At 40.3% G+C, this 288,358-nt stretch overlaps 2 protein-coding genes across 9 annotated transcripts in view; both read right to left on the minus strand.

Moving 5' to 3' along the window:
* Window positions 1-44,058: 44,058 nt before the first annotated feature.
* Window positions 44,059-218,397, minus strand: adam11 (ADAM metallopeptidase domain 11). 6 transcript variants are annotated; one of them, XM_049464713.1, is made up of 27 exons: window positions 218,195-218,396; window positions 216,602-216,744; window positions 146,197-146,273; window positions 145,308-145,374; window positions 123,902-123,984; window positions 123,710-123,773; window positions 118,572-118,635; window positions 117,153-117,256; window positions 116,397-116,471; window positions 116,174-116,245; window positions 108,371-108,537; window positions 105,511-105,595; window positions 105,011-105,101; window positions 83,053-83,104; window positions 82,250-82,349; window positions 81,820-81,891; window positions 79,263-79,355; window positions 73,397-73,477; window positions 73,093-73,143; window positions 72,840-72,903; window positions 70,986-71,091; window positions 53,031-53,150; window positions 52,431-52,599; window positions 50,330-50,444; window positions 49,795-49,885; window positions 47,594-47,611; window positions 44,059-44,196 (listed from the first exon to the last, which is right to left on the minus strand). In XM_049464713.1, exons 1-27 carry the CDS (start codon window positions 218,250-218,252, stop codon window positions 44,181-44,183), a joined length of 2,298 nt encoding a protein of 765 aa, XP_049320670.1. In that variant the 5' UTR covers window positions 218,253-218,396; the 3' UTR covers window positions 44,059-44,180. The 6 variants fall into 6 exon arrangements, with proteins under 6 accessions (XP_049320670.1, XP_049320671.1, XP_049320669.1 ...); XM_049464714.1 differs by lacking the exon at window positions 47,594-47,611; XM_049464712.1 differs by lacking the exon at window positions 44,059-44,196 and having other exon boundaries at window positions 44,205-47,611.
* A 26,652-nt stretch (window positions 218,398-245,049) lies between these two features.
* The window catches only part of dbf4b (DBF4 zinc finger B), a 53,185-nt gene continuing 9,876 nt past the window's right edge, over window positions 245,050-288,358 (minus strand). Inside the window, exons 1-12 of one of the 3 annotated variants that reach the window (XM_022686720.2) lie at window positions 284,609-285,305; window positions 280,381-280,532; window positions 279,247-279,435; window positions 269,020-269,070; window positions 261,975-262,041; window positions 261,674-261,738; window positions 259,271-259,310; window positions 258,558-258,603; window positions 251,867-252,004; window positions 249,961-250,099; window positions 248,360-248,493; window positions 245,055-248,266 (exon numbers count right to left, since the gene is read on the minus strand). In XM_022686720.2, the coding sequence (XP_022542441.2) occupies window positions 246,661-248,266; window positions 248,360-248,493; window positions 249,961-250,099; window positions 251,867-252,004; window positions 258,558-258,603; window positions 259,271-259,310; window positions 261,674-261,738; window positions 261,975-262,041; window positions 269,020-269,070; window positions 279,247-279,435; window positions 280,381-280,524 (2,619 nt within the window). In that variant the 5' untranslated portion in view covers window positions 280,525-280,532; window positions 284,609-285,305 and the 3' untranslated portion in view covers window positions 245,055-246,660. Of the gene's footprint in view, window positions 248,267-248,359; window positions 248,494-249,960; window positions 250,100-251,866; window positions 252,005-258,557; window positions 258,604-259,270; window positions 259,311-261,673; window positions 261,739-261,974; window positions 262,042-269,019; window positions 269,071-279,246; window positions 279,436-280,380; window positions 280,533-284,608; window positions 285,306-288,358 lie in introns of those variants that run through there. The other 2 variants (XM_049464710.1, XM_022686719.2) reach the window with 2 other exon arrangements.

A 288,358-nucleotide genomic window follows, 5' to 3' on the forward strand; every position in this document is an offset into this window, starting at 1 on the left:
CTATAGACCACTGCAGTTGTATCATCCTTTTGTAGTTGGGCCATGTTGTTTATGCCCATATTTGGGGTTCCGTGTCTAAGCGGTTCAAGTGAATGGGATATTTGAATGGGCTTTTCAAAAACTGGCCTCTGTCACATTCTGTGGTAAATAAAAAATGTTGAGAACCCTGTACGTTTTATTCTGTGTACATTTTGCTTCTTAATGTCACTGGATCCTCTCAATTTCAAGATTTAATTAAGTAGAAAAATACCAGCTTTAAGATAATGCTTAACTGACGTCACAGGACTCGATTTTGCGCTACACCAGCGAACCCAGATCAGGCCAGGTCAGGTTTTAGATTATTATTCTTCTTTACAGAGGATCATTAAAGTATTTAAAGATGTAAAAATACTTTGAGTCTGGTCGTGTTGAGCAGTGTAGCCTTTGATAGAGCTATAATAGGCAGATAAAGAAAAGTAAGTAGCACTTCCCCACGGGGTTTAGTATTTAATTACGGTCATTAGTTCATAATCAACAAAGCAAAATGTGAACTGCAGGATGTTGTAAAAAAGAAAATGAAAGGTGGGTTTCCACCCACCCCTCATCCGGGGTACAACTCCCCTACGTATTCGTTTTGATAGAGTCGCAGACAGGTGGAGTGAAGTTGAAAGCAAACCAAGTATTTATTACTGAATTCAGGAGAACCATACATACAAGACAGTTAACAGCCATCCCAGCATAAGTTCTGACCCCCCTCTGATCTGACTCCATGTTTATACCCCAAATGACGTGAAACCTCGTGATGAGGCGTTGCTAAAATCATCTCATGTGTTAGTACTCAAGTTTCACGTGTCTGACCGGACCACTAGTGTCTGACCTAGACTGTGTTCTTCCAGAATTGAACATCGTGGCACTATCTGTGTGAGTGTGCGTCACCCCCACACACAGAAGGCCACTTTGATCTAAGAGCCTCCTCTGTAGCAATTTAGTCTCGTACCGAATAGTACCAGTCGAGTTCATACAGAGTGTACCAGCCGATGATTGATAGCCGTTAGTTAGGGTCATGCAGTGAACGAAATGCCTCAAGCATGAGCTACCCTAGTCACACAATAGATTTCATATGTTATATGCTAATGTGTTAATAACGCGTGGTTAGTACGCCATACAATAGATCCTATGTGTTAGTAAATGCTTGATCAAACAATGTTTTACTATATGTGTAAAGAATATATATTGTGATTATTGGTTAATCTTCTATATAAATGCATATAAAATACAATGTGAGTAATATAAATGCGTATCAAATACAATGTGAGTATTGGTTAATGCATATAAAATACAAGGTTTCACACCTTTATGTAATTATAGATACTAAGTTAGGTAATCATAATTGAAAGATATTTGTCAATACACCCAAGGTATAATAAACAGTTACTCTTCAATTCCCCCTTTTGACGTATCAACAAGATACGTCAACACATTGTAATTCCTCCAAACATGTATTTACATATGTTCAACACTTGATAAAAATGTGAGTGAACATTTAACTAGCAAGTGAGAGCGAAAACCTGTCCGGCAGCCAACCAACCAATTTTTGACAGGAAAAATTCTCTCACAGCCCCTCTGCCCCAGGCGGCCAATATTACTCTGTCAATGGAGGAAGTGACATTATTGCCCTAAAATCATCCCCAAGACTGGTCAGTTTACAGCAGTTCCTCCTGCTCTTCCTCACACTCCAGTATAGGTAACATATATGTTATATACTGTATGTATAGGTAACATGGCGGTTTATCGTCTTTGCCCTCCATCATTCGTGTTATCGTTCTTTCTATCAGGGATCGAATACACGGCACACAGCAGCATCCGCATGTAACTAAAATAGCATCGAATACAGCGATCGCCGAAACCATAGATATAAATACCCCCTTCCATTGTCCGAAAGTTCTCTCCAGCCATTGAGTGATTGGATTATCTACCCCCGTGTTTTCTGCCATTTCTCTAGACAGGGCTTTTAGGGCAATTAACGCTTTAGTTACCTTTCCCTCTGGGGCCGTGTTATTTGGGATTACGGTACAACATACATCTCCAAACATATGACAGACGCCACCCTGATTAGCGAGTACCATATCTAAGGCTATACGGTTTTGTATGGTCATTAGTGAGGTTGCAGATAACTGTTCTGATAAGCCTGTTATTGCTGCCCCGGTAATGTTAGCCAGTCTCATTACTTGGTAATTTACGTAATTAATTCTATCGACATTCTTGTTTGGTGTGATCCAAATTAAGATGCTTTCCCATCCGGCAGCTATCTGATCTACTAATTTATGCTTGTCTGGTACGCCGCGAGGTATGCCTATTGCGTCTATGTACGTAGGTGTATTTTTGGTTAAGTCAAAATCATAGTCATCTGATCTCCTAGGCCTATTATAATTAGAAATAGTTTTGTGTGCGCCGTACATAGTGATTGGGGAAATTAGTCTTACCATAGCGCAGAGGCCTTGACTACACGTGGGTAGTCTTAACAGTAGGGTTGATCCTCCACAATAATAATACAGTCCCGCTCTAGCCCATGGCCCTATAGAGTTACCGGAGTCGTCATTAAATATGGTGTTTCACCATTTAGGGTTTATTTAAGTGTTTTGTGTTCTTTGTCTCGTCCCCTGCTGTATGGTTAAAACAAGTAAAGTTACCTGAATCGGGAATCTGAAATGGTCCTGAGCCGGTGTTATTTGCTATGACTGGAAAAATGTTTGACAGGACACAATTAGCGGGGTTAGCCATACGTGTTAAATTAATCATGCACTGGAACCCTATCGGGTCTTCTGTTGGAAACAATGGTGCTGGACTTAAAAACAATGCCGGTCTAGCTGCGGCACATGCTACACACCCGTCCATGTTAGCTTCTCTTGCTTGTGCATTTATCCATTTTATCCATATGTTGCTCCCTTCAAACCCTGTACTTAACTTTACGATCTGTTCGGTTGTCCATGTAGAATAATCTGCTCCCATTATTGTCTATTGCGTTTTTTGTGGCCTCTTCGGTGTCGACGGTCGGTTTATCTGTAATTATAACTTTGATCCATCCCACAGGGTCGTTACCATTTACATCCACCCCCACCCCTATGAAAAATGCCGAAGATTTTTCCCCATTAGGATCGGATTGCCACTCTAATGCAATGGTTATTAGATTATTTATCGGACCATTATCCCTTCGTATTCCATTTCTCCCGCTCACGAGTCGCCCAGCGTTCGGTTGGATTCCAATTGACATGTTTTGACCTAATTACGTTTTCCCACTTGTTTCATGGTCTGGCCTTATAAGCTGCTTGGTCGGTGTTTTGGTTACACTTAAGATTATCATCACGGGACCAACACAAATACACCGCTTCCCCCTTGGATCCCTGTTTAGCACAAGTAACCACGTCGCATAAGTTCACTGTCCATGCGGTCGTCTCACCCTAATAATAGTCTAATTCTATACCTCCCCAGCGCCTGATGCATTTTGAGTTAGACTGATTGATGGTTGATCGTTTGGTTCTATTAAGCTGTGTGGGCAGGTCTTTAGTTGTTGCGTTTGTCGGGTGTACGGTCGCCGATGTATTTACAATTGTTCCCTCTACCGTTATTAGTTGTTCTTGCTTTGAGACAATGGCCAGTGTCATTATCATTATACCCATTAGGGTAATGGTTATTATTACCTGGAGCCATATTGGAATAACTAGAGGAAGTGCTGGTTCGTTATGGTGTCCGTACTTTGTCCTGTTTCTCCCCCTTTTTCCGTACCAAGCCATTATTAAACCATAAATGTGTTTTCCCTCTACGTTTCCCACTATTTAGTAAACTGTTATCTATAGCCCTATATGTGTAAGTGTTAAGGTTACAGAGTGTATTTTTTTTTACAATTCCGTGTTTTAAGAGTCCAATGCAACCTGTAAAGAAAAAATAATGTGTTCCCCCCCTATTCAACACACTTTCTGCAATGATTGAATAAAATAAAATACACACTTTAAATAATAAGCTAAACCCTCTAAACGATAAGCTAAACCCTCTCTACGTTTGATTTATTTGTCACTAGGTCAAGTGGAACCCCCTTTCTACCCCTGCTGATTTTATCACTTTATTTAAGGCATAGATTTTCCACTATAATAGAATAAATCAACCCTCCTAGAAAAAGAACACAAAAATCATCAATCAATGAAAAATTAAACAATACAACTGACCATCCCATATTTTCGTCTGCTTTTTTTTTCTTCTTGCTTCAGGGTTTTGAGGTCAGACTACCTCAGCCCCACGTACGAAGAGCTTTATTCTGGCTCTTGGTGTCTGCAATATCAGTGAATGAAAAGTATGAGTTGATGTGTGATAAGACTATGTGTGTTTTTAATGAGATGTGTTTAAGAGTCTCTGTGTGTAGTGTACTTTGACGCAATCGAAATGCTGCTGAGTGAGTTACTCCCTCACTTCCTCTCCTCGGTCACAGCCAGGCACTGACGGCCCCTGCTGTCTGCTGTCTGCTGCTGCTGCGGGGAATTCTGCTACCCCTCCTTCCTGCTGCGGGCCTCCCTCTGAGTCAGACGATTCAGCTGCTGTTCTCACCTCTCCTTCTGGCTCTGTGAGCGATCTCTGGGCTGGGCGGCTGCACACTGGCTCCAGTTGTACCATGTCGAACCCTCGCCTATCAGTTGATCTGCGTACGTTGTTCTCTCAGTCACCTGGAAAGGCTCAATCCAGCCGTGCTCGTTCCCCTTTTGTGCGTAATGGTGTACGAGCACCCACTCTGTGTCTGAACTGGTCCTCCTCTGCACCACGTTCTCCTTCTCCCCCCTGTGTAAACAGATCTGAAACGAGACTTTTATATTCGTTAAAATCATGCTTAAGGTTCACTATTCATTTTGGAAGTCTTTTAATGGGTCCTCCGTGTCTCCTTCCTGCAAGTTAAAATACATGGTTAAAATACATTTATCACACTTAACTGGAGCTCTAATTTCCCCTTGGAAATTAACTGTTTCATATTTAAATTTTGTCTGTGCACAGATTTCAGCCCAATTTTTGTTTTCTTACCTTCTTCAGTTGTCCTGATTTTCAGTTATACTCAATCATGATCTTAACTGTCAAAAGTGCTTTAAATCCCTAACATTTAGTCATTTTCAATTTTAAATTACTACATTTAATTATCATCACCATTAATTACTTGCTTTTACCTTCCTTTTGTTCACATCCCTTTCCCTTTTAGTGTAACTGCTTCCCCGTGGCTCTGTTATATCCAAATTAGCTTTTACAAACACTACCAATGTTCACGACCAAGTTCACCACTAGACACACACAATATTTCTCATGCACACACACAAGTTCACCCACACAAGTACACATACTCAAACACTTCTACTTCCACTCTCACAAACACTACCAAAGCCAAAGAACACACACCCCAACTCTGCAGCATCACCGCACAGAACCCACTCTACTGCTCCACAGCACCGTGACGCTGTTTCAAACACACCCGCTTCCAAACCTACCACCGAAAGCATCCTGCATATCCTCCCATATTGCATTGGTAACACTTCACAGATAACAAACAAGGAACAAACATTTGGAAATATATCTGAATCATGTGTTTTATTTATTTATTTTATATAGATAGTTCAAATGTGTCTCCAGCTGCACATGTAAAAAAAAACCTTGGTGTTTTCCTGGACGCAACATTATATTTTGAATCATATGTCAGTAAAATCAGGCAGTCTGCATTCTTTCACCTTAGAAATATTGCACGTATTTGGACATATCTGTCATTTACTGATGCTGAGCGCCTTATACATACATTTATAACCTCACGTTTCGATTACTGTAATGCTCTTCTAAATGGTCTACCATCACGTACCTCAAACAAACTGCAGACTGTGCAGAATGCCGCTGCCCGCTTATTAACTCGTCTGCACCAACCTATCACACCCATACTCAAAAACCTACCCTGGCTGCCTGTCTCGTACTACTCTTCACATACAAAGCTCTACACAACATTGCTCCGGTTTACCTTTCTGAACTTTTAACCCCATACTACCTGTCCCGCTGCCTGTGCTCAGCGAGCCCTGGTTTACTCACTGTACCAAAACCCAGCCTGCGGACTCTGGGCGATCGAGCTTTCTCCTCTGCTGCCCCACAATTGTGGAATCATCTCCCCAGAACTATTCGAGCTGCAGACAGCCTAAACTCTGTGAAATATTTACTCAAAACTCATCTTTTTAGGGAAGGTTACTGCTGTTAATATATTTTACTTGTATACTTTATGTTTTATTTATTTATTTATTTTATTATTTTGTTATTATATATATATATATATATATATATATATATATATATATATATATATATATATATATATATTTATATATCTCCATGCATCTTCACACTGCATACAAGTTCTAATGATCAGCTGCTCTATTCTCCCCTCCATCTCCACACTGATTGATAGAATATCAGGGCCCAAAGTTTTAAACTCAAACAAACAACAAATTAATGTGGCTTCTGTCTCAGGAATGGTTCCATATTGATGTACTGGGCTTTCTTGGGTTACTTTTTTATATTATTTTACCTGCCACTTTAATTTTCTGCGGTGTGCTATTTATTAAGTGATTATATTTCTGACTTTATTCGGTTCCCAAGATTTTTATAAAGACTTGATTTCTAGATTAGAATAGAAGTGCTTTAAGAATTGGGATAAGTGGAACGTGATTATTTTATTCTGCATCCATCTTTCCATTACAGATAATAATATTATCAATATTAATAAACACAAATGTTATGCTTTGCTTTGTCCACGTTATTATAGCAAGTAAATCCGAACAATGCTTTACATTTACTGATAAATATGACCAAACAGAATCTGTATATCTTTATTTATGCATATACAATGCACCGCAGACTGCTCTTCACAATTCTACTATACATCTACTTCCTTAACCAATTTGTCAAATCTCACTTACTCTTTCCCTTGCTCAAAAAGTGGCTCACATGTTGAATAGTGAAAGTTTAATTTTGTGATTTCTAAGTTTCTTATTTCTTATTTTTAAATTAGGATTGAGTGTGTCTTGAAAGCTAAGACTTCTACTTTTTTAAATCATTGCTCATCTGCATAGTGGTTGTTTTAAAATCAAAAGTTAAAAATAAATAAATAAATGAACTAAAAGTTGAACAATGCTCTATATGTATAAAATAATGATTGGTCAAAAGATTTTAGTAATAGTGGTGAGAGATAGAAAAGGTAATAGGTTTAAAAAAGATAAAAATTATAAAATAATTCTTGGGCAAATAATGGTGGTAATAATGATCATCTATTTACATCTCCTCCTTTTTCTGAAACAGAATTTCAGTTTCAGAGAACTTAACGCAAAATTGCTTAACCCTCTTTACTGTCCATTGAGCTGGTCTACCCTGCCCAGGCCTCCACTGACACACACCCCATCACTTCATTCATCCACTCACTCTCCCCCTTCCCCTTATCTAACTCTTCAGAGATATTTCTCCGTGGTCTGTTAAAATGCATGTGGTGGTCAGATCGAGACTGTGCCTGTCTTAGGTTGTCCCGTTGTAGTACGTTGGGATCTTACCCGTCTTTGGCTAACCAGCCTATCCCACTGAACCACACACAGCGTAGCAGCACAGTTTTATCAACATTCAGTGCCGTAGTGTTCAGGGTACAGCTAGGGAACGCAACCCCAGGTATGTCGTACTTTCATAAACTCACACGCTGATGTTGACCGTGAAAGCCCGTGCAAGGCACCAAGTACCCATGGTTTATTATAGATTATTACTGTATACATATTCCATTTATTACCATCATTATTACCTTTTTTTCCCACTTAATTTAGCTTAAATTATTTGCTTTGATGACACTGCTCTGGAATAGACCCAAAACAGTGCATGTCAATGAATTATTCAGATTTGGCATCTGTACCTTAAAGGTGTACCACAAGGTTAAATTTTGGTCCAGTTTTATTTAATATATATACATAAATTATAGTGCTGGCTCTGCTTCTCAGATTGCAAACTTTACCATTATGCAGATGAAACTTTTATATTGCTTAGCTGATTTTGTTCATGCTGCAGCCAGAAAATTACAGAATGCATTTGCTTTATAGGTGGCATTGTATAAGCATGAAAACTAAATTTATGCTGTTTTCCAGATCTCTTTCTAGTCTAATTTAATACCGTAAAGCAAAACAGAGAGCTGCATTTTTAAACACATTCTATTTCCCCTTATGTAAAATGAGAAAGACCCAATTCACTAAAGCTTGTATTACATCCAATACTGAGTTTCCTTTTCAAATAAATAAGGTCTTTCCTCACTGGTTTCTGAAATCAACTATCCCTCTTAAGAGAATCAAAATATCAGCATAGACTGATATTTTCTCTACTGATATTTTCTCTTTCTCTACATGAGATCATAGAGAAATTAGATTTTACATCTGTCTGATATAAGTCTCATTCAGCTAGGACTGAACTGAGATCAGTCTGAATAAGAAATGAATAGTAAGAGAATTGACTGAATCACCTGATAGAAAAAGCTGTGTTTGGAATGGCTCACTCATTAACTCAGTCACTATTCACTATGTAGCATTTTCTATTTATTGAACTGATTATTTAACAATCAAACAAGAAACCATGTTTATTTGTCCTGCCCTGAAGACATCTGACACAACAGTACTGCATGGCATAGTATATTTTGGAATGTCAAGCGTACATCTTCTTTGCAATATTATTATGGTATAATATAATTAGTAGTGAACTATATAGGGAAAAATGTACTGCTGAGTTTTGACAAAGCACTGCAAAAATGGCCAATCCAAACTGCTTAGTATTTCTGCAATAGGGAACGATTCCGAAGCAGCCACACACAGTCATTTTTTATTATTATTATTATTATTAGATTTGCTTATAGAATATAGAGACATATGTCACTGTTTGATTGGGGCCCACAAGATATAGTACAAAATTCCCCCAAAATTAAGCTAATTCTTGTCCTCAATTCTGACTCCCCCTTTTCTTTTTTTTCTTTTTTTAACCACCCCATAATCCCTTTATTAAATTCTCTAAATTATCTAATTATCTATCCAGTCACACACCACTTGGACATTATTCAACAACTTAATTATTTATATTAACACTTCCCCAACCTCGCTTACATTAAAGTACACTGTACTCATGATTGGGTATTCACATTTTCACATTCTCTTTTTAGAACTGTCTTATAACGTATGCATATATTATATTATATTATATTTCTATTTCACATCAGTCACTTTCATAATCGATGTCATTGCACTTTACTCTGTTAATTATTTAATTATTTATGACCATTAGTAACATCTACTGCACTGCTCCGTTTACAGATAGATCCTAACCTTGTATAGTTAGGTTTTCTATAGCCTTATATATTTTCTTATATATATATATATATATATATATATATATATATATATATATATATATATATATATATATATATATATACCCGTACAAAAGCCTTTTCCCCCTGTTCACCTCTGTCCCCCATTTTCACTGTGTATTACTCTATTTCCCTACTGAACTGATGTTCTATTTTCTATGATGTCTCACAAGTGTTAATTCACAAATAAAACCAACCTCTCAGTCTAAAACCAAATCAGTGGGCTGGACCAACGCCACCCACCTACTTCACCTTGGACTCCTCCCCTGCAGTGGGACTCATCCATTCCTATTTTGTTGTCACACAAGATTTCGTACACTCAACCAATCACACCGCTCACAGGAGTCCCACTCATACACAATTTAACACACACTCCAACACACACACACACATACTTCTGTTTCACTCACTCTGTCTCACACAGTACAAATGAAAATATACAGGACTGGCAAAACCGTGCATGTTTTACAAAATCATACAATACAACCCTATTAGCAGACACTGCCTGTGCTCTATACAATTAAATACACAAGAATCAGAATCATAACCGCATCCGTCTTACGAAATCAAACAATAACCACTGGAGTAGGAACAGCATCTACTCTTTTTTAACACCTTAAAACCCGAGGAGGCCCAGCCTCTACTCTTCTTTTTAAAACCCGAGGAGGCCCAGCCTCTACTCCAAAACCCGAGGAGGCCCAGCCTCTACTCTTCTTTTTAAAACCCGAGGAGGCCCAGCCTCTACTCTTCTTTTTAAAACCCGAGGAGGCCCAGCCTCTACTCTTCTTTTTAAAACCCGAGGAGGCCCAGCCTCTACTCTTCTTTTTAAAACCCGAGGAGGCCCAGCCTCTACTCCAAAACCCGAGGAGGCCCAGCCTCTACTCTTCTTTTTAAAACCCGAGGAGGCCCAGCCTCTACTCTTCTTTTTAAAACCCGAGGAGGCCCAGCCTCTACTCTTCTTTTTAAAACCCGAGGAGGCCCAGCCTCTACTCTTCTTTTTAAAACCCGAGGAGGCCCAGCCTCTACTCTTCTTTTTAAAACCCGAGGAGGCCCAGCCTCTACTCCAAAACCCGAGGAGGCCCAGCCTCTACTCTTTTTTACGAGTAGATCAATCTCGAGGTGAACCTTTCACCTGGCCTTTATCCGTACTTCTCATCAGAAGCCGGGGGGACACGCCAGCTTCCAATCCTTAAAACCCGAGGAGGCCCAGCCTCTACCTGAGGAGGCCCAGCCTCTACTCTTTTTAAAATACATTGGTATGCTTCCTGCCCCTCTCCGGACAGCATCCAGACCGCTGCTCCACTCAAATTTGAAATAGCCAATATGCAGAATTTGATTAAACCGGCTCTGCTTACCTGTTTTGTTAAGTTCGGCCGTGAGTGGATCAGTGCCGGACGCTGTCTTCTCATGTTAGCATGCATAATTTCACGTGTTAGTGCTCAAGTTTCACGTGTCTGACCGGACCACTAGTGTCTGACCTTGACTGTGTTCTTCCAGAATTGAACATCGTGGCACTATCTGTGTGAGTGTGCGTCACCCCCACACACAGAAGGCCGCTTTGATCTAAGAGCCTCCTCTGTAGCAATTTAGTCTCGTACCGAATAGTACCAGTCGAGTTCATACAGAGTGTACCAGCCGATGATTGATGGCCGTTAGTTAGGGTCATGCAGTGAACGAAATGCCTCAAGCATGAGCTACCCTAGTCACACAATAGATTTCATATGCTATATGCTAATGTGTTAATAACGCGTGGTTAGTCCGCCATACAATAGATCCTATGTGTTAGTAAATGCCTGATCAAACAATGTTTTACTATATGTGTAAAGAATATATATTGTGATTATTGGTTAATCTTCTATATAAATGCATATAAAATACAATGTGAGTAATATAAATGCGCATCAAATACAATGTGAGTATTGGTTAATGCATATAAAATACAAGGTTTCACACCTTTATGTAATTATAGATACTAAGTTAAGTAATCATAATGGAAAGATATTTGTCAATACACCCAAGGTATAATAAACAGTTACTCTTCAAGGACATTCTGCTTTGTTAACGAGAGATAACAGGGGTGTGCTAGATTAAGCCATTTCTGATGCTTTGCTCTAGTTTCTGTGTTCTAATAGCTTGGCTAAATTAAAACAACATGTGAATGTGATGCTTTAGAATTAGCATTAGCTACTTCAGAATACAGGAAATCAGTGAAATACAACTTTAGCCTACAATTCTAAAAGAAAGTGAACCAAAATATGACTGACTAAAAAACAGTCTGACTAAAGGATACATTAAACATGGCAATAAGCACACAAAGAACCTCACCGTTACATTACCAATGACCAATAGTATAACCACTTTATATACAGTTTATAGAGTAGTGATGGTAAAAGTAGGGCTCAATGGAGAACGAATCAAGTAAATCAAATGATTCAGAAATAGATTTTATGGTATTAAAACCATCATCCTTCAAAATAACATCTGAAGGGCAGTTAGGCACAATACCTGTTTGTCTTCGAGTTCAAATTATCCCACAATGCAAAAGTAGCTCTTTTTTTCTGAGGTCCTTCCTTTTTAAATGCTAATGTTTAGTATTAGAAATAAGTAATAGAGCACACATGTGCGTGATTTTTCTTCAAAAAAACAAACAGTTGCAATGCTTTCCATCTCTTTTGAAACTGTGGCAATGTTGTGATGTGTCATATTAAGGACAAACACAGTTCTAATCTCTTTGTTTTTCCTTCATACTGAAACTGCTGCTCAGCGCTACACTAGTTACAGTGGAGTATTCCTGCATACTGAAACTGCTGCTCAGCGCTACACTAGTTACAGTGGAGTATTCCTGCATGTTAGATCTGCTGCTCAGTGCTACACTAGTTACAGTGGAGTATTCCTGCATGTTAGATCTGCTGCTCAGCGCTTCACTAGTTACAGTGGAGTATTCCTACATACTGAAACTGCTGCTCAGTGCTTCACTAGTTACAGTGGAGTATTCCTGCATACTGAAACTGCTGCTCAGTGCTTCACTAGTTACAGTGGAGTATTCCTGCATACTGAAACTGCTGCTCAGTGCTTCACTAGTTACAGTGGAGTATTCCTGCATACTGAAACTGCTGCTCAGTGCTACACTAGTTACAGTGGAGTATTCCTGCATACTGAAACTGCTGCTCAGCGCTACACTAGTTACAGTGGAGTATTCCTGCATACTGAAACTGCTGCTCAGTGCTTCACTAGTTACAGTGGAGTATTCCTGCATGTTAGATCTGCTGCTCAGTGCTACACTAGTTACAGTGGAGTATTCCTGCATACTGAAACTGCTGCTCAGTGCTACACTAGTTACAGTGGAGTATTCCTGCATGTTAGATCTGCTGCTCAGTGCTACACTAGTTACAGTGGAGTATTCCTGCATGTTAGATCTGCTGCTCAGCGCTTCACTAGTTACAGTGGAGTATTCCTGCATACTGAAACTGCTGCTCAGTGCTTCACTAGTTACAGTGGAGTATTCCTGCATACTGAAACTGCTGCTCAGTGCTTCACTAGTTACAGTGGAGTATTCCTGCATACTGAAACTGCTGCTCAGTGCTTCACTAGTTACAGTGGAGTATTCCTACATACTGAAACTGCTGCTCAGTGCTACACTAGTTACAGTGGAGTATTCCTACATACTGAAACTGCTGCTCAGTGCTTCACTAGTTACAGTGGAGTATTCCTGCATACTGAAACTGCTGCTCAGTGCTTCACTAGTTACAGTGGAGTATTCCTGCATACTGAAACTGCTGCTCAGTGCTTCACTAGTTACAGTGGAGTATTCCTGCATACTGAAACTGCTGCTCAGTGCTTCACTAGTTACAGTGGAGTATTCCTGCATACTGAAACTGCTGCTCAGTGCTTCACTAGTTACAGTGGAGTATTCCTACATACTGTAACTGCTGCTCAGTGCTTCACTAGTTACAGTGGAGTATTCCTGCATACTGAAACTGCTGCTCAGTGCTACACTAGTTACAGTGGAGTATTCCTACATACTGAAACTGCTGCTCAGTGCTTCACTAGTTACAGTGGAGTATTCCTACATACTGAAACTGCTGCTCAGTGCTTCACTAGTTACAGTGGAGTATTCCTACATACTGAAACTGCTGCTCAGTGCTTCACTAGTTACAGTGGAGTATTCCTGCATACTGAAACTGCTGCTCAGTGCTTCACTAGTTACAGTGGAGTATTCCTACATACTGAAACTGCTGCTCAGCGCTACACTAGTTACAGTGGAGTATTCCTACATACTGAAACTGCTGCTCAGCGCTACACTAGTTACAGTGGAGTATTCCTGCATACTGAAACTGCTGCTCAGTGCTTCACTAGTTACAGTGGAGTATTCCTACATACTGAAACTGCTGCTCAGTGCTACACTAGTTACAGTGGAGTATTCCTACATACTGAAACTGCTGCTCAGCGCTACACTAGTTACAGTGGAGTATTCCTGCATACTGAAACTGCTGCTCAGTGCTACACTAGTTACAGTGGAGTATTCCTGCATACTGAAACTGCTGCTCAGTGCTTCACTAGTTACAGTGGAGTATTCCTACATACTGAAACTGCTGCTAAGTGCTTCACTAGTTACAGTGGAGTATTCCTGCATGTTAGATCTGCTGCTCAGTGCTACACTAGTTACAGTGGAGTATTCCTACATACTGAAACTGCTGCTCAGTGCTACACTAGTTACAGTGGATTATTCCTGCATACTGAAACTGCTGCTCAGTGCTACACTAGTTACAGTGGAGTATTCCTGCATACTGAAACTGCTGCTCAGTGCTACACTAGTTACAGTGGAGTATTCCTGCATACTGAAACTGCTGCTCAGTGCTTCACTAGTTACAGTGGAGTATTCCTGCATACTGAAACTGCTGCTCAGTGCTACACTAGTTACAGTGGAGTATTCCTGCATACTGAAACTGCTGCTCAGTGCTACACTAGTTACAGTGGAGTATTCCTGCATACTGAAACTGCTGCTCAGTGCTTCACTGGTTACAGTGGAGTATTCCTGCATACTGAAACTGTTGCTCAGCGCTACACTAGTTACAGTGGAGTATTCCTGCATACTGAAACTGCTGCTCAGTGCTACACTAGTTACAGTGGAGTATTCCTGCATACTGAAACTGCTGCTCAGCGCTACACTAGTTACAGTGGAGTATTCCTGCATACTGAAACTGCTGCTCAGTGCTACACTAGTTACAGTGGAGTATTCCTGCATACTGAAACTGCTGCTCAGTGCTACACTAGTTACAGTGGAGTATTCCTGCATGTTAGATCTGCTGCTCAGTGCTTCACTAGTTACAGTGGAGTATTCCTGCATGTTAGATCTGCTGCTCAGTGCTACACTAGTTACAGTGGAGTATTCCTGCATACTGAAACTGCTGCTCAGTGCTACACTAGTTACAGTGGAGTATTCCTGCATACTGAAACTGCTGCTCAGTGCTACACTAGTTACAGTGGAGTATTCCTGCATACTGAAACTGCTGCTCAGTGCTTCACTAGTTACAGTGGAGTATTCCTACATACTGAAACTGCTGCTCAGTGCTACACTAGTTACAGTGGAGTATTCCTGCATACTGAAACTGCTGCTCAGTGCTACACTAGTTACAGTGGAGTATTCCTGCATACTGAAACTGCTGCTCAGTGCTACACTAGTTACAGTGGAGTATTCCTGCATACTGAAACTGCTGCTCAGTGCTTCACTAGTTACAGTGGAGTATTCCTGCATACTGAAACTGCTGCTCAGCGCTACACTAGTTACAGTGGAGTATTCCTGCATACTGAAACTGCTGCTCAGTGCTACACTAGTTACAGTGGAGTATTCCTGCATACTGAAACTGCTGCTCAGTGCTACACTAGTTACAGTGGAGTATTCCTGCATACTGAAACTGCTGCTCAGTGCTACACTAGTTACAGTGGAGTATTCCTGCATGTTAGATCTGCTGCTCAGTGCTTCACTAGTTACAGTGGAGTATTCCTGCATGTTAGATCTGCTGCTCAGTGCTTCACTAGTTACAGTGGAGTATTCCTGCATGTTAGATCTGCTGCTCAGTGCTTCACTAGTTACAGTGGAGTATTCCTGCATACTGAAACTGCTGCTCAGTGCTTCACTAGTTACAGTGGAGTATTCCTACATACTGAAACTGCTGCTCAGTGCTTCACTAGTTACAGTGGAGTATTCCTACATACTGAAACTGCTGCTCAGTGCTACACTAGTTACAGTGGAGTATTCCTGCATACTGAAACTGCTGCTCAGTGCTTCACTAGTTACAGTGGAGTATTCCTGCATACTGAAACTGCTGCTCAGTGCTTCACTAGTTACAGTGGAGTATTCCTACATACTGAAACTGCTGCTCAGTGCTACACTAGTTTCAGTGGAGTATTCCTGCATACTGAAACTGCTGCTCAGTGCTACACTAGTTACAGTGGAGTATTCCTGCATACTGAAACTGCTGCTCAGTGCTACACTAGTTACAGTGGAGTATTCCTGCATACTGAAACTGCTGCTCAGTGCTTCACTAGTTACAGTGGAGTATTCCTGCATACTGAAACTGCTGCTCAGCGCTACACTAGTTACAGTGGAGTATTCCTGCATACTGAAACTGCTGCTCAGTGCTACACTAGTTACAGTGGAGTATTCCTGCATACTGAAACTGCTGCTCAGTGCTACACTAGTTACAGTGGAGTATTCCTGCATACTGAAACTGCTGCTCAGTGCTACACTAGTTACAGTGGAGTATTCCTGCATGTTAGATCTGCTGCTCAGTGCTTCACTAGTTACAGTGGAGTATTCCTGCATGTTAGATCTGCTGCTCAGTGCTACACTAGTTACAGTGGAGTATTCCTGCATACTGAAACTGCTGCTCAGTGCTACACTAGTTACAGTGGAGTATTCCTGCATACTGAAACTGCTGCTCAGTGCTACACTAGTTACAGTGGAGTATTCCTGCATGTTAGATCTGCTGCTCAGTGCTACACTAGTTACAGTGGAGTATTCCTGCATACTGAAACTGCTGCTCAGTGCTACACTAGTTACAGTGGAGTATTCCTGCATACTGAAACTGCTGCTCAGTGCTACACTAGTTACAGTGGAGTATTCCTGCATACTGAAACTGCTGCTCAGTGCTACACTAGTTACAGTGGAGTATTCCTGCATACTGAAACTGCTGCTCAGCGCTTCACTAGTTACAGTGGAGTATTCCTGCATACTGAAACTGCTGCTCAGTGCTTCACTAGTTACAGTGGAGTATTCCTGCATGTTAGATCTGCTGCTCAGTGCTTCACTAGTTACAGTGGAGTATTCCTGCATGTTAGATCTGCTGCTCAGTGCTACACTAGTTACAGTGGAGTATTCCTGCATACTGAAACTGCTGCTCAGTGCTACACTAGTTACAGTGGAGTATTCCTGCATACTGAAACTGCTGCTCAGTGCTTCACTAGTTACAGTGGAGTATTCCTGCATACTGAAACTGCTGCTCAGTGCTACACTAGTTACAGTGGAGTATTCCTGCATGTTAGATCTGCTGCTCAGTGCTACACTAGTTACAGTGGAGTATTCCTGCATACTGAAACTGCTGCTCAGTGCTACACTAGTTACAGTGGAGTATTCCTGCATACTGAAACTGCTGCTCAGTGCTTCACTAGTTACAGTGGAGTATTCCTGCATACTGAAACTGCTGCTCAGTGCTACACTAGTTACAGTGGAGTATTCCTGCATACTGAAACTGCTGCTCAGTGCTTCACTAGTTACAGTGGAGTATTCCTGCATACTGAAACTGCTGCTCAGTGCTACACTAGTTACAGTGGAGTATTCCTGCATGTTAGATCTGCTGCTCAGTGCTACACTAGTTACAGTGGAGTATTCCTGCATACTGAAACTGCTGCTCAGTGCTTCACTAGTTACAGTGGAGTATTCCTACATGTTAGATCTGCTGCTCAGTGCTACACTAGTTACAGTGGAGTATTCCTGCATGTTAGATCTGCTGCTCAGTGCTACACTAGTTACAGTGGAGTATTCCTGCATACTGAAACTGCTGCTCAGTGCTACACTAGTTACAGTGGAGTATTCCTGCATACTGAAACTGCTGCTCAGTGCTACACTAGTTACAGTGGAGTATTCCTGCATACTGAAACTGCTGCTCAGTGCTTCACTAGTTACAGTGGAGTATTCCTGCATGTTAGATCTGCTGCTCAGTGCTACACTAGTTACAGTGGAGTATTCCTGCATACTGAAACTGCTGCTCAGTGCTACACTAGTTACAGTGGAGTATTCCTGCATACTGAAACTGCTGCTCAGTGCTACACTAGTTACAGTGGAGTATTCCTGCATACTGAAACTGCTGCTCAGTGCTTCACTAGTTACAGTGGAGTATTCCTGCATACTGAAACTGCTGCTCAGTGCTACACTAGTTACAGTGGAGTATTCCTGCATACTGAAACTGCTGCTCAGTGCTTCACTAGTTACAGTGGAGTATTCCTGCATACTGAAACTGCTGCTCAGTGCTACACTAGTTACAGTGGAGTATTCCTGCATACTGAAACTGCTGCTCAGTGCTACACTAGTTACAGTGGAGTATTCCTGCATACTGAAACTGCTGCTCAGTGCTACACTAGTTACAGTGGAGTATTCCTGCATGTTAGATCTGCTGCTCAGCGCTTCACTAGTTACAGTGGAGTATTCCTGCATGTTAGATCTGCTGCTCAGTGCTACACTAGTTACAGTGGAGTATTCCTGCATACTGAAACTGCTGCTCAGTGCTACACTAGTTACAGTGGAGTATTCCTGCATGTTAGATCTGCTGCTCAGTGCTACACTAGTTACAGTGGAGTATTCCTGCATACTGAAACTGCTGCTCAGTGCTACACTAGTTACAGTGGAGTATTCCTGCATACTGAAACTGCTGCTCAGTGCTACACTAGTTACAGTGGAGTATTCCTGCATACTGAAACTGCTGCTCAGCGCTTCACTAGTTACAGTGGAGTATTCCTACATACTGAAACTGCTGCTCAGTGCTACACTAGTTACAGTGGAGTATTCCTGCATGTTAGATCTGCTGCTCAGTGCTTCACTAGTTACAGTGGAGTATTCCTGCATGTTAGATCTGCTGCTCAGTGCTACACTAGTTACAGTGGAGTATTCCTGCATACTGAAACTGCTGCTCAGTGCTACACTAGTTACAGTGGAGTATTCCTGCATGTTAGATCTGCTGCTCAGTGCTACACTAGTTACAGTGGAGTATTCCTGCATGTTAGATCTGCTGCTCGGTGCTACACTAGTTACAGTGGAGTATTCCTGCATACTGAAACTGCTGCTCAGTGCTACACTAGTTACAGTGGAGTATTCCTGCATGTTAGATCTGCTGCTCAGTGCTACACTAGTTACAGTGGAGTATTCCTGCATGTTAGATCTGCTGCTCAGTGCTACACTAGTTACAGTGGAGTATTCCTGCATGTTAGATCTGCTGCTCGGTGCTACACTAGTTACAGTGGAGTATTCCTGCATACTGAAACTGCTGCTCAGTGCTACACTAGTTACAGTGGAGTATTCCTGCATACTGAAACTGCTGCTCAGTGCTTCACTAGTTACAGTGGAGTATTCCTGCATACTGAAACTGCTGCTCAGCGCTTCACTAGTTACAGTGGAGTATTCCTACATACTGAAACTGCTGCTCAGTGCTACACTAGTTACAGTGGAGTATTCCTGCATGTTAGATCTGCTGCTCAGAGCTTCACTAGTTACAGTGGAGTATTCCTGCATGTTAGATCTGCTGCTCAGTGCTACACTAGTTACAGTGGAGTATTCCTGCATACTGAAACTGCTGCTCAGTGCTACACTAGTTACAGTGGAGTATTCCTGCATACTGAAACTGCTGCTCAGTGCTTCACTAGTTACAGTGGAGTATTCCTACATACTGAAACTGCTGCTCAGTGCTACACTAGTTACAGTGGAGTATTCCTGCATACTGAAACTGCTGCTCAGTGCTTCACTAGTTACAGTGGAGTATTCCTGCATACTGAAACTGCTGCTCAGTGCTACACTAGTTACAGTGGAGTATTCCTGCATACTGAAACTGCTGCTCAGTGCTACACTAGTTACAGTGGAGTATTCCTGCATACTGAAACTGCTGCTCAGTGCTACACTAGTTACAGTGGAGTATTCCTGCATACTGAAACTGCTGCTCAGTGCTACACTAGTTACAGTGGAGTATTCCTGCATACTGAAACTGCTGCTCAGTGCTTCACTAGTTACAGTGGAGTATTCCTGCATGTTAGATCTGCTGCTCAGCGCTTCACTAGTTACAGTGGAGTATTCCTACATACTGAAACTGCTGCTCAGTGCTACACTAGTTACAGTGGAGTATTCCTGCATACTGAAACTGCTGCTCAGTGCTACACTAGTTACAGTGGAGTATTCCTGCATACTGAAACTGCTGCTCAGTGCTACACTAGTTACAGTGGAGTATTCCTGCATGTTAGATCTGCTGCTCAGTGCTTCACTAGTTACAGTGGAGTATTCCTGCATACTGAAACTGCTGCTCAGTGCTACACTAGTTACAGTGGAGTATTCCTGCATACTGAAACTGCTGCTCAGTGCTACACTAGTTACAGTGGAGTATTCCTGCATACTGAAACTGCTGCTCAGCGCTTCACTAGTTACAGTGGAGTATTCCTGCATACTGAAACTGCTGCTCAGTGCTTCACTAGTTACAGTGGAGTATTCCTGCATGTTAGATCTGCTGCTCAGTGCTTCACTAGTTACAGTGGAGTATTCCTACATACTGAAACTGCTGCTCAGTGCTACACTAGTTACAGTGGAGTATTCCTACATACTGAAACTGCTGCTCAGCGCTACACTAGTTACAGTGGAGTATTCCTGCATACTGAAACTGCTGCTCAGTGCTACACTAGTTACAGTGGAGTATTCCTGCATACTGAAACTGCTGCTCAGTGCTACACTAGTTACAGTGGAGTATTCCTGCATACTGAAACTGCTGCTCAGCGCTTCACTAGTTACAGTGGAGTATTCCTGCATACTGAAACTGCTGCTCAGCGCTTCACTAGTTACAGTGGAGTATTCCTGCATACTGAAACTGCTGCTCAGCGCTTCACTAGTTACAGTGGAGTATTCCTGCATGTTAGATCTGCTGCTCAGTGCTACACTAGTTACAGTGGAGTATTCCTGCATACTGAAACTACTGCTCAGTGCTACACTAGTTACAGTGGAGTATTCCTGCATACTGAAACTGCTGCTCAGTGCTACACTAGTTACAGTGGAGTATTCCTGCATGTTAGATCTGCTGCTCAGTGCTACACTAGTTACAGTGGAGTATTCCTGCATGTTAGATCTGCTGCTCAGTGCTACACTAGTTACAGTGGAGTATTCCTGCATACTGAAACTGCTGCTCAGTGCTACACTAGTTACAGTGGAGTATTCCTGCATGTTAGATCTGCTGCTCAGTGCTACACTAGTTACAGTGGAGTATTCCTGCATACTGAAACTGCTGCTCAGTGCTACACTAGTTACAGTGGAGTATTCCTGCATACTGAAACTGCTGCTCAGTGCTACACTAGTTACAGTGGAGTATTCCTGCATACTGAAACTGCTGCTCAGCGCTTCACTAGTTACAGTGGAGTATTCCTACATACTGAAACTGCTGCTCAGTGCTACACTAGTTACAGTGGAGTATTCCTGCATGTTAGATCTGCTGCTCAGTGCTTCACTAGTTACAGTGGAGTATTCCTGCATGTTAGATCTGCTGCTCAGTGCTACACTAGTTACAGTGGAGTATTCCTGCATACTGAAACTGCTGCTCAGTGCTACACTAGTTACAGTGGAGTATTCCTGCATGTTAGATCTGCTGCTCAGTGCTACACTAGTTACAGTGGAGTATTCCTGCATGTTAGATCTGCTGCTCGGTGCTACACTAGTTACAGTGGAGTATTCCTGCATACTGAAACTGCTGCTCAGTGCTACACTAGTTACAGTGGAGTATTCCTGCATACTGAAACTGCTGCTCAGTGCTACACTAGTTACAGTGGAGTATTCCTGCATGTTAGATCTGCTGCTCGGTGCTACACTAGTTACAGTGGAGTATTCCTGCATACTGAAACTGCTGCTCAGTGCTACACTAGTTACAGTGGAGTATTCCTGCATACTGAAACTGCTGCTCAGCGCTTCACTAGTTACAGTGGAGTATTCCTGCATACTGAAACTGCTGCTCAGTGCTTCACTGGTTACAGTGGAGTATTCCTGCATACTGAAACTGCTGCTCAGTGCTTCACTAGTTACAGTGGAGTATTCCTGCATACTGAAACTGCTGCTCAGCGCTTCACTAGTTACAGTGGAGTATTCCTGCATACTGAAACTGCTGCTCAGTGCTACACTAGTTACAGTGGAGTATTCCTACATACTGAAACTGCTGCTCAGCGCTTCACTAGTTACAGTGGAGTATTCCTGCATACTGAAACTGCTGCTCAGCGCTACACTAGTTACAGTGGAGTATTCCTACATACTGAAACTGCTGCTCAGTGCTACACTAGTTACAGTGGAGTATTCCTGCATACTGAAACTGCTGCTCAGTGCTACACTAGTTACAGTGGAGTATTCCTGCATGTTAGATCTGCTGCTCAGTGCTTCACTAGTTACAGTGGAGTATTCCTGCATGTTAGATCTGCTGCTCAGTGCTACACTAGTTACAGTGGAGTATTCCTGCATACTGAAACTGCTGCTCAGTGCTACACTAGTTACAGTGGAGTATTCCTGCATACTGAAACTGCTGCTCAGTGCTTCACTAGTTACAGTGGAGTATTCCTACATACTGAAACTGCTGCTCAGTGCTACACTAGTTACAGTGGAGTATTCCTGCATACTGAAACTGCTGCTCAGTGCTTCACTAGTTACAGTGGAGTATTCCTGCATACTGAAACTGCTGCTCAGTGCTACACTAGTTACAGTGGAGTATTCCTGCATACTGAAACTGCTGCTCAGTGCTACACTAGTTACAGTGGAGTATTCCTGCATACTGAAACTGCTGCTCAGTGCTTCACTAGTTACAGTGGAGTATTCCTGCATACTGAAACTGCTGCTCAGTGCTACACTAGTTACAGTGGAGTATTCCTGCATACTGAAACTGCTGCTCAGTGCTTCACTAGTTACAGTGGAGTATTCCTGCATACTGAAACTGCTGCTCAGTGCTTCACTAGTTACAGTGGAGTATTCCTGCATGTTAGATCTGCTGCTCAGCGCTTCACTAGTTACAGTGGAGTATTCCTGCATACTGAAACTGCTGCTCAGTGCTACACTAGTTACAGTGGAGTATTCCTGCATACTGAAACTGCTGCTCAGTGCTACACTAGTTACAGTGGAGTATTCCTGCATACTGAAACTGCTGCTCAGTGCTACACTAGTTACAGTGGAGTATTCCTGCATACTGAAACTGCTGCTCAGTGCTACACTAGTTACAGTGGAGTATTCCTGCATACTGAAACTGCTGCTCAGTGCTTCACTAGTTACAGTGGAGTATTCCTGCATGTTAGATCTGCTGCTCAGTGCTTCACTAGTTACAGTGGAGTATTCCTGCATACTGAAACTGCTGCTCAGTGCTACACTAGTTACAGTGGAGTATTCCTACATACTGAAACTGCTGCTCAGTGCTACACTAGTTACAGTGGAGTATTCCTGCATACTGAAACTGCTGCTCAGTGCTACACTAGTTACAGTGGAGTATTCCTGCATACTGAAACTGCTGCTCAGTGCTTCACTAGTTACAGTGGAGTATTCCTGCATACTGAAACTGCTGCTCAGTGCTACACTAGTTACAGTGGAGTATTCCTGCATACTGAAACTGCTGCTCAGTGCTACACTAGTTACAGTGGAGTATTCCTGCATACTGAAACTGCTGCTCAGTGCTTCACTAGTTACAGTGGAGTATTCCTGCATGTTAGATCTGCTGCTCAGTGCTACACTAGTTACAGTGGAGTATTCCTGCATGTTAGATCTGCTGCTCAGTGCTTCACTAGTTACAGTGGAGTATTCCTGCATGTTAGATCTGCTGCTCAGCGCTTCACTAGTTACAGTGGAGTATTCCTGCATACTGAAACTGCTGCTCAGTGCTACACTAGTTACAGTGGAGTATTCCTGCATACTGAAACTGCTGCTCAGTGCTTCACTAGTTACAGTGGAGTATTCCTACATACTGAAACTGCTGCTCAGTGCTACACTAGTTACAGTGGAGTATTCCTGCATACTGAAACTGCTGCTCAGTGCTACACTAGTTACAGTGGAGTATTCCTGCATACTGAAACTGCTGCTCAGTGCTTCACTAGTTACAGTGGAGTATTCCTGCATACTGAAACTGCTGCTCAGTGCTTCACTAGTTACAGTGGAGTATTCCTACATACTGAAACTGCTGCTCAGTGCTTCACTAGTTACAGTGGAGTATTCCTACATACTGAAACTGCTGCTCAGCGCTTCACTAGTTACAGTGGAGTATTCCTGCATACTGAAACTGCTGCTCAGTGCTTCACTAGTTACAGTGGAGTATTCCTACATACTGAAACTGCTGCTCAGTGCTTCACTAGTTACAGTGGAGTATTCCTGCATACTGAAACTGCTGCTCAGTGCTACACTAGTTACAGTGGAGTATTCCTGCATACTGAAACTGCTGCTCAGTGCTTCACTAGTTACAGTGGAGTATTCCTACATACTGAAACTGCTGCTCAGTGCTTCACTAGTTACAGTGGAGTATTCCTGCATACTGAAACTGCTGCTCAGTGCTTCACTAGTTACAGTGGAGTATTCCTGCATACTGAAACTGCTGCTCAGTGCTTCACTAGTTACAGTGGATTATTCCTGCATACTGAAACTGCTGCTCAGTGCTTCACTAGTTACAGTGGAGTATTCCTGCATACTGAAACTGCTGCTCAGTGCTTCACTAGTTACAGTGGAGTATTCCTGCATACTGAAACTGCTGCTCAGTGCTTCACTAGTTACAGTGGAGTATTCCTACATACTGAAACTGCTGCTCAGTGCTTCACTAGTTACAGTGGAGTATTCCTACATACTGAAACTGCTGCTCAGTGCTTCACTAGTTACAGTGGAGTATTCCTACATACTGAAACTGCTGCTCAGCGCTTCACTAGTTACAGTGGAGTATTCCTGCATACTGAAACTGCTGCTCAGTGCTTCACTAGTTACAGTGGAGTATTCCTGCATGTTAGATCTGCTGCTCAGTGCTTCACTAGTTACAGGGGAGTATTCCTACATACTGAAACTGCTGCTCAGTGCTTCACTAGTTACAGTGGAGTATTCCTACATACTGAAACTGCTGCTCAGTGCTACACTAGTTACAGTGGAGTATTCCTGCATACTGAAACTGCTGCTCAGTGCTACACTAGTTACAGTGGAGTATTCCTACATACTGAAACTGCTGCTCAGTGCTACACTAGTTACAGTGGAGTATTCCTGCATACTGAAACTGCTGCTCAGCGCTACACTAGTTACAGTGGAGTATTCCTGCATACTGAAACTGCTGCTCAGTGCTTCACTAGTTACAGTGGAGTATTCCTGCATACTGAAACTGCTGCTCAGTGCTTCACTAGTTACAGTGGAGTATTCCTGCATACTGAAACTGCTGCTCAGTGCTTCACTAGTTACAGTGGAGTATTCCTGCATGTTAGATCTGCTGCTCAGTGCTTCACTAGTTACAGTGGAGTATTGCTGCATACTGAAACTGCTGCTCAGTGCTTCACTAGTTACAGTGGAGTATTCCTGCATACTGAAACTGCTGCTCAGTGCTACACTAGTTACAGTGGAGTATTCCTGCATACTGAAACTGCTGCTCAGTGCTTCACTAGTTACAGTGGAGTATTCCTGCATGTTAGATCTCCTGCTCAGTGCTACACTAGTTACAGTGGAGTATTCCTGCATACTGAAACTGCTGCTCAGCGCTTCACTAGTTACAGTGGAGTATTCCTGCATACTGAAACTGCTGCTCAGTGCTTCACTAGTTACAGTGGAGTATTCCTGCATGTTAGATCTGCTGCTCAGTGCTTCACTAGTTACAGTGGAGTATTGCTGCATACTGAAACTGCTGCTCAGTGCTTCACTAGTTACAGTGGAGTATTCCTGCATACTGAAACTGCTGCTCAGTGCTACACTAGTTACAGTGGAGTATTCCTGCATACTGAAACTGCTGCTCAGTGCTTCACTAGTTACAGTGGAGTATTCCTGCATACTGAAACTGCTGCTCAGCGCTTCACTAGTTACAGTGGAGTATTCCTGCATACTGAAACTGCTGCTCAGTGCTTCACTAGTTACAGTGGAGTATTCCTGCATACTGAAACTGCTGCTCAGTGCTTCACTAGTTACAGTGGATTATTCCTACATACTGAAACTGCTGCTCAGTGCTTCACTAGTTACAGTGGAGTATTCCTACATACTGAAACTGCTGCTCAGTGCTTCACTAGTTACAGTGGAGTATTCCTGCATACTGAAACTGCTGCTCAGTGCTACACTAGTTACAGTGGAGTATTCCTGCATACTGAAACTGCTGCTCAGTGCTTCACTAGTTACAGTGGAGTATTCCTGCATGTTAGATGTGCTGCTCAGCGCTTCACTAGTTACAGTGGAGTATTCCTGCATACTGAAACTGCTGCTCAGTGCTACACTAGTTACAGTGGAGTATTCCTGCATACTGAAACTGCTGCTCAGTGCTACACTAGTTACAGTGGAGTATTCCTGCATACTGAAACTGCTGCTCAGTGCTACACTAGTTACAGTGGAGTATTCCTGCATACTGAAACTGCTGCTCAGTGCTTCACTAGTTACAGTGGAGTATTCCTGCATGTTAGATCTGCTGCTCAGTGCTACACTAGTTACAGTGGAGTATTCCTGCATGTTAGATCTGCTGCTCAGTGCTTCACTAGTTACAGTGGAGTATTCCTGCATACTGAAACTGCTGCTCAGTGCTTCACTAGTTACAGTGGAGTATTCCTGCATACTGAAACTGCTGCTCAGTGCTTCACTAGTTACAGTGGAGTATTCCTGCATACTGAAACTGCTGCTCAGTGCTTCACTAGTTACAGTGGAGTATTCCTACATACTGAAACTGTTGCTCAGCGCTTCACTAGTTACAGGGGAGTATTCCTACATACTGAAACTGCTGCTCAGTGCTTCACTAGTTACAGTGGAGTATTCCTGCATGTTAGATCTGCTGCTCAGTGCTACACTAGTTACAGTGGAGTATTCCTGCATACTGAAACTGCTGCTCAGTGCTTCACTAGTTACAGTGGAGTATTCCTGCATACTGAAACTGCTGCTCAGTGCTACACTAGTTACAGTGGAGTATTCCTGCATACTGAAACTGCTGCTCAGTGCTTCACTAGTTACAGTGGAGTATTCCTGCATACTGAAACTGCTGCTCAGTGCTACACTAGTTACAGTGGAGTATTCCTGCATGTTAGATCTGCTGCTCAGCGCTTCACTAGTTACAGTGGAGTATTCCTGCATACTGAAACTGCTGCTCAGTGCTTCACTAGTTACAGTGGAGTATTCCTGCATACTGAAACTGCTGCTCAGTGCTTCACTAGTTACAGTGGAGTATTCCTGCATACTGAAACTGCTGCTCAGTGCTTCACTAGTTACAGTGGAGTATTCCTGCATACTGAAACTGCTGCTCAGTGCTACACTAGTTACAGTGGAGTATTCCTACATACTGAAACTGCTGCTCAGTGCTACACTAGTTACAGTGGAGTATTCCTGCATGTTAGATCTGCTGCTCAGCGCTTCACTAGTTACAGTGGAGTATTCCTGCATACTGAAACTGCTGCTCAGTGCTTCACTAGTTACAGTGGAGTATTCCTGCATGTTAGATCTGCTGCTCAGTGCTACACTAGTTACAGTGGAGTATTCCTGCATACTGAAACTGCTGCTCAGCGCTACACTAGTTACAGTGGAGTATTCCTGCATACTGAAACTGCTGCTCAGCGCTTCACTAGTTACAGTGGAGTATTCCTGTATACTGAAACTGCTGCTCAGCGCTACACTAGTTACAGTGGAGTATTCCTGCATGTTAGATCTGCTGCTCAGCGCTTCACTAGTTACAGTGGAGTATTCCTGCATGTTAGATCTGCTGCTCAGTGCTACACTAGTTACAGTGGAGTATTCCTGCATACTAAAACTGCTGCTCAGTGCTTCACTAGTTACAGTGGAGTATTCCTGCATGTTAGATCTGCTGCTCAGCGCTTCACTAGTTACAGTGGAGTATTCCTGCATACTGAAACTGCTGCTCAGTGCTTCACTAGATACAGTGGAGTATTCCTGCATACTGAAACTGCTGCTCGGTGCTTCACTAGTTACAGTGGAGTATTTGGGTAGCCGGGTTTGGGTAGCTGGGTTTGGGCAACTGGGTTTGGGTAACTGGGTTTAAGTAACTGGGTATGGGTAGCTGGGTTTAAGTAACTGGGTTTGGGTAACTTGGTTTGGGTAGCTGGGTTTGGGTAACTTGGTTTGTGTAGATGGGTTTGGGTAGCTGGGTTTAGGTAACTGGGTTTGGGTAGCTGGGTTTAAGTAACTGGGTTTGGGTAACTTGGTTTGGGTAGCTGGGTTTGGGTAACTTGGTTTGAGTAGATGGGTTTGGGTAGCTGGGTTTAGGTAACTGGGTTTGGGTAACTGGGTTTAAGTAACTGGGTTTAAGTAACTGGGTTTGTGTAGCTGGGTTTTGGTAACTGGGTTTGGGTAACTTGGTTTGGGCAGCTGCGTTTAGGTAACTGGGTTTGGGTAACTGGGTCTGTGTAGATGGGTTTGGGTAGCTGGGTTTAGGTAACTTGGTTTAGGTAACTGGGTTTGGGTAACTGGGTTTAGGTAACTAGGTTTGCGTAACTTGGTTTAGGTAACAGGGTTAGGTAACTGGGTTTAGGTAACTGGGTTTGGGTAGCTGGGTTTAGGTAACTGGGTTTGGGTAACTGGGTTTAGGTAACTGGGTTTAGGTAACTGGGTTTGGGTAGCTGGGTTTAGGTAACTGGTTTTGGGTAACTGGGTTTAGGTAAATGGGTTTGGCTAGCTGGGTTTAGATAACTGGGTTTGGGTAGCTGGGTTTGGGTAGCTGGGTTTGGGTAGCTGGGTTTAGGTAACTGGGTTTGGGTAACTGGGTTTAGGTAATTGAGTTTGGGTAACTGGGTTTAGGTAAATGGGTTTGGGTAGCTGGATTTGGGTAACTGGGTTTGTGTAGATGGGTTTGGGTAACTTAGTTTGAGTAGATGGGTTTGGGTAACTGGGTTTGTGTAGATGGGTTTGGGTAACTTAGTTTGTGTAGATGGGTTTGGGTAACTTAGTTTGAGTAGATGGGTTTTGGTAGCTGGGTTTGGGTAGCTGGGTTTAGGTAACTGGGTTTGGGTAACTGGGTTTGGGTAACTGCATTTAAGTAACTGGGTTTTTGTAGCTGGGTTTGGATAAATCGGTTTGTGTAGATGGGTTTGGGTAGCTGGGTTTGGGTAACTTGGTTTGGGTAGCTGGGTTTAGGTAACTGGGTTTGCGTAACTGGGTTTGGGTAGCTGGGTTTAGGTAACTGAGTTTGGGTAACTGGGCTTAGGTAACTGAGTTTGGGTAACTGGGTTTAGGTAACTGGGTTTAGGTAACTGGGTTTAGGTAACTGGGTTTAGGTAACTGGATTTGGGTAACTGGGTTTGGGTAACTGGGTTTGGGTAACTGGGTTTAAGTAACTGGGTTTTTGTAGATGGGTTTGGATAACTTGGTTTGTGTAGATGGGTTTGGGTAGCTGGGTTTAGGTAACTGGGTTTGGGTAACTGGGTTTGGGTAGCTGGGTTTAGGTAACTGGGTTTGGGTAACTGGGTTTAGGTAATAGGGTTAGGTAACTGGGTTTAGGTAACTGGGTTAGGTAACTGGGCTTAGGTAACTGGGTTAGGTAACTGGGTTTGGGTAACTTGGTTTGGGTAGCTGGGTTTAGGTAATTGGGTTTGGGTAGCTGGGTTTAGGTAACAGGGTTAGGTAACTGGGTTTAGGTAACTGGGTTTGGGTTGCTGGATTTGGGTAACTGGGTTTAGGTAACTGGGTTTGGGTAACTGGGTTTAGGTAACTGGGTTAGGTAACTGGGTTTAGGTAGCTGGGTTTGGGTTGCTGGATTTGGGTAACTGGGTTTAGGTAGCTGGGTTTAGGTAACTGGGTTTAGGTAACTGGGTTAGGTAACTGGGTTTAGGTAGCTGGGTTTGGGTTGCTGGATTTGGGTAACTGGGTTTAGGTAACTGGGTTTGGGTAACTGGGTTTAGGTAACTGGGTTTAGGTAGCTGGGTTTAGGTAACTGTGGTTGGGTAGCTGGGTTTAGGTAACTGGGTTTGGATAGCTGGGTTTAGGTAACTGGGTTTGGATAGCTGGATTTAGGTAACTGGGTTTGGATAGCTGGGTTTAGGTAACTGGGTTTAGGTAACTGGGTTTAGGTAGCTGGGTTTAGGTAACTGTGGTTGGGTAGCTGGGTTTAGGTAACTGGATTTGGTTAACTGGGTTTAGGTAACTGGGTTTGGGTAGCTGGGTTTAGGTAACTGGGTTTGGGTAGCTGGGTTTAGGTAACTGGGTTTGGGTAACTGGTAGAAGTGTGTGGTGTTTTCAGGGCAGTGTTTCTATAAATAATCACATGGTATTAAGCTTGTATTGCTGTATGTAATGTAGGAAACAATGTCTAAGACAGAGAATGAGACTATATATTTTTGGGTCACACTTTGCACAAGGAGAAGCTATTTCTGCAAGCACGCCAGAAAGAGTCGCCTGAGGTGTACTGTTGCATAAATGCAGAAATTGGCTTCTTTGGCAGAAATGGCTTCTTTCGCATCACTCTCCTATACAGCTTCTCTGTGTGCAAAGTGCGCTGTATTGTTGAGCGATGCACAGTGACACCATCTGCAGCAAGATGATGCTGCAGCTCTTTGGAGGTGCTCTGTGGATTGTCCTTGACTGTAGGGGTGTGCGATATGATGATAACAGATTGTGAAGTATTATAAGGTGTCTACGATAAGCCATCACAGAAAAACCGCTGGATCGTTAAGCACATTCTATCCACTACAGCAGTCGGACCAAAACAAACAACGCTAACGCGGTCATTTGAGAGAGGCACTCCCTACGAGAAGAGAAGTAAACGATGGAGAGAGGTAACAAAAGCGTTTTTGAATCACTTTTACCTGGCAAAGGACATGGTTCCTTTTAAAACAGTGGAAAACCAGCCATAAATACTTTATTTTTTCTAAAAAAAAAAAAAAAAAAAAAGTTTTGTTCTAAATTACATTGTCAGCTAAGCAGTTAAGTCTTAAATCCTGTCAAAACATTCAATGTTAATAGTAATACTTAAGTTACAGGAAGATTTTTCTATAGCATTTTTTTTTATTTAACTGCTTTTATTAAATTGTTACTGTCTTGGTCTTGCCTTGTTATTTTTGTGGTAGGCTAAGTTTGCTGTTTAAACAGCAAGATTGCACTTTCCCTGAATGGTGTTTTTGTGTACCATTTTAAACCAGTGTTAATAGATTAAATCTGTTCAAAACGTGGCTTGGACAAAATGGTTTGGTTTTTAGTTCTGTATTTAAGAATGGTTAGATTGTTTGATTGTACTCAAGCAACATGAAAAGAATCGTGATAAAATCGTTATCGTGATTATGAAGAAAAAAAAATCATGATATACAAATTTTGCCATATCGCCCACCCCTACTTGACTGTTCTCACCATTCTTCTTCTCTGCCTTTCTGATATTTTTCTTGGCCTGCCACTTCTGGGCTTAACAAGAACTGTCCCTGTGCTCTTCCATTTCCTTACTATGTTCCTCACAGTGGAAACTGACAGGTTAAATCTTTTTGTATCCTTCCCCTGAACAACTACGTTGAACAATCTTTGTTTTTAGATCATTTGAGAGTTGTTTTGATGAGCCCATGATGCCACTCTTCAGAGGAGATTCAAATAGGAGAACAACTTGCAATTGGCCACCTTAAATACCTTTTCTCATGATTGGATACACCTGGCTATGAAGTTCAAAGCTCAATGAGGTTACCAAACCAATTTTGTGCTTCAGTAAGTCAGTAAAAAGTAGTTAGGAGTATTCAAATCAATTAAACGATAAGGGTGCCCATACTTTTGCACTGGTCAAATTTTGGTTTAATGCATATTGCACATTTTCTGTTACAATAAACCTCATTTAATTCCTGAAATATTACTGTGTCCATCAGTAATTAGATATATCAAACTGAAATGGCTGCTGCAAACACCCAAATATTTAGAAAATGGTTAAGATTAATACATAACTCTTTAATAAAAGTAACATTATGAAGAAAAATATATTTCTTTCAGTCACTGACAGCATGTTTTATACTAGGAGAATAGTAAAAATCTGTGGATTTCAGAGGTTTTACTGTACTAAAACTAGTGTTGCTGGATAATACAGTTTTGCGCTGGGACTTTATTAATATACTCTGACTCAGGACACATAACTCTTTAATAAAAGTAGCATTATTAAGAAAACAGTTGTCCCCCTGTCACAGGGGGATGTAGGGGCCTCGCACAATGGCGCAAGTCATACCGCGCCAAACTGAGAAACCGGTGAAAGTAGTCTTATTGAGGGTGGCAATTTACAAGAGTTTCGTATCCTACCAAACATGTCAAATTTGCATGTAAAGTATAGGTAACACGAATATCTTTGAAATAATAATTCTAGATTAAAGAACAGCCTCAAATAAGCAGGGCTGTCAAATTTTCTCAAAACGTTCTCAAAACACTTAGCATTACCTAGGTGTCAACTTCCTGTTTTAATGTGGCATCTCAAAAATTCAACTGTCTGTAATGTTGTCCTCATTTAAGATATCGACTATTCCTTCACAACATATCATCAGATATGTTCAAAGTTTATTTTTGCGATATACCAAGAGACTAATTTCCTAGGTGGAGTTTAACAACATACACAAAAAATGTGTGTAAAATGCAGATATTTCAAAATGGCCAACTTCCTGTTGGGTGGAGTCAGTCCTACCAATACTGAATACGTGTGTAACGCAGCCTCTTGTGTTTTTGCCAAGTTTCATGAATTTTCATTCATCAGACCGTGTCTTTGTTTCACTTTGGTTTAGTGTTGCGTCTCTAGTAAGTCAAATGCCCATTACGTCACCGCTGTACCGATCAACTATTCCTTTGGCATTTTTCATCAAATTTGTCTGAAGTTCATCCACAGATAATTTAGAGGTAATCTGACAAATTACGGTGGCCGAGAAAGCCCAGCGCAGTGCAAATTGAAAAGCGCTGCAGAAGCACAAAACACATCCATCAAAATTACAACACAGGCGCAGCAAATAGAAAAACGCGCTGCAAATACAACCACAACACAACGGAAGTGAGTCACAACACAACGGAATTTTCCCGGGGGACCTTAAAATATGCTGTACCAGCTGTATACAAAGGACAATAAGTGGCAAACAAGCTTCTGAAAAGTAAGTTATGTTTATTACCTGTGATTACCACGGTTGTGTGCATATTATTAAAAGTTCTGCTTCACAAAACGCCTTGTTTGCCACTTAATGTCCTTTGTACACATAGTGAAGTCCGAGACGTTACTGAAGACGCAGCTTAGCTGGTACAGTATCTTTTAAGGTCCCCCGGGAAAATTCCGTTGTGTTGTGGTTCTATTTGCAGCGCGTTTTTCTATTTGCAGCGCGTTTTTCTATTTGCTGCGCCTGTGTTGTAATTTTGATGGATGTGTTTTGTGCTTTTGCAGCGCTTTTCAATTTGCACTGCGCTGGGCTTTCTCGGCCACAGCAACACTAGTTTTAGTTCAGTCAAACCTCTGAAATCTAAAGATTTTTACTTCTTCGCCTAGTATTAAACATGCTGTCAGTGGCTGAAAGAAATATATTTTTCTTTATAAAGCAACTTTTATTAAAGAGTTATGTGTCCTGAATCAGAATATATTAATAAAGTATTGGGGCCAAACTGTATTACCCAGCAACACTAGTTTTAGTTCAGTCAAACCTCTGAAATCCACAGATTTTTACTATTCTCCTAGTATAAAACATGCTGTCAGTGGCTGAAAGAAATATATTTTTCTTTATAATACTACTTTTATTAAAGAGTTATGTGTCCTGAATCAGAATATATTAATAAAGTCCCAGTGCAAAACTGTATTACCCAGCAACACTAGTTTTAGAACAATTTCTTACTTTTTCTTTTATTATCTACATTATTTAAATGTGTTCACAAGTTTCGAAAAAGCTTTTAACTAAATTTAAACTTTACATATTATTAAACTTTTTCAGAAGGGCCTTCTTGTTGAATTTGTCTTTCTCCTGTTTCTTCTGTAGATTAAACCTTCCACGAAACTCCAATCCTTGTTGTATTTCTATGTAGGTTTATCTTGATTGTGTGTGCGTTTGTCTATGTGTTTGTGAATAATTAACATGTACAGTACAGGCCAAAAGTTTGGACACACCTCATTCAATGCGTTTTCTTTATTTTTCATGACTATTTACATTGTAGATTCTCACTGAAGGCATCAAAACTATGAATGAACACGTGGAGTTTTATGTACTTAACATAAAAAGGTGAAATAACTAAAAACTTTTTATATTTTAGTTTCTTCAAACTGCATTGCACACTCTTGGCATCATTCTCTCAATGAACTTTAAAAGATATGTCAATTGAAATGCTTTTCAGGTGTGCCTTATCAGGGTTAATTAGTGGAATTTCTTGCTTTTTCAATGGGGTTGGGACCATCAGTTGTGTTGTGCAGAAGTCAGGCCGAAAGCCCTATTGGACAACTGTAAATTTCATATTAAAATTCATGCGCAAATCAGGCTTTCATGGTCAAATAGCTGCTAAAAAAGGACTGCTAAGGAAAGGCAACAAACACAAACACAAGAAATGGACATTAGACCAGTGGAAATCTGTGCTTTGTTCTGAAGAGTCCAAATTTGAAATCTTTGGTTCCAAACGCAGTGTCTATGTGAGACGCAGAACAGGAGAACGGATGGATTCCACATGCCTGGTTCCCACTGTGAAGCTTGGAGGAGGTGCTGTGATGGTGTGGGGGTGTTGCTGGTGACATTGTTGGGGATTTTTTTTAATTGAAGGCACACTGAACCAGCATGGCTACCACAGCATCCTGCAGCGACATGCCATCCCATCTGGCTTGCGCTTAGTTGTACGATCATTTATTTATCAACAGGAAAATGACCCCAAACACACCTCCAGGCTGTGTAAGGGCTATTTGACCAAGAAGTAGAGTGATGGAGTGCTGCAGCAGATGACCTGGCCTCCACAGTCACCTGACCTGAACCCAATCCAGATAGTTTGGGGTGAGCTGGAGCACAGAGTGAAGGTAAAGGAGCCAACAAGTGCTGTGAGAATCTACAATGTAAATAGTCATAAAAAATTAAGAAAATGCAGTTCAAACTTTTGGCCTGTACTGTATGTCCTATTTCAATTGCATTGTACTCAAAGATATAACATGAGCGCTCGTAGGATTGAAGTTTCTCTCAGAACAGTGGAGAAATTAGTGAATTAGATATTGATACAATTCTAGAAGAGCTTAGTGAGAGACAGAATTACCCAGGGACTAATTTCCATTAACTTTATAGGTGTCCTGATAACGTAAATTCTGTCTAGGTTCAGATCTAGGTATTCTTTTAGGCAGGCATTGTCTCACTTAGAGTGTTTAGTTGAGGAGTTTACCGTAGTCTGAAAGAGAGAGATTTTCCAGAGATACTGGAGATACCGGAAATAAACATGCAATCTTATAATGCAAACATTCAGGTGATAAACTCTCGCTGTGGTAATTTTATTACTTTCTGGATGTGAACCTTTAAAGGGTAACTAACCCCCCTATTTTTTCTGACTCCACCCTCGGCTAAAATTTGAAAAAAGCTATATAAAAAAATGGAAGGAGAAGTTTGGGAGGGGCACTGTATGGGTTTAGGGGCGGGGCAGGAGGAAGAAGTGATTGGGCTGAGCTTTAGCAGCAGCAACAGCAGTTTGTCTCTGACAGTGACAAACTGCCAGACCAAGATAGATGGACATCACCGCCTGTAGCACAGTTAAACCTGAGTGCTGCAGAGGCGTAAATGGCCGCAATAGAAGCAATTTTTAAAGGTTAGGAAAGTTTATAAAACATTTAAAAGCAGGACTAGTATGTTTCACACATTCCAGCTAATAATGGAAAAAAATCTTGAACACTGGGTGATGTCTAAAATATCTATTCCAGACATTGTCATATGTTTAATTCAAACCCCTATTTTTTTTAACTAGGAAAATTCAATTAAACCCAAACATCCGTCCACATTAGGGTTTTTGTAATGTCTTTATTTATTTATTACAGTCTCTTACATAACATACTCTTCAAAAAAACAACTGTTTCAAAAAGGTCATCAGAGGTCATCCGGACCACAGTATACAGGCTTCACTACTATCACACTTATTTCAGTCTAACACAGTTACTACCTTTCTGTCAGAATTCAGTTCTACAGGAATGCAACTGAAGTTCAAAAGGACCAAAAAAGATCTTCACATTTCCTTGCATCTTGTTATTCAGTCATATTACAGGCAAACGCATTCCTGCTGTTACCCATATTCTTACACCCTGGAAGACGAAATTCCGGGAGGTTTTAATAAGTATACATAGATGTACAATCAAATAATGAATTTGCAATGTTATATGATACATTTTCTACGTGGACTCATGAATACAGGTACATAGCATGTGTGTACAGAGCATTAGGGAAGATCTGGCTAATAATATACATGTATTACTAATGGTTATATACACACACTTGCAAATGTGTGCATCCCTGTATACTTAACTGCTAATATACAACATCAATGTTTAGAAATATTAGGAGAAAAAAGAAAAGAGTTGTGCTCTGTAGCTATGGGCAGGCACGGGCATTCATTCAGTTCATTCAGTACAACACATTTAGAGTACAGTACATGTGAGTGCTTCCTGAATCTCCTTCACATTTCAATTCAGTAGCAGCAAGCAGCAAGTCTGTTTCAAATTGGTTACAATGGCTGTGAATTAATTTCAGGTTTAAAGTTGTTTATCACATTTACAACAGATGTGTTCAAACAGTCAGCAACACACAGACTCTAAATATGCTTTGGTTTAATTTTTTGATTTGTGATTTGGAAAATATTAATATGTATCAGAGAGCTCAGATGGCTATATCTGCCTGTCAAATATAAAAACAGTGGTTTGCAAAAGTATTTATACCCCTTCAACTTTTTCCACATTTTGTCCTCTCTTACAGTCACAAACTTAAATGTATTTTATTGAGATTTAATTTGAGTGAAAGGTGGCTCAACCAAGTATTGGTATAGGGGGCTAAATACTTTTGTATGTCACACTTTTCATATTTTCATTTGATAAAAACGTAAAAACTATGTATAATTTTTGTTCTCCATGTGCTACTTTGTGTTGATCTATGACTTAAAATCTCAATAAAAACTGTGTGGTTGTAAGGTGGAAAAATATAAAAAAGGTTTGTGGACTGGACTACAAAGATAATACCACCACTTTCCTCACCAGCTATGTATAATGAAAAACACTAGGTAATCCTGTAAAATCCTAGAAGAGCTTTGTAAAAAAGAGAATTACCCAAGAAATTCATTTTCCTGAACTCATTGGTGGCATGATAATGTTCAGAATAATTTCTGTTCAGGTTCAGATCCATGCATTTTTCAGGCAGGGGTCACTGTTCTTCGGTGCTCAGGACCTCACAGGAGAGTCCTGCACAGAGCAGCTGTTATTCTCAGCACTATAGTGACACTGATGATTAGCATGGTGGTGGTGTATGAGGTCTTAGTGTGTGTTGTGCTGGTACAAGTGGATCAGATGTACAAGTTTCCTCAGTGTAACTGCTGGACTGAGAATAGTCCACCAACCACATCCTGTGGGCAAGCGTTCTCCTGTACCCACCTATGGAGGGCTAAAGGATAATCAACACAAACTGTGAAGCAACAGTTTCAGAGAGTCTGTCTCTGATTTTACTTCATCTACAAGGTGGAGCAGCTGTAGGTAGGAAGGTGTAATAGAGAGGAGGACAGTGACGAAGAACACTGCTGTGTCAGATCTACTCATACCAACCAGCACAACACACATTAACCTGTCATATACCACCATGTTAATCAGTGTTACTCACCACCCAAATAATAACAGCTGCTCTGTGGTGTTCTCTCTCTCCTGTTGAGTCCTGAGCACTGAAGAACAGAGTGAAACAAGGATATAATAATAATAATGCATGCAAAGAAACAGGCAAAGTAGGACATGGGTAAAGAAAAAAGAGGCAGTCATAATGTAATGCTTGATCATTGTAACAGCATTGGTGGCAGTGGTAGACCAAGGATTACACTAAACAACCTGCTCTGATTTTTATATTGAATGTCACAGTTGGTCAATTATCTGTGAATTTACTTTTTTTTTGGTTAGTCTGCCATAATCTCTAACAGTAGGTTTAGACTGTAAACTATATTTGGGCTTGATATCTGATGATCCTACAGCCATGCGTGGCCAGGAGCCAATAGCAGGATAATTGGTGTTGCCTTGTCTGGCATGATGCTAGTTGGTATAGTTGTCTCTTAGCTGGCTTGATGGAAGCAGTACTGAGTGTGTGCTCAGTGGTGTAAGCAGCAATCAAGCATGCACCACTTTCAGACGAAGCAAATGCATGTCTTTTTTTCTGTGATAGGTTAAAACATTTGAGTGTTTAGTGATTAAATTTTTATTGCTTAATTCTGATTTAAATTCTGAGGGCTAAACGGCATCCTTTTAAACCAACAGGGGAAAATAGGGGACATACCAGAGAGATATAGTTTTCACAGACCTAAAAGTATCAGTGCTGGTTATGAAGCTAGCAGGAAATTCCAGTGTTCATCACTGGTATCTCAACCAATCCAACTTCCACATGTTTTTATAAGACCTCCCCTTACACGCCCTTCTCTGCTGGCAGCTGATGTTTTAGTTTCCCTCTTTCCTCCCCCGCACCTGCCTGCTACCTGGGGGTTGGCTTCACCCCCTGGTCCAGATATTGCAGACCAGGGGCCTCATGTACTAAGACTTGCGTGGACTTCCTACTAAAATGAGCTGAAAAGTTCCGGATGTATCAAACCGTTCGTAGGCAGAATCCCACATATTTTCTCCCAATCAACTTGAAATTAAGTGTAAATGCACAAAAAATCACGCCTGCCATGTCTCCTCCCTCAATTACGCAAAGTATAATGTTATAATAATAATAATAATAAATTTTAATGAGTTGCTTACCAAGAAGCCACACCTCACGCACTCAGCTTGTAATCTTATCCCAACCATGCTGTTTGTTAGGATGTAAGAATCATGGGTTGATCCAGGACATCGTGCCACTATTAGTAAGGCACATTTTTGCACGTTTATGGAATGAAAGTACTTTCTATTCACATAAGCAAATTCCTTCTCAGATGGTGCTGTATAGCAATGCATGTGCAGTCGATTACATTAGGAAAACCGACCATCGCTGTAAATTGCGCTTTAATGCTCTCATTGGTCCATCGCATCATATGGGTACCTTGTATATCTAGCTGACATGCAGATGATCCCATCCAATCAGAAACAGCTGGCATGGCACGGCTTAAAGAGGACTGGGACATCCCCGACCCGTCTGCCGGTTCTCTTTGGAACGAGCCGGTTGCCAGGAAGCCGAACGTTGCAGCACCTGTAAAGGAACTGCACTGCACGACTCCTCGCCGTTTCTCTCTCCAAAACTGGACCCAACTCAGCACAGAGTTTCAAGAGCATAGCTCTGAAACGGCTTATAAGCCAGTCATCATCATGGTCACGGACCAATTCGGCCATTAGCAATATCTTTTAATAATGCTGACGCTGCCATCTCCAACAACTCCAGCGCAACATTTTATGCGTGTTTATATAATCTAGGCGAAGTGAAAACAAGTTGAACGATTATTTTAGTAGGTCAATGAAATTACCTTATTAATTTACTGTTTAATTGTCTGATTAATTTACTTTATTTATATATACAAAAATGGCTTACTTTAATGTGTGCGTAAAGGATATCTTCATAGATGTAATTTCAATGCATCGCCTCTAGATGTCGCCAAATGACAAAAACACATTAGAAATATACGTACGCCTGAAATTAAAGTGCCGTGGGAAAACACACTTTCTCGCGTTCAAGTCACATTTAGTACATCTGAGTGAGAAATATGGCGTATGCAATGCTTTTGTGCGTATGCACCTTTAGTACATGAGGGCCATGTGCCATTGATTGTTATCTATCACTTTGTTATTACTATAGAGATTAATATGTTATTGTTGCACTCTTGCCTCTGGTCTTCCTAGTAGAAGAGATGAGAACAGTAATGCTTATGCTCCTTGTATATCGCTTTATATTTAACTGAGAACAAATATAATGCACTGTGTTAATTGTGTCCTGGGGGTATTCCACAAAGCTTTAAAGTAATCAAGCTTTTTCATTATTCTTCTTATAAAAGAATAAGGGAACACTCCTTTTCAACAATCCAAACTACAAATACTGATGTGATAAGAAGCCCAAAATAACTGGCCAACAAACTAATGGTAACGCTTTACATTAAGTGTTGATTAACTAACATGAATTAATGCATTAGTTACGATGAATAAGACATGAGGTAATACATTAACAATGCCTGGGTAATGTTAATTAAATACGGAACTACAGCCTTAATTAATGTTATTTTCACATGAATTAACGTTAGAAGTGAAGCATTTCTTAAGATTTACAATAAATCATACACCTCATTAATAATGTTAACTAATGTTAGTAAACAAGTAACAACTGCTCTTCCTGTCATTTGCTCATGTGCTGCTGCTATGCATACAGTCATTGGTAAATATTTATTCATTAAATATTAATTATAAATATATTTGGCTGTGATAACATTTATGCAGTGGTATACAGTTACTTATTTTATTTACTGATGTCAGTTAACTAATATAATATTATATATTTTACATTTTTACTTCTGTTGGAAATACATCTGTACATGGATTAGAATCATTTAAATTTCACTTTACATCAGGTATATATTTATTTTACTGAACAGAGCTGTATAAGTGCTTAGTAAAGTTTAACAGATGTTAATAATGCTTAACAAAGGCATTATTGGTTGAATTCCAAAACACATATACAGTGTATATGATGAAATGAAACATAAGCACCATCCAGACTAATATTTACTTAATAAATATTTAACTATTACCGTATGCATGAATGCAGCACACAAGCAAATGACAAAAAGATGAACTAATGCAGTTGTTAATTGTTTACCTAACATTAGTAAAGTATATGATAATAAAGGGCATTATTCATTGTTCATCTTAATAAATGATTTACTTGTAATGTAAAAGTAACATTAATCAATGCCTTTTTTCTGTGTTTAATTAACATTAACTAAGCATTGTTAATGTTTTACCTCATGTCTTATTCATGGTAACTAATGCATTTTTTCATGTTAGTTAGTCAACATTTAATGTAAAGTGTTACCAAACTAACAATCAATGAAAATTCAATTTTCAGTACTCATCTAATAACACTAAATCATGCAGAGTGTGGGGATTGGTTCCTTGAGCAAGGCCCTAAACCTGGATCCGTACATGTGACAATAACCTGAACAACTACAGTGTGTTCCATGTTCTTTGCAGTGCTCTAAAATTAAAATATAAATTTAATTAATTTTATACCTAAAATGTAAATGACTGCCCAAGAGTTTTAACCATAACTTAATTTGTTAGGCTTGGATGTTTAAGTCTCGATTATGTGATATCTATATTTGGATATCTAAACTGGACTAATAGAGATTTAACATGTAACTCATATCTGCACACAACCAAATATAATGTGAAATTCACTGAAAATTCTCTAAAGTTTGTCTATGCAGTGGATCATTGGTCCATTTTACCAACTGGTAATGCATTTTTAGCATTCCAACCCTGAGAACACCAACAGACAGCAACATGTTTCTTGGCTTGGTTCTCCAGCAGTTTGGTTTTGAAACTGGATGATTACTGTGTCCAGGTAATAATAGGTACAGAACTGTGCAAAAGTCAGATCTCCCTATTTATATCTTGCTGTTTTTCTTAGGAGATTCACATTCCATTTTTCTGCAGAAACCTGGAGATATCCAAATCTGAAAGATGAAGATGAGATCTGGCTCCTGGATTGGTTGATCTAAGAATACCTGCAGTTTCTGCAGTTTGAATGGCGAGTCTTTAGATTGTTAGATTTTTGCTGTAAAACATTCTTCACAGATATTTGAATATTGATTTGGGCTGAGAGACGTGAAACATGTTGGAAGAGGAGTCAAGTAATGAAGTACAAATACTTTACTTTTACTTTACTGGAGTAATTCTGTTTTAGACTTTTTAGTTTTACATTTTCACACAATTATCTGTAATACTTTTTATTCTATACACTTGAAAAAAAGCCTCAGGACTCTTATTTCATTTCAGCTTCACATCGTTCAAATAAAAACCCTATCCAGATAAATCTCTCCATCCAGATCAAGACAACATCCAACAAGAATATGGTTGGATGTAGATAAGTATAAACATATATCATTCTTACACCCTATTGGTTTATGTGCAGTTAAAGCATTGCACCTGCACATCACGTCATGTCACACTCTAGCAAGAACATAGCAGACGTATGCAGCCTAGTATAAAGCTGATCCATGGATCAAGAGAACTCGAGCCAAATGTCCACACTTCTGCTCGAGTAAAAAGCTTCTACAGAAGTGTTTTAAACCCTACTATCTATACATCTACCTGAGTAATGGATGTAATGAATACTTTTGAATTTTGACCAAATATAAAGTTTTCTCTTCACCCACAGGATTGTCTTGCTGCATTGTGTTTAAGAAAGATGGTAATGGTAAACGTAGAAATGAAACAATGGCTTTTGCACAGTAGTGTATATTTCAGTAGTGCTGGAGTTTTTAAAGGGTTTGCCTTGAATTACTGAAACTGAATACCGGCAGTCTGGCAGCTCTATTTTAGTGTTAAAAGTGTAAAAACAATGAAAAACCAGAATTAGACTCTCTCATTTGGAATACTGTCTAATGTTACATTCAAAACTCAGCATACAACTCATTAATTATTATTAAATTATAATGCCCCATTCCTTTAAAAATGTTTAACTGCAATTAAACCAGTTAATGTTTGTGCTTTTGTCTGTGTTGCATGTCTCAACACAAGTAACAGCCAATATATGATATGTACAATATTTACAAAAGTACTCCCCCAGTAGCCCACACAAATTGCAATACATATATTCTTGTACAATACATTTTGAATTTGGAATATGTATTGAATATGTATGTATTCCATTTTTTCACATGTGATGAATATGCACTCTGTGTTTAACTCAAATGCAAATATAGTGGTGTGAAAAAGTGTGTGCCCCCTATGATATTTTTTTGCATGTTTGTCATTCTTAAATGTTTTAGATTATCAAAATAATATATATATATATATATTAGTCAAAGCGAACACAAGTACAAACAAAATGCAGTTTTTAAATGAAGGTTTTCATTATTAAAGAAGAAAAAATGTCCCTGTGTAAAAAAGTGTGAAATAGGATCTGCCTGCAAAGTGAAGTAGACCAAAAGATACTCAAGCAAGACATGCCAATATCCACACACATTAAGGAACAAATAAAAAAAGAGAATAATGGAGATCTATCGGTCTGAAAAATGTTATAAAGTAATTTCTAAAGTTTTAAGGCTCCAGCAAACAAATGGCAGGAGTGGCCGGCCGACCAAAATTACCCCACAATTACACACAGGGCCATGTAGAATTGGATTTTCTTTCTCCCTTAATAATAAAAAGCTTCATTTAAAACTGCATTTTGAATTTACTTGTTTTGTCTTTGACTAATATTTGTTTGATGTTCTAAAACATGTAAAAAACAAACAAACAAACAAACATGCAACACTTTTTCACATCACTGTACAGTATTTAATGGCAAAGTTTTTAGCTATGTATATTATTTGAGATAAATATATACATATATATAATCTACCTAAACATTATGTACTTATTATGTGCTTGTGTTGATATTATACAGAGTCCATACCTACATGGACATACAATAATAATACAATGTTAATACAATGTTTAAAATTACATTCAGAATGCTTATGCATATCATGTATATCACACATTTAAAAAATCCTAAATGTCGCATATTAAAAAGAAGCAGCACTTTAAATCATTATTAGGATTATTATTAGGTTAATATGGTAAAGTTGTGCAAATGCTATGGGACTGGGTTCAATACAGGATAATAAGTGGTTAGGAATAGAGTAACAGTGTTCTTTGTATTTAGTTATTAAATCATTAGCTAATATAGGCTCAGAGTCTGCTGAACATAATTTTACCAAATGGCTGCATGAAACCCAAGAACAAGCCAGGGTCAAAGGGTCAAACACTTAGATAGGCCTTGGATAAGCTGGTGCTCAACGAGCATCTCGCCAAACCTAAAGTTTGGGCAGTTTCATCTGGAATGTTAGGGCACAAAGGCAAGAGGTGAAAGACGTACAGAAACAGTAGAAATCATAGGCGTGGAAACAAATTTGCAGTTTTCTGTTGAGTGGAAGACATTTTCTCCCCCTTCAGGTCAAAATGAAAAGAACACAGTGTAGGTAAAGAGAACAGGACAGTGGATGGCAGACTTCTTATCCTCCTCCAGATCTGAGAAGGAAAAGAACAGAAAGAGGAGGATGTAAGAAGGGCAATTCAAAGAAATGCAATGAATTATAGTACAGTTACAAGGTTTCTCTTTATTCACAGTATATCTCAGTCAAATAAAAACTTTTTTTAAAACGAGAACAAAAAACAGCTCACACAAACTAAAGCAAGGTTAGCAGGGACAAGTTTGCCTGCAGTTTTGTTTCATTTTGTTTTATTATTTGCATTATAGCAAAGTCAACAGTTCCAATAATGCATGCTCACACACTCTCAACGCACTTAACCCACCCCCATCATCTTAAAATCCTGGCTATATTACACAGTAAGGCGTATTATTCTTTGTGACTACAAAGCAAACAAACTGATTTTTATTTTTATGTGAAGATACTGAAGGGTGCAATAAAGCTCACACCTGTGGGTCCAGAGAATGTTGGCTTAAGGCCCAGTATGACTGAAAACTCGTAAATGAACAGAGTTGGTAAAAATATTTAGGATTTTCTATATTTCTGCATAAATGACCTAAAACATCATCAGATTTTCACATGTCATAAATGTAGATAAAGAGAACACAGTTACAAAAAAAAAAAATTGTTGATCAGTCCTTTACAGCAGCTTGAAGAAATTTCAGCCCATTCCTGCATACAGAACAGTTTCAATTCTGGGATGTTGGTCGGTTTCCTCACATTAACAACTAGTTTCAGCTCCTTCCACAACATTTCCTTTTAATTAAGCTCAGGACTCTGACTTGGCAATTCCAAAACATTTACTTTATTCTTCTTGAACCATTCTTTGGTACAAAGACTTGTGTGCTTAGGGTCATTGCGTTGCTAAATTACTCTTGAGATCCTGTTCATAGACTGTGTCCTGACATTTTCCTTTAGAATTCTCTTATATAATTTAAAAATCATTGTTTCATCAAGTGAAGGCAAGCTGTCCAGGCCCACATACAGCAAAAAACAGGCCCAAAATATGATACTACCACCACCATGTTTCACAGAAGGGATAAGGATCTTATTCTTGAATGCTGGAATGTTTTTCTTTCTCCAAACATAATACTTATATTTAGACCAAAAAGTTCTATTTTGGTCTCATCCATTCACAAAATATTCTTCCAATAACCTTTTGGCTTGTCCACGTGCTCAGGGCTGGACTGGGACAAAATATCAGCCCTGGCATTTTTGGTTATGACCGGCCCCTTATAATTAGCGGGGCACAACTGACTTGTAATTTAAGTACAGAGAAGCATAATTTATCATCAACATATTAAATATAATAATTTTAGTGTCTATTGTTAACTCCACCATTTTTGTCTGCTCTGTGTAGTTCAATTGATTTGTTTATCCTTTTTATTAAAATCATCGAATCATTGAATTTCTCTGATATAACAGTTCAATTCTCATTCTTCAGGTTAAAGGTGCTTCCTCATTTAAACAGCTATAACATGTATTTGTATCAGGGCTGCTTTAAGAACGGTCTTAAAATCATTTGACACTGTTTTTCACTTGCTGCTAATCCAGCACTTCTCTGTCTTTCTATGTAATGGTATGTAATTACCAATTAATATTTATACTAATCAATGGCCATTACTAACATTACCCCATCACCTCAAAGTCCCAGTGTTATCTGCTTAAGTACTACACTTTCCCGCTCAGTCTGTCCCTCTTTTTTTCTGTCACAAGCCTGCATCACTGGCTGCTGCTCTCCCTGTCTGTCTGCTGCTCCTGTCTTCCCAGAGGACGCGGAGGCTACAGCAGCGAACATGTTTGTGATTTTTACACATTTTGTTTAATCTACAGTGAGAATTTTCAGTTTCTTCGCACGTAATTTCTCCACACCTACTTTCTGCAGCCTCTGTTTCTCCGCGCTGACCATTCAGAGAAAGGGTGTGGCCGCTTTCATCCTATATCCTGATTGGTTCAGTCCACTGTCTATATTGAAAATGGGCCAATGGGCCGCCCCCTCTATATTGTGGGCCGGTCTCTCAGAAAAAAAAGGGAAGAAACAGCTTTAGCCCCTGAGGACTGTCGGCCCACCGGGAAAATGCCCGGTACGCCCGATTACCAGTCCAGCCCTGCACATGCTCCTGCACATACTGCAGAAGAGCAGCAATGGAGAGCAGTGGCTTTCTCCTTGCAACCCTGCCATGCACACTACTGTTGTTCAATGATCTCCTGATGGTGGACTCATGAAGATAAACATTAGCCAATGTGAGAGAGGCCTTCAGTTGTTTAGAAGTTATCCTGGGGTCCTTTGAGACCTCGCTGACTATTACACACCATGCTATTGAAGTGATCTTTGTTGGTCAAACACTCCTGGGGAGGGTAACAATGGTCTTGAATTTCCTCCATGTGTACACAATCTGTCTGACTGTGGATTTAGAGGTTAAAATGTTTTGTTGGTGCCACAACACACTTCCACAAACATGTTGTGAAGAACAGACTTTTATAGATCCCTGTTCTTTACAAGCTCCGTCCACTCACACCTAATTGTAATTCCATTTATGGAAAACACCTGACTCTAATTTCACCTTCAATCTAACTGCTAATCCTAGAGGCCATCCATTTTTCTCAATTAATAAATGAACAAGCATAAAATTATCGTTGTGTTAGTTTAACTGTGTTCTCTTTATCTACTTTTAGGACCTGTGTGAAAATCTGATGTGTTGGGTCATATTTTTGCAGAAATATAGAAAATTCTACACACTTGGTATTTTAATCTCAGTGTCTTCATGAGGAAGAGTCACCTAGAATAGTTTTCTCAGTGTTTTGAAGGAGTTCCTGGAGGTGCTGAACAATAGTTGCTGCTTTTCCTTCATGCTGTGAAGCTGCAGCTCATCCTAAAATCACCATCTTGGTTGATCAGGTTTAGATCAGGGCATTGTGGAGGGAACACTTTTTTTTTACTGTTGACTACATAATTCCATATGTTTACCCTAATTGTTTTGATGTCTTTTATATAAATGTCCAATGTATAAAATAAATTAAAGAAAGAAAAAAAAAGAAAAGCATTGAATGAAAAGGTGTTTCCAAACTTTTGACTAGTTCTGTACATTCTGGGTGATCCGATTACAAATGCCTGAACACACAGCTGTTCACACTGTGTCTTATGTGAATGTTTATTATTGAATTTCTGCAGAAGACCCAGAGCCTGATGCCAGGTGTGGATGAGAGGTGGAGAGAGATTCTTAATTCACCATAAAGGTCTACAACTTTCCTAATAGAATTCTTTGGCTTCTATTGTTTTTAGAAAAGCAGTTCAAATCAACAGCTTTTCTGTAAAGGTCATTGTCCCTGGTCATCAACCATAAGCCACGGTGCTGCAGAGACAGATTAGGTCCTTATTGGAACTTATAATTGGATACTGCACGCAGGACTGAGATCACTGTTCAGCAGAGTCGTACCTTCCTCTCCGGATATTTCTGCAATGGATATGTATAGAGGAGGCAGAGAGAGGGATGAAGAGACAGAAAGAAACAGCATTAAAAACCCTACAGAAAACATTTTGTTAAGATGCAAGTATTATACTACATTGCATTACTGTACAGTACAGTACATTGCATTTAGAGGACACTTTCATCCAAAGCATAATGATGTACATATGCAATAGAGGACATTAGGGGTGAAACGATTACTTGAGTAAATCAAGTTACTCGATAAAAAAAATATTTTCGCAACCTTTATTGTGACACAACGCGCTTAGCGTTACGTCTCCCTCACCCAGGAAGAACCAGTGCTCTTTGAGGGGCTCAGTCTTTAGGATCTGTGGCGAGGTGGCGAGGGACGCTCCTGGCAAACTATTTATGGAAACAGTCTGGATTGCTTTGTTTGCTAGGTGCTTTGTTTGAAAGCTAGGTGACTTTTACTGGAGACCTAGAGGTAACCATAGACCTTTAGGAGTAAGTTCACATAAGAGTGAGCCTGTTCCATTATCACCTTGTAGACAATCATAAGAGCTTTGTATTTAATAAGAGCAGCAACCAGTAGCCAGTGGAGATCAAAGAGTAATGGGGTGATGTGCCCGTTTGGTCTGGGTGAAGACCAGGCATGCTGCTGGGTTCTGGATCATCTTTAGTGGCTTTACTACACAGACAGGGAGTGCCATTAGCACTGCATTGCAGTAGTCTTGGCATGAGATCACCACAGCTTATACGAGAATGAGTTGTGTGGCCTGTTGAGTTAGAAATGGTCGTATTTGTCTGATGTTGTGTAACGCAAAGCAGCAAGAACAAGCAAATGAGGCAACATGATGTGTGAAGGAGAGCAGGTCATCAAACGTAACACCCAGATTCCTAGCAACCTTTGTCGGGGAGAGTGAGGACGAGCGAGAGCGTGTTTTTTTTTTCATTCAGGGTAGTTTGGTGTGAAATGCTTTATTCAACCCCTGAAACAAGTTCTTTAAGTTTTCTGCAGGAAAGAACTGCTTGCCTACTGAAATGGTTCACAGTCTGATAAAGGGTTTCTCACATGTTTGGAAAACCTTTTGTTAATGGGTATTAATGAACATATGACTGCTGACTATCTTGGTTGTTTTTAATCAGTGGTGCACCTGTATTTTCCTCTGCCTAGATAGCAATATAACTAGAAATTTACCTGAACACACTTCATTTCCAGACCAACATAACAGAAACATCAGCGTAGATATATGCACAAGCACCATTGCTAATTATACAATACAGTCAAAAATGCATAAAAATAGACAGTTGGCGGAGTGTAAGATTGCACTGCGCCTTGCATAGGGTGTAAAATCGGGCCCTCATGCTTCAAATATGAGTCTTATGGAGTGCAACAGTGCCCTCATTACACCTTATTGTTTACTGCTGCAAAGACAAAGCAATGTCTTTCTTTCAACCAGCTCCACGCTCTTTCTAGTTACATTTATACACATACACAGACTGAAAAAAATAAATAAAAATCTGGTCAGTTGTATAAATGCAATGCTCTTTTTTTTTCAAAATTTTATTTAAAATTTTTCCCATTTTTCTCCCCAATTTACACGGCCAATTACCCAACCCACTCATTAGGACTCCCCCTATCACTAGTGATGCCCCAACACACCAGGAGGGTGAAGACTAACACATGCTTCCTCCGATACATATGAAGACAGCCACCGCTTCTTTTCGAGCTGCTGCTGATGCAGCATTACCGAGCAGCCAGCGCGCTTGGAGGAAAGCACAGCGACTCGGTTCTGATACATCAGCTCACAGACGCCCTGTGCTGCAGACATCACCATAGGATTGATGTGGGGAGAGAGAGCCATCTACCCACCCGGAGGGAGCAGGGCCAATTTTTGCTCCCTCTGAGCGCCGGCAGCTTGATGGTAAAGCTGCATGAGCGGGGGTTCGAACCTGCGACCTCCCGCTCATAGTGGCAGCGCATAAGACCGCTGGACCACTCGGCGCCATAAATGCAATGCTCTTAGCTAAAATCCAGTTACCTTAATCTTAAGAAAGTGGAGTATGCCCAATAGAACAATCAGATAACTGAAGAATCTGAACTGGATTTTCAAATGCATGTAAACACACTTAAATTGTGTTAATAAATATACATAATGTGTACAGTATAAAATAGACTTAATGCAAAATCCCACATTAAGCTCTCTTACTTGAATCCCCAGCCAGTTCCACCCAGCACTATCGCTGCCAGCAGAATCGCTCCTGCCAACGAGCCAATGATTATATTTGTGCCACTGGGTCCTAAAGAGAGGAAACAAAAGGAACAGAGGATAAATGTTAAATTGGAAACTTTGTAGTTCTATAACTCCAGACTGTAGTGTAAAGACACACCCCCACACCATGACAGAAGCAGACATTTGGACTTGTTACTGAGTATAGTCTGGATGGTCGTTTGTGTCTTTGATCCGGAGCACACAACTTTTGTCCTTTCTTCCCAAAAAAATCTGAAATCTCACTAAAATTCTTGTTACTAAATGCAATCATCACAGCAATGGTCAAAAAACCTAGAAGTAAGTCTTCCTTGGACAGTAGAGACAGTTAATCTCTTATTAATGCTTTTGATTCCCATTCGTAAAGTCCCAAAGCTTTAGTGAGTGTTTGTGTACAGGTACACATGCATATTATTCCTGCCCAAAAAAGAAAAACGCTTCTTTTTATATTTGTGAAAAAATTATAGCAGCAAACCTTTATATTTCTCAGGTCCATCTAAAAGCATAGGGTCAGGGATGGGGTCATACACACTGCAGTCCTTCCCTGTGTAGTCTGCATCACAGATACACTTCACCTCATTGCTGCACGTCTGAAAGAAATAAGCAAAACATCATCACTAAAGAAAAGAATCTAATGTACATAGAACATAATATTATAAATGTCTTGCATTTTAAAATTTTTTATATTCTTTTTTGCACAACAAGTGTCAGTACCGGCCAGACTACAGACTTTTCAGATTGCCTTCCGTGTTCCGTAAACAGGAATAAACGGCACCACAGCTTTTATCTCTCTTATCTACTCCTTTCATCTGATCTTATATTTTTTGGATGAAGAATTAAAGCACACACTTTACTGAGCATTTTGATATCAAATATTTCAGGATTGGTCAAAAAGTTTGCGAAAGTGGAGCTTAATGGTTCAAACTACAAATTTGTTTTGGTCTGACCCAAGAAATCAGATAAAAAAGAAATTTGTGTTTAGGTCTTATTTATCAAAAGTTTATTATCCCTGTTTTTTTTAAATCGTGCTTAAACAATTGTAAAAACTGTAAACATTTGTGTCATTTGGGAGCTGAGAGCAAGAACCTTACCCTACATTCAAACTGGCAGGCAACAGGCGACCAATCATTTCCTATGGGAGGGTTTGATTGGTAGCCACAGCACGGTGACAAGCGACAAACAGAGTTAATATTTTCTTAACCTTATGCAAATTAATTATGTCCCGGTGAAGCAACATTCTACACTGAGTGGCTGAACAAATTATTCGGACCAATCACAGATGCAAGAATGCGAGGTCCTCATCTTTTGCTCTGTAAGTATTTAATTTCTACTTCGCTCATATCCCAGCAGTGTGAACGGTTCTGAAGTTGATTTGAGACTGGGACGGAGATTTACGCTCCAACAGGACAATGACCAAAAGCACACTGGCCTAACTGAAGCCCAGGCCTTAATCCAATTGAGAATCTGTGGTCAGACTTGAATATTGCTGTTCACCAGCAGTCTCTTGTCATCTCAAGACTAGACTACTGCAACTCTCTACTGGCTGGTCTTCCACTGCGAGCCACCAAACCACTACAGTTAATTCAGAACGCGGCAGCACGACTCGTCTTCAATCTTCCGAAGTTCAGTCATGTGACTCCTTTGCTGCGTTCCCTCCACTGGCTTCCTGTTGCCGCCCGCATCCGATTCAAAACCCTGACGCTGGCCTACAAGGCAAAAAACGGACCAGCACCTTCATACCTGATGGCGATGGTCAAAGCCAGATCTGCACCAAGAGCTCTTAGAGCTTCCAGTACAGCTCGGCTCGAACCTCCATCACTCAAAACACACAGAAAACAGACATCCAGACTCTTCTCTGTGCTGCAGCACCAAGGTGGTGGAATGAACTTCCACTGGATGTCAGAACAGCAGAGTCACTCACGGTCTTCAAACGTCGACTGAAGACACATCTTTTTAAAGAGTTCCTAAACTAAAAAAAAAAAAAAAAAAAAAAAGAGGTTCCTAGGGTTCTAAACATGATTAAGTTCTATGTATCTCTTGATCCTAGTCTACAAACTAGCTTTGGATAACTTAAGTAACTTTGAAGCACTGTTGTAAGTCGCTCTGGATAAGGGCGTCTGCTAAATACCGAAAATGTAAATGTAATGTAAATGTAAACCTTCTAACCTTCTAAGCTCATAGAGACTTATCCAAAGAGACTTGCAGCTGTGATTGCCACAAAAGGTGGCTCTACATAATACTAACTTTAGGGGGGTGAATAGATATGCACACTGAAGTTTTCTTGTTTTCTGTTGCTTGCTTCAGAAACAAAATAAATAAATAAATAAATAAATGTTCGAGGCCCTCGCTACAGTGCGAACAGCCTCAAACACACCCACAACAGACAAACGTGGGGCGACAAGAGTGATTTGTCACCTGCCAGTGTGAATGGAGGTTAAATGAACCTATTGATTGAAGTCCATGCTAATTAAATGTGATTATTCCTGATTGAAGGATTATGTGTGGTTAATTAGTATTTAACAGCTAAATATATAAATATGTATGTGTTGTAAGAGAAGGGGGTGTGGTCAGCTGACCCCATGGTCAGAGCAGATCAGTGGAGGAGATGACCCTGGGCAGGAGGAGAGGTTAAAGGTCACAACAGGCAGACAGCGGTGATCCAGACACATCATGTTCGGCCCACAGGGCGTACCGTCCTCCACATAACCCAGATCTGACCCATCCTCCAAAACAGCATGACCCCCACTGCACACACACAGGAAAAAGTGAAATTTATATAACATACATTACAAATATATTACGTTAAATCAAGAAATCTAATTTAATGAAGTCATTAAAAAGGCAAAGAACTGTGTGTTGAGGTATCACTAGTGATAGGGGGAGTCCTAATGAATGGGTTGGGTAATTGGCTGTGTAAATTGGGGAGAAAATGGGAAAAATTAGAAATAAAAAATTATAAAAAAGGCAAAGAACTAAAACTGTAAAAACAATATAAAATAATTATAGAGTAAATAAAATTCTCAAAACCAACAAAATCATATGAAACAGTGGTTAGAGTTTTAGTTCCAGAATTAACACTAAGGAAAATATTTTGGTACCTAGGGGGAGGTCTAGTCACTAGAATGAGTGTGTTAGTTTGAGTTATTTTTATATTATTATTACACACGCACACATACCAACAGTCTAGATACTTGTTCTGGTGGTAGATTGTGAGGCTTGTAACGTCTCCTTGCAAATCCCCATATCTTGGCTTTATAGTCATATTAGTACACAGCAGAAAACCACACAGTACATCCCTGAGAGAGATAGAGAGAGTCAGAGAGAGAGAGAGAGAGAGAGACTTTGACTTTTAACACCACTTTAATTAAACATTGTCCACATAAAATCAGCAATTAGAACTATAGTTGATTAAAAAACAAAACAAAATAGAAAAGAAAAAACAAAATCAATCAGTGTGCAAAAATCTCAGCTCACACGTTCAGTACAAACCCTCCAAACTCTTCTGGTTCACAAAGCAACCCCCCAGCTCCCCACACAGCAAAGAAAAAGTCCACATTGTCAATGAAGCTGTAATAGGCAAACTCAACACGGAGTCTCTTCATTATAAACCCCCTAACCATCAGAACCGGGTCGGTACCCCCACGACCTTTAATCCTGTTCTTCCTCGTGCACCAGATAGCTAACTTAGCCACACCATACAGAAAGTTCACAGCACCACTCTGTCCTTTTTCGCCACTGAATACTTAGGGCCATAAATAAATAAACTCTCAGTAAAAAAGCCTAAAAACTCCAACCCCCAGTCTTTAATTAAAATCAGAATAGGACCCAACCGGCGACACTGAAGAAAAACTTGAAAAACCGTCTCTGACATCCCACAAAATGGACAGCCATCACCTAGTGAGGGATCAATCCGTGCCGCGTGCCTGTTTGTGGCTATAATACCATGCACAATCCTCCACTGAAGGTCACCCACCCTCTTCTCAGTGGGTCTCTTGTACAAGGACCCCCAGCTACCTTTCAGTCTGAACAACCTCTATCCACTTAGTCTCTCGCAGGTCTCTCAGGCTCGAAAAGTTCAGGGCTTTAGTACAGCCATTATACAGTGCACCTTTCTGGAGAGTGCTGAAAAGTCTGAGACTCAGTTTTCCCAGTGACAACAGCATCCCCTGACCCTCCTGCCAGTCATCCCAGCCCAGGTCCATCACCAGCTCAGGAAAGTCACTCTGGTCAATCTGACACTGTTCAACAAGGTTGATGTCCAAAAAGTCACACAGGGAGGCAGACAGGTCAGACTTCAGTCTGTTTAAGACCTGTTAAAACAGGCGCACTGACCTATGACCGGCCAAAACTGCCAACTGTTCCTCTGTCACCCAGTCCACACCCCTCCTTAAATGGCAAACCTTAAAAACATCTTTTTCCAGCAAACCAATCCTCAGAGCCCCCGAAACCTGGTTGAGAGATGGAAAAAGGGGGCAGCTCCTCAAAAATCCACATGGACGGAGCAGCACCACTCTCCCGGGAAAAGGAAAAGAGCTGCCACGCCTCCACAGCCGCTAGATAAAAAGAAGTCAGACCACGTAAATCCACTGCCCCCATTCGAAGAGAGAACAGGTGTCTGTCCAAACCCATTCTACCAGCAGTCCTAAAGAGAGCACAAGCAACATCCATCCAGCTGTGATGATCAAGGTACAGCAGCCTTTGTACTGCCTGCAGCCGCAAAGCAGCAACCCTGGAACGAATGTCAATTAGACCCTGTCCACCCTCCTGTACAGGAAGGTACAGAACTGCAGGTCTCAGCCAGTGTTGTCCACTCCAGAAAAAGTTCACCAGTGCCTTTTGAACTGCATCGATCAGCAGCCTTGGTGGATTTAGCACTGTAAACTTATGCCATAAAGCAGATGCAATGAGGTTGTTGGCGACCAGAACACGACCCCTATACGATAGCTGGGGTAGCAACCAAGACCATTTAGACAACCTGGCACGGACATTCTCCTCTACACCTTCCCAGTTCCTAGCCATAGCCTCGTCGGTTCCCAACCACCCCTAAAAACTTCAGTCCAGTCCTACTCCACTGAATACCCACTGGAAGTGGTGGTAAAGGCTGCTCCCTACTATTAGGACCACACCACAATGCTTCTGTTTTATCCCAGTTTAGCTTGGCTGAGGTGGCTGAACCATAAACCTGCAGGGCAGTTTTTAGGGACACAACATCCTGCTCATGCCTAATTACTGCAGTAATATCATCAGCATAGGCAGAAACCTTAATAAGACAAGACTCAATCTGTAAACCAGACAGTCTCTTTCTGAGCAGACAGAGTAGTGGTTCCACTGCAATGGCATATAATTACCCAGACAGGGGGCAACCTTGCCTAATCCCCCTGCCAACTGGAACAGGAACACTCAATCCCCCCCTCACCTTGATCAAACATGCAGCAGCCGAATACAACAGTTTGATCCAAGAAATAAAACCATACCCAAAACCAAAAACTTTCAATGTAGAAAAAAGATAGTTATGATCTACATGATCAAAAGCTTTTTCTTGGTCAAGAGACAAAAGACCAAAATCCAATTCAGACACTTTTGCATAGTCAATCATATCTCTTAATAAAAATAAATTGTCATAAATCGATCTTTTGGGGACACAGTAAGACTGAACTTTATGTATAATGAAATTTAACACTCCTTTTAACCTGTTAGCTATACAGCGTGATAAAATCTTATATTTCTGAACATAAAAGTGACACAGGCCTCCAGTTTTTCAGAAGGCAGAGATCTCCCTTCTTTGGTAAAAGAGATAAAACAGCACGCTGACAGCATTTTGGAAGAACACTGGCTTCAAAACTAGCCAGCAAAACTTCAAACAAGTCTTTCCCAATAATTCCCCAGAAGTCCTTATAAAAGTCAATTGGCAAACCATCAACACCAGGTGCTCGCCCAGAAGTGAGCTGGTGAACAGCCTTGGTGACCTCATCGAAAGATAATGCAGCATCCAGATCCTGCTGCTGCTGTTCACCCAGTTGAGGTAGATCCTCGTGAAGAGAGTCCAAACACTGTTGATCCAGAGGACTGGCCGTGAATAAATTAGAATAAAAACCCACAGCCAGCTTCTTCACCTCAGCCAGATCTGTTGTAACTGTCCCATCCTCCCTACGAACTGAGACCAATGTCTTATGTTGAGGAGTAGATTTTTCCAGATTAAAAAAGAATGACGTGGGAGCATCCATTTCCTGCACAGACAGGAACCTGGACCTAACTAAAGCTCCTTTTGCCTTCTCATTCAAAATGTCATTTAGTTCCTGCAGCTTCATAGTAAGATCTGCTTGCAAATCACCCACATTCTGCTGGATCATTGCGCTGTGTATACTGGTAATGTCCCGCTCCAGTACACCAACTGCACTTCTAAGTCTCGAGGTAGAAAAAGCAGTAAAATCTTGACAAAAAACTCTAATCTGGGCCTTTCCCACTTCCCACCATTGCATGAGGCTCTCAAATTGAGACTTTTTCCCAACCCACTCTGCCCAAAAAAAATTAAAATTGTCACAAAAAATCTTATCTTGCAAAAGCGCCTTATTAAAATACCACATACAACTCCTGGGGGATTGAAAAATAAAAGAAAACTCCAAAGTACATAAGTGGTGATCAGAAAAAGAAGTGGGCTGAATACTAGACTGGCCCACCATGTTCCTCACACCATTAGAAACATAAAATCTGTCTAAGCGTGCAGCAGACACTTTTACCCAGGAGTACTGCTTAGTTGTGGGATCTTTTTTCCCGCCAAATATCAATCAGATTAAAATTAGAGACAATGTTGGCCAGAGTACTAGCCGATTGAGGATGAGGCTCCTCCCCATTTCTGTCCTTCACAAAATCCAGAGTACAGTTCCAGTCCCCACCCAACACAACAGTGTCACCTGAGGAGAGTGACAGTAACAACTGACTCAGTCTAGCAAACAGCTCACTTCTATCTGGTCCCCGGTTTGGTGCATATACATTAATAAAAACAAAAACATGGTCATACACCTTAGCTTTAAGCAGAAACAAACGCCCAGCCACAACTTCATTATCAGACAGAACAGACATTACAGACGACTGCGCTAGGAGGAAACCCACACCAGCACTGACATTCGAGCCATGGCTGAGAAAAAAATCCCCCTTTGACCATAACCCCCAATCAGATATTGTGGTCTCATCGCTGTGCGTCTCTTGTAAACAACAAATATTAAATTTTTTAAGAGTAAATAACTCTGAGAATATGGCCTGTTTACTTCTATCTCTAAACCCGTTAACATTTAATGATCCCACTCTAAAGACCCCCATATAAAGAAGAGAGATAGATAAGAAACAGTGAAGCAAGAGATAAAGAACGAAAAACGGAGAAACCCTCTTCCCATGTGCTCTGTGACTATACATTATCTCGGTCGGAAACCAGACTTTACACGTTTAGCCATTCGAATATTGGTCATATGCTTTTTTAAACGGTATCGGTTCGTCTTGGGAAGAACATCAAAACCGACGGACTTCTGTGCCTTTAAAACTGAACCTACAAACTTGTCCAAATCCGAGAAATAATCCTCAACCGCAACAGGCCTACCTTTAGTTTCAGAGTAGATCTGTTCATGGCCAACTTTACCCCCCACCGCGAGCAGCACATCCTCCAGTGCAGCCTCGGCCGGCGGGACACACCTGAACCCGTTTGAGCGGGAGAGCAACGGCGCCTCCGCCACGAGGCGAGAGGCCATGACGGCTAAACTATTTAAAAAATCAGCAGAAAGAGGAAGCTAACGCGATGCAGACCGACAGAGAGGATCAGAGCTAGCCAGGCCTGGTTTCGTACCTGGAGAAATGCAGGAGCGCGCAGGCCATGAAAAAGTACAAGGAGCAGATCCTAAAGGAGAACTATGACACCCTGTATGCAGACTACATCCACCAACCGCCACCCTGCCTGTCTGGAGAACTGCAATCTGCAGCCACTACCAGTTCACCTTTGAGGAGGAGATCGGCAGAGGAGGCAGTATAACCATCTGTAAAGACACTGGACACTGATAACCCTGTACTGACCATCACCGACTACACTAATGATACAGTGTTGGTGCAGGGCAAAGAACTCAGCCTCAATGTATTTACCAAGTAAAAAATAAAGGTTGATTGATTGTAGGGGTGTCACGATTCTCTAAATCCTCGATTCGATTTCATTTTCGATTTGAGGGTCACGATTCGATTCGATTCTCGATTTTCTTGTTTTTTTTTTCTTGTTATTATTTTATGCCTCATAAAATTTAAATAATATATTTATTATTATTATTATTATTATTATTATAAATATTATAAATATTATTATTATTATTTATTAAGATATATATGGTAATGCCATCTAGTGACTTTTTTTGGTAGCAACAGTGTGCACTATTAAAACAAGCAGTTTATCAGAGCTGTGTGTGGATGGCTGGTGAAACTGCTCATTACATGAAGCTGCAGTTCTTTATCCAACCACTAGTCGGAGCTGCAGCAGCAGCACAAGCCCCGCTCTCTTCACTCAGTCACTACTTCAGTACAGCCCAGCCACGGGCTACAGAGCTCAGCCAGTCCGTTTTTACTGTTTCTGTAAACAAATAAAGGTTTTAACCCCACTAACCGGATAATACAGCTCACTACAGTTCATCTTTCAGCCCAAGCAGCTAACAGCAGCAGGTTAGAACAGCCGACACGGAGGCACTGCTCGGATTACATTATAAACAGGTCAGTTAGCGCGCTGCTAACCTCAGGATGTTTATAACTACGGAGTTTAGTGGACACACCACGGCCGCCAGGTAAGTCTTTTAAAGGCTACTGAAGACTATTAAAGGCTATTAGAGTGTAACCCCTGGCTCCCAGGGGTTACAAGAGGTTATTGAAAGCATTATTGGGGGGCAGAAATCAGTACAGGCTGGTTAGATAAGTGATGTGGGTATTGTCTTATAAATATTTACACATAACTTATATCTCTCCTGAAAAGCTTTTATTTTAGTCAGAAACACGCTTGTGTTTACTTTATCTGAGAGAAAGATGTTTTTTTAATTCAATGGAAAGCAACAGGTGTAGTCAATTATAAGTTTAAGATTTTTAATCCACCTCACTGTGATCTATAGTCAGTGTTCTCAAGTCACACTGACACACGCATTTCAGCGAGTTCACACGCTCTCACCTGCGCGCACCCACCCCTCCGTTAGATACAGATACAAAACCTGCGCGCCCAACCCCCGCCCCCCCTCCCCCGTTGGACAGATAAAAACAGTGATCACACTCCCGCCGACTGCGCTCATGCAGTGGCTATCTCTATTTAAATGAATAGGATGCGCTGTGTTGGTGCCGCGCCATTTGCGTAGCGCGCTGCGCTATTTGCGTAGCGCGCGCGGGAGGGATCGTCGATCCTCTTTTTGACTTCGATACTCGAGATCGTGACCTCATTTCGATTCGATTTCGATAAAATATCGAGATCGTGACACCCCTAATTGATTGACTGATGACTGACTGAAAGGTGGATTGTCCTTGACTGTTCTCACCATTCTCCTTCTCTGCCTTTCTGATATTTTTCTTGGCCTGCCACTTCTGGGCTTAACAAGAACTGTCCCTGTGGTCTTCCATTTCCTTACTATGTTCCTCACAGTGGAAACTGACAGGTTAAATCTCTGAGACAACTTTTTGTATCCTTCCCCTGAACAACTATGTTGAACAATCTTTGTTTTTAGATCATTTGAGAGTTGTTTTGATGAGCCCATGATGCCACTCTTCAGAGGAGATTCAAATAGGAGAACAACCTGCTATTGGCCACCTTAAATACCTTTTCTCATGATTGGATACACCTGGCTATGAAGTTCAAAGCTCAGTGAGGTTACCAAACCAATTCTGTGCTTCAGTAAGTCAGTAAAAAGTAGTTAGGAGTATTCAAATCAATAAAATGATAAGGGTGCCCATACTTTTGCACCCGTCAAATTTTGGTTTAATGCATATTGCACATTTTCTGTACAATAAACCTCATTTCAATCCTGAAATATTACTGTGTCCATCAGTTATTAGATATATCAAACTGAAATGGCTGTTACAAACACCCAAATATTTACAACTAAAAATAATTCAGATTAATCGGTGAGCCCAAACTTTTTCATATGACTGTATATATCCCAGGGTACGCCCGCTCTCACCTGCCAGGCACAGCAGGCCCTGGGCTCCTCTCACCCACCGTCCTGTTTCACAATACCTACCTTCATCCACACTTACCACAGCCCCACACAATAAAACTACTTGACTTGACTTTTGACACTCTCACCTGCTGCTACACACTCCCCCACCTGTAAGAAAGCCCCCCATGGCAAAGACCACAGAGCTACGCTGCTGCAGTGACACAGCCACCTTGACTCAGAGGCCCCCCTTAGTTACAACTGAGCTATAAGAAATAAAAGAGATGGTTTACATCCTGTGTACAAGACTGCTGCTGAAGTAAGAGCAATTTCTTATGTCCGTATTCAAGTTAATATGTAGCACAAAAAAAATATTGCACTGTTTATATAAAATAAGTTGCACTTTTTAATGTATTTAATAATATAATATATAATAATTTATACTTCATATATGTTTTCTTCTGTTGTGTCTTACTAAAATAAACCTAATTGATTTGCATATCATGTTTTGTATAACGCGCTCATTTAACACCAGTTCAAACATCCGGGGTTGCTACTCCTCAGGGGTTGGTCTGAAGATCTGAAGATTGTTACAAACAGCAGAGATATAGTAATGATTCAGGATGCTGTCACACAAGGGCGTAGGAGCGGGCTTGATATTGGGGGGGACACATTTGCCAATATGAACCCAAGCCCACCCTATAGTTTCCTAGAACAACATTTGTGGAAATTACTTTTAATTAAAATTAAATTATTATTATAAGGTGATTTTACAACCTAAACATGTTACTCCATGTTACAGTTACTAATGTTAGAAAAAAAACATGCATGCAATGTCTGAATTATATACATACGACCAAAATGATCAGTTATCACCTAATATTTAAAATAATATAACAGATTTGTTTATTATTATTATTATTATTATTATTATTATTATTATTATTATTATTATTATTATTATTTATTGTCATGTCAATTCTGTAGTATATTTACATTTTCTCCTGCACTTTTATTTTTTTCTACTGAGAGCTCTTCTTCAGATGGTGTCCTTTTATGTAAAAGAATGTAACTTTACGTTTCATAGAGATTTTTATAAACGTCAGGACATGTGATCTTACTGTGAACTACAAATGAACACTAATCACGTTACAGCTGTGTTTCTCAACCCTGTTCTTACATATTCTACTGCATATTAACACTGTTCTGCATATTCTAGAGCTTCCTCTTCTTTAAAGGCATTTAATAAAGTAAGTGGTGGTATGATGTGTTTAATACACTGCTGGATTAATTTAGGCTCCATAAGGGGCTAAAGGATTTTAACAGGTAAACTCAGTAAATGACTGTTTATAAGCTGATCAGCTGGATCAGGTGGAAAACACTAAATTAGGGCAGTGATCAGGGTTAAAAAAAACTGCTTTAAACTACAAACATAAAGTACTGTACTAAATTCTGGCTATCCTCTACATCTGGCTTCTAGTTAACTAGTTAGCTAAATGAATTTTCGTTCATTATAGCTCACAGTAAGTCCTGTAATCCTAAATTAATAAACACAGTTTGAAAATGAAATAGTAAATAGATTATCTGATCAGGTACAGGGCAAGTTGAACATTACATATATAGTTTATTTTTTCTTTAAACTTGACTTCCAATCTAACTAATTCCAAAGTTAAGCTAACTCACTCACACGGCTGCAGTTTATTAATCACAGTGGGTTTTGATCTGTGTGCTGATTCAGATATGTGTATTTTTATCCAGCTATCAGAAACATATCATCACAGTTTATGTGGTTAGCCTACCGTTACCTTTCTTTTAGAAAAATCCCCGTATATCCAGATCTTAATCAGCTGAAGCTGCTGGAGCCTGGTCCCGCTGCTAAATCTCACAGCGAGGGGGCGGGGCTTCCCAAACAGCACGTTGCCTCTCCTCCGCGCGCCGCAAAACCAGCAAGCTGATTGGCTGTTTCTACTGAGAGGCGGGACTTAATACCTAAACCGGCTCCGTGATTGGTCCGATTGTCTCCTCAAAAATAGTACAGCTGATCTGAGCGAAACGATATCATTTTTTGGGGGGACAAATCCACCTGTTTCTAATATCCCCCCCGGTTCCTACGCCAATGCTGTCACACATTACAAATACCTGCTTTCATGCTGAAATACTTTATATTATGCTCTTTAACAAAGGCAGACATCTGGTATAGCATATTAATAAGGTTTATTAGTTAATTTAATAATCATATATACATATATACACATGAATACACATATTATATATATATATGTGTGTGTGTGTGTTTACACACACACCACTTCAGTTTCTGAATTAGTTTCTCTTATATGTATATGAACATTGTTGTTTTATTCTATAAACTACGGACAGTTCTCTTGGTTAATCAGGACATGTGATCCAATCCACAAATTCACATTCAGCAGCGCTGATGCTCCTTCCAGTGGGAAATACACAGTCTCTAGGATACTATAAATGGTGCATGTAAAAGCGTGTAAAAAGTAATTATGTCTTTAGTGTAACCTGTGTTAATGTGTGGTGTTTAAAATGATTTTTTCTGCCTCCACATGGCCAAAAAATAAATATAAATAATATTTGTTTATTTCTTGTGTGTGGAGGGAGCTTTAATGCACATTTATTGTTGTTCATATATTATTAAAGTGTAACGTACACTGTTTATTATATTATATACATATAAATATATGGGCAATTCCACCCAATGGGTGCCAGCTGCTTGTTGAATCTCCAATTTAAACTCCAATTTTTTATCTTTTTTAAACTCTGAACCTATTTTAATTAAATATTATTCATGTTTTATGAAAAAATATAAAAGCATGAATGGGATTTGTACTCTGAAACAATGCAACAAAAAAAATACATCACTGAAGGGTTTTAATAATTATAATTGATGGTAAAGTTTATGGTTAAAAGAGTGGAGACAGGTAACAAATGCTATTTTTTTTCAATGTTTTAAATAGTTCTTATTAATGCTTTTAATTACGTATCTTACTTTTGTGAGATGTGACGTGATGCCTAAATATTGTGTCCAACTACATTTTTTTCAATTAATAAAAGGTTTAAGAGCATAAAAAGTTGTCATAGATGGGCGCCGAGTGGTCCAGCGGTCTAAGGCGCTGCCACTATGAGCAGGAGGTCGCAGGTTCGAACCCCCGCTCATGCAGCTTTACCATCAAGCTGCCGGCGCTCAGAGGGAGCAATAATTGGCCCTGCTCCCTCCGGGTGGGTAGATGGCGCTCTCTCCCCACATCACTCCTAGGGTGATGTCTGCAGCACAGGGCGTCTGTGAGCTGATGTACCTGTGCTTTCCTCCAAGCGAGCTGGCTGCTCGGTAATGCTGCATCAGCAGCAGCTCGAAAAGAAGCGGTGGCTGTCTTCACCCTCCTGGTTTGTTGGGGCATCACTAGTGATAGGGGGAGTCCTAATGAGTTGGTTGGGTAATTGGCCGTGTAAATTGGGGAGAAAAATGGGAAAAATTAGAAATAAAATTATAAAAAAAAAAAAAAAAGATATGTCATAGATATGTTGTCTCTCTCTCACATTGTACTTTGTTTTACTTGTTAAAAATAATTAGTTCATCAGAAAGTTTTGGTTATTTAAAGTGTCAAAATATCATGTGGTGCGTCCGTCCCACCATGACTATTGTTTTGAAAACTTCTTTGAAATTACCCCTAACCAATATATTTTATTTTGTTGCCTTTTTCAGCCTGATTTTCAAAGTGTTTTTTATTCCTGTACAAAACTGCAAAGCATTTGTAATTTTATTTCCATCGTAATATACAAGCAACATTTCCCAGATAATCTCCATTTAATAGAATATCATGTGGTGCGACCATCAAGAAACTACTACTTTGGGACTTTTATATTAAAACCAATTTAAATACAGGAAGTTACATCATTTACCAGTTTGCCAGGGACCTGTAGAAGCTGCAAGCAAATTTGTAACTCTCTCTCAAATTTGATAAAAAAATAATCTTTTTAACAGCTGGTATGTAGTTGCCACATTTGGATATCATGTGGTACGACCTCAAAAAATAATGAATATTAAGTTATTTCTACAAATATATATACTTTAATTATAAATTTCACAGTGACCTTTTGTGGGAAGTTAGCTTATTTTGTTTAGGTGGCCAATTCTCTGCCTGTAAATTCTGATTAAACTTGAAAACATCATATGGTGCGACCATTGCAGAGTGTTTTCCATGATAGATATATGGGCTAGATTGTCACTTTTTGTGCTTTTATATTTAGTTGATGACATGTACACACAAAGTACTATATTTTAGTATTTTTTGGAAAATATTTTAATGCAATTTAAGTCATTTTGAGTCCAATTACAGATAATGTTTAATCTTTGTAAAATATAATTTACAGGATTTACAGGAAACATTACCCTATTAATTACATTATAGCCAGTGATTGTGACACTAAAATACAAAATTCAGATAATTATTTACAAAAACTAAAAAATAATGCAAATATTTTATTTATAGACACTTAATCTAAAATTTTAATATGAGTTTGTGTTCACAACATTTTAAATTTTTGAACAATTGCAACAGATACTCTTATTTTTTGTATTTTAAAATTGCCATGTTGAAAATCCTTATACGTCATTGACCCATATATACATTTATATTTTATGTGTTTATATATTATGTATAAATATAAAATGAATTAATTCATACACATATTTGGAGTCACACAACAATGGCAAAAATACATCTCTGAAGGATTTTAATATTTATATTTCATGATAAAGTTTATAGTTAAGAGATTGGAGACAGGTAACGTGCTATTTTTCAGTATTAAGTATTTCAGCATGAAAGCAGGTATTTTTTAATGTGCAACAGCGTTCTGTATCATAACCAGAGATGGAAAAAGTACTGAAAATTTGTAATTAAGTAAAATTACCTTTACTTTGCTAAACTTCTACTCAAGTAAAAGTAAAAAAAAATACTCAATTTAAAATGTACTTTGAATAAAAGTTACATAGTTACTTTTAATTATTTGATGTAAGAACAACAAATTATAAATTAATTATTATTAATTACACATAATAATTTGGACCTTTTAGGCTCCTGTTAGTTCTCCTGTTAAAAAGGTTATGGTCATGTAGGTGACTATAAACTGTATTTTTATAGTTTTACAGTTAATATTTGTTTTTACTTGCCATTGCTATGATTTAACTCGACAGAACACTGGTTCCCCCAGGCACAGCTGATTTACACAGCGTTTTTTTCCACTAACCATAATAAACATTGCTGGGAAAAGTTCAGCTGCGCTGCCTGAGGCATTTCTCTCACCACCAAGACTTTCAGAAAGGTAAACTCAGTTTGTGGACGCAGGTTAAGCACGTAACGTGTTAGCTAACCTAGGCAGTTTGATATGTCTCCAGTTTAGTTAGCGTTGTTTAATGTCTAAAAGGGATCCATGTAATCCATGATCATTAGCTGAGATATTTAGTATTCGCCTTTTACTTGTGTCAAAATGTACTTGAGTAAAAGTAAAATCACCTATTTTAAAAACTACTTTAAAAATTACAAATTACTCTACTTAATTACAGTAACGTGAGTAAATGTAAATTTTTACTTTCCACCTCTGATAATAACTATATCTCTGCTGTTTGTAACAAACCAAACCGTGTGTAAATCTTGTAAAAATTGTTAGATTTGTGATTATTATAGGTGTATTTTATACCTTCCTCAGTGTAATTTAATGCACTCGGGGCGCAGGAATGCCTCCTTCAATATGGCGGCCACACAGACACATCAGCTCCAATAGACAGCGTCAGTCGATGCGGCCCCTATGTATATGATGTCTATGCTCCCCGGTAGCATTAGTATTTTAGCTAGCTCATCACTAAGGTTAGCTAGCTCATCACTAAGGTTAGCTAGCTCATCACTAAGGTTAGCTAGCTCATCACTAAGGTTAGCTAGCTTGTCAATAGCTTTAGTTCTCTCCCTGGTAACATTAGTGTGTTAACTAGCTCACTACATACCTGTCAAGTTTTGGACTTAAAATAAGGGAAATTTTCCGTCACCTGCTTCGAGTCGCCCACAGAATCCCTTATATTTTAAGACAGGTTTACAATAAATCTAAAATAACCACCTGGGAACCTTTAACAAACTACAATTAGATTATCAGAATCTGACAGGTCTATCTTTGTTGACACTGAAATATTGTGGACATTCCTACATATGTAATTCTTATACTACAGCCTAAGTAAAACCCTTTTCTAGACATTTACATGAAATCATCAGCTTTTCCAAAAAGGACATGGACCAGATATATTGCATAAGTAAATATTAGTCCAAAGGGGCCTAAACAATTAATAATTTAATTAATACTTCTTTCTATTGATCAATTCAGTTAATTTCAGCCCTCTTCACATTTTCTCTCTCTCCAGATCAACCATCTCTTCTGCCCCTTCTAAATAATAACTTACACCACAATACTCTAAAACTAGCCCCGAACTAATAAAATAAATACAGTTTCGTTCATTATAGCTTACAGTAGGCCTGCAAACCTAAATTAATAAACACAGTTTGAAAATGAAATAGTTATTGGCTGATCAGGGCAGGTTGAACATCTAATTGTAAAGTTAAGCTAACTGAGTCACAAGCTGTATTTTCTTAAGCACACAGTCGGTTTGATCCGACTGTTTCAGAAACAACGTCATCATAGTTTACATGTTTAGCTCCGTTACCTCGCTGTATATCCAGATATGCTTTAACGTCAGCTGCTCCGACTAGCTCTCACAGCGAGGGGGGCGGGGCTTTCCTACATTGCGCTCCGCAAAACCAGGAACCTGATTGGCTGTTTCACCTGAAAGGCGGGACTTTCTCCTTGAACCGGCACTACCATTGGTTAAGAGACACAGTGACCAGTGCCCTGTCGCCTCAATAATAAAGTTTTTTTTATTTTTTTTTTATAATACGGGAAATTTACGGGAAAATACTATTACGGGAGGACGGCGGGAAAGAGGAGTAAAATACGGTAGTTTCCCGGCCAAAACGGGAGACTTGACAGGTATGGCTCACTACTAAGGATATCTAGCTTTAGTTCTCTCCCCGGTAACATTAGTGTGTTAGCTAGCTTGTTGCTAACATGAATTATCTTGCTAGTTTGTACTTATCTCTACTTTTTTCTAAATGTCTGTAAAAAATAGTCATGGTCCCTGGTCCTGCATACAAATTCACAATGATTCAGATAAGAGTATAACTGTAGCGAGCTGGTGAAAAAGAGCACATTTAACTTGAAAAGTGCATTGATTGGATACTGAATGAAAGTGGGAGTAGCTTGTTTTTTGCTGTCAGCCAATCTGTGTGCAGATTTTAGACATACAGAAAAAGGGCTGATGCAGTCTGTTTGAATGAATTGTTGATGTTCAGTAACAATTGAAAAAAGGTCCGTTTCTAATGAACTTCACCTCAGACAGAGGACTCAGACTAGGCTGGTCCACTTCACCCCAAGACCGAGACCAGACTCGAGTACTACACCACTAAAAAAACAACATAAACAAATCAGCATATCAGAGACAGATACATAAATATGTGCTGTCTACACAAACATGTTTGGTTTCCACACACCAACCTTTGGAAACAGGAACAGTCTGGACTGCTCTGTAAATAAGAGCGTAAAGAGTTAGTACATCTCTGTCGAGCAGGATCAGAGGGCCCTCTTTAGAAGGTTCGTGTATTGTTCAGCTCTTGGAGCTAATGTAGTAGATTATGCCATCTCTGACATGGATCCCTCCTCCTTCAACCCTTTTACTATCTGACAGCAAACCCCTCTATCATGGTCACATCAACCCAAACAAACAGCAGCAGAGTCCAGTAAGCTGTACACAGTCCACAAGACCTACAGAAAAAATCATCCAAGCACTTCAATTAGTTCATGAATCATTACAAAAGCATTAACTTTATTAACACCAATTTTGAAAATAATAAGAACAGTGTAAATCATGCTGTGAGAAAAAAATCAACAGCATTTTACATATAGCATCTTTTATGGATGAACTCCAGAAAAATCAACAAAAACAAGGCAAAAAAACGAAAGGAGAAAAATGTTTTGTATTAAGAAAGCCAGAAAAAACTCCAACCAATGCATGCAGAATTAGGCTGATTCCCTTTGTTTATCAATGTCCAAAAACAAGCTCTAAATTTCTGGATGCATCTGAAGACGAGTCCCAGTGACACCTTTATGCAGTTTAAAGCGTTAGAGACAAAAACCGAGAACAGCCCCTCAGTCAGCTGGTCCTGAGGCTTATTTACCCTCTAACAGACATCAGCCTCAGCCCAGCACTGCTTTACCCCACAAACTCAACATCAGACACACTATCAAACACAATCTGAATGATTACTTGGAACACCGTCAAAAAGAAATCCAAACCCAAAACAAACTGAAATGCTATCGGTCCCTAAAAACAGTATAATATGTAAGAATACCTCTTGACTGTCAGAGACACCAAGCAGAGACTGATCCTGACCAAGTACAGACTCAGTGCACACAGCCTGGCCATAGAGACCAGCAGGTATAAATAGTGCTGCTGCCCAGAGAGGAGAGACTGTGTGCTCACTGTACGATTGGTAAAGGAAAGACAGAGATGCACTTTCTTCTTTAGTGTAAAAAAAATCTAAGAAACACCAGAAATTTAAAAATCTGATTTAAAAATCAGATCCCAAATTTTGAAAAATAAACCAAAAATTGCAAAGCGATATTAATAATAAGCCCTATTATTTGAATAATCATAAACCTTAGAGTCATGCTAATTAAGCTATGTTTAATTTAATTCAATTTAATTTAATTCAATTTAATTTAATTTAATTTAGCTCAGAGAGGGAGAAAAGATGAGTGAAGGAGAGATCAGAGACAGATCAGAGAAAAGATCAGAAAGAGAAAGATCAGAGTAAGAAAGAAATCAGAGAGAGGAAGATCAGAGACAGAAAGAGATCAAAGACTTGGCAAGAGAGACTGAGAGATCAAAGAAGAGACAGAGAGAGAGACAGAGATCAGAGAAATGGCTAAAGTGACAGAGAGATAGAGAAATCAGAGAGTGAGATCAGAGAGAGAGAGAGATTAGACAGAGACCTCTGACTTTTTAACAACGCTTTTTTATAATCAAACCATGTTATAATATAGTTACTTTCAGGCTATTTTAGCAATTAAAATAATTTCAAGAAATTATTATTTTTAAGAAATTATTATACTATCATAATAAAAGATTGATAAATAAATAACATAACATTAAACCATTTTCCAGTATCACTGAAACTGAGGTGTGAAGCAGAACTCATCCCATAAAACTGAGCAAACTGCCTCGCCCCAGCACCACAAATAAAAACAAGCCAAAGAGAATCTCAGAGACAATTCTCACTGAGTCAGTGTCAGCTGCTTGAGCCACTTGTTTCTTGCAACTGATGTACAGTGACAGTTTGGCCTGTACAAAAATAAAATTAATCAGCTGACACCTCCACACTTATTTAAAACCCAGGATAAAAATCTGAGGTGTGAAAAAAAATATATATTTTGTAACATTAAGAGCCGTAAAAACAGAGTTTAAACCTCCAAAATGAGGGTGTAGCCTAAAACTGTACATAAAAGCAGATGGTGGAAGGAAAGAGACGGGTTTTGCCACTGAGAGAGAGACAAATACATCCAAGGTAATGCTAACAAAAGGTAAAGGAAAGGGCTCTCTGACTCAACAGCAGTCAGTAAAGGGTTACAGCTGTCCTGCTGTATAAAACCCAACCTCCTTCTAGCAATGCCCTTAAGAAAAGAGAAAAAACTCAATGTGCAGTCTGCCCCCCTTCTAAAGTTGTGGCCCTGACCTTAACAAATGGACAGTACCATTACTACAGGCTAGGGGTGACTAACTCATAAATACATTTACACACAAATACAATTAGTAACAATTACTCAAAATTAACAGATATTGCTGATAGCAGTTAAAATATTTACACAGACATGTCTTCTTTTAAAAATAGTGCACTTCACAGGTAAGTATTCTCACACATTACCTAATCTTGTTTTTCCCCTTTCCTACAGGTATTCCGGGAGCAGCAGTCCCGCCCCATTCCCACCAATGAACTGAGGGACCTTCACACAGCTCTTAAGAAACAGTTTTGGCTAAGATTTTACTCATCATGAAGTTCACAGTACACACTGTCAATATTAGAGTCTCATTGGTGATGGGTCAGACCTATTGACATCAACACACACTGTTTCTCTCTGAAAACAGAAAGGAGTTATTTCAGGATTTCTGCTCTGTCCTACAGTCTTTCCTTGTTAAAAACTTCCACACAGATCCTGTACAGCCCAGGAGCGGTCCCTGACAGTCCTAAAAGTCTGGACTGATGATGACCTTGGGGAAGGCGTCATCTCCATCAGGGCTGAGCATCCCTGAACCACCGTCTATCAGTAGAACACGCTCCTTGGAGGACAGTGCTGATCTACATTCATAGCAGATGAAAATGGCTCAAATCTGATTTTCTCACTAATTCTGAATTGTCTAGCTGTGTAACTGACAGTGGTCGCCAAACGCTTTACACCAAGTTTCTCAGGAGTCATACGGTAGTTTCAATCACTGACAGCACAGGTTATCACAAAGAGTGCATTTGAGCTCAATGTAAAAGGGCAGGTTTTCAGCCATGAATAATTGTTTGGTTTGTTTCCTTGGTTTCTTTAAACTTTTTTTGTTTGCTAATTTTATTTTCCAATTGAAGTAGCTACAACAAACCTAATATTGTTGGAACAGAACATCAGTCCAAATATTTCAGAGCTCTATTACCTTACTATACCACCAATAACCCCTTCCTTACTGCTGTCAGTAATTGTTTTGCTGTTTACACTGCCACACAAATGACACACATCTATCACATATGACAAGAAATAAGGGACTGCCCACTTTTACTGGCTGTATGAACAAGGAATAAGTGAGAGATTACTCACTGTTTGTTGCACTGGACCCAGCCCTGCCCACTGGGGTCCCGTCCACAGTTCCCCTTTTCTGTTCCTTCAGTGTTCAGCTTCTCATAGCACATACGATCTGCTGCATCTAAGATTAACACACACACAGATTAAAAAAATAACTCAATCTCATTATTGTTACATTGGGTTGAAAACTGTTCTGGTTACAGACTTTCAAACTTTGCAAGATTATAAGACCTATACCCACTTATGTTGCCTGTGCTTTTTGAGCAATTTTTGTACAACAAGCACTTTTCTCCTCATTTTTTCAAAGTATCCAGTAGCTTGAACAACACAATAAAATAACACAAGGGACCATAAAATAGGGCAGGAAAACTTGTGGTGGTAGAACAGTGCCACAGTGCAATCAGCCAATAAATTATTTATGGCGCAAAAGTGCACATATACATGCTTATACATGTATCTACAGGGGTTTTGCCAAAAACTTTTACATCGTCATTTTACAACCACAAACCTAAATGTATTTTAACTGAATTTTTAAGTAAAAAATCAACACAAAGTAGCACAAACTAAAACAAAAATGATTGGTAAAAACCTGAAAAAAATATTCAGTAAAATATTCAAAAAAACGAAACGCATTATTTCTTTAATTTAAACTAGGCGAGGTAGACTAAGGTAGCTTCGGCACAAGCATACTACAATCGTATCCCAGCAGTGCCCAAAATAGAACGAAAATTAAGGAAAGGAAGTCCAGCACACCATTTTTTTCGCAGCAGCAAAAAATGAAAGGTCTGACGAGGATGAGGTACCTGAGACAGCTAGGGTGTCAGAGTCAATATTGCATTTTGCTATACAAAAGATTCCATTTGATCTGGGCCCCCAGAAAAAAGCATTGCTTGGGGCCCCAGAACTTCCAAATCCGCCCTTGTTTGGTGATATCTCTCAAGTTGAAACCTTAATAACGCCAACAACTTTTGCAACTTAGTTAGGTAAGCTTCCCCAGGATTATTTAAAAAAAAATAAAGATATTTAATGTTCAAATGGATAAACTTTTTTTTCAAATATTGACTCATTTTAAATTTGATGCCGAAACAGGTTCCAAAGAAGTTGGGACAGGGTCGAATTTACCGATCTAGTACTCTTTTACTACGAAGCAAAGCTGCTGTAACAAGTGCAGAATGTGGCTCGGAATTGTCTTGCTGAAATAAGCGTATATTACTCCCAAACCATTCAGCATCAGAAACATCTCATAGCGGTTTACATGGTTAGTTCAATTACCTTTCCCGTCACCCGTTTGGAAGTACCTTAAGCACTTTTTGTCCAGTTACACACAACTAGCAAACATATTTTTACCCACTAAAACACATTTTGCACTGTGATGCACTTGGGTTGCATAATGGTAAGCACAGGTATCAAAAGTGAAGCACAGGTCTCTTAATTTAACCAGTATAATCCAGTACAAGGAGCCTTGGTCATTGAGGTTTCACTATGGACAGAAACAATCAGAGAGGCAGGGGAAAAGGAAGAAGAGGAGGTATGAGACAAAGAACAATTATTTCTGATAAAATTTGGGTAATAGTCAAAAACCATGTTCTTGTCCACGGTTTGACAATGAGGGAAGCGGGACTTCAAGTTCAGTCCAACCTAAGCAGATTCACTGTGTCCGAAGAGCCCAAAGATTCAGAGAGGAGAACAGGTAAATTTGTAACTGCATGTTCTATTTGTAAAAATATATATATTTGTACTACAAACTGTAGTATGTTTTAATTCCATTAAACATGTACATGTTTTCAAGCCTGGCTATTAGAAGGCTGGACTACTGAAACATTTATTGTTGGAGTTTTTGTTATGAATATAATCTAAGACTGTACTCACTGTGTCCCCACAGCGCCTGACACTGTGCATCTCTGGTCTTACAGCGGCCTCCATAACAACGTCCCTGAGAGTAAGATGCACAGTGGAGAGATAAGAGATGGGAGAAGGGAGAGAAAGAGTGAGAGAATGAATAAGAGAATAAGTGAGGAAATGAATGAGAGATGAGTGATGGCGAAAGATGAATGAGAGAATAGAGAGAAAGAGATAATGAGTAGGATATACTGGTATATTGGATGAAGGTTCTAGAAAATACCTGTCCTGCATCACATGTGTAGCCATCCAGTTTATGAACATTAGGAGGACACTGGGACAAAAACAAGAAATTGAGGATTATAAACGCACTGAATCTAAAATGTAAAATTAGCGTCTTTAAAATCTGAATCCTGGCATGCAACATAAACAAAGGAGGAAGGGTGGACATGAACGGACTTACAACACAGACAAGACAAGACAAGACATGACAAGACATGGCACAGAACCATTTACTAGTGTTAAAGAAAAGTCTTATTAACCTATAATTCAGTGTTATTTATATTATATTCAGAATAGCGATATACCTGGCTGGAATCACCCGTACACATTTCTGGGACGTCACAGTCATTGACTGCATCTCGACACATTATCCCTCTCTGCTCATACTAAAACACACACACACACACACACACACACAAGGGAGTGACCAAGATCCACCTTAATCAGATCTATATAAAGTGAAGCACAAAATACTAAATAATATTTGGCTGGTGGGTCATTATTCTCAGCACTGCAGTGATTAGCACTGATTAGCATTGTGGTGGTGTATGAGGTGTTGCAGTGCTGCTTGAGTTTGGCTAATGACTTTGGCAGCAAACTCCTAAAGCATCAAACAAAATCTCATCATCTCATTAACCATCAGGCTCACTAAAGGAAAAGAGACTACACCTTCTCCGGGTGAACCCAGGGACTATAGAGCTGTCTTTGCAGTTAAGAACACTCTATTGTGAGCAATAGCACCACCCAAAGGTAGCTCAGAGAGACTCTTAACCTCTGCCTAAACCCACCTGGTGAGTTGTGTACACACTAACAATAAAATAAAGGACAACATCTAGAGTGAGCTTGAGGTAGCTATTGTAAACATTCCCAAGAAGGATCAGCTGTGCCTGCTTGGTGACTTCAATTGCAATGGTGAACCAGGAATGATTAACAATGATTAATTAAACAGCACTCACTATTCTGTTTTCTGACATGATGTCCCACTCCTGATACGTCCTGTATGTGCGTGCGTGTGTGTGTGGCCGGTCACTCAGTCAGTCGTGCATATTGGGTTGGTTTTCCAAAATAAAGGGCCATATTTAGATTCAAGTGAAAAAAATAGGGTAAAAAAAGGTAACAAATAAGAAATGGTATTTCATTGCAGTGTAAGCAAATGCCCTGAAATAAAAACTGAGCTTTGAGTAGCTTTCTACTTTAGCTATTTAAATTAGACCAGATATCAAACCTTCAGGAGGTATTTTTTAATATAAATAATTTATATTTAATATTGATCTCCTTATGTAACATAAAAAAACTATATAAAATAATATGATTTTTTACAAAATAATATTAATCTTTGATGATCAAAAGGGGCTGTTGTTATGTTTTAAACTCTTGTTGGAGGTTGTTTGATGTGTTGTAACAGCAAAAATGTACAATTCCCAGCACCAACAAGGAAACTTTTTTTATTAATTTTCCCTCCACACGTCCTGTAGCTCCAGAGGAGCTTTGCATGCAGCGTAAAAACATGGTGTTTTAAGAAAATATATGTATTTAGTTAAAATATAAGTTAAAATATAAATAGGTTTTATACCAGTTCTAGTCACACTTCTGCATATTTGTAGCATATTTTGTCTAATAATTCATTATTATTTAATTTTTGTTTCTTATTTTTAGATTTATATGCATTACAGACGCTAAAACAGCTGTAATTAAACCTCTGATCAAAAAAACAATTGTCTAACTATAGACCTATTTCAAACTTACCCTTTATTTCTAATAAGATATTTCTAATATTTTAGAAAAACCAGATCTATGAAAAATTTCATTCTGGATTTAGGCCCCATCATAGCACTGAGACAGCTTTAGTTAAAATAACAAACGATCTACTTATAGCCGCCGACCAAGGCTGTGCTTCCCTACTCGTACTTCTCGATCTGAGCGCAGCCTTTGATACAATAGATCATACTCTCCTTTTAGAAAGACTAGAGAACATGGTCGGTGTAACCGGAACTGCATTAGCATGGTTTAAATCGTACTTAACCGATCGCTATCAGTTTGTGAGGATAAATGATATGTCTTCCAGTTTTACTAAGGTAAGATATGGAATTCCACAAGGCTCTATATTAGGACCGTTATTATTTACACTATATATGCTCCCACTGGGCAACGTTATTAGAAAAGATGACGTAAATTTTCATTGTTATGCAGAATCACACGCAGCTCTTCATATCAGCCAAACCTGATGACAGAGTGAGATTAAAGAAAATGGAGGATTGTGTAGAAGATGTATCCCATTAGGCCCCACAGCTGCTAGAAATAAATGATCAGACAGATAAATTTGGCCGACTTCTCCGTCACACCTGGTTTAGCAGCTAAAAATCTTAAGAGTTATCATAGATTCAGAACTAGCATTCGATAAACACATATCTAATGTTACTACAACAGCTTTTCTACGTCTCCGTAATATTGCCAGGGTAAGAAATGTCCTATCACTGCATGACGCAGAAAAATTAGTACATGCCTTTATTACCTCAAGGCTAGATTATTGTAATGCGCTACTGTCTGGATGTTCCTGCAGTAACTTAAATAAACTTCAGCTAGTTCAAAATGCTGCAGCCAGGGTCTTATAAAGCTCTCCAACTCTGGAATAATCTCCCCGAATATGTCCGGGACTCAGACACAGTCTCAATCTTTAAGTCTAGACTGAAAACTTACTTGTTTAGTTTAGCTTTTGGTAATTAATGTTTTTCCCTTTAGATAAGGCTGCAGATCCAGGGGTTCATGGACAGAGGGAATTGTGGGTAAACTGAGATACTGGTGCTGCTGTTCTCCCACTGCACACGGTCACTCAGGTTTGTGGATGGTGGAGTGGGTGGATGCCGGTGTTTCAGGGTGCCTTCATGTCTATGTTACCTTCTGGCTCTCTGCCTTTAGTTAGGCTGTTTTATTTAGATCTGCTGGAGTCATTTGCCACACTCTGATAATGTTTTAATATTCTCAGTTTTACATAAATCCAGTAAAACTAATTCCATCTCTCTGCTTTCCTCCGAGTTACTGACTGCCCACCTGTCTGACCCGATACCGATGTTGGACCCTCAGGCTCTCGCGTCTCCTGTCCGGCCAGACTGATGGAAGTTTCTGAAGTCAGCTCTTCTCCATCCACCACCACAGATCAGCCGCTCATCATCCATCTTATTCTCCACCACTGATCACATCCAAGCTTACATGAACTCCAACTGCTTCCATTAGTGGCACTGCTATACTCCTGAATATACAGTCATATGAAAAAGTTTGGGCACCCCTATTAATCTTAATCATTTTTAGTTGTAAATATTTGGGTGTTTGCAACAGCCATTTCAGTTTGATATATCTAATAACTGATGGACACAGTAATATTTCAGGATTGAAATGAGGTTTATTTTACTAACAGAAAATGTGCAATATGCATTAAACCAAAATTTGACTGGTGCAAAAGTATGGGCACCCTTATCATTTTATTGATTTGAATACTCCTAACTACTTTTTACTCACTTACTGAAGCACAAAATTGGTTTGGTAACCTCATTGAGCTTTGAGCTTCATAGCCAGGTGTATCCAATCATGAGAAAAGGTATTTAAGGTGGACAATTGCAAGTTGTTCTCCTATTTGAATCCCCTCGTGTAGAGTGGCATCAAAGTTTGGTTTAATGCATATTGCACATTTTCTGTTAGTACAATAAACCTCATTTCAATCCTGAAATATTACTGTGTCCATCAGTTATTAGATCAAACTGAAATGGCTGTTACAAACACCCAAATATTTAGAACTAAAAATGATTAAGATAATAGGGGTGCCCAAACTTTTTCATATGACTGTATAAAACCTATGTGGATGTATGAAGACTTTTTAAAAATGAATTTAAAATCTGTTTGATCAGTGGTAGGATGGTCCCCCCTTTAATGTGAGTCTTGGTCCTCCCAGTGTTTCTTCCTCCTCCTGCAGCTCTGAGGGAGTTTTTCACTGGGGGTTCTGTATTCTGTATTTTCTATGTTTAATGTTTTGCCTGATTCTTTGTCCTGTAATCATGTTTCTGTAAAGCTGCTTTGCAACAACACCAGTTGTGAAAAGTGCTATGCAAATAAATTGATTTGATTTGATAAATAATCATATTATAATGGGATTATTTTTTGTGTTTTGTGCAGGTATGTACACATTGGAGGGTTTTCCTGGTTTTCCTCCTGGACTTTGACTAGGCAACTCCAAAGTCTTAATTTTGTTTTTCTTCAGCTATTCAGAGGAGCACTTGCTGGTGTGTTTTGGATCATTTTCCTGCTGCAGAACCCAAGTTGGATTTTAGCTTGAGGTTACAAACAGATTGCCAGAAATTCTACTTCAGGATTTTTTGGTAGACAGTGGAATTAATGGTTCTATTTATCACAGCAAGACTTCAAGGTCCTGAAGCAGCAAAATTGCCTCAAATCATCACACTACCGCCACCATATAATTAGAGAAAGACTTACTGTAGGTATGATGTTCTTTTTCTGAAATGCGGTATTACTTTTGCGCCAAAAGTATTGGGACACAAATTTTCCCAAACTATCAACAGAGTATTTTCCTAAAAAGTTTAGAAGATCAGCAAGATGTTTTCTGGCCAAATTAAGAAGAACCTTACGATGTTCTTTGCAGTTCTCTGGATATTTCTCTGAGTGTTTTGTGACCTTTTGATTGAGTCATCACTGCGCTCTTTGGGTAATTTTGGTCGACCGGCCATTCCTGGGAAGGTTCATCACTGTTCCATGTTTTCATTGATAATGGCTCTCACTGTGCTTTGCTGGAGTCCCTAAACTTTAGAAATGACTTTATATCCTATGACTGACCTTTTCTTATTTGTTCTTGTATTTCTTTGGATGTTGGCGTACTGTCGAGCTTATGAGAAATTGCAAAAAAAAAAAAAAAAAAAAAGGAATAATGAAGGGAGCAAACACTTTTTCACTCATCTGACCCACTTTTAGCAGAACAATAATCTCATACACCAGCACCATGCTAATCAGTGTTACTGCAGTGCTGACAATAAATAACCCACCACCCCAATAATAATAGCTGCTCTGTGTTGGTCTCTCTTGTGGAGTCCTGATTATTAAAGAACAAGGTGAAAGGAGGATAATAAACTATACAGAGAAACAGATACAGGACTTCAGTCTGTGTTTAATATAAAACTACAGTGGAGCTGATAAAATTACAGATGATATGTATAGAACGTATAGAGGTGAAATCTGTACATCACATGATATTTGTACTAAAGCTGCAGTTGGATAATGACCAAAAACAAATCTTACAATCCTTAACTACCTCAGATGTACCATCACCTTCACTGAGCATCTAAATCCTCATTGAAAACCTGTGAATAGACCTCAAAAAATCAGTGTAGCAATATTCCAGAGAACTAGAAACTGTAAAATATGAAAATAAGTAATCCTGCTTAAAATAAACCTTTAAAAAAGGTTAAACCTCTTACCAGGAAATCCTGTAATGCTTAACTAGCTTTTACGAGCATTAGTCAGTAACGCATTAATTGGTCATTGGTAACGAGCCAATAAACCTTAAACCAGGGGTCGCAATTAAGTTTGGCCGTGGGACAGATATTTTCCAAGCCATTACGTGGCGGGCCACAAAAAAAATGTTTAAAAAAATGACGTGTAATGGGATAGAGTGGTACAGACTAGGAGCTGCTTTGAGAAAAGTTGATTTTGAAGCAGCTAAACCCAAGAAGAAAGGGAAAAAAATAAACGCTCCTCACGCTGGATCGAACTTATGTCACCAGGGTTGCAGTTTTAGTAAACTATTGCTGCCCCGTCTAGTGAACTGGGACATGACAAAACGCCCTTATATGTAGATAGAAAACGGGCAGAAAAAAAGTGGATTGGCGGAAACTAAAGTCATGCCAAGCACGAGAGAGACAGGGGAGAAATGTAAACAAAAGCTCACCAGAGAAGCATTTTATTTATTTATTTATTTCATGTTCGTGGGCCGCCTATTGCCGATCTCTGCCCTACAATGGTACATGCGTTTCTGTGAAACGTACCAAGTAAATGGTACTTGTTGTTGGAAGTGGAAGAGTTAGTTGGTGGCATGTGTTCTAAAAGATGTACATCAGCAAGCTGGAAGAAGTTCCTTATAAAGTGGACAGCCAGAGAGTCAGTTGAACTCACCCTACACCTGTTACAGCAGAGTCCATTACTGCACATTGCATCGTGGGTCAGGGTGCACTTCTTGCAGCATGCCCCCCCAGCACGGGAACAGTCCTGCAACACAGACAGAGGATGTATCTCAGCACTACAGTTTACTTGAATGAAACTTAAACGTGGAGCAATCTTACATGTTTACAAGAGATACAAGACCAGGGCCCTGTGCAGCAGCATACCAGCATGGTCTGACCTAATGACCCTTCATGAGGCACAGGATGTTTTTTCACATTTGAGTTTCTTGACATATAAAAATAGCTGTTATTTTATTGCTTCTCCCATTATGGTGGAGCCTTACAATAACTGAATTTTGGGAGGAGATACAGTCATGGCCGAAAGAAAATAAAGTATTTCTCCCAGAAAAGTATTACAATTAAACGTTTTGTTATACACGTTTATTTGCTTTGTGTTTTAGAACAACACAAAATAAATGTGGAAATAAATGTGTATAACAAAACAAGTGTAATTGCAATAATTTCTTGGGAGAAATACAGGGGTGCCAACACTTTCGGCCATGACTGTACATGCTTGTAGTCCATCCTCCTAAAGTAATATCCTATTAATCCCATTTAAGTAATTCATTTAGTAGCATGGGCGAGGTAGTGGGGGGAAAAGTGGACCTGACTCCCCAAGGCCCAAGCAGGGACCCCATGAAAATCTTGATTTTTTGTGATTTTTTTTTTGGGCCCTCAAATTAATTATTTATTAATTTGTATTTCAAATATATTGATAACATCAACTGAGGGAATGAACTTTAGTCACAGTGGTGTATTCTACAAATCTAACCTTTATGGAAGAGCAGAAGAAAACCATTGTTGAAAGAAAGACGTAAGAAAGACCCTGTAGCCTTCTAGCTCTGCCTGCTAGCCCCTGTAGCCTTCTAGCTCTGCCTGCTAGCCCCTGTAGCCTTCTAGCTCTGCCTGCTAGCCCCTGTAGCCTTCTAGCTCTGCCTGCTAGCCCCTGTAGCCTTCTAGCTCTGCCTGCTAGCCCCTGTAGCCTTCTAGCTCTGCCTGCTAGCCCCTGTAGCCTTCTAGCTCTGCCTGCTAGCCCCTGTAGCCTTCTAGCTCTGCCTGCTAGCCCCTGTAGCCTTCTAGCTCTGCCTGCTAGCCCCTGTAGCCTTCTAGCTCTGCCTGCTAGCCCCTGTAGCCTTCTAGCTCTGCCTGCTAGCCCCTGTAGCCTTCTAGCTCTGCCTGCTAGCCCCTGTAGCCTTCTAGCTCTGCCTGCTAGCCCCTGTAGCCTTCTACCTCTGCCTGCTAGGCCCCTGTAGCCTTTTAGCTCCACTTGCTAGCCCTGTAGCTTCCTAGCTTTCTGTAGCTACCTAGCTCTGCCTGCTAGCCCCCTGTAGCTTTTTAGCTTGGCCTGTTAGCTCCATTTAGCTTCCTAGCATGCATAGCCAATATTATGATTGGCTAGACTTATTTAAGGTTTAATTATTGTTAGCCAGTTAGATTGCTGCTAAAAGTGGTATAGTTTAAAGCACAATGTTTGGAGTAAGGTAAAATGAAATTTCCATTGTGTGTATTATAACTTGTGTTTTCCTTGTGTCTTCTTACCTGACCCTGATTATCCTGTAAACTGAGTGGTATGTTATTGATATTATGATAATCTTGGTGTTAATGTTTGTGTTTGAATATATGTTGAAAGTTAACTGTTTTTTTGTGTCTTAGATTGATCCAGCAACTGGGTTGCTGGCTGCTTTTCTGTTGTTTTATTGTTTTATTTTTTACTATTATTGTCAAACTTCCCCTAATGCTGCTGCTTGAGCCTTTTTAACTTTAGCATCATTTACTTAATGAACATTTGGACCCTTATCATTAAAGTAATATTTAATTAATCTGCTAGCTAGAAGCACTGAGGTCGTTTTGTTTATTTATTTATTTATTTATATTCAGGCTTGCTGATCTTGTAAAGTTTGTGGTACCAATTGGAGTGGGATGTATTGTTTGCTCACTAGTGACATTTGTTCAGTATAATATTGTGTGGGATTGCTGAGCTGACACTTTCTTTTAAATAGAATATAATCACATGTGTAATTGTATCCCTAGTTCGTTTCCCAACTTTTATATTTTACAAGCCTTTGAAAAGAACATCTTAAACATTAACTGACAGTTTCTTTTTTCAGTTTGTCTTTATTGCAATCCGCAGAACATTAATAAAGTTTTTCTTTTTTTTTCTAAAATTGTGGTTCGATAATTTTTTTTCTCTGTGCTCCCCTTTGCTCCAGGGTTAAACCAAGGGGTCGTTGCATTCATATTGTTTTGGGGGGGCTGAATATTTTTGCACGTCACACTCTATTGATGGGGAATAAAGAATTTTGCAAGCCTCTGTATTAAAGAAGGGTTTGCTCTTCACCTGCTATGCAGAAGACTCCTTTCAATCTGGTACCTAAGTTTAGAGTTTTCTAAACACTTTTCTAAACAGCTCTATGCTGTTATTTCTATTCACTGCAGTAGTAGTGTGTGTGTGTGCATGTGTATGTTCTGCGTTCTCTTTGAAAATTGATTTGTGAAATGTTGTATCTCACCACTTGTGAGCCACAGTCACATTCTTCTCCCTGCTCCACAAATCCATTTCCACATTCCGGAGGGTCCAGTAACTACATTGATGGAAAAATATTTTAATTTAAGAAAAACAGAAATAGCTTACATGAGGTGGATGTGGGGCCCAAACAGATAATGCAAGCAGAGTTGAAGCTTTATCAAATAATTGTTATAAACAATTGCATTCTCTGCTCTATCCTTAGAACATTCAGTAATGCAGCTGTGATAATCTAACATCATAACCATGATTATATTCATTCCGGCACCCTGAGATGTTTGTAAATCCTAATCCATTATGAGATTAATATCTTTAGTACAATTCTAAAATGGCAAATACTATATAAGTATTATTAAAGTGTCTAAACATGTGGGCTAAGAGGAGCTGTGCAAATCCAAAGCGCAGGTCAGACTCACCTTGGTTGGTTTGTTGAAGAGGCAGCTACCCCCTCCCTCTTGGAGGAAGCGGACGTATTCCTCTACACTGCAACGCGAGAACTTCCTTGGCAGGTAGTATCTGTTAGCACACATAAATAGCATCTCAGCATTCTACACTACAGTCGAGACTACACCGTCTACACTAGACATTGTCCTTCAGGAATTTTTGGTGGACAGCAGAATTCATGGTTCCATTTATTACAGCAAGTCTTCCATGTTCTGAAACAGCAAAACAGCCCCAGACCATCTAACTACCACCACCATGTTTTACTGTAGGTATGATGTTCTTTTTCTGAAATGCAGTGTTACTTTTACGGCAGATGTAACAGGTCACACTCCTTCCGAACAATTCAACTTTAGTCTCGTCAGTTTACAGAGTATTTTAGTAAAAGTCTTGCTCTTGGATGAGTTGTTGCTGCGCTCTAGGGGTAATTTCAGTTGGCTGGCCACTCCAGGGAAGGTTCACCACTGTTCCACCAGTCTTTTTCCAGACTGATAGATCTCAATTACTTTCTTTCTTATTTGTTCCTGAATTTCTTCACACCACTATACATCTCAAATGTAATATCACTCCAGAGCCCAAGAATGGGGTGATATGACCCCCTCCATGTGAGGCTTGGCCCTTGGAATGGTAATGTTAGGCCTTTCTATAGAGACTCTGCAAGCTGTACTTTGTATGCACAAATGTGTGCAGCTTAAAATATCTGAAAAAAAATATTTAAAAGTGTCCACTCAGAAACTGACAGAAAAACAACTAATAGATAAGTGTGCAGGAGACTCACCCAGTATCCTCCATAATACAGCCAAGCCACGGGTCAGGACACCTACAGTCTCCTGTGAGACACACACACACACACACACACGGCAATGTTAGTAATTTAGTTAGTTGAGTTAGTAATAGTTGTTTTCCTATTTCTGGGCCTTCCTTATGTTACACAGTCTACAGAAAGTCACCTTGTATTCATGTCATTACCTAGTCCTGGACATATCGATTGGCCTTTAGACCTTAAATACTGAATGTAGGCAGATACTGAAAAGCCGTGGGCACTGAAAGACAAGCAACCACTGCAGAGAACGACAGTGACGGCTAACTATGACAGTAACTAAGCTCCCAGACAGAGTCGTTGGTCCGCTCTAAGATCTGATTGACAAGAACACTTAGAGATTAGGTATGGGTCTGTACCAAAATTCTGTATTTGAACAGTAATTGCTGTTTCCATGACAATAACACTTCAATAAGTTCATATTGTAATACGTTATTAAACTGTATAGGAACAACTGCACAGGACATTTGTTTTCTATCTTACTTTGAGGAAAAATTACCGCACTGAATAGGGAGCAGCCGTCATATACTTTAAGTATTAATGTACCATTACCTCACAGAGACAGCAGGCAGGCTAATCTATAGCCACCATACCCAACACTGTGATCAGAATGTTTAAATCTCTAGCTTATTATATTGTATCTTATCACTCCTGTTACCCATATCATCCTCACTCTGTATCACTCTGAATTATATAATCCAGTAGAGCTGCACTTTCATTATTCCTACTACTATTAGCATTATTCTTCATTTCATGTCTTGCCACAGAAGCTCGATGGGATTTAAATAGTTTAAAATTGGGCCTTGTCTGACCACAGTCTCTTCTATCACAGTTTGCTGTGTCCTCTACATGGTTTGTGGAAAACAGCACTTCTTATGTCTTTCTTTCAACAATGTTTTTTTCTGCCCCTCTTCCATAAAGGTCAGATTTGTGGAGTGAACAACTTTGATGTCCTGTGGACAGATTGTTCCACCTGAGCTGTGTATTTCTACAATACAAAAATACATTTAAGTTTGTGGTTGTAAGGTGACAACAAGTGGAAAAGTCCAAAAGGGTATGAATACTTTTGCAAGCCACGGTATTAATCCTAAAAGAAACTTGGCTTAGACACATTATAAACAATAAACATGTAGCTTTAAATAATTTTACTTTTTACTTTATAGATAAAATTTATAGAAATCTAAAGGAGGTGGTGTAGCTGTTTTTTATCTCCAAACTAAATTATTAACTGTGGTTACAAAGGACAAATGCTATGAACTGCTATCTTTGAAAGTATCTTTGGGGAAAAATGACTCTTTTATATTGGTTGGGATTTACAGGCCTCCTTCAGCTCCAGTTTCAGCAATTGATGAAATAGCTGAACTTTTATCACAATATACAGATTCAGAAATGCTGGTCCTAGGGGATTTCTAATGCATCCGATCATCTTAAGGAAATATGTGGCAATCTTAACATTACACAGTAAATCACTGAACCAACTCACCCTAACCTAAAGGACCCTGGCAAGTTTAGTCTGATTAATTTAATTTTATCCAACAGAAAGATGAAATTACTTTCTCAGGAATTTTTGATCTTGGATTTAGTGACCATTGCCCGATCGCATGCATTAGAAACTGCTCCAGAAAAGAAACAGGCTCTCGGTGTCACCCCAAAAGAGGATAGAGACTGGATGCAATCGCAGGTAAACTTTAATCCACAGAGAGTAAGCAGGGTCAGGTTACAGGCATGGGTCGATAGATCAGGCAAACAAGAATATCACAGGCGTAAATCAAAGGACGTGGTCAATAGGCAAGCAAAGGTCGATAGCAAACAAGAGAGATATAACGCTCAGAACTTAGGCTGTGTCGGCAACTAAGACTTTGCAACGGAAGCACTGTGGGAGTCTCTTAAATACAATGTGAAATAGCCATCAGCTTGAGTGGGTGGGCCGGTGATCAGAACTCAGGTGACGTCGCACACTGCTGTGGTTGGAAGGGAGGAACCTCAGGGCTGAAACTCGGATGGTGTTTAGAAGAAATTTTAAACATTTTAATGAACAAGCTTTTCTCTCTGATTCAGCAAGGAGTGATATTCACCTTACTCTCAGTATCTCAGATGTTGATATAGCTCTAGATTACTGTAGTAAGTCATTCTTAGCAGTTGTGGATAAACATGCCCCCTATAAAAGACTGAGGTTTAAAGATAGGTTGAGCCCCTGGTTTACAGGTGAAATCTCCTCATTGCTTAAACAGAGAAATAAAGCTTGGAGTGTTGCAAGACGCACAAAGACTGAAGAAATCTGGCTAGCTTTTAAACAACTGAGAAATAAATGTACTTCTGCATTAAAAATGCCAAATCCAATTATTATCTAAGTCTGTTCACGAACTCCTCCAGCACCAAAAATTCTGGAAAACAGTAAACTCACTCAAAAACAATACTTCCAGCATACCATCCAAAATCCTAGCTGATGATCAGGTTATATCTGACCAGAAAGAGCTCTGTCATGTTTTTAATGTACATTTTGTTACAGCTGGTCATATATTTAGGAATGCAAACATAAACATGCCTATGATCGAGTGACCTTACCTCTACTGCTAACCAGAACCATGGTGTTTTCACACTCCAAACCATCATACCATGCATAGTGTCTAATGCTCTTGCTACTATTAACCCTGGGAAAATTACACATGCGGATGGTCTGGATCCCTACTTCTTGCGTCTTGCAGTTATTTTAGAGCATATTACTTTTATTTTTAACCATTCTATTTTATCTGGCAGAATTCCCAGTATCTGGAAAACAGCTGTTATTCCTCTGCATAAAAAGCCATCTAAAAACTTTCATGTTTAGCAAACTTTTTAGAATATTCAGTAAACAGACAACTCAAATCATTTTATATTAAAAACTGTATTGTTTAATTTCCAGTCTGGTTTAGAAAAAGATACAGTAACATCTCTGCAACCACACTGGTCTTAAATGACCTGTACAGTGCCTTAGACAGGAAGATGCACTGTGCTGCATTTTTATTGACATAAGAAAAGCTTTTGACCACAGTCTTCTTCTGGCACACCTGCATAAGATGACCTATCTGATAGAAAACAATGTGTGATTCTGGGTAACCATAAATCACATTTAAATGCAATTGACAAAGGAGTACCACAAGGTTCAGTCCTGGGTCCCGTTTTATTTAACATATATATAAATGATCTTGCTGCCTCTTCTGCTGCAAAGTGCACCTTTATGCAGATGATACAATTTTATACTGTTCAGCTGATTCTGTTCATGCAGCAATTAAAAAGCTTCAGTGTTTATTTAATGCCCTACAGACTGCTTTATAGACCGTTTCAATGAGGAAAACAATAACAAAGCTACTGCGCATGTCTGTTCCTTCGACGCTTCCGGTGGCGCTATATTCAAGTATACAGCTTTCAAAATGAGAGCGCATATTTTGCAAGTCTCCCGAACACAAAGCATACATTTGGTCAGAAATGAGTAAAAAGTGATCAAACCTCTTCTCCTGATCCTTTTGATAAGGATTTAAGAGAGATGTTTTTTCCTCTGATTTAAAACGCTTGCCAGAGATGACCTATCCAGATGTGTATCACTACCTTTTTGAAACGGAGGCAGTGAAAGCGCACCGCACATATAATTACTTCCTCAGTGGAAAAGTTGGGAATATTTGTTCCTGTAGTAGAGAAGCATCACTATAGTGTATGGTGAGGTTGTAGCAAATCAAACGCTGTCCAACACGTACTCTGCATGATTTATAGATAAGAAGGAGGGAGACGTTGGGAGCAGGCGTGTTTACTATGGAGGACCAAAAATGACATAATTATAAATAAATAAATGTTGAGATAAAAAATGAATAAATTGACATAATTAAATGCACATATAAATGAATAAATAAATAAGAAATGTATTTATTAATTTATTTATTTACCTATACAATTATTTGTGCATGTATTTATTTATGTATATATTTATTTATTTATTCATTTATATGTGCATTTATTTATATATTTATTTATTTCAACATCAATGTATTTATTCATTTATTTATATATATATTTATACATTTATATGTGTATTTATTTATACTTATGTAATTTTTGGTCCTCCATAGTTTACTTGTTTAAAGAACAATTTGACCTGATTTTCAGTGTTTGTGACTCTCAGATTAGGTGAAATTTGCAGTCATGTTGCAGCAGTGGCTTGTGACTGTGGAACATTGTGTTAAATTATTTAGGTCCACTGTTTTGAACGCTGTTTACCCCTAAACGGAAGTATCCTAGTAACAGCTACTTCACTTCCTACGCTCATGAATATGCCTCTGAAACAGTCTATATAATCAGAAATTAGTTTTAAATGCTAACAAAACAAGGTTTATGCTGTTCTCCAGATCTCCAAATATTAATTTTAATTCTTTAACTATTAGAATCCAGACAGGCTCCAACATTGAGCGAGACACAGAGTATAAGTATCTTGGCATCTGGCTGGATGATAAAAACTCATTTAAAACTCATATAAATAATTTAGTTATTAAGTGCAGACAGAGACTGTGTTTCCTTTATCGTAATAAACCTTGTCTGCCTGTGTTTGCTAGAAGAAGAGTGGTGGAGGTGAATTTACTGTCAGTGTTGGACTACGTTGATGTAATTTATAGGCAGGCGTCCAACAGTGCCCTGAAACCTCTGTGTATAAACGGACGGGACTTTTATTGTGACGTTCTCTGGAAAATCCTAGGGTTGACTCATTCACTTACCTGTTCTCTATCTAGCTGAGCTGGTCAGGATATTGTCTGGATTAATTGTGTGTAAATGTGTAGAGTATAATTCCTACATGTTTCTAAGTTACATGTTATTAGCGTTTTAGCACTATCTGCCTCAATGTTGTGTGAGAATACTTCGGGTAAAAGTTTCTTTGTCCTCGTGAGATACACGTCACGTGTGCTCATTCTAATTCTAATTCTAATTGCGCTACCTATTCTGGCCACTAGAGGGCTCCAGAGACTGTTTAATTTCTACTCCATGACTGAGCTGTTATCTTTATCAGTGATTTCCGTTTGCATTGGTAAAGAACTGTGGCACTTGTGTGTTAAAGTAATTGCAGATCTTTAATTCTATTTTATAGTGTCTTATTGGTATTTCTTGTTTCCTTTTTTTCAGATTGTAGATGTAAATGTTAATTGGAATGTGCAGTGAATGTGAATGTGCACCTGTAAATATAGGTGAATTCAGACCTGAGCTACTTCAGTAAATGATCCCACCACTTTTAAGAATAAACCTCACTGTCTCCTCATCATTCCTCTACCTGGCATTCTAATCGATGCCCCATCTGGGATAACTCCTAACACCTAAACGAACCTCATATCCCTGTAGCCTTCCCAATAATCTGGATTCGGTCTATCATTCTGCTCTAAGGTTCATTACTGGTGACCCTTATACCACTCACCACTGCAGACTGTACCAAAAAGTAGGCTGGTCCTCAATAGCAGCTCGATGGGAAACACACTGGCTTTTATGTATTTACAACTCGCTCTCCCACCATATGCCATCTCATCCGTGATTTCTATAAACACCAGTAACCATTTTGATCATTTTACCTGTATGCACTCTGCACTTTAATCAACCTAGCCTACCTCTACTTACTATACACATATGGATTATATATAATGTACTGCTGTCGCTACTGCACTTTAACCTCACCTAACAGTACCTCAGCACACATAAACATTAACATACTAATATTAATTGTATCTACAGTAGTGTCCCCTGTACTTTTTGCCCATACACTGTAACTTCTTTTCCACCAACAAAGTGCTGGTGCCGGAGCCGGTTCCTGTCAACCTACGTATGTAATTGTGGGCCTAAACAAAAGTCGGGTGGCGATTTGAAAACAACACTGTGGAACCCGAGCTCCTTTTGAAACTGGTGCTGCTCTCATCGGTGGACCACTGTTAATTCATTTACACTCATTTAGCTGCTTCTGCTGCTCTTAGCTGTGAATGGAGGTGAGGTTTGTAAACAACTTTGCCCCAGAGACGCATCAACGCCCCGCCCTTTGGCCGCTGGCATCACAGGTTCGCTGGTTCCAGACCAGCAAGATCGTGGGACCAGAACAGAACCGGCTTTTCTGGCCTAGAACCTGTGATTTTGCGCAAGAACCGCAAGAACCGTTCGGGAACCTGGCACCATGCCGGTGGAAAAGCACCTTGTGTGTATTGTCTTGCACTTGTCCTCTGTACTTATCGTCTGTGCACTATATACTCTGTCTTACACTGTTTTTGTCTGCATTGGAGATCTAGCCTAATTGTGTTTCGTTTTTATTCTACAACCCTGTATCAGTGACAAATTGAATTAAATTGAATTGAATTAATTATCAGACCCGCTCTAGTGACTGGATCACCTGTCAGGTACTGAGAGTTTTTACTGAACTAGGAAAATCTGCTTTTAGCTTTAGTGCACCAGCTAAATCATTACTAAATCATTTTAAACGTTTAATAACTAACCACCTTCAGACAGCCTGTACCTGTTTTAGTTACGTTTTCTTTCTTTTAACTTTTAATTTATTTTATTTTGTCTTTTTATTTATCTAATTTTATGCTTAACCTTTTATGCCTTTTTTATTTATTTTATTCATTCCATCCTTTTAGTTGTTGTATTACTTTTTTTTTTAACTTTTGGCCTTTTACCTTTTTATTTTATTTAGTTAGTCCTGTTTTTTTATATTTTTTAAAACTTTATTTATTTTTATTATTATTTATTTTAGTTCTATCATTTAGCGTTTTTATAATTGTGGTACATTACCTGTTACCTCTTAAATATTACTGGATCCTCTAAATTTTGAGATCGTTTAAGGGGAGTAATTAGAAAAATGCTAAGTTTAAGATGCTTAACTGACGTCACAGCACAGCGGCTGAAAATGACCGTGGACTGGTGAAAACTCTTTCAGTAATGTTGAGCAGTGTAGTCTGTGTTAGAGCTTTAAAAGGCAGATAATAAGAGAAAGTGGCTCTGAGTTTAGCAGCGCTTCCCCGAAGGGTTTAGTATTTAATTACCAGTGTTGGGAAGGTTACTTTTAAAATGTAATCCCTTACAGATTACTGATTACATCACTCAAAATGTAATTTGTAACGTAATCAGTTACATTACTTCAAGTGAGTAACGTAATCTGATTACTTTGGATTACTTACAATATTGTCGTTTTTTAAAGCCTGAATGAATGTAGCAACCACATATTGCATATTATTCTTTTATTTTTCTTTCCAGTTAACAAATAGATAAACAAATAAAACAGCCTTTTCAATCACTCTATAAAAATACTTATGAAACCATTTCATCAAACAATTTTATGAAACACTTCTATAAATTGATAATAAAACAATTTAAAACCAAACAATGTAACAACAACTGTAAGCTATCTACTTGCAGGTTTGCCACCAGTGTTAATTTTGACAACAAATTGTGATTTAGTCTTAGTCATAGTTTTGTGACGAAAATAGCATTTAGTTTTAGTCACAATTCAGTAATTTAGTCGACTTAGTTCTAGTCGACTTAATGTCATAAGAATATAGTCTACTAAAATTACAGTAAATATAGTCGACTAAAATGTAAAGGGTGTAAATGTAAATGCTTTTCCATCAGTTCCCTTGAATTATTAACTATACACGTATATGAAATGAAACGTTTAATAACCAATTGAGTAATATTGTTAATGTTTGAATGTGAAATATATTTATATATGATTTAATGTATATTATTATTATTATAGGTGTGTGACTATATATTTTACATTTAAAATTTTGCTCTAGAAATCAGGTCATAAAACATCTGAATAGTTAAATTATAGTTTGAACAGAGCTGTAGATGCAAAAACAGCTTTTAAATGATCTAGTTTTATCTCCAGCAGTAACCCAGCACACCTACTGGAGCTACAGTCTATAAATGAGATCAAAAACAAACATTCACACACTGTCCTGTAGAGATGCTCTCAGGATGTACTGAGAGACTTCATGAGTTAAAGTGAGAAACTGATGAGAAAGTGCTGTAAGGAACTTTACACAGACTTTTGGGTTCATAGATTGACTTATTTTATTGTTTTATTTTGGTTATATTATTGAGTTCCTTTCTGACCTGCTGCTGCTTTAACACTAGCTATATCTTTCCCACTGTGAGACTAACAGATGATCTGATCTTAATGAGTGAGTTCTGTATCAGTTCTGTGTTTTAGTGCACTGCCGAGTTAAACACATCAGCTCATGAAATAACATCAGCATTAAAACGCTGATCTCTGCATGGAGATCTGTGTGACTCTGGTCTGCAGAAGCTGAAAGATTAGTGGTGTTTTTACAGGAGATGGAGTCGCTCCACGCGGTTTACACGTTATCTTGTTTTTTTGTGACGTCAAAGGAGAAATATATCGCCCCTCTCTCTCTCTCTCTCTCTCTCTCTCTCTCTCTCTCTCTCTCCTGAACACTGTCGAGTTAACTTCCAGTCGAGCTCCGTAAGTATCGACAGGTTAATTCCCGGGTTTGTAACTGAGCGCGCGGCGCTACTGCAGGAGAGGTGGGTACTGATTGGATGACTACCCCGCTTATCCCGCCTCTCCGCCTTCGCTAAAGTAGCAGTGATTGGATCTCTTCCTAACTGGTCCCTACCTTTCACAGAACTAAATCAGACATTTTCGTCTTGTTTTTATTCGTTGACCAAAATGTCAGTTAATTTCGTCTCGTTGTGTGTGCGGAGCCGCTGTCTGCCCCTCCTCCCTGTGTGTGTGTGTGTGTGTGTGTGTGTGTGTGTGTGTGTGTGTGTGTGTGTGTGTGTGTGCGCAGCGAGACGGGAGGAGGGGCAGACAGTTCCCTGTCATATCAGAGCGATTTCACCGCAAAATGTTATTTGCGTTTTGTCAGTGTTGGAAGAGCAAAAATAGGAAAGTACCGCAATGTAATCCTTTAATTTTAGCAGAGTAACTGTAATCTGATTACCATTTACTGAAGCAGTAACTGTAACGGATTACAGTTACTTATAATTTGTAATCTGATTACGTAACGCCGTTACATGTAATCCATTACTTCCCAACACTGTTAATTACAGTCATTAGTTTATACTAATTACAACACCTGACCCAAATAATCAACTAACAACTAACTAATCAACTAACTACCTGCCCTCACTGAGGCGACAACCAACCAAAAACACCAATTTATTTCACTGCATAATAAAGAGGGTAAATGTTAAAACGTGTTACAGCTGGTTCTGAAGTTTTAGTGATTTTATGCTGTGACACTCTCAGCTCTCCTCAGTGAGGGCAGTTAGTTCATTAGTTGCCTCAGCTGTGTTTAATACGCTGTAAAGTTACGGCCAGAGTTTGCCGGTGTTGCGCCGAAAAGAGTCTCCTGCTAAACTTTGTAGCTGCTCTGGGTGGTCAGTTTACTCCGCTGTAGCATTAGCTTAAAGTTAGCATTTTTCTCATTGCGACTTAAACGATCTCATAATTCAGAGGATCCAGTGATGTTCAGGAGTAAAATGTACACAGAATAAAACGTACAGGGATCTAAACAGATTTATTTACCACAGAATGTGACAGAGGCGGGTTTTTGAAAAAACGCTTAGACATGGACTACAGAATGACGCATGACTTCAGTGGTCTATTCCTCCAGTCTACCCACATACAATAGTGTAGCACCATTAGAGCTTCCTCTTGTGTCCATTTCACTATTCTACCCTTACACAGCAGTGGAGCATCATTAGAGCTCCCCCTAGTGTCCATTCAACCATTCAACCTACACACATCAGTGGAGCATCGTTAGCGCTGCCTGTCACTACCCGATCTGTGCCCCCTGCCCGATTTGTGCCGTGCATGTGCATGCACACTGCAAAATGGACAGGGGCACAGATCAGGTAGGCAATGTGTGTTGAGCGCGGTGTGTTGTAAAGTCTGATGGAGTGTGGAAGGAAGGACCTGCAGTATCTCTCCTTCACACAACGCGGGTGCAGCAGCCGGGCACTGAAGGAGGTGTTCAATGCTGTTAGAGAGTGGTGCATGGGGTGGGACAGGTTTTTCAGCATGTACTTAAGCTTAGTCCTCATTCTCCTGTCTCCCACCACCTCCACTGGGTCCAGAGGACACCCCAGGACAGAGCTGGACTTCCTGATGATTCTGTTCAGTCTCTTCCTGTCAGTGGTGGAGATGCTGCTGCCCCAGCAGACCACTCCATAAAAGATGGCTGATGCCACCACGGCGTCAAAGAAGGTCCTCAGGAGTGTCCCCCGCACGCCAAAGGACCGGAGTCTCCTCAGGAGACGCAGTCTGCTCTGACCTTTCCTGTAGAGAGCAGCCGTGTTGTCAGTCCAGTCTAGCTTGTTGTTAAGGTGGACACCCAGGTACTTGTAGGACCACACTATCTCAATATCCGTGTCCTGGATGTTCACAGGCACCGGAGAAGAATGTTTGGTCCTGCGGAAGTCCACCACCAGCTCTTTGGTTTTTCCTGCATTGATCTGCAGGCAGTTCCTCTGGCAGCATTTCACAAAGTCCTACATCAGTTCTCTCTACTCCTGTTCATTACCATCACTGATGAGTCCGACAATATGTTCCCTGTGGAGCCCCCATGCTGCGGATGACCATGTCAGACTGACAGCCCTGTGTCCTCACATACTGCGGTCTGTTTGTAAGGTAGTCCAGAATCCAGGTGGTGAGGTGATGGTCCAATCCTGTGACCTCCAGCTTGTCCTTCAGGAGCATGGGTTGGATGGTATTGAAAGCCCTGGAGAAATCAAAGCACACGATTCTCACAGTACTCCCAGCATTCTCCAGGTAGGACATCTGTGCAGCAGGTGGATGATGGTGTCCTCCACTCCAATGCCAGGTTGATAGGCAAACTGAAGAGGGTCCATTGATGGACTCACCAGGGGGCAAAGGTGGATGAGGAGCAGTCTCTCTAGGGTCTTTATCAGGTGAAATGTTAGTGCCACTGTAAAAACACGGTGTACGGTGTACGGTGTTCTCCACACAAAAGTTGACATAGTCTGTAATATCGTCCCCGTGAGGATCACACAATTCCTTCCACAGTGTTGTGCTGAAACAGACCTTCAGAGCCTCTTCAGTCTCTGCATTCCATTTCTTCACAGTGCGAGTGACAGCTGGTTCTCTGCATTCGAGAGGTTTGTACACAGGCAGGAGATGAACCAGGTTGTAGTCTGATCTTCCTAGAGGGGGGAGGGGTGATGAGTTATATGCCTCCTCTGTATTGGCATAGAACAGGTCCAGTGTTTTATTGTCTCTGGTGTGGCAGGTAACATACTGGGTGAAGGTAGACAGAGTTTATGATGAGAGCAGTGGTTAAAATCTCCTGAGATCACAAGGAGGGCCTGTGGGTGTTGGGTCTGAATCCTGCTCACAGCTGAGTGCAGGACGTCACAGGCAGCATCAGCCTTAGCAGACGGGGGCACGTACGCAGTTATCGCGATAGCATGCTTGAATTCCCGTGGGAGATAGTACGGTCTCATGCTAACGGCTAGCAGTATCCTTATATCCTATGCAATATCCTTGCAGCAGATTTGCTCTTTAATAGTGATGTGCCCATGATTACACCATTCACAAACACTGCCAGTCCCCCTCCTTTCCTCTTACAGCTCTCCGCTGTCCTGTCTGCACGTATGAGGTGAAATCCATTCAGAGAGACGAGCGTGTCCGCAGCTAGTGCTGTTAGCCACGTTTCTGTAAACAGCATAACGCTACACTCACGGAATTCCCTCTGGTGTCGGGTCAGCGCCGTCAACTCATCCATCTTATTGGGGAGAGATCTCACATTTCCTATGATGACAGAAGGAAGAACAGGTTTGTAGCGTCTCCTTCTCGGACGGCGCTCAACACCCGCACGACACCCCTGCCGCCTCCTCTTTAGCTCGCAGGGGATCTCGGGCTGCTCCCCTGGAGGTAGCCTTGTTATGCTAAAGGCTAACAGCTGATCCCAGCTATAAACAAAGAGCCCGTCTGCTTGACCAGCTTAATGTCCATGGTGTGTGGACAGTTTAGAAAGTATTTAAACTTAAAGACATCTATAGAAAGAGAGAAAAACAAGAGAAAAAGCTCACAAAGAGCGGGAGCTGCTGTACCTGGCTGCCACTCGAGCGTTGCCGGAAATACTACAACTGGTCAAAGACCACCCTCCATAAGATGGGTATAGCCCAAGCAGGTTTGTTATAATGGTAAATTAATTAAATTTCTAAAATGTCTTATACATCCGTTAATACTAAATTAACAAATCATAAAATGCACAGTTTATATATCAACATATACAACAATATATACATCAATATATTTCGTGTGTAATTTATCTCCCAGTCTATCTACATTACAGAAAGATAAACTAATAAAATGTGAAGTAGTTTACAGACTGAGTATATGTAAAAAAAATAAATAAATAAATAAAAACACCACAGGCTTATAAATTTTAACAGATTATTTTCAAATTATAATTAGTTTAAACACCTAGCAGTCTATCTAGAATTCAGAAAACGGAAGTTAAGCTGCACAAATGGGGCAGGGAGTACAGATCGCGTATTAACACTCCCCCTAATGTCCATTTCACTATTAGAGCTCCCCCTAGTGTCTATTCCGCCATTTTACCCACACACAGCAGTGGAGCATCGTTAAAGATCCCCCTAGTGTCCATTCTACTATTCTACCCACACACAGCAGTAAAGCATCATAAGAGCTTCCTCTAGTGTCCATTCTACTATTCTACCCACACACAGCAGTAAAGCATCATAAGAGCTTCCTCTAGTGTCCATTCCTGCATTCTACCCACACAAAGCGACAGAGCACCGTTAAAGCTCCCCCAAGTGTCCATTCCTCCATTCTACAAACATACAGCAGTAGAGCATCATTAGAGCTCCCCCAAGTGTCCATTCCACTATTCTACCCACACACAGCAGACAAGCAATGTTAGAGCTCCCCCTAGTGTCCATTCCACTATTCTACCCACACACAGCAGAAAAGCATTGTTAGAGCTCCCCCTAGTGTCTATTCCGCCATTCTATAAACACACAGCAGTGGAGCACCGTTAAAGCTCCCCCTAGTGTCCATTCCTCCATTCTACCCATACACAGCAGGAGAGTATCTTTAGAGCTCCCCCTAGTATCCAGTAATCCATTTCACAAACATACAGCAGTAGAGCATCGTTAGAGCTCCCCCTAGTGTCCATTCCACTATTCTACCCACACACAGCAGAAAAGCAATGTTAAAGCTCCCCCTAGTGTCCAATTCCTCTGTTCTACCCACACCCATCAGTGGAGCATTGTTAGAGCTCCCCCTAGTGTCTATTCCTCCATTTTACCCACATACAGCAGTGCAGCATCGTTAGAGCTCCCCCTAGAGTCCATTCCTCTATTTTACCCATACACAGCAGTAGAGCATCGTTAGAGCTCCCCCTAGTGTCCATTCTTCCATTCTACACACACAGCAGTGGAAAATTAGAGCTCCCCCTAGTGTCCACTCCTCCATTTTACAAACACACAGCAGTAGAGCATCAATAGAGCTTCCCCTAGTGTCCATTTCACTATTTTACAAACACACAGCAGTGGAGCATCGTTAGAGCTCCCCCTCGTGTCCATTCCTCCATTCTACCCATACACAGCAGTGGCACATCATTAGAGCTCCCCCTAGTGTCCAATCCTCCATTCTACAAACATACAGCAGTGGAGCATCATTAGAGCTCACCCTAGTGTCTATTCCTCTATTCTACCCACACACAGCAGTGGAGCACCGTTAGAGCTCCCCCTAGTGTCCATTCCTCCATTCTACCCATACACAGCAGTGGCACATCATTAGAGCTCCCCCTAGTGTCCAATCCTCCATTCTACAAACATACAGCAGTGGAGCATCATTAGAGCTCACCCTAGTGTCTATTACTCTATTCTACCCACACACAGCAGTGGAGCACCGTTAGAGCTCCCCCTAGTGTCCATTCCTCCATTCTACACACACAGCAGTGGAGCACCGTTAGAGCTCCCCCTAGTGTCCATTCCTCCATTCTACCCACACACAGCAGTAGATTATCATTAGAGCTCCCCCTAGTGTCCATTCCTCTATTCTACCCACACACAGCAGTGGAGCACCGTTAGAGCTCCCCCTAGTGTCCATTCCTCCATTCTACCCATACACTTCAGGAAAACATTATTAGAGCTCCCCCTAGTGTCTATTCCTCCATTTTACCCACAAACAGCAGTGGAGCATCGTTAGAGCTCCCCCTAGTGTCCATTCCTCTCTTCTACCCATACACAGCAGGAGAGTATTGTTAGAGCTCCCACTAGTGCCCATTCCTCCATTCTACCCATACACAGCAGGAGAGTATTGTTAGAGGTCCCAACACAGCAGTGGAGCACCGTTAGAGCTCCCCCTGTTGTCCATTCCTCCATTCTACACACACAGCAGCAGAGCATCCTCCCTCAATTAGAGCTCCCCCTAGTGTACATTCCTCTATTCTACCCTCACACAGCAGTGGAGCAGAATTAGAGCTCCCCCTACTGTCCATTTCTCCATTCTGTCCACACACAGCAGTGGAGCATCATTAGAGCTCACCCTAGTGTCTATTCCTCTATTCTACTCACACACAGCAGTGGAGCAAAAGGTGGCCCTTTTCCTGCATCTGGAGGTGTAGATGTCCGTGGTGCAGATGTCCGTGGTGCTGGGCAGGCTGACTCCAACAATCCTCTGTGCAGCCTTAACTACCCTCTGCAGAGCTTTTCTGTATGCAGTAGATCAGCTTCCATGCTCCACATTGATGCTGGAGCACACAACGCTCTTCACCACATTTCACACCTCATTTCAGCCTCCTGAAGAAGTAGAGCTGTTTTTGCTCCAGGTGAGGGTGCAGCTCAGGTGCACACCCAAGTACCTGTAGCCATCGACCACTTCCACTGCAGATCCTCCAGTGTGCAGAGGGAGGTGGTCATGCTGGCCCCTTCTAATGTCCACAATCTTCTCCTTTGTCTTCTTGTCTTCTTCATTAATGCGGAGGTTGTTCTCTCTGCACCAATCCTCCAGGTGTTCCACCTCCTGCCTGTAGCTGGACTCATCTCTGTTCGTGATGCATCCAACCACTGCCGTGTCGTCCGCAAACTTCACAATATGACAGCCTGGATGGATAAGTGAGCAGTCAAAGGTGAGCAGTGTGAACAGGAGGGGGCTCAACACACAGCCCTGAGGGGAGCCAGTGCTGAAGATTTTGGTGCAGGAGGAGATGTTGTGAATCCTCACGCAGATGGGCTCCTCTCCTGGTGAGTGTTGGAGTCTGGTGCTGGGGGGGGGGGGTGTCAGGATTCTCAAAGCGGGCATAGAACTTGTTGAGAGCCTCAGGCAGGGATGGGTCTTTGGAGCTTTGCAAGTGGAGCATCATTAAACTCCCACTAGTGTCCATTTCACTATTCTATCCACACACAGCAGTGAAGAATTGTTGGAGCTCCCTCTAGTGTCCATTACTCTATTCTACCCAAACACAGCAGTGGAGAACCGTTAGAGCTTCCCCTATAGTCCATTTCGCTATTCTACCCACACACAGCAGTGGAGCATCGATAGAGCTCACCCTAGTGTCTATTACTCCATTCTACACAAAAAAACACTATTGAAGCACCGTTAGAGCTTCCCCTAGAGTCCATTTCACTGTACTACCCACACACAGCAGTGGAGCATCGTTAAAGTTCCCCTAGTGTCCATTCCTCTATTTTACAAACACAGAGCAGTGAAGCATCGTTAGAGCTCCCCCTAGTGTCCATTCCACCATTCTACCCACACACAGCAGGGAATCACCGTTAGAGCGCCCCCTAGTGTCCAGGCTCTATTCTACAAACACACAGCAGTAGAGCATCGTTAGAGCTCCCCCTAGTGTCTATTCCTCTATTCTAACCACACACAGCATTGGAGCACCGTTAGAGCTCATCTATTGCTGTGTCTCTATTCAGGGGCTGCATCCTTCGAAGGACTCATTTGAAGGTCGATTACGTCACCGCGGTGCGACTAGGCAGTCCCATTTCGAAGACTCCTTCAAATGCGGCCGACAAATGCAGCCTACTTTTCCTCGGAAAAGAAGGATGCACCGGGTGTATTCTTCACAGCCTACAGTATCCCAAGATTCATTGCGCGCCGGCTTATTTCAGCACGAAAAGGGTGGAGTCGGCAGCGGAGTTGGCTGTATTATGTGGTATATGTAGTATTATGTAGTTTATATTAGAAATATTATTTATACGTCATATCATTTATATTATTTAATTTATGTGTATATATATATATAAGTATTATTTAGTATATATATGTAGTATCATGTTTATGTTGTTATTTGTTAATAGTTTGTAGATATATAAATACTTATATATTTTCTTACATAAACTAAATCATATATATATATGTGTGTGTGTATGAATTAATGTATTATTTAGTTTATTTATAAGTATTGTTTAGTTTATATATAAATACATAATACTATATCATATATATATAATAAATAATATAACATAATACTTTATTCAAATTTATTCTCTTTTTTCCAACTTTATTTCAAACACCCTTTTATTTGTTTATGTTTAGTTCCACCCGTTGACATTTAAAATATTTAAGTAACTGCACAGTTAAATAACCTGGACTAACAGCTCTGACTTTGGTTGTGGCGGGTAGAATCTCAAACAGGAAACAGGAAATACTTCGTAGGGTAGACTGTCCCATTTCAGTACTGCACACCTTCATAGACTTAGGCTGCGTCCAGAAACCCCAAAAGTGTCTCCTTTTTCCTACCGATCCTCCTCCTCTCCTCCGTGACCCGGAAACTGACGCCATCTTGCCGCCTGTCCGAATACCGTAGGAGACGAAAGAAGCCGCTTAAAATCCACCTGTAGTACGCTTCCATTGGAGGATACATCAGTGTATCCTACTCCGGAAGACTTTTAAGGATTTTCCAATGACATCACTGCATCCACGCCCACAGAGCACACGAAAATGGGGAAGGCAACACCCAAATATACGTCATAAACATATTAATTAACTAGGTTCCTTATCTAATTAAACAGCCAGTAAAGCACTAATATATGTTTTTGTTTAGATAAGCTGTATGCTCAGTAAAACTTTATTAATGTTCCCATATTTGTAACATGATATATATATATATATCTCACTGGCCAGAGATGCGGCCAAAATGCGGCTGGGAGTAAGCAGGATTTTATTGGAATATCTGAATATTTAGCTGTGTGTGATAGTAATGTTCCATTGATGCTGTTTCATCTAATATTTTTTCACTTCAACATGTATGCAAAATATAATATGTATTATTATATTTATTATTTATTAAGATTTGTTATTTGTTTTATTACATTCAATGAAATCATATTTTACTATTAAAATAATTTAATATTTACATATGCAACCTTCATCACTGGCTAATCAGGCTGCACTTTGAAGCTTGATCTCTAGAATTTGGAATTGTGTTTATTGATCTCTCGTTTTTATTTTTGTATGTGGAGCTTTATTCAGAAGCTGTGATTGGCTGGGCAGTATCCGGCATGTGCTAAAAGTGAGCGTTGTGATTGGCTCAGTTCAACGGTAGTCAACATCCTATCTAAAAGGGATCAGCTGTCCCATTTCCCCAATTACAATATCATTAGAGCTCCCCCTAGTGTCCATTCCTCCATTCTACACACACACAGCAGTGGAGCGTCATTAGAGCTCCCCCTAGTGTCCATTCCTCCATTCTACACACACACAGCAGTGGAGCGTCATTAGAGCTCCCCCTAGTATTCTTTCCTCCATTCTACCCAATTACAGCAGTGGAGCATCGTTACAGCCTTAGACATCATATACACAGACGCCACATCGACTGACTCCGTCTATTGGAGCTGGCATGTCAGCGTGGTCATATTGGAGGAGTATGATTCAGGATGCTGTCACACTTTACAAGTACCTGCTACCCATTACCTAAACACAAGTGCATTTAATAGTCAGTAAAACAGAACATAACTGCAGATTCACAACAGTTTTTTTCTACAGTCACTAAGTTAGTTAGTAATTTTTTTTCACCGCTTTTACTGTTAATTCAGGGAGGTGTGTGAGGTTAGTTGTCCAAACAGGCACTGCCTTAACTGATGGATATTCTGCTGGCTCCCTCACTGCTTTGTAATTAGGTTTAGGAGCATAGTGGGGCTGATTAACAAACAGGTTCTTGAGTTAAGTCTGTGGTTGTATTCGGAATAACATTACTAATTAATAGCATACTACATAATACTCGCATACTAAATCTGCTTAAAGCTAGTATGCAGTATGCAGTATGTGACCAAACTAAGGATCTGTAGTGCACAGCGCTCCGATTTAGTGCTTCGCTTTAGCATTGTGCATGGGGTGGTGTACTGCATCCCATCATGCACTGCTGTCTCACTCCTACAGCTTGTTTCAGAAAAAAACAGGATGGCGGCTAGTGTGAGCGAGGAAGTAAGAAACAGCTGAAACTCAGAGTATAAATGTGAGCATACTTGGGGTTATGTTTTTTTTCTGAATTAGGCTTATAAAGTTCAAATTTAATAATATAATTTAATAAAAAGCTAATCTTATTAATATGTGCTATTCAAAGCTGAAATAGAAGAGGGTTAGCGGGTAGTCGACAGCTAAGCTAAAGGTGATTCAGTTGAATTAGTAGGGCTATAGCAGCAGCTAGAGCCTTCAAAATGTTTAAGTATTAATGGGTTTATTTTTTTAAATATGAACTTTTATTGCTGCAATTGTGTAAAAATAAATAAGAGTTTGTTTAGATGATCTTCTTGTTGCTATTTCCATGTATGAAAATAATGTATTGAAGTAAATACGAAGACGTAATTTAATATAACGGGAACGGGTTGGGGAGCTGCTGCTAAATGGTTGTAAGAATTGTTATAACTGCACTTACATTGAACTTCGAAATAAAAGCAGTAATTGCTTTTCTGGACACCAGTGCCAGACCTCCTTTTTGTCGTCCCCTTCCATCTCCTCCACGCACAGTTATAAGTTTTAATAATGGAAAGTTAGGAATTTTTCTTACATTAGCCTTGTATAAACCAGCTGTCAGTAGCTGAAAGAAATATATTTTTCTTCATAATGCTACTTTTATTAAACATAAATCACACTGTTTCACATATTTATATGTTTAACAAAATATTTTAAATACTGATAACATTTACAATAAGTGTACATCAATTAACCAAGCTTACAATTGTAACAGACATTGTAAAATGGTTGATTAAAGCCAAAACGAGTTATTAAATGACAAAAGTTTAAACATTATTTACCATTAAAATTATTTAAACTAATGGCTCAGATCATAATTAATTAACAGGATGTACTACATTTTTAAATATTAGTAGTTTAGGAATATGTGATTAATGTCTCGTTTAGAGTCAGTTAACAATCTATTTTAGATACTACTGACAATTGTTTTAGAAATCCACTTATTGTGATGCATTTTACTTCATAATGCCAAATCTTTCTTAAGCTAAATGTTAGTCTCTTCTATTCTGTTTCTTCATTTCTTTCCATTCTAAAAAATAACCGGTTCTGGTTGTTAAATTTTGTATATTTAAGAATGTCAAATTTGCTCAAAGTGTGATGTTACTTCTTCTTCTTATTGTCATAATTATGTCTTTATTGCACTGTATTATTATTATTATTATTATTATTATTATTATTACGAAATATCAGTTAAGGACAAGCTGGAAACTGCATTCCACAGCTAGGTTTTTAAGAGGGATTTTTTTTATAAAACAGTGTTATATGTTAACATATGGTTTTAATCATATGGTTGTGCCTAGATGACAGAACAGTATATATGACAGTACTGGTATGTTCTGAAGGCACTATTAGTTTGTTATGCTGTAGTTATACTGTATTCAACTGATTTGGTTAGTGTGGGCTATTGTAATGCATGTGTGAGGTGTGGCTGCTGTAATGAATAAATGGCAAATTCTGTACTTTTTTGTAATAAATTAAATATGGAGAAAGAATAATTGTTCACCTTTTTAATGTATTATTTATTATCACAGATAATAGTGTAGTAATAGATAGACACTGGAAGGAGGTACTTTCCCCACAGTACAGGGTCTCTATTAATACTCAGTCTCTGAGGTAAGATAATATTGTTGTACATTTTATGTGTCAGTATTTTAGTCATATTATGTGTTTGTTTTAAATAAACTGTAAAAGACTGGACTGTCAGTGCAGAGCAATAAATTATTTTAATACTATAATTGCAGATGGCTAGACAGAGACATTATAGACCTTAACAATGCTAAACGTGTATAATAATAATAATAATAATAATAATAATAATAATAATAATTATTATTATTATTATTATTATTAAGCTATAATAACCTAAAATAAGAATAATACTTTCATCTAACCAGCGCTAGCAAGTTAATTACTGGATATGTATAGATAGACAGATAGATGCTAAGTGGTGCTTGCTTGAGGTTTGCTAGACATTTACCTACCATATTTTTCACTCTATAAGGCGCACTTAAAATACTTTCACAAAATACACCCATCAGGTTGTAAGGGGCCACTACGCTGAAGTACAGCGTTTTAATGGGGTTTCAGTTTAGTTCTCCAGCAGTATTAGCAGTGTCCTGTAGTGAATTCCAGCTCACTGGTGCACTATAGCTAAAAGCAGATTTTTCCAGTTCACTAAAAACTTTTGGAACCTGGCAGCTGATCCAATCACTAGAGTGAGTCTGATAATTACAGTTTTTTACGTTCATCAATGAAGTGATGTATTCTGGCAAATGACCGGAAAGTGTCTTATAAATATGTGTCTATAAAAATAACCCAGCTTCTGTCTGCATTTACTGATTAGTTTAGTTATGTGTGGTTTAAAACTGAGTTTATCATCCAGCCATGTGCCAAGATATCAATACTCTGTGACTTCTCTCAATGCTGGATTCTTCCAGGGTTGTAATATTTACAGTACTAAAAGTGGTGTTTAGAGATCTGGAAAACAACATAAACTTAGTTTTCATGGAATTTAAAACTAGTTTGTGCTTATACAATGCAACTTGTAAGGCATTAAATGAGCTTTGTAATTTTCTTGTTGCAGCCTGAACAGAATCAGCTGAGCAATATAAAATTGTGTCATCTGCATAAAGCCACTAACCGCTTTAGCCGCTAACCGTGCTAAGCACTAGCTCTTTCACTGTTCATTGGCCAATATTATCGACCTGTAGCCTGCTGCTTACCCCAGCTGGCACTGCTGGAGCAGTATTAGCATTATCTGCTAACCGTGCTAAGCGCTAGCTCTTTCGCCGTTCAGAGGTGAGTCTTATTATTTTTTTTGTTTTGTTTACTTAGCTTAGCTTTACAGGTCTCACCGCTGCTAAATTAAAAGGAAAACATGCCTGTTTCTAGTGTCGCATAAGACGCTTTATGTATGAAAATAGACAAGAAAATAAATGTTCATTGATAGTGTGCCTTATAATCTGGGGAGCTTATGGTGTGAAAAATATGGGTAATAAGGTGTTTGTAAATGGTTGCTAGGTATTCATTATCATATCCAATGTGGTTTCTGAGGTGCTAGGTTTTTCCTATGGTGCTTTCTGTAGATGCTAATGTGTTGCTAAATGGTTGCTGTTGTATCCAGAATAGTTGCTAAGCTGTTGTTGTTGTTGTTGTTGTTTGCACTATAATGAAACTTTCAGTGTTTTAAGCGTTTTTGTGCCTCTAGTTTTAAACATCATAACAAGTGAAATGAACCTAGTAGGTATAATCCAGAAAAGCAGTTTAAGAACATGAGGAAAAACCAATGAGAGTAACCAAGTCCTAGAAGGGGAACCCACGCTTATCTGGCCTGCACTTTTCAGATTAAAATCAGGATCTGTCCTAATGATCCCACTGTGAAGTGCTGTCAGCTGGTTGTAAATAGTTATGTTGACTTACCTGCCGTGGCACGTTCTTTATTCCACATCATGCCCAGGTTCTGCCCTAAACTCTGGCAAAGTGTGATGGCCATGGGTCCAACATTCCCATACTAAACACACATTCAACAGGGAAAAGCTACAAGGTCATTGCAAGTTGGGTCAGTGAAACGAATAACAAATCTAGAGACATTCCAGTGAAATGTACTTTTTTGGAGTTTTAATTGAAAGTAGCATGGGATGGACCTGATTTGGTGATTTGGTAAGGGAAGTTAGTGATCTAGGGTCCCTTGTGGTCTAAGACTTAGCTATTGGGGCTATCCTATCAGTTAAGTTATTTGATGAATTAGTGAGTTAGCCATTTAAACACTAGCCATGACAGCTTTTTCAACATGTGGTGAGTTATTTATGCAGGGGCTAGGTGGTGAGTTAATCATTTAGTGAGTTAGCTGGCAATAACATGTGGGTTAATGATTTGGTGACTTAACTATCAATCAGAATTAAGTTAAGAACATGTCCTACCTCATTTACTCCTCCTCCTCGTGTCAGAGAGCAAATGCCCTCGATGTAGGCCGTGCCACTACGGGCACTGTGAAATGTACGCCCCCTAGAAGAAGAGAGGCATATTTCCTTTTTTATCAATAACATTAACACAATGTGGATTTAAGAATTAGAAAGTAGACTTACTACTCGGATTTGATTACCGCTTTCGAAGCACATATATTTTTTTGCATGTTTATTAAATGTTTCAGATCATCAAACAAATAAAACAATGGTCAAAGACAACACAAGTAAACACAAAATGCAGTGTTTCAATTAAGGGACAAAAAATCCAAACCTATAGACCGTTTTAATGAGGAAAACAATAACAAAGCTACTGCGCATGTCTGTTCCTTCGACGCTTCTGGTGGCGCTATTTTCAACTATACAGCGGTCAAAAGAGATCGCATATTTCGCTCCCGAACACAGAACAAACACGCTATAGTCAGAAATTAGTAAAAAGTGATCAAACCTCTTCTCCTGATCCTTTATATAAGGATTTAAAAGGGAGAAGTTTTTTTCCTCTGATTTAAAACGCTTGCCAAAGATGACCTACCCAGATGTGATCACTACCTTGTTGAAACGGAGTGTGTTTACACCAGAGAGGCAGTGAAAGCGCACCGCAGTTTGGACGCATATAATTACTTCCTCAGTGGAAAAGTTGGGGATATTTGTTCCTGTAGTAGAGAAGCATCACTATAGTGTATGGTGAGGTTGTAGCAAGTCAAACGCTGTCCAACACGTACTCTGCATGATTTATAGATCAGAAGGAGGGAGACGTTGTGAGCGGACGCTGTAACTGCAGGCAGGTCAGCAGTGTGAAAAACCAAAGCAGGCGTGTTTACTATGGAGGACCAAAAATGACATAAGTATAAATAAATAAATATTTAAATAAATAAATAAATGTTGACATAAATAAATGCACATATAAATGAATGAATAAATATATAAATAAGAAACGTATTTATTAATTAATTAATTAATTTATTTACCTAGACAATTATTTGTGCATGTATTTATATATATATATATATATATATATATATATATATATATATATATATATATATATATATATATATATATATATTTATTTATTTATATGTGCATTTATTTATATATTTATTCATTTCAACATTTATTTCTTAATTTATTTATTTATATATTTATACATTTATATGTGTATTTATTTATACTTATGTCATTTTTGGTCCTCCATAGTTTACTTGTTTAAAGAACAATTTGACCTGATTTTCAGTGTTTGTGACTCTCAGATTAGGGGAAGTTTGCACTCATGTTAAATTAAAAAGTTACGTCCACTGTTTTGAACGCTGTTTACCGCTAAACGGAAGTGTCCTAGTAACAGCTACGTCACTTCCTACGCTCATGAATATTCCTCTGAAATGGTCTATATGGTCCTGTGTGAAAAAATGTTTGTTTTATCACACCCAGGCCTGATTACTGACCTCCAGCACAGAGATGTCTTATCCAAGAACTGCAGGCATCACTTGCCTCAGTTAGGGTTAGCATTCATAACTCCACCATAAAAAAGAAACTGGAAAAAATTGGCTGCATGGCAGAGTGCAAACATAAAATACACTGCTGAGCAAAAAGAACATTAAGGCTCATCTCACTTTTGCAAGAAAACATCTTGATGATCCACAAAACCTTTGAAATAAATACTCTCTCTTTTCTTTACTGATGAGACAAAAGTTTAAATATTTGAAAGGTTTGTGTCTCACTACATCTGATGTAAAAGTAACACTGCACCATACCTACAGTAAAACATGGTGGTGGTGGTGTGATGGTCTGGGTCTGATTAACTGATTCAGGACCTTGAAGACTTAAATGGAACCATGAATTCTCTTCACTACCAAAAAATCTTGAAGGAGAATGTCTGGCCATCTGATTCTCACTTTAAGCTGAAACAAACTTATGTTCTGCAGCAGGACAATGATCCAAATAAAAAAAGTCTTGACCTGAATCCTACTGAGATGCTGTGGCATGAGCTTATTTAATATTATTATTTGTTTAATGATCTGAAACATTTGTAAGTAGAAAACATGCAAAAAAAAGAAATCATTAAGGTGGCAAACACATTCAGACCACTGTTGATACTGATTCTATTGTAACTCATACTTAAAACTTCATTGCTTACATTTTAGAACCACCACAGCATTTCTGGAATGTGATCTGGTCTTAATCTGATCAAACTCGCAAATAAACTCATTATAATTGAGCTAAACAGCTGTTCAGGTGCAGTTTTACCATATATTTTACCCTGACCGTTACAAGAGCTATACAATACAATGCTACAAATGCTGCTTAGATGTTTCCACACTGAACTGAGTATGTTCAGTGCTCAATGCTCACGCCTGTGTTTCTCCACTTGTGCAGATATCTCATTGAAAACACTGTGTTTGAAAGCGAAGCAGCGAATTTTCTGCATTCAGTATTTCAGCAGCTTCACACAGCACAAGTATATACACTGGCCTGAAACACAGAACTTTCTTACAGTGTTTACTTTCTGGCTCCTGCGACAGACAGCTCTGACAATCGGAGGAGATAACCTGCTTGCTTGTTTTGTTGTGATGCATTTTAGTGTGTTTGTTTGTGCCTGTGTGAAACCAAATCAAAATAAGGGGATATAAAATATTTCAAATAAACGAACTTATCAACCAATATGGCTCAGAAAAAACAGCAACAGGTGTGAAAACACCCTTAAGAGGAGTTCACTAACTATTAAATTAGTAGCAATAATTAGATCAAGCACAGGTGTTAATCAATTTTTTTTGCAGCAAAACAACACAAAAACAAAAGACAAAGGGTTATAAAAACTCACGAAAATAGATGTGCTGCATCACTTTTGTCTTTGATGTTCTCCCTCCTGTACTTCATAAAGTCACGCAAGGTCGTCAGAGGGTCATCTCCCACATACACCATATTCTGAGCTGACCACGTTTCCATAGCAACAAGCACAATCCGAGTGTTAAGCTGTTCTTTGTAAATCTAAAAATGACACACACACAATTAACTTGTAGAAACATTTCCAGAAACATTACCATGCTACTTTTCATTGATTACAAATAACTAGAGTTCAATGGTAATGGATTTTCATGGTACGATAACTGTCTCATAAAATACCATGGTTATTAGCAGAATAATACAAATAAACAGAATTATAAATCTGAATAAAAGGGCTATATAACCTCAGGGCACTGGGCGTGAGCCACAAGCATTTCAAGCAGTTCACCCACCAAAGTGCAGGGCTATTGTTTAAGCGCTATTAGTTCCAAAAAACCTTCCCATCAATAAACTGAGAAATGTAGCTACCAAACAACCAATCAAAAAATAGCATTATTGTATCTGTTTAGTTGTTAAGTAATTGCTCATTTTCAGCTATTTGAAACTTGTGTTTAGTCCTATTGTTGCACACATTAATAAAAAAATATATTTTTTTATCTCTTTCTTTACTAAGTACTGCCAAACTGGAAAAAACGGATGTAGTAGTAGACCATTATATGCTTCTGTTTACTCTGCAGCTTGCTTGGCACTAAATTATCTTTGTCTTTGCCCTGTTTACTCCTGGAACCACAATGCTTCAAGCCCCTGTACTGAAGGCCTCAATAAAGGCATTTGCAACTTATGTATGGAAATAAATTGATAAAATACAGAAATTGTTTAGAAGCTGTAGTTTACTATAGTCTGTGTGCGGCCCATTTTCTGACATAGGAAAAGCAAAAGCCCTAAATCGGAGGCGGTGTGTACAATCTGAATTTGTGTGTATGATTTCAATCAGTGTGTATGATCTGAATTAATGTGCACAATCTGAATTGTATGTACTATTCAAATGTGTAATCTGAACGGGTGTGTATGATCTGAATTGGTGTGTATGATCTGAATTGGTGTGTATGATCTGAGTTGGTGTGTATGATCTGAATTGGTGTGTATGATCTGAGTTGGTGTGTATGATCTGAATTGGTGTGTATGATCTGAGTTGGTGTGTATGATCTGAATTGGTGTGTATGATCTGAATTGGTGTGTATGATCTGAGTTGGTGTGTATGATCTGAGTTGGTGTGTATGATCTGAATTGGTGTGTATGATCTGAGTTGGTGTGTATGATCTGAATTGGTGTGTATGATCTGAGTTGGTGTGTATGATCTGAGTTGGTGTGTATGATCTGAATTGGTGTGTATGATCTGAATTGGTGTGTATGATCTGAGTTGGTGTGTATGATCTGAGTTGGTGTGTATGATCTGAACGGGTGTGTATGATCTGAATTGGTGTGTATGATCTGAATTGGTGTGTATGATCTGAGTTGGTGTGTATGATCTGAACGGGTGTGTATGATCTGAATTGGTGTGTATGATCTGAACGGGTGTGTATGATCTGAATTGGTGTGTATGATCTGAATTGGTGTGTATGATCTGAACGGGTGTGTATGATCTGAATTGGTGTGTATGATCTGAATTGGTGTGTATGATCTGAATTGGTGTGTATGATCTGAACGGGTGTGTATGATCTGAATTGGTGTGTATGATCTGAATTGGTGTGTATGATCTGAATTGGTGTGTATGATCTGAACGGGTGTGTATGATCTGAATTGGTGTGTATGATCTGAATTGGTGTGTATGATCTGAATTGGTGTGTATGATCTGAATTGGTGTGTATGATCTGAGTTGGTGTGTATGATCTGAGTTGGTGTGTATGATCTGAGTTGGTGTGTATGATCTGAACGGGTGTGTATGATCTGAATTGGTGTGTATGATCTGAGTTGGTGTGTATGATCTGAATTGGTGTGTATGATCTGAACGGGTGTGTATGATCTGAGTTGGTGTGTATGATCTGAAAATTGGTGTGTATGATCTGAGTTGGTGTGTATGATCTGAGTTGGTGTGTATGATCTGAATTGGTGTGTATGATCTGAATTGGTGTGTATGATCTGAGTTGGTGTGTATGATCTGAACGGGTGTGTATGATCTGAGTTGGTGTGTATGATCTGAGTTGGTGTGTATGATCTGAGTTGGTGTGTATGATCTGAGTTGGTGTGTATGATCTGAATTGGTGTGTATGATCTGAATTGGTGTGTATGATCTGAATTGGTGTGTATGATCTGAATTGGTGTGTATGATCTGAATTGGTGTGTATGATCTGAATTGGTGTGTATGATCTGAATTGGTGTGTATGATCTGAGTTGGTGTGTATGATCTGAATTGGTGTGTATGATCTGAACGGGTGTGTATGATCTGAGTTGGTGTGTATGATCTGAGTTGGTGTGTATGATCTGAACGGGTGTGTATGATCTGAGTTGGTGTGTATGATCCGAGTTGGTGTGTATGATCTGAACGGGTGTGTATGATCTGAGTTGGTGTGTATGATCTGAGTTGGTGTGTATGATCTGAACGGGTGTGTATGATCTGAGTTGGTGTGTATGATCTGAGTTAGTGTGTATGATCTGAACGGGTGTGTATGATCTGAATTGGTGTGTATGATCTGAACGGGTGTGTTTGATCTGAATTGGTGTGTATGATCTGAACGGGTGTGTATGATCTGAATTGGTGTGTATGATCTGAACGGGTGTGTATGATCTGAATTGGTGTGTATGATCTGAACGGGTGTGTTTGATCTGAATTGGTGTGTATGATCTGAACGGGTGTGTATGATCTGAGTTGGTGTGTATGATCTGAGTTGGTGTGTATGATCTGAACGGGTGTGTATGATCTGAGTTGGTGTGTATGATCTGAACGGGTGTGTATGATCTGAGTTGGTGTGTATGATCTGAGTTGGTGTGTATGATCTGAACGGGTGTGTATGATCTGAGTTGGTGTGTATGATCTGAATTGGTGTGTATGATCTGAAAAGGTGTGTATGATCTGAAAAGGTGTGTATGATCTGAGTTGGTGTGTATGATCTGAGTTGGTGTGTATGATCTGAACGGGTGTGTATGATCTGAGTTGGTGTGTATGATCTGAATGGGTGTGTATGATCTGAGTTGGTGTGTATGATCTGAATTGGTGTGTATGATCTGAGTTGGTGTGTATGATCTGAATTGGTGTGTATGATCTGAGTTGGTGTGTATGATCTGAGTTGGTGTGTATGATCTGAATTGGTGTGTATGATCTGAATTGGGGTGTATGATCTGAATTGGTGTGTATGATCTGAATTGGTGTGTATGATCTGAGTTGGTGTGTATGATCTGAGTTGGTGTGTATGATCTGAGTTGGTGTGTATGATCTGAATTGGTGTGTATGATCTGAATTGGTGTGTATGATCTGAACGGGTACGTATGATCTGAATTGGTGTGTATGATCTGAACGGTTGTGTATGATCTGAGTTGGTGTGTATGATCTGAACGGGTGTGTACGATCTGAGTTGGTGTGTATGATCTGAATTGGGGTGTATGATCTGAATTGGTGTGTATGATCTGAATTGGTGTGTATGATCTGAGTTGGTGTGTATGATCTGAGTTGGTGTGTATGATCTGAACGGTTGTGTATGATCTGAGTTGGTGTGTATGATCTGAACGGTTGTGTACGATCTGAATTGGTGTGTATGATCTGAGTTGGTGTGTATGATCTGAATTGGTGTGTATGATCTGAATTGGTGTGTATGATCTGAGTTGGTGTGTATGATCTGAGTTGGTGTGTATGATCTGAGTTGGTGTGTATGATCTGAATTGGGGTGTATGATCTGAACGGGTATGTATGATCTGAATTGGTGTGTATGATCTGAACGGGTATGTATGATCTGAATTGGTGTGTATGATCTGAACGGTTGTGTATGATCTGAATTGGTGTGTATGATCTGAGTTGGTGTGTATGATCTGAATTGGTGTGTATGATCTGAATTGGTGTGTATGATCTGAATTGGTGTGTATGATCTGAATTGGTGTGTATGATCTGAATTGGTGTGTATGATCTGAGTTGGTGTGTATGATCTGAATTGGTGTGTATGATCTGAATTGGTGTGTATGATCTGAGTTGGTGTGTATGATCTGAATTGGTGTGTATGATCTGAACGGGTGTGTATGATCTGAGTTGGTGTGTATGATCTGAGTTGGTGTGTATGATCTGAGTTGGTGTGTATGATCTGAACGGGTGTGTATGATCTGAGTTGGTGTGTATGATCCGAGTTGGTGTGTATGATCTGAACGGGTGTGTATGATCTGAACGGGTGTGTATGATCTGAGTTGGTGTGTATGATCTGAACGGGTGTGTATGATCTGAGTTGGTGTGTATGATCTGAACGGGTACGTATGATCTGAATTGGTGTGTATGATCTGAACGGGTGTGTATGATCTGAGTTGGTGTGTATGATCTGAACGGGTGTGTATGATCTGAGTTAGTGTGTATGATCTGAACGGGTGTGTTTGATCTGAATTGGTGTGTATGATCTGAACGGGTGTGTATGATCTGAGTTGGTGTGTATGATCTGAGTTGGTGTGTATGATCTGAGTTGGTGTGTATGATCTGAGTTGGTGTGTATGATCTGAATTGGTGTGTATGATCTGAAAAGGTGTGTATGATCTGAAAAGGTGTGTATGATCTGAGTTGGTGTGTATGATCTGAACGGGTGTGTATGATCTGAGTTAGTGTGTATGATCTGAACGGGTACGTATGATCTGAATTGGTGTGTATGATCTGAACGGGTGTGTATGATCTGAGTTGGTGTGTATGATCTGAACGGGTGTGTATGATCTGAGTTAGTGTGTATGATCTGAACGGGTGTGTTTGATCTGAATTGGTGTGTATGATCTGAACGGGTGTGTATGATCTGAGTTGGTGTGTATGATCTGAGTTGGTGTGTATGATCTGAGTTGGTGTGTATGATCTGAGTTAGTGTGTATGATCTGAACGGGTGTGTTTGATCTGAATTGGTGTGTATGATCTGAACGGGTGTGTATGATCTGAGTTGGTGTGTATGATCTGAAAAGGTGTGTATGATCTGAAAAGGTGTGTATGATCTGAGTTGGTGTGTATGATCTGAGTTGGTGTGTATGATCTGAACGGGTGTGTATGATCTGAGTTGGTGTGTATGATCTGAATGGGTGTGTATGATCTGAGTTGGTGTGTATGATCTGAATTGGTGTGTATGATCTGAGTTGGTGTGTATGATCTGAATTGGTGTGTATGATCTGAGTTGGTGTGTATGATCTGAGTTGGTGTGTATGATCTGAATTGGTGTGTATGATCTGAATTGGGGTGTATGATCTGAGTTGGTGTGTATGATCTGAATTGGTGTGTATGATCTGAATTGGGGTGTATGATCTGAGTTGGTGTGTATGATCTGAGTTGGTGTGTATGATCTGAGTTGGTGTGTATGATCTGAATTGGGGTGTATGATCTGAACGGGTACGTATGATCTGAATTGGTGTGTATGATCTGAACGGTTGTGTATGATCTGAGTTGGTGTGTACGATCTGAACGGGTGTGTACGATCTGAATTGGTGTGTATGATCTGAATTGGTGTGTATGATCTGAGTTGGTGTGTATGATCTGAACGGTTGTGTATGATCTGAGTTGGTGTGTATGATCTGAACGGGTGTGTACGATCTGAATTGGTGTGTATGATCTGAGTTGGTGTGTATGATCTGAATTGGTGTGTATGATCTGAATTGGTGTGTATGATCTGAGTTGGTGTGTATTATCTGAGTTGGTGTGTATGAGCTGAGTTGGTGTGTATGATCTGAATTGGGGTGTATGATCTGAACGGGTATGTATGATCTGAATTGGTGTGTATGATCTGAACGGGTATGTATGATCTGAATTGGTGTGTATGATCTGAACGGTTGTGTATGATCTGAATTGGTGTGTATGATCTGAGTTGGTGTGTATGATCTGAGTTGGTGTGTATGATCTGAGTTGGTGTGTATGATCTGAATTGGGGTGTATGATCTGAACGGGTACGTATGATCTGAATTGGGGTGTATGATCTGAACGGTTGTGTATGATCTGAGTTGGTGTGTATGATCTGAACGGTTGTGTATGATCTGAGTTGGTGTGTATGATCTGAGTTGGTGTGTATGATCTGAGTTGGTGTGTATGATCTGAGTTGGTGTGTATGATCTGAATTGGGGTGTATGATCTGAATTGGTGTGTATGATCTGAATTGGTGTGTATGATCTGAGTTGGTGTGTATGATCTGAGTTGGTGTGTATGATCTGAGTTGGTGTGTATGATCTGAACGGTTGTGTATGATCTGAGTTGGTGTGTATGATCTGAGTTGGTGTGTATGATCTGAGTTGGTGTGTATGATCTGAACGGGTGTGTATGATCTGAGTTGGTGTGTATGATCTGAGTTGGTGTGTATGATCTGAATTGGTGTGTATGATCTGAATTGGTGTGTATGATCTGAATTGGTGTGTATGATCTGAGTTGGTGTGTATGATCTGAGTTGGTGTGTATGATCTGAGTTGGTGTGTATGATCTGAGTTGGTGTGTATGATCTGAGTTGGTGTGTATGATCTGAGTTGGTGTGTATGATCTGAGTTGGTGTGTATGATCTGAATTGGTGTGTATGATCTGAATTGGTGTGTATGATCTGAGTTGGTGTGTATGATCTGAATTGGTGTGTATGATCTGAATTGGTGTGTATGATCTGAGTTGGTGTGTATGATCTGAATTGGTGTGTATGATCTGAGTTGGTGTGTATGATCTGAATTGGTGTGTATGATCTGAATTGGTGTGTATGATCTGAATTGGTGTGTATGATCTGAATTGGTGTGTATGATCTGAATTGGTGTGTATGATCTGAGTTGGTGTGTATGATCTGAGTTGGTGTGTATGATCTGAGTTGGTGTGTATGATCTGAGTTGGTGTGTATGATCTGAGTCGGTGTGTATGATCTGAATTGGTGTGTATGATCTGAGTTGGTGTGTATGATCTGAGTTGGTGTGTATGATCTGAACGGGTGTGTATGATCTGAGTTGGTGTGTATGATCTGAGTTGGTGTGTATGATCTGAGTTGGTGTGTATGATCTGAACGGGTGTGTATGATCTGAGTTGGTGTGTATGATCTGAGTTGGTGTGTATGATCTGAATTGGTGTGTATGATCTGAATTGGTGTGTATGATCTGAATTGGTGTGTATGATCTGAGTTGGTGTGTATGATCTGAGTTGGTGTGTATGATCTGAGTTGGTGTGTATGATCTGAGTTGGTGTGTATGATCTGAATTGGTGTGTATGATCTGAATTGGTGTGTATGATCTGAGTTGGTGTGTATGATCTGAACGGGTACGTATGATCTGAATTGGTGTGTATGATCTGAACGGTTGTGTATGATCTGAGTTGGTGTGTATGATCTGAGTTGGTGTGTATGATCTGAACGGTTGTGTATGATCTGAATTGGTGTGTATGATCTGAGTTGGTGTGTATGATCTGAATTGGTGTGTATGATCTGAATTGGTGTGTATGATCTGAATTGGTGTGTATGATCTGAATTGGTGTGTATGATCTGAATTGGTGTGTACGATCTGAGTTGGTGTGTATGATCTGAATTGGTGTGTATGATCTGAGTTGGTGTGTATGATCTGAGTTGGTGTGTACGATCTGAATTGGTGTGTATGATCTGAGTTGGTGTGTATGATCTGAATTGGTGTGTATGATCTGAGTTGGTGTGTATGATCTGAGTTGGTGTGTACGCACTGCGTCTGCCATGTTAACAACGGCTTTCGCAAAGTTGCGCGTCTGGGCATTCGATCTGCGCATCTGCACAAACTGAAACAGACAGTGTGTTATAGTTTACAAACACAAACTCATGCACTTACTCACACACACACACAAACTTACTTTCACACACAAACTCACTCACACAAACTCTCACTCACTCACTCACTCGCATACACTCTCACACTTCACTCAGTTTTACCAGGTCGTAGTCATTCACCACCAACAGCTCCACATATTTGGTCTCAGTCTGAACGCTGCGCTGTGGCTTCCGGATCTGCACTCCAAACACAGACACAAAATGTATCTTTTAGTGCCTTTTAGTTTCTCACTGACCTATCAATGACCTTTTTTCTGATTGCCATTTCACCTAAAATATGTGAATGCATTTGCTTTTGTGACATCATAAAACACTAAACCAATAAAGACCGCATCATAAGCATGATAAATAAAAAAGAAAAAGACATGAAACAGCAAAACAGAGATTAATAAAAGTAAATGAATTTAACACTAGCAGACAAGCAATTATAATTAAACATTAAATGTAAATAAAAACAGAAAAATACACACCATCACAAACGAAAACAAAAAGAGGATATAATGAGAGAATTATAAGTTGCAGCTTAGATTCTCCCAGTTCAGGAAACTCTCAGAACCTTATTGCTGATCCAGGAACCGGAGCGAGTCTGATCTTTTCCTCTTTTTTTAAAGATTAATTTAATGTAATGTTAGATGGCATGTGGCCAGTGAGTGCTTTGCATAGTAAGACAGAGAGCTGAGTGGAGGACTAGGAGGAGTCTCGGGGCTTCAGGCAATTAGCTAGCGCTGATGTCTGTAAATCATATGTATCACACATAACCAATCACTGATTTACTTAGGAGTTTCTGTTCTAGCATGTGTGTCACTTAATGAAATAATCATTTAAATAACAAATCTCCAGTCTGTGTGAAATGCCCACCTGCCTTTTGGCCCGTCTCAGTCCATAAGTGAAGGTGGGAAACTCCACTGGAAAGAATTGGTCATCTTCAGCAGTAGAGTCTCTTTCAGTGTCCCGGGAGCATTCTGTCAGAGAGCGAGAGAGAGAGAGATAAAAGCTCCTTCTCATCAGTTTACAGCCGATCAATAGAGGAATATAATACTGCACTATGATCCACAAAGGATCAATACACTGCAGACAGAGGGAATAAAAATCGGTTGGTGTGTGTGTGTGAGAGAGACAGAGAGAGAGAGAAAGAGAGAGATTTGCAGATTAGAACAAGAGGCATATTGCCATTTAGCATCACCTAAACACACTTGTCATATAATGAGCTGCAACCGAGGTCAAAAGGGAATAGGAGGTGTTGCACTCATACCCTACACTGTACACATGGCTGTGTCCTTAGCTAAGGCATTTCTTTCTTTATTCCTTCTTTCAAGTGGTCCTGTTCTGGTTGAGATATTGTATTGCTCAAATTGGACAAATTCAATTCAATTCAACTTCATTTTCATTATATTAATAATATTAGTATTTCTACTTTTCAATGTGTCTGCTTAAAGCTACAACCTACAAATAAAAATCAGAATACAATGATTTGCAAATCCTTTTAACATGTATTTAATTGAAAACACTAAAAAGAAAATATATTTAATGTTCAAACGGATATATTTTATTGATTTTTGCAAATATTTAATAATTTTGAATTTGATGCTGCAACACATTCCAAAGAAGTTGGGACACGGTCGAGTTTACCACTGTGTTACATCACCTTTCCTTTTACCAACACTCCATAAGCGTTTAGGAACTGAGGACACTAAGAGTTAAACTTTGTAGGTGGAAGTTATTCCCATTCTTCAGCTGCACAACAGCCTGGCGTCTCCATTGTCTTACATTTTTAATAGGTGACAGATCTGAACTGCAGGCAGGCCAATCTAGTACTTACACTCTTTTACTACAAAGCCATGTAGTGTTGTTAGGTTGACTGAACTGGAAGTGTTCAGTCTGTATTTGGGTGTTCAGGGTGTGGTTGGTGTATGTTGGTGTTGGGTTGAATGAACTGGAATTAATCATCTGCATCTAAATCAGAGCCTGAATTTCTTTTTCCTGGCTTTATACACTGCAAGCCAGCAGCAGAGAAAAGCAACATGTCCTAGCAAGTACCTGAATACATTCATTAGAATGGGTATCCACAAACATTTGGTGTGTGTGTGTGTGTTTGTGTGAGTGTGTGTGTGTGTGTGTGTGTTTGTGTGAGTGTGTGTGTGTGTGTGTGTTTGTGTGTGTGTGTGTGTGTGTGTGTGTGTGAGTGTGTGAGTGTGTGTGTGTGTGTGAGTGTGTGAGTGCGTGTGTGTGTGTGTGTGTTTGTGTGTGTGTGTGTGTGTGTGTGTGTGTGTGTGTTACCTGGACAGTGTGGCGTGGTCAGTCGTATGTTAGGCATCTTGTGAACAATGTGGCCACTCTGAATCTGTACAGATCAGAACAGTCAAAGGCTTGTTAGTCAGAACACACTAAAATAGATACACTGTTTAGATACAGCTATTAATACTTCAGAAATACTGCACAAGGCTCATATTACACACATTTCTCACACCAGTTTAAACATAAGTGACTCCTCAAATGTTTCGGAATTTTAACCTTCATCTAACTGCAAAAACAGTAGGAAAAAATACTTACTCAATATTTCTACCTTAATATTAAAAACCTGTGTTGTCTTTGACCTAAATTTGTATAATCATCTGAAATATTTAAAAATCTCAAACATGAAAAATAAAAAAGGAAACCATGAAGGGGCAAACCTGAACATCATGCAGCTGAGAAAGTTTTGTTTAATTAGCCCTCAAATCTTCAGCATCTGCCTTCAGAGCTGATTTGCTCCTGGGAAACTCAGAAAAATTGGTTGCTGCATGGTTGTGGAGAGACACGCTGAGAGAAGTATATAAAAAATATCTCCCCCGGGTCCTAAGCAGCCTTGATATCGCCCACAGAATACAGTGTTCAATCAATAACCACAAATAAAACACTAAAGTTTTATTACCAGCGAGACAGAATCAGACAGCTGGATAAACTTAAACGTTTTATTTTTTAAACAGGGAATTAGCAGACTCAAATTAAAGAGTTATTTTTTTCTGTAGAGAGGAAAAACAGCGGTTGGGCGGGGGTGGGGTTGTGGGGTGAAGACGACGGGAGCAGCAGGGCGGCGGAGGAAGAAACACAGCGGCGGAGCAAAAAAAGTGTTGCCTCCTGGGTGGCTGTATTCGGAATGGCATACTACATACTACTCGCGTACTAAATCTGCATAAAGCCAGTATGCAGTACGCAGTATGCGACCAAACTGAGGATCTGTAGTGCACTACAGGTACCCGGATGGTGTACTACTCCGCTCCGATTTCGCAGTGTGCATGGGGAGCTGTCTTCGCGGTGTACTGCATCCCAACATGCATTGCGACTGGCTTCTCCAGCTCGCTTTAGAAAAAAACAAGATGGTGGCGAGTGCGAGAGATTTGTAAATTATGGAAATATATATATTTTTAAACTATTTGCTCACCGCTGTCGAGCCCCTCCGCTGCCACGGCCGCGCGTTCTCCGCTGTGTGCTGCCGGAGGGTCAGCAGCATACAGCGAAGGGTCTCAGCAACGGTGAGCCATTACTTTCCTTGATGTAGTAAATAATTCCCTCAGTTTTAATAAATTATTCTGTTATTTTTATAAATAATTCCCTCAGTTTTAATAAATTATTCTGTTATTTTTATAAATAATTCCAATAAATCGTTCTGTTATTTTAATAAATAATTCCCTCAGTTTTAATAAATCGTTCTCTTTATTTAATAAATAATTACAATAAATCGTTCAGTTAATTTAATAAATAATTACCTTTGTTTAATAAATTGTTCTCTTTATTTAATAAATAATTCCCTCAGTTTTAAATATATATTTTTTTAAATAAGGGAATGATTTGAAAACAAATTAATTAAATTGTTTCACTTGTGCAACGTGTCCTTTTTTTATTGTTGAGATTGTGTAAATATGAATGAGAGTTTGTTTAAATGTTTTCTTCTTGTTGGTATTTACATAGATGAAAATAGTAATCTACTAAAATAAATAGGAAAACATATTTAAATATAACTGGAACATACTTGGGTTGTGGGGGCTGCTGCTAAATGTTTATTAGAATTGGGTTAACTGCACTTACACTAAACTCTAAAATAAAAGCAGCAATTGCTGTTCTGGACAGTATGCAGATCTCATTAGTTTTAATAATGAAAAGGTAGGACATTTTTCATGTTCTTTCTGTTTACAACTCACTCTGAGGAATTCAGAGCACTACAGCGCTCTGACTGGTGTGTCACGGGACCGTGTAGGGTACTACAATCAAAAGTGTTGCAGTACAGAGTACTACATACTGGGCAGTGTGTAGTATGCAGTACATACTAGTGCAGTATATGCAGTACGCAGTATAGTAGTATGCCATTCCGAATACAGCCACTCACTGCTCCTCCTGCTCTGCTTTAACTCTCTGACCTGTGCTGAGAGAGTCATCACGTTCCACTCAGCAGCTCCTTCCCCGGCCATATGCTGCTTCACTGCGGGAGCGTTCATGCGGGGCATTCAGCACCATGTACGTTACAGCGGCAGAGCGTCCGTACGCTCTGTTAGCGCACGTACCGAAATATCGCGGTTCATCCGGGTGTATCGAACCGAACTGGCCGAACCGAATGGTTCGATAAAATACCGAGAACCGTTGCATCCCTATTATATAGAATGTTTCAGAGGAATATTCATGAGCGTAGGAAGTGACGTAGCTGTTACTAGGACACTTCCGTTTAGCGGTAAACAGCGTTCAAAACAGTGGACGTAACTTTTTAATTTAACATGAGTGCAAACTTCACCTAATCTGAGAGTCACAAACATTGAAAATCAGCTCAAATTGTTCTTTAAACAAGTAAACTATGGAGGACCAAAAATTACATAAGTATAAATAAATACACATATAAATGTACAAAAATATATAAATAAATAAATGAATAAATTAATGTTGCAGTAAATAAATATATAAATAAATGCACATATAAATGAATAAATAAATAAATATATAAATAAATAAATACATGCACAAATAATTGTATAGGTAAATAAATAAATAAATAAATACATTTCTTATTTATATATTTATTTATTCATTTTTATGTGCATTTACAGTGCCCTCCATAATTATTGGCACCCCTGGTTAAGATGTGTTCTTTAGCTTCTCATAAATTGAGTTTTGTTCAAAATAATATAGGACCACGATGGAAAAAAAAGAGTAAAATACAACCTTTAACTCAAGTGAATTTATTCAGTAGGAAAAAAATCCCACATTAAGAAATAATTATTTAACATCAAATCATGTGTGCCACAATTATTAGCACCCCTGATGTTAATACTTTGTACAACCCCCTTTTGCCAACAAAACAGCACCTAATCTTCTCCTGTAATGTTTCACAAGATGGGAGAATACAGAAAGAGGGATCTTTGACCATTCCTCTTTGCACATTCTCTCTAAATCATCCAACGACCTGGGTCCTCTCCTCTGCACTCTCCTCTTCAGCTCACCCCACAGGTTTTCAATGGGGTTGAGGTCTGGGGACTGAGATGGCCATGGGAGGAGCTTGATTCTGTGTGCGGTGAACCATTTCTGTGTAGATTTGGCCACATGTTTAGGGTCATTATCTTGCTGAAAGACCCAGTGACGACCCATCGTCAGCTTTCGGGCAGAAGCCACCAGATTTTGTTTTAAAATGTCCTGGTATTTTAGAGCATTCATGATGCCATGCACCCTAACAAGGTTCCCAGGGCCTTTAGAAGAGAAACAGGCCCACAGCATCACTGATCCCCCGCCGTATTTCACAGTGGGCATGAGGTGCTTTTCTGCATACTCAGCTCTTGTGTTACGCCAGACCCACTTAGAGCATTTGTTGCCAAAAAGCTCTATCTTTGTTTCATCTGACCAAAGCACACAGTCCCAGTTGAAGTCCCAGTACCGCTTAGCAAACTCCAAGCGTTTGCGTTTATGATTGTGAGTGAGAAATGGTTTCTTCCGTGCATGCCTCCCAAACAGCTTGTTGGCATGTAGATAGCGCCTGATGGTTGTTTTGGAGACTTTGTGACCCCAAGAAGCTACCATTTGTTGCAATTCTGTAACAGTGAGCTTTGGAGAACTTTTTATTTCTCTTATCATCCTCCTCACTGTGCGTGGTGGCAAAATAAACTTGCGTCCTCGTCCAGGCTTGTTTACCACTGTTCCAGTTGTTTTAAACTTCTTAATAATTCCTCTGACAGTAGATATGGACAGGTGTAGGCGAGTAGCGATTTTCTTGTAGCCATTGCCTGACTTGTGAAGGTCAACACACATCTGCCTCACTTGAATGGTATGTTCCTTTGTCTTTCCCATGTTGAAGATAAATGGCCTCTGTGTCACGTCATATTTATACCCCAGGGAAACAGGAAGTTGTGAATTACTAATTAAATGTTCCTACATACTCTGATCAACTTCGTAAACTACTGTAGAAGTGACAGAAATACTTTTATTAAATTTATTTCCTAAGAATTGTTAGGGGTGCCAATAATTGTGGAACAGGTGATTTTATGAAGAATAATTATTTCTTAGTCAGGGATTTTATTTCCCCCTTAAAATTTACTTGAGTTAAAGGTTGGACTTTACTTTTTTTTCCCATCGTGGTCCTATATTATTTTGAACAAAACTCAATTTATGAGAAGCTAAAGAACACATCTTAACCAGGGGTGCCAATAATTATGGAGGGCACTGTATATATGTCAACATTTATTTATTTAAATATTTATTTATTTATACTTATGTCATTTTTGGTGCTCCATAGTAAACACGCCTGCTTTGGTTTTTCACACTGCTGACCTGCCTGCAGTTACAGCGTCCGCTCCCAACGTCTCCCTCCTTCTGATCTATAAATCATGCAGAGTACGTGTTGGACAGCGTTTGACTTGCTACAACCTCACCATACACTATAGTGATGCTTCTCTACTACAGGAACAAATATCCCCAACTTTTCCACTGAGGAAGTAATTATATGCGTCCAAACTGCAGTACGCTTTCACTGCCTCTCTGGTGTAAACACACTCCGTTTCAACAAGGTAGTGATCACATCTGGGTAGGTCATCTCTGGCAAGCGTTTTAAATCAGAGGAAAAAAACTTCTCCTTTTTAAATCCTTATCAAAAGGATCAGGAGAAGAGGTTTGATCACTTTTTACTAATTTCTGACCATATGTTTGCTCTTTTTTCGGGAGACTTGCAAAATATGCGCTCTCATTTTGACAGCTGTATACTTGAAAATAGCGCCACCGGAAGCGTCGAAGGAACAGACATTTTTATTGTTTTCCTCATTGAAACGGTCTATATATAAACCGAGGGTGTCTCGTAGAAAGGGCGAAGCTGCATATTTTTTCGAAACACCTTGGATATCATTAAGATAGAGAGATGGAGATAGATATTAACACTTTAGCAAACAGACCGTTAAACAAGTGCTGACCTGCTTGTCTGAATTCTGGACAGGTTCGATCCCATAGGAGAAGTTTCCATCTGAGAACACTCCCCTTTAAGTACACACACACAAACACAAACAAACACACATATGAGTGCCCATTTTGTGCTTCCCTGTATTGTATACATGTCTAAAGTCTAAACTACTCTTAAATGTATATTAAAAGTATTTAGAGCTTACCACAGACCACTGCAGGTGGAGAGAGCAGCCCAGGAGCCTTTCACTCCCCTGAGAACACCATGATAGTAGCAATGCTCTCCTCCCTACAACAAACAATGTATGAATAATGCATTCATTTTTATGAGATTATAGGTGAGAGCTGTAGAATTAGGGCTACTATATTAACCATAATGGAGCGTCATTAATGCTCCATGTGGCAAGTAACTAATAATAAACAAGGGCTGGATTTTTAATAATACTGCTGAATAATTAAGAGAATTACCAGTGTTGTGCATAAACATTCATTCAACAAGAATATGAGGCGTGTTTTACAGCATGATGCCCCTACAACCACAGTTAAGCATGGTGCTAGCAGTAGAGACGCGAGTGCATATTTGATTTGGTAATGAGCTGAAATATTGTGGAATACCTTCTACGACCATAAAGTTCCCTTAACCAAATGGCAACGTAGTCTTGCAGAGAACAAAAAAAAACTTAACCCGAGATTCCTTTTTAGTACTATGGCTAAAATTACTGACAAATAAAAACAAACGAGCTCTGTTATTCCTGCCGGCAATAATAGTAATTATCTACAATGATAAAATTGAGAATATTAGACTAAGAATTCAGTGTCACTCCAAAAACATAGCTACAGACATTAGGGGTGTGACGAGATCTCGTGGCACGAGATTAAAACATGACGACATTTCTCGTCAAGCTTAAACCTGTCTCACGGGAAAAAAAAACAGTTTAGTGTGGACTTTTTAAGAGGGATCTGGCAACACAGTAGCAGTGAGAGCTCTCAGCAAAAGAGGAAAATTCGGGCATTTGCATTGAACAGAGGTCACTAAGGGGCGGTATAATTATTTATATTTGCCAAAGGCTTGAATAATGAGAGAGAGAAAAGCTATAAACCATTTTTATTACTTTCTGCAAAATCAAAAGTTATACATTTCATTAGTATTTGGTACCACGGTCCTTAAGCTGTATGACTTGAGTCAAAGATTTTGCATATTCTTACACAAGCTTTATATAATAGTTGGCAGGAATTCGGGCTCATTTCTCCTGATAGAACTGTTGTAACTGAGTCGTGTTTGTAGGTCATCTTCACCGGGGTCTGGATTTTGTCCCGGGCCCTGTTCAGAGTTTGGATTATTCCTTTTCAAAAACTTCTCCATTACTGTCCATCTGTCTTGTTCTTCACTACAGCTGCGTCACATCTCCTGTCTCAGAGTATTAAGGCAATTAGCTATCTGCTGCTCCTACTGACAAGGAAGAAAATACATTACTTTATAAACACTGTCACTTGACAATGTGCCAAGTAATAACCAATTAATAAAATTGGGTAATTTTCCATGTCCCTGCTCTGCTCTCTACTACTCTGGTCTGCTGCTGTGCTGCTCTGCTGCTGAAAGCTTGCTCTAATCTTCAGCTTCTACACTTTTCTCTGTTTTCTTCTCTTTTACTCTCTTCACACTTACTAATCCACTTTTAGTCTGCTTCCTCTTTGCTCTAAACACCTATTAATCCACTCTCAGTCTACTTTTATAGACTCTTTCCTCAGGTTTGCTGGATTAGCTGTTTGCTGCTGCAGTTTGTTTGTGTAAGTTTCTAATTTCAACTGAAACAAGGTGAGTGCTTTTTTCTCCATGGCTTCTGCTCAGGTTTACTCCTGTTTAGAGTGTGGCATGTATAGCTTAGATCCCTTATCCACCGATACTGGTAACAATAGTGGTATTTGTACTAAGTGTGAGATAGTTAGCTCCTTGGTGGATAAGGTGAATAAGTTAGAGCTACATGTCCGGGGTTTAATAAGAGATAGACAGCAGGATTCACTGTTAGCAGCCCCGGGTGTCTCAGGGAGAGTTAGTACCTCCTCGACTCCGGCCTTAGAGCCCTCACAGCGGGGCGAATGGGTAACGTCTCGGCGGCATAGTCGAAAGGCTAAGGCTAATGCTACCGCAAAGGCCACAGCCAGCCCACCTAAACACCACGCTCCCCCAGTTCACGTGTCAAACAGGTTTGCCCCGCTCAGTGAAGCACCAACTGAGGAGCCTGTTAAAGGTACTCTGGTGATAGGAGACTCTATCGTCCGACACGTGAAATTAGCTACTCCTTTATGTAAGAAAGCGGCATGTGCCGCCAACCACCAGCAGAGGGCCTAGACACTGCAATGGAAGAGCTGGTGGATCTGGGGCAAAAAACACCAAGTCCCAGAATCCTCAGCAGTAATTAGTGCAAATTAGCTCAGCTGTGAAACACTGCTTAAAAACCCCAGCCAAACCTCAGTTCACAGTCACACCTTTGTAGAGGGGTGACCGGTAACAGTGGGTAAAGAAAAAAGAGATTAGAAAGAAAAGAATCTTAAAAGAAGCCACACAAAAAAAAAGAAAAAGAAAAGAGAAGAAGAAAGATCTCAAAAGATACAAAGGCTCACAAAAGAAAGATCTCAAAAGAAGCCCCCCCCCCAAAAAAAAAGAGAAAAAGATCTTAAAACAAACAAAGGCTCATAAAAAAAAGAGATCTTAAAAGAAGCCACAAAAAAAGAGAGAATATCTCAAAACAAACAAAGGCTCACAAAAAAGAGGAAAAGAGATCTTAAAAGGATTCACATTTCTTTGTTAATTTGATTCAATTTCCTTTATTTGTTTGATTTTCCCGCCGGTTTTCTCCACTGCCACATTTCAGGCCATCTTCCAAAGCCCCTGCACACACACTAAGTAGTGCAGTGGTAGCACATCCGTCTGCAGTCCTAAAGGTTGGGAGTTCAAATCCCAGTTCAAACACTCCATTCCTGATACCATCTACACACGCAGACATACATGTAATAATAAAAATATATATATGAAAACAAAATAAAATAAATAAAAAAATATATATATATACTGAGAGCCGCCGCTCATCCAGCCCCGGCGCTACCGAGAGCCGCCGCTCATCCAGCCCCGGTGCTACCGAGAGCCGCCGCTCCACAAGCCGCCGCGCTTCCGAGAGCCGCCGCACCTCCCGCCACGGCGCTGCCGAGAACTGCCGCACCTCCCGCCACGGCGCTGCCGAGAGCCGCCGCACCTCCCGCCACGGCGCTGCCGAGAACTGCCGCACCTCCCGTCACGGCGCTGCCGAGAGCCGCCGCACCTCCCGCCACGGCGCTGCCGAGAGCCGCCGCTGGGCGAGGCTGGGGGACTAAGGCTGGGAGGTGGGCTGCCATCTCCACGGGCCTCTCTCTGGAGGGGGGGGCCCAAGCGAACGAACTGCATCCCCCGCTCTCCTCACCCAGCCTCTCTTCGTTCGCTCCAGTCACCAGGTCACGCCTCACCTTCGACCCTGGTGGCTGGAAGCTTAGGGGGAGGGACTGTGGCGTGAGGAGGCGGGGGAGTTGTGGGTCCGCCCCACGCCAGAGCGCAAAGCCATGCCTGTCTCAGCTGGCCCGCATGAGGGCTGATTGAGCCGCCAGTTGAGACAGGCATATATACTCAGCCTCAGCCATCATTTGAGAGAACTCTTGACTGGGGAGCTGAGGGCTGAGGCTGCACGGACCTTTAGAACTAAACTAAAGTTCATTCTACAGACTCTAGAGCCCCATTGGGCTGAGCATTATGTTTTGAGTTGTTTTGGGTGTGGTGGAGGGCGTTTAAAAGCCGAATAAAGGTATGTTTTGAGTTTCATTTACTCCCCGTGTCTGTGTTCTCTGTGTGCTTCCTCCTTCCGGGTCACAGTGGTCACGCCCCTAACCCCAGGGGCCTACCACAATATATATATATATATATAAAAAACAACTCTGAAATTGAGTCCACGCCCCCCACTAAACCGTAACACTTTAGGGGCACTTTTGTTTACCGGGAGCCAGAGCACCGGACATTAGTGGCAACCTTATATGTCTGCATATTTTTCCGAAGTACCTTAGTTAGCAATCAGAAACACTATGATAATTTTACTTCTTTTGAGCTTCTTTACACCAGTATAATTAATCCAGTTACAAAAAAGAATGCATTTTCTTTAATTAACATCTACAGACCACCAGGGCCCTATCTAGAATTTTTAAAAGAATTTAGTGATCTTGTCACAGATTTAGCAGTAAGTAATGATAAAGTGATTATAGTTGGAGACTTCAACATTCATTTCGAAAAGTTGGATGATCCATTAAAAAAGGCATTCACATCGATCTTAGACTCAGTTGGTATTATTCAAAATATAACAGGACCTACTCATTACTGTAATCATACTCTGGATTTAGTTTTGACCCTGGGTGTGAGCATAGATAACCCGAATATTCGTTCTCAAACCTCCGCAATTTCAGATCATTACCTTATTTCATTTAAATTACATCTCAGTCATAATATACGTACATCCCCTAGCTACTCTGTAAAACGTTCAATTACGCCTTTTACAGCCCAACAATTTACAGATAAGCTTCCAGACTTATCAACTCTAATATATTCTCCTGTAGACCCAGTAGAACTAGACAAACTAACCGAAGGTTTAGAAAATACCTTTCGCTCTACCTTAGATGTTGTTGCTCCCCTTAAACACAAAATAGAGAGACAGAAAAAGCTCGCACCGTGGTACAATGATCAAACTCGTACCTTAAAGCAGTTAGTACCAAATTTAGAGCGTAAATATCGATCAACTAAACTGGAAGTGTTTCACTCTGCGTGGAAAGACAGTCTTGTTAAATACAGAAAAGAACTTAATAAAGCCCGCTCAGCGTATCTGGCCTCACAGATCGAGATTAATAAAAATAATCCTAGAGTTCTCTTTAGTGTTATTTCCAAATTAACTAAAAACCAGGCAGGTACTGAACCTCAGATTCCAGCCATTCACACCAGCAACGATTTTATGGACTTCTTCAATAGTAAAATTGAAAACATTCGGGATAAAATTAAACAGATAAATATTACATCCTCTCTGTTATCTGGTCTGGCTGATCTAGAACAAAACCCTGTTACTGAAGTTAGGTTGGAAGTCTTTAACCCACTTCCACAGCTAGAACTAGAGAAAATTATCTCCTCTTCAAACAGCACAACCTGCACACTTGATGCTGTTCCCACAAAATTACTAAAACAGGTACTGCCAGATATAATTAAACCTCTGTTAATGATAGTAAACTCATCGCTCGCCCTGGGCCATGTACCCAAAGCCTTTAAAACAGCTGTAATTAAACCTCTGATCAAGAAACCAAATCTTGATCCTACTGTACTGTCTAACTATAGACCTATTTCAAACTTACCCTTTATTTCTAAGATTTTAGAAAAAGCTGTAGCCCAACAACTTTGCTCTTACCTGCAAAGAAACCAGATCTATGAAAAATTTTAAAATTTAGGCCTTATCATAGCACTGAGACAGCTTTAGTTAGAATAACAAACGATCTACTTATAGCCGCCGACCAAGGCTGTGCTTCCCTACTGGTACTTCTGGATCTGAGCGCAGCCTTTGATACAATAGATCATACTCTCCTTTTAGAAAGACTAGAGAACATGGTCGGTGTAACCGGAACTGCCTTAGCGTGGTTTAAATCGTACTTAACCGATCGCTATCAGTTTGTGAGGATAAATGATATGTCTTCCAGTTTTACTAAGGTAAGATATGGAATTCCACAAGGCTCTATATTAGGACCGTTATTATTTACATTATATATGCTCCCACTGGGCAAAGGAGCTCTTCATATCAGCCAAACCTGACGACAAAGTGAGATTAAAGAAAATCGAGGATTGTGTAAAAGATGTGAAATTGTGGATGTTGCGCAACTTCCTCCTATTAAATAGTGATAAAACAGAAGTTCTCCTATTAGGCCCCAAAGCTGCTAGAAATAAATGATCAGACTTAATGCTAAATCTGGCCGACTTCTCCGTCAAACCTTGGAGTTATCATAGATTCAGATCTAGCATTCGATAAACACATATCTAATGTTACTAGAACAGCTTTTCTACACCTCCGTAACATCGCCAAGCTAAGAAATGCCCTATCACTGCATGACGCAGAAAAATTAGTCCATGCCTTCATTACCTCAAGGCTAGATTATTGTAATGCGCTACTGTCTGGATGTTCCGGCAGTAACTTAAATAAACTTCATCTAGTTCAAAATGCTGCAGCCAGGGTCCTTACTAAAACGAGAAAATTTGACCATATTAGTCCAGTACTATCAGCACTGCACTGGCTTCCAGTCAAATTCCGCATAGACTATAAAATTCTCCTGTTAACGTATAAAGCCCTACACGGGCTCGCTCCTGAGTATTTACAAGACCTCATCTCCTGTTATGAACCACCGCGATTACTTAGATCTCAGGGTGCTGGTTTCTTAGTAGTTCCTAAAATTCAGAGGAGCTCTGCAGGAGGAAGAGCTTTCTCTTATAAAGCGCCTCAACTCTGGAATAATCTCCCTGAATATGTTCGGGACTCAGACACAGTGTCAATCTTTAAGTCTAGACTGAAAACTTACTTGTTTAGTTTAGCTTTTGGTAATTAATGTTTTTCCCTTTAGATAAGGCTGCAGATTCAGGCGTTCATGGACAGAGGAAATTGTGGTAAACTGAGATGCTGGTGCTGTTGTTCTCCCACTGCACACGGTCACTCAGGTTTGTGGACGGTGGAGTGGGTGGATTCTGGTGTTTCAGGGAGCCTCCATGTCTATGTTACCTTCTGGCTCTGTCCCTTTAGTTAGGCTGTTTTATTCAGTTCTGCCGGAGTCATTAGCCACACTCTGATAATGTTTTATATTCTCAGTTTTACATAAATCCAGTCAAAACTAATTCCATCTCTCTGCCTTCCTCCGAGTTACTGACTGCCCACCTGTCTGACCCCCGATACCGATGTTGGACCCTCAGGCTCTCGCGTCTCCTGTCCGGCCAGACTGATGGAAGTTTCTGAAGTCAGCTCTTCTCCATCCACCACCACAGATCAGCTGCTCATCGACCATCTTACTCTCCACTACTGATTACATCCAAGCCATTAGTGGCGCTGTTACACTCCTGAATATATAAAACCTATGTGGATGTATAAAAGACTTTTTAAATTTTAATTTAAAAGCTGTTTGATCAGTGGTAGGATGGTCCCCCCTTAAATGTGAGTCTTGGTCCTCCCAAGGTTTCTTCCTCCTCCTGCAGCTCTGAGGGAGTTTTTCCTTGCCTCCGCGCTCATTGGGGGTTACTCACACCTTACAATATCTCACGGCACACTGGTGTGCCGCGGCAAAGTGGTTAAACACTTTTCTAAACCCAGCCACATTCACCATTTGTGGATTCCCAAACCTTTAGAAATGGCTTTATAACCTTTTCCAGACTGATAGATCTCAATTACCTTCTTTCTAATTTGTTCATGAATTTCTTTGGATATTGGCATGATGTCTAGCTTTTGAATATTTTATGGTCTACTTCGCTTTAACAGGCAGGTCTTTTTTAAGTGATTGATGGAGAGCAGCAGTAATCAAACACTTTTTCACAACCCTGTAAATCTCTCAATGATCTGGCCCTGCTTTTTCTGGAGGAACTTATGCCTTACAACCCACCATGTACACTCTGCTCCCATTATTATTAATCCCACATATTAGAAAACACAACGCAGAAGAGAGAGCTTTATTTTATAAACAACCTTCCTGTTAATATGCGGGACTCTGCTTTAAATCTAGACTCAAAACATTTCTCTCTGAACAAGGTTTTGGATCATTTTTCATTATGTTTTTCTGCAGATGTTGCCTGCTGCCATATTACTACTGTCCTGTAACTTCTCCTAACACCACTGTTCAGGAATTTTATCATTATTGGTCACACACCAAATATAAACCCTGTCCAAATCATTATCATTCTCTCTCCCCCCATGTCCTGAGCTGCTGCCGCAAGGTGTATATTGGTGGTCCCAGTCCCTGTGCTCTTGTAACTGTCCCACTGCTCAGCACAATTAAACTGTCTGGAAGTGTCTATTCGTGGTTTAAGTTGCCTACACACTGCACGCAGTATACTGCATTGCTTTCTGCTCAGCTCGTCGCCCTGCTAAATGCTGGCCAGTTGTGGTTGCGTTGTGCTACGGGTGAGGCCGAGCATCTCCTACTGATAAAAGGCGGGCTTTTTTAAAACCAGTCACCTCTATGACCAGAGTTTTGTAGTTTTGAGTCTCCACAGCATCTGTAAATCTGTATTTCTCTACCACCGTCAGAATAAATCTCTGAGTCTGTTCTTCCTCCTGTTATCTCTACATGAGTGTAGAGAAGTCTCTTGTCCGTGTTTTTATATTGTTTGGACTACAGTTTTTTTCAGTTTGCATGAGTTCATGTCATGCTTTTTCTGCTGCGGTACCGCTTGCTGCAAGGTCAAAGTTGAACCATTTTGAACTTTGGCCGCGGTGAGTGCTAGCGCAGTGGATGCGTGGTAAAGCACCACTCTGCGGAAGCGCCAAACCGATCTGACGCTGTAGAAACATTTAAATCCAATAGGGTTCAGCGTACCACGCCACGCCTACCACGTGCAGTGTAAGCACATTTAGAAGCTGATGCCACCTCTTCACCAGCAGGCCCAGCTCTGCTTTCCAGCCACTACTCCAAACCTGCCTATGCACTTCTCATACAGGATGTCTCCAACATAGTTCAGCTTGGTTTCCACCTGGCCATGCAGTGGGTGCTCTAGGAGGCTTTTGGCCATTTGATTGGCTGCTTTCGCACAGGCTCTTTCCTTCTCTGTCCATTGGCCTGGTGTCTGGTAATTGGGAATTGTTGGTGTGATGCTTGTTGGTTTTCTTGGGGTGTTTTAATAAGTCTCTACCAAGGGCCCTCCTGCTTCCTCTGCCTGCCTTCCCTCAGCATTGTTGGAACCCTCAGCAAATACTTAAAAAGCTGGCAACTCAACAAGGCTGAGTAGTTAGGCTGAGGCTGAGCAAAGACAGAGCCAGGCCAAAAGTAAAGGGTTTCTAGGTTCAGTCCTATCACAAAGGTACTATTATGTGGATAGTGTTGAGACTGTATGTGTACCCTGCCTCAATCTAAATGAACTCTGCTCTGATTCTACTAATCAATGCTTTTAGCTTTTAGCTGCATACTGCAATCAAACTAATACGTTATAATAATCATACAAATATGGTTTTGACAAACATAACCACTTACTGTCTCTCAGAAATATGTATCGGAGCGCATCACTCTAACACACCATGATGCTCAAACACCAGATGGTCACATTCTCTCTCTCTCTCTCTCACACACACACACACAAACACACACACACACACACACACACACACACACACACACACACACACACACAGGTGGTTGTACTGTGAAACAGTGTCAGTGGTGTGAGCAGCTACAGCTGGTGTGTGAGAACAGGTTCATCTTTCAGAAATCAGATTCACTTGATTCAGTCCCACCCAACCATTAGGAGTGATGAGTCCAGAACCATGTACCATTAGTCATGTTCTCAACATCACCTATAAATGCTGATCCTATTTAAAAAGATGTTCTGTAGAATTAGAACTTAGCTTATTAAAGCTAATTTGAAACAATATTTATCTGTAGTAATGTTGAATAATTACAAAAAAGGATAAGTCTCTGTCATTACAGCAAATCCAGAATATTTAGAATATCTTACTGCTAAACAATTAACATGTTATTTACTGCCATCTAATGAATGTTCTAAAATGATATGAACATGCTAGATTTAATTACAGGGCAATGACCACATCACATAAGAAATTGAAGACCCAGCCCTGGAGACCTCTGATTTTGGCACTTAACTTGCCACAGCAGGTGTGAAGGTTGAGTCGTTTGAGGATTGAGAAGGATTTTTTCAGATCATCAAACAAATTTATTATTTGTCAAAGACAACACAAGTAACTCCCAAGTAAAAAATAACTAAACTTTGGTTAATCACATCTGAACTTAATTTCTCTAGCCACATCCAGACCTAATTACTTCCAAACCTCTTCTAGGTAGACACCATGTCAATATCTAAAGAATTTCAGGAACAAATGAGTAAGAAAGTATGAGTTCTATTAGTCTGGAAAAAAGATATGTAAAAAAAAAAGGATGTACAGTGTGTCACAAAAGCGAGTACACCCCTCACATTTCTGCAGATATTTCAGCATATCTTATCATGGGACAATACTGACAAAATGATACTTTAACACAATGAAAAGTAGTCTGTGTGCAGCTTATATAACTCTTCCTTCAAAATAACTCAATATACAGCCATTAATGTATATACCACCGGCAAAAAAAGTGAATACACCCCTTACTGAAAGTTCCTGAAGTGTCAATATTTTGCGTGGCCACCATTATTTTCCAGAACTTGCTTAACTCTCCCGGGCATGGAGTTTACCAGAGCTTCACAGGTTACCACTGGAATGCTTTTCCACTCCTTCATGACGATCATCACTGAGCAGTGGATATTTGAGACACCTTCCGCTTGAGGATGCTCCAAATATGTTCTATTAAGTTTAGGTCTGGCGACATGGTTGGCCCGTCCATCACCTTTACCCTCAGCCTCTTCAATAAAGCAGTGGTTGTCTTAGAGGTGTGTTTGGGGTCACCATCATGCTGAAACACCGACCTGCAACCCCTTTTCTGGAGGAAGGGGATCATGCTCTGCTTCAGTATTTCACAGTCTATATTGAAGTTCATGTTTCCCTCAAAATGTCCCCCCCCCCATATTTATATCCTAAGGATATTTTTAGTGTAAATATGCAGGACAGCGAGGAAAATCGTGTTTATTCCCATAAAGAACTGCTGGCCATTCGACCCGTGGGGCGTGGGGGCATTGTCCAAACAATACCGGGGGAACTGAGGAGGAATTACAGAGGCTGCAGTGCCGGAGCAAAGCTAAAGGCTAAGAAGACAGAGAAGCGGTGGCGGTACCTCTGTTCCGTCAGTGGTTATGGGGAATGTAAACCCACTGACCAACAAAACCGGCGAGCTAGCCTGTCTGGTGAAGAATCAGAAGTTCTACAGGGAGTGTAGCGTGCAGTGTTTTCTGACATAGCATCCTGACATGCTGGATGCTAACGTGGAGCTACCCGGCTTCTCTACAGTGAGGACGGACAGGGACCCAGCGCTATGCGGGAAGTGGAAAGGTGGGGGGCTTGCGCTTTTCATCAACACCAGATGGTGCAACCCTGGACATGTGAACGTGAAGGAAGTGATCTGCTGTCGGGATATTGAACTGTTAGGGGTGAGTCTCCGACCTTAGAGCGGACGTGCAGGCAGCGTGTAACGTCATCCACTTCACCGTCGCAGCGCTGCAGACACAGCACCCGGCCGCCTTCTACGTGATTACTGGTGATTTTAATCACGTTTCACTGGACTTTACCCTGCCTGCCTTTTTCCAGCTTGTGGACTTTGCCACCAGGAAAAACAGGACCATAGACCTGCTGTATGCTAGTGTGAGAGATGCATACAGGGCTATTCCACTACCACCGCTGGGGAAATCAGATCACAACCTGGTCTTCCTGCAGCCTCAGCACAAACCACTGGTACTGAGGCAGCCCACTACCACACGCTCATTCAGAGTCTGGTCTCCTGAAGCAGAGGAAGCCCTCAGGGACTGCTATGACACCACTGACTGGAGCGTGCTGCTGCACCCACATGGAGAGGACATGAGGGGGTGACTCACTGTGTTACAGACTACTTGAATTTCTGTATGGATGTTGCTGTTCCCACAAAGACGGTACGCTGCTTTCCGAACAACAAACCCTGAATTACCAGCACCGTCAAGGACCTCCTCAACCAAAAGAAGAGGGCGTTCAAAGATGGAAACCTGGTAGAGCTGAAGTGCGTACAGGGGGAACTCAAGGTACGTCTTAAAGAAGCCAATGGGGTCTTACAGGAAAAAGGTGGAAAGAAAGCTGCAAGATAACAACATGAAGGAAGTCTGGGGTGCGATGAAAACCATCACTGGGTGCAAGAACAACAACGGCAAACCAGTAGATGGGGGTGTGGAGAGAGCAAACCAGTTTAACAACTTTTACAACAGGTTTGACTGTCCTGCTCCTGCTGCCCCCTCCTCCTACCCTCCTGCAGCTTCACCATCATCACCATCATCTCCATCTCCACCATCATCACCATCTCCATCACCTTTAACTCCAACTTCACCATCTTCATCACCACATTACCCTCTGCTCCATCTTCATCACGACCACCCTCACCTCCATCATCATCTTCATCACCATCAGCACCATCACCCTCACCTCCACCATCTTCATCATCACCACCATCAACACTATCAGCTGGCAGACAAATCAGCTACTCCAGTCCACCATCCTTTACTGCAGACCAAGTCAGGAGAGAGCTGAGCAGACTTCACCCCAGGAAGGCAGCTGGCCCGGACAGAGTGTGCCCCAGAATGATCAAGGCATGTGCTGTTCAACTGGGTGAGCCCCTCCAACATGTGTTTAACCTGAGTCTGCGTCTAGGGAGGGTTCCTGCCATGTGGAAGTCAACCTGCCTCGTTCAAGTTCTCAAGAAGGCACACCCGAAGGAGCTGAATGACTACAGGCCGGTTGCTTTGAAATCTCAAATGATGAAGACCATGGAGCGACTGCTGCTGGACCACCTTAGACCTCAGGTCTACCATGCCCACTGCAGTTTGCGTACCGGGAAAAGGTGGGAGTGGAAGACGCCATCCTCTATCTTTAGCACAGAGCTCACTCTCATCTGGACAAGGGGGGAGGTGCAGTGGGGGTCATGTTCTTTGACTTCTCCAGTGCCTTCAACACCATCCAGCCCCTACTACTGAGAGACAAGCTGATTAAGATGGAGGTGGACATGCACCTGGTCACCTGGATCACTGACTACCTTACTGGGAGACTACAACATGTCATGCCACATGCAGAAGTTCTCTGCCGACACTGCAATTGTGGGGGTGTGCGTGATCGTGATAAGAGGAAGTACAGGACCCTGGTTGAGGAATTTGTGGTGTGGTGCAAGATGAACCATCTGCAGCTGAACATCTCCAAAAACAAGGAGATGTGCATAGACTTCAGGAGGTCCAGGCTCTCTGCACAGCAGCCAATCTCCATCGAGGAGGTTGAGGTGGAGGTGGTCAAATCCTACAGATACCTTGGTGTGCACCTGGACGATAGGCTGGACTGGTCAGTGAACAGGGACTCCTTCTACAGGAAGGCCCAGAGCAGACTGTACTGCCTCAGAAGTCTTGGGTCTTTCAACATCTGCCAGAAACTCCTGCTGATGTTCTACCAGTCTGTGGTAGCCAGTGTCCTCTTTCACGCTGTAGTGTGTTGGGGAGGCAGCATCAGCAAGAGGGACGCTGGACGACTGAACAGGCTGGTGAGGAAAGCTGGTTCTGTGCTGGGGAGAGCTGGAGTCCTTGGCAGTGAGGAGAGCCCTCAGCAAGCTGCTGAACATCATGGACAATGTTCACCACCCTCTGCACAGCACCATCACCAGGCAGAGGAGCTCATCCAGCAGCAGACTGCTGTCCCAGTCCTGCTCCACAGATTCCGAAAGTCCGAAAGACTGTGACACTTTTTCATTCTGGCAATTCTGGCCACACCATGGACGCACCCTCAGCTATGGACACACTCTCAGTCTTGCTGATGCCTATAACACTATTTTTATAGTTCTACCCTATTTTGCACTAGTAGTTCATTCACTAGTTCATTCATCTACTGTTTACGTATCTTTTGCACTGCTAAATTTAAATTATTATATAACTGTGTATTTGCACTTTCTATATGGCTGACATCAGTTATCCTCACTTTATGCACATCAACTGGTGTTTACTGTCTATTGTGTTCAACTTCACTACCTCCATTCTCCATTACACACACACACTAAAGACTGTACGTTTACACTGTACATTTTTATTTTTTATTTTATTGTATTTATATGTATCATTATATTCTATCCTTTGTAACTTTGTGTATTATACCTGCTGCTGGATGTCTAGAATTTCCCCTCTGGGATCAATAAAGTATCTATCTCTAATCCATGTCCTTTGTTGACATGTCTTCAGCAGACTGTTTGCTGGCTTTCTTGTGCACAGATTTCAGAAGAGGCTCCCATCTGGGGTGACAGCCATGCAGACCAATTTGATGTAGTGAGCGGCATATGGACTAAGCACTGACAGGCTAACCCCCCGCCTCTTCAATCATTGCAGCAATGCTGACAGGCTGCAATTGTACATGATGCTGAGCACGTGCATTTAGCTTCCATGGACGACCAACGCGAGGTCTGTTCTGAGTGGAATATGCTCTTTTAAAATGCTGGATGATCTGCAGCTCAGTTTAAGGGTGCTAGCAGTCTTCCTGTAGCCTTCCTGTAGCCTTGCATGTAGCGCAAAAAATCGCCTTTTAAGATCCTCAGAAAGTCATTTTGCCATGAGAGATTGTGAGAATGGTGCTACATAATTAAACACACCTGCTCCCTATGCACAACTAAAACCTAGTAAAACTAATGAGTCCTACGTGTTGTCCCACGAAAAGATATACTTGAATATCAGTCGAAATGTGAGGGGTGTAATCATTTCTGTGATACACTGTATGCTACTGTGTTCAAGGAAAGAGGTAGCTGAGAAGTGTCCAACAGATCCACACTACAGACTTGAATGCATATAATAAAATTTTTATACAATGGTATATAATGGTATAATGACAAATAGTATTAATAATAAGCAAAAGAAAAAAAATCCTACAAACTGCAGAGATAAACAAACAAATAATGATGCAGACCAGATGGAAGATGAGCCTGAGGGAAAAGTACACCTGGAGAAGTTTGGCTGGACAAAAACACAGCTAGGCCTTCAAACAGTCCTCAGTCCAAGTGTTACGTGTCTGCATGTTCGTCTCTCTCTTTCTCGCTCGCACGCTTGCTCGCTCTCTCTCTCTCCCTCTCTCCCTGTCTCTCTCTCTATAGGTTGCACATCCTGTCAATCATCATTGAGCATGCTGCCGGCTAACCAATTGAGTGGAGACTGAGGCGGGGCTTCCAGTATAAAAGCTGCGTGAAGGAGCTGCGCGGCAGCCTGCCGGCTCACATACTGACCACTCGTTTGCACACTCCGTTTTTATTGTGGTTGCACTCTGTTTTATTGTGGCTGTTATGCACTTTTTTTACTGCTTTTGTCAGAAACTAGTCGAGGTCTTGCTTCTCTGTGTTACTGAAGTAGTGCTTTATTCAAAAGCTCTGTTTTGGTTCAGTCCTGAATTTTATATCTTTCTCCCCCTCAGATTGAGAACAGGTTAGACTGTGCGCGCACCTTCATTCCACCACGTAGGTAATTCATTGTATAAACACATTAGATTAAAAGGGCGGGTACCAACATATGTATTTTTTGTTTTATTAGACTAGTGTAACTAGACAGGTTTTGCTTGTTTATTCCTTTTCTTTTGGGTAGTTAGGCTTGTCTCTTAAAAGAGCTTAGTGTGATTTTTGTTTTGTTCTGTTCTTTTCTTTGGTACCGTTCATCTTCTCTTTCTGAGGTGAGGTTAATCCAAATCATGTCTGTCTCTGATGTTTCCCCTGTTTGTTGCTGCATAACTATAAAGTAAAGAAAAGCCTAAATAAATCTAATTACTTGTTCTGCTTTAAGCTGCCTGCTCTCCAGTCAATTCACTCCTTAGAAACCAGTTTCAAGTTCCACCTTAAGCGATCCATATCTTAATAATGTTACTGGTTCCGCTCTACACCCCTAGACCATGGCCTATTAAGTAGTGGGAACGTAACACCAAGACACCCAGTCCAAGCACATTAAGAACCTCCTTCTGCACAAGAAGGTAAAAATAAGTCCCCAACCACCATGCTGCTAGCATTAGCATTCTAGCATTTCAACATTAGCATGTTAGCATAATGAATCCAACATAAAGCACATAAGCATTCTAGGCTTAACTTTAACATAGCATTAGCATACCTTAGCATTAGCATAGTATTAGCATGTTAGAAATAGCATACTTAAAATCAACATAAAGCTCATATACATTCTAGCAACATTTGCTTCTTAGCATAGCATTAGCTTCTTAGCATAGTACAGCATAGCATATCATATCATAAGCAAAGTGACCCATAATACTTACAATGAGCATGAAACAATAGCTTCCCAAAAACAGGTTACCAAACAAAGAGCTGAGCAAAAAGGCTTGTCAAATTAGCTAAAAAGTTTTTTGATGAAAGTTAAACGTTTTGGAAGGTGTACATCTTGAGTAAAAATAACACTGCATTTCAGAAAAAGAACATCATTTCTACAGTAAAACATGGTAGTGGTAGTGTGATGGTCTGGGGCTGTTTTGCTGCTTCAGGACCCGGAAGACTTATTAATAAATGGAAAAAAATGGGACCATGAAGGTCCAAACCAAAATATCCTGAAGGAGAATATCCAGCCATCTGTTCGTGACCTCATGCTGAAACGAACTTGAGTTCTGCAGCAGGACAATAATCAATGACCCAAAACACACCAGCAAGTCCACCTCTGAATGGCTGAAGAAAAACAAAGCGAAGAGTTTGGAGTGGTCTAGTCAAAGTCCTCACCTGAATCTTATTGAGATGCTGTGGCATGACCTTAAGTGGTTTATGGTATATTTATATTGTGGCAGATTTACAACAATTCTGTAAAGAAGAGTGAAACAGAAATCCTCCAGAGCGCTGTGAAAGACTCAAGTTCAATGTGCAAGTTACCACAAACATTTGTAGGGCTGGCCCGAATAGCGTTTTTTGAGCTCCGGATATTCGGCACTGATTCGAAGTGAATATTCGAATATTCGTTTTTAAAAAAAGAGGTAAAAAAAAAAAAAAAAAAAAAAAGCAAATCACGGCCCCTTTAATCCACTGAAAAATGTTCAATTTGCTCTGACCGACGAGACATATTCACCCCGGATTTTTGTGTTTTCACCCCATATTTTTTCTGTGTTTTTAGCCCAGATTTCTTTGTGTTTTCATCCCGGAATTTCTGCTGCCCCACACGCGGCTTATCCACTGCGTAAGCAGGCTAGGAGGCTGCTGCTGCAAGGTTTCTCCGCTGCGCAAGCCAGCCCAGTAAATTGCTGTTTGTGTTTTCACACTTAGGCTATTTGCTTAAAAAAACAAACAAAAAAAACGTTTGTTCAGGAAGTATTTTATATTCTTAAACATTGTTGATTATATTAGAGGACAGTCATTGTAAACTGTACTTGGTCTATTTCGGTTAAAGGATTGTGCAGGGCATATTACTGATTTTGTATTTTTGCACTTGGGCTATAAGCTCAATATTAAATATTTCGTTTGTTTAGAAATTATTTTATATTTTTAAACCATTTTAAATTATATTAGATAAGAGGAAATTCGTTCAGACATCATTTTTGTAGGCCAGGCTTTTGTAACCGATTTAGCCCCTACTGTTGCCACATTACCCCTTACGTTTTATTATATAAATCAGTTTCGAAGAGCCTGCATTTTTTTTATCATGTATAATAGAGGTCTGCGCGAGACTGATTTTTAAACCCACTCTTCCACGCTCCCGCATTTCTGTCTCGTCGCTCTGCAAAAAAATTGCTTCTTTTAATCCCGCGCCCGCCCGCCACATACACATTTCTGCCGCTCCCGCCCCACGTTCCTAATATAAATTAAATAAACTACATTTAATGCTTCAAATTTACTTATATATTTATTAAAACAGCAGCGCTGAATAGTGCGGTCCCGTTCCTTACCCCAGTCCAAACACCATCGGTGTGTGCGTGTGTGTGTCGGTCCATCCTGCGCGTTGAGAGTTTTCTTTAGGTTTTTTTTTTTTACAATTATTACAGTTTTCTTAACTATTTATTAATTTGCTCCCGCATCGTCTGGATTAAACTCCCGCTCCAGCCAATAACAGTTCAGTTCTGTCCCGTGCGCAAGATATTCTGACGGGACCCGCGAGAACAGAAGTGGTTAGAGTGAGGTGGAACTCTGGAAAGGAGAAAAAAAACGAATATCCGAATACCAAAATTAAAAACCGAATACCTACTCAACGAACGAATATCCGAATACCCGAATATTCGGGTCCAGCCCTAAACATTTGATGGCAGTTGTTGCTGCTAAGGGTGGAACTCCCAGTTTTAAGGTTTAGGGAACAAACACTTTTTCACACAGGGCCATTTGCTGTAGGTTTTAACAGCATTTTGTGTTTACTTGTGTTGTCAGTGACTAATGTTTACATTAGTCTGATGATCAAACACATTTAAACACTTTTTTACACCACTGTAAATGTTGACATACTTTTCTCTGACTCTGTGATGATTTAAATTGTTGCATTAGTTTCTGATACCTGCTGATAGTCATAGCAACAGCGTGTACAATCTGAGAGTCCCTGGTGGAAGGGGTGGGCAGATTCCCAGAATCCTTTGCTTCTACCAAGTTGACAATTTCTGAAGTACATTGTGTAGATAAAAGGACATTGGTGTCATTTGGACATGGACAGGAGAACCACATTACCACATTTAAAAAAAGAACTGTGAAGAACATTTTAAAGCTCTAAAGAACCTTAACACACACTCTATAACCTTACTCACAAAGACACCTTAGAGTGTGAATAAGCTTTACCAATTTGAAAAAAATCTTTGTCTATGATGAACTAATTAATTAATTGAAGTCCTGTGAAGGATCTGGAGGGCTTCTTCATACTCACTTACCAAGACTGTTTTCTAAAGAACCTACTGCCTACAGCTAAAGCTAAATGTGGTTCTGTACAAATCTCTCAGGCTGAGCCTCAGGTACTCTAGCGGACACTGAAAAACAGCAAGGTAAAGTGTGTAGGTGGGTGTGTACTGTGGTATGGTACGGTGGCTGGCATAGAGATTTGATTAATTGAATGCTGGAAAGCAAGTTACCATGGCTACAGATGTCTGTCAGTTAAATGTCCTGTTTGTGCACTACATTCACCATACAGACACACTTCCCTACTACTCATCCCACCAGATCAACTGCAGACACAACACAACTAAACAAGAGCATTTCCTGAGGGAAACTCAGAATGGTCTTCCACCTGGGTTGCAAGCAGCTTGTTATCGTTTCCCAAGTGCAGTTGCTATGGTGTCTTGGAGGGGTTGCTCAGATGTTGCCAAGAGGTTGTTTTGGTTCCCTATGTGGTTGGTTGGGTACTACTATCGTATTTGTATCAGTGGCAAATCCAAAGTGTGCACATATGGTTGCACTTCCTCTCCTACAGGAAGAAATCTGTAAAAGATCTGTTGCTATGTGAAGACATTACCTCCAATCAAAATGCTGTCTACAAGCACAAATCAATCACACAATCAGACTCTGCAATATGAGGGCAGAGTAGAGAAAATGAAAACCATCAAATCAATGTGAGCTTTCTAATAACTGTCACGCAGACTTGTTCTCCTTCCACACTACCGGACTCCATGTCCCAGAATTCCCCTGATTATGACATCAATAACAACCTTTCACCTTCACCCAATCGTGTTACGCTCCGACGCTCTGATTCACCAGTGTTCTGAGTTACTTCCGGTTTATTCTTGTCTAGTTCCTGTATTTAAGGCATCCGTTTGTAAACAAACACCGCGAGGTATTGCCGACTCATGTTGCGTACTAAGCGTTTTCCTGTGTTCTGTTTTTGCTTTCTCGTTAAGACCCTGTTTTCGGATTATCGGTTTATGTCTTTTGTTTTGCCCTTTCTGGATTTGATGTATGGTTGGACTGTTTCTCGGTTTCGAACTCGGACTGTATTTTTGACTACGTCTTCTGGTATCGGTGAGATCATTGTTTCACTGGCTTTTCTGTTAGCAGTATCTGTTAGCCTTCCTGCTAATAAACCTGTTTGTACTTTTAACTCGGCTCGCGTCACTCCTCACTACCTGGCGTTACAATAACTGCTAGGCCTTCACAACTGAGGACATAATCATTCTTCTCACTAAAATTATGAAAAATAACCATAATCCTGACTGTCAAATTTAAAACAGACTCAGTCCACTGCTTCTGCAGGTCCCCCAAGGTCTGGAATCGGCCCTTCTCCACAATCTTCCTCAGGGTCCGCTCACCTCTTCTCGTTCTGCAGCGTTTTCTGCCACACTTTTTCCTTCACACAGACTTCCCACTGAGGTGCCTTGATACAGCACTCTGGAAACAGACTATTCGTTCAGAAATCTCTTTCTGTGTCTTACCCTCTTGCTTGAGGGTGTCAGTGATGGCCTTCTGGACAGCAGTCAGGTCGGCAGTCTTACCCATGATTGCGGTTTTGAGTAATGAACCAGGCTGGAAGTTTTTAAAAGCCTCAGGAATCTTTTGCAGGTGTTTAGAGTTAATTTGTTGATTCAGATGATTAGGTTAATAGCTCATTTAGAGAACCTTATAATGATATGCTAATTTTGTGAGATGGGGTTTTCATAAGCTGTATGCCAAAATCATCAGTATTAAAACAATAAAAGACCTGAAATATTTCAGTTGGTGTGCTATGAATCTAAAATTTATGAAACTTTAATTTTTAGCATTTTATTATGGAAAAGAATGAACTTTATTACAATATGCTATTTTTTGGAGAAGGACCTGTAGCTTTGTTCTGCCTAATACATATATACTGTAGGCCTATTTAAGAATTATAAAAACCCTTTACATTACAATGATACCATAAAATGTGGTGGATTATATAATTATTTAATACACTTGTTGTTCAGTTTAGAAAACTGTAAAGATTTTGCATTGTTTTGACTTGCAACACAACCTGACATAAAATAGCATGTTTTTCAAAGAACAGTAAATAAAACAATACAGTGATGCAATGAAAATGTTGAGCACATAATTATATAAATATTAAACGAACACTTATGATTTTTTTTTTTAAATGTGCAACATTTAGTGTTTAAAAACTAGTATAACTGTCAGCTACACAACTTTAAACAAAAAATCTAGTTTTCAAAAGGCCAGCATTTAACTTTGTACAAAAAAATGCGACAAATGCATTTGTATGTTTGTTCAAACTGTATGCTAAGTTCTTTTTTGAGTTCAGTGAGAGAAATCGAGCCTTTTGGGCTTGAACAAGTGCATTACTGTCAGGCTGAATATCTGATGTTTGGTATTCCATTACTCCAAAATGATACATCAATATCACTTGAAACATATATCTTGAATACATGAAAAAAAAGAACTTTAAGAATTTATTGGTGTGATATGATTACCCTTTGATTTTCATGTTTTATAAGACTACAAACTCTTGTCTTATTCTTCAATATTACTACATAAGATGGAAAGATACATAATAATTACAATTAACAATATTCTTCAATACTTTTTTGTTATCATTTGATAACTATTGACAAACATTTCTACACTGATCTACAGATGGGCAGTTGTGTTTCTGGTGTGTATTTGTTAATTAGACCTGATTAAATTATGTTTATTTAGCGGGGAAACTAGGGTACACATTGCTACAGTGTAGCTGAAAACCTAGGGTCTAGACTGTGTGCAGGGTATGCGTAGGCTGGGGCAAAGATTTGACACAGAACTAGAAATTGGCCTTAGGAGTGAGCCTCTTCTAACCTGATTCTCTGAAGGTGTTCCATTCTCCTCAAAATTTCGTTCCACATAGTCTGAGGACAAGAGATCACTGCAAAGAGAAAATACACACATTTATGATCTTAGCTGGACAGATGGAGAGTCTAACTACACATGCTAAAACATTCGATACACAGGATTCAAGGAATTGGAGATTTTATGTAAATATAAATGCCCAAAATCCCTCCTGAGATGTAAGCAAACCTGGTCACCAACTACATGAAACGCCTGAAATCTGTGTTTACCTGGTCACGTTTTGCCTGAGGACCAAATACTTATTTTACCTGGTATTCTGTCTCTCTCACTCACACTATTGTATCACCTCAACAAAGCCTGGAATGTTCATGCAGGGCAGGTTAGTTTATTGGACCCAAATTCTGACAATGTTCCTCAACAGAACTCCAGGCTACTGTCCAGTGTTGAAGAGTTTGTGTCCACTGCTGCCTGTTGTTGATAGACAGAAGTGGAAGCTGACATGGTCTTCTCCTTTTGGAGTGTATTCACCTTATATTGAATGGCTAATTCATTCTGGGAAACATTTCTACTCACCACAGTTGTACAGAGGGGTCATCGGAGTTACAGTAGCTTTTCTTTACATCATCAGTTCTAGAAATATTTAAACCAGCTCTAACAACACATTCAAAAACACTAAGATCAGATTTTTTTTCTTATGATTGGTGTAAAAATGACCTTTAACTACTGCAGAACCAAATAAGCTAACAGCATGAATAAGTAGGTGTACCATTCTTTCTTATAAAGCGTAGTCACATCAGCCACCATCAAAAGACAAGGAAAGCAACAGGGTAGTCAATCATGAGTCAGGATCCCTCTCTTTTAGTCGTGTGAGATAGAAAATCATCAGTAATGTACTTACTGGTTGAGCTCCAGGTCCAGAATAAAAGGTGTCCCAAAGGCCTGAACCATGAAGGAGATCTGTGCCAAATGAACTGGCTATAGAGAGAGAGATAAACAGAAAGACAGGGGGAGAGAGAAAAAGAGAAATGAGCAGAAACATCAATGTTCTGCCATTTGTATTTTGACATGGTCATGACACGTTAACAGTCATCTACATTTGTTAGAACACATAGTATGTACAGTATATACTGTATTTGTGTCAGTCAAAAGTTATTGGCATTAGTGAGCTTTGATGAGGTGGTAATAATAATAATAATAATAATAATAATAATTATTATTATTATTATTATTATTATTATTATACATTCTATTTGTAACACACTTTACATTTAAAACAAATCTCAAAGTGCTACATTGCAGAAGCGTCATTATAGAAACATCACTATAAAACCCACAAACTACTTTACAATAGAGCATCTAATTACTCTACATAAAAAAAAAAATATATAGGTTCTGCTAACAGAAAGGTTTTTAGTCCTTTTTTGAAGCTCAGATGGTCAGGGAGAGCATTCCATAAGCGAGGGGCAGCAGCAGAGAAGGCCCGATCCCCCATGGTGCTGAGTTTAGTTTGGAGGGGAGGTGGTGATTTGTGTTTGCAGAAAGTAGGGACCGTGATGAAGTCAGTGGAGTGAGGAGTTCTTTCAGATAAGCCGGAGCGTTGCCGTATATGCACTGGTGGGTGGGGATGGGAACATTGTATTTAATCATAGCAGAGATGGGGAACCAATGATCATCAGGATCTGAGCTGCGCTGTTTTGAACGTAATGTAGCCTCTGAAGACTCCTGACAGGAATCCCAATGAGAAGTGCATTGCAGTAGTCGAGTCTAGAGGAGATGAACACGTGGACCAGTTTTTCTTAGCATCAGATATGGTCAGAGTTTTTTGGCAATGTTTCTGAGGTGGTGAAAGGAGATCTTGCACAGGTGTTTAATATAAGTCTCAAAGATGAGGTGAGGGTCAAACCTCACGCCAAGATTGATAAGGAGATAACAACTGATAAGGAGAATGGAATGTTGTGGCCAGAGAATGTGGTACTGGTTATTGGGGTTGATAGAGTTTGATTAGAAATGCCAATCAAAATTGCCTCTGTTTTGGCCCTATTTAACTGGAGAAAGCTGTGCTCCATCCACTCCTGTATATCTTTTAGATGTGGTGGAAAGTTGTGCTACTGATAATGATGGAAAGGGTGCACAGGAGTATGTATCCATTTTGAGATGGAGTTGCATGTCATCAGCGTAGCAGTGAAATGAGATTCCATGATGTCTGATGATGTATAAGCATGTATATAGTAAAGAGGACGGGGCCAAATACTGACCCCTGGGGGACTCCACAGGTCACAGTGTGTGTCTGAGATCTTGTCTTTCCTAATGTTAAATATTCTGTCCTGTCAGTCAGATAAGACTGAAACCAATTTAAGGCAGTGTTTGTAAGTCCAATGGTATGTTGAAGCCGATTAAGAAGATGCCATGGTCGACTCCTGGATTTGCAGCAGACAAATCCAGGAGAATGAGAAGGGAAGGTTCTCCACTGTCTGCTGCCATCAGGAGGTCATTTGAAACCTTAATCAAAGCTGTTTCTGTGCTGTGAGCAGAACGGAAACCAGACTGAAGTTTTCTAAAAAGGTTGTTATGTTTAGGATGATTCTGAAGATCATTTGCAACTACATTTTCCTGTACTTTAGAGAGAAATGGAAGGTTGGACATGGGTCTGTGGTTTGCGAAGATGTCCGGATCAAGAGAAGGTTTTTTGAGAATTGGCCTGATTATGGCAGCCTTTAGAGGAAATGGATCATGCCCAGCCTGAACAGAGTGGTTTAAAACCATGGTGATCATAGGACTTATGGCAAAGATGTTACCAGATGTAACCATGTTACCAGATCCAGGGCACAGGTAAAGGTGAAGGTGGAGGTAGATTTGCCTGTAATGACTAAGTTAACAGCTGTGCCTCGTCAAGAGTTCATTATTTGAATGTCTTCTTGCCCTCTTAATGTGTTTGAGAGCACCAGTTGTGTTGTGAAGAGGTAAAGTTGGTATACAGTGAAAAGCCCAGGAAGAGCACAGGATAAGTTAATTAGAATTAAGGTAACAGCACCCCAGATAAGAGCACCTAAATGCTTCATAGTCTGAATGACCTCATTATTCCTTTACAATGGTAAAAAAAAATGAATGAAAAGGTGTGGCCGAACTTTTGACTTGTACTGTATATATAGTGAGTACACCCGTCACATTTTTGTAAATATTGTATTATATCTTTTCATGGGACAACACTATATGACATTTATAACATCACTCTCTCTCTCAGTTGTGCCAGCTTGCTTCAAACTGGCCAGCGAGTGAGTAAGCGAGTGAGAGAGTGAGAGCCCTCTTTGCAATCAAGAAAAAATTTCACAAAATAAACATACCAATTAAAATCTGGTGTAAGATATTTGATATTGTTATTGCGCCTATTGCGCTGTATGGAAGTGAGGTTTGGGGACCACTCAGTAAACTCGACTACACTAGATGGGACAAGCATCCCACAGAGACCGGCAGAATTAGGCCGATTTTCACTTATCACAGCAATTCAAAAAAGAGCTTTAACATTTTGGAACCATTTGAAATTTAGTAATGAGGAAACCCTGCAGTTTAAAGCAGTGAAAACCCAAGAGCTCAGTCCTAAACCCAGTCCCCATTGTCAGCTGGTTCTGAGATTAACTAACCCACTGACCCCTAACACACCACAGCCTCAGTCCAGCACTGCTGACCAAAGTCCAATCAGAGTCCACCCAATCATCAAACAGACCAAATCAGACTATCTACAACACTGGGACAACCACACCAGAACCCAGTCCAAATTACAATGCTATCGGGCCCTAAACAGACCGTATGAATTAGCAGAGTATCTCTACACCGTCAGAGATCCACAGCAGAGACAGATCCTGACCAAGTACCGGCTCAGTGACCACAGCCTGGCCGTAGAGACCGGCAGGTATAAACAGTCCTGCTGCCCAGAGAAGAACGAGTGTGTGGTCACTGTGAGAGCGGTGAGGTCGAGACAGAACTGCACTTCCTCCTGCACTGTACAAAATATAACCTTATTTATGTCACGTCTCTAGCCTCTCCTTTCACACTCCCAAACTCCATTTCCCATGAACCCACTGGTGATGACGTCACTGTCAGCCGCTCATCTTCACCCAATCGCGTTACGCTCCCCCGTTCAGAGTCACCTGTGTTCTAAGTTGTTCCGGTTCATAGTAATTCTAGGTTTTGTATATATAGGGTTCTGTTAGCATATGTTCTTTGCGAGGTATTGTCGACTCATGTTGCGTACTGAGCGTTTTTCCAAACCTTTTTCTGCCTGCCCTTTTGTTATGACCCTTTTTTCATTATTATGGATTTTGCCTTTTGTCTTTGCCCTTATCGGATTTGTTGTATTATCGGACTGTCTCTCTGGCTTCGGATTTTGGACTGTTTCCTGTACTACGTCCTCTGTTTATACTGTGAGTTCTGTTCGATCTGTTATCTGGCTGTGTTATCCTGTTTATGGCTCTGTAAATAAACCAGTCTTTACCTTTTATTCGGCAAGCATCACCCCTATCTGTCTGGTGTTTCAATTAAAAACAATTTCACCCAAAAACTTAGAAATACCCACCCAACCCTAAAAACCCTGAGCGAATGTGAATTACTAAAAATATTCCTTGGTGAAAGAAAAACAGCACATATGTGGCAACTTGTCACCGCCTGAAGGACAGTGAGTAACTCCCCTAATAAACAACTGTTAATATTATTATACTTGATGATTATTATTACTATTGTCATTATTATTGTTGTTTTTACTATTATCATTGTTATTATTATTATTGTTGTGATTTTTTTTTTATTTTTTTTATTTTAATTTATTGATGTTTATGTTAACATTTTCATCGTTGTTACACTATCAGTTCAGTTTTGACATTTGTGTGCTTTGGCAACATTGTTTTTTAAAACAGTCATGCTAATAAAGCCAATTTGAATTTGAATTTGAGAGAGAGTGAGTCAGCGAGCGAGAGAGCATGAATGAGTGAGCGAGCGAGTGAGTGAGAGCTAGTGAGTGAGTGAGTGAGAGAGTGAGAGCTAGTGAGTAAGTGAGTGAGAGAGTGAGAGCTAGTGAGTGAGAGAGTGAGTGAGAGATCTAGTGAGTGAGTGAGAGTGAGAGAGTGAGTGAGAGATCTAGTGAGTGAGTGAGAGTGAGTGATTGAGTGAGAGAGTGAGTGAGTAAGTGAGCGAGAGAGTGAGAGAGCTAGTGAGTGAGTGAGTGTGTGAGAGTGAGTGAGTGAGAGCTAGTGAGTAAGTGAGCGAGTGAGAGTGAGCGAGTGAGTGAGAGCTAGTAAGTAAGCGAGTGAGTGAGTGAGAGCTAGTGAGTGAGTGAGTGAGAGAGCTAGTGAGTAAGTAAGTGAGTGAGAGAGTGAGTGAGAGCTAGTGAGTGAGTAAGAGAGAGAGTGAGAGCTAGTGAGTAAGTGAGTGAGAGCTAGTGAGTGAGTGAGTGAGAGCTAGTGAGTGAGTGAGTGAGAGCTAGTGAGTGAGTGAGTGAGAGAGCTAGTGAGTGAGTGAGTGAGAGTGAGCGAGTGAGTGAGTGAGAGTGAGCGAGTGAGTGAGAGCTAATGAGTAAATAAGTGAGTGAGAGAGTGAGTGAGTGAGCGAGCGAGAGAGTGAGAGCAAGTGAGTGAGTGAGTGAGTAAGTGAGTAAGTGAGTGAGTGAGAGTGAGCGAGTGAGCGAGAGCTAGTGAGTAAGTAAGTGAGTGAGTGAGTGAGAGCTAGTGAGTGAGTGAGTGAGAGAGCTAGTGAGTGAGTGAGCGAGAGCTAGTGAGTAAGTAAGTGAGTGAGTGAGTGAGAGCTAGTGAGTGAGTGAGTGAGAGAGCTAGTGAGTGAGTGAGCGAGAGAGCTAGTGAGTAAGTGAGTGAGTGAGTGAGTGAGAGCTAGTGAGTGAGTGAGAGCTAGTGAGTGAGTGAGCGAGAGAGCTAGTGAGTAAGTGAGTGAGTGAGTGAGTGAGAGCTAGTGAGTGAGTGAGAGCTAGTGAGTGAATGAGCGAGAGAGCTAGTGAGTAAGTGAGCGAGAGAGCTAGTGAGTAAGTGAGTGAGTGAGTGAGAGCTAGTGAGTGAGTGAGAGCTAGTGAGTGAGTGAGTGAGAGCTAGTGAGTGAGTGAGTGAGTGAGAGCTAGTGAGTGAGTGAGTGAGTGAGAGCTAGTGAGTGAGTGAGTGAGTGAGAGCTAGTGAGTGAGTGAGTGAGTGAGAGCTAGTGAGTGAGTGAGCGAGTGAGTGAGTGAGAGCTAGTGAGTGAGTGAGAGCTAGTGAGTGAGTGAGCGAGAGAGCTAGTGAGTAAGTGAGTGAGTGAGTGAGTGAGAGCTAGTGAGTGAGTGAGTGAGAGAGCTAGTGAGTGAGTGAGCGAGAGAGCTAGTGAGTAAGTGAGTGAGTGAGTGAGTGAGAGCTAGTGAGTGAGTGAGAGCTAGTGAGTGAGTGAGCGAGAGAGCTAGTGAGTAAGTAAGTGAGTGAGTGAGTGAGAGCTAGTGAGTGAGTGAGTGAGAGAGCTAGTGAGTGAGTGAGCGAGAGAGCTAGTGAGTAAGTGAGTGAGTGAGTGAGTGAGAGCTAGTGAGTGAGTGAGAGCTAGTGAGTGAGTGAGCGAGAGAGCTAGTGAGTAAGTGAGTGAGTGAGTGAGTGAGTGAGAGCTAGTGAGTGAGTGAGAGCTAGTGAGTGAGTGAGTGAGAGCTAGTGAGTGAGTGAGTGAGTGAGAGCTAGTGAGTGAGTGAGTGAGTGAGAGCTAGTGAGTGAGTGAGTGAGTGAGAGCTAGTGAGTAAGTGAGTGAGTGAGTGAGTGAGAGCTAGTGAGTGAGTGAGTGAGAGAGCTAGTGAGTGAGTGAGTGAGTGAGAGCTAGTGAGTGAGTGAGTGAGAGAGCTAGTGAGTGAGTGAGCGAGAGAGCTAGTGAGTAAGTGAGTGAGTGAGTGAGTGAGAGCTAGTGAGTGAGTGAGTGAGAGAGCTAGTGAGTGAGTGAGAGAGAGCTAGTGAGTAAGTGAGTGAGTGAGTGAGTGAGAGCTAGTGAGTGAGTGAGTGAGAGAGCTAGTGAGTGAGTGAGTGAATGAGAGCTAGTGAGTGAGTGAGTGAGAGAGCTAGTGAGTGAGTGAGCGAGAGAGCTAGTGAGTAAGTGAGTGAGTGAGTGAGTGAGAGCTAGTGAGTGAGTGAGTGAGAGAGCTAGTGAGTGAGTGAGCGAGAGCTAGTGAGTAAGTAAGTGAGTGAGTGAGTGAGAGCTAGTGAGTGAGTGAGTGAGAGAGCTAGTGAGTGAGTGAGCGAGAGAGCTAGTGAGTAAGTGAGTGAGTGAGAGCTAGTGAGTGAGTGAGTGAGAGAGCTAGTGAGTGAGTGAGCGAGAGAGCTAGTGAGTAAGTGAGTGAGTGAGTGAGTGAGAGCTAGTGAGTGAGTGAGTGAGAGAGCTAGTGAGTGAGTGAGCGAGAGAGCTAGTGAGTAAGTGAGTGAGTGAGTGAGTGAGAGCTAGTGAGTGAGTGAGTGAGAGCTAGTGAGTGAGTGAGTGAGAGTGAGTGAGTGAGAGAGCTAGTGAGTGAGTGAGCGAGAGCTAGTGAGTAAGTAAGTGAGTGAGTGAGTGAGAGCTAGTGAGTGAGTGAGTGAGAGAGCTAGTGAGTGAGTGAGCGAGAGAGCTAGTGAGTAAGTGAGTGAGTGAGAGCTAATGAGTAAATAAGTGAGTGAGAGAGTGAGCGAGCGAGAGAGTGAGAGCAAGTGAGTGAGCTAGTGAGTAAGTGAGTAAGTGAGTGAGTGAGAGTGAGCGAGTGAGCAAGAGCTAGTGAGTGAGTGAGTGAGCTAGTGAGTAAGTGAGTAAGTGAGTGAGTGAGAGTGAGTGAGTGAGAGAGCTAGTGAGTGAGTGAGCGAGAGCTAGTGAGTAAGTAAGTGAGTGAGTGAGTGAGAGCTAGTGAGTGAGTGAGTGAGAGAGCTAGTGAGTGAGTGAGCGAGAGAGCTAGTGAGTAAGTGAGTGAGTGAGTGAGTGAGTAAGTAAGTGAGTGAGTGAGAGCTAGTGAGTGAGAGCTAGTGAGTGAGAGCTAGTGAGTAAGTGAGTGAGTGAGTGAGTGAGTAAGTAAGTGAGTGAGTGAGAGCTAGTGAGTGAGAGCTAGTGAGTGAGAGCTAGTGAGTGAGAGCTAGTGAGTGAGAGCTAGTGAGTAAGTGAGTGAGTGAGTGAGTGAGTAAGTAAGTGAGTGAGTGAGAGCTAGTGAGTGAGAGCTAGTGAGTGAGTGAGTGAGTGAGAGCTAGTGAGTGAGAGCTAGTGAGTGAGTGAGTGAGTGAGAGCTAGTGAGTGAGAGCTAGTGAGTGAGTGAGTGAGTGAGTGAGAGCTAGTGAGTGAGAGCTAGTGAGTGAGTGAGTGAGTGAGAGCTAGTGAGTGAGAGCTAGTGAGTGAGTGAGTGAGTGAGAGCTAGTGAGTGAGAGCTAGTGAGTGAGTGAGTGAGTGAGTGAGAGCTAGTGAGTGAGTGAGTGAGAGCTAGTGAGTGAGAGCTAGTGAGTGAGTGAGTGAGAGCTAGTGAGTGAGTGAGTGAGAGCTAGTGAGTGAGAGCTAGTGAGTGAGTGAGTGAGAGCTAGTGAGTAAGTGAGTGAGAGCTAGTGAGTGAGAGCTAGTGAGTGAGTGAGTGAGAGCTAGTGAGTGAGTGAGTGAGAGCTAGTGAGTGAGAGCTAGTGAGTGAGTGAGTGAGAGCTAGTGAGTAAGTAATAGAGTACAGAGAAATTATAGTACTCCCACAGAAGCTGAGCACAATACGTCAGGGTAGACGCTCAGGGGGATAATAATGTGGTACAAATCAAATCTTCATGTAGCTATAGAAATTCTAAAAACAGGGAAATATCATATTTGGATTAAAATCAGAAACTCTGTAATCTGCTCACAGTAGGACATTTTCCTCTGCGCCATTTACATTCCTCCACCAGAGTCCCCATACTACACAGAAGACATGTTTTCTGAGCTAGAGAAGGAGGTGTGCCATTTCCAGGCCAAGGGAAATGTGCTTGTGTGTGGGGACCTGAACGCCAGAACAGGGACAAGCCTGACTTTATACCCTCACAAAAAGATCATTCTAACTTATCATATCTTATTAACAATAATTCTTTTTACCTCCCCAGAAACAGCCATGACAGCGTAGTAAACAGAAACGGAAGAGACCTCCTGCAGCTCTGTCAAAGCCTGGGTCTGTACATTGTCAACGGTAGGACACGAGGGGACTCTTTAGGAAGATACACATTTTGCTCACCTCTTGGGAACAGTACAGTAGATTACATGATCACAGATTTAGATCCTTTCTCTCTCAGTGCATTCACTGTAAAACCACTAACCCCTCTGTCTGATCACAGTCAAATTACTGTGTTCATTAAAAGGACAGAGACTAACAGCACAGCACACACTCAGCCCAGTAAGCTGTACAACATCCGGAGACCGTACAGATGGGCCCAAAACAGCACAGAAGAGTTCCAGAAAACAATCAGCACCCAAGAAATTCAAACTCAGTTAGACACCTTTCTGGATACCATATATTATCACAGTAAAGAAGAAGTCAATCTGGCAGTAAAAAATCTAAATACAATATTCAAAAACACACATCAGAAAAAGCTAATTTAAAAATTATTAATACATCAAAACCTAAGCTTAAAAAAGAAGATAACTGGTTTGACCAGGAGTGCCAAAACATACGTAAGGAACTAAGGAAATGATCAAATCAAAAGCACCGTGACCCAAACAACAAACAAACATACGCCTTCTTTACTGTGAGACATTAAAACAGTATAAACGTACACTCAGAACCAAAAAAGCCCAGCACACTCACAAACAACTGACACTAATTGAGGAGTCAATCAAAACCAATCAATTTTGGGAAAACTGGAACAACCTTAAAAAAAGAGACCGTGAAGTATTGGCTATACAAAATGGAGATATTTGGACGAACCACTTCCAGACACTTTTCAGAAAAATAGAGACAAATTCAAATCCACAGCAAAATAATATAAACAAAAAGCTTAAAGAATTAGAATTAGCTGTTAAAGATAATCAAAACCAATTAGACTTCTCAATTACTGCGCAGGAACTTAAAGAAAAGATTAACAAACTAAAACCAAAGAAAGCAAGTGGGCCAGACGGCATATTAAATGAAATGATAAAAAGTTCAAGTTCTAAATTATAGCTGGCAATTGTGAAATTATTTAACCTGGTTCTGAGTGTAGGTTACTTCCCTGAAATCTGGAACTATGGACTTATAACACCAATCTTTAAAAATGGAGATAAATTCGACCCCAATAATTACCGAGGCATCGGTGTGAACAGTAATCTGGGGAAGAACAGCAGGTCTACAGCAGAACCTGGACCAAAAACACATATTTAAATTAGGTACAAATAATATTGAATATTAAAAAAACTACAATTATTTAGGTATTACAATCAGTTCATCTGGAAACTTTACATTGGCAGTGAATGAACTGAAAGGAAAAGCCCGCAGAGCTTTCTACGCCATAAAACAACAAATTCCTGTAGAAATTCCAATTAGAATTTGGTTAAAAATATTTGAGTTTGTAATTCAACCTATTGCCCTTTATGGCAGTGAAGTGTGGGGTCCGCTTACAAACCAAGAATTTAGTAAATGGGACAAACATCCAATTGAGACCCTGCATGCAGAATTCTGTAAAATTATTCTGAAGGTTCACAGAAACACCCCAAACAATGCATGCAGGGCAGAATTAGGCCAATTTCCACTGATTTTAAAAATACAAAAAAGGGCAATCAAATTCTGGACACATTTACAACACAGCGACCCCCACTCTTACCATTATAAATCTCTGCAGTACCAAGAGTTGAGCAAAGACACCAGTCCCCTCACTCAGCTGGTCCTGAAGCACAGTTCTACACTCACACACATTAACACACTTACACACACAGCTCTAACACACACTAACACCCCACACACTCAGGACCAGACACCAATCAGATTCAACCAAATTACAAAACAACTCCAACAAAACTACATCAGCTATTGGGAAACTCAAACTAAATCTCAGAGTAAACTACAGTGTTATTCGGCCCTAAACCGTCAGTACAGAGCAGCGGAATACCTGAGCACCCTGACTGACCCCAAACTGAGGTCCACCCTGACCAGGTACAGACTCAGTGCCCACAGCCTGGCCATAGAGACGGGCAGGCACAAGAAATCCTGCTGCCCAAAGAGCAGAGAGTGTGCCCACACTGCCCACTGAACAGACCAGAGACAGAGCTGCACTTCCTTACAGAATGTCCCAAATATACCCAGATTAGAACCCAATTCTACACCAAATTCACCCACAAATTACCTGCATTTAAAAACATCCCCGATCCAGAAAAACTCCCCTACCTGCTGGGGGAACACAGTGAGTGCTGCACTCTGGCAGCGCAGTACGTCCAGGCCTGCCACAGCCTGAGGGACAGTGAGTGACCACAGATACACTGCTGTACAGAACTACAAGCTCCATTACTCTTTATTATAAATCATATGTTTTTTTTTTCTTATAGTAATTAATTTAATTGTTTACTTAAACTTGTGTTCAAATTAACCTGTACAGTTATCTTATGTTAAATTTTGTCAGGAATATATATATTTGTTAATCACAGCTTTGGCAATACAAATGTGAATATTTGTCATGCTAATAAAGCAAATTTGAATTGAATTGAATTGAATTGAATTGAATTAAGTGAGAGTGAGTGAGTGAGCGAGTGAGTGAGTGAGAGAGTGAGTGAGAGAGAGAGTGAGTGAGAGAGTGAGTGAGAGAGAGTGAGTGAGAGAGTGAGTGAGAGAGAGTGAGTGAGTAAATGAGTGAGTGAGCGAGCAAGTGAGAGCTAGTGAGTGAGTGAGAGAGTGAGTGAGAGCTAGTGAGTGAGTGAGAGAGTGAGTGAGAGCTAGTGAGTAAGTGAGGGAGTGAGCGAGTGAGTGAGTGAGAGCTAGTGAGTAAGTGAGAGAGTGGGTGTGCGAGCGAGTGAGAGAGCTAGTGAGTAAGTAAGTGAGTGAGAGAGTGAGTGAGAGCTAGTGAGTGAGAGAGAGAGTGAGTGAGAGAGTGAGTGAGAGAGAGAGTGAGTGAGAGCTAGTGAGTGAGTGAGAGAGTGAGTGAGAGCTAGTGAGTGAGAGAGAGAGTGAGTGAGAGAGTGAGTGAGAGAGAGAGTGAGTGAGAGCTGGTGAGTAAGTGAGAGAGTGGGTGTGCGAGCGAGTGAGAGAGCTAGTGAGTAAGTAAGTGAGTGAGAGAGAGAGTGAGTGAGAGCTGGTGAGTAAGTGAGCGAGTGAGAGCTAGTGAGTGAGAGAGAGAGTGAGTGAGAGAGTGAGTGAGAGAGAGAGTGAGTGAGAGCTGGTGAGTAAGTGAGCGAGTGAGAGCTAGTGAGTGAGAGAGAGAGTGAGTGAGAGAGTGAGTGAGAGAGAGAGTGAGTGAGAGCTGGTGAGTAAGTGAGCGAGTGAGAGCTAGTGAGTGAGAGAGAGAGTGAGTGAGAGAGTGAGTGAGAGAGAGAGTGAGTGAGAGCTGGTGAGTAAGTGAGCGAGTGAGAGCTAGTGAGTGAGAGAGAGAGTGAGTGAGAGAGTGAGTGACCCCCGACCCCACGCCCAGCCCCCTCCCCTCACACACCCAGAGCAGCAGTGTCTGTGCAGCGCATACAGGACTGCCTCGCCCTGCTGGAGCTGGAGATCATAGAGTTTAAAGAGAATAAACTACAGGAGAACGACACTATCCAACAACTGAGAAACGAACTGAACGAGTTTAAGCAGGAGAGCAGAACAAAAATCAGAAATCTTCAGACAAGCCAGACTGAACTAAAACAACAAAACAGTGTTCTAGAACAAGAGCTGAACAGAGTAAAACAAATATTAAAAGAGCAAGAAACTCTGATCTGTAACCTCCAACAACACCTAGTAATGCCAGTACATCCTCACAGCCAATCAGCAAGCTCACAGTCAGAGAGCAGCCAGTCAGACTCTCAGACCACCAAGAACAGCTTCAACTTCACAACAGCCACACAGGCTAGCCCCAGCCCATCAGACCGGCAGCCAGGTACTGCACCAGCCCCACAGCCAGCTAGCTCACCAGCCCCACAGCCAGCTAGCTCACCAGCCCCACAGCCAGCTAGCTCACCAGCCCCACAGCCAGGAAGCCCACCAGCCCAGGTCAGCTTCAGCCCACAGCCAGGTCCTGCACCAGCCCCACAGCCAGGAAGCCCACCAGCCCAGGTCAGCTTCAGCCCACAGCCAGGTCCTGCACCAGCCCCACAGCCAGGAAGCCCACCAGCCCAGGTCAGCTTCAGCCCACAGCCAGGTCCTGCACCAGCCCCACAGCCAGGAAGCCCACCAGCCCAGGTCAGCTTCAGCCCACAGCCAGGTCCTGCACCAGCCCCACAGCCAGACAGCCCCCAATTCTCACAAGAATCAACCATAGGGAGACCTACATCTCCACATCCTCCCAAAACTGCAGTTCTTATTGACTCCAACGGTAAATTTCTGCACCACCGAAAACTGTTCCCCACTCACAGAGTAGCAAAGTTTTGGTGTCCGACCACAGACAGCGCAATGAAGCTACTCTGTCAGTCGATGCTACATGACCCACAGAACATTGTAATTCACACGGGTACAAATGACCTGCATTCAAAAAGAGAGAGAGTGGCAGATTCCCTCAAAAAGGTAGCAGAGAAGGCCCACATAGAATTTCCAGAAGCAGAAATTACTATCTCTACACTGCTCCCTAGAAAAGATATTTCTGATGAGTTCATTAACAGCATAAATCAGGACATCATCACATTCTGTGCCATCATCCCAAAGGTCAAAGTTGTGGCCCACCCAACTCTACATGATGGCTACCTGTACGATCATGTACATCTTGATCAGGAGGGAATCAGACTTTTTGCTAATGATCTTAAAAATGCAACACTCGGAAAAGCCCCACCCATGCACAAACACGACAGAACTCAATCACATTACCATGCCCCGCCCAGCAGAGCCCCATCCAGCAGAGCCCCATCCAGCAGAGCCCCGCCCAGCAGAGCCCCGCCCAGCAGAGCCCCGCCCAGCAGAGCCCCATCCAACAGAGCCCCGCCCAGCAGAGCCCCGCCCAGCAGAGCCCCACCCAGCAGAGCCCCACCCAGCAGAGCCCCACCCAGCAGAGCCCTGCCCAGCAGAACTCCGCACAACAGAGCCCCGCCCAGCAGAGCTCCACACAACCCACATGAACATGAAATTGACAATATTCCTAACTGGTACCATCCACCTCCACATGTACTCACATATTCAGAGGTTGTTCAAGGTAAAAAACACTCAACCTCAGACATCACTGAAGTATGTCAACTGCTTCACCACATCTGTAAAATACTGGCATAATCTACAATTCTAAATATGAAGAAAGGTTGAAAATGATTTTGTAAATATAGTCTGCATATAAATGTGGAAATATTGAGAATATTTCTAACAATAATCTCAAATTCAATAATATTTTTTAATTAGTTTAGAATATAAACATTTCTTACATTTATTAAACATACTTACCTTTATACTTACCTATAAACATACTTTTATACATTCAATCACATTTTCACCTCTGTATACTTACCTTTTTAACCAACTTTTTATAACCAATGAAATCTCTTTCTATAAGTTCCTGGAATATTCAGGGTCTGTATTCATCCCTCTTAGGAAACAAAGCTTTAAATGCTGAATTCCTCAAAGCAATCACCAATCAGGACATTGTTATTTTGATCGAAACGTGGTGTCGATCAGATGTAGATACTCACTGTCCTTCAGGCTACAGGGAAATCCTTCTACCCTCTTATAAAAATTCAAAAATAAAACATGGCAGAGACTCAGGTGGGGTCATTGTGTGGTATAAAGAGAGCCTAATCTCAGATATAGAAATGATCAAAAAAGAACTCACGCATGTTTGGCTAAAACTAAAAAAAGGATTCATTAACTCTGACCTGTACATATGTGCAGCGTATACACCCCCTGTAGAATCCCCCTACTTTAATGAGGAATTCTTTAACAACCTCCACACAGAAATCAGCCATTTCCAGGCTCAGGGCAATGTGCTGTTGTGTGGAGACTTTAATGCCAGGACAGGTTCAGAACCTGATTTTATAGATAGTGACGGGAACAATCATATATTTAAGGCCTCTCCATACCTGACCCCGACAGTAACCATTCGTTTAAATCCGGACCCTGTGCTCAATAAAAATGGTAAGGAGTTAGTGCAGATCTGTCGAGGCCTAGGCCTGTACATGCTTAACGGTCGGATCCGAGGAGACTCCTTAGGCCGGTTCACCTACTGCTCAGCTCTTGGGTCTAGTGTAGTCGACTATGCCATTACTGACATGGACCCCTCCTCCATCAGTGCATTCACTGTCAGACCACAGTTACCACTATCAGACCACTGCCAAATTAATGTGTTTCTAAAAAGAGTTCTCCAATCAGAGAAACCCCAAGAGCCCAACCAACTAATCCAAATCAATCCGGCTTTCAAATGGACTCCTAACAGTGTGTCTGAATTTACCAAAGCAACCAGTTCTGCAGAGATCACTAACCTTATTAACATGTTCCTAACAACAGAGTTCCAAACTAACCAAAAAGATCTTAATCTGGCAGTAAATCAAATAAATCAAATTTATAACAAATGTGCAATCAAGGGGAACCTCACTAAAATAAAACAATACAAAAAAAGACCCCAGAATAAAAACTGGTTTGATAAAGAATGTGAAATTATACGAATACAACTTAGGCAACTCTCTAACCAAAAACACAGAAAACCACAAAACCCTGAACTGAGACAAAAATACAATGAAACACTTAAACAATATAAGAAAACTTTATATCAGAAAAAACAACAACACTATAACAAAACCCTACAAGAAATTGAAGATTCAATTAACCAAAACCAATTCTGGGAAAAATGGAACTCATTGAACAGCAAACAAAATCAGGATATTCCAATTCAGAATGGAGACATATGGAAAACCTACTTTGAACATTTATTTAAAGAAACAACAAATCTTACCCCCCACCAAAAACATATCCAGGATGAATTAGAACATTTAGAATTGGCAATTAAAAACAACCAAAACCCCCTTGATTACCAAATTACCCCAAAAGAATTGGCAGACGCGCTCCAAAATCTAAAAACAAAGAAAGCTTGTGGCCCTGACAGCATCAGGACTGAGATGTTAAAGAACAGCTCTCCTGATCTGCACAGGGCCGTACTAAAACTCTTTAACCTGGTTCTTAAAGCTGGCTGCTTTCCTGACTCCTGGAACAGGGGGCTTATTTCCCCGATCTACAAGAGTGGAGACAAATTCGACCCCAACAACTACCGAGGCATCTGTGTGAGCAGTAACCTGGCGAAGGTTTTCTGCTGTATCATTAACGCCCGGATACAGGCCTTCCTTGCCGAACACAGCGTCCTGAGTAAGAGTCAGATTGGCTTTTTACCAAAACACCGCACTACTGATCATATTTACACCCTACACACCCTAATCCACCAGCACGTCCACCAAAACACCAACAGTAAAATATATGCATGCTTTGTTGACTTTAAAAAAGCATTTGATTCTATTTGGCACACTGGACTCTTTTATCAGGTTCTAAAATGTGGTGTAGGGGGTAAAGTATATGATATCATTAAATCTATATACCTAAACAACAAGTGCGGAGTTAAATTAGGCAACAAAAGAACAGAATACTTCACTCAAGGGCGCGGGGTGAGACAGGGCTGCAGCTTGAGTCCAACCCTGTTCAATATCTATATAAACCAGTTAGCGGTGTTACTGGAACAATCTGCAGCCCCTGGATTCACTCTCAACAACACGGAAGTCAAATTCCTGCTCTATGCAGATGACCTGGTGCTGCTGTCCCCCACAGAACAGGGGCTACAGCAGCAGCTGGACCTGCTGGAGCAATACTGTCAGAACTGGGCCCTGACAGTCAATCTGGACAAAACCAAAATTGTAATCTTCCAAAAAAAAGCCAAGTCTCAGAAAAACAGCCACCTTTTCACTCTGGGAAACACCGCCCTAGAGCACTCATTACACTACGATTACCTGGGCCTGAAAATCAGCGCCTCAGGAAACTTTGATCTGGGAGTGAATGCACTAAAGGAAAAGGCCAGAAGAGCCCTCTTTGCAATCAAGAAAAAATTCCACAAAATAAACATACCAATTAAAATCTGGTGTAAGATATTTGATAGCGTTATTGCGCCTATTGCGCTGTATGGAAGTGAGGTTTGGGGACCACTCAGCAAACTCGACTATACTAGATGGGACAAGCATCCCACAGAGACCCTGCATGCTGAATTCTGCAGGAATATACTAAAAGTTCAAAGAAAAACACCAACAAACGCATGCAGGGCAGAATTAGGCCGATTTCCACTTATCATAGCAATTCAAAAAAGAGCTTTAAAATTTTGGAACCATTTGAAATTTAGTAATGAGGAAACCCTGCAGTTTAAAGCAGTGAAAACCCAAGAGCTCAGTCCTAAACCCAGTCCCCTCTGTCAGCTGGTTCTGAGATTAACTAACCCACTGACCCCTAACACACCACAGCCTCAGTCCAGCACTGCTGACCAAAGTCCAATCAGAGTCCACCCAATCATCAAACAGACCAAATCAGACTATCTACAACACTGGGACAACCACACCAGAACCCAGTCCAAATTACAATGCTATCGGGCCCTAAACAGACCGTATGAATTAGCAGAGTATCTCTACACCGTCAGAGATCCACAGCAGAGACAGATCCTGACCAAGTACCGGCTCAGTGACCACAGCCTGGCCGTAGAGACCGGCAGGTATAAACAGTCCTGGCTGCCCAGAGCGGAACGAGTGTGTGGTCACTGTAAGAGCGGTGAGGTCGAGACAGAACTGCACTTCCTCCTGCACTGTACAAAATATAACCTTATTAGAAATAATTTCACCCAAAAACTTAGAAATACCCACCCAAACCTAAAAACCCTGAGCGAATGTGAATTGGCAAAAATATTTCTTGGTGAAGGAAAAACAGCACCTCTTGCGGCTAAATATGTGGCAACTTGTCACCGCCTGAAGGACAGTGAGTAACTCCCCTAATAAACAACTGTTAATATTATTATACTTGATCATTATAATCACTATAATTTTTTTATTATTACTATTGTTATTATTATTGTTGTTTTTACTATTATCATCATTGTTGTTATTATTATTATTGTGATTTTTTTATTATTATTTTTATTATTATTATTATTATTATTATTATTATTATTCTTTCTTTAATTAATTGATGTTTATGTTTCATCGTTGTTTCACTATAGGTTCGGTTGTGATATTTGTGTGCTTTGGCAACATTGTTTTTTTTTAAAACCGTCATGCTAATAAAGCCAATTTGAATTTGAATTGAATTTGAATTTGAGTGAGAGAGAGAGTGAGTGAGAGAGTGAGTGAGAGAGAGAGTGAGTGAGAGAGTGAGTGAGAGAGTGAGTGAGAGAGAGAGTGAGTGAGAGAGTGAGTGAGAGAGAGAGTGAGTGAGAGCTGGTGAGTAAGTGAGCGAGTGAGAGCTGGTGAGTAAGTGAGCGAGTGAGAGCTAGTAAGTAAGTGAGGGAGTGAGCGAGTGAGTGAGTGAGAGCTAGTGAGTAAGTGAGGGAGTGAGTAAGTGAGCGAGTGAGAGCTAGTGAGTAAGTGAGGGAGTGAGCGAGTGAGTGAGAGAGATTTGATTTTAAAACAGACACTTTTACTCAACTAAGCATACAAACAGAGCAAGTATAATTAGGGAAAAATCCCTTCTAATGAAAAACACTATACATATTCAACTCCAAGGGTTGGCGAGAATCAACTCCCCCTCCTCCACCCTGCAGAGAATGCCCTTAAGGCACCACTCTAATTCAAACACTTCAACATTGTTCATGGCTCTGTAAAACCCAAACTCAAAAACGAGCCATGAACAAAGGTAAAACCTCTTGACCTGACCTGTGTTCAATTTTATTCCTTCTGGAACTATAGATTTCCAGTTTTGCATCACCAACTATAAAATTCAGCAGTTGCCATTTTTAGACGTTGCATTTGATTGTAACCAGCATCAAAGATAAACACACAAGAAGTAAAACACACCCCAAATTTCAGGAATAGAAATCTCAGTGTGGTAAAGAGGGAGCCGAGCCTCGAGCATTCTAGAAAACAGTGAAAGATAGTCTCTCTGAGCCCACAAAACACACACGTATTACAAACTTCTGGATTAATAATAGAAACAAAATAACCCATGTAATATTCTCCATTGGAGATCACCAGATCTTTTTGTGAGTGGTGGCTTATACAGTACTCTCCAGACAGGCCGCCTGTCCGTCTCTAACCGCAGCTTGTCCCTCCTCACTGTGTCAGGCCGACCATTTAACACTGCCTTTTTAAAAACCTTTACACAACATCTGTATAAAATCTTGCCAGACAAAGTGTGAAGGTCCAAGTCCTGGAGGCCAGAGAGCTCCAACGATGGACCAGATGTATTGTCCATAACTGGTGCAAAAGCAGTCTTAGGGAAAGGATCTATTATGCACTACAGTCCCATTTCCATAATCACGTAGTAAGGACAGTTCGTCTACGGAGAGTCTGTCCATCCATGCATCCACAATCATCCTGGTGTGACGAATGGATCTATGCCCTAGCACAGATGCCACAGCCTGGACATCAGCAGAGTCCGATCAAGCAGTTTTACCATCCTCGAAGCACAGAGCATCCGAGTGAGACCCATGGCATCGTCATTCGAAACATCTAGACAAGCTCCTCTAATCAAGGGCTCCTCATGCAGCCAGTGGACCGAGTCATTCTCCAGTCTTTGAATCTTAAAATGTCCGCACACTTTAAAAAAGTCCACGATAGAAAATATGTAATCCATTTAAACGCAACTGTTACGGATAGAGATATTTTGGTGGGGGTTTGAGCATTATTGTATTTTTTTTTTCTCCCCTCTTGTGTTTTCTTTTGAGTGACAGGTCATTGGAGTGAGGGCCATCTTTGTGTGACGTGGCTGTTGTGGATTGGTGAAATCGGCTGCGCAGATGACATCTTTTTCACTTCTTGGTAGAAGTTGGTAGAACTTCAGGTTCTGCCCGAGTCCTCTGAGTTTGTTTTACCGGTATCTGACGCTCTGGAGGTGGGTGTGGCGACTGAGGCTGTGGATAATGCTGCCTTGCGGATGGGGTCTGTGGTTGGCGCAGAGGCAGCAGCTTCAGTTCCACCTTCAGGTGATGATCCGGCCAGTCCCAGCAGCGATGCTGTTTTGGCCATACAACTTAAAGAGCTTGATTTGAAGGTGAAACGACAGGAGTATGAAACCCAGCTGCTTCGGTTACGGGAGGTTGAACTGCAAACAGACAAGATTGTAAAACTGCGTAAGCTTGAATTGGAGGCAGCATCGAGACCTGTTCCTAAACCGAGATCTTTTTTTGCACCTGTCGTACCTGCTGCTGCTAGTACTCCTAGGCTGGAGGATCCGACAAGTGTGGTTCCAGTTACACAGAGTTCTCCAGTGTTTGATGTGAGTAGACACATTAATTTAGTTCCTTTATTTAGGGAAGCAGAGGTGGACGCTTACTTCACCTTATTTGAACGTGTTGCTGCCACTTTACACTGGCCAAAAGAGGTATGGTCATTGTTACTACAGAGTAGATTAGTGGGAAAAGCTCAGGAAGTGTGTTCATCTCTATCTATTGACCAAAGTTTAAATTATGACGTTGTGAAGGCAACGGTTTTAAGAGCCTATGAATTGGTGCCAGAGGCATATAGACAGAAATTTAGAGCCAATAGGAAAAATGTCAACCAAACATATGTTGAATTTGCACATGAGAAAAAAGCGCTGTTTGAAAAGTGGCTAAGTGCTAATAAAGTTACTAACATGGAGCAATTGAAAGAATTACTTTTACTTGAGGCGTTTAAGGAGTGTTTGTCTGAAAATGTTGTTATATACCTAAACGAACGAAAAGTCACTTCTGCTGCAGACGCTGCCGTGCTTACTGATGAATTTGTTCTGACGCATAAAACGGTCTTTTCTTCTCCGCCAGAGAAGGAAAAAAGAGCGCCCCGATTTTTCTGCGCGGATAAAAGTGAACAAGATCTTTCTCATATTAACGTGTCGAAATCCAATAAAGATGTGTAAATTTAACAATTATGTAGATTTATCATCCACATTTTTAGCATCTTCTCCAGAAAAGGTGGATTGTACACTGAATGTACCATTGGATAGTTCTGTGTTTGAAGTGGAGAAAAGTTGTGATGTTCCAGTTTTAATGGGAAGAGACAAATTGGAGGCACAGAAGCTAGATCCCACTTTAGATAAATGCCGTAGTGTTGCGGTAGAAAATGTTAAAAATTGAAAAAGTAGCGTTGCCTACTACCTTGATGGTGGCATTTTAATGCGTAAATGGTCGCCCTGGTCCCTGCCATGTACCGTTCACAGATCTTAGCTTTGGCCCATGATCACGTCCTTTCTGGACATTTAGGCATAACTAAGACTTATGAACGAATTTTGCGTTTTTTCTTTTGGCCCGGACTGAAGACTGATGTTCGGAAATACTGTCAGTCATGTTCCGTCTGTCAAGTAGCTGGAAAGCCGAATCAGATAATTCCACACGCTCCGTTGTATCCTATACCTGTAGTGGGTGAACCCTTTGAACGCATTATTTTGGATTGTGTTGGTCCGTTGCCAAAATCTAAGTCCAGTCATCAGTATTTACTGACTATTATGTGTGCAAATACACGGTATCCAGAAGCTATTCCATTGAGAACAATAAAAGCTAAAACTGTTACTAAAGCTTTGGTGAAGTTTTTTACTACTTTCGGTCTGCCAAAGGTAGTTCAAACAGACCAAGGGTACAGAAGGTACAGAAACAATTGGCCGTGTCGCATAAAATCTCTAGTGCGTTCCATCCTGAATCTCAAGGGGCCTTAGAGAGGTTTCACCAGACACTAAAGTCTATGTTGCGCACGTATTGTCTGGAAACCGGTAAGGAATGGGATGAGGGTGTTCGTGAAACAGTCCAAGAGTCAACTGGTTTCAGTCCTGCTGACTCACACTGTCAGGGGTCCTCTTGGACTTTTTCGTGAGGAGATGATAAACGAAGAAAAAACTTCGCAAAATGTGTTAGACTATGTCAGTGATTTTCGTGAGCGTCTTCAAAATGCCTGCGCACACGCGCAAAAACATATGGAGTCTTCTCAAAAGAAGATGAAACGGCAGTTTGATAAAAGCGCAGTAAAACGAGCATTTAATGTCGGGGGTCAGTGTTGGCTCGTCTTTACAAGCCAGATTTTCCGGACCGTACACAGTAGAATCCAAACTGAGTGAAACGAATTACATTATTCGTACACCTGATCGAAGGAAAAAGACTCGTTTATGTCATGTTAATATGTTAAAATCATATGTGACTCGAGATGTGACACAGAAGCCAAGGGATATACAAAATGACCAGTTAACAGACGTCAAGTCAACTGTTATTTCGGTTGCTGTGGCTGAGGGAGTGCCTGATGATGATGGCATACACATGAAAGATGTTCCTTTTCCTTGTGCTCGTCTTAATAACTCTGCTATATTGAGTGAATTGGATTCCTATTTGTCTTGCCTGTCATTATGTGAGAGAGAAGACATTAAGTTGTTGTTGGCAGATTATAAAAGTCTGTTTTCTGACGTGCCTTCTCAAACTCATGTTGTTAAACACGACATTGACGTTGGTGATGCCCGCCCTATTAAGCAGCACGCTTACCGTTGTAACCCACATAAGCGAATGCTTATGCAACAAGAAGTTGAATACTTACTTGAACATGGCTTAACTATGTCTGATTCCTATCCTCTACCTCGGATGGATGACTGTATTGACCGTATTGGAAATGCGCAATTTGTAACGAAGCTTGATCTCTTGAAGGGGTATTGGCAAGTCCCTTTAACGGACCAAGCATCTGAAATCTCTGCATTTGTAACACCAGATAATTTTCTGAGGTATACAGTTCTTCCTTTCGGTTTAACAAATGCCCCCGCAACTTTCCAGCGATTGATGAATTCTGTGTTGGCTGGAATTAAACGTTGCGACGCATATTTGGATGATATTATTATCTATTCATCTTCCTGGAATGAACATCTTTGTGACCTTAAAAATGTTTTTGGTTTAGAGAAAGCATCGCTCACTTTAAATCTTGCCAAATGCGAGTTTGGTAGGGCCACTGTAACGTATTTGGGTAAGCAGGTTGGGCGGGGCGATGTGTGCCCGGTGGATGTGAAGGTGCAGGGAATAATGGAATTTCCTATTCCCACCACTAAACGTGAATTGAGACGATTCCTGGGGATGGTGGGCTACTACCGGGGTTTTTGTCGAAACTTTGCGGATGTTGTGTCCCCGTTAACTGACTTGTTAAGTACAAAGAAGAATTTTGTGTGGTCTGATCTTTGTAACAATTCTTTTGAATCAGTTAAGGTGTTGCTGTGTACTGCGCCTGTGTTGGCTGCCCCGACTTCAGCCGTCCGTTTAAACTGGAAGTGGATGCCAGCACCGTGGGAGCTGGTGCTGTACTGCTGCAAGAACATGCAGATGGCGTGGATCATCCAGTCTGCTTTTACTCCAAAAAGTTTAACAGGCATCAGGTTATGTATAGCACCATTAAAAAAGAAGCCCTAGCATTACTTTTAGCTTTACAACATTTTGAAGTATATGTTGGCTCTAGTGCACTACCAGTTACTGTCTACACAGACCATTAATCCGTTGGTATGCGAAATTCTAGCCAGCGGCTGATGCGCTGGTCCCTTGTAGTCCAGAGCTTTAACCTTGAAATCCGTTATAAAAAGGGTTCATCTCGTGCTCCTTGTGACTAATTTTTGTATCTCAAACTATTTATTTTTTTTAAATGATGTTTGTTCTTAGGGTTGGGGGTGTTGCGGATAGAGATATTTTGGTGGGGGTTTGAGCATTACTGTATGTTTTTTTTTCTCCCCTCTTGTGTTTTCCTTTTGAGTGACAGGTCATTGGAGTGAGGGCCATCTTTGTGTGACATGGCTGTTGTGGATTGGTGGAAGAGAAATTTCCCACGGCTACAAAACCTGACTGTTTCGGCTGCGCAGATGACATCTTTTTCACTCCCGCACCGCCAGCCAGACAAACCGCCAAGAGTGTTTGCTTGTGTATACCATGTGGTTGTAAGATCTTTCCTTTTTATACTTAATCTAGCTCTCTTATTATTATTGTATTTTTTACATCACTTTGAAAACAAGCCTGATTAGCAGTGTAGGGGATAAAGCCCTGTTTATTTGATCACTTTTTCTCCTGTTTTTGTTAGAGAGGGAGGTAGGTCAGGATTGTATTTAATTTATATTTTTCTTTGATAGTTTAGTTATTGTATTGGGCCCTTTACGTTTTGTTTGTTATGTTGGGCAAACAAGTTATCCCTGAAGAAAAATTCTGCTTAAAAAAAATAATATATTTCTGGTTGCTGGCGTTCTTTTGTCTGGAGGTGGGGCGGGGGAAAAAGGGGTGTCCATATGTCCGGTTAGGTATACCCAGCCGTGACACAACTGTTTATAATCCATAAGCAAAAGAGCCGTGTCCAGACCCAGTCCATCAACAGTGTGTAGAATGGTGTTTTCCACCTCTTTCCACACTAAGTCCACAGAACTCGTCAGAAACTTTTGAATAAATTGCAGACGAAAAGCAGCAAATCTGCATGCAAGATGCACCAGACCTTCCCCCCTTCCTCCCTGGGTAGAAAGAGCACACCTTGTGGGACCCTGTGCAAATGGTCCCAAAAAAGTCCACTAAAATCGCTTGCAGCTGAGATAGCAGGCCTATAGGAGGGTCCATACATGAGAGTCTATGCCAAAGCACTGATGCAACCAGGTTATTAAAAACAAGCACTCTCCCCCTGAAAGACATCTGTCCATGTATCCATTTCCATCTCGCTAAACGGCCTTTCATGTTTTCACACACTCCATCCCAATTTTTCTGCTGTGTGCCTTCATCCCCAAGGAAAACTCCAAGGTACCTTATTTTCCAAGACATTTCAGGTGGCAGCCGAGGCAACCCTCCAGCCCACTGCTCCACTCTTACCCCAATTCACCTTAGCTGACGATAAAACCCCAAAATCATTAACAACAGAAATTAAACTATCAATATCAGCCTCATCAGCATAAGATGATAAACGGTAATGAATAGGATGCTCAAGTCCCAACTTAATACCCTCAATCTTAGAGTGAAGCTTATTTAGCAGTGGTTCAATGGCAATGGAATAGATATACCAGACAATCCACAGCCCTGCCTTATGCCCCGAAGAGCCTTGAATGGAGCGCTCAGCCCACCATTCATTTTCAGCACACTTTCAATGTCGTGGTACAATACTTCAATCATTTCAATAAAAGATGGCCCAAAACCAAAAGTCTCCAGAGTGTGCCATAGATATTGGTCCTCAACTCTATCAAAGGCCTTCTCTTGATCAATAGAAATGAGCCCAAAATCAAGTCCCTGAGTCTTTAGAGATTTCTAAAATGTCTCTACTTAGGCAAATACTATCCCTAATGGACCTGCCAGGGACACAGTAGGTCTGATCCTGGTGAATGACCTGCCCCATCACTTCTCTCAGTCTGGTAGCCAGGGTTTTAGAGAGGATCTTCAGATCTGTGCACAAAAGACTGGCCGGCCTCCAATTCTTAATTTTCTGCAGGTTGCCCTTCTTGGGCAGCAGGGTGATGACAGCTCTCCTGCAGCTCAATGGCAGGGAACCATCAGCTAAACTCTCATTTAATACAGCAAGCAGTTCAGCACCCAGCTCAGACCAAAAGGTCTTATAGAACTCTACTGGAAAACCGTCTATACCAGGGGAAGTCCATGCTCTATGCTCCCCAAAGCAGCACACCTAGCGGCCTCTCCAGTAATGCACTGGAGCATTCACTGACCCTCGGCAAACCTGCATAGAAATCTGCAGCCAGTTGCTCATTTTCCCTCTACTTACTTCTGTACAATTCAGTATAGAAACGTACAGCCCGCTTAAGGAGCTCTGTTGGCTCTGTCAGTTCCTGCCCATCCTCAGAGCGTATAGAGTGAATAAAACGGCTCTGACCATTCCGCTTCTCCAGACTAAAGAAAAATTTGGATGGGGCATCCATCTGGGTCAGAGTCTGAAACCTAGAGCGGACCAGAGCTCCCTGTGCCCTGACATCCAAAAGGTCTCTCAAAGCTGAGGTTTTAGAGCTAAGACCTCTGACTTGACTTTGGTCTCCAGTGGAGTCCATCTGTCTTTGTATTTCTAAAATTTCACTCTCCAAATCTTTAATAGATTGGGTAATGTGCCTTGAGACATTTAATGTGTACTGTTGACAGAGTTGCTTAATTTGTACCTTGCCATAATCCAACCACACCCGTAGGTTACCAAAATATGCCTTTTTTCAATTTAAAACCACCATCCCAAAAAACAGCAAAACCCTTTTTAAAATTAACATCACACAAAAGACTGGTATTAAAATGCCAATATGCACTGTTGGGTTTAAAATTAGCAATAAAAACAGAACACAAAACCAAAATATGATCTGAAAATCCAACAGGTGTAATTATGCAGCTTTTAAAAACATTCAGCTGGTACTTAAAACAATAAAACCGATCTAGCCTGGCCATTGAAATCCCTCACCTGAGACCATGTATACTGCCTAGTTCTCTGATTTAGAGCCCTCAAAACATACTAAATATACACAGACTATGAGTTCTCAGGATCTTACGAAGAGCACGCTGGGATGCAGCATGAGGTTCAGAATGATTTCTATCAAGAATTCCAATGCCAGCTGTAGGAGCATAAATGTTAAAAATAACAACCTTTAAATGCTCATACTGAGCACGGACAACCATGCACCTCCCCTTCATCACTTGTTCAACCTCATAAGAAATTAAGAGAAAATTCTTAGCAAACAGCACAGCCAGGCCAGCTCTAGAAGAATACATGCTACTTAGAAGAACCTTCCCATCAAATTCTTTCTTCCATTCCACCTCATTTATCATATCACTATGTGTTTCCTGAATAAGCATTTCTACACCTTTCTGCTTCATGAGCTCATACAGCAGTGCCCTCTTCCGAACGTCCCGTGCCCCATTCAGATTTAAAGAGCCCACCCTTACCCTACTCATTAAAAAGTAGAAAGGAGAAACACAATAGTAGAATGAGAAGCAGGACTAGACTAGGACTAGACAATTTCAGTCTCAAAACAATTATCTTTAATCTGTAGATTTCTTGTGGAGTGAACTGATCATCTCCTTCATTTCTCAAGAAAGTTTGGACAGAGTCAATAAAAAGTTTACAATCAGGTAAGTGTTCTTCAACCACAACACCCTTCATATTTTTGTTTTTGTGAAGAAAGGACCGTATCTTATCAAAAGCATATGCACTCCTTCTACTCCGCTGGCTTTTAACACCTGGAGGATCACTGTCAGAATCAGAGTGCCAGAGCCAGAACCAAGGTTCTCTCTGTGCTTCTCGCTCTGTGCCTTCCCTATCTTCCCACTAGCCTTTGCCCGTTTCATTTTTCTTTTACCAGATGGCACCCTCAAAACAGACTCATCAGCCACAGAGTCTCCATACCTCCCTTTCCAAAATCAGCTCAGCAGCTGCAACAGCATCCACCACTGCCCCAGCTTCAGTACAACTCTGCCTCCCCTGCCCCACAGTAACAGATCTGTCCTCTGTAACAGACTCAGCTGCTTTACCATCTCCCCCAGCCTGAGTATCTGATACTACAACAGTTGCTCACTATCCCCCACTCCACTAGGCCCTGCTTCAGCCTCAGTCCCCACTACTACATCAGGATAAGGCCCAGGCTCAGAATCTGCACCAGCCCACTACACCACTCACTGGTGCAGAATTTGAAGCCCGAAAGTGCTCTCACCCAGCTCAGAAGGACAAGAACGCCTTAGTAGGGGTGGGCAATATTACATCGTATACAATATATCGTGACACAGAAATACCATGATTTAAAAATTCATATATCGTTATCGCGAAAATACCCTGAAATATCGTGATATTATTTTAGAGCCATATCGCCCACCCCTACGCCTTAGGTGCCCCTCCTGTCCACACTCAAAACACTTTATTGTGTCTGATGTAACGAACATTACATACTCAAAACCATCAATCTTAAATTTAAAAGTCACGTTCAGTTCATCAGTTCCATTTTTAAACCATTAGGACTTGGCGTCTGAAGCAGACAACATGTTTCAGTAGTGGTGATTTGGTACCAAGGTGAATTTTTCTCATTCCAGACATAACCTGACCAAAACGGCTTAATTCTGCAATTAATACTTCATCTCTGATGAAAGGTGGGACATTAGACAGCGTTATTTTCTTGGCTGGTTGTATAAGGGGCACTACAGGTGTTAAAGTTCCCTGAATAACTACACTTAATTGGACCATAGCATTAGCTTTATCAATGCTGTCAAGGAAAATCACTACAGCACTGTTCATTTTGGAGGCAGACAGGATACTTGAGAATCCCGTTGCCTCTCTAACAGCCAGAACACATTCTTCTACTGAGCACCGAACCGCAGGGGCGATCTTAATCCCGGCTTAATCTTAATAGAAAAAGATAAAAACTCACTCAGCCGGCAACCACTTACTCACAGCTAGAGAGAGCTAGTGAGTAGGTGAGTGAGAGCTAGTGAGTAAGTAAGTGAGTGAGTGAGAGAGCGAGTCAGAGAGCTAGTGAGTAAGTGAGTGAGCGAGACCTTCTACAATGCTTTTCCTGTCTACCCAGATCGCCATTTTACCTGTCCCCAGAATGAAATTAAGCAGTTAGCATTGTGTTTTTCTCGAGCGAGAGTACTTGAAGCCAAGGATAAAACTGTTTTTAATAAAAACAACACTAAAACAATTAAAAAGCCGAAACAGTGGGGTTAGTCTGCGACACTCCATAAAACAATGAAAAACTGTCTCCCTCTCAACACAGCATGGACAGTTTTGAGACACGTCTGGGTTTAAAACCGAAATAAAAGCATTCACAGCCATTATACAGTGTACAACCCTCCACTGTAAATCACCATAGTTATTGGTTAACGGTGGTTTATAAAAAGCTCTCCAAGCAGGTTTAAAATCATCGTTTAAAACCAGTCTAGCACGCCATGGTGTGTCAACCCTAGAGTTGAGTTTTGTTCTGTTTAAAACTTTACACAAGTTTTATAAAAACACTTCCCTGTAGTTTTGTTTAAAAACAGAGTCCCAGTGTCTGCAGCCTGTAGTAATTGACCCTCAAAATCCCCAAAGTCAGGTGTGAGGTTCAGAATTGGGTAGAGCGCATCCTCTCCATTACAGTTCACGCTACAGTCTTTGAGCAGGGCACGCTCAGCCTCTGTTGGTGCACATCTGCATTTCTGCTGAAGCTGAGCTGCAAGACGAGCAGACCTGATGCCCAGACGTTCAGCTACAGGGCCCACTTTGTCCTGATCGGGCCCTGCAAGCTCCACTAATTCCCTCAGAGTCTTTAGTCCTTTAGAGCACAAAGTCCTGTCCATGGATGGATTGATGTCACTCGTCACATCCAGGCGTGCTCCTTTAATCAGTAATTCAGGAGCCAGTGCAGAGATGTGTCCTCTTGCTGTTGGGTTTTAAAAAAACAGAATACTTTAAAAAGTCCACGATAAAAACATGGCATATTCCGTAAAAACAGTCTTTTGGAGTTCAATAAAAACAGAGGTTGGTCCAGGTCTAGATTACCCCCCCTCTGGAGCAGAGCGCAAGCCAGTGGCCTCCATCCGAGGTGTTCTGGTCCAGAGAGAAGTCTCTGCAGGAACTGGAGGCGGAAGGCTGCGACTCTGCTCGCCAGGTGGTTAAGGCCTCCTTTATCTTTGGGCAGGAACAGCACACTCTGTGAAATCCAGTGCAGCTTGTTCCAGAAGAAATCCACCAGAGCGGCTTGGATGCTGGACAGAAGGCCTGGAGGGGGTCTAGACACACCAACCTGTGCCAGAGGGAAGATGCTGCAAGGTTATTACAAATTAAAACCCGCCCTCTGTAGGACAGGTGAGGTAGCAGCCAGGTCCTGCTGCTAAGACGCCCTTTAACCTTTTCAAGCAGCCCTTCCTAGTTCTTTTGTTCCATCTGCTCATCCCCTAAAAACACACCCAGATATTTAAAACCATTTCTCACCCAACTCAGCCCCTGAGGTAAACAAAGTGTCCCACCCAGCCATTTCCCCACCAACAAAGCCTCACTTTTAGCCCAGTTAATTTTAGCAGATGAAATCTTCCCAAAGTCACCCACAATGCTGATTAGATTGTCAATATCTTGTTGACATTGTAGAGTTAAAATGACAGCTTCAGCATAAGCAGACAGTAAAATCTTAAAATCACAGTTAAAATCACATTAAAACCACCAGAGAGGGTGCATCTCAACCTATTTATAAAAGGCTCTATGGCCAGAGAATAAAGCATGCCAGATAAACAGCAGCCTTGCCTTATCCCCCTCTGGGCTTTAAAAGGAGTGCTTAAACCACCAATTACCATTAGAATACTCTCAGCATCACAATACAAAACCCTGATCATGGCTATAAGACGAGGGGGGAACCCAAAGGCTGCTAGAACCTTCCAGAGATGTTCATGTTCTGACCGTCCATGCATTCCAGGCTGAAGAAGAACTTGGACGGAACGTTCATCTGCGTCACCTTCTGAAACCGTGACCTAACCAGAGCCCCCTGCGCTAGTGCAACTTTTTTAGTTCTGAGAGCTTTATTATGCTCTCGATTTTCTGTGGATTCTGATAAACTTTGAAGTTCCACTATTTCTATCTCAAGACTTTTTATAGAGCGGTTAATGTCTTTTGTGACACTGTGAGTATACTGCTGATAAAGCTGTGAAATCTGGACTTCACCAAAATCCCACAAGTGCTAAAAGATGCTTTAGTTAAACGAAAATTATTGCAAAAAAAGTAAAAGTGTCTCTAAAATGTACATCATCTAAAAGAGCTGTATTAAAATGCCAGTAAGCGCTTTTAGTTTTAACGTTTGCAATCCCCAAACAATAAAATCTGTCAAGCCTTGCTAGAGATAAAAAGTTTTCCCTGAAATGTGCCCATGTGTACTGGATCTGACCCCTATGTAAAATTTTCCATACATCACTGAGCTCATGTTTTCTAAGGAGCTGTATGAGCTTCCTTCGTAAAGCAGGATGACTAAAAACACATATTCTTCTTTACTGCATCTGTCCAGAGCTTCACAAGTTTAAGAACAACATCCTGTCAACCCCCAATACAGAGCATAAACACATAAAAAAATAAAAACACTGACTAAAAACAGCACGAACCTCACCAGACTGAGAGGTCCACCATCTAGAGAGCAGTATAGCTACACCAGCAGATAATGAGCTTCTATGACTAAAGAAGCCTTGCCCATCAAACTCTCTAAGCCAATATGCAGAACTTTGCTCATCACTGTGCGTTTCTTGTAAAAACATAACATCAATGTGTTTAAAATTTATCAGCTCAAACAGCTGAGCTCTCTTATAGGGATCTCTGGCTCCATTAATATTTAATGTTGCCATTTTAAAATCACACATGTTAAAAAGAGAGCTTAAAAACACAGCAAACAGTACATAGAGCAAAGCTCTGCAGAAAAGCCTAGACCATATCAGAATCATCATTTATCTGCTGTTGTAGCGCTGAAACTTTACTCTTTAATCTCCATCTGTTCAGTGAACCCCTCCTCCCCCTGCGTGCTCTTTATAAAATAAACTGACTTAATAAAGCCTTGGCGATCACGGAAATACTCTTCCACTCGCACCCCTTTAGCGTGTTTTGTAGAACTTAAAAAGTCCCTGATCATTTTAAACGTATAAATGTTCCGGGAGCCACAAGGCTGCAAAGACGGGGAGATGTTGGAGTCTGAGGATTCAGCGTTAGCAGCCGCTCTGTGCGCTTTTTTTCCCTTTGGTGACGGGGGGTTTAACAATGGGTTCAGCCGAGTCGCTGAGCGCTGCCTGCTCCCCCTGAACCTCAGCCGCCCCGCGGTGTCTTCCCCACCGTCACCAAGCACCACATCACCATCATCAGTATCATTTACAATATCTACCGTTTCAGTTACTTGTTCAGCATCAGCCTCCAGAGTTACACTGTCCCCAGCCCCAACGCTCTCCTTACCTACGTCAGCTTCACTCCCCGCGGCTCCCCCCTCGCCGTCAGACCCGGGCCCCAAGTACCCCTCGCTGCAGAACCACAAGTCCAGGGGGTGGGGCTGGATCTGATCCAAGGGGTGGAGCCTGACCTCCTGACCACCCATATCTTCTTTTCATTGGTTTTAAGTCATCGCATTTCAATTCGTCGTTAAACTTAACACGTGTCGCTTACGTTTCCCGACCAGGACTTATTTTATCTTATCAAATAAATCCTGGAACCCAACCTTAAGACTTTTACCGTTTATAGATCAAAATGTTATTTGCTACGTAGCACATTTAAATCACACAATACAGATTTAAAAGAAGGAACATGTCTGTGATTACAAACATAATAAAATGCTGTACATTTCCTATATAAATATTAACTATTTCATTTTTTATCTTTAATAAAAAGGGCCTAAAGACAAAATAAAAAATAAATAATTAAAATAAAGGATGCCAATGAGTGTCTTATCTACCAGCTACCATGTTCATTTATTATTACAGATATTAATACACAATCAAAACGAGTGAGTAAAACCGGATGCGGAAGAGTCCGATCTGCTTCAGACCAATGAAAACACGACGTAGGAAGAGTTGGATCAGATCCAGCCCCACCCCCTGGACTTGTGGTTCTGCAGCGAGGGGTATCTCCCGGGCCCCGGCGCGGACCCCCCAACTAGCTCCTCTCCAACCTCAGCATTCGCCGTGCTGGCGATCTCAGCGTGCGGCGGCGGGGCGACCTGCTTCTCCAGGCACGAGCGCACCAGGTGGCCCTCTTTCCCGCAACCGAAACATTTCATAGACTCCGTGGTGGCAAAAACGGTGTAATCAAAGTTGTCTATGCGAAATTTAAAAGTAACGTTAAGGTCGTCAGCGTTATCCTTCAGAATCATTAAAACATGACGTCTGAAGGATGCGATGTGCTTTAGGAGCGGAGATCGGCAGCCGAGGGAACCTTTTTAACATGTGATAGTACCTGCCCAAACCTGGACAGCTCGCGGGTCAGCACGTCGTCTTTAATAAACGGCGGCATGTTGGACACGGTGACTCGTTTAGAAGGGGTGACGAGTGGAAAAGCCTTATAAAAACTGCCGTTAATAGTGACCCCTATCCCACCACCTCAGCTACTTTATCCACGTCAGATAAAAACAAAACCACAGAGCCGCTCATTCTGGATGCAGATAGCACATTTTCACATCCTACATGTAGCGCTCCCTAGGGGTGACTACAGGTAAGTTTAATTTTAGAAAGACCAAAGGGAATTGATGGACCAGTTTAGGTTCGCTCGTGAAGCAGCAATATTAAAGACACACAATTCAACTGGGGTAAAATTACAATAATTGTATTCAAACTTTAAAGGTAGGGGTCTCAATAGATAAACAAGGTAAGAAAAATAAAAGAAGATAAAAGAAAAACACAGTATATCAATACAACACAAATTTAAAACAATCGTGTTCACCAAAATGTATGTATTAGTTTTGTTTCCCTCTTTTTTATAAAAATATTACACAATACCCAGTGTTAGGAGTTTATTATATTTATATATATATTTGGAAAATATTTACTATTTTATTACTCAGTCCTCAGTGTTAGTATTTTAGGTTTTATTAGGGTTTTTAATCATCTGTTTCTTTTCTTATTTTAGGTTTTAAATTAGGGGTTTGGATCAATATCTAAGGTAAGTATTATTATAGTTATCAGAATTTACCCAGGTTTAAATTGTTGTTTTTGTTCATTTCTTTGTTTGGTTTTATAGCCCAGGTGCAGTTTATTTACTTTGGGATTTTTTTCTTTTTTTTTGGTAATATTACTTTATTATTTTTGTACCTGTGTGTTCATGTTTTTGTTTTGATCTTTTAGAATTTGTTAGATTACATTTCTTTTAGCATTTTGAGCTTAGTTTAGTTGTGTTTAGTTTTTTTCATTTAGTTTAGTTTTTTTATTTGTTTAATAGCTGTATCTAACTGTTTTAAGCCAGACAGACACTGTGTGATTTTTTAATCAGGGGAGAGGTCATCCGCACGTTTGAATGGTTTGTCCTGTTTGAAAATGCACGTGATTTATTTGCTGACACTGTAGTCTGACTAGCAGGCTGAGAGACTGCACATTATGCAGCCCGTAAGCAGTAGAAAAAGCGCCAAATTCCCTGCGGAGCTTTAAACGCGCGGATGAGCTGTAACTTTTGGACCAGCACAAAAATCACAGTGTGATTTATTACATTGAACATAGTTCTACATCACGTCACAGACCATTTTCTTCAGCCGACCCGACACCAAGAAAGCGGTGAGAATTCTCGGCCCAAATTCGGGCATTGAGTCTGTCAGGCTCACATTCAGGCTCACGTTCAGGCTCACGTTTAGGCAGACAATCTGAACTCTAGTATGCAGAACTATATTATTGTATATTATTGTTATAAATTTTCCATTATTTTAAAGAGCAGGATAGTTTGACTTTTATTTTGCCAGAAGAGACTTGAGACAAAATGGCTGGTGGGAAGGGAAAGGACAAAGACAATGATCATAATGTGTCCATGGCACAAGTGCATGAACTTCTTGAGCAGCATTTTTTTTTATTTTTATAAAGAACTTTTACAGCTGCAAGAGACAAATTTAAAGCTTGCGTTCATACCATTATGGATACAGCCAATAAGAGGATTGATGAGTTGTTAAAGGAAGTAATGGAATTGCGTCTGAAGTTTTCCCAAAAAGAGACAGAAGAACTAACAAAGGATTAAAAAGGCTAACAAAGGATTCCAGTCAAACATGAAAGCACAAGAATCAGATATAGACAAACTGGCAGAATCCATGCTAATACTGGATTCTAAGGCTGACTTTCTTAAGAACCAAGCTAGGAGGACTAATATTGTCATTGATGGTATTCCAAAGATGGATAAGGAAAATAATTCAGTCTCAGAGGAAAAGGCACTCATTAAGAACAACTTAGACCTTGATCCAAATGTGATTGGAATAGACAAATCGGATGATGGCACAATGGGAAGACCTCGTCCAATTGTTGTCAGATTTCACAGAACCAAGGACAGAGACACTGTCTTAAGGAATGCAAGAAAGTTTGGGAGGGACTAGGATTTTCATTTATGCGGACTATCTGGAGGCTGTACGACGAAAAAGGAAGGAATTACTACCCATAATGAGAGGGGCACATCAAAAAGATATGTTAGTAGGCTGCTGTTACAGACCACCAAGTGCGAATATTAGCTATATGGATTATAAAAGTGACATGCTGGACAATGTATGTGACATGAATGTAGAGGTTATTCTAACAGAGGATCTAAATGTAGACTGGTTATCAACTAACTGTCCCTTAAAACGTAAACTTATTAACATAGCTAACATATGTGGACTGAAGCAGGTAGTAAATCAGTCGACTAGAATAAGTACCAATAACAAAAGTAGGAAAGCTATGTCTTGTATTGATCATATTTACGTATATAAACAGAATGGAATCATACTCTAAAGCAATATCAAAAGTCAGGCCTAAGATCATTTTGACAAGATCTTACAAAAAGGTCTCCCAGGAGGCTTTCGTGAATGATATTGGCAAGATAGATTGGTCAAATGTTTTTACTGAAAAGGAACCAGACACAGCACTACAAATATTCTTGTCCAAATTTGTTCCTGTGATTGATTTACATGCTCCGATTAGGAAAATGACAGTTAGAACTTTTAGTGCTCCTTGGGTTGATGATGAGCTAAAACAATACATGTCTCAAAGAAACCAGGCTAAGAAATTGGCAAATAAGACAAGGAGTGAAATTGACAGGAAAGATTATTGTAAACTGAGGAATTTTGTTACTAAACTTCATATTAGGAAAAAGAAGGAATACTTTGCCTCACAGTTAAGTAAACTCAGTAATTATAAAAAAAGGCTATGGAGCACATTAAATAATATATAAGGGAAAAAAATATCTCCCCAGACAATTTTTATTGAATATGGTGGGGCCTTCATCACTAAATCATTGGACATTGCTAATCATCTTAATGAATATTTTTTTAATAAAGTGGGTTCATTAAGACATAGTCAATTAGCTGGGGGAAGAAATAGCTCAATTCTCAATATACAGAATCTCAGAAGACATATCTTGTAGCTTTGAGTTTTCAGAAGTTAAGGAGGACACTGTGAGAAAAATTATTCAATCATGCTGCAAAGATAGAAAATATTTGTGGTGCTGTCTTATTAAATTTCACTGCTGCATTTGACATAACTGATCATGGATTGCTACTTTTAAAGTTACAGAGCTATGGTTTTAAACCCTCAGTGATCAACTGGATAACGAGCTATTTGACAAATAGGTCTCAGAAGGTTTTTTTTAATGGTAGGTTTTCAGATGGTGTAATGGTAGAATGTGGGGTGCCACAAGGAAGTTGTTTGGGCACATTAAAGTTTTCTATCTTCACCAATTAATTACCTTCATTTAGCTCTAAATGATGTAAAAGTTGTAATGTATGCAGATGACACAACTGTGTATGCATCTGCAAAAACACTAGTAGGTCTGACATAGACATTAAATAATGTGTTACAAGAAATAGAGGGCCGGGTCAAACAAAATAAACTGGTCCTTAATTTATCTAAAACTATAAGTATTTTATTTGGTTCCAAGCATTTCTTAAAGCATGGTCCAGTGCTTCAGCTTTCCATTGATAAAATACCCATTGAACAGGTAAAGGAAACAAAGTTACTGGGTGTAATTTTAGACAGCCGACTGTCCAGGGCAAAACAAATTGACAAAATAGTGACTAAAATAAGTTGTGCTCTTGCGTTAGAAGGTGTAGCCCATTCCTTACACAGGAACTGATGAAAAGAGTTGTTGGCACCTTGGTTCTGGGTCAGTTGGATAATTGTAATATTGTATGGTCCAGTACCTCAAATAAACTTCTAGCTAAACTTCAGCTGGCACAAAACAGAGCTGCTAGGCTAATTCTCAAATGCCCACTGCATACTAACATCAGAGATATGCACTCTAGTTTACACTGGTTAAAAGTTGAGAATAAACTGAAGGCGTGTCTATTGATATCAACATGGTCAATTTTAAATAACAATATCCTGCAGAAACAATTCCTTTTGTCCTGTAAAACGTCTAATATTTATAAGACGAGATCTGCAGTGGAGTGGCGATTTGTTGTACCCAGGGCTAATCCTTTCAACATACAGTTATAGAGCATATAGAGCAATCACTGCATGGAACAAGATTCCAACTTTCATAACTGAAACAAATTCTAAGATCACCTTCAAAACACGTGTAAAGAAGTATTTGGGAAAGGTTTATTGTGTTAGATCATTGTTTCATATTTTAGTTTGGCATTCATATATTATTCTACATTATGTGTGACAATGTATATTTTTATATATGGTGTGTTCTTTTGTTGTTGTCTTTCCTTGTTTAAGCCTTTGTAGGTGGACTTGATGAAACTTTGATAGAATTATTTATTGTTATTGTTTTGTGTTATATTGTTGTTGTTGTTATTGTTATCATTATAATTATTTTTAGCAGGACCCCAGGAAGAATGGCAGGGGAATCTGCCCAAGCTAATGGGGATCCAGTAAATAAATAAAAACATTATTTTTTGTATTTTTTCATGTTTTTAATGATAATTCCTTAAGCTTTTATTGGGAACATTAAACAATATGCTTGAATGTATAAAAAATGAATAAAACATGTAAATAGCAGTTAAAGTATAGCAATGGCAAGTTAAAAAATAATAATGAACTGTAAAACTATAAAAATACAGTTTATAGTCACCTATATGACCATAACCTTTTAACAGTAAAGAAAAAAAATGGATCATAGAAACCTATGCCACTTGTTCTTGAAAATGTTTTATGGGGTGGTCTGAAAAATATATGCCTAAAAGGTACAAATTATTATGTGGAACAATAGTTCATTTAAAACATCTTAATTTACGATTTATTGTACGTTTTTACATAAAATAATTAAAAGTAACTATCTAACTTTTACTTAAACTACATTTTAAATTAAGTACTTTTTACTTTTACTCAAGTAGATTAATAAATGTATTTTTACCTAATTACAATTTTTTAGTACTTTTTTTCATCTCTGCAAAAGACATCTCACGACGTGGCTTCTACAGGTAATCCAGAAAACACACTGAAAATACAGGTTTTGTAATTTAAAAAGTATTTTATTAATTAATAATAATAATAATTCAGTAAAATGTCAAATGTAGCCATTAAATATCAAATCATTGTGTATAAAAATAAATCAAAATTAAAAGAAAAACAAGTTATAATACTGGTATAAAAACTGGTCAGTGTCATGTCTGGTGCTGAAAGCATTTCCAAGTCTCCCACATCCAGCTCTATCTGCGATTCCCACAGTACCAACTACAATACCCAGAACGCACCACACCATGACACCACGCTCACTCCCGATCACATGACACATCACATGACACCACCAGGAAGTCCTGAGTACTGATTTCCCTCAGTGTATAAGGACCATGCTCAAGCTCACACCCCGCCAAGTATTTGTTTGGTTATCCTGCAATACAAAGCCTTTCTCTTGCTCTTGTCTGTATTCCGTGTATGATCTTGTTTTTGTTTTCTACCGACTTCGATTTCTGCCTGGACTGTTTATCTCATTTTGGATTTTTGCCTGCTCTGTGATACTGCCTGCCTGTGTATGAACTCTGGACTGTCTCCCGTTTATGGTATGGTTTCTCTCTGCTGCATCTCACTGGTATTGACCCTGTTTACGTTAACTACCCCTGTCTGCTCTATAACTTTTAATAAAGTTATTTTACTGTATCCGCACCAGTCTGGTTCCTGTCTGGCCCTGACAAAATACTCGGCCATAATGACAGAGACTGTGGATACATAGTCCATTAAGTCTGGTTTTGCTAACCAGGGTCGGCTTCTAGGTCAGCACCAGCAAACACTCACTGGTATGACCCAAGCCGTTGACGAGCTAGCACGCCAGCAATCTAAAGACACTAAAGAGTGTAATGGATTTTTACTCCAGTGCTCTGTGTTCTTCTGCAACTCTCCACCTGCATCTGATAAGGCTAAAATCGGGTTTATAGTCTCTAGACTATCCGGCAAGGCTTTGGAATGGGCTACGGCTATTTGGGAGAACATTTCTGAGTCCAGATACAACTCCATTTTGTCTGTTTTTCGTAGCGTTTTTGATCATAAAAGTTATGGGCAATCTAGTGGTGAACTCTTGCTTAACCTAAAGCAAGGTAAACGTTCAGTAGCCTGCCTTTGCTTTAGAGTTCCGTACACTAGCAGCTAGCAGTGGTTGTAATGACCCTGCTCTCATTAACATTTTTCGCCACGGACTGCACCCTGAGATTTAAAGAGAACTTGCATGCAAAGATGACTCACTTACCCTAGACCAGCTCATCTCCCTGTCTATCCGTATCGATCAGCTCCTGTCCCGTAGACCCAAAGCTGTTAGCCACACTCCCGTGGCTCATCCTGTGCCACTCCAGTCCGGTAATCCAGTGCTGGAGATTGCGCCTTCACCCGTCTCTGAACCCATGGATATCAAACGGTCCAGACTGTCTGTCGCTGAGAGGCAACGTCAGATTCGCCTTCACCTGTGCCTCTATTGTGGTGATCCTGGGCATCTGAGAGCTAATTGTGAACTCCGACCCAACTCTACTCAAGCGTCTGCTGTTTCTTCCTCGTCAGGAAAAAGGGTGGGGGTTTGAGATCCTGCATAGATTACAGAGGTTTAAACGACATTACAAAGAAGTTCAATTACCCGCTTCCGTTAATTCCGTCGGCCCTAGAACAATTACGTAGTGCCATTTAATTCACCAAACTCGATCTCCGTAGTGCATATAATCTCATCCGCAAAAGAGAGGGTGACGAATGGATTCTCCACCACCAATGGCCATTATGAGTATCTGGTCATGAGTAACGGTCTTGCTAACGCCCCAGCCATCTTCCTATCTTTCATGAATGACATCTTTCGTGATTTAATTGGTCACTCCGTTGTTTTGTTTTTTTAGACGACATTCTTATCTACTCCCCAGATCTTCCCATGCATATCCAGCAAGTCTGCCAAGTTCTCCAACGCCTGAGAGAATCATGTTTCTGTCCTCAAGCCCATGGTCCCGGGTCCGCTTGCTGACGCTGCACCGGCTGACGTTCCACCCGCGGCTGTGGAGGGGGAGGGATCGTCCATGTATGCTGTACGGGAGGTCCTTGACTCATGCAGATGTGGAGGTGTACTCCAATACCTCATCGACTGGGAGGGGTATGGTCCGGAGGAGCTTTTTTGGGTGGCTGCCAAGGACGTGTTGGACCCTGCCTTGCTCGTGGAGTTTCATGCACGTTTTCCTGGTAAGCCGGCTCCGAGACCCCGTGGACGTCCCAAGCGTCCTCCGACCGCCTCTGCTCCAGCTCGTCGGATTCCTTGCTCCGCCTCCGCTCCGGCCCCTTTGGGTTGGAATTTCTAAATAATGAACTAAGTTTAATGAGATCAAAACGATCAAATGATCAAACAGTGGCAGGCCAAGAAAAATATCAGAAAGGCAGATAAGAAGAATGGTGAGAACAGTCAAGGACAATCCACAGACCACCTCCAAAGAGCTGCAGCATCATCTTGCTGCAGATGGTGTCACTGTGCATCGCTCAACAATACAGCGCACTTTACACAAGGAGAAGCTGTATGGGAGAGTGATGCGAAAGAAGCCGTTTCTGCAAGCACGCCACAAACAGAGTCGCCATAGGTGTGCTTTTGCATAATGAGAATATATATTTTGCATAATAAGAAATGGCTTCTTTCGCATCACTCTCTCATACAGCTTCTCCTTGTGTAAAGTGCGCTGTATTGTTGACCGATGCACAGTGACACCATCTGCAGCAAGATGATGTTGTACAATAAACATCATTTCAATCCTGAAATATTACTGTGTCCATCAGTTATTAGATATATCAAACTGAAATGGCTGTTGCAAACACCCAAATATTTAGAACTAAAAATGATTAAGATTAATAGGGGTGCCCAAACTTTTTCATATGACTGTATGTAAACCGAGTTCATGCAAAATGACCACTAGGGCTGCAGCTATGATTATTTTAGTAATCGAGTACTCTACTGAAAAATCGATTTGATTAATCGAGTAATCGGATAAAACATATTTGTTTGCTTAAAGAGTAATTAAAAATATGCAAGAGACATTTCACTTAATAATGAATGACCAATTGATTTCCTTTTTTAGATGTTATATTTTTAAATTCACAACATGCACTTTCAAACTGCAAACACAAATAAATAAAGGAATAATAATAGTTTAATAATTAGAAATTGTATAAATTAAGTTGAATATTTTTTAACAAGGATTTCTTGTAAGTAGCAAAAAAAGGCATATACATTTGCATTATGTTGTACACCTTAGCTTAGATGTTGCCAGTTCGTTTCACCAAGCCGGTGACGTGTCTTTATTTATAAACTCCTCAGCGCCGTGTTCACTTACATAAAGCCAGTATTAAGTCCAGAGTTGTCTGTTTTTATAAACTAATTACACATTACACAGTATTTCTAATAATCATCGCTGTCGTTCTGTTATTAAGGTACATTAATGTTAATCTCATTGATTTGTTATAAGTTATATTAACCTTCTCTCGGCTCCACCGCTAACGTGTCCTCGGCTGGGACGGTGCAGCATTAAGACGTGCTGTTGTGGGAGGCAAGAGTGAATACACGCTATCCTGCCTAAAATACTGCATTGTTATTGTCCTTTTTCCTCGTATTGTCTTTTACCTTGCCGCTTTAAAATACCCTCTTCTCAACTAAAACCTCCGCTGCCTGCTCCTTCTTCCTGTGTGCGTAACACTGAGCGCGTCGTCATATTAAAAGCGCTGAGTTTTAATTAAATAAATGATTACTCGAGGTACAGAAAATTACTCAATCAATTTTTTTTATCGAGTAACGTGAATTACTCGAGTAATCAGTGTAGTGACCACGGCAATATATATTTGCATAAATAATTGATAAAATTACTGTAGAAACGATAGGGACGATAGAAAGTAAGTAGCACATTAGACACGTTTCTATCGTCCCCACAATATTTATCGTCATATTGCACAGCACTAACCAGAAGTGGCAAATTATTTAGTAAATATTCTGTAAAAGACCTTTTCACTCATTCACGGTATATTCTAGTTTGTTCTTTGTAAGAAATGCTCTTCACTAATGGAATGTTTTAGGCTGGCTGGCCATAAGCCTGTCTCTTCAGCTTGCAATGCTGAAAATGGAATTCCAAGCTTAGAATCTTTTAACTAAATTAATCTTACTTCTCAGTGTTTTGCAGAAATAACCAAGCATAAACCTTTAAATTGGCGTAGCATTTGGTGGATTTACATTTTTTGAGGTATTCAGAATTAAGTTATAAAACAGTCTTATATTCGCAGTCCTGTCTTCGCCCTGGTGATGGTAGTGTTGGTCCACCACAATTGTGCAACAGTTTCAGATGGTTAATCATTAAAGGTCTTAAATCCCAGGTTTATGACTGAAAGAGGCTGGAGGAATGTCAAAAGATTTAAAGTGTTTATCCTAAATTTGCATTTAGGGCTCTTGAGAGAAGCTGAAGTGAGGAATTAGTCAGAAAATGTCATTTGAAATGTTGGGATGTTTGGAAAAGATTAGTAAATTCCCTTAGACCACAAAGTGGGGGGTAGTGTGTGTGTGTCCAAGCCATGAAGAAATTACTCTGTGAGGTAAATAGGGCCTGTTCTTTAAAATAATGAAAAATTAATAACAAAATGTAATAACAGAAAAATAAATATGAAATTGAAAAATAACCAACTAAAGTTAGCAAACCTATGCACAGTGATTTGTTTTGCTGAACCGAGTGCAGGTATCAGAAAGATTTGTGCATACTAGAGTTTAGACTGTCTGCCTAAACCTGATGCATGAACCCGAGCCTGAACCCAAGCCTGACCGACCCGATGCATGAACTCAGCCTGAACCTGAGCCTGACTGACCCGATGCATGAACTCGAGCCTGAACCTGAGCCTGACTGACCCGATGCATGAACCCGAGCCTGAACCTGAGCCTGACTGACCCGATGCATGAACTCGAGCCTGAACCTGAGCCTGACTGACCCGATGCATGAACTCGAGCCTGAACCTGAGCCTGACTGACCCGATGCATGAACTCGAGCCTGAACCTGAGCCTGACTGACCCGATGCATGAACCCGAGCCTGAACCCGAGCCTGACTGACCCGATGCATGAACTCGAGCCTGAACCTGAGCCTGACTGACCCGATGCATGAACTCGAGCCTGAACCTGAGCCTGACTGACCCGATGCATGAACCCGAGCCTGAACCTGAGCCTGACTGACCCGATGCATGAACTCGAGCCTGAACCTGAGCCTGACTGACCCGATGCATGAACCCGAGCCTGAACCCAAGTTTGACTGACCCGATGCATGAACTCGAGCCTGACTGACCCGATGCATGAACTCGAGCCTGAACCCAAGCCTGACTGACCCGATGCATGAACCCAGCCTGAACCCAAGCCTGACTGACCCGATGCATGAACCCAGCCTGAACCCAAGCCTGACTGACCCCGATGCATGAACCCGAGCCTGAACCCGAGCCTGACTGACCCGATGCATGAACCCGAGCCTGACTGACCCGATGCATGAACCCGAGCCTGAACCCGAGCCTGACTGACCCGATGCATGAACCCGAGCCTGAACCCGAGCCTGACTGACCCGATGCATGAACCCGAGCCTGACTGACCCGATGCATGAACCCGAGCCTGAACCCAAGCCTGACTGACCCGATGCATGAACCCGAGCCTGAACCCGAGCCTGACTGACCCGATGCATGAACCCGAGCCTGAACCCGAGCCTGACTGACCCGATGCATGAACCCGAGCCTGACTGACCCGATGCATGAACCCGAGCCTGAACCCAAGCCTGACTGACCCGATGCATGAACCCGAGCCTGAACCCGAGCCTGACTGACCCGATGCATGAACCCGAGCCTGAACCCGAGCCTGACTGACCCGATGCATGAACCCGAGCCTGAACCCAAGCCTGACTGACCCGATGCATGAACCCGAGCCTGAACCCAAGCCTGACTGACCCGATGCATGAACCCGAGCCTGAACCCGAGCCTGACTGACCCGATGCATGAACCCGAGCCTGAACCCGAGCCTGACTGACCCGATGCATGAACCCGAGCCTGAACCCGAGCCTGACTGACCCGATGCATGAACCCGAGCCTGAACCCGAGCCTGACTGACCCGATGCATGAACCCGAGCCTGAACCCGAGCCTGACTGACCCGATGCATGAACTCAGCCTGAACCCAAGCCTGACTGACCCGATGCATGCACCCAGCCTGAACTGGATTAATCGGTGGGCTGCGCACCTTGCATGCTCGCGGGGGGATTTGGCTCATCTGTCAAGCAAGATAATGGAAAGTTTTGGGGGCAGAGATGAGGAAATACAGCACGTACATCTCTGAATTGTAGTTAAAAGATCGGTTTTACTGCTCTACTAAATTAAAGTTGGATTAAACCGGGCTCAGGCTTGGGGCGTGTCGGATAGATTGTGTGGGATCGGGTCGGTTCTGGCTCGATTTTTTCTGACTACGGGCTGCATTTGACTGCAGTCTCACAGCTTCTCAGTCAGACAACAGTGTCAGCATATAAACTGCGTGCGTTTTCCTACAAGACAAAAAGTTTAAATGTGCAGATGAGCTCTCATTTAAAAATCACACAGTGTCTCTCTGGCTTAAAATACTTAGGTACAGCTTTTAAATTAATAAATCCACATTCATTAAAAAGATCAGTGAGAAGTTCTGAATGCTAAATGACAGACTCTAGCAACAAGCTAAAAGTTAATAAGCAAATAACAACATTTAATAATAACAGAAAAATAGATATGAAACAAAGTAATATTACAAAGTATATAAACTGTGTCTGGGCGACTAAACCAAACAAAGAAATAACAAGAAAAAAATGAACAACAATTTAACAGCCACTTAAATGGTACTAATCACAAAGTAGCAGCTTAACAGCCAGAATATGCAGAAAAGACCAGCAGCGCTGTTAGACATCTATACAACAGATGGAGCAACAGCAGTGTGGCGGTTCTAGTGAAATAATCTAAATGTAAATATGCAACAGAGCACCGTGTAACACACAAAATCGCTCCATGGAAGCTAGTTTCCTCAGTATTTATACACCAAAAGTAGAAAACAGTGATTGGTTATTAGTCTCAAAAAAGGAGTCTGAGTCGGAAGTTGTCTGGGCATGAGTCTGAGTCAAGTCTGAAATCTCTGTGCCTGCGACTTAAGTGTGACTCTGATAAACATGAAGATGGATGGGTAAAAATCATGTTCTGTCCAGCTGCCACATCCATCTTTCTTAATACTGACCCCCCATTTAAACCGCATGCGTTTTATTGTATTCGTTTATTTTATTATTTGTCACATACATATTCTACCTATTCAAAACAACAGTTAAGATATGTGGGATAATGAGGTATAGAAGCTTAAAGACGACTGATTTATAAGCAACACTCTAGCAGCAGTCTAACTAAATACATCGCCTGTCCAAGAAAGAACATCACCTGGATTTAACCAAGCAAATATGCAAGAGCCTCCTAGTTGTACGACTAAAGGAATAAATAGACAATGAACCCTGTCTTGGCTGATGAAGGGCAATACCAAACACTGTGCAACCACCTCCTAAACACCCAGTCATATCTCTTAGCATGACGTGAGGCCCAGCTTGCTATAGTACCCAAAGGTCGGTGAGGGCCAGTGTGAGTGGTGTGTGTGTGCTATAACATCACCAGTGATGGACAGGAGGTGTGCGCGTGGCACTGACAGTAACGGGAGAAGGACTTCAGGTGTGAAATGCTATCGCACTGAAATACCTGCCGACCGCGTAAAGATACAGCCTCAGGAGTCAAACGCCTCTGACCTCAGATCTCAACACAAGCTAACGTTCAACAACACGGTCACAGATAAGCTTCACTCAGCTCTTCTAGAATGTCTGAAGGGTTCCACAGTTTACACACCAGAAACACTACAGTCTACTGGAAGTAATACCATGCTACTCCATGGCACATTATTATTAGCAAGTTGTGTATGATATAGTATAACTCTTATTATTGGAACTACAGATGGACCGATCTGTGTTTTTGGGGCTGATTCCACATTAAAGCCACACAGGTGCCAGGCAAACCTGGTACAGATTCCCCTAATTACATCCACGCCCAAGCAAACACTGGTAATTTACACTGATAGTCAATAAACAGAAGACTGTTACTGACCAAAATAAAAGCTTTTCAGGAGAGACATAAGTCATGTGTAAATATTTATAAGACACCAGAATTTTTATATTTACATTCTAATACTGCAGGAATGTGTCCCAACATCAGCCGCCTCACAGCCTTTTTTTTCGGAGTCAGCTTACTGCTTAAAATAGCTTATATTTACTGTTAATATATAACTAATAATATATTATTTTATTAAGAACAACAGTAATCTAAGGCTCCAGCTAGAGCTTAGATTGGGCTAAAAATCCAGCCTGTCTCTGCCCGCCCCCATAAACTGTCATTAAGAGCCCGGACCTGATTTATATTCCACATTTTTTAGCTTTTAACTAAACTCCCAAATATTTGTAATGAGCGAAATCTGTTTTAATGATGTTAATAAACAGTATAACACGGAATAGGACTTTTTTATTCATGAAACTGTGACAGCGCTGCATATTCTCCGCAGCATGGACGTGGATCACTTATCTAACCAGCCTGTACTGATTTCTGTCACTAATAACCCTTTCAATAACCTCTAATAGACTTTGATAGTGTTCAGTAGCCTTCTACAGTCTTGCCTGGCAGCTGTGTCCACTAAACCGCACAGTAGAGCTGGGCGATATGGCCCAAAAAAAAATCTTCTTTTTTTTTTTTTTTTTTTTTATCCGATTTTCGATTTAAATCGATATTTTTCTCCTACTAAAAATCTAACTAAAGATGATAAAGAAATGCTTAAAAACTAGTTCTTATTTAATTTGTTTTCACTTAAAATGTTCCCTTTGTGGTTAAAGTGCAATCAGAAACAAGCAAAAAAACTATTGTAAACAGTGAGAACATCCAGTAACTTTTAGAAAGCTTTCTTCAACATAGTTTAGGTACTGACACAATGCAGGGGCGAGAGGGAGGGTTGGAGAAACTCAGAGAAAATGAATTTTCATAAAAACACATCGTCCTTAACTGTAAATTTGAATTAAACGATAAAATCGATTAATCGCCCAGCTCTACCGCACAGTTATAAACATTCTGAGGTGAGCAGCGCGCAAACTGCAACGTGCCTTTAATTTTATCTGAGCAGAGCTGCAGCTTCCTCAGCACGTCCAAAATAAACCGATACGGAGTGGAGGAGCTGCAGTGCGGAGCGAAAACCTATGCATATCCAACTCTAAAACGTTTGTGAGCTTACCCAGCTCCGTGACTGCTCCTGAGGTTAGCTTCTGTTGTGAGCTAACTAGCTCTGTGACTTACTGACTGGGCTACAAGAGATGAACTGTAGAGAGTGGTATTATCTGGTTAGTGGAGTTAAAACCTTTATTTTCTTTTCACTGCAAGGTGGATTGGTCCTACACATATGAACTGCAGAAAATGTAAAAACGGGAAGGCAATGTTCGTTTGGAGAGCAGTGGCTTTCTCCTTGCAACCCTGTCACACACACCATTCAGTGTTCTCCTGATGGTACACTTGAACATAACCATTAGTCAATGTGAGAGACGTGTTCAGTGGCTTAGAAGTTACCCTGGGGTCTTGGAGTGATCTTTGTTGATAGAACACTCCTTGGGAGGGTAACAGTAGTCTTTAATTTCCTCTATTTAAACACTATAATCTGTCTGACTGTGGATTGGTGGGGTCCAAACTTAGAAATGGTTTGTGCAATTATACACTTTCACAAACATTTGTTGTGAAGGCTCTGCCCACTCACACACCTTATTGTCATATTGTTTGGGGTCGTCTTAAAAATGTGGCGAAGTGTCTAGTTTGTCTACAGCAAACTGTGGGCTTCCTTGTGCATCAGCTTCAGAAGAAGCTGCCTTCTAGCGTGTGGCGTATTGTCTAAGCACTGCTGGTTGACCTCCCTCTTCTTCAACTGCAATGCTAGCAGCACTCATGTGTCTATTTTTTTTTAAAGCTAACATCTGGATATTACGCTGAACATCTTTGGTGGACCCTGGGGAGGCCTGTTCTGAAAGGGACCAGTCCTGGAAAACTGCTGTATGACCTTGATCACAGCACATATCTCAGTTTCAGGATGTTAGCAAGAAACAATTCTGTTTCTCACATCCTCAGAGAGCTCTTTACCATGAGGTGCACCATATTTCCATAGGGATGTACTCACATTTGTTAAAGTGGTTTAGATATTAATGGCTGTGTATTGAGTTATTTTGAGGGCACAACAAATTAGCATTGTTATGCAAGCTGTACACTGACCACATTGTATCAAAATGTCATATCTTCAGTGTTGTCCCATGAAAAGATCTAATATAATATTTCCAAAAAATATGAGGGGTGTACATCTATTTGTGAGATATTGTAAAATACTGATAATATGTTTAAATATGAATTAATTTAGGGTTAAAGAGAGTATATTAAATTAACTGAAGCCTAATATATAAGCATTGTATTCTAGAACTGACCACAACCAAAATAACTCAACACTGTGCTTCTGACAGTAATGACTATTTAAAAAGTCTATTATTTTGAAGGCAATCTAATCTAAAAACTTTTTTTTTTTGAGTTTTGAGTAGCTTTAACTTTGCATGACTGTGCTGGAATACTCATGGACATTTATTTTGCTGACCATTTACAGTAAGCTCTTCCCTCCTATATCACTGTAGAGTATAGTCTTACAGCCTCAGCTGCACTTAGCATCTTCCTGCTGAGTTTAACCCTGTCACCCCCACACCACTCCATTAGTGTCTGTGGGTCTTGTGCAAGGCGTTTGGATCTTTAGCCTGACCAAGGTGACAGACACAAGGCCAGCCCTTCCCAACCTGGATGATGTTTAATGTGAGGTCACATGCATGTACTTATGTAAGGTATAAACCAATACAGAATCAAAACCAATGAATGTACCCTGTTACAGTAACCTTGGTCTATGTTATACCATAAATAAACATAGGTCTGGAGACATACTTGGTCAGAAACTTTATCTTCAGGGAAACTGCCATGTGGCCAAGTGTCTGAAGGGAAGGGATCGTGCTCTTATCTTGATCTCGTCAGACCACAGGGCACGGTTCCAGCAATCCATGCTCTTGGACTGCTTTTCTTCAGCAAACTGTAGGTACCCTAGCCAGCCAATAGGTGGCAGCACCACCAGTAATGCACAATGCAAGCAACTCCAGAGTAAGAAATAGGGGTGTGGCTTCACATGGAACAAAAGCACTTGTGAGACAGGAAGAAGCTCTCTTTGAGTTTGCTAACCAACAGGCAGACACATGAACAAAGAGACAAGAACATCAAGACCAAGGCCTCTCCTTTGTTCTACCCAGAGAACAAAGAAAACACCTTTAGGCCTACATCTTCAAAATTACAACTTTAGCCAAACGTCTGATCAACGTTTCCACACGGCTATTTCTTCAAGACAAGCTTGCACGAGATACACAGCTCGGAAAGCAGCCAGACCATTTTATCAAAGAACATTTTATCTTTAAACTTGGAGTCCGCTGGGACAATCAGTTTTACTTTTCCGTTCGCCTTGCTTTTGGGTGCAAAAGCAGCCCCAAGCTTTTCGATTCCTTCGCTGAGGCGATGTGCTGGAGCTTGCTGAATAAACACAGGCTCCCGTTCGTGCTCCACCTCCTGGATGACTTTCTCGTCGTTGACTCACCTTCCTCGCCCCCCTCGCGGGGTCTTGACGCCGTGACCAGCACTTTCACTCGTCTCGGAGTCCCGATTTCGGAGGAGAAAATCGTTGGTCCCGCCACGTCTCTGGAGTTTCTCAGTTTTCCCACCCGTACTAAGCAACAATTTCTTTCCCTGCTCGGCCACTTTAATTACACTACCCAAATCATATCTCCTTCGCTTGTCTTCTTCTGTCCGATCCCTGCACCATTTCGTCACGCTCGACGAATACTGCACATCGGAGCTCCGTTTCTGTCTCTCTCTCCTCCGCCACTGGAACGGGATCTCCTTCTTCTATGCCGACGCAGTTTCCAGCCCTTCTGATGTTCAGCTTTTCACTGATGCTGCGCCTTCCTCCAGTTTCGGCAGCTATTACGGCGGACGCTGGTTCGCCTCTGAAAACATACAAAAATTTCCACTCCACACATAATATATCTTTCCCTTCTCATCATCCATCCGTAATAGCAGCTTATATTACTTTCATTCACACTCAACATTCAGCCCGTTCCTCATCACTCAGAGTCCATTTGGCAGCTATAAATTTTTTCACTAAACTAATTACTGGCATACCACACCCTTCCTCTAATCACCCTCAAATTTCCCTCCTCCTGAAAGGAATCCAAAAATCGGAAACTCCATCCTCACATCATCGAGCTCCCATCTCACCAGAAATCCTTCATCATTACATTCAAACCCTCCGATCAGGCTTTTACCCTCCGACAACATCCTCCACGCTCCAATCGCTATTTCTCCTGGCATACTTCGGATTCCTCAGATGCTCAGAATTCACTTCACTTAAAATCTCCCACAACTCCTTTTCATACCCCCTCATATCAGATCTCAGCATCCTGGACTCGGATACTCTCACCTTTAAAATCAAGCGAAGCAAAACCGACCAACTTGGCAAAACCACGATCCTCCATCTGTTTAAACTTGACTCACCCCTCAGCCTGTACGAACCACTCGTCCACCACCTAAATCTCCGTCTGTCTCAACAAGCATCAGATCCTCTGTTCACTACGGAATCTGGTAGTATAATCACAAGGCACTGGTTCCACACACATTTCCGCCGCATCCTTTCAGTCAACGGTTACTCACCAAACCAATCTCCGCCCACTCATTCCGCATCAGTGCATCATCCAACGCCTCCAGACAAGGAATCCCCGAGCACGTCATCAAGCTCCTCGGACGGTGGTCTTCTCAGGCGTACCGCTTATACATCCGTTCCAAACCAGACGATTTGAGACAGGCTCATCTCAAACTAGCTTCATTATAAGCTCCATATTTTGGGGATATAACTGCACGCTTCTTCAGCACGCAGTTCAGAACTCCAGCCCAAATTTCTCAGAGTTCCCTCCCCTTTTCTTCCTCCTTTCTCTACTTCAATCAGGCGTGGTCCGCACTTAGCAAACTCTTCTTTCTGATAAGATCATAATTGTTGGAGACTTTAATATCCACTTTGAAAAGGATCAGGATCCACTAAAAATTGCATTTAAATCAGTCTTAGATGCTCTAGGCTTCAAACCAAATGTAATTGGCCCCACTCACCGATGTAGTCATACATTAGACTTAGTTTTGACACTGGGTATCAAGGCTGAGAATACAGTTACTCTTTCTCAACATGAATCAATATCTGATCACTATTTTATTATGTTTGAAATAGTTCTTAATCAAAATATCCTCCTCCCACCCAGCTATATCAGCAAGCGTAAAATAACTACCTCAATTGCTAAAGAATTTGTAAATAACCATCTCCCTTCCGTCCTATGAGCATGATCTCGAGCACATAACAGAAAATCTACAAACTGTGCTCCGCTCTAACCTGGACCGCGTAGCGCCGACAAAAATAAAACAAATCAGGGATAAAAAGCTAGCACCGTGGTATAATGACCACACACGCACATTAAAACAAACCGCTCGTAACTTTGAACGTAAATGGCGACACACAAAACTGGGATTTTTCCGGCTCGTATGGCAGCATAGTCTCACAGACTACAAAAAAGCCCTAATTAAAACTAAATCTCAGTATATCTCAGTGCTTATTGAGAAAAAACAGAGACAATCCTAGATTCCTTTTCACTACTGTGGCTAAACTCACCGGCAGTCAAAAACAAACTAGCTCCGTTATCCCTGCCGACATTAATAGTAATGATTTCATGAAGTTCTTTGATGATAAAATTAGACAAAAAATTCAGTATCACCCCCAAAATGTACCTATTGATACTGATGAATGCTGCTCCAGCTCTGAGACACACCTAGAGTATTTCAGCCCGGTTACAGAAAAAGATTTACTTAGTGTAATTAACTCATCAAAATCAACATCATGCATATTAGATCCAGTACCCACACAATTATTGAAACAGGCACTGCCAAAGGTGGGAAAATCATTACTAGAAATAGTAAATTCATCCCTTAGCATGGGCTACGTACCCAATTCTCTTAAATTGGCGGTCATTAAGCCCATTATCAAAAAGCCAAATCTGGACCCCCGCGAGCTTGCTAATTATAGACCGATTTCTAATTTTCCCTTTGTAGCTAAAATCCTAGAAAAAAATGTTTTTAAGCAGCTGGGCTTGTATCTTACAGCGAGAGCGTCAGGCAGCGAGCGGCAGAGGAGAGAGTGAGTGACAGAGAGCACGCAAGCAACGCTGTTTAACTTTATTTCTCTATTTATTTATTTATTTCATCACAAGTTTTTTTAAGCACTCTCTATTTTTTATCAGTTTATGCCCCCGCTCAGCTCACACACGGGGTGCGACAGCTGTCTGCGACTAAGCCAGAAGATTTTAGAGCTTGAAGGAAGAATCTCTGTCCTTTATCAAATAAAAGAAGACGAGGACCGTATAGACTCTATGTTGGCGCCAACGCAAGTGATTACCTCCGGGCTGGATGGCAGTATTCCTCTTCCGGCTGCTGCAACAGGCGAGATGGAGGATCCTTGGCCTGTACTGAGGGCTAAACCCAAAGCACGGGAAGTTTGTTGTTCATTTCACCCCAGATCCCTCCTAGAACCTTGCTAAGCAGCGGACCCGTCACTCCACCTCACAGCCAGCCCACCACGGACTTCACCTGGAACTGGTGAACCCCCAGCAGCCAACCTCTGATCTCTGCCGGACAGCAGGAGCGCCGCTCCTCACCGAGGAATATCGCTGCACTGTTCACTCGCCGCCCCGAGCCTCGGACCTCTCAGAACACCACTGGACAACCGACCCGCTACCCTCAGCCGACCACTCTGATAGTAGGTGACTCTATTATCAGTCAGATGTTCTAAAGAAACATCCCTCTGTACAGAAAATAGTTATACACGTTGGATGCAATGATATTAGAGCTCAGAGCACAGAACTGCTAAAAAAAAGGCTTCACAGCACTACGGTCTTCTCTAAAAGACTGTGGAAAGTCCCAATCTCTGGCCCAATACCATCTCATTCTACAGATTCGATGGACTGCATCCAAGTAGGCTTGGGTCGCAGATTTTAGGTCATAACATGTTTTATTCTGTTCTTAACCTTAGATGACTGTGTTAATGATGACTTTTTATTAAATATCCCAGTAGTTTTTAGACCTAGGACCAGCTTTTTAAGTAAGAGTGCAAGACAAATCAACAAAGAGGAAAGTTTTAGTGGTTTCAAAAACAATCTAATTAACATTGATCTTCTACCTATGCATTTTTATTCTCAACCAAAACTTTCTACAGAATATATAAAGGATTCTGTAAGTTTTAAAAAAAGAAAGGGTCTTGAAATAATTAATTTAAATATTAGAAGTTTACTGCAAGAAAATAAAATGGATCAACTGAAAGTTCTTGTTGAACAGTATGATCCTGACATAATAGTCCCAACAGAAACTTGGCTTAGGCATACCATAAATGACACAGATGAACTTTTAAATCATTTTACCCTTTTTAGAATTGATAGAAAATCTAGAGGAGGTGGTGTAGCTGTTTGCGGCTATTAAAGAGAAATGCTATGAACTGCTATCTTTGAAAGTATCTTTGGGGAAAAATGACTCTTTTATATTGGTTGGGATTTACAGGCCTCCTTCAGCTCCAGTTTCAGCAATTGATGAAATAGCTGAACTTTTATCACAATATACAGATTCAGAAATGCTGGTCCTAGGGGATTTCTAATGCATCCGATCATCTTAAGGAAATATGTGGCAATCTTAACATTACACAGTAAATCACTGAACCAACTCACCCTAACCTAAAGGACCCTGGCAAGTTTAGTCTGATTAATTTAATTTTATCCAACAGAAAGATGAAATTACTTTCTCAGGAATTTTTGATCTTGGATTTAGTGACCATTGCCCGATCGCATGCATTAGAAACTGCTCCAGAAAAGAAACAGGCTCTCGGTGTCACCCCAAAAGAGGATAGAGACTGGATGCAATCGCAGGTAAACTTTAATCCACAGAGAGTAAGCAGGGTCAGGTTACAGGCATGGGTCGATAGATCAGGCAAACAAGAATATCACAGGCGTAAATCAAAGGACGTGGTCAATAGGCAAGCAAAGGTCGATAGCAAACAAGAGAGATATAACGCTCAGAACTTAGGCTGTGTCGGCAACTAAGACTTTGCAACGGAAGCACTGTGGGAGTCTCTTAAATACAATGTGAAATAGCCATCAGCTTGAGTGGGTGGGCCGGTGATCAGAACTCAGGTGACGTCGCACACTGCTGTGGTTGGAAGGGAGGAACCTCAGGGCTGAAACTCGGATGGTGTTTAGAAGAAATTTTAAACATTTTAATGAACAAGCTTTTCTCTCTGATTCAGCAAGGAGTGATATTCACCTTACTCTCAGTATCTCAGATGTTGATATAGCTCTAGATTACTGTAGTAAGTCATTCTTAGCAGCTGTGGATAAACATGCCCCCTATAAAAGACTGAGGTTTAAAGATATGTTGAGCCCCTGGTTTACAGGTGAAATCTCCTCATTGCTTAAACAGAGAAATAAAGCTTGGAGTGTTGCAAGACGCACAAAGACTGAAGAAATCTGGCTAGCTTTTAAACAACTGAGAAATAAATGTACTTCTGCATTAAAAATGCCAAATCCAATTATTATCTAAGTCTGTTCACTAACTCCTCCAGCACCAAAAATTCTGGAAAACAGTAAACTCACTCAAAAACAATACTTCCAGCATACCATCCAAAATCCTAGCTGATGATCAGGTTATATCTGACCAGAAAGAGCTCTGTCATGTTTTTAATGTACATTTTGTTACAGCTGGTCATATATTTAGGAATGCAAACATAAACATGCCTATGATCGAGTGTGACCTTACCTCTACTGCTAACCAGAACCATGGTGTTTTCACACTCCAAACCATCATACCATGCATAGTGTCTAATGCTCTTGCTACTATTAACCCTGGGAAAATTACACATGCGGATGGTCTGGATCCCTACTTCTTGCGTCTTGCAGTTATTTTAGAGCATATTACTTTTATTTTTAACCATTCTATTTTATCTGGCAGAATTCCCAGTATCTGGAAAACAGCTGTTATTCCTCTACATAAAGGAGGAGAGGTGGCAGATATAAATAATTATAGAGCCATCTCAAAACTTTCATGTTTAGCAAAAACTTTAGAATCTTTAGTAAACAGACAACTCAAATCATTTCTTACTGAAAACTCTATCTTGTTTAATTTACAGTCTGGTTTTAGAGAAAGGCACAGTACCATCTCTGGAACCCCACTGGTTTTAAATGACCTGTACACCGCCTTAGACAGGAAGAAGCACTGTGCTGCTATTTTTGTTGACCTAACAAAAGCTTTTGACACTGTTGACCACAGTCTCTTTTGGCACACCTGCAAAAGACAGGTTTTGATGAAAATGCAATGCAGTGGGCCCAAAATTACCTTTTAGAAAGAAAAAAAATTGTGATTCTGGGTAATCATAAATTAAATTTAACAGTCATTGACAAAGGAGTACGACAAGGTTCAGTCCTGGGTCCCGTTTTATTTAACATATATATATAAATGATCTTGCTGCCTCTTCTGCTGCAAAGTGCACCTTTATGCAGATGATACAATTTTATACTGTTCAGCTGATTCTGTTCATGCAGCAATTAAAAAGCTTCAGTGTTTATTTAATGCCCTACAGACTGCTTTATACAATCAGAAATTAATTTTAAATGCTAAGAAATCTAAGTTTATGCTGTTCTCCAGATCTCCAAATATTAATTTTAATTCTTTAACTATTAGAATCCAGACAGGCTCCAACATTGAGCGAGACACAGAGTATAAGTATCTTGGCATCTGGCTGGATGAAAAAAACTCATGTAAAACTCATATAAATAATTTAGTTATTAAGTGCAGACAGAGACTGTGTTTCCTTTATCGTAATAAACCTTGTCTGCCTGTGTTTGCTAGAAGAAGAGTGGTGGAGGTGAATTTACTGTCAGTGTTGGACTACGTTGATGTAATTTATAGGCAGGCGTCCAACAGTGCCCTGAAACCTCTGGACTCAGTCTATCATTCTGCACTAAGGTTCATTACTGGTGATCATTACACCACTCACCACTGCAGACTGTACCAAAAAGTAGGCTGGTCCTCACTAGCAGCTCGATGGGAAACACACTGGCTTATTAAGTTGGCTTGGAAAAGCCAACTTACTGTTCTTCGTAATCTTCTTATTAGGGTTCAAGCACCGAAGGTGCGTAGAACGCTATTGTTTTGGCTAAGATTTTTCTTCTTCTTCTTATTATTATTATTATTATTATTATTATTTTTATTATTATTAATATTATTATTATTCTTTTTCCTCTGAAAAAGCAGTTGTGCAGCCTAAACCGAAAAAATGGCACGGATTGGTCAAGTGGTGGCGCTATAAACAACGAAATTCATTTTTCACAATTTTCTCAATAACTCAAAAACCATAAGACCTACATTCAAAATACCTCCAACTTTGCAATTTGGACCATGCACTTCCATCTATATAGATTTTTTGCTAATTTGCATAATATGCAAAACATACTTATATATATATTTATAATAATAATAATAAATATAGCCGCAAGCGGCAATCATCGGGTTCAAGCACCAACTGGCACAATGGTGCCTACTGGAGCATTGAATGGTGATGTGTAAGAAGGTCTAATATGATTGGAGATGCCCTGTCACTTTTATAGATTATCAAAAGTTTTTCACCTGTTATTAATGTTGAGCAGAGGCCTTTCAACCTGATCAGTGCTTAAATTAACATGTAAATCTATTGAAGTTTGTAGGATATTCATCAAGTGAGTTAGAACTAGTCAAAAGGTGTCTACATGTTATTGGTATTGATCAGGTGGCTTCAACCAGAATGTTCACAAAGTGGTATTCAGATTGACCTTTGAACCTTTGCAGAACAAGCTGAAATGTTTGACCAAACAAGTTTGAATTAACACAAAGGAGTGAATGTTCTGATGTGACATGTAATTACGAAGTTATTATAAATCTAGTTCTGAATTAAATGGCGCTTCATCAAGCACCAACTAGCACAATGGTGCCTACTAGAGCATAGGATGGTGATGTGTAAGAAGGTCTAACACAATTGGAGACATTCTGTCACATTTAGAAACTGCCTAGTAACCACTAAGCAACCATGTGTAATAAGCTAGCAACTGCCTAGCAACCAGTTAGCTACACCTTAGCAACCACATGGAAAACGTCAGCAACTGCCTAGCAACCACTTTAGAAATGATAGCAAATGCCTAGCAACCACTAAGCAACCATGTGTAATAAGTTAACAACTGCCTAGCAACCAGTTAGCAACACCTTAGCAACCACATGGAAAACGTTAGCAACTGCCTTGCAACCACTTAGCAACCACTTTAGAAATGATAGCAACTGTCTAGCAACCAGTTAGCAACACCTTACCAACCACCTGGAAAACGTTAGCAACTGCCTAGCAACAGCTTAGCAACCACTTTAGAAATGACAGCAACTTCCTAGCAACCACTCAGTAACCACGTGGAATGCGTTAGCAACTGCCTAGCAACCACTTTAGAAATGATAGCAACTGCCTAGCGACCAGTTAGCTACACCTTTGCAACCTCCTGGAAAACATTAGCAACTGCCTAGCAACTGCCTAGCAACCACTTAGTAACCATGTGGGATACGTTGGCTACTGCCTAGCAACCAGTTAGCAACACCTTAGCAGCCACCTGGAAAACGTTAGCAACTGCCTAGCAACCACTTTAGAAATGATAGCAACTGTCTAGCAACCACTTGGCAACCATGTGGAATATGTTGGCAACTGCTTAGCAACTACTTTAAAAATGATAGCAACTGCCTAGCAACCAGTTAGCTACACCTTAGCAACCACTTGGAAAACGTTAGCAACTGCTTAGCAACCACTTAAGAAATGATAGCAACTGCCTAGCAACCAGATAGCAACCACTTTAGAAATGACAGCAACTGGTTCGGGGGAAAAGAGGGTAAAAATTGCCCATCGGTTAAATGATTTAAAGGCTGACATTGTGTTTCTACAGGAGATACATGTATCTAAAACATCTGCGCAAACATTCTCCTTTCCACAATTTCCTCACACATACTCAGCCTGTTATAACTCCAAACAAAGAGGTGTAGCTATATTGATTAACAAAAAGTTAAATTTCACCATCAGAAACACTATATCAGACCCAGAAGGCAGATTTATAATACTTAATTTATCTATTCAAAATATTAATTTTTGCATTGCTAGTATATATGCGCCAAATGTTGATGACCCCTCCTTCTTTCATACCTTTTTCACTTCACTTTCTGATCACTCTGACACCACACTGGTGATAGGAGGAGACTTCAACTTGGTACTTAATGAAGAGATTGACAGGCTCAGTACAGCAGTGAGTCAAAGGAACTGGCAGTCTGCAGACATTCTTAAACAGTACATGAAGGATTTTGGTCTATGCGATGCTTGGCGTTCACATCACCCCACTCTGAGAGAGTATAGTTTTTTCTCACACGTACATAAATCTCACTCTCGCTTAGATTACTTTTTAGTTAGCAGCTCTATGTTGAGGGAAATCACAGACACTCAAATTCACCCTATCATTATTAGCGATCACGCACCGGTGTCTATGTCTTTGACACGGAAAAGAGTTATACCACCAGCTAGGAACTGGAGATTTAATACATCATTACTTAATGAACAAGATTTCATTAATTACTTCAAAAAAGAGTGGGCTATATATTTAGAACATAATGACCTGCCTGGAATATCGCCATGTGTTCTTTGGGAAGCAGGGAAGGCAGTAATGCGGGGTAAAATAATATCTTACTGCGCACATAAGAAAATTAAAGAAAAAACTTGTGTGTCAGAACAGAAAATAAAATCATTAGAAACAGCCTATGCTGCTTCACCACAAGAACATATAATTAACACCCTGCGGAAATTAAGATTGGAACTAAATGAAATCATTGATAAAAAGACACAATTTATGTTGCAGAGGCTGCGTTTGGAAAACTTCGAGCATGGAAATAAATCTGGAAAATTCCTGGCAAACCAATTAAAACTAAATAAAGAAAAAACAGCTATTTCTTCAATTAAAGACTCTGTTGGTAACATTACTCATGACCCACAAGAAATTAATAACAATTTTAAAGACTTTTATGAGGCATTATACTCATCACAGATGAATCCATCTGATGCTGACATTGAAGAATTTTTGAAAAATATAAATCTACCTAAACTAGATGAGGAACAGGTTATGACTCTTGATTCACCTTTTTCATCTTCCGAATTCTTTAAAGCAATACAGGATCTCCCAAATAATAAAGCTCCAGGTCCAGATGGCTTTCCTGCAGAGTTATATAAAGAATTCTGGTCTGTGTTAGAACCCATTTTTTTTAGAATGGTCACTCAAATCAAGAAGGACCGCATAATATCTCCAAACATGAACTCTGCCAACATTACCTTGCTTCTTAAACCAGGCAAAGATCCAACACTCCCATCCAGCTATCGCCCAATTTCGCTTATAAATGTAGACCTTAAAATAATTTGCAAAGTTCTTGCAAGGAGGTTAGAAAAAATCACTCCATCCATTATACATTCCGACCAAACAGGTTTTATCAAAGGCCGGCACTCAGCCGATAACACACGTCGACTAATAAATGTAATAGATTACTGTTCCATTAACAAATTAGAAACCATAGTTGTCTCTTTAGATGCAGAGAAAGCATTCGACCGGGTAAATTGGAAATTTCTGTTAGCAGTTCTAAATAAATTTGGATTTGGTCCATCCTTCATAAACTGGATTGAAACATTATATAGCTCTCCCAATGCACGGGTTAGGACAAATGATCTTATTTCACAAAGCTTTAGTCTGCAGAGAGGCACCAGACAGGGCTGCCCGCTCTCTCCCTCACTTTTTGTATTTTTTATTGAACCACTAGCAGCAAAAATACGACAAAGTGTAGATATTAAAGGAATTCAAACAGAAAATACAGACCATAAGATAAGCCTTTATGCTGATGATGTATTACTTTTCCTTAGGGACTCACAAACTTCTCTGCTAAAGACAATCACACTCATAGATAAGTTCTCATCTGTATCAGATTATTCCATTAACTGGAGTAAATCAACAGTTCTACCTCTGAATTGTACATTTCAGAGCACTACTTCACTACAGTCGGGCAACATTAAATATTTAGGTATACATTTTTCCCCCAAGCTATCAGACCTGATACGATTGAATCATACTCCTCTACTAAAAACAATAGAGGACGATCTCACACGATGGAATTCTCTACCTATATCTCTTATTGGGAGAGTTGCTACTGTAAAAATGCTGATTCTACCTAAAATCAATTATTTGTTTTCATTAATCCCTAATAAACCTCCTGCTGCTTGGTTTAAGTCATTAGACTCAAACATTTCAAAATTTTTATGGAAAAATAAAACATCGAGAATAAGTCTGAAGACTTTACAGAAGCTAAAATGCCATGGTGGTCTAGAACTACCAAACTTCTATCACTATTTTTTAGCCAATAGATTGCAATATGTTACAAGTTGGATTAAAACAAACCCTTTAGGCAGCCCTTGGCTGGACCTAGAACAAACACTCAGTGGAAAAGTGAAAATCTCTGACTTACCTTTCATTAGCTCCAGTATTAAACACTATAGCTGCTTTAAAAGCCTAAACATAAACACCACTCTGACAGCTTGGTGGGAGTTTTTAAAGATAGCTAAGTCTTCACTAATACCATGTAAAAGGACACCCATTTGGAACAACCCAGATATATGTCAGAAAAAAACAGTTATTAATTTTTCACAATGGCAAGAGAAAGGAATTAAGAATTTAGAACATGTTATACAGGAGGGGACCTTTATGTCATTTGAAGATCTTATTTCAAAATACGAAATTAGCAGTAGCAAATTTCTGGAGTATCTACAATTGAAGTCCATTATACAAGCAAGATTGAATTTAAATAATCTAACATTAGAAATCCCAGTATTGATAAAAGAGTTCATGAATCTCTATACTCCTAAATTGTTATCAAAAATATATAAGTTATTATCCAAAATTAATGATTCAATATCCCTCCCAATTACAAAATGGGATCGAGATCTCTCCATGAACCCAGATAAGAACTTTTGGACACAGATATGTTTAAACAATTTCAAAATGACGAAAAGTCCAAATTTACAACTCATACAATACAAAATTCTCCATAGAACACATTATACAGGGCATAGAATGTTCCAAATGGGCCTTAAAGAAACAAATATATGCACTAACTGTTCGGGCAATCATATTGAGAATTATATACATGCTATATGGTTTTGCATGCCTGTTCAGAGATTCTGGAAGATGATATGTGAAGACTTATCTACCTGGTTTAATTGCAATATCCCAGCTTCACCCAAACTATGCATTTTAGGTGATGTAAGTGAACTAAACATGGAAACAAATATATTGCACATAGTTCTCACTGTCTTATGCATCGCTAAGAAAACTATCCTCATGAAGTGGAAATCAAAAAATGATTTATGCATAAATCACTATAGAAATTTACTTTTAGACCACATTAGTCTGGAAAGAATGTCTGCAACCTCAAAAAACCAATTGGCTACATTTGAATCTCTCTGGTTCCCACTGATCAGCTCCATCACATGATGGGGGTGGGCGGCTGTAGTCTTGTCTCCTGGTGCGTCCGGCAGGTGGCTGGGGGGGAATCGGGGGATTCGGGTGTCTGATGGCCCTTGGACTGGGGACGGTGGCTGCCGCTTGGTGATTTCTGTGTGCGGGCCCTGGTTGTTGGTGGGGGGGGCTGGATGTATGCTCTTGTGGTCTTGGGGTGTGGGTCTGGGGGGCCCATGGTGGTGGGTGCTGGCCCTGTCTGGTTGGCTGGGTTCCCCTGTGGCGGTCGGGGTGCGGAGTCCGGGGCCCTGGTGCCCGTGGGCGTCTGTCGCCTGTTTGGGTCCCTCCCTGCGCTGGGGAGGGTCTATGCCTCTCTTGGGCGCGCCGTCGTGGGGGGTGGTGGTTTGGTCCGTGTTGGGGTGTCTGGTTGGCATTCCGGGATTCTGGGTGCCCTCCCTGTGGGGAGGTAGGGGCGCTCAGGTGGGGAAGCGGCAGTCTCCCACTTAAGACCAGTTGGTCCTGGGCTCAGGACCACTGTGTGTGTATGAGAAAGAGTGGGATGTTGAGTGTAAATGTGTCTGTGTGTGTGTGTGTGTGTGTGTGTGTGTGTGTGTGTGTGTGTGTGTGTGTGTGTGTGCGTGTGTGTGTGCGTGTGTGTAATATCTGTTGTCTTTTGTATGTGAGTGGGGTGTGTATTTATGTTGTATCGCAGTGTGGGGATGGGGGCGCTGTCTTGCAGAGCGGCGGTGTCCTGGGGCCGTAGCCGCTCTACACCCTGGACTTGCCTTCCATGTACTGCGGTTGGGTGTATGGAACTGGGTGCCTAGTGAGCCAGCAGTAGTTGGCTCTCTTCCTCCGGGGGGTAGTCCTCTGCCCCTCGGTCCTTTCCTGGCCCTTCCCCGACTCCTACTCAGTCTAACATCGCATTACACATACAAACTCATCATACAGCTTACACACATCATATTACACATAGGGTTTTGGGGGGCAGGTGCTCCCTGCTCCTCAATTTTATTTTTGCATTTTAGACATTGAGGGCCTTTGGGGGGGCAGTGTGGTTGGGTGCTGTTATTCAGTTCTCATATTACAGCTGTCCCTCCAATTTTAATAGCACTGTAGCTTTCATTCATTCTTCTCATTATACACATTCATATCACTGCAACATGCTGGGTGGGGGAAGGAGGGGGGTCAGGTCTTCTCACACCCTGGTTTCGTGCACCCTGCCTGGGGTGTGGGTCGGGTGGTTGTTCGGGGCCGGGCTGGCTGCTTCCCTAGGTTGCCGCTGGCTCGGTACTGGTGCCCGCATGCCCGCATTAGGTGTTTATGTATGTTCTGTGTGTGTGACTGGTGTGCGTGACTGGTGTGTGTGACTGGTCTGTGAGTGAATGTGCACGTGTGCGACGGGTGTATGTGTGACGGATGTGTGTGTGACGGGTGTGTGAATGTGCATGTGTGCGTGAACAGTTGGTCCTGGGTTTGGGGCTGACTGAGCATGGACACCTGTGGGACATGGTTGCGTAGGGCGGGTTTTTGCCCTCCCTACCGCTCCACGCTGCTTTCCGCCGATCGTCACTGCCGTTCCTGGGGGGGTGGGCGTCCGTGGGTCCATGGGTGCGTGGCCGGATGCCCTAATATGGTCTCTGGCCCGCCCCCTAGGTGGCCGTGGCCTGGGGGTGGCTTGGGCCCCCTTGGCGTGGGAGGGGGGGCCTGCCGGGTGTCGGGCTGTTCCCGGGTGCTTGGGATCTCGGGGGCCGCATGCTCGGCTCGTGCGAGGGGTGCTGGCCTGCCGGAGGGGTGGGCTGCTCGCTTCCTTTGGCTCTCTGGACTCTTGCTCTTTGCCATGGGGGCTTCGTCTGGAGTCTCCCCCGTCCTCATCTGGGGTGTGCACATGGTTACCATCGGGATGTGTGGCCGCGGGTCTTCTGGGCTCCTAATGGGCTGTGGATGGTCTGGGTCCACTGGGTTCTTCCCTATCTGCCTCTGGATCGCAGGGGCATGGTGGCGGTTTCTTGCCTCCATTGTGGTAGGTATTTCATGACATAATCCGTAACACATGACATATTTTTGCAAAAAACAATAGAATAGAAGTAACTGTGCGTGTGTGTGTATGTATTTATGTGTATGTATTAATATGTATGTATATTTATGTATGTGTGTATATGTATAAGCATATGTATAGTTAGATATGTGAGTATGTGTATATATGTATGTTTGTTTATTTTCTGTTTATTTTATTTTATTATTTTTTTGTTTGTTTGTTTGTTTGTTTTTTGTTTAGTTTTTAAAAAAAAAAAAAAAAAAAAAAAAAAGAAATGACAGCAACTTCCTAGCAACCACTCAGTAACCACGTGGAATGCGTTAGCAACTGCCTAGCAACCACTTTAGAAATGATAGCAACTGCCTAGCGACCAGTTAGCTACACCTTTGCAACCTTCTGGAAAACGTTAGCAACTGCCTAGCAACCACTTAGCAACCATGTGGAATACGTTAGTTACTGCCTAGCAACCAGTTAGCAACACCTTAGCAACCACCTGGAAAACGTTAGCAACTGCCTAGCAACCACTTTAGAAATGATAGCAACTGTCTAGCAACCACTTAGCAACCATGTGGAATATGTTGGCAACTGCCTAGCAACTACTTTAAAAATGATAGCAACTGCCTAGCAACCAGTTAGCTACACCTTAGCAACCACCTGGAAAATGTTAGCAACTGCCTAGCAGCCAGTTAGCTACACCTTAGCAGCCACCTGGAAAACGTTAGCAACTGCCTAGCAACCACTTAAGAAATGATAGCAACTGCCTAGCAACCAGATAGCAACAGCTTAGCAGCCACCTGGAAAATGTTAGCAACTGCCTAGCAAGCCCTTAGCAACCACTTTAGAAATGACAGCAACTGCCTAGCAACCAGATAGCAACACCTTAGCAACCACCTGGAAAATGTTAGCAACTGCCTAGCAAGCACCTAGCAACCACTTAGCAACCATGTGGAATATGTTAGCAACTGCCTAGCAACCACTTAGCAACCACTTTAGAAATGTTAGCAACTGCCTAGCAACCACTTAGCAATCATGTGGAATATGTTAGCCACTGCCTAGCAACCTCTTAGTAACCACTTAGCAACCATGTGGAATATGTTAGCAACTGCCTAGCAACCACTTAGCAACCATGTGGAATACGTTAAGCAACCACTTATGAAGACTTTACTTTATAAGACATTTATTACCTTTCCGCCAAAACTTTTTGGACTTTAATATTTTGCCAAAAGTCAACAGCATAGCAACCACTGTTTACACGCTTTAGACAGAAATAGCTTAGCAACCATTTTAACTTTTCAACGTTATTAGCGTACTTTTCCAAGCCAACTTAAAGTTCGTTATCGAACTTTCCTTTTCTAGTTCTACTTATTATTATTCTATTCGCAAAATTTAATCACCTCCTAGGGCTTTTAACGTAGAAACCTGAAATTTTACAGGATCGTCGGACCTATACCCGATTAGGTTGCTTGTGCTTTTTGGAGCGATATATCGTACGGTTTTCGTAAAAACTTCGTAAACGTGAGTTTTTTCCCCATAGGAATGAATGGGGGAGAATTTTGAACGTCCAAGTAGGTCACAATTTTTGAGATACGCAGACGTAATTCGACTGGTCTATAAAACTTACCGCGTTCTTTCCGAAAATATGCTTTACGAAACAATACGATGATTGTAGCACAAATTTTTCCCATAGGAATGAATGGGGGGCCCACCCTGCAATCTCACACACGAGCAGCTCTGCGCACGGAACCCCTTCTCTCCCCTGCTCCTCCAGTACTGTGAGTGTATGGAGGAGCTGCTGTATGGAGCAGCTATCAGTCAAAAGTTTGGACACCCCGGCACCCCAGCCAGGGCTTAGCAACCACCTATTAACTGCTTAGCAACCACCTTAGCAACCACCTGGAAAACATTAGCAACTGCCTAGCAACCAGTTAGCAACACCTTAGCAACCACCAGGAAAACGTTAGAAACGGCCTAGCAACAGCTTAGCAACCACTTTAGAAATGAAAGCAACTGCCTAGCAACCACTTAGCAACCACTTTAGAAATTATAGCAACTGCCTAGCAACCACTTAACAACACCTTAGCAACCACCTGGAAAATGTTACCAACTGCCTAGCAACCACTTAGTAACCACCTGGAATATGTTAACAACTTCCTAGCAACCACTTAGCAACCACTTTAGAAATTATAGCAACTGCCTAGCAACCATTTAGCAACACCTTAACAACCACCTGGAAAACATTAGCAACTGCCTAGCAAGCACTTAGTAACCACATGGAATACGTTAGCAACTTCCTAGCAACCACTTAGCAACCACTTTAGAATCTATAGCAACTGCCTAGCAACCAGTTAGCAACACCTTAGAAACCACCAGGAAAACATTAGAAACTGCCTAGCAACAGCTTAGCAACCACTTTAGAAATGAAAGCAACTGCCTAGCAACCACTTAGCGACCACTTAGCAACCACCTGGAAAATGTTAGCAACTGCCTAGCAACCACTTAGTAACCACTTTAGGAATGATAGCAACTGCCTAGCAACCACTTAGCAACACGTTAGCAACCACCTAGAAAACGTTAGCAACTGCTTAGCAACCACTTAGCAACCACCTTAGAAATTATAGCAACTGCCTAGCAACCAGTTAGCAACACCTTAGCAACCACCAGGAAAACATTAGCAACTGCCTAGCAACCACTTAGCAACCACTTAGCAATCATGTGGAATACGTTAGTAACTGCCGAGGAACCACTTAGCAACAACTTAGGAAATGATAGTAACTGCCTAGCAACCAGTTAGCAACACCTTAGCAACCACCTTTTGGAATTTAACATTTAGCCGAAAGTCAACAGTATAGCAACCTCTCTTCACACTCTTCAGACTGAAACAGCTTAACAACCATTTTAAATTTTCAACGTTATTAGCGCACTTTTCCAAGCCAACTTAAAGTTCGTTCACAAACTTTGCCTTTTCTAGTATATTTATAACTCGCTCTTCAGCCATATGCCATCTTATATCTCACCCATGACTTCTATAAACACCAGTAATTATCAGACCTGCTCTAGTGACCTGTCAGGTTTTGAGAGTTTTTACTGACCTGCTACAGTGCACCAGTGAGCTGGAATTTACTACAGGAAACACTAAAATTCAGCTCACTGGTGTCACTAAATCATTTTAAACTTTTAATATCTAACCCCCTCAGACAGCCTGTAACTGTTTTAGTTGAGTTTTTCTTTTACCTTGTTATTTATTTAATAATTTAGTTTTTTTAATTGATCTAATTTTATGTTTTACATTTAAGCCCTTTTATTTTATATACTTTATTTATTTCATCTTTTTATTTGTTTTGTTAATGCTTTACTTTTGACCTTTACGTTTTATTTTATATTATTTTATTTAATTTATTTTTCTTCCTTTTATGTTTTTTTAACATATTTTTTACTTATTATTATTATTATTATTATTTTAGTTCCGTCATTTACATTTTTATAATTGTGGTTATTTTAGACCTTTATTTTTTATGTTTTATTATTATTTTTAAATGATATTATTCTACATATTTATCTCTGTTTTATTGCTCTACATTTTAGCCTGTTTGCATATCCTTTTATTTTTAAATTATTTTATTTTTTCTTAATTAAATCTTACATTGTTTGCTTGTTTTTATAATTTAAACTTAATTTTCAATCCCTGTAACTTTATTTAAGCTTGGTTACATTAAGAAATGAGGGTTACCCTCAATGTATTTACCGAGTGAAAATAAAGGTTGATTGATTGATTGATTGATTGATTGATAGATTGATTGATCTACAAAGTAATAGTATTCATGAGGTTTTTCAATCTGGTTTTAGACAAAACCATAGCACTGAAACAGCTCTACTTAGAGTAACTAATGATTTACTTTCAGCTCTTGATAGGGGCAGTAATGCCATCCTTGTACTGCTAGATCTGAGTGCTGCCTTTGACACCATAGATCACGCTATTCTACTTGATAGGTTAGAAAATCTTATAGGAATTAAAGGATCAGCCCTCACCTGGTTCAGATCTTATCTGAGAGATCGATTCCAGTGTGTTTACTTAAATAACGAATGCTCTTATCAGTCTAGAGTAAAATATGGTGTCCCTCAGGGATCAATACTGGGTCCATTACTCTTTACTCTTTATATGCTACCACTGGGTAAAATTATCCGTAGGCATGGTATTAACTTTCACTGCTATGCTGATGACACGCAACTTTACATATCTGCTAAACCCAACGAGGAGCTCTGTATAAATCAAATAACAGACTGTATTAAAGACATAAAAAATTGGATGACACACAACTTTCTCTTACTTAATTCTGATAAAACTGAGGTCCTTCTATTAGGTCCTAATATTGATAAAAACATAAATGTTAATACTGTAGACATAGACGGTCACTTAATTATACCTGGTAAAACTGTGAGAAACCTTGGGGTCATCTTTGACCCAATTCTTTCGTTTGATGCTCACATATGTAGCATAGTCAAAACTGCATTCTTCCATTTAAGAAATATAGCTAAAATCCGCAGTATACTCTCTCTGGAAGATGCTGAGAAGCTGGTACATGCATTCATAACCTCCAGGCTGGACTACTGCAACGCGTTGTTGGCTGGAAGTCCACATAAATTACTCCATAAACTCCAGCTAGTTCAGAATGCAGCCGCGAGAGTGCTTACCAAGGCTAGAGTTCGATCACATTACACCTATTCTTTCATCCCTACACTGGCTACCTGTTAGATTTCATATAGATTATAAAATACTTCTCCTGACGTATAAATCCCTCAATGGTCTGGCCCTGCATTATCTACAGGAACTCCTTACTCCTTACAATCCGCCGCGTTCACTCCGCTCCCAAGACGCTGGCCTGTTATTAGTCCCGCGTATTAGAAAAAAATACTTTGGAATAGCCTCCCTATTAATATACGGGACTCAGACACACTCTCAATCTTTAAATCTAGACTCAAAACATTTCTATTTGCTCAAGCTTTTGAGTAATGTCTCATTACAATTTTCTTCCTCTTACAGCTTATCCAGCAAATATAAACCCTGTCCTAATCATCTGCTTTCTCTTTCTCTCCCCATGTCCTGAGCTGCTGCTACCAGTGCCCATCCCACTCCAGCAGAGTTTTATAAAACCATTCTAACCCCTTTCTCTTCCCTCCCCTCTCTGTTCTCTCTCTCTATCTCTCTCACTGTTCTCTCTCTCTATCTCTCTCACATGTGCTGAGATGCCCGGCCGGTCTTCCTGGATGTGTCCGTCTGTGGTTCCAGCTTTCAGGAATCAGCCCTGTCCTTCTACTCATCAGAATTATTTCACAACCCTTCTAACTTCTGCTTTTTTTTCTCTTCCTTTCCTTTCTGTTTTCTCTATCTATCTCTTTTACATGTATGGAGATGCTGTTCCTGATGTTCCCAGCCTGGCTCTCCACTGCCCGCTGTGTTGTTCTCCGGCTCTGCAACCCTGCACTGATTACCATTAACACACTCAGTATCTGTTTCTGTATTAGCCATAGCTCTATAGTTTGTGCCCATCACATTCTTATATTCATAAATTAGTACCTGTTATATTAGCCATAGTTCACATTAATTCTCTGTGCTGTTTTTGTTCTGTTATTTGTTGTTTGTTGTTTGTTTGTACTGAGCGGGTCAACCCGAGTAGGATGGGTTCCTCGGACTGAGTCTTGGTTCCTTCCAAGGTTTCTTCCTCTTAAAGGGAGTTTTTTTGCCACTGTGTCACCATAAAATCAGCATCTCTGTGGTGCTGCTCATAAGAGGCGTGGACCTGTTTTTCCTGTAAAGCGGCTTTGTGACAACCTTTGTTGTAAAAAGCGCTATATAAATAAAATTGAATTGAATTGAATATGTATCGGAGAAGAAATGTGCTCGTTGATGGGGACGCACAAATTGGGAGAAAATGGGGAAAAATCAAAAATAAAACTATATATAAAACAATTCAATTCAAGATTCAATGCTTCAGTACAGAGCATGGTGTACGTAACATGACAAATAATGCGTTCAATGCTCATTTAAAGCTAAAGTACAGGAACGGGCCCAACTGGCACACAACAACAAGAAAACAAAACTGCCTCCTAAATCTACAGATAGACTTAACAACAAATTCTTGAAGGTCAGCACTAGTCATTAAGCTAACAGGTAAAGAACAATTACTGCTGAATGTTTCAGTTATATTTTTTTAGTTTATTTTGTTTAAAATGCTTGTTTCTATAATGTGAGACATGATGAGGATGAGAAGAAATTGATATGCAAAATGAGCAGTAAGTTCAGTGAGGATCTCTTAATGATCCAATGTTGACCTAAATGACTAAAGATGATAAATAGTCTCAGAGTTCAGTTTAAAGCGCAGAGAGCATCATGAAGACCAAGAAACACACCAGGCCAGGGCTCTAGATCAGGGGTATTTAATATCGCCATTTTTAACTTGAGATATGATGCAGTGCGTATATATATATATATATATATATATATATATATATATATATATATATATATATATATATATATGACCCATGAGGTTGTTTGAACTATGATAAAAATATATATATATATAATAATAATAATAAGGAGAAGACTGATCCGAGATGCAGCCAAGAGACCCATGATCACTCTGGATGAACTGCAGAGATCTACAGCTGAGGTGGGAGACCATAGGACAACAATCAATTGTACACTGCACACATTGTATGGAAGAGTGGCAAGGAGAAAGCCACTTCTTAAAGATATCCATAAAAAGTCTTATTTATAGTTTGCTACAAGCCACCTGGGAGACACATCAAACATGTGGAAGAAGGTGCTGTGGTCAGACGAAACCAAAATTGAACTTTTTGGCCACAATGCAAAATGTTATGTTTGGCGTAAAAGCAACACAGCTCATCACCCTGAACACACCATGCCCACTTTCAAACATGATGGTGGTAGAATCATGGTTTCGGCCTGCTTTTCTTCAGCAGGGACAGAGAAGATGGTTAAAATTGATGGGAAGATGGATGGATTTTTCATACCATATGGTAAAACCAAAAAGACAGTTTTGAAGAGACACATGAGGTACTGATTGAGCTCACAGGAACTCATTATAGAAATCTATAATCTATAATCTATATTTTGCCCAGCCTTACGTACCAGCATACATTCCTATAAAGAAAATAGAGGAAATACTTTGCATATCAAGTCGTGTAAGTAAACAGTGAACCAGAAAGTATCACTCACATGCATGGTGACAGCATCCTGAGTTACTCTGCTGTCTAGGCGATGGTGTGCCAGCTCACCCTCGTCTACTTGCTGCTGGAGCCGCCTGGGCTCCGTCAATTCTCCCGCATCCCCCCAGTCTGTCATAGCCGCACCCCAGCAGCCTTTAGCAGTTCAGGGAATATGAACACAAAAAAATAGAACCACAAGTCACTAATTGGTTAGAAAATAGAACCATTATTTTAGCCAATGTACACTAATTAGCAAGAGTAGCTGCCAGTGCTACATCACTATACAGACTACGGTCCTGATAACTATTTGCACATTTCAGGGTATATAATAATAAGTGAGTGTTCATTGTAGCTAGTAATACACAAAATAACACATTAAACCATATATTTGATGATGTGTATCAATACTAAAACTTCAACCTAAACTCAACAGGAGAAAGATTAGGGTAAAGTAATTTTATCTCAATTCAAATTGAATTGGCAGTCTTACTGGTTTTCTTCCATTAGTTTCACACTAGAATAATTAGCTTCAAAAGGCTGTACAACAGGCTGTACATGTGTCCACTGAGGGCATGTGAATTACATGGCATCTCACAATACGATATCACAATAATGTGATTCTGCAATACTCAATATATCACAAGACAATGTTTCACAGCATGGGTTTTACTGAAGAGGACAAAATATTCCATAAGTACTAAATAAGCAATTCGCAGGAATTTATTGGTGTCAGTTTTCTTAGAATTTAGCAACCGATATTTTTCCCCGCAGGATTAATCTATTTATTTGATTATAGTGCCACCATGTGGAGTAATGAAAAAGCAACTTATTTACACAAAAAAGAATATTCACACTTTTACTGTAATAACTAGAACAAGACACAAAACCACAGATACCTCTGTAAACGATACTTCTTTTCTTTAGATAAATGAAGATGAAGCCAAAAGACTTGGAAACTGGAGAAAACTGATACAGGAATAGGTCTGGCTGACCCACATGACAACGCTATAAGCTAACATTGGTCTTATTAGTAACAAGTCTCAGTTTCAGCAGTGAAGAGAAGAATTAAGAGATCTGAGAGGTGAAGACATGCAATAATAAAGTCACTGATAATAAAGCAGCTTTGCAGTCTGACCTATGCAGCACTGCTACTGGACAATAGTGATGTTCTAAAACCTTTGACCAGTTTGTAGTGTTATATATATTTTTTTTAAATCTGAGGAAAAGAAAAGTCTTGTTTTTATCCAATCAGAACAGTGGAATCTAAGGACAGAATCAACACTGCTATCTTTAATTATCTCAACTAATAAATAAAAATCAATAACATTTTTACAGCTCTACTGAGGAACAGTTCTTAAAAATCCTAACAGTCACGTGTCAGCTCATTTTTATTACTGTTACAGGATTTGTTAAGGACGCGCTAAGACCTACAGGTGCCCCAGCTGTTTACCGCCTGCACAGCTGCATCCTCGCATTAAAGCCAAAGCAACAGAAAGTTGACAGTCGGGGTGTAACGGCTCGCGCGGCCTTTAACTCAGAGAGATTCTAATAACGGGGGTGTGGATCAGAGCTCACAAAACAAACGCCCGAGACGCGCGCTTACCTGCGACAGCGAGCCGCGCGGCCACAGCGGCCCACAGGAGGTAGGGCAAAGCCGGCATAGCGCTCACATTCTCCCGCAGCCTTTCCCGTAGCCACGGAGCTTCCACAGCCCAGATTCACCTGCTTACAGCCAGCATGAAGCACAGCCAGAGCGGGGAGAGAGAGAGAGAGAGAGAGAGAGAGAGAGAGAGAGAGAGAGAGAGAGAGAGAGAGAGAGAGAGAGAGAGAGAGAGAGAGAGAGAGAGAGAGAGAGAGAGTGAGGGGAGGGGAGGAGCCGCGGAAAACAGAACCTGCCCCAATGAGAGAGAGAGAGAGAGAGAGAGAGAGAGAGAGTCAGTGGCTCAGGAGGCTTTTGTCTGGCAGTGGATGCATTGAAAGAAAAGGCCTGCAGAACCCTCTATTCCAGGGATGGGCAACTTCCATGATGGAGAGGGCCACATTTTTTTCAGCATGACCATTGGAGGCCCACATGACCTCGCACTTCAAATAATTGAATATGAAAAACGCTACAAATGATTTTCAATAAGAACAAATTTTATATGAATTTATATCTGTATGTTTACAGCACCAACATTTATCAACAACTATTTTCTGCATATTAATGCATTTTAATACGGCAAAAGACAAACCGTTTGCTTAAAAAAAGTGCAAAAAGGAAGTCCTTCATATCAAAGAACAAAAAGTTTGCTTAAAAAACTGATTGCAAATACAGTAGTTCCTCTGTGTAAAATAAGTTCATTATAACAAGTCCTTCATAAGCAACAAGGACAAAACATTTGCTTATAAAAGTGCAAAAGGCATTTGAACTCATTTATAACAAAGAACAAAAAAGATTTAAAAACTGATTGCAAATAGCTCATTCAATAATAGCAGAAAACTAGACCACAGAGGCCCAACATTTATTGAAGCTAATGAGAGAGCTGTGGTTTGGCCTGCTGGCTCACAATGGACTGGATGTCAATGTCAACGTTTGGCAGCGCCCTCTAGCGGTCAAAAGTAGAATTACGTTTTTTTGTTTGTTTTTTTTTTAATTATGAAATTATGAAATTATTTTTGATCTATTCGCGGGCCGCACTGAGTGATGACGAGGGCCGTGTGCGGCCCCCGGGCCGCCAGTTGCCCATCCCTGCTCTATTCTATCAAAACCAAATTCTTCAAGATCGAATCTGGCGAAATATATTTGACAGTATAATCCTGCCCATTGCGCTATACGATAGTGAAGTATGGGGTCCACTCAGTCAACATGACTACACTAGATGGGACAAGCATCCCACTGAAGCCCTGCATGCAGCATTGTGTAGAATGATTTTACACGTCCAAAGAAAACCCCCATCAAACGCATGCAGGGCTGAATTAGGCTGATTCCCATTAATAATTAATATAGAAAAAAGAGCATTTAAATTCTGGATGCATCTTAAATCAAGTCCCAAAACAAGCCTGCAGTTTCAGGCCCTCCAATCCCAAGAGCTGAACCCTGAAAAGAGTCCCCTGTGTCAGCTGGTCCAGAGACTGACCAACAACCTAACCCCAACACCCCCAACCCTCTGACCAGCACTGCTTCCCAAAGACCAATCAGAGTCATCTAAATAATTTAACATCACAAAATTATTTGACATTTGACATCCCAAACTCTCTCCCAAAACAAACTGGACTGCTATCTGACCCGAAAACATCAGTTTTAGGCCACTTCATGGCCACTTATCTCCTTACTGTCCGAGATATGAAGCAGAGACAGATCCTCACCAAATACAGACTGAGTGACCACTGCCTGGCCATCGAGAGAGGCCAGATCAGAAAGTCCTGGATCCCGAGAAAGGAGAGGATATGTGCTCACTGCACGACAGGGGAGGTAGACACAGAGCAGCACTTTCTCTTCTACTGCCCAAAATATCAGAGTAAAATATTTGGATGAATTTGAAATAGTTCTGAGTGATTTTAGAGCCCTGAGCGACAGGGAGAAACTGGCTGATCTGTTAGGAGAGGGAGCCTCAGCCCCCACTGCAGCCAGATACGTATATGAGTGTCACACACTGCGGCACAGTGAGTGAACCCCCACACACACACGCACGCCCACACCCACACCCACACACACACACACACACACACACACACTTATTTCATTCTTATATTTTTACAATTTATATATCACTATTGTACCCTTCTACAAATTATTATTATTATTATTATTATTATTATTATTATTATTATTATTATTATTATTTATCATATACATATTTTAGTATGATTATTTTTTTTGCTCTTTCTTTGCATTTTGGGGAGGGAAATGGGCTGAAAAGAGAAAGAGGGAGAGAGCGGCAGGGAGACAGGGAGAATGAGAAAAAGAGAGTGGGAGAGAGAGACAGAGAGAGAGAGAGACAACCAGTGAGGCCATCCACCAATCACTAATATCTGTACTTATATCTGTAATATGTTATATTGATATTAATATATTAATGTTACCTCTTTCACTTCTATTAATCTAACTTTAACATGCTTTATTACTAATTTTACTTATTTTCTTTATTAATAACTCAACCTTTTTAATATTACTGTTTTTTTCTCTCTCTAATCTGTAGATTTATTTATGTATTTTATTTTTGTTATTATTAGTAGTATTTTTTTATTATTTATTTTATTTTTTTATAATGTCTGTTTACTTGTATTATTAATTGCTTTGGCAATAGTGTATGTAATTACATTCATGCTAATAAAGCACCTCTGAACTGAACTGAACTGAGAGAGAGAGAAGGTGAGAGAGAGAGAGAGGGTGGGAGACAGAAAGAGATAGAGGGAGCGAAGGGGGAAAAGAGAAGGAGGGGGAGAGAGAAAGTGAGGGGGGAGAGAGAGAGGGAGGAGCAGAGAAAGGAAGAAGGTGACAGTGGGAGGGAGACAGGGAGAGAGAGGGAGGGGAGAGAAAGAAAGAGTGAGAGAGCAGGAGGGAAAAGAGAAAAAGAGAGAGGGTGGGAGACAGAGGGTGGAAGACAGAAAGAGGGAGGGAGGGAAGGAGGGGAAGAGAGAGAGAGAGAGAGAGACAGAGGGGAGGAGAAAGAGAGAGAGGAATGGAGAGAGAGAGAAAGAGAGGGAGGTACAGAGAAAAGAAGAGGGAGACAGAGAAAGGGAGCGGAAGAGAATGTAATGGAGACAGGGAGAGGAGAGGAAGAGAGCGGCGGGGCTTATGTTACAGCCTGTAACAATCTAAGGGACAACCACTGAGACCATCCACCAGTCATCACTAATATCTATACTAATATCTGTAATATCTGTTCTGTACTATTATATTGATATTAATATATTAACATTACCTCTTTCACTTCTATTAATCTAACTTTAACATGCTTTTATGACTACTTTTACTTCCTTTCTTAATTGATAACCCTTTTTATATTGATAACCTTTTTAATATTACTGTTTTTTTTCTCTAATCTGTAGATTTACTTATTTATTTTATTTTTGTTATATATTTTTCTAATATCTCTTTACTTGTATTATAAATTGCTTTGGCAATAGTGTATGTAATTACATTCATGCCAATAAAGCACCACTGAACTGAACTGAACTGAACTGAGAGGGAGGGAGAGAGAAAGAAAGAGGGAGAGAGCGGGAGGGAGAGAGAGAGGCAGAGAGAGGGTGGGAGACAGAAAGAGAGGGAGGGAGAGAGAAAGAAAGAGGGAGAGAGCGGGAGGGAGAGAGAGAGGCAGAGAGAGGGTGGGAGACAGAAAGAGAGGGAGGGAGAGAGAAAGAAAGAGGGAGAGAGCGGGAGGGAGAGAGAGAGGCAGAGAGAGGGTGGGAGACAGAAAGAGAGGGAGGGAGAGAGAAAGAAAGAGGGAGAGAGCGGGAGGGAGACAGGGAGAGAGAAAAAGAGAGGGAGAGAGAGAGGGTGGGAGAGAGAAAGAGAGAGAGGGAGGGAAGGAAGGGGGAAGAAAGAAAGAGAGGAAGGGGGAGAAGGGAAGGGAGTGGGGGGTGGTGTGTGTTTGTGGGGAGGGCTTATGTTACAGCCTGTCACAATCTGTGGGACAACCAGTACGACCATCCACCAAATATTACTAATGACTGAACTGTTATTATTCCTATTATTATTATTGTTGTTGTTGATGTTACATCCTACAGTTGCAAGAAAAAGTATGTGAACCCTTTGGGATTACTTGGATTTCTGCATTAATTGGTCATTAAATGTGCTAAGTCACAACAATAGTCATAACAATAGACAAACATAGTCTGCTTATACAAATAACGTAAAGAATATATCAGTTATGTGTTTGCATGGTTTTATTGAACACAGCATGTTAACATTTACAGTGAGGAGGGTTATGTGAACCCCTAGGCTAATGACTTTTCTAAGAGCTAAGCCAGAATGTGATGAGATTGGATGTGTTGGTTAAAGCTGCCCTGCCCTCTAAAAAAACACACAACAGTTTTGAGTTTGCTGTTCTTAAGAAGCATTGCATTATGTGAATCATGCCTCGCACCAAAGACCTACGTTCAAGAATTGTTGACTTGCATGGAGCTGTGTGAGGACAAGTGGTCAGGAGGTTACCGGAGAGAGGTGATGCAGAGAGATAAAAACAGTCTGGAACCAGGTTAGTATCCCTTTTGAAGTGTTTATTGTGATCAAAGCACCAAACCCAAAAACAAAATGAAATATACAATATATAGAAACTATATACACACTATACACTGGAGGAGTTTTAAGGTGGATTAGCAGCTACCACCAAAATGGTCAATAAACAGCAACTCCTGTCAGCATACCAGCCACACTCGACGAGTGTGTTAACCAATAATGTACCTCCCTGCTCTTAAATACTCTTAGCCCACCCCCAGCTAAACCAACAAGTAATTAACTTGTGGGCAGGTGGGTAAGACAACTGTACATGATAGTTATTGTACAATATTTACATAATTACAGACAATAAGACATGCATGTAATCTTTTGGACGTCTAGGTAGGTATTAATTATTCAACATTGTTACAATGTTAATACATTATTTTCTCTGTTTTCTTTCCACAGGTACCCCAGACCCCCCTGCCCCAGGACAACCCTTGGTCTCTACCAAGACCTTAAGGACACAGGTGGCTCACGCACATCCATTTGTACAGGATCCAGGTAAGTCCTCTGTTCGTTAATGAGTGTCTGTGAAGATAAAATGTCTCTGAAGTTGCTGGTGATGTGCTCAGGACCTTAACATCATCACAAGCTGGAAAGGGTTAAAAAAGTATCTCTAAAAGTCTTGATGTTCATGTGTCCATCAAGACAGACGGTCTACAAATGGAGCACAGGGCAGAATGATCAATGAGGTGAGGAAGAAATCTACACTATCAGCTAAAGACTTACAGAAATCTCTGGCACATAACAGTTTTTGTTGAAAAATCAACAATAAGGAAAACATTAGACAAGAATGGAGTTCATGGGAGGATACCATAGAGAAAGCCACTGCAGTCCAAAAAAAAAACATTTCTGCATGTTTTAAGTTTGCAAAAGAGCTCCTAGATGTTCCACAGCACGCTGCTTTGTTGCCTCAGGGCCTGGACGGATTGCCGCCATCAACAGAAAAATTAATTCCCAAGTTTACCAAGACATTTTGCAGAAAAACTTAAGACCACCAACTGAAGCTCAACAGAGTATGGATGATGTAACAGGACAACAACCCAAAACATAGAAGTAAATCAACAATCGAACGGCTTCAACAGAAGAAAATACGCCTTCTGGAGAGTCCTGACCTTAAGAGAGCGATTCACACCAGATATCTCAAGAATATTATAGCTGAACTGAAACAGTTTAGTGAAGAGGAATGATCCAAAATTCCTCCTGACTGTTGTGCAGGTCTGATCTGCAACTACAGAAAACGTTTGGTTGAGGTTTTTGCTGCCAAAGGAGGGTCAACCAGTTATTAAATCCAAAGATTTACATACCTTTTCCACCCTGAACTGTAAATTTTAACATGTTGTCTTTAATAAAAACATAAAACATATATTTTTTTCTGTCTATTGTTGTGACTGATCAGAAAACCTTTAATTACACATTTAATGAATCCCAAAGGGTTCACATAGTTTTTCTTGCAACTATATACAGGTGCTGGTCAACGAATTAGAATAATTTGAAATAGGGCAATCATGAAATTCTTTGAATGCATTTTTTGTGCAGAAAGCAAATCAGGTGTTCACCGCACCTGTCCTACTCGTTAGACTAATCACAGAACTCGTTACCTGGAAAAAAAGTTGCTCAGCTGAGCTTTCCAAAAGGCCCATTTAGGCCATTTAACTGTGACACTGTTGTTTTATTGAATTAGAATAATGGAGAAACCGTTTCATTGAATTAGAATAAATGCTCGAATTTTTGTTTTCTGTGAAGAGTGTTCACTGTGCAGTATAAAGTCAGGGTTGAGTAGAATTTCTAAGTTGTAAAATCAATCATGGGTAAGCAGCGCGACCTCTCAACCGGAATAGTGGCTCAAATTCAAGCCCTTCGCCAACAAGGCTTGACCCAAACTAAAATTGCTGAGCAGCTTGGCATCAGCCAGTCTTCCGTCTGCAAAGCTCTCAAGAAAAACTGCAGCAAGCGCACCAACTGTTCCGGCGTCCGAAAAACTTCTGCTCGCGACAACAAGCAGCTGAGAAAGATCGCAGTCAGCAACCGGTTCAAGTCCACTTCCGAGCTCACCGACTTGTGGAACAAGCAGACCGGCGCTGACGTCTCCAGATCAACCACTTACCGTCGTCTGCGCCAACTCGGCTTCAAATCTCGCGTTCCAGCAGTAAAACCGATGCTGAACAAGAAACAAATGGAGAAACGGCTGAAGTGGGCCAAAGAACACGGCGAGTGGACTGCTGAAGACTGGCAGAAAGTGGTCTTCAGTGACGAATCACGCTTCTGCATCTCCTTCGGTGACCAAGGTCCTCGTGTCTGGCGTCGTGGTGGCGAAACCTACAACCACGAGTGCGTGAAAAGATCCGTCAAGTTTCCCCAGAGCGTTATGGTCTGGGGATGCATGTCCGCTCGAGGTGTAGGGAAACTCTGCTTCCTCAAGAAGACTGTCAATGCTGCCGTATATCAAGATGTTCTGGAAACGTTCCTGATTCCGACTGTTGAGGAACAGTTCGGCGAAGAAGACTTCATATTTCAACAGGATCTTGCACCGGCTCATGCGGCAAAGTCGACCAAAGATTGGTTCACTAAAAAACAGCTTGAAGTTTTGGCATGGCCGGCCAACTCGCCTGACCTCAATGTCGTTGAAAACCTTTGGGCCATCGTCAAGCGGAAAATTCGCGACAGAAAGCCTACTACGCTGGACCAACTGAAGCAGAACATCGCCACTGCCTGGGAAGCTGTGAGTGCGGAAACTTGCGACAAGCTGGTCAAATCGATGCCGCGGAGACTTCAGGCAGTCATACAAGCCAAGGGGAGCAGCCACAAAATACTGAGAAAGTGATGATTGTAATTATAATAAAAATTATTCTAATTCAATGAAACGGTTTCTCCATTATTCTAATTCAATAAAACAACAGTGTCACAGTTAAATGGCCTAAATGGGCCTTTTGGAAAGCTCAGCTGAGCAAATTTTTTTCCAGGTAACGAGTTCTGTGATTAGTCTAACGAGTAGGACAGGTGCGGTGAACACCTGATTTGCTTTCTGCACAAAAAATGCATTCAAAGAATTTCATGATTGCACTATTTCAAATTACTCTAATTCGTTGACCAGCACCTGTATATATATATATATATATATATATATATATATATATATATATATATATATATATATATATATATATATACAGTGGCGCAAAAAGGCGGTATGCAGCGTATGCGAGGCATGGGGCGCTGCACTAGAGGGGGCGCCAAATCGATGCTGGAAAATTATTTCTAGTCGGTATTTTCTGTAAGAGCTGTTTGTTCATGTGTGATAATACACAGGGGCGTCACCTGGCCTGGGCTTTCAGTAGCCCCGAATCGTTTTGCTCAGCTCAGCTGTATTATTAGCAGTGTTACTAATAACTTTAGCAGCTGAATGACAAAGGGCCCTATCGTACACCCCGTGCAAGGCGTGTAGCGTGGGGCGCTGCCACCCATCAACAGTCTATTTTTAGGCCTTGCACGCGTCCTTAAAATAGCGTTGGGCTGATGGGCGTGGTGGTCTGGAAATGATGTGTGTTCAGGTAAATTTCTGGCGTGTTTCTATCTTGGCGGCGGAAAAAAGCTTTGTGCGAATGATCCCCCTTCTTTACCACAGAAAAATAAAGCTCACTCAGAGCCTTCAGCAATCAACTATAAGAATAAAATATACTTAAAAATCTGCACAGTAACTATAAATTATTATTAGTTATATTTATTTCTGTCAGTTATAAGGATTTATATTTATGTTTAGTACACAGACTAAATAACTGTAACTATGACTGTAGCAGACAGGCATTCTGCTGTTTAAGAATTTCAATAGATGCTTATTCTCACTCTGGAGTTTTTGATATGGAAAATTAAAATAGAAAAGAACTTTGACTAAACATAAATTTATTTAACTTTGCTATTATTTAACTGAATTTCACTTTTATATCTGAAAAATAAATCACATTGTTGGCGTCTGGTGCTGCCTGTCAATTATATAAAACTTAAAACATTTGAAATACACAGAAATATAAAGCTATTCATTAGAATTCGTTTCTTATAACCAGGGCAAATTTATTAAAATATTAAATTATTATTAAATATTAATTAATTAATTAAGATCTCATCCGTTGCTCTTAAATGTTGCAGGCACGCAAAGTGGTGCTTGGCGCAGAATAACATCTCTCTTCTAAAAAAAAAACTTTTTAATAAATATGGTCGGACAAGTGTATTTAAATTCATGTTATTAAATTCACTAAAGCCAACAAATGTACTGATAATTAATCAAGAGAAATCAGGCAAAATGCGCTGCGCCTCTCTCTCTCTCTCTCTCTCTCTCTCTTTCTCTCTCTTTCGCAGCGCGGAGCTGAATTCAGCGCGAGGCTATAAATATTATAAAACTCAGTTCAGTCAAATAAAAATAAGTAAGGACCTGTAAGTTAATCAAATATTGTCAAATATAAAGGATAGGGTGAGGTTTTGATGAGCTGTTTTCATTATTTGAAACTGAAACTAACCAAAACTTTTATTATTATGCGCAGAAACCCTGTGACTGTTTTAAATGAGTTTTTTAATGGATTGTTGTTTTTGTCCATTCTTTTGTTTTGTTTATATATACATTTTTCCTTTGAGTGTGGTTTGGTTTGTTTAATTTGTATCCCCAGATGCTATTTGTTTTTTCCGTTTTTTTCAGTATTACAAGTCTTAGTAATTTTCTTAGGTCCTGTGGAGTTTTTCGTTTCTTATTTTTTTTAATTCGTTAGATTATATTTTTGTCAACATTTTGGGTTTATTTTCGTTTGTTATTTTTCTAATAATAATAGTAATTACATAATTTATTTTCTTTAGTTCATTTTAGTTCAGATGTGTTCTAACAGCAATAAGTACAGATTTGTACCGTTTAACCTGCCAAAGGGTACATTCAGTATTCTGTATCACTGTACTAATAAACAATATATATTTTAATTGCACTTTTTTATTTGAAAGCCAGACAATTTTGGAAGTTTTTGACACATATTTAGTTTATGATAATGTTTATAATCTTTACTGGCACAAAAACCATGGGTACAAAAAAGGACTTTCACTGAAAGGTACTTTTTTGTACCTCAATATAAGGTACAGCCCCAGAGACAAGCTTTGTACTCTTTTAGGTACAAATCTGTACTTACTTTTCTTAGTGTGTGGATACTAGGATTAACCATGTAAACTGTGATGATATGTTTCTGATAGCTGGTTAAAAAGACACGTCTCTGAATCAAAACACACAGATCAAGGTTTAGAATGTACGTGAGCACCCAATAATTATTTCATTTTCAAATGAATACTGTGTTTTATTCATTTAGGATTGCAGGATTACTGTAAGCTATATTTAACAAAAATGTATTTAGCTAACCAGTTACCTAGAAGCTGAATGTTGTGGATAGCCAGAATCTAGTTCTATACTTAGTTTAAATGAGTTTCTTAACCCTGGTCTCTGCCCTAAAATTGTATGTTTTCCACCGGATCCAACTGATCAGCTAATAAACTAATATAATTAACTGGGCTGAGCCCCGGATTTTTACATACCCAATAATACACATTAAAACCAGAAGCACAGCACTAATCAGGCATGTTTTTTTTTTTCGTCGTGACGCACCTGCAGGACAGGTGCTGTATTTACAATATAACAGATCATAACAAGTAAGTAAGTAGATGGTGAATCATAAAACGAATAAGTTATACAACAGCGGTTGCCAACAGTGCGCCGATAGTCTGTTTGCATATACCTCAAAAAGTATGTAGTTGCACCCCTGTATATATATATATATATATATATATATATATATATATATATATATACACACAATAGGGTTGCAACTAATGATTATTTTGGTATTCGACTAATCTGATGATCATTTTTTTGATTAACCGTTTAGTCATTGATTATTTCTGCCATGTCCTCTGTTGTGTTTGGGAACTTTTGAAGACACAGACCAAGGTTCATCTGTCCCCAGCACTCTGTGTAATGCGGTACTGTTACAAATGAATGATTAGTCGACAATGAAACTTGTAGTCGACAAATTTAAATAATCGACATTGTTGATTATATCGACTAATCGTTGCAGCCCTAATATATATCATTTTATATATAGTAAAATTATCTGTCTGTAAAACTAATCTATATTATTATTATTATTATTATTATTATTATTATTATTATTATTATTATTAATAATAATAATAATAATAATAATAATAATTGTTTTAGCAATAGTGTATAGAATTAGATTCACGCCAATAAAGCACCTCTTAATGTAACTGAACTGAGAGAGAGGCGTGGGGGGAGAAAGAGAGAGAGGGAGGTAGAGGAAAGAAAGAGAGATGGAGAGAGAGGGAGGGAGGAGAGAGAGGGGCAGTGAGAGATACAGAGGGAGGAGAGAAGGAGAGGGGAAGAAGAAGGGAAGGGAGAGAGAAAGAGAAAGGCAGAGTCTCAGAAAATCGAACCCGCCCCAATGATTAGAGGCAGGGAGACAGGAGAAAAAGAGAAGGAGAGGGAGACAGAGAGAAATGAGATCGAGAGAGAGAGGAAAAGAGAGAAAGGTGGGAGGGGGAAATGAGTGAGAGACAACAAGAGAGAGAGAGAGCATGAGATGGAAAGAGAAAATGAGACAGTGAGAAAGAGAGAACGAAAGATAGAGCTGCGTTTTCAGATATAAGGAACTTTTGAACAGCCTGATATGTAGGCTAATGTTTATCTGACCCAAACATGGTGGATACCAAACACTAGTTAGCAAGTTATTTATCACTAAATCTATCTGTAGACGTTGTGCTTAATAGAGAACTGTACTGATAAAGGATTGTAGATACAGTGATATGAAAAGGTTTAGGCACCCCTAATAATTTTCCTTTTTAAATCATTGGTTGTTCAAATTCATCACATAGCAGACAAACACAGTGATATTTTAGAAGTGAAATTAAGTTTATCTGCAGCAAGAAAAGTTTGCAATTGGCCGCCTTAACCATTTCTCCGAACAGGAACAGGCAGAGGAACTAATTTTCCAGCAGGTAGAGTACGGGGAGTTTAACTCTGAGCACATACAGTACAAGAAGAGACAAAATGGTGGATGTCAGATCGCATATTTTCCCACCAGAAACGACTCTCTAATAATTGGTACGTGCGGGTCTCGCCAGGATGGCCTGAAGTTGGAGAAGTATGAGCCCAAGTTATAAGTCTATCTCTGCACTGATCAGGTTTAATATAAGATTTGTCTGGAGGGCACTGTAAAGAGGTGGGGATGTAGAATTAATTCTATTAATCTTTTCCGAGATCTCCCATCTAATTGGGGCCAAAACTATACCTGGTCTTAGAATTGTGGAGGGTTCTGAGTTTTCTGCATTATCTTCATCATAAATACGTGAGAGGGCATCTGCCTTGGTGTTTCTGGATCCAGGACGATAAGTGATGACAAAATTGAAACAAGCAAAGAAGACGGACCAACGTGCCTGACGAGAATTCATACTTTTCATGGATCTTAAATATTCCAGATTTTTGTGGTCAGTTATTACCACGAAAGGGTGTAATGCTCCCTCTAGCCAGTGTCTTCATTCATATAAAGCTAATTTAATCGCCAAAAGTTCACGATCACCAATACTGTAATTACGTTCAGCTGGGGAGAGTTTGTGGGAGAAGTAAGCTACAGGGTGCATCTTACTGGGAGAGCCAAGATTTTGGGAAAGAACTGCACCTACCCCTACACTGGACGCATCAACCTCAACTATAAAGGGTTCTTTGGGGTCAGGATGTTTTAACAAAGGAGCTGAAGTGATTTTTTCTTTAAGAGAAGAGAAAGCATCTGATGCTTCTTCTGACCAGACCAATTTTTTAGCATTCTGTTTCAACAGATTGGTCAGTCAAGCTGCTACGGAACTGTAATTGCGAATAAACCTTCTATAGAAGTTTGCGAATCCAAGAAATCTTTGTAATTCCTTCACAGATCTGGGAATAGGCCAATTAACTACAGCCTGGACCTTTTTATCATCCATGGTAATGCCCTTGGCACTAATGACATAACCTAAGAAGGAAATGGTGGTCAAATTAAATTCACATTTCTGCGCCTTAGCGAAAAGCTGGTTCTGGAGGAGACAGGTCAAAACAGCACGTACATGGGAAACGTGTAGGCAAATCGGATGAGTAAATAAGAATATCGTCTATAAAAGCTATGACAAATTGTCCCAGCATGTCACGGAGTACATCGTTTATGAAGGATTGAAAAACAGAAGGAGCATTCTTAAGACCAAAAGGCATAACTAAATATTCGTAGTGCCCCCTAGTGGTGAAAAAGGCAGTCTTCCACTCATCACCCTCTCTAATCCTCACCAAGTTATAAGCACTGCGGAGATCTAGCCTAGTGAAGATGGAAGCTCCACGTAATTGTTCAAGCGCAACAGGTACCAGAGGTAGTGGGTAAGGATATGTTTTAGTGACCGCATTGAGTTGACGATAGTCGATACATTTTTGACAAAGAAGAGGCCACAGGAGAGGTTGAATGACAAATATACCCCTGTGCTAGAGCCTCCTGCACATACTCCTCCATGGCACGTTCCTCAGTTTGAGTTAAAGGGTATATACATGATTTGGGAGGTATCTGATTGTCTAAAAGCTCAATAGCACAGTCATAGGAACGATGTGGGGGGAGTTGATTTGATAGTTAGTGTCCCTCATCACAAAAAACCTGATCTCCTCTGAGTGCAGAGCGCTGACAATCAGCTTGACAGGAGTGGTGGTGTTCCTCGGCCAACTGGGGTCCCATCCACCGCAGACAGTCTCATAGGGTTTTCCAAGTATTTGAACGGAATCTGGAGTTGTCTGGCCAGCTGCTCATTAATAAAGTTTCCCTCGGCACCGGAATCAATCAGGGCTGGAAACACAAAGGAAGAGGACTGGCAGAACAGAACAATAGAAATAATAAAAGATCTTGAGAACATATCAGGACTGAGTCGGCTTAGCCCTTTAGCGGAGGAATCCTTTCCACACGCTTTCCCGAGTTAGAAGCAGGTGGCTCATATAGACGGTCCGGGTTGCCATGGATACCATGGGAGAGCCCACCGTTGGACGAGCCTGAAGTAACTTGGCGTTGAACTCGGGAAGGGCAGTAGAGACAATTACGCAACACATGACCCGGGCTGCCACAGTAGAAGCACAGTCCAGCTTGAAGTCTTCGCATTCTTTCTTCCTTTGATAAACGGGTAGCGTCTACTTGCATGGATTCTTCATCTCTGAGTGTGGCCCGTGAAGTAAATCCAGATGCGCGAGGCGTAGCAAAACGAGGAGTAGAAACAGTAGCTCTATGACCAGGTACAGAGCTCTGTTTTAGCTGATCAAGTCTGATGGCTAATGATATAAGTTCGTCCAAGGGCAATCCATCATCCTTGCAGGCTAATTCGGCTAACACATCAGCCCTGAGTCCATTACGGAACATAACCCGTAGAGCTGGTTCGTTCCAACCACTACCAGCAGCCAACGTACGAAATTCCAAAGCATAATCAGAAACAGGACGGTTCCCCTGGCGTAACTGAACTAATAACTCCCCCTGAGACTGTCCATGATGAGGATGATCAAATACCAGCTTAAATTCCTTGAGGAAATGCTCGTACGTGCTACCCTCAATGCTAGGCCAAATAGCGGTAGCCCAATCCAAAGCCTTGCCGGTGAGACGCGATATAAAAAACGAAATATGCGCTGCATCGACACTAACCAGTGAATTAGCAAAAAATAGTGACATCTGCAAGAGATGCACAATCTGCACAAATCTGGAGAACCGACATATTTATCGGGTTTGCTTACCGGAAAAGCGGCTGCCGAGGGAGCGATAGCAGGAGAGCTAACAGGGGCCTGGTTAGCAGAGGCTAGGCTAGCTGGAGTGGCTACTCTCAGCTGGGCGAGCTGAGTAGCGATATCCTGAAGGCTAGCGGTAATCTGAGCTAGCTGAGAGTGTTGATCTGACTGCTGGGTAGTGAGAGCAGTAACAGTGTTAGCAAGGCTCTCAAAAAGCTGACTATGCTGTTCGAGAACCCTCCCTTGATTCCCGACTGCCTGCTGGAGGTCATTAAACTCAGCCATCACTTTTGGTGAGGTATTATGTAACGCCAGGTAGTGAGGAGTGACGCGAGCCGAGTTAAAAGTACAAACAGGTTTATTAGCAGGAAGGCTAACAGATACTGCTAACAGAAAAGCCAGGCAAACAGTGATCTCACCGATAACAGAAGACGTAGTCAAAAATACAGTCTGAGTTCGAAACCGAGAAACAGTCCAACCATACAACAAATCCAGAAAGGGCAAAACAAAAGACATAAACCGATAATCCGAAAACAGGGTCTTAACTTTCAAAAGGCCTTTAAAAAACAGCTGTAGTTAAACTGAGAATAAATCTCACACAGCTGAAATCTACTTACTAGAACTTCGGAAGGTGATTCTAAAGGTCACACTGGATTTTATTTAGGGGTGTCAGAGTACAAATGCACACCACATTTCAAATGTATTTATTACCATTTTTTCACTTAACAATGAGTTACTATTATGTGTTGGTCTATCACTTAAAATCCCAATAAAATACATTTATGTTTGCGGGTGTAACGTGAAAAAAATATGGAAAATTTCAAGGCATATGAATATTTTGCACACAGTATTCATATAATAATAGCTGCTTTGTGGTGGTCTTTCCTGTGGTGGTCCTGTGCATTGAAGAACAGGGTAAAAGAAGGATAATGATAATAAAGAATGCATAGAAACAGATAAAGAACTACAGTCTGTAATTATTATTACAACTAACTTGTGCTCTGAAAGTGATCGTAGATACAAATAGAGGTGCATAATATTGTAACTCAGCTGTGTATATTATGAATGATGTACTAGATTAGAAGAGATTAGACCCGAGATCATGTAGTCTATTAAATCCATCATTAAACTGACTCAATCAAAGTGTGACTTTAGCACTGCATAATGACACTTACACACGCCCACACAATACTTAACACATAACACGCACTCACACACTGACACACATGCACTCACATACACTCAAACATGCGCGCACACACACACTCACTCCCTTACTAATAGTCAGCTGCAGTTATGTAAAAATGCAGCTAAAAGCCTAGCAGATCATGTATCTCACTGCTCAGCAATATCTGCTGTATCAATGGGTCTAACGGAGGCTAATCGATCTCTTCAGTGCCCTTCAGTTAATGCACTTCCTCTCAGAACACCAGCCACTCTACCTTCAGCGTAACCACGTATACCCACACTCCTTTAAGTACACACTGCGGCGCGTGTGTGTGTGTCGGGCCAGAGACATTTCTCATTAGGTGTCTGTACTTCTGATGCCTATATAAGAATACAGTCCTCTCCAGAAGTATTGAAACAGTGAGGCTATTCCCTTTATTTCTGCTGTAGACTGAAAATATTTGGGTTTGACATTAAAATATAAATATCAGACAGAAAGATTTCGGGTTTTATTTCCAGGTATTTACATCTGAAACTGATACACACTTCAGACTGTGTTATAGTTACAGGAGTAACCAACGTGAAAATTAGAGATTAGAGATCTAATTGTAAAGCTAAGAGAAGATGAAAATGGAGTCATTGCACAAATATTGACCATTACCAGCCTGAAATGTTCTGAAGAAGAAATTCTTTACAGCATATGTATTAACTGTGTTGCGTGTGCTAATTATGCGTGAATAGCCTGTATATTATATTATATATTCCTGTATAAGTAATATGACAGATTAGCACACTGAACACTCAAAAAACACAAGCTAGCAGATGAGGTTGGAATCTTTAGGAGGCCCTTTAGGATTCAATTGCGATTCAGATGTCTGTGATTCGATAATAAAGTGATTATCAAGCATCTTGATGCATTTTTGTCTTCTAAACTGGATTTCTGTTTTTCCTCGTTGCATGCCTACTTGGTACTTTTTAAGTAAAGTATCTGATCAATATGATGATCAATAATGGATCCCACTATTTAAAAGGTTATTTGACACCATTTCTTTTATTTCTATTTTCTTGAGAAAAGCATAGTTATTTCAATGAATCAAATGATTCATACAGAAACATAGAAACTAAAGAGGAGGCATTTAGGAGTGGGGATCGGGTGCTCTACAACAAGGCAAGGAACACACTAAACAGAGAGATCAGAGCTACAAAGAAGAGCTACCCCACCAAGCTGAGCAGACTGATGTCCACTAATGAGCCACCAGCGGTATGGAAATGCCTTCACAGCCTCTCAGGCTACAAAAGACCCCCCCACCAGACAACAGGGGGTCTTCAACTGGCTGACGACCATAACCGTTTCTCCTGTAGGTCGGAAAAGCCTAGCTTCACAAAACTATACAGCACCAATTCACTCCCTTCTGACTCTCAGCCACCCATCCAGCCTGAACTGAAGATCTGTGAAGATGATGTGCACAGACTCTTAAAAAAACAAAAAGTGAGAAAGGCACCAGGCCCAGATGGAGTGTCATCCTCCTGCCTGACTGAACTGAGCAGAACAGCTTCACTCCTGTCTTCACCAAAATCTTCCATAAATCACTGGAGCTGTGTGTCGTACCGTCGTGCTTCAAATGCTTCCATAATAATAACCCATCCTCAAAAAGCCAATCATCACGGGACTAAACGACAACAGACCCCTTCACATTGACCTTTGTGGTCATGAGATCCTTCGAGAGGCTGGTTCTGACCCACTTGAAGGAGATCACCAACCCCCAGCTAGACGCTTGCAGTTCGCTTATCGAGCCAACAGGTCGGTAGACGATACAGTGAACGTAGGACTTCATCATGTCCTTCAGAATTTCAACCATTCATACCCATTGAACTTTTCCACATTTTGTCCCCTTACAACCACAAACTTAAATGTATTTTATTGAGATCTTAAGTGATAGACAAACACAAAGTATTGCATAAATGTGAAGTGGAATAAAATGATTCATGGTTTTCAAATTTTTTATCAAATACAAATCTGAAAAGTGTGACGTGCAAAAGTACTCAGCCTCCTCTAATCTAAAACCGCCATCAACTGCCTTCAGAAGTCAATCAATCAAAGAACCTTTATTTTCACTCGGGAAGAAACATTGAAGGTGACCCTCATTTACAATGTTGCCGAGCCTTTATAACATCAAAGGGATTGAACACATTTAATGATAATTTAGAAATAATAAGAAATAAAATAGTAAAAAAAAATAATAATAATAAAAGTACACATTTTAAATCAACATTTAAAAAAATATATATGTAAAACAGAAAATTGTAAAATACCATAAAAAAACAGTCACTTAATTAGTTAACAGAGTCCAGCTGTGTGTAATTTGAATACACCTATAAGTATAAATATACCTGTTCTGTGAAGGCCTCAGTAGTTTGTTAGGGAATGCTAGTGAATAAACAGCATCATAAAGACCAAGGAACTCACCAGACAGGTCAGAGATAAAGTTGTGGAGATATTTAAAGCAGGGAAAGGTTATAAAAACATATTGGGATTGGCAAGGATTGAGCTTCTTTGGAGAGACATGAAAATTGCGGTTTACAGACGCTCTCCATCCAACCTGGCTGTGCTTGAGCTGTTCTAGAAAATTGAATGGGGAAAAAACCCAGTCTCTAGATACACAAAGCTGGTAGAGACATACCCCAAAAGACTTGCAGCTGTAATTGTATTGTGTAAGTATTGACAAAGGGGGCTGAATACTTTTGCACATCACACAGATTTTTTTTTTTTTTTATAAAAATTTTGAAAACCATGTACAGGTCCTTCTCAAAAAATTTGCATATCGCGATGAAGTTAATTCTTTTCCATAATGAAATGATAAAAATTAAAGTTTCATAAATTTTAGATTCATAGCACACCAACTGAAATATTTCAGGTCTTTTAATGTTTTAATACTGATGATTTTGGCATACAGCTTATGAAAACCCCATCTCACAAAATTAGCATATCATTATAAGGTTCTCTAAATGAGCTATTAACCTAATCATCTGAATCAACAAATTAACTCTAAACACCTGCAAAAGATTCCTGAGGCTTTTAAAAACTTCCAGCCTGGTTCATTACTCAAAACCGCAATCATGGGTAAGACTGCCGACCTGACTGCTGTCCAGAAGGCCATCACTGACACCCTCAAGCAAGAGGGTAAGACACAAAGAGATTTCTGAACGAATAGTCTGAGGTGAGCGGCCCTGAGGAAGATTGTGGAGAAGGGCCGATTCCAGACCTTGGGGGATCTGCAGAAGCAGTGGACTGAGTCTGGAGTAGAAACATCCAGAGCCACCGTGCACAGGCGTGGGCAGGACATGGGCTACAGGTGCCGCATTCCCCAGATCAAGCCACTTTTGAACCAGAAACAGCGGCAGAAGCGCCTGACCTGAGCTACAGAGAAGCAGCACTGGACTGTTGCTCAGTTTCTGCATGTCATTCATTCAGAGTCTGGAGGAAGACTGGGGAGAAGGAAATACCAAAATGCCTGAAGTCCAGTGTCAAGTACCCACAGTCAGAGATGGTCTGGGGTGCCATGTCAGCTGCTGGTGTTGGTCCACTGTGTTTTATCAAGGGCAGGGTCAATGCAGCTAGCTATCAGGAGATTTTGGAGCACTTCATGCTTCCATCTGCTGAAAAGCCTTATGGAGATTACGATTTCATTTTTCAGCAGGACCTGGCACCTGCTCACAGTGCCAAAACCACTGGGAAATGGTTTACTGACCATGGTATTACTGTGCTCAATTGGTCTGCTAACTCTCCTGCCCTGAACCCCATAGAGAATCTGTGGAATATTGTGAAGAGAAAGTTGAGACATGCAAGACCAACACTCTGGATGAGCTTAAGCTATCGAAGCATCCTGGCCTCCAGAACACCTCAGCAGTGCCACAGGCTGATTGTCTCCAGGCCACGCCGCATTGAAGCAGTCATTTCTGCAAAAGGATTCCTGACCAAGTATTAAGTGCATAACTGAACATAATTATTTGAAAGTTGACCTTTTTTGTATTAAAACACTTTTCTTTTATTGGTTGGATGAAATATGCAAATTTTTTGGGATTTTTGTTTTTTCTTTACTTTTTTGCCAAAATCATCAATATTAAAACAATAAAAGGCTTGAACTACTTCAGTTGTGTGTAATGAATCTAAAATATATTAAAGTATAATGTTTATCAGTACATTACAGAAAATAATGAACTTTATCACAATATGCTTTTTTTGAGAAGGACCTGAATAATTTTCATTCCACTTTACAATTATGTGCTACTGTGTTTTTCTATCACTTAAATCTCAAAAAAATACATTTAAGTTTATGGTTGTAAGGTGACAAAATATGGAAAAGTTCAAGGGGTATAAACACTTTTCCAAGCCTTTGTACACAAGAGTTCTGTTCTTAAACTTCAGCTTTGCCATCAACAGGATCATTCCACAATCACTTCCTCAATGGCAGAGGAACAGCAGGTGAGGCCTGGAAAGATCACCTCAGGAATCTGGACCAACATAACAGGAGGTTGTTTTCTCTACCCTCTGCTTTTCTCACTCTACACAAAACAAGTGTACCTCCATGAAACCCTCAGTCAAAATCCTAAAGTTTGCAGATGATTTGACAGTCTTACCCAGGACAGTGACGAGTCTGCATACAGATGGGTTATTGAGCAGGTGGTCCTCTGGAGCAGACACAACAAACTAGAGCTGAACACAGCAAAAACAGTGGGGATGAGAGTGGACTTCAGGAGGAGCCCCCCAAACTTTTCAGCACTCATCCTCAACAGTACTGTGACGGCTGTGAACTCTTCCAAGTTTCTTGGCACAACAATCTATAAGGACCTAAAATGGAGCTGCAACATCAGCATCATCATCAAGAGAGCTCAGCAGAGGCTGTACTTCCTGCGTCAGTTGAGGAAGTTCAACCTACCCCAGGAGCCGCTTTGTAATATTTTATATAGTTTATATAAAGGGATAGATTTTTCCCAGAGTGACTGATATTAAGTAAATTTGTATAATTTAAAATAATAATAAGTGAGACAGAGAGCACAGATTTAGATATTTGACTGGATGCAAACAGCCATAGTCGGTGTGGACGGAGCTTCATGTTTTGTCACTTCTGAATCAATTCAGAATTGTTCGCGTCTGAATCAAGGTGCATCTAGTAATGTTTCTTAAGTTTATTTCACAGTTTTGCTGTGATGTAGAAAAAGCTATTCATTAGATTGGTGTGTGTACAGTTTTTATGTGTGTTTAGAGTTTGGATGTGTGTGTAAAGATGTGTGTGTAGATTGCTGTGTATAGAGTTTGTGTGTGTAGATTGGTGTGTATAGAGTTTGTGTGTGTAGATTGGTGTGTATAGAGTTTGTGTATGTAGATTGGAGTGTATAGAGTTTGTGTATGTAGATTGGAGTGTATAGAGTTTGTGTGTAGATTGGTGTGTATAGAGTTTGTGTGTAGATTGGTGTGTATAGAGTTTGTGTATAAATTGGTGTGTATAGAGTTTGTGTGTAGATTGGTGTGTATAGAGTTTGTGTATACATTGGTGTGTAGAGTAAAGATGTGTGTGTGGATTGGTGTGTATAGAGTTTGTGTATGTAGATTGGTGTGTATAGAGTTTGTGTGTGTAGATTGGTGTGTATAGAGTTTGTGTGTGTAGATTGGTGTGTATAGAGTTTGTGTATGTAGATTGGTGTGTATAGAGTTTGTGTATGTAGATTGGTGTGTATAGAGTTTGTGTATGTAGATTGGTGTGTATAGAGTTTGTGTGTGTAGATTGGTGTGTACAAAGTGTGTGTGTGTAGATTGGTGTGTACAAAGTGTGTGTGTAGATTGGTGTGTACAAAGTGTGTGTGTAGATTGGTGTGTACAGTGTGTGTGTAGATTGGTGTGTATAGAGTTTGTGTGTGTAGATTGGTGTGTATAGAGTTTGTGTGTGTAGATTGGTGTGTATAGAGTTTGTGTGTAGATTGGTGTGTATATAGTTTGTGTGTGTAGATTGGTGTGTATAGAGTTTGTGTATGTAGATTGGTGTGTATAGAGTTTGTGTATGTAGATTGGTGTGTATAGAGTTTGTGTATGTAGATTGGTGTGTATAGAGTTTGTGTGTGTAGATTGGTGTGTACAAAGTGTGTGTGTGTGTAGATTGGTGTGTACAAAGTGTGTGTGTAGATTGGTGTGTACAGTGTGTGTGTAGATTGGTGTGTATAGAGTTTGTGTGTGTAGATTGGTGTGTATAGAGTTTGTGTGTGTAGATTGGTGTGTATAGAGTTTGTGTGTGTAGATTGGTGTGTATAGTGTTTGTGTGTGTAGATTGGTGTGTACAGTGTGTGTAGATTGGTGTGTATAGAGTTTGTATGTAGATTGGTGTGTATAGAGTTTGTGTATGTAGATTGGTGTGTACAGTGTGTGTGTGTAGATTGGTGTGTATAGTGTTTGTGTGTGTATAGAGTTTGCGTGTGTAGATTGGTGTGTATAGAGTTTGCGTATGTAGATTGGTGTGTATAGCGTTTGTGTATGTAGATTGGTGTGTATATAGTTTGTGTGTGTAGATTGGTGTGTATAGAGTTTGCGTGTGTAGATTGGTGTGTATAGAGTTTGCGTATGTAGATTGGTGTGTATAGAGTTTGTGTGTGTAGATTGGTGTGTATAGAGTTTGTGTATGTAGATTGGTGTGTACAGTGTGTGTGTGTGTAGATTGGTGTGTATAGAGTTTGTGTGTAGATTGGTGTGTATATAGTTTGTGTGTGTAGATTGGTGTGTATAGAGTTTGTGTGTGTAGATTGGTGTGTATAGAGTTTGCGTATGTAGATTGGTGTGTATAGAGTTTGTGTGTGTAGATTGGTGTGTATAGAGTTTGTGTATGTAGATTGGTGTGTACAGTGTGTGTGTGTGTAGATTGGTGTGTATAGAGTTTGTATGTAGATTGGTGTGTATAGAGTTTGTGTGTGTAGATTGGTGTGTATAGAGTTTGCGTATGTAGATTGGTGTGTACAGTGTGTGTGTGTAGATTGGTGTGTAGAGTTTGTGTGTGTAGATTGGTGTGTACAGTGTGCGTATGTAGATTGGTGTGTATAGAGTTTGCGTATGTAGATTGGTGTGTATAGAGTTTGTGTGTGTAGATTGGTGTGTATAGAGTTTGTGTGTGTAGATTGGTGTGTACAGTGTGTGTGTAGATTGGTGTGTATAGAGTTTGTGTGTGTAGATTGGTGTGTATAGAGTTTGTGTGTGTAGATTGGTGTGTATAGAGTTTGTGTGTGTAGATTGGTGTGTATAGTGTTTGTGTGTGTAGATTGGTGTGTACAGTGTGTGTAGATTGGTGTGTATAGAGTTTGTATGTAGATTGGTGTGTATAGAGTTTGTGTATGTAGATTGGTGTGTACAGTGTGTGTGTGTAGATTGGTGTGTATAGTGTTTGTGTGTGTATAGAGTTTGCGTGTGTAGATTGGTGTGTATAGAGTTTGCGTATGTAGATTGGTGTGTATAGCGTTTGTGTATGTAGATTGGTGTGTATATAGTTTGTGTGTGTAGATTGGTGTGTATAGAGTTTGCGTGTGTAGATTGGTGTGTATAGAGTTTGCGTATGTAGATTGGTGTGTATAGAGTTTGTGTGTGTAGATTGGTGTGTATAGAGTTTGTGTATGTAGATTGGTGTGTACAGTGTGTGTGTGTGTAGATTGGTGTGTATAGAGTTTGTGTGTAGATTGGTGTGTATATAGTTTGTGTGTGTAGATTGGTGTGTATAGAGTTTGCGTATGTAGATTGGTGTGTATAGCGTTTGTGTATGTAGATTGGTGTGTATATAGTTTGTGTGTGTAGATTGGTGTGTATAGAGTTTGCGTGTGTAGATTGGTGTGTATAGAGTTTGCGTATGTAGATTGGTGTGTATAGAGTTTGTGTGTGTAGATTGGTGTGTATAGAGTTTGTGTATGTAGATTGGTGTGTACAGTGTGTGTGTGTGTAGATTGGTGTGTATAGAGTTTGTGTGTAGATTGGTGTGTATATAGTTTGTGTGTGTAGATTGGTGTGTATAGAGTTTGCGTATGTAGATTGGTGTGTATAGAGTTTGTGTGTGTAGATTGGTGTGTATAGAGTTTGTGTATGTAGATTGGTGTGTACAGTGTGTGTGTGTGTAGATTGGTGTGTATAGAGTTTGTATGTAGATTGGTGTGTATAGAGTTTGTGTGTGTAGATTGGTGTGTATAGAGTTTGCGTATGTAGATTGGTGTGTACAGTGTGTGTGTGTAGATTGGTGTGTAGAGTTTGTGTGTGTAGATTGGTGTGTACAGTGTGCGTATGTAGATTGGTGTGTATAGAGTTTGCGTATGTAGATTGGTGTGTATAGAGTTTGTGTGTGTAGATTGGTGTGTATAGAGTTTGTGTGTGTAGATTGGTGTGTACAGTGTGTGTGTGTAGATTGGTGTGTACAGTGTGTGTGTGTAGATTGGTGTGTATAGAGTTTGTGTGTAGATTGGTGTGTATAGAGTTTGTGTGTGTAGATTGGTGTGTATAGAGTTTGTGTGTGTAGATTGGTGTGTATAGAGTTTGTGTGTAGATTGGTGTGTATAGAGTTTGTGTGTAGATTGGTGTTTATAGAGTTTGCGTATGTAGATTGGTGTGTATAGAGTTTGCGTGTTTAGATTGGTGTGTAGAGTTTGCGTGTGTAGATTGGTGTGTATAGAGTTTGCGTATGTAGATTGGTGTGTATAGAGTTTGCGTGTGTAGATTGGTGTGTAGAGTTTGCGTATGTAGATTGGTGTGTATAGAGTTTGTGTATGTAGATTGGTGCGTATAGAGTTTGTGTATGTAGATTGGTGCGTATAGAGTTTGTGTGTAGATTGGTGCGTATAGAGTTTGTGTATGTAGATTGGTGCGTATAGAGTTTGTGTGTAGATTGGTGCGTATAGAGTTTGTGTATGTAGATTGGTGTGTATAGAGTTTGTGTATGTAGATTGGTGTGTATAGAGTTTGTGTATGTAGATTGGTGTGTATAGAGTTTGTGTGTAGATTGGTGTGTAGAGTTTGTGTGTGTAGATTGGTGCGTATAGAGTTTGTATGTAGATTGGTGTGTATAGAGTTTGTGTATGTAGATTGGTGTGTACAGTGTGTGTGTGTAGATTGGTGTGTATAGAGTTTGTGTGTGTAGATTGGTGTGTATAGAGTTTGTGTGTAGATTGGTGTGTATAGCGTTTGTGTATGTAGATTGGTGTGTATATAGTTTGTGTGTGTAGATTGGTGTGTATAGAGTTTGTGTGTGTAGATTGGTGTGTATAGAGTTTGTGTATGTAGATTGGTGTGTATAGAGTTTGTGTAGATTGGTGTGTATAGAGTTTGTGTATGTAGATTGGTGTGTATAGAGTTTGTGTAGATTGGTGTGTATAGAGTTTGTGTGTAGATTGGTGCGTATAGAGTTTGTGTATGTAGATTGGTGCGTATAGAGTTTGTGTGTAGATTGGTGCGTATAGAGTTTGTGTGTAGATTGGTGCGTATAGAGTTTGTGTGTAGATTGGTGCGTATAGAGTTTGTGTGTAGATTGGTGCGTATAGAGTTTGTGTGTAGATTGGTGCGTATAGAGTTTGTGTGTAGATTGGTGCGTATAGAGTTTGTGTGTAGATTGGTGTGTATAGAGTTTGTGTGTGTAGATTGGTGTGTATAGAGTTTGTGTATGTAGATTGGTGTGTATAGAGTTTGTGTGTGTAGATTGGTGTGTATAGAGTTTGTGTGTGTAGATTGTTGTGTATAGCGTTTGTGTGTAGATTGGTGTGTATAGAGTTTGTGTGTAGATTGGTGTGTATAGCGTTTGTGTATGTAGATTGGTGTGTATATAGTTTGTGTGTGTAGATTGGTGTGTATAGAGTTTGTGTGTGTAGATTGGTGTGTATAGAGTTTGTGTATGTAGATTGGTGTGTATAGAGTTTGTGTAGATTGCTGTGTATAGAGTTTGTGTAGATTGCTGTGTATAGAGTTTGTGTGTGTAGATTGGTGTGTATAGAGTTTGTGTATGTAGATTGGTGTGTATAGAGTTTGTGTATGTAGATTGGTGTGTATAGAGTTTGTGTATGTAGATTGGTGTGTAGAGTTTGCGTGTGTAGATTGGTGTGTATAGAGTTTGTGTATGTAGATTGGTGTGTATAGAGTTTGTGTAGATTGCTGTGTATAGAGTTTGTGTGTGTAGATTGGTGTGTATAGAGTTTGTGTAGAGTTCGGATGTGTGTGTAGATTGGTGTGTATAGAGTTTGCGTATGTAGATTGGTGTGTATAGAGTTTGCGTATGTAGATTGGTGTGTATAGAGTTTGCGTATGTAGATTGGTGTGTATAGAGTTTGTGTATGTAGATTGGTGTGTATAGAGTTTGTGTATGTAGATTGGTGTGTATAGAGTTTGTGTAGATTGGTGTGTATAGAGTTTGTGTATGTAGATTGGTGTGTATAGAGTTTGTGTAGATTGCTGTGTATAGAGTTTGTGTAGATTGCTGTGTATAGAGTTTGTGTGTGTAGATTGGTGTGTATAGAGTTTGCGTATGTAGATTGGTGTGTATAGAGTTTGTGTATGTAGATTGGTGTGTATAGAGTTTGTGTATGTAGATTGGTGTGTAGAGTTTGCGTGTGTAGATTGGTGTGTATAGAGTTTGTGTATGTAGATTGGTGTGTATAGAGTTTGTGTAGATTGCTGTGTATAGAGTTTGTGTAGATTGCTGTGTATAGAGTTTGTGTGTGTAGATTGGTGTGTATAGAGTTTGCGTATGTAGATTGGTGTGTATAGAGTTTGTGTATGTAGATTGGTGTGTAGAGTTTGCGTGTGTAGATTGGTGTGTATAGAGTTTGTGTATGTAGATTGGTGTGTATAGAGTTTGTGTATGTAGATTGGTGTGTATAGAGTTTGTGTAGATTGCTGTGTATAGAGTTTGTGTGTGTAGATTGGTGTGTATAGAGTTTGTGTATGTAGATTGGTGTGTATAGAGTTTGTGTAGAGTTCGGATGTGTGTGTAGATTGGTGGTCTAAACGCCACAAACGTCCATTCTGTCTTCAGTTCTACAAATTTAATCTTAATATCATGTTTCTGAAATAAGCCAATACATGTACAGTTCATAGTCTATTTCAGATCTTTGTATAATGTATAATAAAATGTAGTTTCCTTATAAGACAGCAGAAAAGGACAATGTGTCTGGATTGTGCTGTGTGCTACAATTGTGCAGTATTCCCCCAAATGACCCAAATTAACCTTTAGAATTTATTTTTTTTTTTAAATGAGAAAAACTTCTAAGATCTTGTGTTAGAGATCAACACATATTTTAATGTTTTTTTATTAATTCATAAAAGTGCACACAATAAAAAAAACCCTGAGCAAATAAAATGCTACAGGTTTGTGAGCTGGACACTGAAAAAATGTTACTTTTCCAAAAGAAAAACATACATTAAACTCAAAATGACAAATATCTCAAAATGAAACAAAACAAAATTAGCTGCATTTCCAGTACCTCGTACTTTAACTGCACCTTAATCCTTTCAGACGCAAACTTACATAAACATGAAAGTAAATTGATGTACAATTTATACAGATGTATTTAATAGTGAAGTTGGCAGTTGTTTAGCTTTAATCTATTCCTGATCCCAAAACACTAAGCTGGAGCACAACTGTAGGAACTGACATCAGGTCCAAAAACCACTAGATCCGAACACTAAACGCAAACAAAACTGTATTAGTCTGGTAGCACTCTACACCAAACTATAACGCAGTGACTGGCTGCTGCCTCCTACGTCCTAGACATGGGAGATAAACCACAAAAAGCCAAATGGGGGTTTCTAAGAACTCAATTCCAGCTGGCTAGTTTGGGGCCAACACTGAACCTTCTGGAACTGATTCCAAAACCTCCCAAATTCATACAGTTCGGACAAAGTGTTTCCTTTACCTCAAGTGTTGGATGTTGAAGCTGGGAATAATGCTACACTTGAGCGTACTGCATTTCAGTTAACATTTACATATCAGCTAGCATTTTTATAGGTAAGCACTGCTAGCGATACCGGTTGATAAGAGTTAACTAGTAGTGCATTGTCAGTAGTCACACTGCATATTTTATTAAGGTCCTGGTGCAGTCATCTACAACAATGTCCCATAAATCTCAGACACTGTTTGAGTAGGTAGTGATCAAATACTCAAATATTCCTCCATTTATCAAAGTTTGTCTGTTCTCTCACATTTTGTGCAAAAACACAATGCTGACACACCAGCTTATTCACTACACGTCTGTCGCACCAAAGCCACTATCCGTAAATGGGAAACAGGCCAGACACAGCACTTAAACTAATTGAGTATTGCCCCCACCGGAGAAACCTCATTAAATTCTCAAAACCAGAGCCTGTTCCTGTATACTGCTGATGAAAAGATCGGAGTGAACCTGCAGGGAGGAGGTCTGTACAGCCCAGGTCGGCCAAAAGGTCAGCAGAGGAGATGTGGAAGGCAGAGAGAGGCATTCAAAGCCACCTAATTATAAGACAGGACATCCGAGCTGCACAATAGAGTAGCATCAGTGTGAGATGTGTAACTGATTGATTATTAATGATTATGAAAGAGCTTATTTTTTTTGCATCTGAGGCAGACGGTCTGGAACAACTTAGACATGTGGAGCGTTATTCCTCAAATGTTCTATAAGGATTCAAGGAACTGCTTACTAAACAACTGCCAGATCAAGTGATTTCAGCAGAAACTGTTTTTTCTAATTACCACCCTGGCTGCTTTTGCTATTTTCAACTTCCCTAAGGCCATAAAATAGAAAGATGATAAAGCATCCCTAACCGGCAAGCAAGCTCTAAGCTGTAACTCTCATAATACAGCATATCACTTTTAGCATAAGATATTTCATGATTCAGTTAAATTCCATTAAAGCGCTACATTCCCAGGCTCTGAATGATCGGTCTGTCCACGGTTTCGATTGGCCTGTAGAGTGTGTTTAGGTTCACTGCGTCTCTAAAAGCAGTGTTAGAAGAAACAGTGGGCTGCAGCACGGAACACAGCTGTGACGCATAGCTTCCATCCTGCACCCCAACACATGACCTCTGCAGCAAATTCCCTAGGTCCTGCTCATAGTGTCCTCCTCTGGGCTGGAGCTGAACTGAAGGTGCCAAGCGGGACAGTAGGCCTGAGTCCCAGTCTGACTCTGAAGAGGTTGGGGAAAAGGTGATGTCTGGGATGAGAGCAGACTCAATGCAGACGGAAGAAAAGGACTGGGAAAGAAGGGAAGTGCTGGACTCATGACTTGCGGGGATTTGGGCAGGTTTCTCGGAGGGAAAAATAAGAGAGACAGCAGGGACAAGTTTAGGAGGGTAAGGAAAAGTCTGCTGAACCTGAATATCCTCATGATAAAATGGGTGCAGCTGAGGCGGCCCCAGTTCTGAGGACATATCTCTAGTAACTGCAGGAGCAGGAAATTCAAACTTAGAGGTTCTGTTTGTGTAGGGTTCAGTTACCTGCCGTTCCTGAGCTTCACAGTTACTACGTTGATCCTGATGGATTAAAAGGCAGTCTTCTCGAAAAGTCGTGTTGGTGTGAAAGCTCTGCTGAAAGGGCTTTGCTGGGGGAGGATTGATGGGGAGTGGAACATTGGCCACACTTTTCTCTGCCACAGACAGCAGTCCACACTGAATTAATGGTGCTCTGTGTGTTGCACCATATTTTTTACTGATGGCAACATTCTGATATGTGGGATCTGACTTTTGTCCCAACCACCAGCACATCCTCATCTTCTTTGATCGCCTGGGGCTGAAGGTGAAGGACCTGCTACGCTTCCTGGGGTTTATTGCAGTCGACAGGTATGTGCAACAGTGGGATGATACAAAGCAAGAGGACACATCCACTGATGACTTTCTCTCTGTGCTTTGGTCCCTTTCTGTCAAACATACGTTTAAAGGTAACTCAATACTTTCAGCTGGGATTTGGACATCTCTTCGCTCAGCAAGAGCAGATTTTCTATTATGGCATTTGCAGAGCTGCTGCTGGGGAATATTTGAAGAAGGTGACAAACATTCATTGTCAACTACAGAAGGAGCAGGCCTTTGAAGCTGTTTTGGACAAAACTGGTCAACTCCTGCCAGCTGACCGTCCAATTCAGTATTGTGTGAAGAATATGAAACAGGTTTTGTAATTTGCGATAGGAGTTCACAGTCAGGAATAGCACAGGAAGTGTCATTTAGGCAGAGATTGAGGATATGGGTTTCAGGTCTTGGTTGTAAGAGCAAATGGACGTTTACTTTTTCGTCCACAATTTTGGATTCAAAGGATGTCTGAGGTGGTCCATCTAAAACAGTTTCCTGGATTAGAGGGTCACAAACAGGATCAAACGCTTGTTCGGTATTTACAGTGTTTGTGCTTATGGTTGCCAACAGATGATCAGTAGCTTGGTTGGTAATAGCTTGGCAGGCTCTTTCTGTTTCACTTCTTGTCAGGTGCTCCAACTGTGCAGAAGGTCTTACAGGTGCGGGAGGGCAGTGTGGCGACCTGAGGAAACACCAGAACAGAAATTGAATAAAACGGTAAAAAATAAATCTTTCTATCTTATGATTTGTATTTTAGGCCAAATTAGATTTTCACCCAGTGATTCGTTTGTCATCCTGTTGATCGGGACAACGTAAAAAATCTGCAGTCATGCCATCCACCAACTGGTCTACAACAGCATAGTTATTAATGTCCTCCACAAATTGCCGATGCACATCTGACTGCAAGTGCTGTAGAATGAAAAACAGAGGAACTAAGATTATATGCAGTAAAGCAATACTTCTCAGATTATTTAGACTAGGAAGAGACAGAAACACAACATGCGACTAACATCTGACAGACAGTGACCAAAAACAATAACATTCAATACTGCATATTGTTGCTGCTGTGTTTCCATTTCCCTGTGTTTACTTTTAATAATTTAACAATTTCATGCATAGTGTCCACTACAGTGGACGCATACTTAAACACATTTAAAAAACAAACGATTTACAATACATACTCCAAACTACCAGAATGCTGTCTTCAAACCCTCTCTTTATTGTGTAAAATATTAATGTTTTAATCAATATTCTCAAAATTGAGGTATTGCATCAGAAATCCAAGATGGCGGCCAACAGTGAAATGACAATAAGACTTCTGAAATATCGGTAAAATCTTTTTACTCTGCAAGAAATATGCAGCTATACATATTTTTCTTAAGATATTATATTATTGTAGTATTATTATACATATTATATGTATATATGTATTAGTATTATATATTATTATATGTATTATTATGGAAATATTATTATAAACTAATGTGTTAATTGTAAGTATGCTATAATTTATATTATTTATGATAAATTCCATCATAACAATAGTAAACTACTGGTAAAAAATAGGGTAAAATAAGGGTAACATTTAGATTAAACAACAATGAAATTTCTCCAACTGCTTGCCTGAGCAATGAGAAGAATGTTTTATTTTTTTTATTAAATTACTTTATATATTATGTATATATGCTAATTTCCTATTTAATGTCTGCAGATCTCCACCATGGGACAGGCTGGATTTTATTTTTGTTATTACTTAGTATATTTTAAAGTTTTGAGTGAGTGTATGTATGCTTGTGGGTTCAGTTCTGTTGCATTGTTATCCAATGCATGAGTTTAATAAGCTATTTTCTTCAAATTTGCTGATGCGACCAGACCCTTGATACTTTTATCTAAGCTGTTTTTACATATATATATATATACAGCTTTTGTATATAAACAGTTCCCATAATATATTGTTTCTTTGAGCTATAAACATGAAATGGAACATTTTCTAGTAAATTGCATTTTATCCCGTGCATGGTGTCCACTACAAAAAAAACTTACTATGTGTTTTAGGTCTTTCTTGTGAGTAAAAAAATACATAGAAAATAATTTAATAAATCATGCATGAAAGGGTTAAAACCCATTTAAATTCCCTTTACATCCGAACCCAAGATGATTTTTACCTTCTCCTGTGAAGTTCCAATTTTGAAGATATGACACTTTTTCAACAGTGCTAATGAATTTTATCAGCTGCGGCAGTAGTAGTATTTTTACTACTTTTTTTTAATCAATCATTTAGTTTCCAACCTAGTAATCTGCAAGTTCTGTCTTAGACATAACTGTGTTTTATTCATTATTTATTTAATAGACGATTCCGTGACATTCTGTGCTTACCTCATCCTGATCTTTGTAGCTTATCTGGCAGCATTCACAGTAGCCCAGGCTCTTCTTGCGTGCTGGTCTGGGAGAAGGTGAATGTAGGAGAGGAGCAGAGGGTTTATCATAGCTGCTAATGGGCTCTTCTTCGTTTTTACTGCAAGTAAACACAAGTAAACAGATGTGTACACTTTCCCCAGGGTGGTTTCACATATTTTATAAAATAGTAAAATAACTGTTCGAATAATCTGATTTGGGATGACTGAAGGGTTTGAAAAGAGATTTTTAAAGTTTAGGAAGGACTGAAGGGTTTGGAGAGATTTGTAAAGTGTAGGAATGAGTGAAGGGTTTGGAGAGATTTGTAAAGTGTAGGGATGAGTGAAGGGTTTGGAGAGATTTGTAAAGTGTAGGGATGAGTGAAGGGTTTGGAGAGATTTGTAAAGTGTAGGGATGAGTGAAGGGTTTGGAGAGATTTGTAAAGTGTAGGGATGAGTGAAGGGTTTGGAGAGATTTGTAAAGTGTAGGGATGAGTGAAGGGTTTGGAGAGATTTGTAAAGTGTAGGGATGAGTGAAGGGTTTGGAGAGATTTGTAAAGTGTAGGGATGAGTGAAGGGTTTGGAGAGATTTGTAAAGTGTAGGGATGAGTGAAGGGTTTGGAGAGATTTGTAAAGTGTAGGGATGAGTGAAGGGTTTGGAGAGATTTGTAAAGTGTAGGGATGAGTGAAGGGTTTGGAGAGATTTGTAAAGTGTAGGGATGAGTGAAGGGTTTGGAGAGATTTGTAAAGTGTAGGGATGAGTGAAGGGTTTGGAGAGATTTGTAAAGTGTAGGGATGAGTGAAGGGTTTGGAGAGATTTGTAAAGTGTAGGGATGAGTGAAGGGTTTGGAGAGATTTGTAAAGTGTAGGGATGAGTGGAGGGTTGAGAGAATTGTAAAGTGTAGGGATGACTGAAGGGTTTGGAGAGATTTGTAAAGTGTAGGGATGAGTGGAGGGTTGAGAGATTTGTAAAGTGTAGGGATGAGTGAAGGGTTTGGAGAGATTTGTAAAGTGTAGGGATGACTGAAGGGTTTGGAGAGATTTGTAAAGTGTAGGGATGAGTGGAGGGTTGAGAGAATTGTAAAGTGTAGGGATGAGTGAAGGGTTTGGAGAGATTTGTAAAGTGTAGGGATGAGTGGAGGGTTGAGAGAATTGTAAAGTGTAGGGATGAGTGAAGGGTTTGGAGAGATTTGTAAAGTGTAGGGATGAGTGAAGGGTTTGGAGAGATTTGTAAAGTGTAGGGATGAGTGAAGGGTTTGGAGAGATTTGTAAAGTGTAGGGATGAGTGAAGGGTTTGGAGAGATTTGTAAAGTGTAGGGATGAGTGAAGGGTTTGGAGAGATTTGTAAAGTGTAGGGATGAGTGAAGGGTTTGGAGAGATTTGTAAAGTGTAGGGATGACTGAAGGGTTTGGAGAGATTTGTAAAGTGTAGGGATGAGTGGAGGGTTGAGAGAATTGTAAAGTGTAGGGATGAGTGAAGGGTTTGGAGAGATTTGTAAAGTGTAGGGATGAGTGGAGGGTTGAGAGAATTGTAAAGTGTAGGGATGAGTGAAGGGTTTGGAGAGATTTGTAAAGTGTAGGGATGAGTGAAGGGTTTGGAGAGATTTGTAAAGTGTAGGGATGAGTGAAGGGTTTGGAGAGATTTGTAAAGTGTAGGGATGAGTGAAGGGTTTGGAGAGATTTGTAAAGTGTAGGGATGAGTGAAGGGTTTGGAGAGATTTGTAAAGTGTAGGGATGAGTGGAGGGTTGAGAGATTTTTAAAGTTTAGGAAGGACTGAAGGGTTTGGAGAGATTTGTAAAGTGTAGGGATGAGTTTGTAGAGATTTGGGAAGTGTAGGGATAAGTGGAGGGTTTTAGAGATTTGGTAAGTGGAGCATGTAGGGAACGTACCCCAGTGTGTCCTGGCTGAGTTCACCCTCCCTTTTTTTTACGGTCTGTGGGGGTGCCGGCGGCTCAAACGGAGTAAACCTGCCCGTGTAGCTCAGCATGGTTAAACTCAAAGACTGGGCATGCAGTGGTCTGTACTTTCTGTTACAGAAACAAAACAAAAAAAACATTATTCTTTATTTTGTATTTACAACTTCAGTGTAAATGATTTCCTAAAACAATTAACAGATTTTAAACCGTGCTGTAAGACAGGAGAATGCAGTTCATATCCTGTGAGTTAGCAACTAAAGAACAACTCTTGGTTCTAGATTTCTCCTGGACGCCCCCCAGCGGACGCCCCCAGCCAGCGCACCAGAGGGTGTGTCCAATTCCTCAAGCAGCTACCTTACTGCTCCTACAGGATCCATTACAGAAATCTACATGACACCCTTCTCACAGGACAATTCTCCTCATTAGGTAATATCTGCTGAAAAGGCTTTTCACAGTGCAGGCCCCCTGCGGGTGCTGGCACGCCAGGGGGTGCAACCGATATCTCTCCCTACCCCCCACCCCCCCGCCACCCTACTGATTAAGGCCCTATGGGTTCCTCTGCACCACTGGACCTCATCCAGTTTGGCTAATGGAGGTCTAGATCTACTCAATCAAGCAAATGACAGGACAAGCTTGCAAAGCTCTGTAATTTGACAAGAACAGTTTCTTAAGCGAAGATCACAAAACTCTTCTAGAGCTTAAATGCTGTGTTTGTCAGAAAAAAAAAACTATTTGGATTTGATGTGAAGTTTGGAGTTATGGTTGTGCACAGGGGCTCGTTCCGCAAAACTAAAATCACTTTTCAATGCTGAACATTGTTTTTCTCTCCTCTGAGGCCTATTTTGTACAAGTGTCAGGTCTCGCAAAGTCTTTAGGCATGAATTTGAAACAAGACTGGCCAAAATCACCAGTCAAAAAGAAGTTTAAGGACGACCATCTGAGAGATTGATCTCAGATCAATGCCAGCATAGCATTGATTGATTGTGGAAATCCAGGTCACTCTGCATCTAGCAGTGCAAGATTTCACCTTCCTTTCCATAGGGCAATCATGCAAAATCAAGGTCAGAGAAACGAAGGACACCATGGTTAGCAAGCTGTGCACAAAGGATATCGAAACCGAAAGGGCTCACCATATTTAAACTAGCAGGTCTCCTCTTAGAATAAGGCCTCGCACCCTCATCTTAAAACTGTTCCAGAACGGTAACCCACAGGCAATTCTAAAGCCAGGGAGGCAGCTCCCATTTACAGCAACTGAGAGGGCTCAATCGTGTAAGAATATGGAGGAGTTTTGCCTTATTATGTTCATTGATTAAAGAGTTAATCTGTGTTTTATTAAATTAGCATTTAACCTAATCAGTATGTTATTCAAACATTTACAATTTAGATTTATGATTTATTTTGTGACTTGTGATGTACATGAATCGTATCCTTGGGCTTTAGCACAGGGCCAGTTCTCTGCAAGTGTGTTTTTCCACAGGTATACTGTGTGTTTCTGCAAAATCATGAGTTTTCTGTACATGTAATCTATAGAATGGTTAACTTTGTCAGATAAGGTTGGGCTGACAGGTTTCTCGGCTGATGATTAAGAAGTGCTTGCTCAGACATCAAGATACAGGGGTGTGAGGGGCTTCCTCACACACCATTGGGCCAAAGACAGGCGAGTTCCTGTATAAAATGGGCTGGAAAGTGGCCAGAGAGGAGAGAGTTGGGCGGGGGGAAGCTCCTTCCCGCTGGGCACTTCAGAGACAGACACGGGTCCTTTTCACGCAGCTGAGAACTCAAAGCCCCAACTTTCACACCTTTGGGGTTTTCCTCTTATTTTCACCTTTTTATTCCAATTAATTTTTCAATCATCTGTTACTCAATTTTTAATGTACCCAAAACTGTTTTGCTCAGAAGTTTCTTTGAATAAATCTGACGAAACTACAATTTTTGGACTGGATCTATTTTCTTCTTTATGATGCATCACGCCAGATACTTATAAAATTCAAACAACAGATCAATAATCTTTCAATCATGTTACAGTTCATGTTACCGATGTCACCCTGTGCAAGAATACATATTTTAAACTTTAGCCTATTTTCCTCTGCTAACAAGACAAAAGGAGTCATTATACTTCAAAACAGAAGATTTCCGTACATTAAAGGAAAAGTTGGAAATTAAAAAACACATGTGTTTTATGTACTAGGATTTTGCTTTTACCTCGATCCATGCCCCTACCAAATGTAATTCACACTTCTTCCCCTCACTCACAAAAGCTTTTGCTAATTTTATAGATTTTCATCTTTGTGTTTGTATTAATGCAAATGTAGTGTCCTACTCTGTATTTAATACATTTTGCCTATGTTTATATTTTAATACTCAGGAGTCTTTGCAGTTGCTCAGTGATTTTATCTCAGACAATGGGTTGTGCAAAATTTGGAGATTAAGAAATTAACACTAAGACTTTAATTTTCACGCCACAAAGTATTAAAATTAGAATTAGTATCAATACGTTAAGAAGACAGATTAGTGAAGATGGCCTAGTATTTCCAAAAGTTAAGTTTACTTTATTTTTGGTTCTTTTAGCTGCGGGAAACAAGTACCGTATTTTTTGCACCCTAAGGCGTACTGGATTATAAGGCATATTTTAAGTGACACTAGTAAGTAACAGGGTGTCGCCATGTTTTTGTTCTATTTCAGCTTAATTAAAGCTAACACTCTGGCCTGAAAATGGACAAACTTCTGTATGTATAACTGGCATAATGTAAGCCTTGGGGATAAGGGATGTCTGTAGGAATGTTCAGATTTGCTACAAGAGTAAGGGAAATGTGTGGTGTGTGGCCTATGCAAGTTAGTTTCTTACTCCTTCTAAGGGTTTTCTTTTTCCCTCTTTATTTTGAAGTGATTGTAATCTGTATCATCTGTATTAAAATGTACTTTGAAGGGAATGTTTAAAAAAAAAGTCCAGCTTAATTATTTATTTATATATTTACAAGTTGCCTAGAACTTTAGACAATCAAGATGATCTTGTGACATTTTCACTCTTTGAGTATCAGATTTCTGGCTTAGAGTTCTAAGTATCTGGGGTTTAATCAAACAGACCAACAGCACCATTAACAGGGCCTAAACGGCTGACTGAAGTGTGGCAGCGGAACTGACCTGTCTCTCCTTTAGCTCAAAAACTTAAAATAAAAAAATACAGAGGGATTCCCTTCATATTGATGACCATCTAGTCCATTCATTAATAGCATATTTAAGGACACACACTAACTAAATAACTAAAAAAAAAAATGGTATTTGAAAACTGGGGTTTTAAATCTGTTTCATCCTGTCTTCTTTTCCAGAATGCTTGCAATCTTTATCTATTACTACAGTACACATACTTACAGGTGAATGCCGCACAAAAATGAGGTGGTCATTTCAATATCATTACTTGGCAGAATTTAATGTTTTAATGTTTTTTTTCACATTTTTAAATGAATTATCGCTGAGCCCTATTAACATAAAATCAGTTTTATTTTTCACATCTTTAACATAAAATCATTTATTTTCTATTTTTAAATGAAATATCCCTGAGCTCCATGAACATAATCATTTTTTTCCATTTTAAATGGAATATCGCTGAACATAACATCAAATATTTTTCACATTTTTAAATCAATTATCCCTGAACATAACAAAATCATTTTTTTTCCATTTTTAAATGAAATATCCCTGAGCTCTGATCTTCTTTTGAGACATCTATTATAATTAGGTCTAAATTTAATGCCTACATTAAAAAGACTACAAAACAAGTCATTTAAACATCAGCTGGCAGACAAATCAGCTCCTCCAGTCCACCATCCTTTACTGCAGACCAAGTCAGGATACAGCTGAGGAGACTTCACTCCAGGAAGGCAGCTGGCCCGGACAGAGTGTGCTCCAGAATGCTCAAGGCATGTGCTGTTCAACTGATTGAGCCCATCAAACATGTGGGAAGGGTTCCTGCCATGTGGAAGACAACCTGCCTCGTTCAAGTTCCCAAAAAGGCACACCTGAAGGAGCTGAATGACTACAGGCCGGTCGCTTTGACATCTCACGTGATGAAGACCATGGAGCGACTGCTGCTGGACCACCTCAGACCTCAGGTCCACCATGCTGAGGACCCACTGCAGTTTGCGTACCGTGAAAAGGTGGGAGTGGAAGACGCCATCCTCTATCTTCTGCACAGAGCTCACTCTCATCTGGACAAGGGGGGAGGTGCTGTGAGGGTCATGTTCTTCGACTTCTCCAGTGCCTTCAACACCATCAAGCCCCTACTGCTGAGAGACAAGCTGATGAGGATGACCACAACATGTCTGGATCAGGGGCTGCTCCTCTGATACAGTGATCAGCAGCACAGGAGCACCACAGGGGACTGTTCTCTCTCCAGTCCTGTTCACCCTGTACACATCAGCCTTCAAATACCACTCTGAGTCATGCCACATGCAGAAGTTCTCTGACGACACTGCAATCGTGGGGTGTGTGCGTAATGGTGATGAGAGGACCCTGGTTGAGGAATTTGTGGTGTGGTACAAGATGAACCATCTGCAGCTGAACATCTCCAAAACCAAGGAGATGTAGGTACCCTAGCCAGCCACTAGGTGGCAGCACCACCAATAATGCCCAATGCAAGAAACACAAGAAGAAGAAATAGGGGTGTGGCTTCACATAGAACAAAAGCACTCGTGAAACAGGAAGAAGCTCTCTTTGAGTTTGCCCATAGACAGGTAAACATCTGAATAAAGAGACAAGAACCAAGATCAAGGCCTCTCCTTTGTTCTACCAAGAGAACACAGAAAACATCTTTAGGCCTACATCTTCAAGATAACAACTTTAGCCAAACGTCTGATCAACGTTTCCACACGGCTATTTCTTCAAGACAAGCTTGCACAAGATACACAGCTCGGAAAAGACAAGAAAAGCGGCCAGACCCTTTCTTAACTGTGTACAACTTTCCTGGACCCAGAACCAGAAGGACGATTCCCAGAAGAGTTTCCTGGTCGGCGTCAAAACCCTTTCTACAAGAAGGCTGAAAATTCCCTCAATCCAGTGAGGACAGAAAACATGGATATTTCTAACATATCCATTGCGTAAGACTGAACTTTAAAACATCTGGGCATAGTTTAGATAAAGAACATTTTATCTTTAACTTACTGTATCTTACATTTTATGTAAGTGTAATTTTATTTATGAAATCTGGAACTGTTTATATTCTAATTCTAATTCTAAATTCTGTGAGCAAACCAACCTACTTTTCTCTGCAGGCAAATCTCTTTCTCTTGTCTAACACTGAAATACAGCTACTGTATTTCTCCCTTCTAAAACTAGAATCTAGCAATAGCTTTAAAACTGTCCTTTTAAACAGTCAGCTTCAGTCTCTTTGTTCTGGCTCAACAGAGACCTGAACAAAGAACAACTGATCTCAGTTACAGTACAGAGCCACGCTCCACGTTTAAACTCAGCGCCATTATCTTTTGTCCGTGCGCACGCGCACACACGCACGCTCCTCTCGCGCGCACCCGCGAGAACACGTGCGCACACTCCGCATACGCGAGAACCCCCTTTCATCTCTATTGCACGCACACACGCTCCCTCCCTCATACACACACCCTTAGCTAAATAACCATTTACTGCTGTTTGTAATATTTGTGTTTAGATTAGTTTGTGTGTTAATAAATGTCCATTTATTTTCACCAAGTTGTCTGGGTTGATTTCATGAATGCTGGTTGCTGCCAATAATCATATAAAAGAATTCAATTTAAAAACCTTCAGAGCAATATCAGAATTTTAGTCATTGATTAAAATCCTGATATTGTGGCTTATTCATTAAAAAATATATTAATTAAAACTACAATATTTGTAAGGTGCAAGTACTTTTATGAGACTGATTACTTAATGAGATTTATGCCACCAGCACCTACAGAGATGTGCACAGACTTCAGGAGGTCCAGGCCCTCTACTCAGCAGCCAATCTCCATCAAGGAGGTGGAAGTGGTCAAATCCTACAGATACCTTGATGTGCACCTGGACGATAGGCTGGACTGGTCAGTGAACACTGACTCCCTCTACAGGAAGGCCCAGAGCAGACTGTACTTCCTCAGAAGGCTCAGGGCTTTCAACATCTGCCAGAAACTCCTCCTGATGTTCTACCAGTCTGTGGTAGCCAGCGTCCTCTTTTACGCTGTAGTGTGTTGGGGATGCAGCATCAGCAAGAGGGATGCTGGACGACTGGACAGGCTGGTGAGGAAAGCTGGTTCTGTGTTGGGACTAGAGCTGGAGTCCTTAACACCACTGGCAGAGAGGAGAGCCCTCAGCAAGCTGCTGAACATCATGGACAATGTTCACCACCCTCTGCACAGCACCATCACCAGGCAGAGGAGCTCATCCAGCGGCCGACTGCTGTCCCAGTCCTGTCTGTGCTGGCCCACAGACAGACTCTGAAAGTCTTTTGTCCCTCAGGCCATAAGACTGTTCAACTCATCTCAGCACAGCAAACTGAAAAGACTGTGATACTTTTTCATTCCGGCAATTCTGGCCACACCATGGACACACCCCTATCTATGAACACACACTCACACACTCCTATATCACTATCACTATCTACTGTTTACATATCTTTTGCACTGCTATCTATCTATAATAAAGGTGAAAAATTACTGACCTGCTAGTGTCCTCTACTTTGAGGAAATCAGCTTTGAGTGCACATGCTGCAAAGCAGAAAGAGAAACAGCTACACAAACTGCAATCCATTTTGAAGCATTTGTTTTAAACTTTCACAGCCCAAAATGTATTCAGCACAACACACCAGGCCACAAATGCTCATGCTTTAGTAAAGTTAAGTAATAATGAGATACATAACTGATCAGAACAGTGATTTATCAGTCTACTAATGCTTTAGTAGAGCCTCAGTAACACTGAGATTAAATAACTGAGCAGTACAGTGATTAAAGCTCAATGAGGTTAACAAACCGATTTTGTGCTTCAGTAAGTGAGTAAAAAGTAGTTAGGAGTATTCAAATCAATAAAATGATAAGGGTGCCCATACTTTTGCACCGGTCAAATTTTGGTTTAATGCATATTGCACATTTTCTGTTAGTACAATAAACCTAATTTCAATCCTGAAATATTACTGTGTCCATCAGTTATTAGATATATCAAACTGAAATGGCTGTTGCAAACACCCAAATATTTACAACTAAAAATGATAAAGATTAATAGGGGTGCTCAAACGTTTTCATATGACTGTAGCAGTCTACTAATGCTTTAGTAGAGCCCCAGTAACACTGAGATAAATAGCTGATCAGTACAGTAATTTATCAGTTTACTCATACATTTTTTAGTGACAAAAGCAAACCAAACACAGTATACTGTTACCTTTGACGATGCGCAGTGCTGACGATTCACTTGCTTTCTTCTGTTTTAAAATGACATTAACAAACATAAAATAATACTTAATGACAAAAAAAAGACAGACAAGTAAAACTAAAAAATATATATATTTTCAGTATATTAAACCAATTATATTTTTGTCTAACTTTTCGTAAGATAAACAACACATATAGTGTCTGTTCCTAATATTTATTTTTTATTAAGTTTGTTATTATTCTGCAAAAATAGAAAGCTTAAAAAGTGCAGATTAAATTTAATTATGGTACCGTATTTTCTGCACTATAAGACTATAAGATTATAAGATCAACAAACGTCTATTTTCTTTTTAAAGTCAATCAAGTGCTGGATGTTAATCTACACAGATTGCTCACCTGAAAACTGTTCATTTGGGTGAGTGAAGGCCTTCTGTTTATTTACAGAAAGCTTAGATTTCCACTTAGGCTAGCCAGACAGCGCCACACTGAGGAACCCTGAGTGTTCTGGTAACCCAGGGCAACATTAGCTAGCGGTTCATCCCACATTGCTTGTTTTAACATGGTAAACACACAGGCTACAGTCCAAATACTCTACCTTTGAACGGAGAAAGACATAACTAGTGCTTAGTGCAGTTAGCAGGCTATGCTAATGTTGCTCCAGAAGTGCTAGCAGGGGTTAGCAGCAGGCTACTGTCCAACATACTCAGCTTTGAATTGCAAAAGAGCTAACTAGCGCTTACTGCGATTAGTGGGTAATGCTTATGTTGCTCCAGCAGTGCTAGCTGGGGTTAGCAGCAGGTTACAGGCCAAAAATACTCACCTCTAAATGGCAAAAGAGCTTGTGCTTAGTAGGCTTGGGCAATAATGTAAATTCTTACTCACGATTGTCACCAAAATTACCTCGATAAACAATATTATCGTTAAAAGGTTGTAAACAAAGGACCCCATTTGACCTTTAACTGTTTTAACTGCTGCAGCCGAACAGCAAAGCATAACAGTGAATCCTAGTACAGGAAAAACTGGTTATTAATAATAATAATAATAATAATAATAATAATAATAATAATAACATTTGTATTTATTTTTATTTTGTTTTACAGTGGACTATGCAGGGCTTTTAGAAAACATACAAAAAAAATTTGCCCTTCCTATTAATTTAAAATCCTTTTATCTGTTTTTCCAAATGAGCTCCTTTAAAAAATAGTGGAGAAAGGCGCCTCATCAACCGCTCTGGTGGTTTCATGCTTGAGCAGAATGATCTTTTGTTTTAATGGCTGTTTGAGGTGAGCGAGAAAGATGTTTTTTTTTTTTTTTTTTTAGAATTCCATTATTTTAGAAACTAAATTACATTTGTTTTATTTATTTATTTACAATAAAGCTTATTTATATTTAAAGAGAAATACAGTCCTCTAATAATCCTGATTAACCAGTAATTAAGATACTGTGAATATTTTTAGTCCTGTTTTAGTCCTGCCATTTTTAATTTCTCTAAAAATTATTTAAATATTAAAAAATTGATTGTACATTTAGTTTTTAGCTAGATTGTTTTGTTTCTGAAGAAGATACGTTATTTTAACACTACAGTGCTGTGAATTGCGTTGTAAATATTTGAATCTATTTAGAGCTGTGTGATTTTCACGAATAATTCAGTTAATTCGAATTACTGTTTTAATGCGATTTTCAAAATGGTGTAGTAAAGATTTATTTACAGTAAGCTAAGATCGGGGCTAAAAAAGCCAGCCCGACCGAGCCTGAGTCTGTACTGCCCGAGCCCAACCCGACACGCTCCACAACCTGTCATTATGAGCCTTAAACCCCACATTTTTTAGTAAGTATAGCATTAAAACTCAGCTAAAAACATTTTCGGACTGTTAATGAGCGAAATCTGCGCGGAATCTGAGTGATGTTAACTAACATTGCAACACTGAAGAAGCATAGATTTCCTTTTATTTAGATTTTTTTTAATTAAAAATAGATCTCAGAAAGACTAAAACACGACCAATGCAAACAATGATTACAGGCTTAAACATTGATAACTTGGGCTACAAGAATTATGTCTGAATGACTTTAATCTAATCTAATATGGTTTAAGAATATTAGATACTTTCTAAAACAAACATTTTTTTTTTGTTTTAAGCATAAAACAGGCTACGCCTGCACACACAGTGCTGCAAGTCATGTGCGTAATGCGGCAAAGTGGAGGAGCTTGTGTGCACGCAGGCCAGTGCCAGTTACATTATTTGTTACTTTACTATTTTGTGACTATCACGCCATAGCTTTATATAAAACACAAAAATTGCATTTAAAATAAATGCCTACCATTTTGTCTTGTTTCAAATCCAGATAGACTCAAAGGTTATTAGTAGGAATATCTGAGGGAAAGACATGTGTATGAGATGAAAGAGTGAATTACCTCATTTCTCTTGCTTTTGTGAGTAGAAAGTTCAAAAGTCAGCTGATCAACACACTTTAGAAAATCTGATCATTAAGTTAAGACATAACAGACAGAGTGCAACACAAGTTAATATCCAACTCTGATCCAGTTCTGCTGCAAGTCTCCGCCTGTTTTTTTTGTGTTCACACATAAATATATATATATATATATATATACTAATAACAATTATGCATAAAATAATGCCTTTTAAATAGATTACCACATTTTATTTCCATAAATTGAGCAAATGCCTAAAATCATACAACAGATAAAAGGATACTTTCTACAGCCACTATCTTCACTCCCCAAGAGCGGGCGTTAGCCAGTACAGTGCCCTGAGACTTCTCCTGCAATGTTCAGAGAGGATTAGGCACAAGACAATCTGCATTAACAAAAATCTCACCAAACCAGCTAGGATTCCTCACCTAGCAGGGTCAGCTGTGGGCTTAGAGTATAGTATGTTCTGTAAAGCAAATTAAACTGGACAAGTTTGTGTCTGCTATTTAATATGCTAAATAATAATTAAATGTTAAATCAGTGAAGCTACCCCATCACTACTAAACTGCATTCAAATCAGAACTCTCTCATCTCAATCTTAGACACAGTGGTGTAAAAAAAACATGATTTTTCTTTTATAGTCAACACTAGTAAACACAAAATGCAGTTTTCAAGTTTTTATTATTGAAGGAGACAAAAACTCCAAACCCACATGGCCCTGTGTGAAAAAGTGTTTGCCCCCCAGGTAAAACATACCTTACCTGAGGTTTATCACACCTGAGTACAATTTCTGTAGCCACACCCAGACTGATTACTGATACACCTTTTCTCCATCAGAAATCACAAATAGGACCTGCCTGAAGTAGAAGTAGATCAAAAAATATTCAAAAGCTAGACGTCATGCCAATATCCAAAGAAATTCAGGAACAAATGAGAAAGAAAGTAACTGAGATCAATCAGTCTGAAAAAAGGTTATAAAGCCATTTCTGAAGCTATGGGAATCCAGCAAACCACAGCTAAAGACATTATCTACAAAGGGTGAAGTGTGGAACAGCGGTGAACCTTGCCAGGAGTGGCCGGCAACAGTCATCCAAGAGGTCATAAAAGACCCAAAACAACATCCAAAATCTGCAGGCATAACTTGCCTCAGTTAAGCGTTCATGACTCCACCACAAGCAAGAAAATGGGCAATTATGACCTGCATCTTAAGAACATCAAGGCTCGTCTCAGTTTTCCAAAAATAAACGTGCTTTGATAGACGTGCTGTGATAAATAGAACTATGAATTCTGCAGGATTATGAAGGAGAATGTCCGGCCATCTGCTTGTGACCTCAAGCGAAACAAACTTGGGTTCTGCAGCAGGAGAATGATCCAAAACACACCAGCAAGTTCACCTCTGAATGACTGTTTCCCCTGACTAGGTCACTCCAGGTCACTTTGTTTTTCTTCAGTCACTGAGGTGAGGAGGCGGAGCACAGAGGTGAATGCAACATGGCAGCAACTAGCTGCTAGACGGCTGTTTGTAACTTCCCTGGATATCCGAGTACTGCACTGGAACACCGGGTACACCGTCTTGGAGCACGCTCACAAACTCGACCTCGACCCATAATAGGGAAAATGGAACACTATAAACAAAAAGAACTGGTGAAAAGCAAAGGGCAAGAATTAAAAGGAACACTCTTTGGTATGAATGACCAGTTTCCCCGGGACATTAATGAGCGGCGCAAGGTTCTCTTTCCGATTGTGAAAGAGCATAGACTCGCTGGCAAGCGTGTCTCACTAGTGGTGGATAAACTGTATATTAGTGGTCAGTTTTTCCGAGATTCTAAAATAACCCAGTGGCTACTTTGAAAAGAGGAGCAATAATGGACCTGCTCCACAACACATTGTAAAACACCTCAATGCGTTTTGTTTTTGTTTTCTCTTTTTTTCTACTCATTCATGCTCAGTCTCATTTGTTTTCGATTGTGTATGAGTGTAGTCTTTGTTAGCGTCTGTTGTGTGTTTGTTTCAATATGTTGTAATTGTGTGTATTGTTATATTGTTCTGTACTTCTATTACATGTCAGCTCAAGTTTATGGTGTGATATTGCAATTATGGCTCTATCGATGAAAACAAACTCTTGGAATATAAAAGGGAATTAGCTCTCCTTTTAAAAGAACTAAAGTTTTAAATCATTTTAATAGTTTAAAATCTGTTATAATGTTTTATTCAAGGAACCCATCTCACAGAGGCAGAATCGCAGAAATTTAAGGCTAAATGGATTGGTCATACCTTAAACTTAACATACAACTAAAACAAACAGGGTGTTTCTATTTTAATTAGGAAAACTGTACCATTTGTATCTAATTTGGTATTAACTGATACAGAGGGCCGGTATATTATTATCAGTGGTTCAATTGGGAAGGATATTTTACCTTTGTTAAATATTTATGGACCAAATATAGATTGTCCTGCCTTTTTTCACTCACTCTTCTAAGAAATATCCATTAATACCGACTTACATCCAAGCATTGACCACTCCTCCCTGACACAAAAAAAACATAGAGAATCATTCAGGAAACTTGCTTAAACAGTATATGTCAGATTACGGACTGGTGGATATTTGAAGACTGCAGAACCCCAGAAACAAAGTATTCAAATAAAACTTAAAAAAAAAAAAAAAGAATAAAAAAATTTCTTAGCTAATCAATTAAAACAGGACATGGAAAAGTCAATAATAACGGCAATCTCAGATTCATCTGATAAGATTATTCAGAACCCATCAGCTATTTATGGCGAATTTAAATCGTTTTATTCCAATTTATATACTTAAGATAAAAAAGCCTCACTAGTAGAGATTGAAACATTCCTGAGCAGTGTCTCCCTACCTACATTACCCACATATGTTTCTTATTCAATAGAAGGACCTCTCTCTTCTGAGGATATTTCCAAAGCTCTTTTTAAAATGCCTAATAATAAATCACCAGGACCTGAGGGTTACCCAGCAGTTTATAATCAGTTCTGGCCTCTTATTTTACCACTCTTTCTGAAAGTAATCTCAGAAATCTGTCAGAATAGATTCATACCTCATCATATAAACACTGCTCTCCTTACATTAATATTAAAAACAAAAACAAAAATCTACAGACTGTTCTAGTTATCGTCCAATCACATTGATCAATTCAGATATAAAAATCAAAAGTAAAGTTTTATCTGTTGGACTGGAATTGGTTATCTCCACTCTTATTTGCTCTGATTAAACAGGTTTTATCAAAGGGAGACACTCCTAAGAGAATACCCGTAGGTCATATATATAAAATAGTTACCCATTACCAAACAAATCGTCAGGTATAAAAGTATCTCTTGATGGTGAAAAGGCTTTTGATAGGGTGGAGTGGACCTTTTTATTTGCTTCTCAATCACTTTGGATTTGGTCCATATTTAATTAACTGGATAAAAACTTTACATAGTTCACCCTCTGCATCTGTACTAACAAATAGGTATACGCCAAGTCCCTTTCAACTACAAAGAGGAAGTCCCTTGTCCCCGTTATTGTTCTGTATCTTCATTGTATCCCTGGCTGCTTCCATTAGGCAATGTGATAACATTTCAGGTATTCAGTCGAAGTCGTGCCATCATAAAATCAGTCTATATGCTGATGCTGATGATGTTATACTATATATCACTCATCCTTTGCAATCTCTTCCAGCAGTATATGATCTGATAAACAAATATGGCAAGGTGTCTGGCTATTCCATTAATTGTTCAAAATCAGAATTTTTACCTTAGCCGGGATGACAATATCCAAAGTATACCACTAACATTTTGCTCAGTCTATTAAATATCTTGGTATTCACATTTCGTCCAATATAAAGGATCTGTATAAACTTAATTTTGTCCCTATAACACAAGAAATAATCTAGAAAGATGGAACAAATTTCCGTTATCATTGCTTGGCCAAATATAAACAGTGAAAATGAATATTAAGATATTAAGATATTAAGAGTGTCCCATTCATAGATATATCTATAAAGAAAACAATATTTTATACTTTATACTTTGAATGCTTGGTGGAATTCAAACAAAATGCTTAATTATAGCTACTCCCCCTCTGCTCAGACCCACTTATGGAATAATCCAATCTTTTTATTAAATAATAAACCTTTCATATTTCCAGTCTGGAAACAGAAAGGAATAACCAGCCTAGCACAGTTATGTTCTGTTGATTCATTTATGACCTTAAGTGACGTTAAGGAGAAATTTATTATACCAGATAAATGTTATTTTTAATATATACAAACATTCAAAATGAAAAGTGTGGTACTTTATTCTCATCTCTCTATTCAAAACTACATAGTCTTCAACCACCACAGATTTACAAACTCATTACATCCAAAGATAGCACTATTTCACTTCCGACTGAAAAATGGAGCTCAGACATAACGATAACATGTAATCTAAATTTGCAAAAAGTATGCAATAGCATTTTCCATGACTAGTAATTCAAACTTCAATTAATACAATATAAAATCCTTAACAGAATTCACATTACAGGATCCAAACTTTACCGGATGGGACCTTATGCATGTCCACATTTTCCGGCTGTCATAGAAGATTACTACTATACCTTTTGGATTTGTCCTTCAATTCAGGGGTTTTGCTTGGAGGTAATGAATAAGCTATCAGATATTATAGGACTTGTCATTCCTCTCTGTCCTATTAAAGCTATTCTTAGTGACTTTTCCTCATTTACAGCACCCAATCATCTTAAACCATTTATTTTAATATTATTAACCATTGCTAAAAAAGTAATACTGTTGAACTGGAAAGACATAACTTAAACTTTAATTAAACATCTCCTTATAGATCATTGCAACTTGGAGAGACTTACAGCAAATCTTAAAAATATGAAATCATTTGAAGAAGGCTGGATGCTTTTCTTACAATATATTGAGAGCTGACTGCTTTGTTTATATATTTTATAACTGCTTGTTTTTTTTTGTCTTCTGTCTTGTCATTGTTATCCTTTTTCCCCCTCTCTCTTTTCTTTCTCCTCTTCCTTCTGTTTATGTTTGTATATGTGCATCTTTAAAAAAAAAGAAAAAAAAAAAAGAAATGGCCTAGTCAAAGTCCTGACCTGAATCCTATTGAGAGGCAAGACCTTAAGAAGGTGGTTCATGCTGGAAAACCCTGCAATGTGTTGGAATTAAACCAATTCTGTAAAGATTCCTCCACACTGCAGTGACTCACTGCAAGTTTCCACAAATGCTTGATTGCAGTTGTTGCTGTTAAGTGTGGAACAACAAGTTATTAGGTTTAGGGAACAAACACTTTTTCACACAGGGCCATGTAGGATTGGTATGGAGCTAAATTAGTGCCAAAACTACGCAAATAAAGAAAACGTATTCTGTAAATATGCTACTACTTGCAAACAAACACAACACATTTTACTAATACAAAACTCGACTATCTAACACACATTTGTAAATCACGTGACTTTTTAGCAGACTTTTAGCAGAGTCTCAAACTCGTGTTGAGATTTTCTTACAAATACACCCAACCCCATCCAACTGCATCGCCCCAGAACAGCAGGTGGTGCTGTGAGACACTTTACCAAATGTGGCTGCACAGCAAAGCAAGCTCTCCTGTCCAGCGCTCCCCAGTGCATTCATTTACACTGATTAATACATCTATAATAATCACAACTCAAGCATTTTATACCCGATTTACACACGGTTTGGTTTTTTACAAACAGCAGAGATGTAGTTATGATACAGGACGCTGTTACACATTACAAATATGAGCTTTCATGCTGAAATACTTAGTTTGCGACTCTGCTGAAAGTGTGCCAAAAGTCACTTGATTTACAAATAAGCTGTGCGTGTTCGTGAATCATGACACGGTAATGTTTGAAAATCATGTTTTACTTGTTATTTATTGCTTTTTGCATTTGTAAATCGTGTTATATTTGTTTGTAAAGAGCAATATATTAGAAAACAGCTGTGTATTTATTTAAAGTTTATATATATATTTACAACCATCAGGTTTTGTGTTTGTAAAACACACCATGTGTGGTAGATAGTCGAGTTTAGCATTTGTAAAATGTGTTGTGTTTGTTTGCAAGTAGTATCATATTTACAAAATATATTTTCTTTATTTTCATAGTTTGGTCCTTAATAATAAAAACCTTTATTTAAAAACTGCATTTTGTGTTTATTTGTGTTGTCTTTAACTAACATTTACATTTTTCAATCTTTTTCACACCCCTGTACAATGCAAGGCTACAAACACAAGCAACTTCGTATTCAATCTGACAAACTTGTCTGATTTATCGATTAAGGAAGACAGGGATGAAAACTAATAAAGTTCATTTGGAATGCCTAAAAAGTTACTTCAGGGGGCAAACATCTGACAGTGTATAGTTTAGGACCTCAAAGGTTTGGCATAAAGCTGGTGGGCTCAGCTGTATCAAATGTGTGTATTAGGACATCTTAGAGAATGTGCCGCAAAAAATGAGCTGACTCGATGCAGAAGTATAAACACAGGCAGCTGCATAGGACACTCGCACAGGCTGTGCCATAGACAGTGCGCTTACACAACATAAACAGCAAAATAAAACTGATCTGCGGACTGAGTGAGCTGAGATAAGCCTAGCCCTAACAGAGTTCCAGTTAGCATTTAGTTGAGGTACTGCAGCTTCCTGTGACCAAACAACAGTGAACCCTACAGCTGTCCTGTGTAAACCTTAACTCCAGAATCGGAACGGCTAATTTAAAGAAATATTGGCAGAGCACTGATCAGATCCGAACTGATATTTTTACTGTGAATCGTCTGATGCATTACATAGGTGACTGACTGTTCCATCTCTACTCAAAAAAAAAAAATTAATTCAGTGAACTAAAAAAATACATTTACAATTTTGAGAACAAAAAGAGAAAGTCTACACAAAATAAAATTAAGGTTTATTTGTAAACAGATGATCTGTTACTTTAATGGTTCACTCAGGAGCAATTGTAGTAGTACAAGTGCACTGAATAGCTGCTGCTATGGGATAAAAAACAGGATTTAATTTGATTGGCAATACGTGAAATTTTTACTTTTATTCTTAGCTGGATTACTCGCTGATAATTAGTGATTGGTCACTGGACACTGCAGTACATTTGATGCTCAGAATACAGCTGTGTAACTCAAGAAATGGCGAGGGGAGCTGCCCCTGAAAGACTTCAAATTTATTAGACATGTTTTTTTTTTTTCACTTATTCCACCGGATACAGTGTAATTTTGGTTGCAGAAAATTTGGTGCAGCCCTTTGAAATCCTTGAAATTTAAAAACATTGCAAACTTACATGACTGCGGATGGCTTTTTCCAACAAAGCCTTTCCACGGCTCCCGCACACCTAGAAAAATAGCAGCAAAACATACTTTATGAAATGAACTCACCGTAATGATCTGTACAAACTAGACAAGTACGGCATGACCCCAATGATAACCGCATTAATCTACTCTTATAGATTATTTCTATATACATACAGGGGTTGGATAATATAACTGAAACACTTGTTATTGTAGTGTGGGAGGATTCATGGCTAAATTGGAGCAGCCTGGCGTTCAATCTTCATTAATTGCACATTATTGCACCTGTAAGAGCAGAGTGTGAAGGTTCAATTTAGCAGGGTAACTGGCGTCTGTGGACGCTGTAAGAGGAAGCTGTCTGAAAGGGATGTTCGGGTGCTAACCTGGATTGTATCCAAAAAACATAAAACCCCGGCTGCCCACATCACAGCAGAATTCAATGTGCACCTCAACTCTCCTGTTTCCACCAGAACTGTCAATAAATTATTGTGGCCTAAAACCAGGTGTTTCAGTTTTTTTGTACAACCCCTGTATGTGTGCGTGTATATATATATATATATATATATATATATATATATATATATATATATATATATATATATATATTATGTATTTTCATTTAGAAGAATTGGCCTTGGCCTTACAAAACGTCATGTGGTGCGACTGATTTATGTTAAAATTAATTAATTAATTTCCTTAATATATATTTTATTTATATTTTACAAATTCCCACTAATATAAAGTTTTTAAAGAGTATTTAAAGAGATTAATAAACAATAAATTCAACAAAATTAATAAATATAAAAATAGAATTTCATACAAAACCAGAATTGTTTTCTATTTTTTTCCCCCAATTTCTCCCTAATTTACATGACCAATTACCCATCTCACTCATTCAGACTTCCCCTATTACTAGTGATGCCCCAACACCAGGAGGATGAAGAATAGCACATGCCTCCTCCGATACATGTGAGGTCAGACTCCGCCTCTTTTTCAACTTCTGCTAACGCAGCATTTTTCGAGTAGCATCACAGCGCTAACGCTCGAAGGAAAGCGCAGCGACTCGGTTATGATACATCAGCTCACAGACGCAGCCTTGTGCTGATCCACATCACCGTAGGAGTGATGGGGGGATGGCAAGCTGCATGACTGGGATTCGAAACTGGAAATCTCCTGATCATAATGGCAGCGCTTAACCGCTGGACCACTCGGAGCCCTAATTTAAACCAGATTCAATTCAAATATCAAAGATTTGTCATGAACACCAATGTTTCATAAAGTTTTTTGTTTTTATTTACAAAAATCTCATCACAATATATTGTGTGAAACATAAGTGTTATGATGTGTTGTAAGTGCAGCGAATATTATAGCTTTGTTAAGAACATTTAATTCTAGAATTGAATAAACCAGGTTTGAGGGTGCATTGTGTCAGTACCTAAACTATGTTGGAGAAAGCTTTCTAAAAGTTACTAGATGTTCTTAATTGTTACAATAGTTGCTTGTTTCTGGTTGCACTTTAACCACAAATGGGAAATGTAAGTAAAAACTAAATAAATAAAAACTTGTTTTTAACCATTTCTTTAGCATCTGTAGTATTTTAAGGTGCCCCTAACCGTGGTTAATTTGCCTGGAAATATTACATCATGTTTCTGAACGCTCTCAATAGCAAGTAATAGTTGACCCTGATTTTTTGGCCAGCATCTCATCTCAAGTCTAATATCTGCGGGATTAGAATTATGGCGAGCGTTTTTCACTCTGCTTGACAGCGGCATCTGGTAAAATAGATTTACAGTTGTAAAGAAATAGATAAAAGTTAAAAGACCTGCTTGTTTTTTTTTCCATTTATATAATTATATTTGACAAAGATTAAACATAAGCTGTAATTTGACTCAAAATTACTTAAATTGCATTAAAATATTTTCCAAAAAATACTAAAATATAGTACTTTGTGTGTACATGTCATCAACTAAATATAAAAGCACAAAAAGTGACAATCTAGCCCATATATCTATCATGGAAAACACTCTGCAATGGTCGCACCATATGATATTTAATCAGAATTTACAGGCAGAGAATTGGCCACCTAAACAAAATAAGCTAACTTCCCACAAAAGGTCACTGTGAAATTTATAATTAAAGTATATATATTTGTAGAAATAACTTAATATTCATTATTTTTTTGAGGTCGTACCACATGAGATCCAAATGTGGCAACTACATACCAGCTGTTAAAAAGATTATTTTTTTATCAAATTTGAGAGAGAGTTACAAACTTGCTTGCAGCTTCTACAGGTCCCTGGCAAACTGGTAAATGATGTAACTTCCTGTATTTAAATTGGTTTTAATATAAAAGTCCCAAAGTAGTAGTTTCTTGATGGTCGCACCACATGATATTCTATTAAATGGAGATTATCTGGGAAATGTTGCTTGTATATTACGATGGAAATAAAATTACAAATGCTTTGCAGTTTTGTACAGGACTAAAAAACACTTTGAAAATCATGCTGAAAAAGGCAACAAAATAAAATATATTGGTTAGGAGTAATTTCAAAGAAGTTTTCAAAACAATAGTCATGGTGGGACGGACGCACCACATGATATTTTGACACTTTAAATGACCAAAACTTTCTGATGAACTAATTATTTTTAACAAGTAAAAACAAAGTACAATGTGAGAGAGAGACAACATATCTATGACAACTTTTTATGCTCTTAAATCTTTTATTAATTGAAAAAAAAAATGTAACTTGAAACAAAATTTAGGCATCATGTCACTGACCCATACATATATGTGTGTGTGTGTGTGTGTGGAAAAAAGCAAAAACAAAATAAATATATACACAGTGGTATGTACCGTATTTTTCGGGCTATAAGGCGCACTTAAAATACTTATTTTTTCCCAAAAATCGTCATTGCGCCTTATAATGCAGTGCGCCTTGTGTATGGATTTTGCTTGTGTTTACTGACCTCGATTTTTATGTGGTACACGGCGCTCTGTTGTGCAGAATTCCTCACCCACGCCAGAAAAAGATCCCCCTCTTGGGCTAGCGCGCGGTTACCTTTGACTGCCGTACTGCCTCTCGGCTGTGGCTCAGGGTAGCTAGTTTCCACTGTAGCTCCGTGGCCAGAACAAGGTGCCGGTAAACTTTCCTTTCCACCCGTTCTGGGGTAATAGCACAAACTGTTTCTTTTTAGCGCCCACTTCTAAGTAAAGTTAACCTCTTAACACGCGCTGGCCCACCGGCGGGCCAGAAATATTTAATATTTCATAACTGGCTGTGTTTCTGAATAGTTATGAACAGTTACAGGTTCAATATAGACATCCAATATACCATTTTAAAGCTTAGAATCTCTGCTTTTGAGCTATTTAGCCTATTTAGCGGAATATCCTTTCAGAAAATAAACATTTAGGGCGAAATATGCCCGAAACGCTCATATTTGCGTTTATCGTTCGTCCATATTTCATCGAATGCGGTCATGTCATACACCATTCGAACCATCTGGCTCTCCGGATTCCAGAACTGTGCTTTTACTGTAGGATGTATGTTTCATGAATTAAAGCTGCGTCAGAGCGCATGTTTCCAGTAATAAAAGGCTCTCCTTTTGTCCTGGGGTAACCTCCGGTCACTGCCGCCACCCCCCGAACACACACCCGCGCTCAGCCACAGGTCCTACCTTCAAAACGCGTCCAGACTAAAGAGAATCCATCAATCCAGTCTCCTGTAATCCACAGTTATATCCAAACAGCGCTGGAAATCACTTCATCCAGAAATGAAACTTATCCAATCTTTATCTCTGTTTTAAAACCGTTTTATTCACCGAATTCGGCACAACACGCTATTATAGTCAGAAGCCTCGCGGAGTAATGCGGTACTTGCTGTGCTTCAACATAATATTATGGTCTGTCGGAGCGTTGCGGCTACCGTTGTCAGGAGCGTCGCGGAGTAATACGTACTTGCTGTGCTTCAACATAATATTATGGTCTGTCGGAGCGTTGCGGCTACCGTTGTCAGGAGCGTCGCGGAGTAATACGTACTTGCTGTGCTTGTTGATTTATTGCTCAGAGATGTTATTTTTCACAGATATTGTGAAGGATTTATTGCTCAGAGTTATTGTTACTGATATAAATAAAGTTTCATTTAGTGCGCCTTATAATCCAGTGCGCCTTGTGTATGGACTAACACTAAAAATAGACCGTTCACTCATCGTGCGCCTTATAATACGGTGCGCCTTATAGTCCGAAAAATACGGTATTTGCCCCCATACATTTCTTTTGTTTTTGCTTTTTTATGATAGATATTTTTTTGAATGTCAAACAAACTTTATTATCAGACAAATATAACTTGAGTAAATATAAAAAACACTTTTTAGATGATACTTTTATGTATTAAGGGGAAAAAAACAATCTAGCCCTGTGTGAAAAAGTGTTTGCTCCCTAAAACTAATAACTTGGTTTTGTCACCCTTAGCGGCAACAACTGCCATCAAGCTTTACTGATAACTGCCAATGAGTCTTCCACATCTCTGTGGAGGAATTTTTTCACTCTTCTTTACAGAATTGTTTTAATTCAGCCATATTGGAGGGTTTTCCAGCATAAATGTTCTGTTTAAGACCAGCCACAACATCTCAATCAAACGTTGACTAGGCCACTCCAAACCCTTAATTTTTTATGCCATTCAGAGGTGAACCTGTTTGCGTGCTTTGGATCACTGTCCTGCTGCAGAACCCAAGTGCACCTGAGCTTGGAACAGATGGCCGAATATTCTCCTTCAGGATTGTCTGGTAAAGAGCAGAATTCCTGGTTCCATCTATTACAGCACGTTATCAAAACCCTGAAGCAGCAAAGCAGCCCCAGACCATCACACTACCACACCCATGTTTTACACTCAGCATGATGTTCTTTTTCTGAAATTGTGATAGTTTTACAACAGATGTACTGGGACACACATTTTTCAAAAAGCTCCACTTTTGGCAGATCAGTAAAAAGAATATTTACCCAAAGTTCTGGGAATCATCAAGATCTTTGTTGGTAAATTTGAGTTGAGTCGTTGTGCTGTTTTTGGTCAGCACTGTTTTGCCTTGAAATTCTCCTATGAAGACCATTATTAAACAGTCCATTTTTATTATTGAATGATTAACACTGACCTTAACTGAGGCAAGTGAGACCTGCAGTTCTATAAATGTTGTTCTAGGTTGTTTTGGGACCTCCTGGATGAGTTCTTCATGCCCTTTTGGAGTAATTTTTGTCGGTTAGTTTCTCCTCGGAAGGTTCACCAGTCTTCCATGTTTTCTCCATTTGTAAATAATAGTTCTGGTAATGGTTCTCTGGAGTCCCAAAGCTTTAGAAATGACTTTGCAATCAGTTACATATGGAGAGGAATTAGTGCCAACACTAGGGAGGAAAAATGTATAAACAATCCACAAAATGCATTGCTTTTTCTCACTAACATGCAGATTAAGTACCAAACTGAAATGTGATACGACTATTACATTACATTTCATTGCACTTGATCTCTTTTATTAAAAAAACAATACACACTTATTTGCATTTTCAAAACCAAAAGCTGAATTAGTGCCAGAATTTAATAAAATACACCTTGAAATGTAATCAAGGCACAGCTGTGTTGCTTTTCACCATAAGGTACTTTAAACTTAAACTCCTCCTTTGAATGTAATACTCACTAAATTGCTTTTAAACACGGATGTGAGGAAAATGTGCCACAATGAAAAGCAATAGCTCCAGTGCACTGCTTTAATGTCACCCAATCTCTGGACAGAAGAACAGTGTGTGTGGATTGGTATTTAAAGAAAGAAACGCTGAATTTCTGTCAGAATTGCACTTAAAATGCAATCACCTCAACTGCATTGTATTCCACTGTGTGGCGCTGCGAATGTGTAAAGCAATCATGATGCCCAGCGATTGCATTCTGTCTAACCACAGCGCTGTAAGAGTTCCAAAATTAAAACCAACCGCTGCCCAATCAGAACGCTCTCCTGAGTTTGGGGCGGGGCTGAGACGTCAGTAGATTTGAGTCAAATTGAGGCTGGGACAGTTACAGACGACTATGTGCTGCTCAGAGTGGAGTGGAGTTTAGAGAAGACGCTCATGTTCTCACATTTAGCGCCAAAGACGGACTCTACAACCCACACAAGTGGCTCAGGTAGTGCAGCTCATCCAGGATGGCACATCAATGCGAGCTGTGGCAAGAAGGTTTGCTGTGTCTGTCAGCGCAGTGTCTAGAGGCTGGAGGCGCTACCAGGAGACAGGCCAGTACACCAGGAGACGTGGAGGAGGCCGTAGGAGGGCAACAACCCAGCAGCAGGACCGCTACCTCCGCCTTTGTGCAAGAAGGAACAGGAGGAGCACTGCCAGAGCCCTGCAAAATGACCTCCAGCAGGCCACAAATGTGCATGTGTCTGCACAAACGGTTATAAACCGACTCCATGAGGATGGTATGAGGGCCCGACGTCCACAGATGGGGGTTGTGCTCACAGCCCAACACCGTGCAGGACGCTTGACATTTACCAGAGAACACCAGGATTGGCAAATTCGCCACTGGCGCCTTGTGCTCTTCACAGATGAAAGCAGGTTCATACTGAGCACATGACAGACGTGACAGAGTCTGGAGACGCCGTGGAGAGCGGTCTGCTGCCTGCAACATCCTTCAGCATGACCGGTTTGGCAGTGGGTCAGTAATGGTGTGGGGTGGCATTTCTTTGGAGGGCCGCACAGCCCTCCATGTGCTCACCAGAGGTAGCCTGACTGCCATTAGGTACCGAGATGAGATCCTCAGACCCCTTGTGAGACCATATGCTGGTGCGGTTGGCCCTGGGTTCCTCCTAATGCAGGACAATGCTAGACCTCATGTGGCTGGAGTGTGTCAGCAGTTCCTGCAAGATGAAGGCATTGAAGCTATGGACTGGCCCGCCCGTTCCCCAGACCTGAATCCGATTGAGCACATCTGGGACATCATGTCTCGCTCCATCCACCAACGTCACGTTGCACCACAGACTGTCCAGAAGTTGGCGGATGCTTTAGTCCAGGTCTGGGAGGAGAGCCCTCAGGAGACCATCCGCCACCTCATCAGGAGCATGCCCAGGCGTTGTAGGGAGGTCATACAGGCACGTGGAGGCCACACACAATACTGAGCCTCATTTTGACTTGTTTTAAGGACATTACATTAAAGTTGGATCAGCCTGTAGTGTGTTTTTTCACTTTAATTTTGTGTGTGGCTCCAAATCCAGGCCTCCATTGGTTAATAAATTTGATTTCTATTGATGATTTTTGTGTGATTTTGTTGTCAGCACATTCAACTTTGTACAGAACAAAGTATTCAATGAGAATATTTCATTCATTCAGATCTAGGATGTGTTATTTGAGTGTTCCCTTTATTTTTTTGAGCAGTGTACATAGACACTGCATTGCCTGACACCGTCTGTTGCACGCGCCCCCAGTGCATTAATTTCCACTGAGGAAGGTGTAAAATACATCTATAATAATCACAACTCTACCAGTTTATACCCGATGGCATAATGGCATAAAGTTATCCAAAAGCAATGTATAAGACTGGTGGAGGAGGTCGTTATATTACCAGATTAAAGTTGAATACCAGATTAAAGTCATACTATTACCAGATTAAACTCGCATTATTACCAGATAAAAGTCGTAATATTAAAGTCATCATAAAATTAAAGTCTTAATATTAACAGAAGTCGTTATGTTACCATAATTATGTCACGAATATTAATATTAAGAAGAAGAAAGAAGTTCAGTATCTCCAATTCACCTGACGGCATGTGTTTGGACTAGTTTGGTTTATCTGCCCGATGCCCGACCTGAACTCGGGCAGAGATTTCCCACCGGCCGGCTCGGTTACGCTTAAGAAATGGTCGGTTCTTAATAAATATTTTTCTTAAACTATGTACTTTTAAAAATAAAAATATTTACTTTTTAGTTGGTTTTAGTTTCTTTATTTTACTTATTGTTTTACTTTTATTTAAGTTTATTTTGAAGCATTGTACTCCATTTTTATGTATGAATGGGGTTATATAAATAAAGTTATTATTATTATTATTATTATTATTATTATTATTATGTAACCGTAATGTAGCAGATATAAGAGGGGGTATCTTTATCAAGAAGACAGTGCATACGCGCTCCCAAAATAAAGTGTTTTTCATGCTGGCGGGGCTGAATTTGGCGAAATCAGCACGACTTCAACCGGGTAATTTAACATCTTTAATCTGGTAAAATAAAAACCTCCTCCATCAGTCTTACACACTGCTTTTGAATAACTTTATGCCATTCCTAGTGCAAAAAAGCAGTTCAGCTTGGTTTGACTGCTTCTGATCATCCATCTTTCTTTTCCTCTTTTATTCTAGAGGTTTTCAATTTGGTAAAATCAAAGAAACTCACAATTCCAGGTGGTCTCTCTCTCTCTCTCTCCCTTACACACAACTGAAGTAGTTCAAGCCTTTTTAATGTGTTAATATTGATGATTTTGGCAAAAAAGTAAAGAAAAAAAAAATGTCAAAAAACTATTTTTAACATTTGATCCAACCAATAAAAGAAAAGTGTTTTTAATACAAAAAAGGTCAACTTTCAAATAATTATGTTCAGTTATGCACTCAATACTTGGTCAGGAATCCTTTTGCAGAAATGACTGCTTCAATGCGGCATGGCCTGGAGACAATCAGCCTGTGGCACTGCTGAGGTGTTCTGGAGGCCAGGATGCTTCGATAGCTTAAGCTTAAGGGTAAAAAAAATAATGAATTTATACACTTATTAATATGCCATACTATATTTCTGTCTTTGTTAAAGAGCATAACAAGTATTTCAGCATGAAAGCATGTATTTGTAATGTGTAACAGCGTACTGTATCATTACTAAACCAAACTGTGTGTAAATTGGATATAAACTGGTAGAGTTGTGATTATTATAGATGTATTTTACACCTTCCTCAGTGGAAATTAATGCACTGGGGGCGCGTGCAACAGACGGTGTCAGGCAATGCAGTGTCTATGTATATATGTCTATGATGGACTGCTGGAGTTGTTCCAGAACGTGACTCAGCGCATTGTTTGACGCTTCGGGAAAGTCTTTGGCGCTAAATGTGAGAACATGAGCGTCTTCTCTAAACTCCACTCCACTCTGAGCAGCACATAGTCGTCTGTAACTGTCCCAGCCTCAATTTGACTCAAATCTACTGACGTCTCAGCCCCGCCCCAAACTCAGGAGAGCGTTCTGATTGGGCAGCGGTTGGTTTTAATTTTGGAACTCTTACAGCGCTGTGGTTAGACAGAATGCAATCGCTGGGCATCATGATTGCTTTACACATTTGCAGCGCCACACAGTGGAATACAATGCAGTTGAGGTGATTGCATTTTAAGTGCAATTCTGACAGAAATTCAGCGTTTCTTTCTTTAAATACCAATCCACACACACTGTTCTTCTGTCCAGAGATTGGGTGACATTAAAGCAGTGCACTGGAGCTATTGCTTTTCATTGTGGCACATTTTCCTCACATCCGTGTTTAAAAGCAATTTAGTGAGTATTACATTCAAAGGAGGAGTTTAAGTTTAAAGTACCTTATGGTGAAAAGCAACACAGCTGTGCCTTGATTACATTTCAAGGTGTATTTTATTAAATTCTGGCACTAATTCAGCTTTTGGTTTTGAAAATGCAAATAAGTGTGTATTGTTTTTTTAATAAAAGAGATCAAGTGCAATGAAATGTAATGTAATAGTAGTATCACATTTCAGTTTGGTACTTAATCTGCATGTTAGTGAGAAAAAGCAATGCATTTTGTGGATTGTTTTTACATTTTTTCCACCAGTTGTTGCTGCTAAGGGTGGCCCCACCACCTATTAGTTTTGAGGGGCCATCACTTTTTCACACAGGGCCATGTAGGTTTGGATTTTTTTCACCCTTTAATAATAAACACCTTTATTTAAAAATAGCATTTTGTGTTTACCTGTGTTGCCTTTCACTAATATTGAAATTGATTTGATGTTGCGAAACATTTAAGTGTGACAAACATGCAAAAAAAAATCAGGAAATCAGGAAGGGGCAAACACTTTTTCACACCACTGTGTGTGTATGTATATTAATTATTCTATATATATATATATATATATATATATATATACTGTGCTGAACTTTAAGGCCAAAATAGACATTTAATGTAGAGTTAAAATAGTTTAAAATAGAAGCTATTTACTGGTGGTCTTGAGGTTCCCAGTCGCTGATCATTGTTATCCTTCTCTCTCTGACGGTAAGAAGAACAAACAGTTTCATCTTTGACCTTTCCAAATGCAGCTGAGGACTGATCCAGAAGCCTGTCAGTCAGAACCTCTCTGTTGCCCGTGATCACCACGCCCACATCTTTATGGAGAAAACTCTCCACTTTCTGGGTGCAAAGATAAAAGAAAGTAAATCACTACAACTACCTCAGAATTCTAATGTGACTATTTTCCTTGCTAAGAATTTCGATAGCCACTATATTATATTTAAGGTGGAACTGAAAATAAAAGAAATGCTCATTTAAGCTTCTTATAACAGAGGAATTAAGGAATGAACAATTATAATTATTAATTACTGCACCACCTTTTTGAACACATATTTTAAAAGGTTGAATAGATACACAGCAGCTAGGTTGTTGAACTTTCCACTCCACTGTTAATAACTATATATCTGTATTGGGTGATTGAAGGATTTCACCAAACTCTGTTCCAAGGGGTAGGGGGCCGATCAGAAATAGGATTTGAACTTTAGATTGGTGCTCAAATACCACCATGAGTTAGTACAACCCAGTGGGTAAAACATCTGTCAGGTTGAAGACATTGCTTCTACAACAATTAGTGAGCACTGGAGGAAAACAATGGCAGACGTTAAATCACATACAACATATTGACCTCCTCAAAACATCAAACATCAACAAGATGTGTCCCGTTCCTGTTCTGATGTGGTGTCTCAAAAAATTAAACTGACCACCGACTATTCCCATATCATCATATAAGTTTAAAGTTTATTCCTGCCAAATATCAAGTGAAGCTAAAAAACGTATAATGACGTCACTTATGTTTATTCCAAGAACTTCCAAACAGCTGTGTTCTGACCATGTTAATGTTTCTATTTGCTATAGTGTTGTAGTGTCTGTAGTAAGTATAAACGCGTTCCGCTGCGTGGCACACTTTTGCTGATACGCGTAGGCTATGGCGTAGGTTCGATGCAGAAGTATAAATTGGGCTTTTCTCCTCCATCCCTAGATTATCCCTCCCTCCCACAGCTTATCCCTCCACCCCTTAGTTTACCCTCTTCCTTCTGCACCTTAACCCACCCTCCCTCAGCTTACCCCTCCTAGGCGAGCGAGAACCTCAGTGATGACATCTGATGGTCGGCTCTTCACCTCATCCAGATAGAATGATTTCCCTTCAAGTGGGTGGAGCCCTGGAGCCAAAGAACCAACCAGGTCACACAACCGGCAACTGCGCTGCATAACAGCACCTGGTTAAAACATAAAATCATATCATATGTATTTGTATACTGAGGTTTACTGATAATGCAACTTCATAGAAATCCAGTAACTATAAAATCTATAACATCTCTTAGCAGAATCAGTGGCATTTCTGTCCCGGGAAATGCTATGTATAAATGTGCACACAAAGTGACTAATTTTTTTTTTAATTATTAAGCATAATGTCTTGTACATTGACATGATTCCAAAAATAATTAAAACATAAATAAAAACTACTTAGAACTAAATAACATTTGTTACCTGTCCCCACTCTCTAGCTATCAATTTTACCAGGTATACCACGGGGTGAACTTGAACCGGTATGCGTTTCTCTCATAACGCCATACCACTAGAGGCGCTGCGTAGCGCCGTGCGGAACAGAACAGTCAAACGCTGGTCTAGCTCCATCCTGCAGAGAAATCAGAACAAGTCCTGCTTTTGTTTCTACTAGGAGTGTTTTTATCCCGGTAAAATAGAGCAGTAACTACAGCCCTTTTAAAGGCACACTATTTCCTTTACTATATTTCCTTGATTTTTGATCTTTTTAAAGAAGTAAAATTACAGCTTCGAACTCACTGCAGTGCTCTATTGAGGTGTAATAAGAGGAAAAGCGGTCCTCTCGTGTCTGTGCCGGAGCTCCTCAAACCAGACTCTGGTTTTCCTAGGCGGTCGCAGCCAACGCATGTGAGAACTGCGCCTCTTTCGAAAACTGGGACCTGCTTTCCAACATGTAGCTGGAACAGTTCTACAAGGACTACAAAAACCCGGTTGGTTAATTCTTTACAGATGCTAACTAACATACAGACACTATGGCAGAAGCTGGAAAGAGACAGAAGATATCTGTGACCCAGAAAGAGAGACTAATTGGCCTAGAGACCGGACAAGAATAAATATTGGCATCTCTTTCACTTATTGGCCTGAGCCAAGTGTCGCAAAACAGCTGACAACAGACTCCGAGCTGTCCGTCTTATTTTGTTGCCCTGGTGTTCTGCTGAGATAGTCTAGCTAGCTTCATATTAATAAATGTTACTTGTAGTCTGAGTTTTGTTGTTGACAGTTGTGTTGTTTGTAAATATATACGATGGTTATAGTGAGGTAGTTTTTACATATATTGTATCTGATCCAGGTTTTGTAAGATTAGCTTGCAGTATATTGTTCCAAAATGAAAAATGAAATTTTAGTCTGGGGCTTGTAAAAGCTTTCACTGATACTGTGTTTTACTTTTAATATTATTTCATGCTGTGCTTGTTTCGTGGTGAGGGCTAAAAGTGCTACTTTGTAAACACGCTGTTTTATCAGTTGTAGACACATTACAACTGTGCTGTATACATAAACTGTCATTGTGAGCCAACAATAACAATTTACAATTAATTTTATCTACTCTAATATAATTAACAAAGTTTAAGAATATAAAACACTTTCTGAGCAAACAAACATTTCAATTTTTTAGCATCATATAGCCTAGGTCCAAAAACACACACAAAAAAAATAGCTATAAAACTATGCACTGCAACTCAAGTGCTTAATGCGGACAAGTTGAGAAACTCACGTGTGTACAGTGCACACTGCGCAGGCCAGAGACTGCGTTACTATAACATTTTAATTTGTGCACGGTTTGATTTGTTACTTTGCTATGAGATTATGAGATTTGCTATGAGATTGTGCCTGGAGATTAACCTACGGTATGGGATGTAAACAATGGCTTTAATAAACTTCTTGTGTAGTTGAAAAGTTTTAAATGCCTTGTTTTAAATGACCGGGCTCTCCGGATTTTACAAATGAGCTACTTTAATCCTGAATAACAGTGGAAAAGTGATTTATCTGCAGGCACAAGGCACCCCGTATCATCCATTGTAAAAGCCTGTTTGGGCAAAGCGCAAAAAAATACTGAATCTCCTGCAGAAGATTAGAGGTGGGCTAGGGCTGGGCGATATGGAAAAAAATCTCATCACGATATAGTTTTCCATATCAGTCGATATCAGACATTTTACATTATTTGTCTGTTTAATTTAAGTTGCAATAGCATTTGGGTTTTTTATATAATTATATTTAATCAAAGGATTATTCCCCTCCCTGAATGCAGGCAACTACATAAAGCAAAATACAATAGTATATCACAGCATTCATTTTGACAGATTTTTATTCAGTTTAGTCTTAGTCTTTTGACTAAAATCTATAATAGTTTTAGTCACATTTTAGTCTAGTTTTAGTCTAATTAATTTTGGTCATATAAAAAGTATGTATTACATTTGTTTTGCTGTTTTTCTATTTTCTATTTGTTGTTATTTTGAGATTATTTACTGCTAATCTTTATTAAAATAATAGCCTTTAAGTTTTGTTGCATTTAAATTATGCTACATTTACATATTTTAAAGCAAGTGACCTGTAATGTAGGTGGGAGGAATAAAGTCAAGTTTCTGAAATGATTCACTTCTACTGCAGTACAGATTTATACTAACATTACTGGCTTTCAGTAGACTAGACTTACATTACTTAACACCTGTATTTAAAACTCATCCAGTTCAGTAACAGCAATGTTTACAGTTCAAATACAGCTACACAGATTATATAATCTTCTGTATTTAGTAAAATATCCAGAACAACAGACTCTCCATCTGTTAAAACAGAGAATAATTCTGCCCTCAGGGGTTTCTAACAGAAACGAAAAGGTGCTGCTTCTCTGTGTTTATAAGTTAAAGTTAATTTACACAGAAAGTGGATTAACACGGCTAACGTGCGTTACCTATTATTTTATTAGAATGTTAAAAGCAGTGAAGGAATCTTAGCTAATGATGACAGATTGCACAGATCTCTTTTACACCTAAACAGCGCTAACTTTAAACTCAGAAAAGCTAAACTAACTAGCAGTAAACAGAGCAGCGTTACCTGCCTTCAGAAATCTGAACAGGCGCACCTCTCTAAATATCTTGGTGAGGAGACTCCATGCCACATATTTAGGAGTTGAGTTTTCCACTTTAGAGCAGCTAAACTTACCATATACATGATGTTTATCCAGTAAATGGGAGAGAAGGAGCTGCTCTGTGGATCAGCTGTGTGAGGTTCAGAGTGAGGGGTTGGGGGATGGGGGAGGGGGCATGTGGCTGCGCATGCAGTTCAGCATGCTGTCTGATCACGTGCTGCGCCTTTTCACAGCGCTGCTTAAACGGGAAATATAAAATAAAGTTTATCGAATCCTATCGTCCGGCTTATCATAGTTATCGCAATATATATTTTCCTCGATAACTATCATTATTGTTTTATCGCCCAGCACTAAGGTGGGCTATTCAACAAAGTACCTGGCGGTATGAGGGAAACGCATACCGGTTCTAGTTTCCCCTCCGGTATGAACTAGGGGTGCAGGAAAAAATCGATTGGAGCTCTAATCGTGTTTCTAACATTGAAAGATTCAGAAACGATACTCATTTTCCAAAAAAATCCCCCCAATTTTTTTTTTGCGAGTGCAGCTACTGTGTCGCGCAGAGCTTTCTAACTGTCGCGCGGGCATGTTCTAAGAAATAGGCAGCTAGCCTAAGCCTAATTCTTGTACAAAGCAATTTGTAGTTTTTACAGAAAGAAAGAGCAGTATTTTTGTATAATTTAAGTTTTGAGTAGTGGTAAGTTCTGGCAGCTAGCCTAAGCCTACAAATTTTATTTATTTTACAGTTTTCTTAATTGAATGTAGTGTTCTGATAACTGTGAGAAGTTCAAGTAGCTTGAGTGTCAGTTTTAATACACACAAAATTAATTTCACTTCGGAGTTCTACTTTAAGTTTCTATAGTGACGGGGTATAATCTATGAGTTGATGTAGCGCTCAGGCACTGCGAGCGGCAGTGAGCTGAGCCAGATGATGGTAGGCTATGAAAGCGGCAAACATAATTCACCATCTAAGAAACAATAAACACAGTACACTGCGGCAACTCAGGACAGTATAATTTACCTTAATTTCCAGGCTATTGAGCACACCTGAATAGAAATGGGAGCAATCCGTTACAATATCGGTACCAGGCCCGATATTGACCTAATTTAACAACTCAGATATCGGGTGAGTGCGGCCGATTCACTTACCGATCCATATTTCAGTCCGCAGCTTGAGCTAGATAATAAACCCGCTGTAATGTTTACACGAAACGAATCACTGATCCGGATTCCAGTTGCACAGTTTATCCTGAACCCCCAGCAGCTTCAGTCTGCGGCTGACTAGAAAAAATGGCAATTGTCTGGAGAGTTTTCACTTTGGAAATACCAAACAGCTATGCATAATATTTGTAAAGTCAGCGTTCGAGGGGTGAACAGATTAACACCAGCAGTCTGTTAGCCTAGCTAGCACTGAACCGAAAGCTGCATTCTAGTGTTGTAAAGATATTAAATACAGACTGGAGTGAACTATAGTCATAATCCACATATCCTATAAAACAGGATCTACAAAGCACAAACACACACCCATCTGCTGGTAAAAAAAAGCGATTAATTTAGTTCAGAAAAACAGTTAGCATCAGCAGTTAGCTATCTCCATTAACATCTGCAGTCTGTTAGCCTAGCTAGCCTCATTCCCGCATTATGAATGTAATAAGTACATCTCAAGTAAACTACAGCCGTAATCCACATCAAATATCAAACCACAGATCCTACCCACTCTAACCAGCACCAAGAAATCAACCTGTTATTAAAAAACAGTGATTAATTCAGCTCGGAAATACAGCTGGTGTCGCTGGTTAGCCGTTAGCCATTGCAGCTAATACACTATGCTACCTGTCAAAATAAAAGTCTCCTGCGCAACCAGTGCACAACATTAGTCTAGAGCCCAATATTTAATATTTAACATATTTAATATTTAACTAATTTTTATATTTATTAAAAATAAAAAAAAATAATTTGAAACAAAACTAGGGTGTGTTTGCATATAAATGTGTAAAATAAATGACTTTGGAATGCATTTACATTAAATGTAACGTAATTTACGTTAAATTAAATGTGTATACTCGTCAAAGGGCTGTGTGTTTCAGCCTCATTATGTAACCTTAATCATAGTACCAATAATAAACTAAAAGTATCTGTATTTGCATCAGTATAGGCCGTTTTATTTAAGAAGTCCTCTTCTTTAGTGTCAGAACTGAACAGCCTTAAAATTACTTCGTTTTAAACTATTCAGTCTCTCTTTTGTCGTCAATCTCAGGGTCACTTTCATCTCCAGCCAAATTCTTGTTTAAGGTTGTTCTGTCCTCTTTATCAAGCAGCAATTTAGCCTTTTGAAACTCATTGCTGATAGTGGATTTTTGACGCACTGTCAGGATCCACTGGCAAACTGGAGAAAAAGTTGCACATTTTCATAGCTTGACAGCTATTTCTACTCGATTTTAGTGTTATGCATTCTTTAGAGTGACTAGAATTGAGGAAACATGGATGTCATGTTATCCAGACATAATTAGAGAATAGAAAGTGATCTAATTTTACACCATTGAGAGATGCTGGAGTCCATAAACACAATCCAAAAACTCTATTGCTCGTATAGGCAGCGCAGGCAAAGATACGGCCGCATGAAAAAAAGCAAAGTGATTAAAAACTATGCACTATTACAAACATTATCAGCCAGCAACCTTGTGTTAAGTGTTAAAATAATAGCATGTACATATTAAAAACTAAATAAATTCAAGGTCTCCTTGCGGTAAAATCCAAAATTTTTCTTGTGCTTTGTAAAATAATATAGGTCTCTGAATTGTATATGAACGGTGCACATGAAACTCTTCCTTAAACTCCACTGTCTGCAGTAGCTAGTAAAAGAAAAAAAAGTCTATCCGGAAAAGCACTGTGTCTACGTCAACTTGTGAGTTCACAGCCTCGCCCACCTTGGCTCGTGATCACCCACAGGCAGCCTTGAAGCCGACACATCTCGTCAGACTGTAGATAACAGCACTTGCATTGCAAGTTCGTACCCGTGTTATTTGTACAAATAACACATCAGTGTTATGCTTTGCTCAGTAATTCAGAGCTAAGGAACAATGTTAGAATTTGTCTATGGAACCCCACCAGCGAAATACAATTGAGATAGGTAGGTGAATTTTTAGAACAGTAAAAATCCACCTCTCCCCCCAACCAGTTTGTTCTGCCTGGGTGGATTTTTACTTTCTGGACCTGGACGACCCACGTGTGTTTACATAGCTTCACATAGGATCTCCAGTGGATTTTGCAATTTACAGAGACTCCCGTCACTGTAGAGACTATGTCAGTGGCTGATAAAATGGATCAAACTAGCGTATAGTACAATAAAGTTAATAATAATAATGATAACAATTTAAAGTAAGAAAATTTTAAGTTAAAAAGTAATAATACAAGACAATTAAAAGTAAGACAAAAAGAACTAAGAGATGAACTAAAACAAGAAATAAAAGCCAACAATAAATAATATTATTTAAATACAGGTCCTTCTCAAAAAATTAGCATATTGTGATTAAAGTTAATTCTTTTCCATAATGAAATGATAAAAATTAAAGTTTCATAAATTTTAGATTCATTGCACACCAACTGAAATATTTTAGGTCTTTTATTGTTTTAATACTGATTAATAATGATTTTGACATACAGCTCATGAAAACCCAAAATTCCTATCTCACAAAATTAGCATATCATTATAAGGTTCTCTAAATGAGCTATTAACCTGATCATCTGAATCAACAAATTAACTCTAAACACCTGCAAAAGATTCCTGAGGCTTTTAAAAACTTCCAGCCTGGTTCATTACTCAAAACCGCAATCATGGGTAAGACTGCCGACCTGACTGCTGTCCAGAAGGCCATCACTGACACCCTCAAGCAAGAGGGTAAGACACAAAGAGATTTCTGAACGAATAGTCTGAGGTGAGCGGCCCTGAGGAAGATTGTGGAGAAGGGCCGATTCCAGACCTTGGGGGATCTGCAGAAGCAGTGGACTGAGTCTGGAGTAGAAACATCCAGAGCCACCGTGCCAGGCGTGGGCAGGACATGGGCTACAGGTGCTGCATTCCCCAGGTCAAGCCACTTTTGAACCAGAAACAGCGGCAGAAGCGCCTGACCTGAGCTACAGAGAAGCAGCACTGGACTGTTGCTCAGTTTCTGCATGTCATTCAGAAATTAAGGTGCCAGAGTCTGGAGGAAGACTGGGGAGAAGGAAATACCAAAATGCCTGAAGTCCAGTGTCAAGTACCCACAGTCAGAGATGGTCTGGGGTGCCATGTCAGCTGCTGGTGTTGGTCCACTGTGTTTTATCAAGGGCAGGGTCAATGCAGCTAGCTATCAGGAGATTTTGGAGCACTTCATGCTTCCATCTGCTGAAAAGCCTTATGGAGATTACGATTTCATTTTTCAGCAGGACCTGGCACCTGCTCACAGTGCCAAAACCACTGGGAAATGGTTTACTGACCATGGTATTACTGTGCTCAATTGGTCTGCTAACTCTCCTGCCCTGAACCCCATAGAGAATCTGTGGAATATTGTGAAGAGAAAGTTGAGACACGCAAGACCAACACTCTGGATGAGCTTAAGCTATCGAAGCATCCTGGCCTCCAGAACACCTCAGCAGTGCCACAGGCTGATTGTCTCCAGGCCACGCCGCATTGAAGCAGTCATTTCTGCAAAAGGATTCCTGACCAAGTATTGAGTGCATAACTGAACATAATTATTTGAAAGTTGACCTTTTTGTATTAAAAACACTTTTCTTTTATTGGTTGGATCAAATATGCAAATTTTTTTAGGATAGGGATTTTTGTTTTTTCTTTACTTTTTTGCCAAAATCATCAATATTAAAACAATAAAAGGCTTGAACTACTTCAGTTGTGTGTAATGA

Source organism: Astyanax mexicanus, chromosome 15 (assembly GCF_023375975.1).
Source record: "Astyanax mexicanus isolate ESR-SI-001 chromosome 15, AstMex3_surface, whole genome shotgun sequence".
Classification (NCBI taxonomy): Eukaryota; Metazoa; Chordata; class Actinopteri; order Characiformes; family Acestrorhamphidae; genus Astyanax; species Astyanax mexicanus.

Coding starts and splice junctions, on each gene's coding strand:
- adam11 (XM_049464712.1), bottom strand. CDS start 218,252: ATGCCGGCTTTGCCCTACCTCCTGTGGGCCGCTGTGGCCGCGCGGCTC. Junction 123,985..145,307: donor GAACACCTTCAGAGAATCAG/GTTAGAAGAGGC, acceptor TGTTTGTTGTAG/GGAGGAGAGCATTGCTACTA. Junction 73,144..73,396: donor GTACGGGTGATTCCAGCCAG/GTATATCGCTAT, acceptor TTTTTGTCCCAG/TGTCCTCCTAATGTTCATAA.